At 49.3% G+C, this 244,762-nt stretch overlaps 2 protein-coding genes across 10 annotated transcripts; one reads left to right on the top strand and one right to left on the bottom strand.

Moving 5' to 3' along the window:
- Positions 1–4,301: 4,301 nt before the first annotated feature.
- Positions 4,302–15,681, bottom strand: Ninj1 (ninjurin 1). Its single transcript, XM_046457756.1, has 4 exons — positions 15,536–15,681; positions 7,674–7,902; positions 6,436–6,599; positions 4,302–4,939 (listed from the first exon to the last, which is right to left on the bottom strand). Exons 1-3 carry the CDS (start codon positions 15,608–15,610, stop codon positions 6,445–6,447), a joined length of 459 nt encoding a protein of 152 aa, XP_046313712.1. The 5' UTR covers positions 15,611–15,681; the 3' UTR covers positions 4,302–4,939; positions 6,436–6,444.
- Positions 15,682–55,648: 39,967 nt separating this feature from the next.
- Wnk2 (WNK lysine deficient protein kinase 2) lies at positions 55,649–175,263 on the top strand. Of its 9 annotated transcripts, none has more exons than XM_046457725.2 (29): positions 55,649–56,341; positions 94,768–94,940; positions 96,141–96,361; positions 101,655–101,812; positions 105,102–105,190; positions 106,137–106,356; positions 113,450–113,741; positions 118,678–118,877; positions 121,518–121,673; positions 121,938–122,129; positions 123,767–124,300; positions 126,429–126,722; positions 127,235–127,284; positions 128,009–128,177; positions 128,246–128,362; positions 132,575–132,745; positions 132,885–132,930; positions 133,503–133,622; positions 147,967–148,688; positions 149,145–149,232; positions 150,936–151,021; positions 151,121–151,791; positions 153,871–154,085; positions 155,080–155,250; positions 156,068–156,166; positions 161,788–161,832; positions 163,423–163,661; positions 172,410–172,521; positions 175,057–175,263. In XM_046457725.2, exons 1-29 carry the CDS (start codon positions 55,664–55,666, stop codon positions 175,080–175,082), a joined length of 6,354 nt encoding a protein of 2,117 aa, XP_046313681.1. In that variant the 5' UTR covers positions 55,649–55,663; the 3' UTR covers positions 175,083–175,263. The 9 variants fall into 9 exon arrangements, with proteins under 9 accessions (XP_046313681.1, XP_046313680.1, XP_046313683.1 ...); XM_046457724.2 differs by having other exon boundaries at positions 150,933–151,021; XM_046457727.2 differs by lacking the exon at positions 156,068–156,166 and having other exon boundaries at positions 150,933–151,021.
- The last annotated feature ends 69,499 nt before the right edge of the window (positions 175,264–244,762 follow it).

The raw sequence follows: 244,762 nt of genomic DNA, 5'->3' as shown, positions 1-244,762 counted from the left end.
TCCTGGGAAATGGAGAGGAGGCTGGGCAGAGTGGGTGTGGGAAGGAGGACGACCCCCCCTGGGTTCAGCAGGAAAGGGCCACCTTCACACCCTAGATCAGGCCTTCCTCCTAGCCTACCCCATTCCCTGGTCCTGGCCCTGCTACCCATGTCAAAGGGTAAACAGTGGGGTCAGCAGAGCCACAAGGAACAGACAGCATGTGTATCCAACAAGGCTCAGAAGACACATCCAATGTTCACAGCCAGGTAGGAGGGCAAGCAAGGGCACTGAGCAATGAGGGATTGCACACCACTCCTGTAAGGGAGGAGGAGGCTGAGCTGGGGTTTCAGGCTGGCCCAGAGCTAGTTCCTCACTGGGGACACTGTCTGGGGATGGGCTTGGGATAACCTACTGAGCCTGACATCTGTTTATCCCTCTATCCATTATATCTATCAATCATCTATCACCCATCTACCTATCAATCAGTCCATCTATCAATTATCATTCTATCATTCATCCTTCCACCACAGATATCTGTTAGCTTTCCATCACTATATTGAGATACCTGAGATAATTAGCTTATGAAGAGAAAAGGTGTACTTCAGCTCTCAGTTTTGGAGGTTTGGCTCCATGATCAGCCTCTGGTAAGGCTGTAAACATGGCAGGGATGCACAACGGAGCAAAATCACTCGCCTCAAGCTGGATGTGGTCCCAGCAACTCAAGAAGCAAGGGCAGGAGGGTCACAAATACCAGCCTCAGTAACTTAGCAAGGCCCTAAGCAACTTAGTGAGTCCCTGAGCTGGGGATGTGGCTCAGTGGTTAATAAGTTCTCCTGGGTTAAACAAACAAACAAACAAAAGACTCATTTCAGGAGCCAGGGAGCCAAAAAGAGAACAAGGAAGGTTCTGGGGTTCCACAGTCCCCTTCAAAGCCCTGAACCCAATAGCCTAAAAGACCCCCACTAGGTCCCACCTTTTAAAGGTACACCACCTCCCCAGAGTGCCACCTTGGGGACCAACCCTTTAACACATGACCTTCAGGGGATACTTATCCAAATTATGGTGCTATCATAACTATCAACCATATTATCTATTGTCCATCCACCTGCCCATCTGTCCAACTATCTAACCTCTCCATCTATTATAGGAAAAAGACAAAAGAAACCAGCCTTCTGCCACTCCCAGTTCCAGGTGACTCTCACACTGTCACGCCCCCACCTTGCGGTTCCTGCAAAGCCAGGTGCAGCTCCTGCTGGCCTCAGGGCTCACTCCCAGGCTAGCCCTCTGCCTAGAACCTTCTTCCCCATCCAGCCTGACCTCCTTGCATGTCCCTCTGTGGGGTCTCCCTGACTCAGTGGCTCCTTCTCCTTGCTTCTCACACACCCTGTTCACTCTCCTGACACCCCACCCCTACCACAGCACTGTCCCTGGGCTCCTGGGCAGGGCTGGCTGCACAGATGAGTACAGGGAATTAGGACACATTAGGGACCAGCAATGGTGCTCACACGCACCTGGGAGCTGGCTCTAACAGTCTTGGGCCTCAGTTTTTCATCTGGCCCTCTGCCTCTGTGACATAGGGTCCGGCACCCTTGGAGGAGTGAATAGGTTCTACCCCAGACATTTATGGAACACCAACTTGTGTTCCAGACAGTGCAGGGACACAGGCTGCTTGGGGAGAGGACAGAGGCTGGTGGGAGAGGCCCAGGTGGTGGGAGAACCAGGCAGACCAAGGGTCTGTAAGGACAAGCACAGGCATGAATTGAGGGTGCCCACCTCCCCCAGCCCCAACAGAGCCCTTGGCCCTCAGGAGACCCAGGGGGCAAGACCTCTGTTCTCCCAGTATCAGCTCTGAGCTTGGGGCCAGGCTCAGACACCAGCTCAAGGGATTCTCTAACCTCCTATTGACCTCTGCTGATGTGGATGGTGACTCTAATCCAAAGCATAAACCCAAATAGGGGCCAGGATAGCAAACAGGGAGGGCAACCTAGGACAGTGGTCAGGGAAGCCCCTAAGAGCCACCGGGAGCTGAGCTCTGACCAGCCCAGCCATGGCCTGAAGGCACCAACACACACTGGCAGTGAGGCCAGACTGCTCAGGAGTGAGGGGACAGCTGGCATGGCTGACCGAGCACAGGGGATGCCACCTGGGGATAGAGATGTGGGGGAGCCAAGAGCTCGCACCTGGGATGGCATGGGGGGTTGGGACACACCAGGGGATGGGGCTGTGGATGTCCCCACCTCCTCCCAGGCATTGAGCTGCCTTGTTAATGACCAGCCTGGACCACCGGGCTCCAGACCTGTAAGCTATGCCCTGCCTGCCAGGACCCTGTACCAGGGAGGGGTGATGTTGTTGACAGTCCAGCCTTACTGCAGCCATGTCCGCACCCCATGCAGCCCTGTCTTGGTGAGTTTCCTCTCCTGGCAAAGGAGGAACTATTCGACGTGTTGGCCAACATCAGGCTGGTGACTTGGGACCAGGCACACGGGTGGCTGTTTGCCAGCCCACACCAGGGCCCCACCAGAGACTCAGCACCTGAGCCAGGCCCTTGTCACAGACAGTGCCACCTTGTCTCTGACAGAAGCACACTTCAGGCCCAGGGCACATCTTCCCATCTTGCTTTTTCATCTGGGAACAAATTCCATGCCACAACTACCTTTAAAAACTCTCTTCATAGGACAGACATTAACAAAAGCAGAAAGGGCAGTGTCTGAGCCCCCGGGTCTACAGATGTCAGCACAAATCCATCGGGTTCCATCCATTTCCTCTACTTTGGGTCCCCGGGAGTATTTTAAAGCCAAGCCCAGATTCAGACCATTTTAGCCATAAGCACTTTCACTTGTCAGTCATTTCGGGACCTGATTGGTCAATCACACCTGAGACTGCTGGGGGCTTATGTGACCGGGTTAAGGCACCAGGTGCTAGAGTCACTCCAGGTTTGACACGCAGATGGACAAGGAAAGAATGGGGAGTGGGGGCGTTGGGAGAGGCTCTTGCCCCCACCCTGTGTCTTGGGGACGCTGCTTGGAGGAGAGGACAGAGGCTAGTGAGAGAGGCCCAGGTGTCTCATCTGGAGGGAATCATGACGGGGTATCCCGTAGCAGGGTGCAGGGGCAATGCCAGAGGGAGGTGGGGGGCAGAGGGGCTGGGAGATACAGTGGGGTGCTGGGGGTGGTGAGTGAAGGGCTGGGGACCAGGAAAAAGAGAACAAGGGCTAGGAGCCAGTTTCTGCTGGGTAAGGGATTCTACCAGGCAGGAGGCTCCAGTCTAGGACAGGATCCTAGCTTGTCTCCTCCCAAGGAGGATATCCCTGCTGACCAGGGCAGTGCTGGACACCACTGTGGGGAAGTACAAACAGACTTGGAACAGCAGAAAGTGGGCTGGCACAGCACAGACATGCATTAAATGGAGAGAGTGCTGGAATTCCATGAGGGGCCCCTGCCCAGGCCATAGATGACAGTTAGTTCCCCATACTCATTACACAGGCTGCCCCTCCCCCACTCCCTGGGGAGGGCAGCCGTCATCCAGCACCAGAGTCCCCAAGTTAAAAAACACTTTGGGGCAATCCTGATGAAACCACCCTCCAGTCCCCGACCCCGTGGTCTTAGAAACACTTCACCTGAGCAAGACTGAGGGCCATCGCAGGGCCTGGTAGAGTTCAAGCACCCGCTCTGAGCTCAGATGAGGTGGCACAGGCCATGTGGGATCCAGGCAAGGTTTTTTTTTTTTTATCTTATGTTGCTACAAATGACAGAGCAGGGTCCCTGGGCATGGGGACAGGGTAGTGTGCACTTGTCCCACACATCAGAGCTGATGGACGGCTCTGGTAGGTCAGCAAAGGTCCCATCTCTACCACTTTGCACAGAAGCACTCGGCAGTCCAAGTGCATCAAGCTGCTGGGACCCCAGGACCTATGGCACTCAGGCCCCACACCCTGGAGGCCAGCCCACCCTCTGCCACATAGTAGGTACCCAGTGTGGGTGGGTCACAAAGGCTGTGGAGGTGCAGGTTCTGGGACAGCTAAGGACACACTTGGCAAAATGTTCACAAGTGTGTAAGGGGATTCTTTATTCTTGCAAACTTCCTGGTGATTTTGCCTGTGCACAAAGAAATGAAGGCAAGCAAGGCCTTGGAGCTTCAAACCCTGGCCTCTCTGCCTCTAAATCTCACCCTGAGTCGAGATGGGAGCCAAAGAGCTCCCCAAACCCAGCGTTCTGGGGAAGGCAGCCCTGGCTGAAACTCAGTGCTCCCAGGCCCCTGCAAGGAGAGGGGGCCGTGGCAGGGTCCCACCCCAGGAGGGGGAGGATGGTGCACGGAGCCCAGCAGGGAGAAGCACAAGCTTTATTAATCATTCCTGATTAGAAAAGTGGGGTTTGGACCCCCAAGGAGGGGCTGGGCTTTGCAGGGCCACTGCTGGTTGGAGGGCACGGGCAGGGTGATGGCCCACACAGGCACAGCTGCCTTTTGATGGCTACTAAGCCCAGGCACTGAGGCCAGAGCAGTGGCCACCACTAAGGCCAACAGGTGGTGCTGGCTATCCAGTGTCCCCAGTTAGGAAATGGAGGAGGCAGCAGTCACCAGAGCCACCTGGGAAGGCCCCATGGGAAATAGGTCTGCTGGTGCATCAGCAAAGGGAGGGGAATCGCCTTGTCTTTCGCGAATGTCCTGAGATAGAGGCCACTGCTGGCCCCTCCATCCGGCCCATCCACGGACCTGCTGCATGTCTGTGGGACTGTCCAGTTCTGACCTTCTGGGCCTTACATCCAGGCCCCACATGACAGGAGTAGCCTTCTATGGGGCAGTCACAGTCAGAACAGAGGCTCGTCCCAGGACACAGACCAGTCGAGAGCAGCCTGGGCTCTGGCAGGTCTGGGGAGTGCTCCACACAGTGGTGGACATCTCAGGGCACGGTGGCTCCTGGGCTCTGGGCAGCCAGGCTGTGGGGCAGTTGCCATTCAGGGTTCTAGACAGAAGAGAGAAGAGGTGTGAGTTTTGCCTGGCCACTCAACAGAGCCCCAGGTTGGGGGGGCGGGGGCTCCAAGCCCATCCTGGTGACCAGCCCACAGGCACCTCAGGGCCACATACTTGGTGACTCAGACTCAAGAGGGAGAAGGTCACGTCTGGCCTGGCTGAGTTAGCACATCTCTCTGAGCCCTCGATTCTCCCTCTGAAGTACAGTGTTCCTGGGTCCCTGTCAGGAGGTAAAGGCCTGACCCACCAAGGTCCAGCAGCAGTGACCACAACTACCCACCAAGTCCAAGACTCTGCTATGGCTACTTGCGGCCCAGTACATGCAGCAGTCCTGGACTCTGGGCCCATGAGGATACCCCAAGGATACCCATGGAGGGCAGGGACCAGGAAGAGTAGGCCCTTAAGTGCCCATAAGCCCAGAACCCAGCAGATGACCAGTACTCAAGGAGGGTCAAGGACTGTGTTCAGGCTACACAGCAGATGATTACTAAGGGGCCTGGTCATGCCACGTGTAAAGGGTCAGGATGGCACACAAGGGGCTCTGTGGAAGGACAACTTATAACCAACCAGGCAGCGAATCAGACCCTACCCAGTTCCTAGCCCAGAAGAGCAACCCTAGGCTCATGACCAAGAGAACTGGGGCCAGTGTGTCCCCCACAGGGAATATGGCTATCTCTGGCCCTCAACCATGTGGACTGTGGTGTTGACAGTTCCGGACCAAAGCAACAAGACTGTGGTGTGCATGGTCCCAGCCTCAGACCAAGTCACCTGGCCTTCCCTGCTCATCCTGCTCCCTGGCTAGGTGTCCTCGGGCAGGTACTCAGCCTCCCAGGGCAAGGACAGGGGAGGGGGAACATGGTACAGGAAATGCTTCTTACACTGCGTCCTATATTCCAGGAGCAGGGTGGCTGCAGTCTGCCCTGAATGGAGCCAGGGTCTGCCCTGAGCAGGGGTGACACAGACCCTCCAAGGCCCAGCAAGGATAGATGAGGTGTCACAGGGCTCCCCGTCAGAAGCCCCTGAATACCGCCGTGGTGAGGCAGCTGGGTAGGCAGAGGCCATTTTCTCAGGTGAAGGCTCATATTAGGCACCACCTGCTGGGTGTGGCTGACATAGGGACAGAACCCCCGGGGTTCTCAAAAGAAGCCAGAAAGATAGATTTTCACATGAGCTCTCTGGGCATGTCAGCGGCAGCTCCAGGGGCCAGGGGTTTGGCTGTGGTAGAGCACCTACCTGCCCACCACCCATGAGGCCCTGGGTTCATCCCCAGCACCACAAAAACACACCAAACCAACTTGAACAGCGGCTTCAAAATATGTCATACCTCAGCACTGTGGTCACTGGACCTCAGCGTGGGGGGCCAGGTCTGGATCAAGGTGGTGACCATGGGGAAAAGGGTGACCAGGAAAGCCAGCTGGAGGCTCACCTGCCCTAAGAGACTTCGTGGCAATTGACAGCTACGGGTCCCATGCTCCCCTCCCGGCTCACCTGGCTGCCCTACTGCCGGGGTGCCACGTCCATCACGGGTTTCTGGACCCCAAAGGCTGTGATGAAGATGTTGACCACCACGATGATGAACACCAGGCCCGTGGCTAGGTTGTTGAGGAAGTCCAGCTTGGCGTGCTTGGCCGGATTGTTAAGGTCGTACTTGACTGTGGGCAAGAGGGAGCAGATGGTGTCCAGGGCGGCCCAGACCCAGGCCAGGGGAGAACCGACCTGGGGACCATGCTGTGTGGACATCACAGGGTCTTCAAACACACATGGGATAAGTTTTGTCCCCAGAAAAAGTAATGTTTTGCTAAAACTCTGATAGTGCATCCCCTGGGTTTGGGGGTCCTGTCTTCTGTAGCCCCCCCCCACTTTCTCCATGAGGAACTGAAGCCCAGGCCAGTCAAGCACCCAAGATCATGCTTCTCCTGGTCATCAAGCCAGACCAGGTTTGGTTTCTAAGGCAAATGTACTGTGCCCTCATGTGCCTTTCTCTATGGACTCTCCCTCCTGCCTGCCCGCCTCTGGTCCACCTGTCAGTCCATCCGAGGAAGTTGGTCTGATTTTGAAGGAATATTATTTAGTGACTCAATTTGGGGAAGACTGGAACACCAGAGGTTACAACCTACAATTTGGGTTTTTGCTCAAAACCAGCAGGACGGCTGGACATTCTGGCCATGGAGATAGTGGTCAGGGTCCAGGGTTCCCCCTCGCCTCCTGGGCCAGGATTTGCTTCTCCCTTTGTGGGCCCAGTGTCCTTCCACACCTCCTGGTCCAAGGCCCTTCCTCACCACCTTGGGTCTGAATTCCCTCTACACCTCCTGTGCCTAGATTCCCTCCTCACCTCCAGGGCCAGGGTCCTTCCTCATTTCAGGGTCCCCCCCCCGCCTCCTGGGCCCTCTTCACTTCCTGTGTGACTTGGCAATTCTTTTCTCACTGGACCATGTCACCAGGGATGGGCCTGGCTGATGCCAGTCTGTAAGAGCTGGCTGGCACAGGTTACCCTGTGGAGGGAGCTGGAAGGGCCTGGCGGGGGACAGGCACTCTGACTCCCACAGGCCCCAGCCCTGAGGATCCGACCCTGCCGTATTTCACCGTGCAGGGTCTGGCTGGGGGTGGGGGATCAAATCCTGGACGACGTGCCCTGCAGAGGAGGGCTGGGGAAGAGGCAGCTCTGTGAGAACCAGGTGTGCAGGGTGGCAGGCGCCCAGGCGGGGAGCTGAGCGCCAGGCTCCTACCGAGGAAGATGAGCAGCACGCCCACGCTGATCTGCAGAGCCAGGGAGATGGAGATGAGGACCACCAGGGGCACGAAGAAGGCAAAGCTGGGGCCCTGCTCCACCACGGCCTTCAGCTGGGACGCATTGGCCATCAGCAGCGCAATGTCCAACATGCTCTCGGCTGCGCTCTTCTTGTTGGCGTAATGGTTCATGTTGATGGGCTGGTTCCTCCGGCCCCATCGCGGCGGCTGTAGGGAGGGGACCGTCAGTGAGCAGGGGAGGAAAGGGGTGACGATCAGCAGGAGGGGAGAGTGGGAAGGGTGATGGTCAGCAGGGAGGGGCCGGGGCCAAGTCCCCCCACAACTTCTGCTGCCCTGGCCATGGTAAGTGCGTCACTCTGAATGTGCTCAGCCGTTACAAAGGGGAGCCCAGGAATAAAGTCCCAGAGGGAGGGAAAAATGGCGACCTCAGCACAGGCACTCTGGTGTTCCAGGCCCACACCCTCCCACTGCAGGGGTGCTCCTCCCTGGCTGCCTGTGCCCAGGGCTCTCCCCACTCAGGGCCTGGGCTCCTGTTGGGTGCCGGGAAGGGAAACGGTGTGTGGGTGGACAGGTCCCTGAATACTGCCCAGGCCTGAAACAAGCCCTTCCTGGGCTGGGCCCTGAGGCCAGTCCTGCCTCGGTCACCTCCCCTCAGGCTCCTCAGTCCCCTGCCCCCACCCTCCACACTGCCCTGCAGAATGGCTTGGCCACCCAGCCTAGCTGCAAGCTGCTCAAAGACACAGGGCACCAAGAGTCTGCCAGTACACAGCAGGAGCTCAATAGATGCCTTGGCATGCTGCATACAGTCAAACTTCGCTGTGTCAACTTTCATAATAAGAACACAGGAATACACGTCCTGATCTCTTCTCTATGGTGCGTATCTCCTGGTGACGTCACTCTCCTATCTTAGGGCTGGTCCCAGGCCCCACTCAGCCCCATGCCATTTTCCTGCTGCCTCCTACCCCTCAACCCAGCCAGTCACAGGGGGCCTGTACTTCCCTCCCCGTCCAGCACCCTTTCCTGTTACCGTGGACCCTCACGTTCTGAGGTCCTGTCTAGAGGCCCTTGCCTCCAGAGAGCCTCCTGTGACCTCTCCTAGTAGGAGAGACCTCTCCTACCATGGGAGGTCACCTCTTAAGCCAGCCTGTTTTATTCCAGGGCCCCTATAGGTACCTGGCTTCTTCTTTCCATGGAGCCAGGCAGCCCCCCTCAAACTGTCTTGGTCAGATCCCTTCTCAGCCACCACAAAAATCCCCGCCACCCTCAGCCCTGGTCCTCGGTCCAGGGCTGCCTGGCCCTGCTCTGTAGCTTCCAGGGACTGGGCACTGGATTGGAGGCAGTGGCCAGGGCCAATGCTGGTGGTAGCCTCCTGGGGCTACTCTGGGAGGGAGATCCTGTTTCCAAACTCATGAAAGATGCAGGGGTGAGAGGCCAGTGCTGCAGGTGTGAGGGAGGTGGACACAGGTGTCACATGGCCAGGGTTTTGTTCTAGTGGTGTGTGTTTTTAAGTTGAATGTGCCCAAGAGGAAGGCAGGGTGCGTGCAGATACGGCGGGGCTCTGCTGCCTGCTCCTGGGCCGGAACATTCCAACCGCTTGCCTTTGGCATCAGCTGCTGTGTGGTACAGTCACTCAGGTCAGTCCTACACTGCAGAGCACAGAGCAAAGCTGTCTCCACCTGGGCTGGCCACCAGCACCAGCCCCCTGCCCAGTGCTGCTCGGGAATCACTGCAGGTGTGCCACGAGGCCCCTCTGGGGTGGCTGCACCCCTTGGACCCCTCCCAGGCTGCATGGGTCTGGGTGTGGGCAGTCTGTGTTAACTAGCCCATGTCTGGCACTGAGGTCACCTCCAGCTTTGCTTCCACAAGGCCATCCAGCTGGCCACACCCTGCCACACACATGTGCTCTTCTGGGTACAGAGCATCCAGGGGCTGCTGGTTCACAGTAGGCATGTGCTCCTAATTTCTTAAACCCAGGGTACCAAAGTGCTTTCCCTCCAGGCTGCCCCCGGGCTTAGCCACGTCCCAGCCCAGGAGCTGTCCTTAAAAGAAAAGGCAAATATAGATCCTGTGAGAACCTTCCATAGACATAGACACAGATGCACACAAACATACAGCCCACAACACACACAGACAATATGCGCATGTGAACATACACAATATACATGTGCACAACCACACATATACACATGAAATGCACACATATAAACACATACACATAAACATACCATGCATAACACAAATACCCAAAATATACAATCATTCCAGATTGTACACAATACACATTCATACAATACAGCATGTAACACTTATACACACATGGACACACACAGGCACATACATGTGCAATTACTTATACACCACTTAGAGGCACCCACATAAGGTGCACATACACATATGTAACACAACACATGCATAAACACACCCACACATGTACACAGTATATACACAATAGGCTCACATAAGCACATACACACATACATAGCACACATACACATCATACATACATATGCACACAACACACATGTGCACACGTGCATGTACAAACAACACACACAACATACATTCGTCATGAAGGAGCACTGTCAGCAGCAGAGTCCCATGTCCTGGCCCCTGGCCTCAGCCCTCAGCAGCCCCCATCATGGGAGTCTGTGTCCCTGCTGTCCTGTCCTCATACCCACTTGAGTGGGGTAAACTGAGGCTCAGGGCAGGAGGTTCCTTATTCAAAGCTACACAGCAAGAAAGGACTGGCTGGAATTTGAACCCAGGCTCTGGGGTTCAGAGCCCTAGAGGATGACAACACTATCTCCATAGTCCCTGTCAAGGTGGGCCAGAGTATCCATGAAGCTCCTGGGGGGCTCCCTGCCCCAGGCTCAGGACAGTTAGTCCCACTCTGAGCCTGTCTTTCATGGGACTGCGAAGCAAACACCCCGAATGGCTCAGAGCCCTGGGGCCAGCAGGGTCCCCAACCCAGTGTCCCTCCTGGTGAAGAGTACTTCTGGCCCACCCAGCCATCTGCTTCCTGTTCACTCTATGCAATGACAAGAAGCACAGGCTGAACCATGGTCAAGGCTGGGGAGGCCTCTGCACTGGCTCAAGCCCTCATTCCCCCCAGCCTGGCTCTAAGGCCCTAACCACAGCCTCCCTCTGCTGCCTCAGTCTCCCCACATGCACGACTGCCTAGCCACTGGATGGGAGGGAGCATTACTTTCCCTTTCCATGACCAGGAGATTGAGGCTCAGAAGGGGCCTGCCCAGGGCATCTCAAGGAAGGAGATCAGAATTCAAGCCCAAGACGAGTACCCTAAGCCCAGGGCTGCCTTGGGACACACACTGGTGTCCATCCTGGGCAGGGGAACCACTAAGGCTATGTGGGCTGATGAGAGCTTCATGTGGTTGGGGAAGGGGACAGCACACCAGGCCTCCTGGGGCTCCCTGGCCTTGGGCCTGCACAACGGTCTCAAGATGGGCAGGCAGATAGACCTATCAACCATAGATCAGGGAGCCCCACAAGCCTGACCAACTGCCAAGAGCATGCCAGAAAACTCCTGCTGGAGCCTGTGCCCGTGACCTGGGCAGTTCAGGGAACAAACACCCTGGTTAATGTGTCCCGGGAGCCAACAGGAGTTCCCTGAAACCTCAGCAGATCTGGGAGCTGGGGTGATGCCCGTTTTCCTGTAAATACTGGGAAAAAACCCCAGGGAGAGTCAGCCCCATGCAGGGGGCTGCCTTCTATGGTCACGTGGTCCTGGGCCACCTGCCTTCCATAGCTCAGGTTCGGGGGAAGCTGGTCCAGAGAGCATTTGAATTAGCCCTGCTGCACCCATAGCCTGGCTTAGTCATAGTGCAATGGGTGCTATGGGTCCCCCAGAACTTGCCTGGGGGGCCTGTAGCCCAAGCTGGGCCCATTATACCAGCTGCTGCCACAGAAGCCTTGCCCAGAGCTGGGCTGGGGCTGCCACCACACCTCCTCTGTCATCCCCATCCCAGTGACCAGAAGTGCCTCAGTTTTCTCATCTATAAAACAGGCAGACAGGGATGTGGAGAGGACTGTATATGGCAGTCTCAGAAGTCTTATGGCCTGTTACAGTGCCCTGTAGTGGGTGACAGGGCTCGGATGTTCCTCCACCCGATATGTGGCTGTTCCCATCGTGACAGGCTCTGCCTCCTACCCAAAAGCTCTACCAGCTCATAAATAACGGCACACAAATAAAACGGCAACCAAGAAAAGAAAGGACAGTTGGGCTTGGGTCCCTCTGGGCTGACCAAACCCAAGGGAGGCATCAGGTCAAGTTGCTGCCCTGGGTGACCGATGTCCAAGTCTAGTTAGATCCTGGCTGACTCCAGCCTGGCCTGCTCCCAGGTCTGCCTCTTAGGCTTAGCTAGGCACCAATAGCTAATGGGGAGACCCGAGAACTGGGTTCCCACAACCTCCATGGACCTGTGGGCTTTGGGCATCTCTCATCCATGCGGGGGTAGGACTTCTGGGTCCATCCCCCCAGACCAGGACTGGCATGAAGCCACCAGGGCTGGCTTCCAGGTCTAGCCCTCTGAGGCCTACACCTGTGCCTCTGCTGTTCATGCCTAACCAGCTCAGGAAGCAGGGCCTGAGGGTCTCTGGGTTCCACATCTGCATTCCTGGCAGGAAACCCTAGCCAGACAGCAGGAAGTACAGGAGGCGGGGTCCTCCTAGCAGCTGGGCTATGGCTTGGGCTGGGCAGTACTACTTCCCCTAAGCTCAGTACTGACCAGGAGTAACCTCGAGGCCCATCAGGGTTGCCTTTAGAATTTAGCTAAGATCCTATCAGTCTCAGGACCTGCCAGGCAAGCAGAAATGAGAGAAAGAGGGGCTGGGGAGGTGGCTCAAGCGGTAGCGCGCTCGCCTGGCATGCGTGCGGCCCGGGTTCTATCCTCAGCACCACATACAAACAAAGATGTTGTGTCTGTGGAAAAATAATAAATAAATAAATATTAAAAAAAAAAAAAAGAAATGAGAGAAAGAGGGAACTTCCTCTGGCAGCTGAGGCTGTGCAGTGTGAGTAAAAATCCGTGTCCTGGAGGCCAGAGAGGTGGCATTAGGAACCTCGCCCTAGGGACTGTGAGTGGCAGGGATATGGATTGACACCAGAGGGCTGTGACCCAGCCATGCTCCAGTCACTTCTTGGCCATCTCCCTCCTGCAGTGGGCAATGCAGTACTGGGCATGACATAACTGTGGGGCATTTCCACATTCAAATTGATGTTTACTCTTCCTGTGCTGCCAGCCCAAAGTGAGTCGAGGTACAGAAGGAGCGGGCTCAATCCCTGGACACTGACAGGGATCCTCATGTGAAGGGCCCTAGGGATGCCAGGACTGTGGGAGGAGGCATGGCGGAGCTTGAGAGGACCCGCCTGGGCACCCCTGCAGAGGAGGTACAGCTGTGACTCTGGCGAGCTTCAGCCATCTAGGAAGCAAGCAACAGTGCCCAGTGTTATAGAGGAGGGAGGCCCTCCTGAAGGACCCACCCTGGGGAAGGTGCTGCTCTTTTGGAGCCACACAGCCTGGTGTCACCACAAGGAAAGGGTCTCTGTGGTAGAAAGTTATAAGTTGCCAATGCCACTGTGTGCTGGGCCCTGCTCCACGCATTTCCTGTAGATAAGCACATAGGACTCACCATGATGTCACTCAGGGGGAAGAACTGTTATCTACAGATAGGAAACTGAGGCAGAGTGCTAACATGGTGGCTCAAGAAATGGCACCGCAGGGTCCCCACAGTAGGGGGGACAAGGCATTGAGCCATATGAGTGAGCAGAAAAGACTCGTAGGCTGACCACTCCTCATGGAAGCCTCTTGCTGGGGACCCGAGGTTCCTGTGACCTCGGATGGGCCTACAAAGCTTCTTCAGGGCCAGGCTTTTCAGCCCACCGCCTCAAGATGCATGTGTGTGGAGGTCTGGCCTCTGGGACTTTGCTTGTACTGTTCCCTGAGCCTAGGTACCCTCCATATGTAGAGGGTCAGACCTGCCTGCCTTCCTCCTCACCCTGGGGCTGTTGAGGACATCCGTCATCATCTCCACAGGAGGCCTGACATCCCCCACCCCACAGTGTGGTGGCCCTCTAGCTCCTGGAATCCGACACCTTGGCCTTCATTTTTCCACCTGGTCTGGGCTGCTCTCTGATTTCTGAAGGTAGACTGAGATAGGGGTAGGAGGTTGCTTCTCTCTCCCTTTGGTCTCTACCCAAAATAATGACCCCTGAGCACCCAACCAGGTCTCTCCTGAGCCCATGATACACCCAGAGCCCCTGGGAGGCAGGGCCCACCCTAATGCCTACAGAGCTGAGCAGAGATGGTACTGAGTAGAGGGTAGAGTCTAGGCAAGGCCAAGGGTGGGGGGCGAGCAGAATCCCTTCCTTTAAACCAGTTTCCAAGTCACCTGCCTCTTTATTGACTTTATTTGCTTAAGATATATCCTCGAAGGCCGCCAGGGATCATTTGTACTCCCTTTTTTAGGTGGTGGTGGTGGTGGGGGGGAGTACCAGGGACTGAACTCAGGAGCACTGGGCCACTGAGCCACAGACCCAGCCCTATTTTGTATTTTATTTAGAGACAGGGTCTCAGTGAGTTGCTTAGCGGCTCGCCATTGCTGAAGCTGGCTTTGAACTCGCCATCCTCAGGAGCTGCTGGGATTACAGGCAGGCGCCACCGTGCCTGGGGTTCTCCCTTTTTAAGACCATGTATAGAAGGCCCCAAAGATGAGTGCCCCCCCATCCCCAAGGACACACAGCCAGGGTCTCCTCTGCCAGCTGCTTCAAAGTGCTCACACACTGGGGCAGAGCCAGGTCTCAGTCCTGCACACCTAGGTGAGTCCCAAGACTCCTCTAAGTCCTGTTTCCTCATCTCTAATCCAGGGACAAACATGTGTGTAACCCCAGGACTGACCCTACTTCCTGCTGGTGCCCTTTCTCCCAAACATGGCCTATCCCCAAGGAATACTCCTAGGACTGGTCACTCTGCCCCAATCATGCCTAAAGCAAGCCTGGAAAATCCCAACCAGACCATAGTTCCCCACCCCCATTCCTGGGGGGTCGGAAAATGAAAGGATGTCCAAAGTCAACAAGTCACCAGAGGGCCAGGCCAGGACGGCTCCCTGGCGGGCTCAGCCCTGGCAGGAGCAGGGGCTGGAAGGTGGGGAGGAGGTTCAGGAAGAGGGTGTACCTCCAACACAGGGGCAGGACCCTGCTAAGGCCTGCCCCATGCTCACAGCCTTCCCGGGCCCTGCAGGGCAAGCTCTGGGCAGGCCCCACTAGGGCCCACCAGTGGACACTCTGAAGGCTTTGAGTGGGTGACGTTCATTTTTCAGGGCAGGTGAGTGGAGCCTGGGGTTCCCCCATCAGGGCAGCATCCGACAGTGTGGTCACCCTGTGACGTAGCCGTCTGCTTACTGCTGGCCTGGAGCCCAGATGCCATGACTCTTCTCCGCCCACCCCGGGGGCACGCAGGAGGAGATGGGGCGGTGAGGCTGAAGTTAGAAGGGCGCTGTGGGAGGCCGTCCCTGCTGGAGAGCGGCGCCCCAGCTCCGCCGCGCAGCTGAGCGTTGGTACGGTCCATGGGGCTGCGGACGGCAGCACGCCAGTCCTCCCCGCGCCCCTGTGACCCTGCAGGGGCGGCCAGAGCCTCCAGGGCCACTGCTTGGGTCCCGGATAGGACGAGCGGGACGTCGTTCTGGCGCATCGTCGCCCACCACCACCACACAGCATGGGGAGCTCACCAGGCGACGCACACAGGTGCCCGCAGAGCCGCGGGTGCCGGGCCCAGAGAGGGAGGTGCCGGCCAAGGTCACACAGCAGCGGGGGTGGGGGTCTTACCGAGGCATCGGGGGAGCCGGGCGAGCCCGGGCGCAGGTCGCCGTTGAGCTCGTATTCCTCGGTGCTCGAATCCATGGTGCGACCGCGCGGGCCGCCTAGCTCCGGGCCTGAACCCTCCCGCGCCTCTGCCGCCGGGTCCGCGGCTGTGTGCCCGCCCCCGCCCCCGCCCCCGCCCCGCCTCCGCCTCCCGGCCCGCCCCGCCCCGCCGCGCCGCGGTACCGCCCCCAGACTCCGCCTCCGCTGGGGCGGGGTCGGGCCCGGAGTCCCAGGGCAAGGGGGCCTGGACAGCGCCGTCTGATGCGACGCGGGGTCCCGGGCAGCGCGGCGCCGGGTCCCGTAATGGCACCGGAGGGCCCCCAAGTGCCCGGCCGCAGCAGCCCTCTGGCCCTCGGTGATGGCCACTTTATGACGTGAGGTCAAGAAAACCAGCCGTTCCCTGGCCACTTTGCAAACTGCAGGGCGCCGCTGCAAGGCGAGCGGGCGTGGCCGCCGCGGCCCGGCCAGGCTTTCCCGGGCGGGGCTCGCCCTCAGGCTGCAGGCAGCTCCGGCTCGGCGCCCGCTGCCCGCACGGCAAGTGGGTGCACGTGGCTTCCTACTTGTGGTCATCAGCTTTCCTACGTGGGAAACTGGGGGCCGAGGGGCCTCCGGCACAGCCTGATGGCGGGGACGGGGCAGAGTGCAGATCCCGGAGCGCGCGCCGCTCTGCCCGGAGGCGGCACCCTGTGCCCGGCCCGCAGAGCTAGTCGGTTCCCAGCCCGTGCTCTGTCGGCTTTGTTTCCCGAGACACCCTGGAACCACCTCTTCCGGGCGTGGGAAGCCAGGTGGGGTGGAGGGGAGAGGGAAACGTCATCTTCCAGGGCAACGCGGCGCTGCAGAAGCCTGGAGGGCAGGGGTGAAGGCCAGCTGCCTGTCTCCTCCGTCCTGACCCTGACCTCTCCCAGATTCAGCTGCTTTTTGCACCCTTTCACTGGTTGCACCTCAGACTGTGCATCTCCTGGGGTTCACACAAGCCTCCCCTAAAGCCTTAGGAAGTAGTGAGCAGACCCTGTCACTGCCCCCAGGCCAGGCGCTGCCCAGATCTGCCACCTTACAGCCCTGTAGTCTCCAGTGGGTGGCTAATCTCTGTGCCTTCACCTCCAGCACTGGCTCCTGGCCTCAGGTTAGGGCTTGGTCAAGGCCATGCGAGCCTGATTTCTTTTCTCTCTCCCCCAAAGAAATGAAGGGGCCAGAGGTTCAACAATGGCACCCAAGCTCACATGTGTGCCAGATCCTGTTGGAGACACTGGAGGCTGGACCAAAGAAAGCAGTGGGCCCCTACCCTATGGAGCTGAGAGACAGTGGGCAAGTCACAGAGGTCAGCACCGTGTGGGGCCTGGTGCCATCACTTCTTGTGTTACTAAGGGTCCTGGGGAGAGGCCTTTCTCCTCCCTCACTGGACAGGGGAAGAAAGTGAGGCATGGCTGGGGAGAAGCTCAGCCCAAGGCACACAGCCCAGGAGCCATGCTGTCCCCCAGGAGTGTGGCAGCCTGTCTGTCCCGTCCCCACCTCACTGGACATTCTCAGGCTGAACAGGCAGCCTTCTGGTGGCCCTGGGACCCAACTCCTGCCTAACCCACGAGGCCCCAAGCTTGTCTTCCCTGTTCCCGCCCTTGCCTCTGCCGGGGGAGGGGGCGAGTTTTGTAAGTGAAACCGAAGGCACAAAAAATGCAAGTCACCCTGAGGGATTTACCAGAAAAAGGGACTTTTCCCCTCACCCCAGGTCCATGCCCTGTTCCTGCCCCATGGCAAGTCAGCTGAGAGGAGGGGCGCGTGAGGGCCAGCGAAGTGGCCAGATTCCAACGGGGCCCCCACTGGTTGTGTGATGAGGGCTGGTTGCTTGGTCTCCGTTTCCTGGTGTATTCATTCTTCAGCCCACGAGAGGCTTCTGGGGGTCAAGGGCACTTTAGAGCCACCCTGGGAGAGTCAGGCAAGCTCACTCTGACCGCAGCCCCTGAGTCCCATGGCCCACAGGCGGACTGCGGAACCCCCACTGGACTGAGGCGGAGGGGAAGGGTGTGACAGGATAGCCAGGTGGTGCCCCTCCACCGGAGCACAGCTGAGGTCCAGCATCGAGGAGCTGTTTGGCCTCCTTTACAGCTGAGGAGACAGGCTCAGAGATGGTGTCACAGCCTTGACCCCACCTGGTAACCACTGTTCTTACCTGACCAGGTCACTGTCACCTCACTTGACCGTGCATGAGCAGGGGGAAATCCACGTCTTCAAATGTGGGCTCCATCCACACAAAAACTGCCCCCTGTGGCCACTGTATGGGACAAGCTCCACCCTGTGGGTGGCCCTGGCCAACACGGGGTGTGTGTAGGGGGTCCTGGAGAGAGGGAGAAGACACAGAGAAAACATGTTTCTGGTGGTCCAAAGGTGGCGGGCGGGAAGGCCTCCAAGGTATTGGGCGGAACCAGAGCCTATTCTGTGCTTTGGGCCCTTTGGTGGCTCCAACCTGTGAGATCCGTTAGTCCTGATTTCCAAGAGAAGACAAGAAGACTGTATTGAATGCAATTGAGAAATCAGACTCTGGGTTTGTAAACCTGCTCTGTGATGGTGGCCCCCAGCCTCAGTTTCCCCAGCGGTCACTGCATGTGAGTGGTGCATTCGCAGGCTGCCGGAGCATGGCCTCACTGGGGGCTGTCCTGCATGTCTGCACTGAGGGTTTTCCCGGGTGTCTGCTGTGTCATCCCACTTGGTTTCCCTACTGTGCTTAGGGCTGCTTACCAGGCTGTCCTCTGCTGGACCCAGCCCAGGACACATCTTAAAGGGACCGTGCCCCGTATGTCCCAGCCACCTCCCTGCTTCCAGGGTCTCCTGGAGATGCTGAGCCATTGAACTGTATACTCAGCTCCAGATGCTGGCCCTGATCCCAGGGTCTATGGGAATTGTCCCCAGGAGGGACATAGAGGAGGAGGGGCCCAGCAAGGGCCATGGCTGAGCCCCCTGGCTCTAACAAAGAGAGGCTGTGCGTGTGTATGACCCGTTCACATGAGGGCTCCGGGCCTTTCTGAGCACACAGACCTTCGTGCCTCGGCTTGTCATGTGGAGGAGGTCTTCGCAGGGCACAGGGCGTTTTTGTCAGCCCTGAGGGAAGGCAGCCAGAGCCAGGGCCCTTCTCCCCCACCCCACTGCCAGGGCTGAGCACCCCTGTCACCACAGGGAGTGTGGAGGTGCCGCTGGGTTCCCAGGGAACATGGTAGAAAGCTCCAGTTGTTAGACAGCTCACACCGACTGCACGTTCCTGCAGGGAGCCTGGGAAGCAGTCCGTGCCTGCTCTGCACTTCTCAGGGCCTGGAGGCAGAACACTGTCTCTGTTCCCCAGGGAGAGAACCAGGTTGGAGAGGCGGCCTGACACGCCCCAGGCTACACAGCTGCAAGAGGCAGAGTGGCTTGCACAGCAGCTCCTGCCTCCTCCCGGCTGCCCGCACATGCCTGCTGCCAGTCCTGGGCATGCCTGCCCACTGTAGGAGCCTGTGACCTGGCCTCATGGCGGGTGGGGGGCTGCGTGTCTGGCAGGTGTTTCCAGGAATCACAACTCCTGCAATATCACGCACAGAGGGAGGCGGCGTGCAGTGGCACGAGCTCTGCATTCCAGGACAGAGGAAGGAGGGCTGGAATGGTGACGAGGAGCTGTGCCATCTGAGCACGCCGAAGACAGGAGGGCAGAGGATCAGAGCACCAAGAGGTTTGCCGAGGTCACCAGTCGGGGTCCTGTGGGAGCAGGGGACACAGGTGGGTCAAGGATGATAACAGGCTGGTGATATGCAGGTGCCTGATGATGTCGCTCTGTTCTCCAGGGAGAAGTCACATGCCCAAGGCCACGGGGCAAGGCATAGCTGCCCCAGAAGTCCCCTGGACACCAGGAACCTAGTGGGAGTGACTGGTCATGGCCATGTGCCATCTGGCACATTGTGTGGCCATTCGCAGAGCTAACAGAGCAGCCCACTGCCTGGTGGGACGAGCTGGTCCTTCACGCAATGGAATGGACAGGGAGAAGCGGGAAGCCAGCCCCCGCCTCCTCTGTTGAGTCTGGTCCTTTGATCTAGCCCTACCTGCTTGGACAGTGGACTCTCCCCCAGGGCTCCCCAAGGCCAGGAGGACACTGATGCCACGCTGCACCTATGTCCAGCAAAGCCCTGGCCAGCTGCCAGAGCACAGTGGCAGGGGGAGCAGACAGCTCCGCTCTCTGTCCCCAGACCCCAGCCACAGACTCCTGGTTTTTAAGCTTTTGTTCAGAGGTGCACACAACATCGAAGAAGGGGCCTTAAACAGGGAATATTCATTAGTTCTCCCTTCCTGCTGGCTGGAACATGGGTGAAATGGCTAGAGCTCCAATAGCCACAGGGGACCACGAGGAGACCTTGAGTATGGAAGCCTTGCATAATGGAGCCACTGATGGAAGAAGGCTGCATCCCCAGTGCTTGGAGCTTAGGCCCTCCTTAGGCTATAAGGCAAAAGAACCCAACAACAACAACAAACTATCTCATTTTGAGGCTGCTATAATTTTGTTTTCTTCTGATACTCGTAACTAGTTTGAAAAAATAGATTATGCCACTGGCATAAAACCCTCCTGGGTCCCTTCTGGACCCTGTATACCTCAGGCCCTGTGCTTCCCTCTCCTCTCTAGTCCCTCCCTTCTCTTTGTCCCACTGGTCCTTTCTACCTCCAGGTCTTTGTGCTCCCAGTTCCCTCCACCTGAATCTCCCACCCCCCAGCCTCCACGTGGCTGGCTCCTTCCTGTCACCTGACGGCAGGACACCTGTCCCTGCACCTGAATCAGGCCCTCGTGGGTATGTTTGTGTGAGTCGTCTGCTGCCTCCCCCTGGCCCAGCCAGAATCACAGCCCCCACGTGGGGAGGGAGGAAAGCCAGAGTCAGATGCCACTGACCCTCTGGCCACTCTGGTGTCTGCCAGGGCACAGCCTAGCCACGTCCGCTTTGCTCTGCCTGCAGGCATAGTGCCCAGGTGTCCCTTGGCCCAACGCATGCTCAGCAAACCACTAATGACAGGGGTTGCTGGGCTCCTTATTCTTGGTCCCAAGAGTGACCGTTCACTCGGGCCACAAAGCCACTCGGCCAGAGAGTGTAGGCGTGAGGGCGGCCGGCTGGCGGGGCAGGTGGTCTGTGGTTTGGTGGAGACACATCCGGTGGCAGCCAGCTCTGGCCCGGACCTCCCCTGCCCCCATAGCCCTGGTCAAGCTGGGCCTTAGCTATTGACCTTGGTTCGTTTGGGGAGCTGTCTGAGGAGCTGGCCAGGCTGGACACCCAGGGTCTAGATGAGATGCCATCTCCTCCTTAGTGTCCCCCGGCCAGCAGTCCCCCTCCCACCCTGTGCACCAGGGTCCGGGGGGCCCTCCCTCAGCCTTCTCTCCTGAGACCCTTCCCCACAGAAGTTCAGGAGGTAAAGAGGGTCACCTGCATCTGGGACACTTCCCCACCAGCCTTGGGCCATTGGGGGCCCAAAGCTGTGAGTTACAGTTGCTTTCTTAAAGAACAGGAAAAATGGAGACTCGCCGCCCAAAGGCCAAGTGCAGAAAGAGCTGCTGATGCCAACCAACACCAAGGTCATGGCTTGGGGTGCAATTTCTCGGAATGGGATTGTTGTGTCTTTGCAAGGAGGGGAAACCGAGGCTCTGAGAATGAGATGTGAGTCCACGTCACCTGAGTCCTCTACAGGGGCCAGGAGCCACCTCTTGTCTTTGAAGAGGCCGAACCCTTCCCTGTCTCCCTGGGGAAGTGCAGCCCATCTCAGATCCCAGGCTGACCCCAGCTTTGCTCCTCCGAGGCAGGGATTGGACAGCCCTCAGCCTGTGCCCTTTGACCCTCATCACAGTTCTATCCGAATGTCATCAGCCTTTGCTTGGAGGGGCCTTGCTATAGGTCTCAAATGTGGACACACATCAGAACCCCCACAGGGCAGGGAACCAGTTGGCAGGCCCAGCCTGGCCTCTCTCCTGAGGTTAGAGGCAGGTTGGAGGCCCCTCTGTGAGTCTGGGCAAGGCCGTCCTCAGCAGCCCTGAGGTCAAGATTGGGCCACATTGGACCAAGGGAGCTGGGCAGAGAAGTCCCTGTCCTTGAGCCACCGCCACAGGCAAGCCGTGCCCAGCGCCTTGCCTAGACCCTGTCCATTGTCCCTTAGCAGGAGGCAAGGGGCCCTCTGCTGTGGACAGTCAGGATTCAGAGGTGTGGCAACTTAGAGGTGGCCGTGGCTCAAAAGCACCATTTTTCATTTTCTTATTTGCATAACTGGGGAGGAGGAGGATGAAAGGAGGATTCTGTTAGGAGGCCCAGGGGTGGGCAGGCTCACTGTGCACTGGGGGGTACTGGAATGGGCTGATGGCGACCACTGTGGCTGGCCAGAGCATCTGAGGGCTAACGCGTTGTGCTGTCCGGCAGGGTGAATGAGTGACCGATGGGCTGTGTGCGTGGTCGGGGAATGGTGACCTGGGCGAGCTAGGTGCTAGGAGTATCAGGGCAGAGTAGCCCGTGAGGGAGCCGGGACTCCATTTTCTCCACACCCTTCACCCTGTGCCCTCTGTCCACTGTCACCTGTTCTGATGGCTCCATCTGAACACCTGGGGCCCTTCACGTCTTTCCTCCCTGTTTGCCCCAACTCTGGCCATGGCTGGGGATTCTGTCTCTTTCTTTTCTTTTCACCAAGGCTGATAGGAAGGACATGGATTCCACTGGAAGGAGGTGGATGGGAGGCCGAGGAGTCTCTCGGCCTATGAGGACAGGGTTCCCAAGTAGGCGGCCAGCGTGCCCTCGGGGCTCTGCTCAGGGGGTGCCAGAGGATTCTGGGGCCAGAGCTGCTCTGTTCAGGCAGATCCCACCAAGAACCAGGCCCTGAGCATGACCTGCTGGCTTCTCTTGGGGCAGCTGCCCAACCAGCCTGTGGGCGTTGCCTGTGCTCTTCAGACACAGCCTCTGGGGCAGTTCCCCCAAATGCCACGTTTCCTGTCCCCAGGTCAGATGGCATCTTGGCAGGCCAGTGGCCCAGCCCCTCAGGCCCGTGGCTGGGCAGAGCCCTGGGCAGCCTGCAGTTGGGCTGGGCGGGGGGTATCTCACGAGTGGATGAAAACCCTTCCAACACAAAGGGGCATTTATGGGATGGCGGTGGCATGTCTCCATCTGAACACAGGCAGGACAGAAATAGCCTTTCACGGAGCGCCAGGAGGGCTGGGCTCACCTGCTTGGGAGGGTGTCAGTTTTCCAGCTCTGTCTCCAAACTGGGCAGCCTGTCCATGTTCACAATAAGCTACTCACCCTGTCCTGGGCAGGGGACTCCCTGAGACTCTTCTAGCTGAAAGAGAGAGAGAGAGAGAGAGAGAGAGAGAGAGAGAGAGAGAGAGAGAGAGAGAGAAGGAGGAATGGAGGAAATTACATACAGAAAGACAGAGCCCAGATGAGGGGGAGAAACTAGATACAGGTGAGTCGCCACTGGGACACCTGCCTTGGAGGTTCCGGTGATGTGAATGCCATGACTTGAGGTCTCACCTGCTGTCCGAGGATCTCTAAATATGGCTTCGCCTTCCTTCTCTCAGTAAGGTGAGAGCAGACAGCCCCGTGCTCCAGGGGTGACCTAGGAGTCCCTGACGATCCCAGCCCCTCCAAGCCCGCAAGGCTTGTGTTATTTCTCCTGCTTATAATAATGTCCTTCAAAATATGCAGATCAAAAAAGAATCAAGTCCCCTGCAGTACCCCGTACCAGTCTGTTTTCTGTTGCCAATAACAGTACTACACACGGGGTACGTCGTGGAGAAGAGAGGTTTATTTGAGCTCACCGTTCTGGCCCAAGGTGGAAGACCTGCATCTTGTGGTGGCCCTCTTGCTGCAGAGTCCCAAGGCAGCACAGGGCGTCAGGTGGCAAGAGACAGGGTGTGTGCATCTTCCGTTCTCTCCCTCTTCTTATGAAGCCACCAGTATTCTGTCATGGGGCTCCACCTGGGGGACTAACTTTCAACACATGAAACCCTGGGGACACACTTGAATCCCATCCCTCACATACCTACACACAGCTTTTATAATTTAGTGCACTAAAACCAATGCTGATGACGTTTTGGAGATGAGAAGTGCCTTAGTTGTGTTAGTAACAGAGATTGAAAAGTCAAAGGCTTAGCGAATGTAGACTTTATTTTTCTCAACATGAAAGAAGGATGGAGATAGGTGATCTAAACCTGGTTTGCCAAGTCCATAATGTTATTGGGGCTCTTTCTTCTCTGCTTTGCATAGTCTGTAGCTCCTTACTTCAAAACAACCTTATAATCCAAAATGGCTGCTGAAGAGCCAACTATCACAGCAAGAACTAAGCATAGAGGATAAAAAGGAGCTCATTTCTAGTTGTTTGTCCCCTGTTAAGGAGCTTTCCAGATGACCCAGTCAATTAATTCTGCTTACTTCTCATTGCTACCCCTTGCCGGAGGTTCAGCTGGGTGCATTGTCCCTCAGAATAAAACCAGGGCTCATTTTCTGAGACCTGCATTACCTGCCCTAGAATGTCACTTATAATTACAGCTTGGAGAGGTGTGTGGCTGGTTCCTTCTAAAAGGCAAATTTTCTAATATATACCAACCGGGATTCAAATATTCGTTTCCTCTCTTCCAGTTCCATCTGTGTCTTTATATTTGGGAAACAAAGAAGGGGGGGAAGGCACGCGCAGGAGGATACCCCTTGTCCCGTGATCGTTGAGTATGACAATTCATGAATAACGGAATTTCCAATCGTGGGGAAAACATAAGCACACTGTACGGTATTTACCTGTCGGGATGGTCTGCCAGTCCCTGAAAGTGCCGGTCATCAAGGTTGCTATCCACCTGGAAGTGTTTACGACGTAACTCTAAAGACAGGGCATCCAAACAGGCCTCCTGTGATTACCCCTAGATGACCACACGTCTGGGTGCCTGGCGAACAGACACAGCCCAGGGTTTCCTTTTAAACTCCCCCAAAGCTTGTTTTAAATACATGTATGCTTCAATGAAATGTTCCTATTATGAAAATATGTTCAATGTAGAAAATTTAGAAAATGAAGGTAAGAAAAAGAAAGAAAAAAATTATTTTGCCCCCAAATCAAAACTGTCCCTGTTTGGATATCATATCATCAGTGGCAACGAGCATGGTGCCCTCAGGGGCATCCAAGGGGACTGTTTATGTCTGGCTCATGCACCTGCAATTTGGCTGGCATTGGGTTGACCTTGGCGGACCAAGACCCACGCTGCTTGTCAGTTTCACATCTGCTCTAAATGTGTCTCCTGTTCTCTTGGGACTGCCCTGTCCTTCTGTGTTCCTCCCATCATGAGTGTCAGAAGCTCCTGGTGCTGGGCACAGTGACACACGCCCGTAATCCCAGCAACTGGGGAGGCTGAGGCAAGAGGATCTAAGCTTGAGTCCAGCCTCAGCAACTTAGTGAGATTTTGTCTTGAAATAAAAAATAAAAACAGTTGGGAATGTAGCTCAGTGGTAGAGTCCCCCTGGGTTCAATCCCAGCAACCCAAAATAAATAAGTGAAAAGGAGGAGGGAATAAAGAAGCATTAGCTCCCAGAAAGGCAAGCACGCATGTTTTCTGAGAGTATAATCTTGGACCCAAGGGCTGACTGTTACCACTTTCCATGGATAAGCAAGATCGGCGTGGGGGGAAATGTCCTTCCCTGATAGTGGGAGGGGAGGTCAGCGGACATTCACTACCTGCAGCCAGACTAGCCTCATAATACCCACTAGCACCTCTCCTAGACTTTCATATGAAAACATGTTACCCGACTCAAGTTCACTACCCTCCCTCCAGAAGGTCATCAGCTCAAGGGCAAGTTGTTGGGGCCGGGCAAATGATTTGTCAAGGAAAAAGATACATTAAGGGAAAAGAGTTATTTGGAAAGCCAGCAAACCAGAGAAAACTGAGGCTGTGGTCAACGAAGACCATCTCAGGGTACTCAGGTCTGCGGAGGGCTGGAGGGAGGGGACGGAGTGGCCTGAATGGGTGACCGTCTTCAATAGTCTTATCTGTTAGTCACCCATGGGACACCTGCAGGTCCAAGCGAAGAGTCAGTTTCTTTGACAAAAGCGACCTTTAAGTCCCAAAAATCAACGCAGGAAACCCTTATCACCATGGCCTCACGTCAGAGGGGTTATCTACAGCCAAGCCATCGGGAGGCTTACGGTGGCTCGCTCAGCTGTGTGACCTCCCAAATGAAGGATTTTTGAAGTCAACTAAAAGCACATGAAACTAGAGGGTTTATTTAGGTTTTCCTTCTGTTCCAGACACATTCTGTACTGCTCAGAATCATTCCACATGTTATTGTCACTTACTGACATGGTTCCATGTTATAAAAATGCTCCTATGACAAGTTTAACTGCATGCATTTCTACTTTATGGTCATATCACCATTTATCTAATGTGATGAACTTTTATTTTGATTTTTGCTTTTTGGTACTGGGGATGGAACCCAGGGCCTCATGCATGCTAGGCAAGCACCCTACCACTGAGCTACACCCCAGCTCCTCCTCCTCCTCCCCTTCCTCCCCCTTCTTCCCCCTTTTCCTCCCCCCTCCTCTCCCCCTCCTCCTCCTTTCCCCCTCCTCCTCTCCTCCTCCTTCTCCTCCTCTTGGGTTTGAACCCAGGGGTGATTTACCACTGAGCCACATCCCCAGCCCTTTTTATTATTATTATTTCTATTTTGAGACAGGGTCTCACTAAGTGGCTTAGGACTTCACTAAGTTGCTGAGGCTGTATTTACCTTTCGGGATGGTCTGCCAGTCCCTGAAGTGCACCGGTCATCAAGGTTGCTATCACTGGGACTGCAGGCATGCACCACCACGCCCAGCTGTTTTTCTTCTTCTAAAAACAATGATACAATGGCCATCTTCTCTTAGTAGCTAAATCTTGGCACACAACCTTGATTGTTTTAAAAGCTAACTTTTAAAAAGTAGACTTACCGTGGGGGTGGCCAAGGGTCCTCAGCCGTTCAATGATCCTTTGTGGTCATACCCCACTCATTGTCTCCCCTCGAGGTAAATCAGGGCTGGTCTGTGGGGACAACAAAGGACAGCAGAGGTAGTGCCACGTGACTTCAAGGGCTAAACCATAAAGTGCCTCGTGGCTTCTGCCTTCCCCTCCTGGACCACTCTCTGGGGAGAACCGGCTGCCAGGTCCTGAGCATGCTCAGATGTCCCTGTGGAGAGGCCCATGTGGGAACAGCTTAGGCCTCAACCAACAGCCAGCACCGACTGGCCATGAATGAGTCAATCACCTTGGACGTGGATCCTCAGCCTCTGTCAGGCCTTCAGATGAGACCGCGGCCCCGGCCACCACCAGCCTGCAGCCTCATGAGACCCCCCACCCCATCCATCTTGCCAAGTCTCTCCTGAATTCTCCACCCACGGAAACGGAGACAGTAAGTGCTTCTTTGTTCAAGCCACTAAGTTAGGACAATCTGTTGCACAGCGAACAATAACTAAAATGGCAAGGACTTTGGTGAAAAGAAGCCATGCACTGCTGCTGCATCAGGTCAGCCCAGCATCTTGGTGGCCGGCACGGTCAGGTTTATGTCTCACTCATGTGCCTCTGGGGTGGGTGGGAGGAGCTCCCTGCCTGTCAATCAAGTCCCAGCAACCCAGAGCATTCTCACACAGTCTCAGGGTGCTTCTGGCTTGTGGTGTGGGTAACCCCCCTGGCCTCAGGCTGGGTTCTTACTTGGACACCAGGAGCCCAGGGCCACGCCGTTGTCCCCCTAACATGCAGGGCGTGACCCAGGGCTTTCAGTGTGTCACTGCATGATTCCAGATCCTCAAGGAGAGAGAGACCACAGTGTGAGGTTTCGGCCTCTGCTGTGGGGCGTCGTCTGGTCAGCGGGCGATGGCTGTCAGCATCACTACTGAGGTGACTGAGGAGAGAGGGGCCCCCAGACCGAGTCCTGGTCCTGGCGTAAAGGGTCCCAGGATCTGAGCCTTTTCACAGACAGGAACCTGAGGCAGGTTGACCTTTGCTCAAGGTCTCATGGCTGTGAGGGGCTGGGGTCCTCTCAGTGCGGGGCCCATGTCCCTAACTGTCACAGGCACAGGGAGGACCCGTTGTTGTGGCCTCCTCTCACAGCTGAGGTTGGCCACCAAGGATGCTAGGAAAACAGAAAGAATGAGAGAGAAGACAGCTCGGGTGAGGCTTCCAAGGAACAAAGAAGGAGAGAGTGTGGCGGGGCGGGGAGGCGGGCAGTGGGCGAGACTCCCAGGCCGTCCCCGGGCAGGGCAGCGGCAGGGCGGCCAGGAGCTTCCTGGAGCAGGTGGAGCCCCTCAGGGCGGGGTGGGCCTGTACCCCACCAGGGGCTCCTGTGGTGACAGGTTTTCTGGGCTGGGATTCATCCTCTTCCTCTCCCCCAGTGGCCACTGGACATGGGAGTCCAGCTCTCCCTCTGGTGTGGCAGTTTGCACTTCATACAGAGCACATTGTCACAGGTCGGCCACCCCAACCATCTGCCACCCAGTGCCCAGGGGCTGAGGTGGGGGACGCTCTTCTAGAGGTCTTGGGGTCAAGCAGAAATGCCATCTCTGGTGGATGCTCACAACTGGCCCTTTCTCCCTGTGTCCTGCTACTGCCCCTCGGTGTGGTGACGGGCCAGGAGCTGTTACTGTCACTAGGGTCTGCTCCAGGTTCTGCTCTTGACCTGGGTGTCCAAAGGATGTTGGGACTGGGGATTGCAGAAGCTCTTTTTGGGGGCGGGGGTTACTGGGGATTGAACTCAGGGGCACTCGACCACTGAGCTACATCCCCAGCCCTGTTTTGTATTTTATTTAGAGACAGGGTCTCACTGAGTTGCTTAGCGCCTCACTTTTGCTGAGGCTGGCTTTGAACTCATGATCCTCCTGCCTCAGCCTCCCAAGCTGCTGGGATGATGAAAAGCGGAGCTATGTTATAAAGTAGCCGTGTTGGTTTCTCTTTTTTGCCTCTTACAGTTTCCATAAATCTGCTCTAGAAATGCCAGCCAGTTTTAGTGGGCTAAGATGGTCCTCTCTCTTCCTTCTCTCCAGACTCGGCTCATGAGCCAGCCCAGCTGAGGATGGAGGGAGCCACCCCACTATCCCTGGGGTGGATTCCAAGAGCAATGGGAAGCCTCTGGTCATGGAAATACCCCAGGTCAGGAAGGCAACAAGAGGGTATTATTATTATTATTTTGTTACCCATGGATGCTTAACCACTGAGCCACATCCCTATCCTTTTTATTTATTTATTTTGAGACAGGGTCTTGCTAAGTTGCCTAGGGCCTCTCTAAGTTGCTGAGGCTGGCCTTGAACTTGTGATCCTCCTGCCTCAGCCTCCCAAGCTGCTGGAATTACATGCGTGCACCATTATATCCAGCAAGAGGGGGAATATTTTTAAGGCAACTGGTGCTATCAAATGTGTCACCCCACCCAACCCCAGGTGTCCAGCCTGACCTTGATGACCAGAGACAATGCTGCACTTACTAGGTCCCCAGGACTCATGCCTGGGCTGTCTGCCAGAGAAGGCTTATAAGCTAAACATGTCCACCCCTCTAGGAATAGGTGGAACTTCATGTCATAGAAACAGGGATTTCCTGCCTCCCATCACTGGATCAAACCTGGGCAACTGCTGAGTTGCTCAGAGTCCTGATGTGGTCGGGGCCATATCTCTGGGATGCTCTTGACTCTGTCCTTGGGGATACTGCCTCATGAGCTCAATGTGGCTGCCCCGGTTCCAGACATGTCTGAGTACAGCCAGGGAGAAGCCTACAAGTTGTATCGCCCCCTTTTCTCTTCAGAGCAAAAGACCCATGTTTCCCAGAAAACGACCCTTTAGGTCTCAAGGCCAACCCCGGCTGCGAGGGAGGCTGGGAAACGTGGAACAGCCTTGGTGCGGTCCTGATCTGTCACCTGGGCTGAATATATTGTTTTCTGGGTCAGAGTCTGTCACGATATCCATTCTTTCCCCCTTGATTTAGTAGCTGAATCCCCATTTTTTTCTTGGGCCCATGGTAACCCCAAATACAGATTACATTTCCCTGTCTCGGATTTAGCCAGGCATACCCATGTGACTACATTTTGTCCAATAAAATGTGAGCAGAAATGATGCGTGTAACTTTAAAGGAAGGGATGCACCCTTCAGTTCCCCTTCCCTGTTCCTGTGTCTGGGAGGAAGGCACTGTGGCAGGAATAGAGGCAGCCATCTTGGATAACCTGGAGGCAAAGCAAGAACTACAAAGCCGGAGGGGAGGCTGGACTCTGAGACCATCAGCTCTTTATGTGAATAAGAGTGACTTCTCTGTTATTTCTCTTATTTGGAGAGTTTTGCAAGAGTAGTGAGGGTTGAACCCAGGGGCATTCTACTACTGATATACAACCCCCGCTGTTTTTAATTTTTATTTTTTGGTTGGACTCTGTTTTGAGACAGGGGCTTACTAAATTGCTGAGGCTGGTCTTGAACTTGAGATCCTCCTGCCTCAGCCTCCAGGGTTGCTGGGATTATAGCGGTGCACCACTGCACCTGGTTGACTCTGGGATCTTTGCCAGAGCCTTCAAATGATATTCTCATTCACAACCTCAACACAACTGGACTTTTGTTAGCAAGAAAGAGGAAAGGAGTGGCGGCTGGGGGGCACTGAAGGGGAAAGCCACTCCCCTGGTGTTCTACTCAGTCAAGGGAGTGAAATACTATTCCTACCTTCCCTTCTTTCCTTATTGGAGGATGCTGTGGCTGCTTCTCCTCTCCACACAAAACCTTCCTATTGTCCCTGAAAGAATGAGCCCCTCTGGCTTGTGGCCCCCAGGGGGTGAGGGTGGAAGCCCTCAAGGCAGCAGAGGGTATTAATGGCAGATTATAACGAACACACAATAAAGGCACCAATCAATCCGGGAGGGTCAAATGGGTGCATTTTAACAACTGTGGACAGACAGGACCATCACAAATATTTATACTTAGTCCCCAGAGGGGCCCCTTATGCTCCCCCCCCTCAATTCCTCCCCCCATTGCTGATTTTTTTTCCCCCAGTAGAGACTGATTTTGCCTCTTTGAGACTCACGAATAAATGGGATGCTGTCTTCTGTGTCGGCTTCTTTCACTCACTAGTCGTTCTTGATGCTTCCCTGTTGCTATCAGGGCCCCTGTTGTTTTCCTCTTCACCCCTGAACAAGGTTCCTTTGTTGGGGTGCATCAGTGTATTTATCCACTCGCCTGGTAATGAGCTTAGGGTTGCCCCTGGCTCGGGCTGTTATGAACACAGCTATTTTTAAAACCCTTGTAAGTACTCGTGTAAACATGTGTGGGTTTCCTCTGGGTAAACACGGTGGAGGTTCTGAGTTACGCTGTAAATGTATCCTAAGTTTTATAAGAAACTGCCAGGCGGTTCTCCAAGGAAGCCGAACCGTTTTACACCAGCAGGGCATGAATGTTCCAGTTGCTCCATGTCTCGGTGCTGACCCTCTTTTACAGTTTTAGCAGTTCCAATGGATCTGGAGTGGCAAGACATCAAAGTGTTCATTAGCACTTCTCTGACAACCGGGAGCACAATGGCATGTTCACCAGGGGGTCTTCTGTCTTCTTTTGTGAAATATCTGTTAGAGTCATTGGCTCATTTTGAAATTCAGGCTTTTCATCTTTTTCTCATTGAAGTTCTTTACATATTATGGATCCATATATTTACATGTTTACATTATTTTTTGGAAGTTTTTTATACATTATGGATACATGTATTTATATTTTTTTATGACATAGGTGTCATAAATATTTTTCCAGCTCTATGTTCTGTCTCTTATTTCCGTCCCCCTTCCTTCTTTCCTTCTTTCCCTCCCTCACCGGGTCTTGCATCCATGAGTACCCAGGACAACAGGTGGCTGCCATGCCTCACTTGTCTATTTTTCTTTTAATGGTGTTTTTGATAAACAGAGGTTTTAAATTTTATGAAGTACAGTTCACCAAACTTTATGGTTATCTCTTCTGGCTTCTTCCAAGAGCTCTCTCTTCCCCCTAAGGTCACCGTGCGGACACCGCCTCAGTGCTCCAAGCCACTTCAATCAATGCAGCCCGGGAGAAGGTTTGTCCTTCCCAGCGAGCGCCATGCCGGCCTTCCCCAGTAGAGGGCGCTGGGGGCCGCGACAGGGGCAGGGGTTCTTTGGCTTCCCGGGGCGGGTTGAGACGGTGCAGGGCGGGTGCAGGGTGTCCACCAGGCACCGGGATGCGCGCCCCCTTGCGACCTCGGCTGGAGATCCTTTGCACGACCTGAGCGATCTGCTTGCAGGCAGGGCTGGCCCAGGCAACCCAGGGGACCTGACCCGAGGTGGGAGGTGGGCTCTGAGCACACCTACCCCCTTCAAGTCCGCCCTCCGGGGTGACTTCAAATCCGCCCTCCTGGGTGACTTCCTCAGCCCAGGATGCCTGTGCAGTTTTCTTACCTTTAATCCAAGGGGTGGCTCCTGTGCCCATGGGCGGGCTCCAGCGGTGCACAGACCCATACAGTCACAAAGTCCTCTTCTGCATGTTCTTTAAAACTTTTAGGGCTGTGATCAAGGGGACACATTTTTTGAAGTGAGCAATTTTCAAGCAATTTTGATCATATATCCAGACTGTCAGGCCTTTTTCATCTTCCCAAACTGGACTCTGTCCCCATCAGCCACCAACTCCTCCCCCCACCCCCGCAGTCCCCTATGTGTCTATGAACCTGGCCACTCTAGGGCCCGTATGTCAGTGGAGCCACACAACCTGTGGCCTCTGTGACTGGCTTCTTGTGCACAGTGTCATGTCTGTGAGTCATCTGCATGTGGCACGTGGCCGAATTTCCTTCTTTTTTAAAGGCTAAGTCACGGCCGTGTGGAGAGACCACCTGTTTGTCAGCTCCTCCGCTGAGGGACACTCGGGGTACAGCCACATCCCGGCTATTAGGAATGATGAGGCTGGAAACGTGGGCGGACAGGACGCGACATCTCTGTGAGCGCAGCAGGGGACCACACGGAAATCACGACTGGCTCAGTGCCAAGGGGAGGCTGGGAATGGAGCCCTCCAAAGCTTGTAAATGAGAGGACAGGCCTGCTGGCCCTGTGCCAGCCGGCGAGGTCAGGAGCTCAGCTGTGATGAGGACCCCAGACTAGGGCTCTGACCCTGGTCTGGGAAGGGGGGTGGGGGACACTTGTCCCTGTGCATGCTTCCCCCCACATGGCAGGAGGCTGCAGCCCAGCGTCGGGCCTCCCTGCAGTCGCTTGTCTCTCTGCTGGCAGACGTCTGTGGAGCCTCTTCCATTCTGGGCTGCCATTCCGTTGGCACCCAGAGGGCTTTCCTGCCACCCAAACAGCAGATGGCCAGGAAATGAGGACTCACGCTAACGTCAACCAGAGAAAATCTAATGCAATTGGCAGAATATACGGTCAGAAAAGCATGTGTCCCAACACATGCCATCTTGTTTGGGCACCACCTCTGCCAGCTGAGATATTTAGTGTGGGGAACCACAGGCAGGGTGGTCTTTGAAGGCCTGGGACCAGCCACTCAGCTGGGAGGGGGCTTGCTGGGATTTTTGTGTTTACCGGTCAGTTTCTCTTCCAGGTTCACAGGAGTCTCAGGGTTTCAGACCTGGAGTCATTTCTCCCCAACCTTGGTCACAGCTTTGTGACCAGGTCCAGTGCTCAGCTGGATCCCAGTGCTCAGGATGGATGCCAGGGACTTCATATGCTCGTCAATCAGGGGCACTGAGACTATTGGTAACACCAAACCAAAGTACCAGTTCTTAAACAAAACAGAGGTTTCTTTTTTTATCACAAAAATCATGTCCTGAATCAAGTAAAACAGGTCTGGGTGGCAGCGTCACATTCTGAGGAGTACAGTTTTGTCCTTTCTTCCTGCTCTGCCATTCTCAACATGTAACCTGCACCTCATGCCTTATGCCCAGGATAGTTGCTTTTGCTCCAGCCATCAAACTTGCATCCCAGCAAGCAGAAAGAAAGAAGGGAACTGGAAGGGTAAACTCCCACTCCACCGGATATTTCTCAACAGGCCTGCTGTTTGGACATTTCCACTCACATAATAAAATAAATAAAACTTACTTTGTGGCCCTGCCTAGCTACAAAAGAAACATTCTCAATGAAAGTTCAGGGTTGCCATGCCTGAGGTAGAAGAGAAATATTAGTGAAGGACACTTAGCCCTCTTCACCACACAGGGCTATTTTCAATAACTTCTAATAATTTTTAGAGCTTAAATCTTGCTCGTGTGTTTTTCTTATAGTTTAATTACACAGTATGAAGTCCAGATGGTGTCCAGTAAAACTCTCCCTCCTGTTACTGGCCTCTGGTACCTGGTGTGACCAGAGGCTGTCTAGACCAGCTTGTTTGATTTCTTTCAATGCTTGGATTCAACTTGAGGGCACTTTTATCACTGAATTACATCCCCAGACTTTTTGTTTTTAATTTTTTACTTTGAGACAGGGGTCTCACTAAGTAGCTGAGGCTGGCCTCAAACTTGCAATCCTCCTGCCTCAGCCTCCAGAGTTGCTGGGATTACAGTTTATATCACCAGATCCAGGTAGAACAGTGGTTCTTTTTTTTTTTTTTTTTTTTGGTATTGGGATGGAACTCAGGGATGTTCTACCTCTGAGCCACATCCCCAGACCTTTTCATTTTGAGATGAGTCTAAGTTGTTTAGGGCCTCGCCTAATTGGTGAGGCTGGTTTGGGGGCTTCTGAACTCGTGGTCCTCCTGCCTCAGCCTCCCAAGTCACAGGGATTACAGGTGTGTACCCCCGTGTCCAGCTAGATCAGTGGTTCTTCAAGTGGGCGCAGATCTGGCAGCACTAGCTCTATTGACAACATGTCAGAAGTACTGACTCTTGGGTCCCTGTCCAGACCCTCAGATCCAGAAAGTCTAAGACCACAGCCAGTGGTCTGTGCTCAAAAAGCTCCCCAGGGGCCCTGACACCTGCTGAGGACTGAGAGCCTGGTCTGTGCAGGGTCAGGCCAATCCACCTGGATGTAGGCCTCTCTGTCCCCATCACAGAGTGGAAACCCACTGTTCATGCTGTCTGCCCCCAACTGTTACACTAAATATAATCAGCACCAGAGAGAGCTTTGTCCTCCCCTCCCCTCCCCGTCTGCCCTCACCCAGGACTTAGCTCCCGTTAGCCAAGCACTTTACCGCTGAGCTAGATCTCCAGCCCCCTCCTTCCTTTTAGCACAGCTGTATTGAGATAGAATTTACATACTACACAATTCATCCACGTAAAGTGTACAGTTCAATGGTTGTTAGTGTCTTCACCGAGCTGTATGTCTATCACCACAATTTTAAAACATTTTCAGCATTCCTTGTAATTTAAATTTTGGGGGGTGGGTACTGGAGGGACGCTTAACCACTGAGCCACATTCCCAACCCTTTTTATTTTTTATTTTGAGACAGAGTTTCACTAAGTTGCTTAGGGCCTCACTAAGTAGCTGAGGCTGGCTTTGAATTTGTGGTCCTCCTATCTCAGCCTCCCGAGCCTCTGGGATTACAGGCATGTGCCACCACGCCCAGTTTGTTTTAATTTAATTTTTGAAGAACTATGTTAAATGACTGTTCAAATTCTAAAAAGACCGTCCTGTCACATGAGACCCCACCTCCTCAGGCCCCCACTCCACCCAAGGTAACCACTGTGACTTATGGATGTCTTTGCTTCCTTTCAGAATCTCTCTTTGCAAATATGAACAGGTCTCTCTCCCCATGTGCACGGATGAGAGGAGGCCCTCCTCAGTCTGAACCCTGGGCTTTCACTTTCCTTCCCAGAGCCTCAGTTTCCTCCACTGTAGAATGGGGATGAGAATCCTCCTAGTATTGGGTCAAAGTGAGATGGGAAATGGCCTGTGGTCAGCAGTGTCTGGGACTGGGGACTCAAACACTTTCCTTTTCTTCCCTTCCCAGAGCATGCCCTCAAATGTATCATTCCTGAGTTGGGGTCAGATGGCCTTGATAAGAAAAGGACACAGAGGGTGGCAGGTGCCACTCCTAGGATCTGCAGTACCCATGGCCACCAGCAGGGGCCGCAGTGCACAGGGCTCAGAGCAGGTCTGACAGGTAGGAGCCCCAGGAGGTAACCAGGGGCTGGGAGAGGAAGCCTGGCTGGTGGGTGGATTGGGTCAAAAGAAAAAGTAGTTAAGTTGGACTTCCTCAAAATTAAGAACTTTTGAAAAGACAACCTACAGGATAGGAAAAAATGTTTGCAAATCATAGAAGGGATTAATATGCAGAATTTGTAAGGAACTCTCAACTCCAAAAAGACGACAAAACAGTTTGGTGGTTCCTCAAACATGGACGTGGGATCACCTTTACACCCTGTAGTGCCACTTAGGCATCTACAAAAACACGGTACAAGAAGTTGGCGCGGTGTTAGACGCCTGTCATCCCATACACTTGGGAGGCTGAGATAGGAGGATTGCAAATTTGAGGCCAGCTTGGGCAACTTAGCTGAATAACAAACAAGTGTGCTGTCACAGCCTGCCCTGCTGCAGGGTCCCCCAAGGTGTGACCCTGTCTGAGGCTTTGTCAGTAGCAAGACATGCTCCAGGACAGGGTGAAGCCTCCTTAGGACCAGCCTCCTGGACCCCTCACTGAGGAGAGCGCTCCCAAGCTGGGTAGTGAGCTGCTAAATCGTCTCCTTCCTCTGGACGCTGCAGGAGCATGGAATCCAGGCTGAGCTCTCTTCTCCTCTGTGATGACGGTTTCCATCTTGCAATGCAGGAACAAGAACTCAGAGAAGCTGCCCAGGGTCTCGCAGCCCTCCCATCTGGGGCCAGTTTTCTATTTTATATCCTGAATATGTTACTTTCTCTCCTTCTTTTCTTCTTCCTTCTGGTCTTGTCTTTTCGAGCCGACTGTACATCCCTGCAGCCCCCTGCCCTTCCCCCCTTGCTGATGGGCAAGGAGGCTGGGGAGGGGGTCACAAGGCCTGCCCAAGGCCTCCGAGCCTCGCTGGCAGGGCTCCCTGCTTGAGGGAGAGGTGGGTGGGGGCTGGGACCTGGGCCTCCTGAAGCTCTCCATTAGCTCTAAGGTGCTGATTGGCAGGTCAGGGGTGCGGCAGGGACACAGAACTCACTGGGGATCAGATTGCAGTTCATGCTTCTCCTAGTGACTGACCCAAGATGGGCCCTGGAGACAAGGTGCCTGGGCCTTATTCAATGCTGTGTCCACCCACCCCTACCCCAGCTCAGGCCTGCCACTCAGCAGGACCCAGGTTGTGAAGAATTAGAGAATACACTTGGAAAAGATGCATGCCCAGGCTAAGGGCGAGAGGAGTACCTGTCCAAGCATGGTGGCTGGTGTGCCCAACAGCTCAACCCACAATAGTCACGCTATGGAGCCAACCAAGGTGCCTTCAACAGATGAACGGATAAAGAAAACGTGGTACAGATACACAATGAAACATTACTCAGCCATGAAGAAGAATGAAATTATGGCATTTACTGGTGAATAGATGTATCTGGAGACTGTCGTGTTAAGTGAAATAATCAATCCCCAAAACCCAAAGGCCGAGTATTCTCTCTGACATGTGGATGCTGACACACAACAAGTGGGAGCGGGTAGGGGAAGTTCACTGGATTAGACAAAGAGGAATCAAGGGAAGAGAGAGGGGCCAGGAATAAAAAAAATGGTAGAATGAACCGGCAGAACTTACCTACGTTCATATGTGAATACCCCACAATGAATCTCACCATCATGGACATCCACAAGACCGGGATCCTATTTAGAATAAGATGCACCCCATGTTTGTATACATATGTCAGAATATCTCTACTGTCAGGTATAACCAAAAAGAACCGATTTTCACAAAGCATGGTGGCTGGCACACTGGGGTCCTGGGGTTGGAGGGGATTCCCCCTTCTCTGAACACACATTTTAACAGGGACAAGGATGTCTCAGACATCATCTGAAGTGGCAGAGATGAGCTGGCGAGCCAGGAGTCCCTGGGGCTTGCCCCTGGGATGTGGTTGTCTCCTCCCTGAGGCGAGATGAAGCCTCCCCACCTGGCCCCTTCCCGCCCACTGCCGCTCCCTTGGGACCCCATGAGGGACCACAGGTGCAGGTTCTTTGCGAATGGTGACTTTTGTGCACCTCTAAACCAGGTGCTCTGTGAGCCCCAAGACATCTGAGACTCCTGGATCCCAGTTAGTGCCATTTACAGTCATTGCCCCATGGGGCTGGGGACTCTGGCCTCCATTACTAGTGCTGGGCCTGGGGAAGGCGGGGGCACTCTGGGGGGCCCCTGATAACCTCTGCCTGGAGATAGGCCTCTTGGAGGTGCCTGGTGGCTATAGGGTGTGGCTGCAGCCCACAGGGACCCAGGCATGGGCTATGCCATCCCCCTCCCCTCCCTGTGGCCCAGGGCACAGCAGGGAGATGCCAACCCAGTCCCAGGGTCCTTGCTGTCTGGGTTGTGGGATTGGAGGACTCGGGGGATGGCTCCCACTTCACAGAGGTGGCACAGGCTGAGCCTGGGCGTGACACCTGGCTGTCCCCCTGTGGGATGGTGCCACATCCACACTGTGGATGCTCAGAGGCTTGCGTGTACTGGCTGAGGCTCTCTGGCCAGGGTGTATGCTAGAGCCCAGGTCACAGTGGGGCAGGGAGACGCCAGCGTGTGTGGGCAGTTGGCAGAGAGGAGAGACGTAGGAAGAGGCTGTGCCTGGCTCGTAACAAGAGACAAGGAAATTGCCACTCTTCTAATCCCAAGTACAATTAACGCACTCCGTGGCAAGACTGTGGGAACGGATGCTCCCGGCCTCACCGGTGGGAGTGTGAATCGGTACAATCTCTCCCCGGGGCAATTTGGCAAAAAAATCTATCAAAATTATGAATGCAATAAAGTTTTTGACTCAATCACTCCACTTCTGGGAATTCCTTCTACAGGTGGTTTTGGCACGAGCAGGTCACAGGCTCACTGCAGCCTTGTTTACTACTGCCGAATGGGCTGGTGATATAAATCATGGTCTTGATGGACAAATGGTATATTATGCAGCTGTCAAAAGAAACAGGGCCCTCTATGTTGACCAGAATGAAAGGATCTTCAGAACCTCATGTGCGGCTGAGCAAAAGGCCTAGATTAAGCACTGCCACCTTTCTCTCATATAAGCTGCAGAATCTGGAGATGGTATTGTCTTTGGTGAGGAACTGGGTTTAGGAGGCAAAATAGACATTCTTTCTTACACCTTTTCATATTTTCTGTCTTTGAATCATGAAACTATAATGTCTATTAGGCATTGAATGATAATGATAGTAATAATTAAAATATTTCTCCCAACCCCTCTCAGGCCTTGGGACAGTTTCACAGCAGATGTTCAGGATGTTACCTGAGCAGGACACAGTACAGCTGTGGCTGGTTATCTGCAAATATCAGAATAGCACAAAAGAAAAAAAATTTTTAAAGAATTTGCCCAAGTAGAAAATAACCACTGCTAATTTGCTGTATATTTTCTTGTAGTCCTTTTCTCTGAGTGCATTTCTTTTTCTTTTCTTTTTCTTTCTTTTTTAGTTGTTGGTAGACTTTTATTTTATTTATTTAAATGTGGTGCTGAGAATTGAACCCTGTGCCTCATACATGCCAGGCAAGTGCACTACGGCTGAACCACAGCTCCAGTCCTCTGAGAGCATTTCTTTATCTGTTCTTTCAACATTTTTTCATGATCTTCTATGACTTGCCAAATTCTCTTGCAGTGCCAGGAATCTAATGCAGAGTGTATCTGTCAGCACTTGCTGCATAACAAATGATCTCAAAGCTCCAATGGCTTAGGATAAGAAAAGTTTACCTCTGGTGCATTTTATATGAGGGCCATGGAACAGCTGCCCTCCACTCTCTGCACTTTCTCGTCCCAAAGCCCAGGCTGAATGAAGAGTGGCCATTATTCAGAGGTGAGCAGGCACTGAGGTCAACCAAGATCCTATCTGAAGCTGTTGACCAGGTGAGCTGCACAGCCCACATGACACAGGCCACTGGGCAGAGCCAGTCTCCTGATTGCTCCTTTTGATGGGTGGATTTGGGAGCATCTGCCCTTGAGAGGTAGAGGTGGGGGACAGATGACAAGGTAGAATATATGGCCCCTTATAGCAGAGTGTACAAATGAACATCAGAACACCAGGACCCACCTTAGATGCAGAAGCTAGTAGACGTATTACCTCTTCCCAAATAGAGAACTGGCACTGGGACCCATGGATTTCTTCATGACTGTAGAAGTTTCCTCATGCTGTTCCATCTGATAAGGGTTAGGATGTACCATCGTCTTCTACCCAGGCCCTTCTGCTGGAACCCAGGGTCACTTCCAACCTTTTCAGCCTTTAAATACTTCAAAGTCCAACAACTTCATGCCTCCAACTTTGCTGTCCTGGAGGTAAACTCCTAGGAGTGGAACAAAGAATTGGCAAGTGTGTGACATTGGCCAATGGCTCTCCTGACCAACTCGCTCCCGGGGACCCGTGAAGGCACGTCACCTGGCCTGTGCCCACTCCAGACCATGTTAGAACAGGAACGTTAAACTCCTATGTGAGGATGTTGATGAACTTCATGGCCTATTACCCAGTAGTGTCTGGCCAGACAGAAGTAGAGTCTCTGGGGTTTGGTGACCTTTTATGACAAGTCTATGCCTGTCTTTCTTTTGGTAATTTGGTGTTTCCCATATTGGTTAATATGAATTTTTGTGCATATTAATGATCACATCTCTCAGGTTTCATATGCTGATTGCAAGTAGATGCCCGCCTTTTAATATCATTTTGTATTTTTATTTATTTATTTAATTTTTGAGACAGGGTCTCTCTGTTGTCCAGGGAGTAGCTGGGACAGGTCCATGTCACCACATCTGGATAAATCATGTTTTTTTATTAGGTCAGTTTTCCTCGTCCCTTTTTAAGTCCTGCCTCACCCCCACCCCCATGGCTCTTGTTTTTGGATTCATCCACAGATCTGGGCACCTCCGCTCATGAGTCACAAACTCCTCTGGGCTGGAAAGGGGCCTGCTTTGAACCTGGAGCCTGGAGCTGGGTTCTGCAGTGACCTGCTTATGGGACGCCCTGGGGCAGCTCCCTTACCTTCTCCAGGCTCCAGTTCTCTGCCTCCTAAGCAGGCCTGACGTCCAGCCCAGACTTTTGAGGAGAGCACCGTTGGAGGGACCGAGGGCTCTTTGCCGCCTCTCATCTCTGCAGTGTGTCCCCCTCTGCACCTGCTGGCTTTGCTCTGGACGGTGCAAGACCTGGTCTGACCTCTGCCCTCAGCTTCTGGCCCAGGGCCCCCTCAACACCCCAAAACCCCGATCCTCAGAGACACAGTACTAAAGCCACTTCCTGAGGTGGCAAATGACCAGAGGGGGGTGGAGGGCACGGGGGCATAGCCTGCTGGTGACCTGTGACACCACTGTAGTTCAGGTCTTTATTTAACAGAGAGGATGCTTCTCTCTGTCAGTGACCAATTATCTTGCCAAACAACATGCTCTCTGTAAGATCAATATGTATTTCCTCAATAGAAGGGTCACCGTTGTGGTTTATTGATCAATGACTTCTTTCTTGCATTTTCAGTTCACATAAAATCTTCTAGAAAAATAGAGGCTCCCTTTCCCATGGCCCCAGGAAGTGGTGATTTCCCCAGTAGACTCCTGTTGACTGTGGAGTTTGGGAGGACAGAGCCACCACTTGACGGGCACCCTGGGGTTGGTAGGTCCTTGTCTCGTCTGGGGACCTTTCTGGCACCCGCCTCTGTGAGCTATTTAATAGAATGAGCAGATTGAGGCCAAGAGGGTGAGAGCCATGCTGGGGACCCCAAGAATTAGTTCAAATCTTTGGAGTGAGCACAGCCCAAAAGGATCCAGGCTCTGGTCCAGTGGAATAGCAGCACCACCCCTTTCCTTGGGGCCATGCCCTCCTTCTGTACCCAGCCATTTTATCCAAGTCTGCCCTCCAGTCCTGTCCATTGTGACTGGCTCAGGGGTGACCACCTGACCTAAGTCAGCCAATAAGATTCCTTCCTGCTGCTTTCCCTGAGGCTGTAGAAGTTGAGGTCAACCCAAAGCTTCTGGCAACTGTGGGAACCATCTCTAGGAAGAGTCAATGGGGCATGACACCTTCACAGAGGAAATGGAGCTAAAATAAGGAAAGGGAGAGCTGGATACCACCCTTGGGCACCTGGATCCAGCCACACTTGAAACTGTTGCAGCTCACCAGATTTTCTATTAAATAAACCAGTAAATTCCCTTTTGGGCTTAAACCAGTTTGAGCTAGCATTTTGCTACTCCCAAGATATGCACGCTGCCAGACAGGGGGACACAGAATCAGCGGTGTCTCCACTTCTGAGCTCCGAGTCTGTGAGTGAAGAGAGGCCAGCCTACAGCTGTGTGCATGTCACTCATTAGGGGAATAACCCAGGTCAGTCAGGGACACAAAAAGACAGGCAGTGACATCCAAAGGCAGTCATTGCTTTGCAGGGATTAGGGTGTAATGTGAAGACGGAGAAAACAAAAAGGCAAAAAATCCTGTCACTTTTCTTGCAGGCTTGAAACTCCTGAAAATAAGTTGAGCCAAACAAAACCCCAAACCCACCTTGTGGCCCATCCTGTGGAGAATGTTGGGGAGCTGCTACTTTGGGAGCTCTGCCCTGCCCTGCCCAGGCGGGCACCCTTGAGCAGCCCTGGCTTGTCAGAACTCAGCCTCCCAACAGCAGGACCTGAGCAGCTGGGTGGCCTGTTTGGCCCGCCTCGAAGCCACAGCCTCAGTTTGCACCTGCTTCCTGGGTGCTAGCAATGACCTTGACAGGTGACAGATGGTCACAGAGCCTGGCTTTTCAACTCTAAAATGCAGAGTCATGGTTCTTACTTCTTAGGGTCTTTGTGGCACCTTCAATGGGTACATGTGCATTGGGCCTGGACTATCCCAGCCCAGCCAGTACCCGTGGGATGCTGGGAGGTCAACTGAGTGTCCAGGGAAGACCACTGGGGGAGTTAACTGTGTGTGGTACCTGCAGGTGCTGGGCCTGCCGACACTGTGTCTCCCCCTGCAGGCTGGGAGGAGGCACGCCTGTCGAGGTTCAGGACAATGAGCTCACAGCACGCAGCTCCTGTCTGGGACTGGCCCCTCCCCAGCCCCTTCTCTGTGGTCCCTTCCACCCAGAGGAGACCCCCGTGGGGCAAGTGCACACCACAAACAGGTACTGGGGGCTCCACTCGCAGATGCGATGGCTTGACTGTGTCCCCCCAAGTTCATGTGTTGGAAAGTTAGTCCCCCATGCAGCAGGGTTGAGACTTGGGACCTCTGAAGTGTGACTCGACCACCGGGGCTCTGCCTGCCCCATGCCTGGTCTGTTCGTGGACTGATGGATGAGTGGGCTACTGGGCTGTGGAGAGAGTAGCCTTGTTATAAAGGTGCTCTCTGTCACACTCGCTCTGTCCTCTGTTGCGTTACGTGCAATAAGGAGGCCCTCACCAGATGCCCAGCCTGTGATGGCACCCTGCTCTTGAACCTCCCAGCCTCCAGAACCGTGAGCCAAGTGAACTTCTCTTCTTTATAATTACCCAACCTCATGTATTTTGTTACAGAAAATGGACCAAGACACCAGACCTCTGGGCATGGATATGGAGATAATGCAACTCCTGTACCCAGAATTCAGGGAACAGATTGAGCCCTGTGGAAATTATGGAAAGAGAGATAAAAGACATCATTGGTAATGAGACACTCTGTCCTTAAAGCTGGAGTGCAGTAGCTCAGGTGGACGTTGCAGCGCACACCCCTAGGGGTGGGGTGATGGACTTGAACTCCAGGTGATGTTCAGCACAAACAGCTGATTGCTGCCTCCAAACACCCCCAGCAAAGAATGGGAGGGTCTCCTCTGGATGCACTTTCTCACTTTTGTCAACCTGATAGGTGGACTGTGGTGTCCTGGGAGACTCCCATTATGATTTTAATCAGCAATTTATTTTTTCAAGAGCAAAGTTGCACTTTTTCTTTTTTCATATTTAAGAGCCATCTGCATCTGTTTTTTTTTTTTTTTCCCATGTGGATTCTCTCCTTCCATTGTTTATTTCTCTGTTGGCTTGTTGGTTTCCTGGGTTCTATTTAGTGCCACACTTTTTGCGCTTTTAAAACGGTCCCAGGCTCAGTCCTGGGGTGCTGTCCAGTGTTCCCGAGTCCCCAAAAAGGCAGCAACCTGACTTGGGGAGAAAATAGTTAAGTAAACTTGGATCTGGCGTGAGTCGAGGTGCTGTGGACTGTCGGTTCCATGTTGCTGAGTCAGCAGTCAATGCAGAGAGGGCAAGAGGAAATTGGCTGATCTGTACATGAGCTGATTGCAGTGCCCTGTTTCCTCCCCCGGGAACAATAGTTCTGAACTCATCCCTGTGAATAACCAGAATCAACTGTCTAGACTGTGTAGAGCTAGCTTCTGTATTATGTGCCATTTTTAAAAGGCCTCCCTACTTTGGATCTAGAAATTCACACTCCCCCCCCCCCCCGCCCCTTCCTCTTCCATCTCTTAATCTGGGCCTCCTCTGGTCAGCCTCCTGGCTGCTCCAGGTAAAGATGCCTACCATGCCATCTGGCATGTGATATAGTTATTTTCTGGTATGAGCACCTGATCAGTTGCACAGTGGGCCCCACGGGTATCTGATGCTGCCCTAAGGTCCACGCGGGCACATCTTGTGTTTAAATGAGCCAGGTAACTTCCAGAGACAGTGTCACAAGCAAGCTATGTCATTAACGTAGACCAAGCATGTTTGGTGTCTTTCCACAGTGTCAGAATTTATTGAAGAACAGTACTCATGGATCACCTGAGAGTCAAAAGCCGGATAATCACAAGATCTCTTATTCTTTTCTAATCTTAACTTCTGATATCTATGACCCTCAAGTCACATGTACTTCCTGACAATGATATAGAGAGATATAGGGCATGGAAGACAAAGAAAGGATTAAGGTGGCTTTGAGGTTACAGGATGCTGTGCCAAGAACAGCACAGAGATGTGAAGTCAGAGTCAAAGAGTCACTGCAGGTGGTCAGATAAGGATTTCATTGTTTATTTATTTATTTATTGGTACTGCGGATTTAACACAGGGAACTCAACCACTGAGCCACATCCTCAACCTTTTTTTTTTATTTTTCATTTTGAGACAGTGTCTTAGCTAAGTTGCTTAGGGCCTTGCTAAGTTGCTGAGGCTGGCTTTGAACTAGCGATCCTCCCGCCTCAGCCTCCCAAGCTGCTCGGATCACAGGTGTGAGCCCCATGCCAGGCTCAGATAAGGATTTTAAGTAGTTTTGCAGAGTCTCCAAGGCAGAAGGTACAAATGGCAGCTTTTTTCAGAGCATCAGCTTGGAATGGGCTCGTGGTATTGTCATGGGCAGGAGAAACCGCACTGTGCTAAAGCCCAGAGGGACAGGATCAGAGGTTCATCACTGTGGCAATTTTTCCTGGGCAAGGCTCCTAACAGGTGACCAGGTGACAGGGGTCAGGGACCCACTGTGTCCAGTCTTGGGAATTCTTCTTTCAATGAAGGGGTTATGGCTCAGATGAAATTGATAAGCTCCCGTGTCTGGTGCTTCTGATATGACTTGGGGTGCCCACATGGTTTAGGAGCTCCTTGATTTTGTTTGATAAGTTGGCATGTGTAAGTTATTTGTCAATTTTGTGCCTTATAGTTGGGCCAGGCAGATGGTGATTTTTCATTTGTACAAACAAGGTGTACAAATGAAATCTGCCTTGGTACACGGACTCAAAACGGAGTGACTCATGGCAAACGACTGCTTCACCAAGAGGAGTAAGCCAGGGTTAGGCACATGCTAACTGCTGCCGTTCTATACATCATGGAGTAACTCAGAGCAGGCATCGCCTGCTCTTCCCCAGACAGGCACAGGCAATTCAGACTGACACTCCTGGAAAACAAACAGAAGTCAGGGAGGCCATGTTTATTGCAAAGTGGAAAAACCCCTCATCTGCATTCACATGGCAGATGACGCAGCCCCTGGGGGTTCTCACGGGGGACTCTGTTGCTGCAATTGCCAGGTGGCCTGGGGTCCTGCTGGGTGCAAATTGGAAACTCTGGGCACAGAGACCCCTGCTTGCCCAGGTGTGAGTCAGCCTACCCCAGTCAGGGGAACAAGCCAAGGCTGCGGTCAGAGATGCCCTGGGCAGTGGGTGTAGGCTCTGCTCAGAGGACCCTGCTGCAGGTACTGAACCCAGCCACTGCCTGGTTCCTTTCTACCCTGTCCACAGCCCCTGCTAGTATGTCACTGATCCCCCATGCACCTTGGTGTCTCCTTATGAAACAGGGAGATGAGAACTTGCCCTTGGCAAATTGAGTGGTTCTTCCAAATTGGTGGCTGTTCCTCTCTTTCTGAGTAGGCCCTGCAGGCAAGGCAAGGGCAAGGAAACTGGGGTGTCCTAGCCAAGGTGGGAGTTTTTCCAGAGTTCACTGAAAGCAACTCAATAAACCTGCCCCCCCCCCCCCCCCGTGTGCCCCAGCCCCACACGATGTCATCTCCGCAGCTGTAAAAGCCAACTTGCTTTGCATGCTTCCTGGGCTGCTGGGAACTTCCAGGGGATTTGGAGAAGTTAACAAAGGGGCTGGGTTCGAGTCTCAGCACCACGTATAAATAAATGAATAAAATAAAGGTCCATCAACATCTATAAAAAGAAACAAATTAACAAAGGCAGATGGTGCCAGGCACTGGGATCCATGAGTCTCCACATGCTGCTCACCGCTGAGCCCTTGGCTCCTCTCCTAGCCTTGTTGGGGGCCTATCAGCAACCCCTTTTTAAAGGGGTTGATAAGTTGGCACGTATAAATTATGTAAGAGATACAGCCTGGATATTGAGTAGAGCTGCCTCTTCTACAAAGCACAGAAAAATGCACCAGATCGGAAACATTCCCAGGTGTTGAATTGGTGCGTTTCCTTCCGGTTTCTCGCCCGTGCGCCGTCACTCCCCATTATCTCTAATTCCTTCCTTGCGCTGTTATAAACCTACAAACAGCACTTGCGTGGCTTGATCCTATTTGATTATGTGGGAATAACATGGTTTGCTTAATCATTTTCCCGTTGCAGAGATTTTAGGTGATTGAAGATGCTTATTCTAAATAATCCTTCAGCGAACATCTTTCTGTGTCACGATCCACATCGCTGGTCACCTCATTCATGCAAATTCTCCAAAAGGACTCACTGACTTACACAGTCGGAGCAGCGTGCAGACTCTTGCTCCAGTCACAGACTGTTTTCCAGAAAGCCTGTGCTAGGCTGCACGGCTGCCTCCATTTAAGGGCAGGACAGGACGAGCCCGGGCCGCAGGAGCTATTGGGGCCGGGAGGAAACTTACACCCAAATCAGGGCTCAGCGGTGGCAGCTGACCTGGAGGGCAGTGAACTCATGGGCTTGGGCTTGGGAATTGAGGGCAGGCCATGACTCACCTGGGGCCCAAGAGGACAGAACCCCAAGGGAGAAACCTCACAGGACCTGAAGGCTCACCCCAATGGCCTGAGGACACCAGATGGCAGCTTCAGGGTGGAGACCTGGCCAGTCCTCCTGGGCTCCCTTCCAGGGGCACAACCCGCTGGGTGTGGCAATCGGGCACTATGGATGCCCTCTGCAGGTCATGGATTCCCACCTGACCGATACCAGCACCACCTCAGGGTGACATAAAGGTATTTCCGCAAAGCATTAGCTTTGTCCAGTCACAGACCAAGTGCCAAGTGTTGGTTGTGATTATTATTATCGCCGAGTACAGTGGCACACACCTGTAATTCCAGGGCTGAGGCAGGAGGATCGTGAGTTCAAAGCCAGTCTCAGCAACTTAGTGAGGCCCTAAGCAACTTAGCAAGACCCTGTCTGAAAATAAAAAATAAAAAGGGCTGGGGATGTGGCTCAGCGGTTAAGCACCCCTGGGTGTAATCCTGGTATCAATAATAATAATAATTATTATTATTATCGTCATCATTATTATCAATATTATTATTAGCAGCAAGCTTTAATGGGGTTACACCACTCCCCAGACTTAGGACCCATTCCTAGACTCTCAAGATCTGTGGTTTTGATTCCTGGGGGCAAGAAGCTGCCCAGTGAGTGCGGTTTGGGAGACTGGTCAGTGGAAGCTGGGGCATTGGTGTTCTCCATGCCTGGTTCCTCCTGGCCCCCAGCAGGGCTCCTGGGAGGGAATTTCAAATACCTGCTCATCATAGGACATTTGAGGAGCTAATGCCTAGTACTCTAGACCAAAACAAAATAGGATACATGATCTTCTATTTAGCATATGCCTAATCAGGTAAAATTAAATAATAACCCTGTGCTTAGCAGAAAAAGATTTGAATCCCACTGTGTTCTTAAAAAGTCAATACGAGGGGCTGGGGCTGGGGCTCAGCGGTACAGTGCTCGCTTAGCATGGATGAGGCCCTGGGTTCCATCCTCAGCACCACATAAAAATAAATAAGTAAAATAAAGGTATTGTGTCCAACTATAACTAATTTTTTTTTAAATTTGAAAGATGGGTTTGTATTTTATTTTATATTTATTTTTTTAGAGAGAGAGAGAATTTTAATATTTATTTTTTAGTTTTCGGTGGACACAACATCTTTGTTTGTATGTGGTGCTGAGGATCGGACCCGGGCTGCACGCATGCCAGGCGAGCGCGCTACTGCTTGAGCCACATCCCCAGCCCCAACTAAAAAATTTTTTAAAAATTAATATGTCTGCTGGGCATGGTGGCACATCCTTATAATCTTAGGAGCTTGGGAGACTGAGGCAGGAGGGTCACAAGCTGAAAGCCAGCCTCAGCAACTTAGTGAGGCCCTAAGCAACTTAGTGAGATCCTGTATCTAAATAAAATATTTAAAAAAGGGCTGGGGATTTGTTTCAGTGGTTAAACACCCCTGGGTTCAATCCCCGGTACCACCAAAAAAAAAAAAAGAAAGAAAGAGAAAAATCAATATGTCACATGTCTGTAATCCCAGTTACCTGGGAGGCTAAGGCAGGAACATTGAAATTTTGAGGCCAGCCTTGTCTAGCAAGACCATGTCTCAAAACATGAAAAAGGCTCGGATGTACTGCCAAATATATATATGTCAAAATGTATAGCCAATGAAATATTATTTCCTATAAAAAGGAATCTCACACAACATGCAGAAACCTTGAAAATATTGTGCTCAGTGAAAAAAGACACAAAAGGTCAGATACTGTGTGATTCCATTTGTTTGAAGTGTCCAGAATACAGAAGCCCCTAGAAACTGAAAGGAGGTTAGTGGTTGCCAAGGCCTGGGGTAGGGGCAGGGACTGCTACCAGGAATGGGGTTTTGGGGGGGATGATGACATTTTCGGGAATTAGAGGTGATGGTTCTACAGCATCGTGAATGTACTTAAAACCACTGAATTGCACACTTTAGAAAGGGTGAATTTTATGATATGTGAATCATATCTCAATAAAGTTGTTATTAAAAAATCAACACGTTTTAAAACTTGGGGGCAAAGGAAATGATGTGTCATCTTTTTAATTATAAAAAGAGAAGAAAGGAAATAAAGACAGAGTTCTGCAATGTGCCTCCCTCCCTCCTGTCCCCCAGACTCCATGTCTAGCTCCTCCCACAGGCTGGCCCTGGTTGTGACAAGGACACATGTTCACATCCTCTCTCACAACCAACCTGCTCCCCAGCTCCCTCTTTCCCTGGGTGGGGGGGGGGGCGCCACGGTCTCCCCCTTTTCTCTAAGCACAAGTGAAGAGAAATAGCTGGGTCACCTCTCAGGAAGGCTATACCTGGCAGAAACAAAAGCCGGTCACTGGGGCTGGCTACAGTCCTCCTGTCACACACCACACGTGGCTTTTGGAGATATGCAGAAAGCAAACGTCACTCTGGCTGGTTCTCATCCCAACCAATACAACTTCCGATGTTTCCAGTCGGCCTCGATCCTTACAAACACAGCCTCAGCCCTGATTCTTGCCTCCTACGCCTGGAGATTTGTATGATCCCCGGGAAGAGGATAAGCCTGAGATGCTGCAGAGTGTCCATCATGAACAGTGGGGTCAGCTCAGCAATTGTGCTAAGCCAGTCTTTGGGAATCGTGGCCCTTGGAACACATTTTGTTTCTCAATGCTCTGTCTTTGAGGGACTGTCGCCACCCAGTCCTGCGCCGACAGACAGGCCAAGTGTGGCCCCTGACACTTGAGCTGTCCACACATCTTACTTTCTCCCAGGGGGTACTGAGCCCCTTCCTCCCTGCACTTTGCCAGCTCTGGGCCTGCATCTCCAGGGCCAGCAGGGCAGGGTTCCTCTGAATAACGGGTGCTTGGTGGCCCCTCCCGGGCCCCTATCATCTGTCTTCCCAGCTACGTGGACTGGCTTGATTGGCCAGACCCACAGTAACTAAATCTGAGGTCTTCTGTGGGGCCACCTGGGAGCTGGGATCAGCATTCAGCCCCCACGATGTATGGGGTTCCAGGAACTCCCTCCCCGCAAGAGAAGTGAGCAACCCGAGAGCTCATGGCATGCTCCTAAACAAACACCAAGAAACAACCTGACCAAACAACCCCAGAGCTCTATCCAGGGTCTGTCTGTTCTGTTGCTTGTTCTGTGCAAGCACTCACCTGGCAGGTAGGCAGCTTCTGTTGAGCACCTACTGGAGCCACATGGGTATCAGGCATCACACTAGGATTGCTTGGGACCTTCCAAACTCTTGAGGCCTGGCCCACCCAGGCTCACAGATTTAGAATCTTCAGGTGGAGGGGGCTTCATACTGGGATGCAGAGAGTGAGACAAGGTCACAGGTCTGACCTTGGACTTGGTGAGGCCTCCCCTCCAGGTGGGGAAACACAGGCAGGCCTGTTGGGCTATGTCTTCTTCCAAAACTGTGTTCTTTTTTTTTTTTTCTTTCTCCTCAGTACTGACGATTTTCCTTCCTTCCTTCCTCTTTTTCTTTCTTTCTTTTTCCCCCCTTCCTTCTTTCTGGGGTGCTGAGGGTTCATCCCAGGACCTCACATATGCTAGGCAAGTGTTCCACCACTGACCTACACCCCAGCTGGACAGTTCTACTTTAAACTCTATCTTCTGTGTTACCAGAATTGAGGGTCACTCTGAAATTGACTTCCCTCTAGAATCACAAAGAAGGTTCTACATAGTAACCAGTTTTACTTAGGAGACTGGGGCCACTTTCTGATTCATGTATTGTACTTCAGAACGCTTCTAAGGGAACCCTGTTGTGGAAGGAAAGGGGGCTCCTTACCCATTCATCCCCCAGAGCTAGGTCACCTGGAAGTGCTGCCTCATTCTTCCCGGCCCTCCCTGTCCACCCGAGGCCCTCCCTGTCCACCCGAGGCCCTCCCTGTCCACCCGAGGCCCTCCCTGTCCACCCGAGGCCCTCCCTGTCCACCCGAGGCCCTCCCTGTCCACCCGAGGCCCTCCCTGTCCACCCGAGGCCCTCCCTGTCCACCCGAGGCCCTCCCTGTCCACCCGAGGCCCTCCCTGTCCACCCGAGGCCCTTCCTGTCCACCCGAGGCCCTTCCTGTCCACCCGAGGCCCTCCCTGTCCACCCGAGGCCCTTCCTGACCAGGAGCTCCCATCTCACTGGGGAGCAAGACCTAGGGCTAGAAGATGCTCTGACTCGGTGTGACTCCGACACCCACTGCTGTCTGCCTCCTATGACCCACCAGCCACGCACCTGTCCTCTGCTCTTGACCACCCCTTGTGGTCTGGCTCCAACCTTCTCTAGGTCTCAAAAAAGCCTTCCTGGGTCCCCCAGGACACTCCCCCACCTCCTGGGGCTCTGTTCTCCCAGTACTATCCCCACCCATCTGCTGTCCCACTGGGGTGTCCTCCCTAAGGGGAAACTCAGAGGGGTCCTTACTGTGCTGGCCCTGAGCACTAGAGGGCTGATGAGTCCCTCAGAGGAAGACCTACCTGGGCAGTGCCTGGGGACCAGGCTCCTGAGAGGCAAGGTCAGACCCTCCTTCTAACTAGTAGCTTCCATGTACCCTAATGTGAGCAGAGGCAATGGAGCTGGCCCTGTCCTTCCCTACCACAGACACTTGTTGAGCACTTATTGTATACCAAGACTGTTGGGCACGGCCACTGTGCTCACCTCACAGGTGAGTAAACAGACCACATGGTCCTGGAACTTTATCTGCAGAGGCAGGTGTGTTTGCAGGTGCTCTGCTAGCTCAGGTGGGTCTTGGGGAAACTTGTCTCACGCAAGGGCTCGGGATTGGGGCACTGGGGGCCATGGGGCAGAATTGCTGTCTTCATTCTGTGACCTTGAAGAGTTACTTAAAGTTGAGAAGTCTCTGGGCTAGGTCTCAGTGTACACATCTGTGAAAAGGAGGTAATCACGCCTACCTGGCCTGTCAGCCTTCAGGATGGCTGTCCTCAGCATCAAAGACAGATGCTATAACATGACCCTGGGACATGGGCTTTGCCCTTCTACAGTCTTAGGTCATCGAGCCTCAGGACAACCAGCAAAACAACAGGCAATGCTTATTCTCCCTATCTCACTACAAGGAACGTGGAGGCTCAGAGATGTTCAGTTGAACTGGCTAGGGCACACAGTGTGTCTCATCAAAGTCCTGGCTTACAACTGGGCACAGTGATGCATGTCTGTAATTCCAGCAGTTTGGAAGGCCAAGGCAGGGAGATTGCAAGTTCAAGGCCAGCCTCAGCAACTTAGTGAGGCCCTAAGTGACTCAGCAAAACCCTGTCTCAATTCTTTTTTTTTTTTTTGGTACTGAGGATTGAATCCCGGGGTGCTTAAACACTGAGCCACATCCCTAGCCTCCTTTTATTTATTTTTTTAAATTTATTTTTTAAAATATTTTTTTAGTTGTTTATGGACCTTTATTTTATTCATTTATTTATATGTGGTGCTGGGAATCAAATCCAGTGCCTCACACATGCAAGGCAAGTGCTCTGCCACTGAGCCACAACCCCAGCCCCCACTAGCCGCCTTTTAAATATTTTATTTAGAGACAGGGTCTGGCTGAGTTGCTAAGTGCCTTGATAAGTTGCTGAGGTTGGCTTTGAACTCTCCATCCTCCTGTCTCAGCCTCCCAAACAAAATTAAAAAGGATTGGGAATGTATCTTGGTGTTAAAACAGCCCTGGGTTGAATCCCCATTACCAATAAATAAATAAATAAATAAAAATAAAAAATAAAAAAGTATGGCTTCCAATTTCTGATCAAGGAACTCTGAGATTCTACCTGCTAGAATCCCAGGAACTGCTCCTGAGGCTAGCTTGAGATTCCTTGTCCCATAGCTCCTGAGCTGGGGACTGTAGTGGTCATGAGCTGGCACAGGGAATGAGTTCTCCATCATGAGAGGCCTGTGAGCCAACTGTGAAATCATCCTCAGGGGGTCAGAGCACACACAGCCCTAGATCAGGAGCAGGATCTCCCTTCCCTCCGCATCCTGGGTTGTTCTCCCTGCTTTGCTGGTGTGACCACACTTCTCCACAAACATCAACACATGTGTGAGGGCAGTAGATGCTGGAGCTGATGAGAACTTCTAGCCATTTCCTCCATCACCAGGCAGGCATGATGCCACAGGCTGCCAATGCGACCTGTCAGAGCAGCAGGCTGGTGGGCATCAGGCTGGTGGGCATCAGCTCTAGAACTTGCTTAGCTCCATCCTATGTTGGTTTTCCCTTGGATAAGCCTGAACAAACTGGTCATGGGCAGGCTGGGACTCAGGATGCCCTTTCTGGACTGACCAAGCCCAGGAGGAACTGGCAGACCTTTAATGTGGCCAAGCCAGGATGATAAGGTCTGTTCTGCAGAGTGGATACTGAGGCTCAGAAAGGGCTGGACTTGCCCACGTCCTTCAGAATGTGAGGGGCAAGACAGGTGTCTGTAGCCTGCACAGAAAGACAGAATGCTTCTCATCAGCTCTCTACCTCTGCTGGAAGCTCCCACCCCTCCCTGGCCTGGGAGGTGCGGCTCAGATCACTGTCTCAGGGCTGCTCAGACCTGTAGAGCTGGCATCTGCTGATCTGCTTCCTGCTTCTGTGGGCTCTGTGCTCTTGCCTGTCCTGCAAGGTAGGTGTGGGATTAGATAACATAAATTAACAGGCATATGCCAAAGCCTAGCCCAGTGCCAAGCACACCGAACCACCAGATCTCTGGAGGGAAAGTCCTGATGGGAGATGTTTGCCAATTTCCATAGTGTAAATACTTCCAGTATTGCGACTTTAGGCTACGGTGTGGCATCTCGGAACTCAGAGCTGGGAAGACATTGAACGTTGGCCTTCATAAAGTTGTTTCCAGTTGGCGCCAGCACCTGCTGCTAGCGCCCAGCAGGGCCCAGGAAGTCCTGCTGTGCTGGGTGACAGTTGGATTGGAACCTGCTTCCCTCTAATTGTGAATGCTTGGTATCTACTCTGCTGGCTTTTATGTCACATGAGTTGCTTTGTTACAAAGGCTCCAGGGCCAATAGGCCATGGTCATCCATCTCTAAATGGTTGTGCAGATCTGACCTGGTGTCACACCAGGGGGGTGGATACTGAGATGAGAATACTCTGACATCTCCCTTGCGCCCTGGTTTCCTCACCTGGAAGCAGGTGCAGTGACTGTGAGATACAGGTCTTGGAGGATTGGGTGAGGGTGAGGTGCTAGTTCAACATGGTGCCTGGAGCAGTACTTAGAAATAAGTACAGTCTGGCCATAGTCTACCCGCTGCAGTGAGATTCAGAGATGCCCACAAGTGGGGCTTGCCTGTGGGAGTTGAGAGGAGTAAGCTGGAGGGAGAGATCATGCCCAGAAGAGGCAGCATTCTGCAGAGGTGAGAGATGAAGAGAACTTTGGGTCGAGGGATTTCTGACAGTCTCTCCACGCCCCCAGACACGGTATTCTAGCGCAGACTCGGTATTGGGAGCTCTGGAATTTAGAGTAGGTAGCTTCTGCCTTTGGGGCCTCTGTTGCTCCATGATCATTGCTATCGGTCTCCCTGGGTGACAGGGACACCCTCGTAGACCGTGTAAATACAGCAAGGGCGGACACTCTCATCCCTGACTGTGTTTAGCCCGGGCTTGGGCTCCTGAGGGTAGGGTACCCTGGTCCTCTTCCTAAATACCCATTTTGTCGGGACACAGGTTCCCAGGTCTGTTGCTCTGGCTATGGTACTGTGAGGCAAGGAGCCTGCTATCGCCTCCCAGGGAAAAATGGGGGCCCTGCATGGCCAACAGCCCTGCGGAGTGTTCTAAAGAGCTTCACAGGTCAGGAGTTGGCCTGGATGCGGCAGCCGCCCGGGAGGCAACAGGAGAGGTTCCGCAGGTGTCCGCGCGCGCCCGAAGCCAGGTGGGCGTGCCAGGCCCCGCCCCGCGCGCCAGCCGGGGGCGGGACGAGCGGACGCCCCGCCCTCCCCGCGCGCCGGGTCGGAGCCGGTGCGGGAGCGGAGGCGCGCTGAGCCGCCAGGAGCACTCGGGAGCGCGGTCCCGCAGTGGCCCGGCCCGAAGGGAGCAGCGCGCAGGAGCGGAGCAGCGCTACGACCCCCCGCCTTAGCGCGGACCCCGCCCCAGCGCAGACCCGGCCCCAAGCGCGGACCCTGGCCCTGGAGCGCGGCCTCGCCCGCCTCGCCCTCTCTGGCCACCCGGCCGCGGGCATGGACGGCGCCCGCTCGCCCTGTGAGTGCCGAGCCCTCCCGCCCGCCGCCTTTGTGTGCGCGCCGCGCCGCCGCAGCCCCTTCCCCGCGCGCCCCTCCCGCGCCCCGGGCCCGCGTCCTTTGTGGAGCAGCCGCCTGGCCGGTGCCTCCCCCCGCCCCGGGCCTCCCTGTCCCCTTTGCAGCGTCCCCCTGGACAACCCAGCAGGCCCTCCTCCCGGGCCTGGGGGCTGGGCCCCTTTTCTCCGGCCTCCTGGTCCCTTTGCAGCCCCTCCGGGCCCTCAGGGACATCCAGCAGGTCCTCCCTCTCAGGGTCCCAGTGACAGCCCAGGACAGGCCTTCTCCGCAGCCCGGGGCTGAGCAGGGCACGTCCCCCATTCCAATCCGGACCTCCCAGTGCAGTCTGCAGCCCCTTTCTCCGAAGCCCCCAGGGACAGCCCGGCAGGCCCCCTCCGAGGTCGGGGCTGGGCAGGGCGCGGGCCCCGGGGCGGCGCTGTCTCATCCCGTGGCTCGGGCAGGTGCGGCGGGACCGGCGCTCACGCGGGCCTGTGTGTCCTTGGCCCGCAGAGATGGACCGCGATGGCGGCCGCCGAGACGCCCCCGGCGCGCTGATGGAGGCCGGGCGCGGCGCGGGGCCCGCGGGCATGGCGGAGCCGCGGGCTAGGGCGGCGCGGCCCGGGCCCCAGCGCTTCCTGCGGCGCAGCGTGGTAGAGTCGGACCAGGAGGAGCCGCCGGGCCTGGAGGCCACCGAGGCACAGAGCGCACAGCCCCCGCAGCCCCTGCAGCGCCGGGTGCTTCTGCTCTGCAAGACGCGCCGCCTCATCGCAGAGCGCGCCCGTGGCCGCCCTGCCGCCCCCGCGCCCGCCGCGCCTGCAGCGCCTTCGAGTGCCCCGGGAACCCCCTCGGACCCCGGCCCGGAGCCTGCGGGCGCCCGTGAGCCCAGCCCGGACCCTGCTGCTGCGGCAACCGCGCAGGTCCCCGACGACGGCCCGCGGGGGGAGGAGGAGGCGGCGGCAGCGAGGCAGGAGGACGCTGGAGCCACCGAGGCGAAGCCCGAGCCCGGGCGCGCACGGAAGGATGAACCAGAGGAGGAGGAGGACGACGAGGACGATCTCAAGGCCGTGGCCACCTCTTTGGACGGCCGCTTTCTTAAGTTTGACATCGAGCTGGGCCGGGGCTCCTTCAAGACAGTCTACAAGGGTCTGGACACCGAGACCTGGGTGGAGGTGGCCTGGTGCGAACTGCAGGTGAGGGCTCGCTGCCCGCAGGTGGGCTGTGTGAGAATGCGTCCTTGGGCGCGTCCTTGCTCCTGAGCTGGCCTTAGGCAGCCCTGAGGATGGCGGGGGCTGCCGAGTGTGTCACCTTCTGTGTGGGTGGCCTGTGTGGACAGCGCACAAGAGGCCGATCTGTGTCTGTGCTGACTGGGGCTTGTCAGCCCACTTGATGGCAGAGGTCAATGTTGGGCTTTGTACTGTGTGTGTCCACGCTGTGGGGGGCGTTAGAGAGGGGGCACTTGGGGGCTGTGTACTTTGAAGAGCCCTCCTAACCCACTTCACTGTTCCAATAGAGCCTAGAGGCTGTGTGAGGGCGTCAAGACCTCTCAAAGGGTAGTTTGGGGCCTCTCAACTGCCCTTAAATTAGTAGCTTCCTGTGTCCTGGAAGGTGTAGGTGCCTCAGCCTACAGGCTACAGGACTTCCTCTGACCCAGGGATCTGTGACCCAGGGATGGTGCCTGGTGCTGTCCTGGGACCTGCTGAGCAAGCTTTGGAAGCCCTGTGCATAGCCTCTAGGTGCTCCCAGGGCTCCATCTATTCACCAGTTGGATGTGTGAGAGCCCTTAAATCCAAGTCATGCAAAACGCTAGTGGGTTTTTTCCTTCCCTTCTTTTTTCTTGGATGCAAAGGCTCTGGGCGTGCAAATTTCTTAACCTTGCCCTCACGTTCGCTGTGTCAGCCCAGGCCCTGGAAGATTATATAAAAGGCAACCCTAGGCCAGCCTTGGAAGAGGAGGCAGCTCCTGTCACAGGGGGTGTTTACAGGCCCTCCCTCTTTGGGAGGGGGCAGCTGTCAGGCAGAGGCCGGCCTGGGAGAGCGCTACCCCACTGGCCTGTAAAGTTAGCTGGCCTTCCAGGCTGACGCAGGCTGGGCGAGCCAGGGCAAGCTGGGTGCCAGGGCCGCAGGCCACACTGCAGGATGCCTGCATTTTTGGCCCACAAATGGGAATTCAGTTACTGTGTCCTCCAGCCCCTGCAGGGTGACCTGCCCGGGTGTGCAAGCCGGGCTCTTGTGGTGGGTGTTGACCTGCCGTGAGCCCTTCCCCCAAGACGAAGAGCTCCAAGGTCTTGCCTCTCCTCCGTGGTTCTGTGTGGCTTTGTGTGATGGGGGTCTGTGGTATCCTTCAGGGTCCTTCAGGAGGGGCTGAGGAGATCCTCTCTCCTCCCACCTGCACCACAGATTCTAAGCCTTGCCAAAAGGTGGCCTTGGTGGCAAGAGGTGGCCTTGATGGAATAGAATGGATATGTGGGTGGGGCAGGTTCCAAGGGCTGGGGTCCTGGGATGTGTGCACCGTGTGTTCCTGCTACCTACGTGAGAGGCAGAGGGGAGGGAGGATCCAGGAAGGGGAAATGAGGATTCTTGGTTCTGGAGCCTGGTAGGAGCTTTGGCTCCCCACCTCCCTGCTCTGGCTAGATGACCAGCATGGCTCTCTGAACACGCACTGGTGCTGTGGCCTCAGAATGCCACTGCGGGCGGAGGGCAGAGGAGTGCTGCAGCAGGCTGGATGTGAGTTAGACCTCTGCAGCCTGAGCCTGCTGATCTGGCTGAGGCAGTGCAGGAGCATATGACTCTGGGAGCTTGTTAATTCTCCTTCCCTTTAAGGAAAGGCCGTCCGTCCGTTCAGTCGCTGGGTCTGCCTGTGGTGAGCAGGGCAGCGGGGTGGGGCTTGGCCTCCATCCAGGGGTCTTTTCTCCTTGGCTCTAGATAGGAGTGGAAAGGTTGGGGGTAGTTTCTGGACTAGAGAGTGCTGTTCCTTGCCCTGGGGTTACTAGGCACCCCCTCCCAGCTGGTGGGGAAGCTGCCCCCACACTCCCCCAACAAGAGGTGCCTCTCCTGTTCAACCAGGCCGAGGTACATGCCGGGAGGCCACCTCCCTCTGCCTGGACTGATCTGGGAGGGTTTTCTCTGGCAGAGTTCTGAACCTACTTAGAAGAGCCCCTTTATTGAGAACCTCTTGTGTGACAGGTTTAGCCTGGGACCTCCTCATCACAAACCATGAGGTCATGGGGTCATGGAGTAACCTCCTGAGGCCACCCAAGAGGAGTTGGCAAGGGGCATTTTGGGACCAGGGAAGAAGGACATCAGCCTGGAGTGGAGGATGGAACCCACCCAGGGTCCCCTGTGTGGTGACTGGGCTGTGGGGCAGGGCTGAGTGGGGTGATGTAGGCAGCAGGGGTTCTACACATAAGAAGCCCCTATGTCAGGATGGGGACTAGGGCAGGGGCGTTGGAGTCCTTGAGAGAGGGTCACTCCTGGGTGTGGTATAGAGTCAGGCCTCACCAACCAACAGTGCAGAGGGCCTGCCTGGCTGGTGGAGGGCGACAGGTGGCCACTCTTGCTAGCCAGGTTGGCTTTGTGCCAGGGGTGGGTGCCTTCTCGTTGCACAGTGTGGTGAGGTTCATTTTGCCTCCTGGTCCCCCGTGTTTCTGGGCACTGGGAGAGGGGCCTCCTGGGAGTCCAGGTTTGCATGGTGGAGGGACAGTCTGTCAGAGTGTTGCCTTCAGTCAGGGTGGCCTTGTGGTCTCTGGGTCTCTATTCCTCTCTTCTGGCCCAGAGTGCCTCTGCGGGAGTGGCCTCCCTTTGGGTATGCCGGAATCTGGCTGGTGGCTGTTTCCTTTTCATGACCTGGTTGGGCTGGGGTCTTCTGGGCCCCTTTCCCCCCACTGGAGACCAGAGAGGTGCATTGCTTGCTGACTCTTTCCAGGGTTTCCTGCTAAGGGGCAGAAATGTCCCAATCTTGGACCTAGCGAGTAGCTTAGAGGACATCTGATTTCCTTCCATGACTTGGTGTTGAAAGAAGTTTGCAGGGAGAACTGTGTGTGCTTATCTCACCTCCAAGGGCAAGATGCCACACCTGAATTCTCTAGAGGGCCAAAGCTGAAACTGGAACTATTATTATTGTCGTTATTGTTATTGGTGTGGGGAGTAAGCCATTTAAAAAATAGCTTTTGAGTGAACTTTTATTTTTGGCACCAAAGCGCGTTACAGTGACCATGAAGGAAGTGAAAATACTGTCAGACTCCCATCCCCTTCCCACACCCCTTCTCTTTCCTGGGACTATCCCATGTGGCCTTGGCCCTCTTTGGCCAGCTCTGGTCCTGTATAGATCCCTTTCCCATCAGACAGCCTGCGAGGCAGCTTAGGACTCCCCTGTCAGCTCTGGGCATGGCTACCTGGTTGCTGGGGTCCCACCTGGGCATTGCTCAGCCTCCATCAAGGTTCACCTCTGTGGTGTGGGAGACACGTGCCTGGCAGGGCAAACTCACAGCACAGGGATGACAGTGCCTAGAAGCGGGTGGCACTGAGGGGCTCCTGGCGTGTTGTGGCCACAGAGCGGTGATAGGGAACCTGGTGCATCCCCATGGCTGCCTCTTGGGGTGCCTTGTGTTGGGGAGCCTGTTCCGCCTCTGGATGTTGACTTTCATGTCTTCCTTAACTCTTGACTACATGGGTGACCGAGCTGACACTGTCCCATGTGACTTAGAAATCCCTCTTCCCTTGTTGGCCAGGGGTCCTGGGAAAACGCCCCGGCCACTGTCCAGAACCTGTTGAAGTGGCCTGCTGACTTTTCCTGGCCCTGCCTGCTTCTGCTCTGTCTCTCGGGGACCCTGGGGAAGGGGCGGAAGGGGACCCTGTCCGTGTCCTCTACTTTCAGGAGATGCAGGGTCTCAGACCCTTTGTAACCCTGCCTTCCACAGAAAGCCACTGTGCCCTGTTGGTCTGGGACCTGTGATCCCTAGATGGTGACTTTCGGGGATCCATCTGCCTTGTGGAGACCTTCATTTCTGACTCTCAGCTCAGCACTGGCTGGGCCCTGGCAGAGCAGGGCCTAAAGAGAATGGGGGCTGGGGCGTCCAGTTCTGCCCTGCTTGAGCCTTGCCAGCTGGGCCACCCAAACCTGAGAGGGGTCCTCCTGCGGCACTGTGAGGTGGTGATGGCCATCTCAGAGCTGTGTTCCCACCTCTCAAGAGCCTGAATGCTTTGCATCGGTGGCCTTGTGTGGGGGGCCCGACTGCTGCCTGGCCTGCCTTCACCCCCACCCTACTGATGCCCAGAGGGGTGGGGACAGGGATAGGGGGGACACGAGGAAGCAGTGGTGTTCCTCACAGAGACCAGACTCTCTGCAAGGGCTCAGGCTGATTTGACCGGTGGCCACCTGCCTGTGTGTGTGTGAAACTTCCTGTTGCTTCATTCTGTTGAGGGAGCTGGGATTTGGCATTAGCGGGATGGCAGCGCTGAGTTTATGTTCTTGGGTGAGATGTTTCACGCTTCACCCTGACCGAGGTTTTGTTTTGATTGGTGAGAAAGGCTGGTGCTGGGTGTCCTTAGGCCTGTGGAGATGGCTGTCCTGCCATAGACTCAAGGTCCCCTCCTCCCCCTGAGTGGTGTCGTGAGGTGTGTGTGGTCAGCAATGACTACGAGCAGCCTAAACTGTGGCTGCCATCGTGGGGGGGGGGCAGAAGAGGGTGTGGCACTGTGGCTTGTCCCCCGTTGCAAGCCATTTCTGGGCAGTTGGACATGTGCTTTTGAGGTGTCCTCAGAGGCCCTGGACTTCAGAGGTGCCCAGCTGAGCCTGGTTTAGGGCCAGGTTGCTGTGTGACTCAGAGTAAGCTGCATTGCCCTTCTGAGCCCTGAGAGAAAGGCCAGGATGGTCTCCCACGTGAGGGGCAAACCTGCATACGCGGCTTGTTTTTCCTGCTGTCCCTTAGCAATGTCTTCTCAGCTCTGTGACCTGTGAGGAAGCCTGAGAGGACAATCACATATGCCTCCTGCAGCACCAGCACCAGAACTCTCTGTGACAGTAGAGATGGCTGTCTCCATCGTCTCTCTACATGCCCTGCTGAGCACCCCGCGGGGGCTAGGGCAGGTGGACATCGCATCCTTGATCTTTCCTACAAGAAGTGGGCAGAGTGGCCATGAGATAAAACTGAGGCCTGGGTGACCTTGATGCGGTCATAAGGATGCCAGCCAGGCAAGGCAGGGACCAACTACAAACCAGCTAACGGAAAGGGGCCCAAGAGGCCTGGGGACCTGTTAGGGCTGCACGAGGCCCAGGCGGTGTGTGACTGTTGCTTCATTCTGTTGAGGGAGCTGGGACTTGGCACTAGCTGAATGGCTAAACAGCACTCCGGGGCGAAGGACCTCGGCTAGGTGATGGCTGTGTCAGCCTCAGGCTCCTGGAGTAAGTGTCGGCCGGGGATGCTCCCAGTCACTTGGTCACCTGGAAGGTTGGACCGTTCCTGAGGCTCTCGTCCCCTAACTTGCTTCATTGTTTCGAGGGGTAGCTCTAAGGTGGGGCCAGGCTCTGTGGATGTGCGGCCATCTCTCTGCTAGCTAGAGGTGACATCAGAGGAAGGGGCAGGGTTCGGTGCAGGCTGAGCTCCAGACCTGGGAGCACTATAGCGAACAGGACAGATCATGACCCAGAACACAAGGTGAGTAGATGTGAGAACATATTAGCAGATCTGGTGGATACCATGGTGGGGGGAGTGCAAGGTACTTAGGTGAAGGCCCCGAAGAGGGAGGAGCGAGCCACTGAACAGGAAGGCAGAGAACAGACGTGCAAAGGACCTGAGGTTAGAGCCATTTCAGCACAGAGGAGAGCTCAGCCGGTATCAGCCATATAGGAGATCTGGAGGTATGGCCAGGACTTGGTTTCTTTGAGGGTGGGAGCCATACTGGGGGCTTCTGAGAGAAGAGGAGGGGTGAGAGCAGACTGAGGTTTTGACAGGGTTCCTTGGCTGATGTGGGGACAGGTGGGGGACAAAGGTGGGGCAGGGAGCCAGCCAGCAGGCAAGGCAAAGGGTTCTGCACCTGCAGAGTGGGGCTGGGGTGGGGAGCAGGGTCAGATTCTGGGTGTGTTTGAAGGAGGAGAGCACAGGATTTGCTGCAGGTTGGAACTGAAGGTGGGAGTTGGGGTAACAGCAGAGCTTTGGGCTGGCGGGGTGCGATAGCTGTCCTCTGAGAAGGAGGTGGGAAGTGGATCTGGAGGAGGATCAGGTCCTGGCTCAGAACGTGTTCGACTTCAACCTGACCATCCTGTAGGCAGTGAAGGTGCTCCTCGTGGGGAGCAGGCTCTCTTAGGCAGAACCTATCTTTGGGGGTCTGGGTAGTCAGCTCAGGAGCAAGACTGAACCCCAGAGGAGGATGGGCCTCAAGTCAGGCCAGGAGAGAGGGGCCAGTTGCGCAGCCCTGCCCGGAGTGGCTGTCACGAGGTTGGAGGGAGTGCCATGAAAGGCCGCCTGGGCTTGTCCTGAGCCTGCCACTCAACCTTCCAGAAAGCCTGGATTTGCTGAGAGCGTGGCTCTTCTGCCCCTGTGGGTGTCTCTTGGGGCTTGTGGCTTGAGCCTGGCTTCAGGCCACCACTGGAAGAAGCCCAAGGTGACGGCACGGGGCTCTGCGATACTGCTGTGGCGGAGGAGAACTTGACCCAGTCCAGCAGAGTTCTGGGCTGTGTGTCTGGTCTCCTTTGCAGTCTACGTTGGTTGAGCGATTGTGGTGGGATGCGGGGCATTGGAGCCCCACAGCTGGACCAGGAAACTCCACCAAAGATCCTGGCCACGGGGTCCCTGTACAAGCTGTCGTTCCTGGGGAGAAGGTCTGCCCTGGTACAGCATGGGAAGGGCCTGCCTTTCTGAGCCTTGGTTTACTCCTGTGTGCAGGGGGATGCTGCTAGCTGACCCTATGGCCACAGGACAGTTGAGAGAAGCATCAGCCAGAGCGTACCCTCTTCTCACCTCCTGAAAAAGGTCCGGATGAGATGTGCAGTGGAGAGCAAGCAGCTTGAACCTGGTGGGGCTGGTTGTGCCCCTGCCCTTGTGTGATGCAAGGGGCAGCAGAGCCTGAGGCACCTGGGCTGCCGTTGTCTTACCATTTGAGCTGCAGATAAGGAAAAGTGTGTGAACGGCACTTTTGAAAAGCAAGTCAGGATCTGCCTCTGACCATGGAGAATCTAGGACTATGAGTTGGGGGAACCCTGTCTGGGTAGAGAAGCCCTGAGTGGAGAGGATGGTGAAGTTTTCAAGTGTGGCAACCGGAAGGTTGTTGAACTAGATCCAGTGGTGAATACCTGTAATTCCACCTACTCAGGAGACTGAGGCAGGAGGATCAAAAGTTAGAGGCTAGCCTCAGGAACTCAGTGAGACCTTGTCTCAAAATATAAAAGGTTGTGATGTAGCTCAGTGGTACAAAATTTAAAAAAAAAAAAAAAAAAGATTGTTGTAAGTTTTCCTGTGCTTCCAAGAGTTTTCCCATCCAGTTCTATTCCTGGAGGACCGAATTCTAAGAATTTCTTTAAGTATTTGATTACTACCTCTGATTTAAGTTAGCTTCCATTAAATATATCCTAGAATTTTTTGGAAAAGACTAAAAGTGTTCAGTGTGGTATTGGAGGAAGGGTGGATGGATAGATCAATGGAACAGAATAGAGAGCCCAGAAATAGATCCACACAGGGAAAGCCAAGTGATCTTTGATAAAAGAGCAAAGATATTTCAACGGAGCAAAGATAGTCTTTTCTTTTTCTGGTACCAGGGATCGAACCCAGGGGCACTGCACCACTGAGCCACATAAAAGCTCTTTTTTATTTTGAGACGGGGTCTCGCTGAGTTGCTAAAGGCCTCACTAAGTTGCTGAGGCTGGCTTTGAACTTGTGATCCTCCTGCCTTAGCCTCCCGAGCTGCTGGGATTACAGGTGTGCACCACCGTGCAGAGCAACATGGTGTTTTTCAACAAGGGGTCAATTGGACATCTATATGCAAAACACCAAATCTAGTGCTGGGCATGTACTGAGCAGTAAAGCACTCACCTAGCATGTGCAAGGTTCTGGATTCAGTCTCCAGTACCAGGAAAAAACAATCTAGACAGAGACCTTACCTTCTTCACAAAATTAACTTAAAATCGAGCACAGACCTAAGTGTGAAATTCAAAGCTGTAAAGCTCCTAGAAGATAATGTAGGAGAAAATCTAGGTGACCTTGGGTTAGGCAATGATTATTTTAGATACAACACCAGAGGCACAGTCCATGAAAGAAATGATTGATAAGCTGGACTGCATTAAAATTAAAAAAAAAAAAAACAAAACTGGTCTGTGAAAGACACTGTTAAGAGAATGAGAAGACCGGTCCCAGACTGGGAGAAAATATTTGCAAAGGGAACTTCTGATAAAGGATCCTTCCAAAACACACAAAGAACTTTTGAAACTCAACAATAAGAAAACAAACAACCAGATTTTAAAAAGTAGGCCAAAAATGTGAACAGACACCTCACCAAAGATGATATCCAGATAGCCAATAAGCATATGAAAAGATGCTTAATATCATATGTCAACAGGGAAATGCAAATTAAAGCCACAGTGAGATACTGGTAGACCTCTAGTAGAACGGTCCAGCTCCAGAACTCTGACAACACCAAACGCCGGTGACGATGTGGAGCCAGTAAACCCTCCTTCATGCATGGTGGGAATTCAAAATGGCGCAGCCACTTTGGAAGACTGGCAGTTTCTTACAATATGAAACATATTCTTACCAAACAACCCAGCAATCTCTTTCCTTGGTATTTACCCAAACATGAAACATTGAAAACATGTCCACACAAAAACCTACACACGGATGTTTATAGCAGCTTTATTCATAATTGTCAAAACTTGGAAGCAACCAAGATGCCCTTCAGAAGACGCATGGGTAAATAAACTGTGGTACATCCAGACAATGGAATGCTACATAGCACTGAAAAGAATGGCGCTATCAAGCCATGGAGAGACCTGGAGGAATCTTCTACGCGGATGCCTAAGTCAGAGAAGTCAGTCTGGAAAGCCCACGTGCTGCAAGGAGTGAAGCCACCGAGGCAGTAAGGACGATCAGTTGCCAGAGGTCAGGGAGGACAGGGATAATGAGGTGGAGCACCCACCCGGGATTTTTAAGGCAGTGAAACTAGTCTGTGTGATCGAATAGTGGCAGCTACATGTCATTTCCATTTGTTCAAACCCACAGACTCTCTAACCCCGAGAGTAAACTTTGGACTTCAGTGAATAATGAAGTATCTGTTTTGGCTCATTGATTGTAATAAACTTACCACATCAAGGCAAGCTGTTAACAGTAGGAGAGCCTGTGTGGGTGTGTGGGAGTGCAGGGAACTCTGTACTGTCTGCACAACCCTCCCGGAAACCTACAACTTCTCTGTAAAGGAATGAATTGATTTTTAAAAAGGAATACAACTGTGTGAAAGAAGTTAAGTTTGCAAACACTGGGAAAAAAAAGTCACCTATAATTCTTGAATACAGTTACTTTTTTTTTGGTACTGGGGATTGAACTCAGGGGCACTTGACCACTAAGCCACATCCCCAGCCCTATTCTGTATTTTATTTAGAGACAGGGTCTCACTTGAGTTGCTTAGGGCCTCACTGTTGATGAGGCTGGCTTTGAACTTGCGATCCTCCTGCCTCAGCCTCCAGAGCTGCCGGGATGACAGGCATGCGCCACTGCACCTGGCTGAATACAGATGCTTTTATTTTTCATATTATATTCTTGTTCTTGTTCACATATATCTCTCTCTATTTTTTAAAACAATGCAGCTGCAATGTCAGCTTTTAAAAATCGATTTTTTTTACTTGTTTCTAGATCATCTTTTAAAGCTGTTGGCTAGTGAGGGGGGGAGCAAGGATTCTGGGTTTGCCCCTGGTTTTTGACCTACTATTCTGGCCCCATGGGTTCTTTCTTTTTCAGAGAGGCCAGCCCTGCCCTGCTCTCGGGGAGGTGGGGGCAGAGCTGGACAGAGCCTTCTGGTCATGGGGAGGTGGTCCTGGGTCAAGGGCTCCCTGAGCATGTGCTTCCAGGGCCTCTGAGTCGAGGGTCTTTGTGTCCTCATGGAAACGCTGGGGGGCCCAGGTAGATGGCCCCCTCCCACCCACCTCCCTGAGCACCTGGGCAGCTGGCCATGAGAGTATTCAGGGTGCATTGTATCCAGGATGATTCTAGAGATTAAAGATGTGGACAGGAATACTGTTCAAACGTGAGGGCCAGCAGGCCAGCAGGTTGGAGACGGGGCTCAGGACACTGGGCAAGAGGCTCGGTGACCTGAGTCCTGGTGAGTTTGCCCAGGGCTGCTTCTGTGTGGGGCCCCAGGGGCCTCTTGGAGGGAGGTCCAGGCCTGGAGCCCAGACCTGTAAGACACCCAGGTGTAGCCAGGACATCCATTGGCCAAGGGCAGGAAGGGAAGGGAGGAAGTTCTGGTTTGCTGAGGACTTTCTTGGGTTCTGAGCTCATGTGTGAGCCCACTGGTCCTTAGAATTCTGTTTTCAGTGAGGAGAAAGGAGACCCAGAGGGCAGCTCACGTCCAAGCCAGAATCGCGGCTCACGTCACTTCGTGCGGGCCCTTTCTCCTGCTATGTCCCACGTGTGTTCAAGGGTGCAGAAAGGGCAGCTGTCGCTAGATAGGCTTGAGGAGCGTTGGACGAGGCACCCCCATGGTAGACTTAGCAGAGTCTTTAAAACGCCCCTGTGTTGGGAAGCTCTGCGGGCGGCTGGGAGATAAGGGTCCCCACATCTTCTTTTCTTTGCACAGGTGTCTTGTGAGATCAGAGTGGGCTCTGAGGAGGGGTGTGACTGTGGGGATTTGCTAGCGGCGAGGATCTTCCTGCTGTTTCTCGGCACCACTGCAAGAAATGGGGCCTCCTGAATCACGGTAACGGTGCCGTGGGCAGTGCTCGGAGTGACACAGGGACGGTTTGCTCTGGAGCCCCCACCCGTCTCAGGCCAGAAGCTGCTCTGGAGGGACCATCCTCTCTCCAGTGTCCGTGCTCCCCTGGTTCTTTTGTGCTTGCTCATGGTGGATGGGCTGAGAAAATTCTCAGCTGTGAGCCAGTGGTGCTGAGCAGTGCCAACCTTTCCCTAGAAACTGAAATCTGGAGATGGCAGCCACTTGAGGGCCCTCTAGGCAGCTTAGCAGTGTCAGCAGGGACATGGCATTTTCTCTTTCTCTTAAACTCTCCTCAGATGTCTTGGCAGTTGGTTGCCACCTAGTTACAAGAGGGCTGCCACAGCTCCAGGCTTGTAAACACTTTGAAGGCAGGAAGCAAGTGAGGAGCTGGTTAGGTAGGGGCTAGTAGAGTCTCTTTCTCAAATGACTCTGCCCATATTTTAATCCATAAAATATTTATCCATGATCCTACTTGATTTCTCTGGTTAGAACTGGATCCTATGGCCTCTCTAGCTGCAGGGGTATCTGGAAAAGGCTTGGTTGGTATCACTGGCTTTGATCTCTTCCCTGGGCTGGGCAGCGTGGATTCCGGTTGGCTAGGAAGGAGTGGCAGGTGGTGTGGTAGGGAGGTGCCCGCCGTCTGTCTTGGTTAATTCCTCCCTCCAGACTCAGCTGGTGCCTGTGAGCGAGGGCATCTCCTCTGCCCGGGCTCATCCCCCACACAGAACATCCTGCACCCCAGCACGCCTGAGTACTCCTCCCTGCCCACACCCTGACCCCCAGGCACCTACAGCCCTTTCCTTCTTGTGTGGGCTGCTCCCAGCTCGCCACCTGCCACCCCAGCCCGCTGTCACAGCTTTCTCTGCCTTGCCACCGTGCAGGCTTCTTTACCTGTAACCATTTACTCTGACAAACTTAAACCCAGGAGCCGTTGGAGTCACCGTCGTATTTCACAACATCTCCTCTACGGCTGCATCTCTGTGTCCGGGTTTTTTCTGACCTAGTTTTGATTCCCCCTGAATACTTCAGCAGGCGTCTCCCGACAGGAACGAGGACACGTCCCAGCAGAGCCAGGACACAGCCTCGCGCTTGGGTCTGGCTGGACAGATCCGATTGCGTGTGGTCTGGTGTGTGGACCATGCTTCCCGGGCGGGGGGGGGGGGGGGGGCTCTTCCTGCTTTTCCCTGTTGGGATCTAAGAAATAACCAGGGGTTCTGTGTTGGGTCTGCTTGTCGCGTCTCTATTCACCCAGTGGTTGTTTTTCCACCTGTTGGCATTGTGTCTGGAGGGCTCAGGGCCAAGGGTCTCATAGAGACCCCCATCTGGTCTGCATGGAGCCAGTTCATGCATTTCTGGTGCTGGTGCTGTGCATGCAGGTCGCAGAGGCAGACAGGCCTCTCCTGCAGGGGACCAGAGCGCTGCGATTGCAGAAGTAACCATGCCGAGCCCCCTCTGTGCACTGGGGGCAGGTCACTTCCCGGGGTCGGGGGGAGTCCTGCCATTTTCCCCTTTCTGAGGCAGAAACAGGAACAGGGAAACCAGGACGTCAGAGCGGGGACCTGCTCCAGCACAGGGCCATGGCGCAGCCCGAGGAGGCTGACCTCAGGCCCTGGCTGTATGGGCTCGGGCCTCAGCTTTGTCTGAAGCGGAATCATTAGTGCTGCCAGGACACAATGTCCTGGGGTGCTCTGAGCAGCTGGCTGGAGGACACTGCCCAGGAGACCATCTGCCACCTGTCCACCGGCTCTGGGTGGGGCCCTTGTGGCTTCCTCAGGCCTCACCGGGTGCCTGTCACCTAGGGCAGGGCTGTGTGTGGGGTCTGGTTGTCCACCCCACCTGCCAGTTCTGGGCCTGCTCCACTGAGGAGGGGTGCCCCAGTGTGGGGTTTCACAGGGGCAGAGGGTGTGCCTACCGTTGGAGGGGCTGTCCCTAGGGAGGTGATGGGACAGACACCAAAGAGGTGCAGGTGGAACTGTCCAGAAGCTCTCCTCCGACACAGCAGTTTCCGTGCTGGTCGAAGCCCTTCTTGTCTGATTTGGATATTCTTGGGTCGTTTTTCACAGTTGTGGCATCTTTGCTAATGTGTGTGGTGAAGGTAAATGGTGCCAACCACCCTAGGGTCCTCCCTCCCCTTACCTAATCCTGCCCAGCTTCTTGAGGCCTGGGCACTGAGCTGGGCAGCTTGGGCAGAGTCTCACCACGTTGTGAGTCAGGCCTGGGGTCAGCCCCGCCTGCCATCCCCTTACTGGTGGGTTTGAGGTAGACCAAGACTTAGCTCAGCTTCGCCTGGCTCCCTTTCAGCTGGACATAGACCTTTGCACCCTCTTGGCTGGGCCTGTGGCTTGCTGCCCTTATGTGGTCCTGATACTCATCCTCCATTGGGTGCAGCTTCTGAGCTTGGCTGTGCCAGGGCCACCCACACCTCCCAGAAGGTGGTGGCCAAAGCCTGGAGTCTTGGAGGAGGTGCCCTGGCTACTCTGATGGTCCCAGGGCTGAGCTATGATGCTTCCCGCATCCTCTGGTCTGGACTGGAGACCTCCCTGCAAGTATCAGCCAGGGTCAGTGACTACAGACGCTCCCCAACCCCCACATACCCCCACATGGTCAGCAGGGCTCATACCCCTGGTGGCCAAGCGGTGCCCTGGGCTGCCTTCTTGAGTCCTCACATCAGGAAACCCTCTGGCCAGGTCAGCCAGAGCAAGGCTGCTGACTTCTGCTCGGAGAAGTCCAGGGAATTTCTTCTCTTAAAAGGAGACGTTTGAACTGGGGAGTGAACTTGGCTCTTTTGAAAGAAATGGAGAAAGTTGATGTTGGCGGAGAGTGAGGAGGCAAGCACGCAAGGGTTTCAGAGTCCCCTCCTCCCGAGGCCTTTGTAGCCCAGTGACGGACCTAACCTGGTTATCCCTGGGCAAGAGTCCCCTGCCTCTGACCTTCACAGGCAACCAAAGCCAGAAGAAGGATGTTGTGCACAGCTGGCTGCCTCATCCCAGGCCTGGCTGGGGTGCCTCCCGTGCCCACTGTGAGCACCCGAGTGCACGGGTAGCGTGTTTGGAGACGGGAGGCAGGGTCCTAGCACCACCTCTCTTTCTGCTGGCTGGGCAGTGTCCCGTGTGCAGACTAGCCCCAGCGGGTGTGCTGTCCCTGTGTGCATGGCAGGGGCTGCATGGTGGCCTCTGATTGTCTCTGACCCCCAGGAGTGGAGATGATGCTGTACCCAGGGGTAGTCTCACTTGGGTCAGTAAAGATGGTGGGAGGGGCCATGATACACACCCTAACGGCTTGTTCTGGGGTCTCCATGCTGCCCAGCCATGCTTGCTGGCTGCTGTGTCCAGAGTTGAGGTCCAGGGTGGGTCTGCCTGATGGCTGCCTGTACCCTCTCCCACCTGACTTAACGGCCATTCAAGTTCAGTAGGAACACAAATGGCGGAACGGGGGCGATAGCATGTGGCATTAGGGTGCAGTGGCTGTGACTTTGCCATTTGTAAAAAGAGGCACAAAGTGAATCCGCCGAGATAGCCGCACTTAGGAGGAGGGTGGGATGGGGTGGAGGGAAAAGGGTGGAACCCGGAGACCAATAGCTCGAAGAGAATGCAGCAGAACCGAGGAAGAAGGAAAGCAGAGAATCAGGCTTTCAAGCAGAAAGGACCAGGCGATAATCTCTAGAAGTTTAGGAAGATAAGATGCCACAGTGACAGAAGGGTCATTCTGTCTTCCCCTCTCTGGATCCTCAGGGACAGTCCCCATGCGTGCAGCCCCTCCCCCACCTGTGGACCCCTGTGCTCCTTGGGATGCTGTTTGCTGCCCACAGAGACCCTGAGCAGCAGCCTATTCATGGATGAACCTGCCCTAGCCTTCCCTGGGGGAGGTGGGTGGACACTGTCCTGGTCCTCCACTGCCCAAGGCCCTGCCTGCCAGCCCAGTGGCTGGGCACGCACTGTGAGTTCTCTCGAGGCAGCATGGAGGATGGGCCGGCATGTGCTGGCCCAGAGCTGGCGGGAGCAGGGCCAGGGTCGCTACCCAGCCGCGCTGGCTGCTAGCCCTGGGCACTGGGTCCAGACACCCAGGACTTGAACCCCTGGTGGGATGTGGTCGGAGGCCCTGGGGACAGTGACTTCCCCTGCAGGAAGCAGTCTGGCCTCTGGCCTGGGCCTCCTGGGCCTCCCAGAGCCTTCCAGGTGTTTGGGACCGGCTGTCTCACCTGTGCCTCCCTCCCCACCCCCTCGTCCTGGGAAGAGCCCGCTTGGCTCTCGGCTGGCTGAGATGACCTGTCAGCCTTTGTAAATATTTGATGACGGCAAGGATAGAAAGACAAAGGCATGCTCTGTTCTCCGAGGGGAGCGAGACGAGATGGTGACATTGGAACGTTCCAGCCCTGCTGGCTGCTTCCCTGAGCAGTTTACGGAAGGTTTTCAGGAAGGCCCTTTGTGTCTCTCCGCTGCAGGCCACAGCACAACCCCCCAGGCCTGGCAGGGCTGGGGGGGGGTGTGCGGTTGCCAAGTCCCCACCTGGAGACCTGGTCGGAGGTGCCCCAGGTCACTGTGGGGTCTTGCCCTCTGACTCCACCTACCACATACTCTGGGCTCTGGGGGCGTGGGGGATAAGGGGTGATCTGGGTGTGACACTGTCCCCTCATAGTCCAGAGGGCCCAGTGCTCAGCTGTACTGTGGACCTCTGGTGGGCTTGGTTGTCAAGGGTGCAGCTCACGCCCCTAGGCCTTGTCCTGTGGCCTGACCCCAGCCTTCAGCCGTGCTGTGTGTGAGGGCTCCCTGCTGGCCTCTGCTGGGTGCTGTGCACACGTGTGTGGGTGTGTCCCCTTGGCTCTTCTGCCAGGGAACTGGTCTGTCCTGACGGTGTTTCTGTGGGAAAGAGGAGCCCTTTGATGGGGACTTGGGGGAAGCACCTGTCCTGTGGGCCTGGGGACACCTTCTGCTGGGAAGGGATTGGAACTACTGGGGGCCTGAGGGCACCACACTGGGAGGGCTGGGCATTTGCATGGCCTTTCATCCTGTTGGTGCTGGATCAGGAGGGTGGATGGTGGCTGCAGCTGGCCAGTCCTCCCGTTGCCCGTGAGGTTGGCAGGCAGCTTTTCCAGGGTTTGGGGACACTGAGGCCTGTGTGGGTCACGCTTGCTATGGCTGGCTGTCCTCGTGGGGGTCCTGTAGGGTCCCCCTGGGTAGACATTGCCCTTTCCCCTTCAAGGACCACATCTGATGATGTCTGTGAGGCTGGTGTCCAAGTGGCAGCTGTTGGGGCTGGGAAGAAGGGCTGTCCAGGGTCTGTGTCCACATCGGCAGTGGGAGGGTGGGGGCTGTGGTATGCATGGGCAGCCATGTCCCTGCTGGAGGGGCCCGGCCCAGGGCCTCCTGGGGGATCAGAGAGGCCCTTCCTGGGGGCTGTGGTCTGACTGAGCCTGGAGCCTGGGTGTCCTTTGCTGAGGGGCCCTGGTGTGCCAAGGGTTTGGCCCAGGGGGTAGTGCGCTGTTCAGGATTGTGGATGGACAGGGACTGCATGGGCAGGTGGCCTGGGGAGGCAGTGAGTGTGGTGACCCTGGAGGATGCTGGGGAGGTGGGGCTGGCTGGAGGGAGGTGCTGGGGGAGGATTCTTTCTTTCAGTGAAAAGCAAATTAAAGCGGAGTCACCTCCTGGCTGTCGGCTGGCCATAGAGGAGGGTGGGAGGGGAAGGAATTGGCCAGGAGAGGGTCTGGTGGGGGCGGGGGTGAGGGAGCCCGATCAAGGAAGCAGCCACGTCCTGGTCCCCAGAACCTGTGGACATGATATCATATGCAGTGAAAGGGACTCTGCAGATGGACTAAGGGTCTTGATACGGGGAGGTTGTCCTGGATACTGTGGGGCCTGGTCTCCTCGGCAGAGTCCACACAAGTGGGAGATGGGGGGCGGCCAGGGTCTGAAGGAGGTGTGAGTGTGGAAGAGGGAGCAAAGGGTCATCAGACTCCGCTCCTCTGGAAGGTGGAAAGGGGTGGGAACAGCTTCTCTGCAACCCCCCGGGGTCGTCACCTCTGCTAACCCTCGGCTTTGCCAGGTGAGACCAGCCTCACCCTCTGGACTCCACTGGTGTGAGAGTAAGTGTGTGTTGTTGTGAGCCCAGTTTGTGGTGGTTTGTTCCTGAAGCTGGGGGACATTAGTGCAGCCTGGATGCTGCCCCTGCTGGCCAGCACCGCAGGCCAGTGGACAGAGCACAGCCCAGGGCTGGATGCCTAGCAGAGTGGGAGTGTTTGGAGGGCGTTCTGAGCAGGACCTGGAGCCATGTGGGACATTCTTGGGAGGGAGTGTCGGAGGATGGCTGACTGGTGTGGGGGATGTCCTACTGAGTGCTGGAGAGGTCAGCAGAGAAGGCAAAACCTCACTCAGGGAGTGTTCGAACAGGCTTCCCAGTCAGGTGGGTAGTAGGGAGCCCTTGAAGGTTCTTGGGGGAGGGTATATGAAAGCAGTTTTAGGGACGTGTAGCTGTGTACAAGGTCCTGAGAGGCAGAGGGCGGGGAGCCCATTCCTCCTTCCCCACAGCTCATACTCACGGTCCTGCAGGGGAGGCAGACAGTAGTGGGCAGATGTCGAGGCCCTGCAGGCTGGAGGGCTGGTGGCACTACAAGCCCCAGGGCAGTAAGCTAACAGAGACCAGGTGTGGACTGGGCCAGACCGGAGGTCAGTGAGTACAGGACTCAGGGCTCTCTGCGGGGAGTTCACATCAGAAATGTGCTGACATCTGAGAAGGACCCTGCTTCTTTCCTGCCAGTGACCACAGATTTTACTGCTGAGCAAACTTGTCTCCACGGCTTTATCTGCTGATCACTTTCACCAATCCCTGGGAGAGGCACTGGAGGCCGGGAGGGCTGTGGGTCCTCCCTATCCCAGGGTCAAGCAGAGGGCCACTGTGTCCCCATAGTGTCAGCAGGGGGCCAGAGTCAGCCCCTGGTCGGGGAGGGGCGGCCATGGGGAAGAGTGGAGCCGGCCGGGCCTGCAGGTCCAAGGGCAGTGGACCAAGGCTTGGCCTCAGACCCCCATTGCCTGGAGAGGACCCCAAAGGCCAGCCCACTCTTCTCTCCCATTCCAGCTGCCCCCCTCCATCCACCTTGGCCCCCTTTCCACCTTTCCATTCCCCCAGTCCCTCTAGCTGTCCCCCTCGCAGTCCCCCACCAGCTGACCGGCCCCCTCTCTGTCCGTCTCTGTGCCCTGTCTGGAGCCTGGTCTCCATAGCAACGGTTGCTGCTGTGGAAGCTGGCGCCTGCTGAGCCTCATCCCATGGGGAGGTATTTTTGGCACTGCTGAGGGATTTTATTTTATCTTTGGTGTTGACTTTTACTCTTTGAGTGGCATAGAGATGGGACGGCGCTGGAGAAGACTCCTGAGGGGTCACCTGCTCCTGCAGGCCTTTCCCGCCGTACCTGTGAGTGCAGGGCCGCTCTATGATGTGCATACTTTTTGGACAGCAGGTCTTGGCTCCAGTCACACTAGAGGCCCTGGTCAGCTCTAAAATGGGTGTGACCAGGAGCACCCCAGGGCGGGGGCGGGATCTGAGACCCCATGCTGAGCCTCAGGCTGCAGTTTTGCAAGATTCTTCCCTTTGCTCATTTTACAGATAAGGAAGTGGCTGTTGCTAAGAGTGGGGCCACCAGGGCTTCTCTGATGCCTTCCCATCTTCTCCCAGGATCCCCTGAGCACCATCTGTGTTGGGGTCAGTATTCTTGCCCCAGCAAGGGCCCATTTCTCCTGGGTCAGGGCTGTCCCTTTAGCTCTTGGTGCTGCTGGGAGATTTGGTGGATGGACCAACAGCAGATGTGAGTGCCACATTCTGAGTCACCTTCAGTGAATGGATGTATGTGGATCAAGGGCATGGGGAACTGCCTCCCTTTCCATTCTCCTGGCCTGCGTAGGTGAGGACAGGTGACCCTCTCCTTTACTACCTTGAGACTCCAGGGATGAGCAACAGCCCTGCCCTGTGGCCCCTGTTGCCCCTAGTAGGCTTGTGGCCATGTGGCTGGTAGGAGTGGGTGGGGTGGGTCCTGGGAGCCAGTGCTGGGGGCATGTGTGCCTGCTGACCCTGAGTAGCACGTGCTGATTGTGGTCCATCCTGCACCTGTGCCTCAGGGTACCTACCTTTGGGGGAGATGGTGGGAGGGGCTGTGCCCTCTGGGGAGGCATCCTGGGTACCTCCTGCTTCCCAAGGTCCTTCTTGTCTCTTGGGGGATGTGCCCTGGCAGTGACTGGGTGTGTAAGAGCCAGGATAGTGAGAGGAGTCCTGTGTCCAGGAGGAGGCAGCGAGTTCACTCTGCCTTTTCCTCTCCACCTGCAAAGGCCCAGGGACTCCCCACGCCCCCACATCTCATCTGGTGAGTAAGAATGACTTGCAGCTTGAGGGAGCCATGAGCTGCTCACAAAACCCACCCTGTGCCAGGCCCTCTCTAGACCCGAGAGCCTGTCCCCAGAGGGTAGTGCCTGAGGTGCCCGAATCAGGCTGACTAATGACCAGAACACACAGTGACCACCTTGTTCTCAAGGGAAATCTCAAGCAGCTTGGCAAGAATTGCCTGACTAACCTCGGGGCCCGCCTTCACGCAGCTACCAGGTCTCCCGGTGACTTTTATTTCTCACTCAAACCCTTAGGCCTAGATAACATCAGGTGGCAGAGACCTGTGTCAGATCTCTCATCTGCCATTTCCCCACAGGCAGGAGGCGGACCCCCAGCTGTCCAGCTGCACTCAGGACCCTGGCACTCGGCAGGCCACGGTTGCTCCGTGCCTGCTAAGGGTGCTGGGTGGGCCTCCCAGGAGGAGACTGACAGGTGGCAGAAGCCCAGGGAGAAGCGGCCAGGGTTTTCCAGCGTTGGTAATTCTGTCTCCAGCAAGTGCATTGTGCAAACCCTGAGGCCATTTATAGAGCAGATGCCAAAGGGAGCACTTGAGGAATTAAACTCCATGGTAACCTCGCCCGGGAAATGAAAATAGCCTCGCTGTAAACACTCGGCTGCCGCCTAGGTCACGAGCTGGTCCCGGCGCCCATGTGGCCCTGGACACTTGCTGGCTGGCTTGCTAGGTGCTGTCTTTTTTTGGTTTTGTGAAGTTCAGCAGACTGCAGAGAATTGGTGGCATAGAGGCCAGGAGAAAGCCCTGTGGGTTCTGGAGGAGCGAAGCGACCATACTTGGCTTTGGTTTTGCTCTGGGGTGTGGAGTTGGCGTGAGAAGCTCTGTGCCCTTTCCATATAGCACCCACTGCCTTCTTCCCTGTCCAGGGGCTTCATGACTGCCCCCAGGGACCCTTGTTTCTGTTGCCAGGCCCTCTTGGGTGTCCGGTTTTTCTTGCTGTTATAAATAGCAACACAATGACGATTCCCAGATAAGACACACAGGCTTCTCGGTTTGGGATGGTTTCCCCATGGAGGCGAACGAGGTCACATTCCCAGGTGAGCCAAGACTTTGGAGATATTGTGTGTCCCTATGATGGCGCCCTGCCGGAACAGGCTTTTACTGCTGAAAGGTGCATTTTGGGGTTAACATTATCTGACACCCTCTTACTCTGTATTCTAAGAAAAGTTGGAAAACAGTAGAGAAATACATTTTTCTAGAGAAAAGAGAACCACCCACACTGTTTCACCAAAGTGAGCCCTCGCTTCTGTGTGTCCTGCCACTCAAGCGGCTCTTCTCCCTGTGTGTGTGTGTCCTCTGAATGCTTGTGTTCCCCTTGTATGTGTCCGCATACACGCACAGGGCTGCTTTCCCTCTGACAGTGTCCGTGGCTGCCACAGCAGCCCCAGTGCTTTCACCATGATGCTTCCAAGGACACGGCGACTGGGTTATGGGACAGTGGCCTTTAAACACTTAGGAGTAGCTTTTCTTGTTCCAAAACATTCCCAGAGAAAAGCTTCTGGATAGCTGAGCAGGAGGACATAGGCCTGTGATCTGTGGAGACTGGCCGTGGGCCACTTCCATCTGAGGTGGGTGCAGGGCCCTCTGGGAGCTGGGGATTTGGCACCAATGTTGTGTCTGCCTCTTGGTGGGGGATGACTCTGGCTCAGGGTCAGGAAGTGCTGGTCCCTACACCCACTGCCCAGCTGTTCAACTGCCAGGCGTGGACAGAATGGCTATCAGACCAGAGCCTGCTGGTCTCTGCTCTGGATGGCCTTGGGGGATAGGGCAGGCCACATGGCCCAGGGGTGTGGCTGGCATGCTCCTGCCAGCCCAGTCTCTTCCCTGAGGAAGGCCTCAAGTACCTTAATTTGGGACATCGTGGGTCTCTCTGGTCTTGGTTTATTACCATCACTTCCAGGGATTTGTAGGGCTCATGGTGGCATCTCTAAGGACAGCTGAGTGGAGAGTGGGGCAGCTCCTAGAGTTGTGCTCAAGTAGCAGGGACACATTTGCATTGTGGCAGAAGGGGGGCTCTGGTGTCCAACATACCTACAGTTGGCCTTGGCTGTGGACCACAGACTGGCCACCTGCTAGCCTTCCTGGGCCCCTCAGATGAGGGTGGAGAGAGTGCTGGTGCCTTCCCTGACCTTACCAAAAAGGGGGGGGGGTCACTAACCATGGATCAGGAGGCCATGATGTGACATGATGTGATGTGTGACACAAGACAGCAGAATGCCGTGTGCCCTAAGATGGCTATTGTGATATGACAGGATGCGTGGGACATAACACTGGTGTGATGGGTGATATCGTGTGCTGTGTACTGTGATGTGACAGTGTCGTGTGATACATGAGACAGGACACTTGACACAAGGTGTCATGATGTGTGATGTGTGTGCTACGTGCTGTGTGGCATGCCATGTGTTGTGATAGGACATAGCATGAAGCATATGACACACTGTACATGTCAGGTACCTGACATGTGACATGAGCTGTGTGTTGTGATGTGTGACATGTGTGTAGCTTGTGATGCATGATAGGGGACAGGAGATGAGGGACCCCTGAATGTCCAGGTGCCTGGGGTTCAAGGATCTTCCACCTGTAGGACCTGGAGACTCCCCAGAGGGAGGAGGTGGCTGGGATTCACTTGCTGACCAACATCTTGAAAAACCAGCCTCTATCTCAGAGCAAAGCCTGTCCAAGGAAGGGACATGGCCTTAGTCCTTGGAAAAATCCAAAGAGCACTCCTAGGCACATTCCCACCCTGCTAAGTTGTTTATCTACAAATAACAGGAGAGATCTGCGGAGCCAGGTGTCCCTGACTCAGTCAGGCTAGGTGGGGACCCATAGCAACCCCCTAGCAGCCACCAATCAGCATGAGACAGGGAAATACCTGGGATGCCAGATGACCCTCCCAGTAGTTTATGGTGGTTGATAACATGTTGGGAAACCATGTAGTTCAGCACGTACATCCCTCATGGCTTAAACCAACCAGTTCAAATGAATACCCCTTTTGTACTGACCAATCACCCCTACCCAACTTGTTCCCGCCAGTGAATGTGCTAATCATGTTTTAGAGTTGTTATTTGATTTTCCCGTGGTGTGTGATGATTTGCTAAGGGATGCTATGATGTATGTGGGGGTCCCTGCCTTCTCCAAAAAATGTATAAAACTGCTGCAAACCCTGGGCTCGGGGCCTCTCAGCGTCACCAGTTGCTGTGTGTGTGCGCGGAGGACCGAGCTAGCTCGCAATAAACACCTCTTTGCTGCTTACATCGATCTTGGGTCTCTGGTGGTCTTTGGGGGTCCCGAATTCGAGCATAACAATCTCACCTCCCTCTGCTTTTGGGGAGGGTTGGCCTCCTCTTTTCATTCCATTACACGTTCACCCGCTCATTCATTCACTCGCTGACTTGTTCTTTTGCTTTGTCACTACTCATTTACCCATTCATTCATTCACCCATTCATTCATTCATTCACCCACTCATTCATACGTTCACCTACTCATTCATTCGCCCATTCATTCGCCTACTCACTCATTCATTCATTTATTCACCTACTCATTCACTCATTCATTCACTCATTTATTCATTCACCTACTCATTTACTCATCTACTCACTCATTCACTCATTCATTCACCTACTCACTCATTCACTCATTCCTCATTTGCGCTTCATTCATTCACTTGCTCTCATTCATTAGACGGTCATTCACTCATCCAGTCTCACTTATTCTGTTTGCTCACTCATTCACTCATCATTCACTCACTTTTCACTTAGTCTTCATCTGATAGTCACTCATCCCCTCATTGACTCACTGTTCATTTGCTCTTTCACTCATTTATTCACTCACACTCATCACTTAATCATTCTTCATTCACTCCCCAGTTACTCCTTCACTCGCTCTCACTTATTCATCCACGCCTTTGCTTACTCTTTCATTGTATTTGATCATTCACTCATTAATTTCATATCTAGCTCCCTCATTCATTGATCACTTAGCATTCAGTCTTTCACTCGTTGTCATCCACTAGTCATTCACTGAGTACAGTTGGCCATTTGCTGTCTCATTATGCTTCACTCATTGATGTTTGTTCACTAGTTCCTTCATTCATTGTTTACTGATTCTTGGGCTCTTTTGCTCATTCACTTGCTGTCTCTCTTTCCTTGTGGGGATGCCCTTAGGCCCTGCAGGGAATTACAGGGCTAGCTGCTCTAGTTTCTAGCAAGGTTGGCAACTGGGAGATACGACAAGGAGAGGTTGGCTTTAGGCATTAGAATGGATCCTGTTGTCCAGGCTTGGTGTGACTTGCTTGCCTGGTGGGTCACATGAGTGAGGATGGCCCCCAGCAGGACAGTATCCTAGAGAGACTGGCCTCTGCCCCATAGATTCTGCCTGTCCCTGGCACTTGCAGACACTCCTCTCTGGAACTTTCTCAGATGGCCCTTGGCTGTGCCATTTCAGTCAGGAATGCTCCCCACCCCAGGTCCCCCAGAGCTTGGTTGGTGCACACAGGCCTCTAGACTGGCCTGTGGTCCAGGCCACATGCTGTGGAGATACTGGAGTCAGGCTGTCAGGGCTCATGTTCTGCAGGCCACCTGCTAAGCTGTTGAGCCTGTTCGAATCTTAACTTCCCTCTCTATAAATAGGGAGCAGCATGACAGGCATAGCCCATAGTGCTGAGCTCCCAGGGCAGGGGTCCTCCCTCAGGGCCATCGTTGTGGGCCTAGTGCCTGGCTACAAAGCGGGTCATGGTTGTCAGTGCCTGAAGGAAGAGAAAGATGAGGTGTGGAGGAGGGGAGGTGCTTCTTATTGTCTGGGATGTGAGTGAGGAGGAGAAAGACTCCCCAGACTCAGGTTCCCCCACCTGCATCCACAGGATGCTTACCCTGAGTAGCTCCTGGACCTTGGGGTTTTCTCTACTGTTTGAAACACCCTAGGTAGACATGGAGAAGCACCTTGTAGGGCACCAGCCCTACACATTTCTAGGTCTCCGCCTTGAGGTGTGGGGCTGACTGTCTTGTGACTGGGTTACCAGCTTCTTTCTAAGAGGGGGCTGCAGGCTGAGCTCGTGTCACATGTGGGATTCCCTTCTGATCTTGGGAAGTGAGACCCACACTGTCTTCCCAGAGGTGATTGGAGGAACAGGGACGGCTGTGCTCTTGTAGTGCTGGGAAGGCCTGGGCTCTAAAGCAGGACCAACCAGGAGAGCAGGGTCATTGCAGTGGTCTGTGAGGATGTGCCTATTTCATTTGTCATATTTCATTTTGTTGCATCTTTGTCATTTTGTCCGTTATTTTGTCATATACTTGCATATCCATGCAATGGTAATTTTAGCAATTAAGTGTGTTTGCAGAAGTAGCTGCCTTATAATTAAGCCATTCCTGGATCTCTGGGCTTTGGGCAGTTTTGAGTTTACACTTAGAAACTTTATTATGCATTCATTTATACATTTTTTTATTGGGTAGGCTGGAGATTACAACATGTATCTATGAGTTACTGGAGTCTGATCTAAACTAGCACCTTTTCTGCATCCTAGGCAATACAAGCATCTGAGAACTTTTGAACTGTTTACCCACTCCTCTCTGCTTTATGTGATTTTGTAATTTAATCCCCCATCTGTTTTGTAACCCACACGACATTGTTATTATAGTCAGTATTGAGAATCATGGCTAATCCATTTATTCATTCCAGTGCTTTCTTTCTTTCCTAGAGTTCCATCTGAGATCATTGTTCCTTTATCTGAAGATTTTCCCTTTATGTTTCATTTAGCACCTGTTTGCCAGTGATAGCATCTCTGTCTTAAAACAAAAACAAGGGGCTGGGGATGTGGCTCAAGCGGTAGCGCGCTCGCCTGGCATGCGTGCGGCCTGGGTTCGATCCTCAGCACCACATACCAACAAAGATGTTGTATCCGCCGAAAACTAAAAAATAAATATTAAAAATTCTCTCTCTCTCTCTCTCTCTCTTTAAAAAAAAAAACTTTATTTGAAGAATATTTTTGCTGGCTATGGAGTTGTAGATTGACGATTCTTTTTTCCTTTTCTAACACTTTAAAGATGTTTAAAAATGTTACTCCATGGTCTTTTTTTTTTTTTTTTAATGGTTTCTATTGAGGTCAGTTGTCAGTCTACTTATTGATCTTTTGAAGGCAGTACGTCTCCTCAACTCCTTTGCTGCTTTTAATATTCTCTCTTTTTGTGTTCAACTTTTAGAAATTTTTAAATGTAATATGCTAGGTGTGATTTTCTTTGTATTTAATCTGCTTTGGGTTTCTAGTACTTTTGGAATCTATGGATATCTTTCTTTAGTTTTGGGAAATACTTGGTCATTAAAGATAGATAGAACCTTTCCTTTGTCTTCTAGAGTCTACTTTTGTCTTTCCTGTTTCCATTTATCTATATATATATATATATATATATATATATATATATATATATATATATAGTGTGTGTGTGTGTGTGTGTGTGTGTGGTGCTGGGAATTGAGCCCAGGGCCTTGTGCATACAAGGCAAGCACCCTACCAACTGAGCTATATCCCCAGCCCAATTTGTCCATGTTTTAATGTGGGTGTTTTCTATATCCTGTCTTCCAGTTTGCTAATCCTTTCTTCAACTATGTCTAATCTGCTGTTAAACCTGAGCTCCTAATTTTAGTTTGTAATTCTAGATTTCCACTGGATTCTTATTTTGTAGATTTCAGTTCTGGTGAAATAATTAATTTTGCTTTCTCTTTTCTTGACCACAATTATCCCGGTAATGTAAAAGTCTGATTATTGCAATATTTGGATCATCTAGAGATTGTCATTATTTCCTTTCTTTCTTTTTTCCTTTTTCTTTTTCTTTCTTTCTTTCCTTTTTTTGTCATTTGGTCTTGTCTTCTGATCTGCCTGGTCATTTTTTATTGATGTTCTTAAAAATTGTGGAGATGATTGAGGCTCTGGATGATTTTATCTATCTTTAGAGATTAGGAGGCAGTTAGATTAAGATCAAATCATCCTAACCCATTCTAGAATTGAGATGATTCAAAGCTGTGCTTCAGCCTTTGTGGGGGTTATTCCGTTCTGTTTTAATCCACTCTTCTAGCATTTAGCCCTTCTGGAAGGGCTGATCTGAAATCCTGCATATTTCCTTAGGCCTCTTTTCTTTGTCAGTCTCTGGGCTCGGATTTTTGTCTTCCAGCCTGGTGAGACTGTCCAAGTTCTGCTCAACCTCTCGGCTTTTAACCTACTGCTTAGTGCTGATGCCCTTAGGCAGCACAGTCTTGTAGAGATGTAATGTGAGCCACAAATGTGAGCCATATCTGTAATTTTCAGCTTAACAATCACATAAATGTATAAAAAGCTCAGGTGAAATTATTTTAAATTATACATATCCAAAATTTTGTTTTGTTTTGTTTTGTTTTGTTTTGGGTACTGGGGATAAAGCCCGGAGGCACTCTCCCACTGAGCCACATCTACAGCCCTTTTTATTTTTTATTTTTTTGTCTTGAGAAGAGGTCTCACTAAGGTGTTTAGGACCTTGCTAAGTTGCTGAGACCGGTCTCGAACTTGTGGTCCTCCTGCCTTAGCCTCTTGAGCCACTGGAATCACAGGTGTGTGCCACTGTGCCCAGCCAAAATATTCTCTTCTACACATGTAATCAGTATAAAATCATCAATGAGATTTAAGAAATTCTTTTAAAACAATACTGTGTCTTTGAAATCTGAGGGACACTTACAGTGCATCTCAGTGTGGACTCACCTCTTTTCAGGCACTCAGTAGCCACCTGTGTGGCTATTGTTTCGGGCCACATTACTTTAGGTGGAGAAGCAGTGACACATATGGAGAGTGAGAACTGGGACATCAGAATGAGTACAGCTGGAGCTTCACCTGATACACACCTGTGCTGTGCCCCTGCTGTTTGCATTGTTGACCCCAGGGTTCTGCTGTTGGCTCTGGGAGGTGTTGAGGAGTCAGCAGAATGAAGGGGCAGACATGGGCGTTGGGGCCTTCCCCCACTGCTGAGCCCTCCTGGAGGCCTCAATTGCATAAGGGGGCCATCTGTCCATGCTCCTCCACCCGCTGTCCCACAACCTGGCACAGTGCCTGGCACAGAGGATGTTATATCTGGGAGGAGGTGTATTTGGCAGACACCCCAGCTGAGGCCACATCCTGGTCTTGGGCTCCTGTAGACCGGCCTCTGAGGTCATCTTAGATCTTGGTGGGATCATTTGGGCTACCCAGGGGAAAGGGAGAAAGTGAGTTTCGATGACTTCGTTCTAGGGGTATCATAAGAGGAATGAATCAGACATGGGGCCTCGAAGAGCAGCGGATGTCACAACCCCTCCCCTCCTACGTGCCCACAGCTTGGGTTGGGGACTCTCCCAGGGCTGGAGGTGTTGGGGGCAGGCGTCTGCTTTCTCAGGGAGGGTCCATAGCATTCAGTAGACTGTTCAGGCCCTGTACACATGGCCGTCTGTAGTGCCCTAAACCTTTATACCCTGTGTGGGGTGGAGCAGCTGCAAGGCAAGGTAGTGCCCCCTGAGTTCAAACCCCAAAGGGGTGGTGACCCCAACAGCCCAGCCTCTGTAGCCATGTGAGCAGAAATCCACAGGCCTTACCCTCAATTGTCCTGCCTGCCCCTCCCCATAGGAGCTGTTCTCAGTGGTTGAGCTGTTAATCCCACTGATCCATGGTGCTGTCCAAATCTATCTTTAGATGTCCCTGTAGGGAAGTGGCCATGGGTGGGGCTCCCATCCAGAAACCAGATACATGGTGTGGTCAGGTGTGTATGTATATGTGGGAGGACTCTGCCTGGTGTCTGCCCACTGGGCCCTGGTTATCTCAGGTGTGCATTCAGGGAGGAGCAGGATGGGCTGTTGGGAGGGATTGCCAGGACAGGATGCTCCTGTGGCAGTGTCTCTTTCTGGCTTGTGTACCCACTGGGACCCCCTGCTCTCATGACCTGCTGGTCTGTGGATAGTCTGGGAGCTGGTGCAGATGCTTCTCTATAAGGAAATAAAATCAGCGTTCCCGTGAGGAAAGCCAAGGCCTCTTCTGGTGCAGCCCACCCTGCGTGGTGCTTGCCATGCTGTGGGATGTCCGTCTGTGGTGGTCGAGCTGGTCAGGGCCAGGGCTGCCCTGGCCTTGGGAAGTCTGTAATCTCAAGCTGATCCTTCTCTGCCCCAGTTGCCCCATGTCTGGGTGTCCCTATCTGTCCACCACTGGAGGTGCATGGCCAGGTGTCAGGCACCTGCAGTCTGTGCCAACACTCAGGATACAGAAGCAGGATGGAACAGCCCTGCTGATTTTGGCCTGGCCTTGGAAAGGAGGGTAGCCACCAAGTGACCATGCTGAGCCTTACACTGGGTCCAGGACTGTGCCCAGGGCATAGTCCCTTACTTGACTCATTCTGGAAAGGAGGGGCAGCTGGGCACCTGGAGAGGCATAGGACAGCCCCGCCCCCTCTGTCTGAGGGCAGGTGCTCTGGGTGGGTGACCCCCAATGAGGCATATTTATTTCTCTCAGCCATTGCCCCAAAATGTAATGGCCTGTGTCCACGCCACCCCAGTCCCCACTGGCCAGTGTACTGCAGGTGGGGCTGGCCACTGTCCTGGAGGGCTAGCAATGAGCCTTAGCAGGTCTGGGCTCATGTTCCCCCTGCCCGATATTTTAACAGTTGTAGACGGACTCACAGTCGCTTGTCGGTTTTTCCAAGTGCAGGAGGGATGTGTTTCTAGAAGGTGTGGCTGTGGATCCTAGGCAGCAACCCCTTTTCCTGCTGAGGACCCCGTGGATTACACGCGTGACACTCCCAAGCGTGTTCTTGTCTTTTAGCTTGTGGCCGTCATTAAGGATGCTGGTCCCTGGGAAGATGGCCAGGTGGCACCTGCTCAGGGCCACAGTGTGGGCTGAGGCTCAGCCCATTTGTGGGACTGCAAGGTCAAGATGGGACCCCCCCAGGCACCATCCTGCAGAGTGCCAGAGGCCGTGTGTAGACCAGTGCCTTTCCCCTGGAGTCCTAGGTCAGCCCTGAAGACTTCACAACTTGTTTGGGGATAAAATACCCGCCTGCTTCGTGCCCAGCTCCGCCTGCTGTCATGGCTTGCTCCCCTGGGCCTCACTTGGGCTCCCCTGTTTTTTCTGAATTAGATGAGCATAGGTGTGCAGGGTCCCCACTTGCACTCCCAAGCACGGAGAGTCCAGACCCCTGTCTGCCTAGCACATAGCTCTTCCTGGTCAGGACTTCACTCTCCACCACCTGACACTGGAGGGACAAGGCCCAAGGGGTGTTACTCCTCATCTCTCTCCTGGACAGGAGTCCCTGCCCTGAGGCTCTGGCTGTGGGGCTGGGGATGGTTTAAGGCCATTTACCTGGGCTGTGCATGAGCTGGCAGGTCCTGCTAGCTGACCTGCCGGCGGGCCATGAGGGATAAAGCCTCCTCCATTTTCTTCGTGGGTTAGTTGCATGGTCCAGAGCCCACGGGGTTGTATTGAGGGTGCATCCCATCAGCTGGGGTCTCTGAACCCTTGGCAGAGCATATACTGTGGTGACTCATGTGTATTTAGTCACAAAGAAGGCAGCGAGGCTCTTTCGGGTGCCGCCTGGGCTGGCCACCCAGCCTTCCTCTCACGGGGTCTGTGAGCACCTGGGTGTGGTCTTGCAGAGCCACCCCGTGGCTGTGTGCACTCTGAAGACAGTAGGTGGTGAGCCTCTCACTTGCCCTGTGTGCTGTGACCACCACCAGCCATGTATACGAGTAGACCACAGTGAAGCTGTCGGGCCCTGGCCACGGGGGCCACCTCTCAGCCTTGCTGGGCAGCTCAGACAGGCCGCATCCTTGTCGCCGAAGGAGCTGCTGGACGGTGATGCCAAGGACCCTCTGGCCGCTCTTCCCTCACTTGCCATTCAGTGTCTTGCTGTTGCTCATTGTAGCCCCATGGACGTGCTCCTGGGTGGTCCTGAGGCACACACTGGCCTGCAGGAAGCTGGGGCTGCTCATCGGAGCTGGCGTTGCTGTTGGGAGGCCTTGGGGTGTCCTCAGGGACTCCTGTCTGCCATTGTGTCACCGTGCTACCCAGCATTTGGTCTGGGTGGCTTCTGGTCCCATCAGCCATGCCCGTCATGGGCCTCAGGGGAGCTGACCTGTTGTGCCCCCACCCTTTGTCCCTTCTCCACTGTCCCCAGTCCTCTTCCTTCTCTTGCCTTCGTGAGTCCTTCCCCCGCCCTGTCCCATCCCTGCTGCATGGTGACACACAGTGGCCCTGTCTGTGCCTGAGATGGTTTTTTCCTTGTGGGAGGTGGGCTCCTGCAGGGGATGTGGGGTCCCCCTCAGATGGCTGGCCCACAGACTGAACTGCCAGGCCAGACTGCAGGCCCCACCGTGCCTGCTCAACAATGCCAAGGAGGCCCTGTGGGTGGCTGGCTGTCCTGATGGAGGGCGCGTGGGGAGTCCGTGCTGTGGTCTGGTGGACTCCCTCCACCATCTCCCAAGTGCAAGAGTTGTCAGAGTCCATGGATGTAAACCAGAGGTGGGCACCCGCCGCTGGGCCCGGGCTCTCTCCAGAGGTGATTAAATTCACCCTGGGTGCCTGTGGTAATTGGGAAAGAGCTCATGCAGCTGGGTACAGGAAGCGTTTTGGGTAAAATTTGTTCTCTTTGTTTTGGTCATCTGTGCATTGCTAATTGGTAATGGTCACTCAAACCAGAAAAAACATCTTTGGCCCCTCAGGGTCTTAGGATCACAGGAAATTAAAAAAAAAAAAAACAAAACAGCTGTGTTCTAGAATGTATAGATTTATGGCAGAGAGGTGTTGTAGGCCGTCAGAAAAGACTTTTGAGAAAAAGCCACACCATGTCATTTTGTCTGCAGGAGTGGAAATATGGATCTGGACTGGAGTGAGAGGCGATTTTGCTCACGTGTTTATGAAATGGCTGACGGAGGTGGCATTTGTATTCTGTGAAAGACATTTCAAAGAACATTTTAAAAAGTCAACATTGCCAAAATACTGGAAATGGAGAAGGACCTTGGTCAAGCTGGTCAAGCCACTCCTGATATCCAAACCTCTGGCTTTACTGCTTACCCGAGCAGTTTAAAATAAGTAAGCCAGAATGAGTTCGTGCTTTTGATGTTTACATTCAAAATTAACCTAGATTATTTACTCCATGGCATCATGTGCTTCTCCTGTGTGTGGCTGCCTGGGGCCCTGTGTCTGTGTGGTGTATGTGTGTGGCAGGGGCTTGGGGGGTGGCCTGTGAGAGAGTGAGGCTTCCAGTCACCTGACACCTCCACCTCCTCCCCCTGCCCCGTCCCTCCCCTTTGAAAGAAAACAGTATTATTTACCAGAGAAGAGAGGGCTAGTCATTCAAGTTCAAGTTTCTGCCTCAGAGAATAATGGACTCGTGGGCACTCTTGACAAAGAAGACTGAGCTTTGGAAATGCCCAGCTGGCGACTTGCCACGAGCCCCTCGTCCTCGGCACGTGGAGAACTCAGCAGCTGGTGGACTTGGCGGACCAGCTGGGGATGTGCACGGCACTCTGCGGCTCCTCGGGGCCATGTCCAGTGTTGGCCACTTTTTCTTGGGAGTGGTGGGGAGCACGTCCAGCTAGATCATGGTGCCCTTTTTAGAAATTGCCTGGACTGGGCTGGGGTTTAGCTCTGTGGCAGAGCGCTTGCCTAGCATGTGTGAAGCACTGGGTTCGATTCTCAGCACCACCTACAAGTAAATAAAATAAAGGTCCATCAACAACTAAAAAATATTAAAAAGAAAAAAAAAAGAAAGAAATTGTGTGGACCCGCTGCGTTGCTTAGGACGGAGTGGAAGGGGGACTGGGGTTTGCACTGCGGCGTTAGTGGGAGCAGGCCCAGGAGCTCTCAGGCCGTGCCAGGGCCTGGTGTGGACAGTCAGCCTTGAGGACTACCATGACGTCTCCACTGAGCCACCCAAGTCCAAGGCCTGCCTGATGCCCAGGGCCTGTCCCCGTCCGTCCCTGTTGTGAGACACCAAGGGCTACCTGCCGGGGGCGCTTCTCCTGGAGGCCAGGGTGCTCTGGCTGGGGCTCCTGCTCGTCCCTTTCCCCTGAGATCGGGCACAGTACATAATGACATGTTCATTTGTTTTCTGTCTGTTGCCTGCCATCTCCTGAGGTTTCCTCCCGGCCAGACGCCAGCCAGGAGCGGAGTGTGGGGGTGGGGTGCTCCCTCTGCCTGGCCGCTCCATTCCCTGCTGCTGGCCCAGCCTGATGCTCAGACCCCACAAGCATGAGTAGCGTGCACGCCTCCTGCTGGGGTGCCCTGTGCAAATTCTGGGGGTCTGGGAGTGGCAGGGAGGCCTGTCCACCAGAAAGGCATGGAGCAGGCAGGGTCACTGGAGTAGTGGGGACTTCCCCAGGAGGTGAGGGGGATAGAAGAGGCACATACACCAGTTGCAGACGTGAGCCACCTGTCCCAGGTGTCTGCTGTCCCTGGGATGGTGGCATTTTTGTGTGTGAGCTGAGTGAAGTGAGGGAGCTAAGTCTTTAGAGAGAGAGGCCTGAGCTTTTTTTTTTTTTTTTTTTTTAATTGTTTTAGGTGTTGATGGACCTTTATTTATTTATTTGTGTGTGGTGCTGAGAATTGAACCCTGTGCCAGGCAAGCGCTCCACCACTGAGCCACAACCCCAGCCCCAGAGGCCTGAGCTCTTTCATGGGCCTGGGGACCTCACAGTCCCTCCCACCCTGTCCAACCCTGCATCTGGGGCTCTGGCTGGGCCTATTCTCCACAGAGGACGGTTCTGGATAAGACCCTCAGGGCTCTTTTGTTTGGACATATGATCCTGGGGAGACTTCTCATAAGGACGCTGGCCTTGCTGAGGGGTTGTCCTTTGCTTGAGGGACTCGGGGTCCTCAACAGTTCTGATGCTCAAACTTGGCCCCAAGCTTTGCTGAAAGGAGGGTGCTGTGGCGTGCTACCTCCGCTGCTGTCGGACAACTTCATGTGGTCCTCGTGGGTCTGACGACATCAGCCACTAGGGATATTCCAGCCAAGCTGTGGCCTTGGGTATCACTGGAAAGGGCCAGAGAGAATCTCTGATCCTCCCAGTCAACACCAAAAACATCCCCTGAGGTGTGTCCCCAGGTGGCCCTAGGGTGCTGGACAGGCCTGTCAGGGCCAAGGCTTTGTTCTGCCTTGGCCATCTGACTCAAGTTCCCCTGAGTGGCCCCTGCCCAGCTTGGAGGCTGCTGTCTTGCTTCATCTGTTCCTGGAGTCCTGAGGCCAGGGTGGCCTCAGAATGTTGCTGTTGTTTACCCTCTGGTGGATTTTCACCATGAAAGAGGGAACCAGAACTATGCAGACCCAGTGGGACGAGATCAGTGATCTTACCCTCCCATCCAGGTGGGATGAGATGTCTGTGCAGCCCCCTGGGGTGAGGGCAAGGAGCTCAGCCTTTAGCCCCCAGACCTTTAAGAACAGTGCAACTCTCATAGGATTTGGAAACCTCCTCACAGAGACGAGGTGCTTTCTCCCTGACCTCGCTTGCTGTCTTGAGCCCCCCCAGTAGATAACTGAATGAATTCGTCCCACCAGAGGGTACAATGTTTCACTAACTGGGTTGGTTCTGTATCAGGGAGTTACCAGGCTAATGGGGCTGACCATCAGTGGAGGGTGACCATCATTTGAGGGTGACTTGGACAAGCTCTGTGAGGGACAAGGCCATGCCCAGAGGACACCCTAGCTGACCTTTAAATGATCGAACAGCACGTCACTTTGGGAAAAACAGCCCAGTGGCATAGAGGATACAATGAGGTCTCCTCCCCACTTCCAAGCCCATCCCAAGGCACCATGGCTAATAACTTCTGACTTTTGTGTCTTTAATTTATCAACTTTAACCTGGACCTGACCTTAAAAAATGAGGACTGCAGTGGTCAGGGGTATAGCTCAGCGGTAGAGCACTTGCCTAGCATATGCAGGTCCCACATTGGATCCCCAGGACTGAGAGAGAGAAAAAAAAAAGACTGTGGCCTATACAGAGTACTTTCCTCTACGTCTCATTTTTGTTAGTTATGTTTACAACAAGAACATTTTGCTTAGAAGCCACAAGGAAAAGTTTCACACATTGCTGTTGATTGATGCTGTAAAACACTGGCAAAAATAACTCATGTTATAAATGACGTCTCAAGTCTGTGACTAGGCCCACAGGACGGGACTTGGAGAGGGAAGGTCGTTGCCTTGGGAAGATGTTTTAGTCAGCTTTTTTGCTGCTGGACCAAAAGACCCAGCAAGAACAATTTTAGAGGAGGGAAAGTTTATTTGGGGGCTTATTGGTTTCAGAGATATCAGTCCACGGATAGTTGGTTCCATTCCTCAGGGTCTGGAGTGAGGCAGAACATTGTGGCAGAAGAATGTGGTGGAGGAAAGAAGCTGGGGACATGGTACCAGGAAGGAGGGAGGGAGGGAGGGAGGGGGAGAGAGAGAGAGAGAGAGAGAGAGAGAGCGAGCGAGCGCTGGCCAGCACACTATACCCTCACCAGACAAAATATATATCCCATAGCCACATCCCCAATGACCCACCTCCAGCCACACCCCACCTGCCTTCAGTTACCACTCAGTTAATCCCTATCAGGGGATAAATGCACTGATTAGGTTAAGGCTCTCCTAACCCAATCATTTCACCTCTAAATCTTCTTGCATTGTCTCACACATGAGCTTTTGGGGGACACCTCACATCTAAACGTCACATCCAAATAACAGAAGGCCTGAGCAAGCTGGCCCAGCTGAGGGGCCATCTTCTTCCTGTGGCCTTCATCTTCAGGACTAGAGGTCACCTTGGCTGCCTCCTTCCTGCTGCATCGCTCTGTATTTTGTGACAAGTTATTCCAGGAGCTTGGTTTGCTTAGGGCATGTGCAAAGTAAAGTTTTGAGCTCCTGAATATCTGAAAATGAGTCTTTTTTCTTTCTTTCTTGATACTGGGGATTAAATCCAGAGGCACTTAACCACCGAGCCTCATCCCCAGCCCATTTTTATATTTTATCTAGAGACAGGGTCTTGCTGAGTTTCTTAGGGCCTTGCTAAGTTGCTGAGGCTGGCTTTGAACTTCTGATCCTCTTGTCTTAGCCTCCCAAGCCACTGGGATTACAGGTATGTGCCTGATTGAAAATGAGTCTTGATGGTTTGGCTAGATGTATGTCTGGCTGGGTATAGAATTCCAGGTCAGCACTTGGACGATGCTGTTCCTGTCACCTGCACAGTATGGGCTGTTCCTTTGCAGTCCAGACCTGAGGATTCTGAAAATCCACTGGACCAGGTCCAGAAGTGGGTAATTTTTCATTTATTCTGATCTGGCCTCAGCAAGTCTTTTTATCCTATTTTTTTCCCCTCCCAGTTTGGAGAAATACTATTCTGCTGTTTATGTAAACTTCACGTCTGTTCTTAGAACTCCTCTTACACAGTTGCTCAACTTACAGGTGATTCCTTCGTATCTCTTAATATTTTTTCTCTCATTTTCTTTCTTTCTTTTACCTTTCTCCTTTGGTCTTTGGATACTTTCACTTTTTTTTTAACATTTGAAAAGTTGAAGTGTAATTTACACCTTAGTGTAATTTACACGTAGTGAAACACAGAGATCTTAAATATGCGAGTTGATGATCTTTGACAAAGGCAGGCACACGTGCAGCCCACATTCTCTGCTATGATGTAGAACATTTTCTCGCCCCTATGTTCTCTCAGAGACTGACTTCTGCCCACCCAGAGGCAACAGATGGTGAGCCTCCTTGCCTTAGTTCCATCTCTTGCAGAATCTTACATCAAAACGGGACCAGACTGGACATATCCTTGTGTCTGGCTTCTCTCATTGAGCTTAATGCTTTCATCCGAGGTGTGGTGAGAATCAGGAATTGTTCCCCTTTGGCTGCTGAGTCACATTCCCGTGGCGATGGGGATACCATGGGTTGGCTTTCATGCATTTGCCCACAGATGTTTTGGCTGCTTCCAGTTGCGGACACGGTGAACAAACGCAGGTGCTGGGAACATCCTTGTGTCCGTCTTTGTGGGCTTGTTCCCATTCTCTCAGTTGGCTCTCCAGGAGGGGAACGGCTGGACACAGCAGGTGTAAACCTCCCAAGGGCTTCGCCCAGCAACTTGTGTGAGCAGGACTCAATGCCTCTGGGTGCTTCCAACTTCATCTCCCCACTCTGCAAGACCTTCTCACCTCCAGCCACCCCAGCTTCACCTCCTGGGCCTGGTCCAAGAGGCCCCCAAAGCACTTGCCTTGCCTCTTCCTGGTTGCTCGGAAGCTGGAATTATCAATCTATAAATCTGGCCCCTCTGGGTGGGTGTGAAGTGGCATCTCAGTGTGGTTTTAATTGGCGTTTTCCTGATGACTAAGGAGGCTCAGCACCTTTCAGGTACCATTGCCATCTCTGCACCTCCTTTGGTGAAGGATCTGTGTTCTGTTTTGTTATTGTTATAGGAGTTCTCTATATACGGGGTCCTGGTCCTTTTTGCTAGATACATGTATTAAGAATAGTTTTGCAAAAAAAAAAAAAAAAAGTAGTTTCTCTATTTTGTGGCTTGGATTTTATTTTCTTAGATAAATAATCATTTTAATGAGTGGAACACGATTTCCCTTTTATTATCTGAAAATTAACTTTTTTTATACTTAATGGTTTGTTGGATTGTGGAATATCTTATTTTTAAAATAGATTTTTTTTTTAATTTGCAAGAATCTCTCTTGATTATTCCTTTTTAAATAGAATCTTGCTGTTCTGTATGCAAGTCTACTTCTTGGGTCGTTATGGGAACATTAATTAATGTTGCCTTTGGTCCCTGAATTATTTGTTTTTCTGGGTTTGGCCACGTTGGTGGTTTCTCTTGGCTGCTTGGCACTGTTGGTGATGGTTGCTGTCTCGACTCACTGCTGAGTGAAGGGGCCCTTTAGGGCTTGTGTTGCAGGGGATGGGGTCTGGCAGGGTTGTTAATGGGTACAGCCATCATCTGGGATATGACTCCTTGACAAGACGACTCTTATCATGACCTCATAAGCCACCTCTCCTCCCATGCTGAGGTCCAGCTTGATGTTCTTCGAGGCCTTCTGGAAGGATTCCAGGGTCTTGGTTTGTGTTTCCGTTCAGCTCAGCTCTGATCTCTCCCACCATCTATCCAAATTCACCTGCTTTCCGTCTCCCTGGAGTTCCTGGGAATTTCTCTGTTCTGTGTTCATTTGTTTATGGTTGCCTTTTGAAAATACACGTCTTTTTTTCTCACATTTCCGCGGCTCCTGGGTGGGAGGAGGCAGGCATTGCTTTGGGGGCCTCTTGGACCAAACCCAGGAGGTGAAGCTGGGGGGCCTAGAGGTGAGAAGGTCTCAGGTGCTTGCAGAGTGGGGAGATGAAGTTGGAAGCCCCCAGAGGCCTTGAGTTCCTGTGTCTTTGGGTTTATTCTGAGGGCTTGGTGGTAAGAGTCCTGTGAAGGGTTTCGGGAAGGGAAGGGCCAGGTCTAGTGGGTCATAGGGGACAGTGAGGCAGGAGACCAGGCGGAGGAGTCCAGGAAGGGATGGTAGCTGCTGGGACCAGTGGGGGCGGGGTAGGCGGTGCTGGGGTGGTTGGACCTGAGGCAGTTGAACGTGGGGCAAGGTACTGGTGCCCTACCCGGGCCGTGGGCAGAGCTTCTGGACAGGGGACACCCAGCTCACACACCTGATGAAGGGCCCTTTTAGGCAACGGTGGTGTTTGTTTGCTGTTCCCCATTTTAAACTTGAGGCCAGTGGATTAGTTCTGCTGGGCTGGCCAGGCAAAGTGGCCTGTGGCTGTGGGGGCCGAGCTGCCCCCGCCTGCCCCAGGGGCCCCCGCGGCGGCTCCGCTGTGTTGCGCTTGTCACGGCTCCTTCCTCACATGAGCTCTGGTCTCTGGCTCTCGTCAGTGTCTCTTCTGGTCCATATCCTGGTCTCGAGCCCTTCCTGTGAGTTGTGTATACACGAGGAGCAAACTGATGTTTCATTCTCTTAACAAACACTCAGGAAGTAAATGATGACTGAGGGGACAAAGGTCTCTGAGGTGTTTTTATGGAAAAAGCCCATGGGCTTGGCAGTGGGGGTTGTGAAGCGTCTCAGGCTTCCCGGGACTTCTTTGGGTGGAGGTCCCTGTGCAGGGACTGTGTCCAGGGTGGCGGGCCTGAAGTGTCAGTTGTCATGGACTGCTGGTGGCTCTGGGTAGAGAGGCAGATCTGGTTCAGCAGGGGAGGTGTGGCCGAGACGGGCTGGGCCTCCAAGGCCTCAGCGTGGCCTCCACCTCCTCCTGTGCCCCTGTCCCCACACCTGCTGCACTCCCTGAAGAGGCTGCAGGCCGAGGTCCACTGCGCTGCCCGCCTGGTTCTGTCTGTGTCTCACTCTAGGACCGGAAGCTCACCAAGCTGGAGCGGCAGCGGTTCAAGGAGGAGGCGGAGATGCTGAAGGGCCTGCAGCACCCCAACATCGTGCGCTTCTATGACTTCTGGGAGTCCAGTGCCAAGGGCAAGCGGTGCATTGTGCTGGTGACGGAGCTGATGACCTCGGGGACGCTGAAGACGTAAGTGCAGCCTGCTCTGGGCTGGAGTGGTCTCTGTTGTGAGCCAGAGTCATGACTGGAGGGTGACGGAGGCCCTGGACTGCCTGGGGCTGTCCTGGCTGGTGCCTGTGGTCCAGCGACCTGCCTCTTGGGTGTCCTTTGGGGTGGTAGGTCTCTGTCCTCTGGGCAGTGGGAAGCAAATCAGAGGCCCCCAATGGTTCTTTCTGCATTTGGCTCCCTCTGACAAATGGGACCTGTCGCCAGGACATAACTGGAAGACTGTCCCCTGCGTGGACATGGGGAGGTTGTTGACTTCCCAGGGAAGCGGTTCATTGTCTGCCCTTATTGTGGCCGAGGTCCTGCTTCTGCCTGGGAGCCATCGGCACATTCTGGTGGCTCAGTGTACACAGGTGGGCTTTAAAACCGGCTGGACAGCGCTAGGCAGGGCTTTGCAAAGGGTCCACTACTTTTAGGGTGAGTGCTGAAGCAGGTGTCAAGCACGGGACAGAGCAAGGTGGGGGTCAGGAGCTCCGTGGCCAGGGGTGGCCATGCGTGGCCATGCCAGTCTGTTGCTCCTCCCTGCGGCCCTTCCCTGCACTGTGGGCACAGGAGACCTCCCCTCCACAGCCTGGGTTCATCTGAATTGTTCTGATCCTGTGGTCTCAGACAGGACCTCAGTGTCCCTGTGCCACAGGACAGTTTCTTTCACAGATGAAGGCATGGCAAGGGAAGAGCCCGTTTGCCAGCCGTACCTGCTACTGTCTTCTAGGGACACCCTAGAGCAGATCACACAGGTGGGGAGTTGCAGGGAGGCCTGGCCTTCTTGACCTCTGGCCCCCGTGGTTCCTCTCACCCCAGCCCTCACTCTGAGCATCCAGTGGCTGAGACCCTGACCTATCATGGTGGCTTCTGTGTCGACCTTGGCCCCTTTCAGGGTGAGATCAGGGTTGTGCTTGGCAGGGGCTTTAGTAGCAAAGTCTCCAGTGCAAGGAGCAAGTGAAGGGTCACAGTCCTGGCCTGGCTGCCTCTGTCCTGGGCCTGGCTCTGGCTGCATAATCCTGGAACATAACTGCCTAGCCTTCCTCTGTCACCCTAAACCCATCACAAGTGAGTACTGAGTGCAAGTGGACGGGATGTGAGATAGGCTGGATGGTACCAGGTGAGGCTTTGCAGAGGGGCCTCTGCCTGGGAGTTGGCTGGTGAGCCCTGCCCCCATCCCAGGTACCTGAAGCGGTTCAAGGTGATGAAGCCCAAGGTGCTGCGCAGCTGGTGCCGGCAGATCCTGAAGGGCCTGCTATTCCTACACACGAGGACACCACCCATCATCCACCGTGACCTCAAGTGCGACAACATCTTCATCACTGGGCCAACTGGGTCTGTGAAGATTGGTGACTTGGGCCTGGCCACCCTCAAAAGAGCATCATTCGCCAAAAGTGTGATAGGTAAGCCCATTTCTCCTCCCCAGGCCCTGGGAGCCCACGTGGGACCGGGCAGCATTTAAGGGGGCCACAAGTATCTGCTTTTGCTTGGCCACCTTGGACTTGTGCAGGAGGTCCAGAAGGGGACATCTGGGCATGAGGCCTCAGGCTGGGTGTCAGAGCTGTCCCTCCCAGCCTCTGGTGCTTGGACAGGAGACCTGCCTGGTAGGGAACACACTGCCTGCTCCAGCTGGACATGCTGACTCTGATCCCCCATCACCACCCTGTCCAGACTCGGGGCCTGGCTGGTCTCTGCAGTAACTCCCTGGCTGTGTTAGGTAACAGCTCTGATCATCTGGTGGGGTGGTGGGCCAAGTGCCAACTTCCTGTGGTATGTGTGGGTGTTGTGGTCACTTGAGGGAGGGGAAGGGGCACCACCACAGAGGAACTAGGGAGCTTATGACAGTGATGCTGGGGCTGGTTTTGGCAGCGGGGGAAAGAGGACTCCAGGCTGTGGGGATGGGGGTTCACATCTTGCTCTGTGTCCACTCCTGTTGGTCCTGGCACTGTGGTGCTCACAGTTCACCAGACCCCAGGAGGGTCCTTGTGGACTTTGGGAAGAATGTGCCTGGAGGGGCCGCAGGAGCATCTCCTTCTGGGAGTCAGGATGCCCGAGGGATTGGGAGAGTTCACTGCGATCCGTGTTAATCAAGACCCAGCCTGTCCCTCCTGCATGAGGGCTGGCTACACAAGGACAGTGAGTGGCTGGTCTCTGGGTTTAGTGAATTCATAATATTTCTGCACATTTGGGGAAAGAACTTAGCCTATTTGGGAAAACGAAACCCCGGATGATCTCTAGGAACTGCTTTGGTTGGAGTAGTGTGTTAGGACACCGGGGCAGATGCATCTGTCTAGGCGGAAGCCCTTTGGGCACAGGGTCTCTGACGGCCCCAGGGGAGTCAAGTTGTAGGAAGCAGAGACGGACCCAAATCTCAGCTTCTCTGTGAAATGGGTGATACAGGGGAGGGTCTAGTTTCCATCCTGGAGGGGGCAAGTGCTGGGCTGCAGGACTGTGGGTGGCTCGCACCCCAGCTAGTTGGAACCTCTGGGCAGTTCCCAGGCTGGTTTGGCTAACTTACTCTTGGAAGTGACTCTGGTCTCAGACCCTGGGCTATCAGGTGGCAGAAGACTGCTCTTGGTGACTTGTCTCAGAAGTAAACATTTGTGACAAAGGACATCCCACTGGAGGAAGCCAGGGCACCAGCGGGCTCCTGGGCCTCCACTGACCCGCGAGCTCGTCGCTGTCCTGGGAATGGTTTCACGTTGCCAGCTTGGATGGCGTGAGGCAGTTGAGAAGGAGCCTGGGTGTTTCTGGCAGGGGCAGCGAGGCCCTGTGCACAGTGGCACAGCTCTGCAGGGTATATCCCTCGTCACCCCGGCTCTTGCTCAGTTGGAGCCCAGGAAGCTTTGACGAGAGGGGCTGGGACCAGCAGTGTCCTTGGCTGCCTCTGCTCAGGGAGAAAGAGGCTCGGTTCATGGGACTTTCCTGGTCACTGGAGGGAGAGGGCCGTCCTGAGCAGGGGCCAACAGCTGGTGAAGGGCTGTGGGCAAGTGGGGACCCCCCAGTCCTATGAATGGAATCCCTCCCCTGGGTCTGTTAGTAGGGACCCCTGCCTGTGAAGAGGGGTGTCAGTTCAGGCAGCCCACCAATGTGCTGCCCTGGTGGCAAATGGGCCAAGCCCTCCTGGAGTCTGCCATCCTGTTGGAAGGACAGGCCCCCTCTCTTCAGGATGAGGCCCCCCGCTAATTGTACATCTGGGGCACCTGTGGGAGCGGTTGATGCTGTGGACCTATTTCTGCTGTGGCCATCAGGTTCCCCTGGAAGGCTGAGGTTTGCACTTTAGATGTGGCACATGTCAGGGTGGGGGTCAGTGGTCCTCTGGCTGCTCTAGGGGCGAGAGCATATGGTTTCAGGAAGGCACTGTCCTCATACCACCCTCAACATCATGACCCCTGCTGTTCTGTCACCCTGGTCTCCATCTTTGTGTGCTCTTAGCTGTCCCCAACAGGATTTGATTGCCCGGATCTCACAGCCTCACTGTGTGTGTGTGTTTTCTGGTTTATATGAGCTAAACCAGGCTGGGTGAGGCCCTGAGGGATGGGGGACAGGGATGCAGTCGTGTCTGCTGTCTCCATCTGTGCAGGTGGCCACATAGCGAGCAGAGCCCTGGGACTGCTGAGGTGCCTGGCTCACCTGGGAGGGCTTCCTGGAGGCAGTGACGATGGAACCAGGCCTAGAGAGAGTGAACTGAGTAGGCGGCCAAGGAGAACTGAGGGTGGTTATTCCAGAAAGAGCCAAGTGGATGGGCTTGATGGGCTGGGTAGAGGGTGGGAGAGGGACTGGCTGTTGGGCACCTGTGGCCATTACAAATAAGCACTCAGGGGCTCCAGGCTGTTGAGGACCCCGTGTCCGTCTTGCTGGGGGAGAGGGAGGGAGATTCTCCCTGTCCAGTGAGAAGATGGGTTAGTTTGGTTTTGTTCTAACATAAACCTTGAGGACAGATAGGGCTAGGATTATGGCTTCCATTTCCATAGAGGAAGTCATTTGTCATTCAGGACAGTCCCAGAAATAGGCAGATCCTAATGCAGAACAGTTTCCACAGCTATAGTTGGGCTCCCTCCTTACCTCTCCTGCCTCATAGCCACAGAACTACAGCCACTTCTCTGTTAAAAAGCAGAAGAGAAACTGTGGCCATCACTCTTCCTGCCCTCTGTAGGAGGGAGTGGGAGGGGGCTGCTCCAGGCGCCGTCTCTAGTGCCTGGTCTCACGCCCACAGCGGGGTTCGGGGAGGAGAGATGGGACCCAGAGTCTTCACTTGATGCAAAGTTTCATCTGTTGAGACCTGGGGGTATGGAGGGTGTGTAAGGGGTCTGTGGGCCTGGGCTCCTTGGGAGGGGCTCTGCAGCTGATGGCAAAGCACAAAGTAGGAGAGGGAGTGGACTATTCACTGGACCCATGTGGGTATGAGCACACACACCCCTGCACACACACACTGTTGCTAAAATTCAGATTTAAATGGCTGCTGTGTGAAGGAAGGAGAAGAGAGCCCCGGCATCCAGGTGTGTAGAATCAGGCATTCTCGGCGCCCAGAGTTGGTCCAGCCCCACCCCACCCTCAGAGCCCATTCCCTGGAGCCAGGCCGTCTGGGGTCGTGACGTCTTTCTTGAAGAACAAGGTTCTCCATTCCTTGAGGTCTCAACGGAGACCGAGACCAAGGACCTCCTCGTAGGCCCTGGTGCTGTGTGGGCAACTGGGTGAATGGGGTCCCTGCAGGTGCCAGGGAGTGGCCAGCTCCGCTCCTGGCTTCCTTCCCGCAGCCCTGGCGACCAAGCTCCCCTCAAGCTCTTCCCCGTGGTCCTGCGGTAGAGGTGGCCAGGCCAAGGCCTGAGGGTCCACCCCCTGGGCCTCCTGGCCGGCTCCTGCAGCAGGAAAGGGCTTTGTTGTGGCTTTTCTCTGCCGTCTCTGTGTGTTGTCCACTAGTAGCGGGGGTGGCACTGTGGGCAGTTGAAGTGGCCCCGCAGAGCAGGCCCTTCCTTCCTGCAGTGTGGAGCTTCCTGCTGACTCAGCTGCTTCATCTCTTGCATGTTGGGCCCTCAGGGGTCAAGATGGTCCAGGCCCAGGCAGTTGGTGACGAGCCCCTCAGATCTGCCAGGGCACCCCAGAGCATGTCAGGGGGTGGGAGGGGCCTGAGAGCAGGTGTTCATGTTGTCACCAGCCCCAAGGCTCAGGCCAGCGCTGTCTGTGACCTCCCTGCTGTGGCTTTTGTGGAGTCCTTGCTTACTGCCCCGGCCTAGGGAGCACATTTACTATTCTGTGACAGGCTTAGGGATGGCAGGAAACATAAAAATATTAACTTAATTAGCAGTGCAAAAACATTTGCAATGTAACCATGTGGTTCAAAAACCCAAGAGGATCAAAATTCCAGTGTCAGGTGCCTCTGACTCCATTCAGCCCCTGCTGTTTCTGGTGGATTCTTCTAAGTTCTGTATTCCTGCATATACACTTACATATACATTCTTGTTTTCCCCACTTTTACCCAAAATGTTAATGTTTTTGAAAATTGAAACAATGCAGAAGAGAAAACCCATTATGTGCTTTCTACTGCAATTAATAGGTTTGTATGATTTTACATATGCTTAAAAAAAAAACAAAACCAAGGCGCTGGGATTGTGGCTCAGCGATAGAGTGCTTGCCTGGTGTGTGCGAAGCTCTGGGTTCCATCCTCAGCACCACATAAAAATAAATAAATAAAATAAAGGCATTGTGTCCAACTACAACTTAAAAAAACACAAACAAACAACTAGAATGTTATGAAAAATCTTCCAGCAAATCTACAGATGTTCCAAGCAGCCTTACTCTGATGTCTCTTATCCTATATCAGCTCAACACTTAGTAGGACTTGTTTTAATAAAAAGCTTTTGTGATTATTAAAGCAAAATCTCATTATAGAAAAATTTGAAAACCCAGAAATAAAAAAAAAAAAATTGAAAATCCAGAAATAAGTAAAAGGAAAATCAACCCCCCTATCCCCACTGAGCCATCTGGCTGGGAGTGCTATTTCACACAGGTGAGGCCCTGAGCAGTTTATTTTACAAGCCTGTCCTACATTTCTAGATCCTTAAAGACTCAGTGCCAACACTGTTTGGATCTTTCGTGTTTAATACACTGAGCAGTTCCCGTCTTAAGGACTCTGTGGACCATGCTAGGTAGTTGCCATTTTGCTATCTTTTGCCACAATAGCCACAGGAGCTATGTGGCACTCTGTTGTGAGGTGTGCCCAGCAAACCTAGCCATTCCCCTGTTTGGGAATACTTAGGGCCTCCTGGGTTTTTGCAGTTACAAGACATTCTGTGGTGACCACCAGGGTTTGTCTGTTCTGGATCAGTGGGTGCTGGCCAGTGCGGAGCCTGTCCTCAGGGGCACAATATCCACCCACAAGTGAGGGATGTGTCCAGGGTAGGGACGTGTCCTCTGGGAGGTCATGGTCTCTTAGCTCTGTGGGCAGCAGGTATGCTGTGAACTGATCACAGTGCTGGAATTAGAAGGCTCCAGGTGGAAGTTTTGGAAGCTTCTTCTGTACAGTGTACCTGTTTGAATCATGGGGGCCCTGGTAGAGCTGGGTATCCTGAGAGTGCCATGGGGCGAAAGGGGAGGAGGTTGGGTGGCTCTGAGAGGCTGAGGGGGCTCCTGGGCACTGGCTCCTGTTGCTCTTGGGCTGTGGCCACCTGACCACTGCATCTGTTGCTCCTGGCACAGGTACGCCCGAGTTCATGGCGCCCGAGATGTACGAGGAACACTACGATGAGTCTGTTGACGTCTACGCCTTCGGGATGTGCATGTTGGAGATGGCCACCTCGGAGTACCCCTACTCAGAGTGCCAGAATGCTGCGCAGATCTACCGCAAGGTCACCTGTGTGAGTCCATCCAGCTCTTTGATAATGAGGATGTGGCCGTGGGTGTGGACCATAGCCTCAGCTGGCTCTGCGGGCTTTGGGAAAGTCCCCATGGTGGCATAAGAAAAGGAGAGAGCATGGCCATCCTACAGATGGGGACACTGAGGCTTGTCTCCTAGCAACCATGATGGTAGTGACCGGGCACCCTGGGCAGCGCTTTGCCTCAGAGGCTACCACACGTGCAGCATTGGGAGGCCCAGGATGTCAAGGAAACTGAGGCTCAGGAGGCTGAAGCTCCACCAGGGCCCCTGCAGGAGGTGTGCCCAGGCTGGCTGTCCCTGGGGGCCCGCTGTGGCTGACCAGGGTTGCTGGCTTCCCCGTCTTCTTTATTTTGGAACCACTGTTTGTTTTCCTTTTCACCAAGCCATCACCCCTAGTGAAGCGTATCTCTGGGCGGCTGTCACCATTGGCTAGCCTGGGAACTTTAATCCCTGTTCTGCTGTCACTGTGATTTTTGAGTTGATCAGATGGCTTCAGCTGTACAAACAGATGGGCCTTGTTCTCCCTCTGTGGTGGCCCCACTGGACAAGGGAACGAAAACAGAACCTGTGGCGGTGGAGTGGCCAGGCCAGGGCTTTTCTGTGCTGATTTCCGTGCTGTCCCATCTTGATTCTTGTGCTGAGGCCACAAGGTCCGCAGAGCCGCCCCTGACCTTGGCCACAGGTGTTGCTGTCCCTAGAGTCCTCACTGCCTCCGCTTCAGCCTGGGAGCACACAGCCAGAGCAGCCCAGGTCGGGCATGTGACTTGTCCATGCAGCTGGGTGGCCGGAAGGTGGTTCAGCTTTGCCCTGAGCCATCCCTGCAGCTGAGCCCTCTTCGTAGATGGTCCCTGCTTTTCTCCTTGGGCGGTTAGTTCTAAGTCATCAGTCACTTGATGGAGCTCCTCTGGTGTGTGCTGTGGGCAGCGGTGGGGGAGAGTCTTTGGCTGGCAATCTCTTGGACCTGGCACAGAAGCCCACATGCTGGCACAGAGTTCCTTGAGGGGAGCGAGGGTGGTCTGCAGTGGGTGCTGGGGAGGGTGGGGGGAGGGGCCTCTGGGCTTCTGGTTCGCACTGCGGTGGACGGTGGTTTGTCCTGGGAGTGGGGATGGAAAGGCCCCAGGTTCAGGGCTGAGTGTGCTCCTGACTCTGGGCCAGTGGGGTGTGTGGCAGACTGGGGTCTGAGGTTCTTCACACATGTCCACGTAGCTGGGGGCTCCAGGAGCTGGGCTCTGTGTGCACATCTCTCTCAATCTCCTTGCCTTCTCCTCCCTCCCTGCTTCAGTCTCTTTGGGCAAATTCATATTTTATGGTCTTTAAATCACACACACACACACACACACACACACACACACGAGCCAGGACAAGGCTTTCAAAAGAAGGCTAAATCTTGTTGTGATAATGTTTTAAAATTCTTTTTAATTCGTTTTCCCTGCCCCCTACCCCAAGAGCAGATTGCAGATGAACCCTTGGGGGCCCTGCTTCTGAGATCCTGTTTCTGTTGCGGGGCTGCATTTATGGTCCCTCGGCATAGGAGCCAAGTGAGCATTGGCTGGCCGAGGAGCGACTGGCCTCAGCCTGGCACCACCTTCCCCTGCCCCTCTGCCTGAAAGTCTCCTGGCCTGGCCCTCAGCCAGCAGCAGTGACCACAAATAGCACTCGTGCCCCCTCAAGGAGGGGTTGTGGGGAGGAATCCCAGGTGTGGTTACAAAGGCTTGGTCTGTGGGAAGCGTCAAACCTACCGAGTCGCTGCGGTTCTTCCTCCCAGATGACGGGGCAGCTGGTGTGGGAGGCCCCAGAGGCTCCACTCAGGGGAGGCTCCGCAGCCAAGCTCTGATCAACACCTTTCCAGAAACTGACTGCTATATTTGAGGTGTCAACCCCAGTGTCAGATTCTGCAGCACAGGTGGAAGCTGCGTTGTGTGTTGTTGCCAGGGTGATGGTCACCATGGAGATGGGGATTGGGGCCATCAACCTGGGTGTGAGGCTGGGGGGCTGGTGTCTGTGGTGGCTGCCACATACTTCAACAGATATACGGTAGCTGGAGAAGGTGTCCTCCATACAGAGACCTAAATGGTAGGAAACCAGGCTCCTGGCTTCCCGCAGTGGGGACAGAGATTAAAGAGTGGATCTCTGTGGCTTCACACAACTCTCTGATCTCTTCCCTGTTCTGCTTTGTGTCTTGCCTAGGGCTGGAGTGTGCTTCATCCTTGGGCACAGAATTTTCATCAGAGTTGGAAAATCTTTGGCCAGCATTTCTTCAAATGTTTTTTCCTATCCCAACCCCCATCCCTTTCTCTTAGTTTTATATGTGTCATGTGCCTATTTCATCCTTGCTATAGTGTCCCAAATTCTGAAGTGAGCAGAACAGAGCCTCTGTGGCCATCTCTCTCTGTGCCCTGTTTCTGATGGATCTTGCTGCTGTGGTTCCCCTCTGCGCTGTCTGATTGGTGGTTGATCTGCTCCAGTGAGACCTTCAATTCAGATGTCATGTTATTCATTTCTGGTCCCTCCCTCTTTTTAAATTTTATTTTAATATCCATCGTTTCTGTTCCTCATAATATACATTTTCCTTTAAGATTTGTATATGGCTGCAGTGAGTTTTAACCTCCTTGTCTGTAGGCTGTAGCACTCTCTCGTTTCTGTTGACTGTTTTTCCTGCCTGGTCTTGGGTCACATTTTTCTGCCTCCCAGGGTATCTAGTAATTTTCGATGGCGTGCTGTACATGATACGCATTACATTGTCTCTGCTCTGTGTGAACTCTGGGAATGGCTCTGCCTCCAGCTCCCCGGTAGCTCTCTAGCCAACCCTGTGGTGTTGACTATGCATTTGTGGTGTGGTACTAAGCAAAGACTCAGGGGGACCAAATGCAGACATCCACCTCTTTATTCTGCAGAGACCCTCTCCAGAACTCTGCTTTTGGCCTTCTCACCCTCCTGATTTCTGAGCTCCACCTTCAACTCAGTGGGACCCCTGCTCTACTGGGTTCTGTGCCTTACTTAGTCTGGGAACTGTCCCAGGCAGTGAGCTGGGCTGTGAGAGCGAGGGCTCCAGGGGTTTCTTTCTCTGAGCCCAACATCCTGCACCACCTGTCATCCAGTGTCCGACCGTGGCCATTTGGCCTGTTTTGTCCAGTGTCCTTGTAGTCTCTGTAGGGTGAGCCCAAGACTGGTTTTGCTATCATGCCTGGAGGCAATTTCTCTGCAAGGGGTGGAGATGGCGCCTGTCAGCTCCTCAATGGTGTCAGGTGACTCTGCTTTATCCTTCTCAGGGCATCAAGCCAGCCAGCTTTGAGAAAGTGCATGATCCTGAAATCAAGGAGATTATTGGGGAGTGCATCTGCAAGAACAAGGAGGAAAGGTGAGTTCCAGTGCGGTGTTGGGTTCTGGGTCTTTCTCCAGCTGAAACCACTCCAGCTGGTATTTAGAGCCACATTCTAACAAGAGAGAACTTCAGAGGCCAGATGGATTGGCTCAGGCCACAGCGACGCCAGGCTGGGGAGCTGGGGGAGGGGGTGGGCCACCCTCAGGCTCATGTCCTTTTCTGCTGTCTGGGAACACATTCCCATCCCAGCCTATAGTGTTTGAGAACCTGGGACTTTCCTCTGCTCCTTGTTTTTTCTTTTTCTCTAGTTGTTCCTAGAAGTTGTGTCCATTTCTCCAACTTCAGCGAAGACCTTTGTGCCTGGGGCTTCCAGATCTGCCTCAGCCCCTTCCCTCCCTTCTGAATTCTGGGCTGCCTATTTTTTGTAATCAATTGTTCAGTCTATCTCTAAGGCGGCATGCCCACCTCGGGTGGGTTCAGGGAGGCCTGAACCCCCTCATGGCATTTGGGGGGAGTACATGGGGGTGGGGTTCTGACTCCTCTGGTTCCACCCAGCGCCAAGTGGGGATGGAAGCTCAGTGCATATCAGGAGGGGCTTTGTCTGTATAGTGGACAGATTTAAAAAATGAGCCTGTTTTCTTTTTATAATGGGGGAGAAGATGGAAGTCTTAAAATGTAGTGCAGTAAGGTCGGTTCAGATATGGATCTGAACATTTTCTCATCTCCTTGTAGTCTCTTGTAGGAAGGCAAATGAATGCTGTTGGGTGCCATCCTCAGGGCCCACCAAGTAGTAAAGTCAGAGAACTTTCTAGTACAGCCTGCCCAGTGCCCAGCTGCAAGGGGTGGCAGCCTTTGCCCATGTTCAATATTATGTGTGAGTGTGTGGCCACAGCCCTTTTGTGGATGCAGGCACTGCACAGGGAGCCTGGGCACAGAAGCCCCTTGTCCCCGAGCCCCTGCCTGTGAGCTGTTCTCCCTCCAGGTACGAGATCAAGGACCTGCTGAGCCACGCCTTCTTTGCAGAGGACACTGGTGTCAGAGTGGAACTTGCAGAGGAGGACCATGGCAGGAAGTCCACCATTGCCCTGCGGCTCTGGGTGGAAGACCCCAAGAAGCTGAAGGGCAAACCCAAGGACAATGGTGCCATAGAGTTCACCTTTGACCTAGAGAAGGAGACCCCTGATGAAGTGGCTCAGGAAATGGTAATATGTGGGTACCTTGTGCAGCCTGATGTGCCCAGAAAGTGGGCTCAGACAGGCCATGAGCAAGTCTGGGGTGCAGGTGTGTGAGGGGCATGTGGTTTCTAAAGACTGGAATGAAAGCTGCCCACAGGGAGTTTCCCTAGTAGGAGCTGAGCCCTGCAGGGACAAGAGCCAGACGGGACAGAAGGAGCATGGGCAGTCCTAAGGAGGGGCCTGGGAACCTGGCTGCTTGTGTGTGTGTTCAGTGATGGAGAAGCTGGGATCCTCCTCTGTTGCCTCGGGAGAGGGGAGGCTGAGATATAGCATGAGGGAGGAGTCCAACAGGAATGGGGAGAGTGAGCCAGGAGCTGGGACTCTCCAGGAAGGAAAGGCCTTGCTTGCTTTGACAAGATTCTTGCCAGATTTGCTTCCATGGTGATTCTTTTGGGATCTGGTATTTTCCCACCTAGAAAGGTAATAGAAGAGCTTAGTTCCATTCCTGTTTCCTGCTCCCTCCTTGCCACCATGCCTCTGTCTGCGGGGGAGGGAGAGTGGCCTCTTTCCTCCTGGGGTTCAGGGCTGTGCCTCAGGAACAGGCCTTGAGTCTGCAGGGGGTGAGGGCAGGAGATGGGACCAACAAGCACAGACAGCAAAAGTGGCAGTCCAGGCAGACACAGGGGGGCCACACAGACTCGAGCTGGACATAATGATGTACTCATGATTATGCAGAATGTATGGGGCGGGGACAGGTGATAGGGTTTAGAGCCACGAATGCCAGGCTGAATTATTCTGACTTGATTCTCTAAGCCTATGACATCAAGGCCTACGACATCCCAAACGGTAGCTCACATGTGCCTGCTAAAATTGTAGTTTATTTGAAATCTAATTGATTTCTTTTTTTTTTTTTAGTCTTATTATCATAAGATAGCATCCCAACCCATTCTGCACATAATTGTGTATCTGCTGGGCAATTGCGAGTTACTTTTAACATACAAATACGTTAGTCCAGGAAGTATTCCCTTTATGTAGTGAGAGAGTGTATATAAAAGGAACTAATTTGGCTTAATCCATGAGCTCTCTGATGACCATTAAGCTTCTATATTGCATGTCAAGCACTTTGAATTGTTTCTAAAAGAAACTGTAATACTTTAAAATTAGATATTTTCACTTTGGCAGGGCCCTGGGTTCGATCTTCAGCACCGCATTTAAAAAAAAAAAAAGTGGGGGGTGGGCTGGGGTTGTGGCTCAGCAGTAGAGCTCTTGTCTAATTAATTTCATTAAAATGTAAAATTGACTCTCACTGGCAACATTTCAAGTGCTTCATGCACACGGAGCCTGTGACTCTCACATTGAACAGACAGAATATTTTTATGATCAGTGCTGGGAGGGGCTGTTGAAGTTCATGGACAGGAGGGGGATGGTCACAGCCTTGTCCAGTTAGGGCTTGTTTGCTGGGTGTTGTGGGCAGCTGACTTCCCAGAGGCAGAGAAGTGGAAGTCTTGTCCTGCCAAGGCAGCTATGGGCTTCTGAGAGCCCTGTGTAGGGCCAGGAGATGGACAGATGTCTGTGTTATTAATAAGATGAACTGACTTAGACAATAAATCAAACAGATAGACAAGAAGGACATGGAAGTCTGTACCAGGAGGAGCAAAATCAAGGAAGTCACCAAGGGTCAAACACATAGAACAGGAGCCCAGAAAGGCCTTGGTTTTGCAAAATAAGAAAGTGGTACATTAGAAATAAACGAGCCACTAATATTTAGCTGGAAAACTGAGAAGGAACGAACCCATGCAGGAGACCCATCAGCTTGACATGTCATTGCCCCAAAGGCCTTTGTCCCTTTTAATTTGTTTTAAAATAAGCTTTTCACTGAACATAACACCTTGTTGAAAATGTCTGTGAGTCACAGGTCCTCAGGCTGGGGGTTCCTTGCTCCTCCCGTGAGGAGAGCTGGACATGTCCCTGGATGGGGTTAGGGATGGTGGAGGGGACGCCACTCGACACAGGTTACCTGCCACAATCCTTGAGGCCCTGCTCAGATGGGGAACCTGAGGCTTGATAATGCCATGGAAGGAGGGGGTGAGCCCTTGGAGCTGAGAGGGTGGCTTTGGGAACCTTCTGTTCATCTACCTGAAGACTCTGCTCCTCAAGTCCATCTACCTGCCAGAGCACACCAGGGGTCCGTGGGGCAGTGGGTTTGGGTTGTGTAGTGAGGTCAGGGTTCCTGTAGCCATGTCCCCTGGTGAGGGAAATGGGGTGGGACGGAGCTGCTCCTGGGGTTTGCCACATGTCTCTGGGGTCAGGGTGAACTAAGATCCTGCTGGGGTCCCAGGCTGCTGGGCTGCTGGGGGTATATCTGTGCTACCCTGGCCTCGCCACAACTGCAAGAGGGATTGCTTCCGGCACACCCCCTGCCTGAACGGTGTGCCCAGAGTGCAGGGCCTAAGCATCCAGGGCCTGGGGCAGAGGCACCTCCTGGGGCTGCCTGGGGCCTGGCTCGGGCTTGACCTTCCTTGTCCAATGGCCCAAGTGCACGACTGAGGGCTTACAGTGAGGGTGAGGGTGGGTGTGACGTCCCACTGCTGGGCTGGAGCCCAGGATGACTTCTCTGGGGGGCTGGCTGCTCGGTCACCTCCAGATGCTGCAAAGTAGTCACCTATGTTCCCAGGCCCGCCCACCCTCACCTGGCTTGCCTCTGGTCACATCCCTGCCCCAGACACAGAAATTGCTGCTGTGAGTAGATCTCAGGGGATCCGTTAGCTCTGTGACTACTGGCGGGAGCTTTGTGATAGCGCTGCTCAGACGTGATGTGCAGAGGTTCATTTTCCCATTTAATGGTCCAGGTGTACTGTGCGCTGCGTTCAGATGACCACAGCCTTACCCATCCTGGGCCTTCAGAGACACAACTTCTATTCACTAATGTGGCACCCGCCCCCCATGCTTTTTATTGCAAATAATATGGGTTAAGTGAGCTGCATGCCCGGCGTGTGTGGTGTGAGAGCTAAGCTTTGGTGCTGAGGGCCAATGATGAGATTGCCCTTCTAGGGACACTGTGCTGGCTGTTGGTGCTGGGCTGGTGGTGACAGAAGTGGGAAAGCAGCCTTTTGGAAGGGCGGGAGGGAGTCTGACAGGTTCTCGAGGTGCTACACTGGTTCTGGCCTTGCAGGGACCCTCTATCAGGACTACCAGGGGCAAGAATAAGGACTGTGAGTGTCCTAGCTTTACTGGGGCCCAGGAGACTGAGGAAGAGCAGGCTCACAAAGTTCTCTCATTCCTTCTGCAAGTGAGCCTGTGCCCGGCTGGTGCTGGCCAAGGTGGGAGGGATTTGGGATCAGAGCTGGGAGGTCAGGTACACAGGATGGCCAAGTTTGTGACAGGGGTGTCGGGGTTCAGTACAGTGATTCCAGTGTGGTTGGTGCATCCTGGAAGGTTCCCAAGATCCCACACAAGTGGATTTTGAATGTCTGGGCTTCAGCAGGACCTTAGCCTCCCAGTTTGGCTTTGATTGTCTTGTAAGACAGCCATGTCCCAAACCCAGATGTGCCCTGGCGTTCTTCCCCAGGCTCTGCTTAGCTGTTCCTAGATCATGTACTTCTCAAAACTCCCCTCGTCTCTGTTTGTCATCAGAGAGTGACATGGCGTCCTGCAGGACAGGGACATTGTGCACGTAACTGTCACCTCAGCCTGTCCCTGGCACTTGGCTGGACGCAGAGGCTCTGCCCCTGTGTCGGCTCCAATGAGGCCCACCCGCTCCTCTTCCCCACTCCCTCCCTCCCTCACCTCCTGTCTCTTACTACATATTTTCATCATGAGACGTGCCATCCGTGAAATAGCGCATCCACGCAGAAGGGCATGACTGCGTCCAATTACAGAGCAATAACAAAGCCACACACACCCCACCCTGCCAAGGAAACAGAACAGGCCCAGCCTGTGACCAGCTGGAAGCCACCGTTCCCACAACAGCCCCACACTAGGCCTCAGGGTGGGTGCTGGACCCCAGGAGGCCTGTCCGGCTTCCAGTCCCAGCCTCACCCTCCTTTACACCCACCAGAGAATCCAGAATCATCACTGGGGGTCCAGCCCCCACCCCTTCCTGGGTTCCTGCCACCAACCCCTGCCTGGGCTGAAGCTGGAGGGGAACTTGCCATGTGGCACTGTATCATGATTTGGGGACACACCGGGCTCTGAGACTGCGCTTAACAAACCGAGGTGCAGAATCCAGATGCAGTCTCCTGGAATGACCTCCAGAGGAGCGAGGATAAGATGGGGACATGGGGCGGGGATGCAGATCAGCCTGGCACAGGACGGGGCTGAGGGAGGGGTGCATTCTGTGAGGCCCCCAGGGAGGAAGCAGAGAGGAAGGGTACCTGGCCCAGCCCTTCAGAACCCCAGTAACGGGGACACGCCAGCCCAGTACTGAACCTGGATGCATTCTTTCCTGTTTGGGAGGAAATAGAAATGCTTTCGTGAGGAAGGCTGGGAGACCCCAAAGACAGGTGGGGAAAGGCAGGCTGTAGCTGTGGTGTCACAGATAACAGAAATAACCTGGGGTGGGCAGTGGTTTCTTTGTCAGCCTCTGGTCCCATAGGTCCCACTGGCTCTGTGACCTGAGGTTACCTGAGGCCTGAGGAACAGCCTCGCCTATGAGCTCTGGGTCCTGCTGAACACTGCCCTGAAGGATCGGTGACAGAGACGCCACCTGCTGATGGGGTTGCCTACTGCAGCCCACATCTGACCTTAGTCAGGCCTGTCCGTCCTCAGCCTCCCCATGAAGGTCCCTGTGGTGAGAGTCTGGGGTCCTTGGAAAAGTCCTCTCCTGACTCTAAGGCCAGAAACCGACCCCCAGCTGGTGCCCTTCTCTGGGAGTAAGGAATGTCCTGTGCCCAGGGAGCTTCCCAGGTAGATTGAGGACACTGTGCCCACCTCTGGCTTCCTGTCCACTGACCCTCCCCTGGCCATGTGTCTGGCTTGCTCCTGCCTCTCCCGAGTCACCGAGGTCTCTCCTGGGTGTGTTCGTGAGGCAGCTTCCTTCTCTCTAGCAGAATTCTCTTTGGAAATAAATTGTTTTGAAATTATCACAAACTCAAGGAAAAGTTGCACGAGCACTCCAAAGAACTTTTTTCCATGTAGCGTTTGAGAATAGGTTGCCAACCCCCTGCCCGTTGCCCCAAGTACTTTTATTCCAATTTCCCACAAAACAGAACATTTTCCTGCACAGCTACACACAGTGGTCCCCGTCAAAAGTGTCATCAACATGTCACCACTGTCCCATCATTGGGTTGCTCAGGTCCCCAGTGTCCCAGCAACACCGCCACACACAAGAGCTTCAAACCAGTGTCACATGTCCCCTCAGCCCTTTCTGTCCCTCGACTTCTGTGGTCTGATCCTCAGGAAGGGCCAGGCAGCCCTCAGGGATTGGCCCTGCCGAGTCAGGCCATTGTGCGTCTGTAGCCATCTCCCAGAACAGGTCTCCTTGCCACAGCCTGCCCGGCGGGGCACACGGTTCTGACGGTCACATTTCCCAGGATGCCGCCTGTGACTTCTCCACGTGGGGTCTCTCTCATCTTGTAACCCTGGTGTGTGACCTGTGGGGAGGTTCTTTGAAACTATGTAAATGTTATTGTCCAGCAGACTGTCCCCTCGTTTGTCTCTCAGGGACGCAGCCCAGGGTTCTGCTGGACCCCCTAGCTCATCTCCCATGTCTGAGGTCTCTTCACAGCAGACTGCCCCAAGGCCGTGCTTGAAATGCTCTGTGTGGTCTTGAGATCAGGGCTGGGGTGGCTCAGGCGTCAGCCAGGGCGGTGGGCTCAGACCTGATGGGCTTTCACAGACCCCGGTTGCCTGCCGTGGGGGCCTCGGCACGGAGCAGCTCTTGCTATGGCTTCAGCTGGAGCAGCGATGTCCAAGGGAAAGGGGGGGAGGGAGGGAGGGAGGACAGGGACACACCCCTGTGCCCCCAGTGCTGGCAAGGACACTCTGTCCCTCACACCCCACAGATGATTTGTACCAGCCCCATAGATAAAATGTGTGTCAAAATTTGAGGAAATGTCTTTCAAACCATCATTGTATCGCTGTTCATTTGTCCCAGATTTGCCAGTGAGTGACCCTGGCGCAGGCGCCTGTGTCACTTTGCACGTCCCTGTCATCCCCCGAGCACGTACCCACAGTGGCTCATTCTCATTATTTTCCTGCCCTGCCCTGAGTCACCGGTCCTTGCAGTGGCTCCGGTTTCCTATTGGGCTATGGGTGTTGCTCCCAGGCCCTCACGGTGGACAGAGCTCACAAGGACATACACACCCCCACACACACACACTCTCTCTCCTCCTTTGCGCATGCTTGTGTCCGTTCTGGATTCTTGCCTTTCCATGGCGAGGAACCTGGCTGCCCTTGTTCCTTATGTAGGTTCTTGTGGGTCAGCGCTGCGTGGTCATAACCTGCAGCCATGCTGCCCACCACATATGTGCTTCCGTCCACACTGCCCTGGTCCCTGTGCCAGGAGACCTCTGTGCACACTGCTCCCTCCCTGGGAGGCGTAGCTTGCTTAGCCCCACCGGTCTCTTCAGTGCTGAGGTCTCAGGAGGGGAGAGGGGGCCCCTATGGACTTGGAGTGTTCGTGCTGATATGTGTCGTGTGTTGCAGTCACCACCTGCAGTCCAGCCAGCAGCCCCTTCCAAAGGAGTCTCTATTTTTGGAAACCGGCTTTGCTATGAATATTCTCTGCAAGCTCACGATGCTTCCTGGAGATCTGGGGGCTCTTTGACAAATGTGCTCAAACACTCTGTGTGATAAATGTATCTTAGGATTTTGCGAAGCATCAGTGCACACTATTCTGCTCTCAAGTAACAGAATAGGCCTCTGCCTTCCAGTTACAAGGCAGGTCAGTGCACCTGCTCTGCACTAGCTGTGGTTCAGAAAGCAGGGCCCTGCAGATTCATTTCAAAGCTGGGTGATTATTCACGGGAAGATGAAAGCATCCTAAGAGGAACCACTCAGGTGGGAGGTGAGGGGACCCTCGGAAGAGCACCCCATAAGCAGGAGCCCACAGTGCAGGTGGCAGGGCACACGTGGGGGTCAGCTGGTTCCCAAGGCACTGACAACGTGACTGCCTCTGCAGATCGATTCTGGATTCTTCCACGAGAGTGACGTGAAGATTGTGGCCAAGTCCATCCGCGATCGCGTGGCACTGATCCAGTGGCGTCGGGAGAGGATCTGGCCTGCGCTGCAGTCCCAGGAGCCTAAGGACTCAGGCAGCCCTGATAAGACCAGGGGTCCTCCAGCCCCCCTGCAGGTCCAAGTGACCTACCATGCGCAGGCCGGGCAGCCTGGGCAGCAAGAGCCCGAGGAGCCTGAGGCTGACCAGCACCTCCTGCCTCCTACGCTGCCGGCCAGCGCCACCTCTCTGGCCTGTGAGTACATGGAATAGGGTCACTGCAGCCAGCTGTGAGACCAGCTGTTGGGCGGGGAGTCCTCACCCTTTATTAGCAGGCTTTGTAAGGAAATCCAGGTCGGCATAGTGGCAGGCTAGAGTGTGGTCTGGTGAGCTCCGTACTGTCCTGGTGCGGCTGGATTATTGCTTCCAGCTGCAGGTGGTCCCAGGAGCTTGGCTGGAACCGTGTCCATGCCAGGCTCACTTCCTGCCAGCCTTCCTGGCTCCTGGGCACATCATGGTATTTGGAAGGGGTACGTCCCTGGGTGGTGGCAGATGATCCATAGACTCTGGGACATGCAGGCCTGATTCCTTGACCTCTGTGAGCCTATTCCCACCGCCTCCCCTGTGGGCTGCGGAGGGCAGATGCAGCTTTGCACTGTTCCAGGGGAAGGGTTTGTGGCGTTTCCTGCGTTTCCCAGTGACCTGTGACCTGAAAGGCTTTAAGGCTCCCTGGAGACTTGCTCCTCAGGGCAGATGAGGTCAAATCTGCCCCAAGCCGGTAGACCCTGATGGAGCCAGTTCAATCCCAGCTCCCCACTGCGCACTTGTGGACCGCCTGAAAACAGTCTGGGCCTCATGGGGGGTTGTGCACAGTCACCTGCTTCTTGGAGAGGACGTCTGTACCTCACCTGGAGAGCACAGCTGTCTTGGCTTGGGGCCTTTGATACCAAGATTATCCGATGTCTCTGTTCCAGGGGTAAAACGGTAGCTCTTTTGTGTGTTTTCAAGCGAGCATTACCAATGAATTTGGAGTCCCTTTGAAACAGGCTTCATCAAAGACCATTTTGAGAGGATCTAGTGTATTCTGCATGACAGGCAGACAAGTGTCCTGTGTTCACCGTCAATGTCTAAAAACTCAGCAGTGAGCTAAGGCGGCGGGGATGTGGCTTTGTCCACTATGTGAATTGGCCTGGAATAGAATTACAGAGTCCAATGACCTGCCCAGGCCAAGATTTCAGGTTGCTCATGTGGAAAGACAGAAAGTCTGTGTAATTTGTTTAACATGCACATTCTTTATCATGAAAATAGCTAAAAATTCTTCTAAGTGGGCTGTTTAAACTCACTTTGAGGGAGTTTTCCTACTGCTGACTTTAACCTGCTCAGGTTTGCTTTGGAGAATAAAGTAGCTACATCATTGCTCCATTTTCTGATAAATCTAAAAAAATTAATTTAAAAAGCACCATTTTCTGGGGGGGAGGGGAGGTCCCCCGATCTGATACACCACCACAAGTGTCACACACTTTACAATCGTAGTTGGGTTAAAAAAATTTCTAGGATGGGAAATAAAAGATCCCCATTTGTCACACTTTGAAAAGCCTCAGATTGGGACCTAGAAATATGTTCCCATCTGCTATGAGAAAATCCATCAGAGATGTTGAGGGGCTGGTCAGTGCACATCAGGTGCAGGTCAGTTTAATGCCCTGAGCACCTCTCAAGGTGCTTGTACTCAGTTACTGTGATTTCTTTAAAATAGGTGATATGGTCTCGGAGTATAGAATTCAGAATTCTTTTTATTTATTGATTAAAAAAAATTAAATAACAGGGCTGGGGTTATGGCTCAGCAGTAGAGCCCTCGCCTGGCATGTGTGAGGCCCTGGGTTCAATCCTCAGCACCACATAAAAATAAATAAAATAAAGGCATTGTGTCCAGCTACAACTAAAAAATAAATATTTAAAATAAATATATAAATAAATGACAGCGGAATGCATTTCAATTCTTATTACATGTATATAGCACTATTTTTCATCTCTTTTCTCTGATTGTATATAAATTATGTTGACACCAATTTGTGTCTTTATACATGTACTTTGGACGATGATGTCTATCACATTCCACCATCATTGCTAATCCCCTGCCCCCTCCTTTTCCCTCCCACCCCTCTGCCCTATCTGGAATTCATCTATTCCTCCCATGTTCCCCCTCCCTATCCCACTCTGAGTCAGCCTCCTTATATCGGAGAAAACATTCGCATTTGTTTTTTTGGAGGGATTGGCTAACTTAGCATTATCTTAGCATCATCTTCTCCAATGTCATCCATTTACCTGCAAATGCCATGATTTTATTCTCTTTTATTGCTGAGTAATATTCCATTGTGTATATATGCCACATTTTTTTTTTAATCCATTCATCCACTGAAAGGCATCTAGGTTGGCTCCACAGCTTAGCTATTATGAATTGTGCTGCTATAAACATTGATGTGGCTGTGTCCCTGTAGTATGCTGTTTTTAAGTTCTTTGGGTATAGTCCTAGGAGAGGAATAGCTGGGTCAAATGGTGGCTCCATTCCCAGATTTCCAAGGAATCTCCATACTGCTTTCCGTATCGGCTGCACCAGTTTGCAATCCCACCAGTAATGTATGAGTGTGCCTTTTTCCGCACATCCTCGCCAACACTTATTGTTGTTTGTCTGCATAATAGCTGCCATTCTGACTGAAGTGAGATGATATCTTACAATAGTTTTGATTTGCATTTCTCTAATTGCTAGAGATGATGAACATTTTTTCATATATTAGTTGATTGATTGTATATCCTCTTCTGAGAATTGTCTATTCAGAATTTAGAAATTCTAAGAAGATGTATACTAAGTCACCTAATCATCCTCCCCAGGCAAGGGATGCTCCAAGTCTTCTGACTGTCCTTCCAGAGATAATCTACACGTGTAACCCACCACACATGAGGACACACAAATATCCATGCAGATACACACATATGTGCATAGTGTCATACTCACATGCATATGCACGTATGTGCACAAAATGCCTGAGTGTACAGACACATGCATGGCCCCCATATGCACATTGACACGTGCACACACACGCAGACACGGATGCCTACCCACCCCATATAGAGACACATAGGTACATAGATGCAAACATGTGTACATCCCTTATGTGCCCTCTTACATATACACGTGCACATACAGGACCACTACACATGTAGATATGCACGTGTTTATGTGGACATATGTGAACACACGCACACCTCTGGGTCTCCCTCTGTCCTCCAGTGGATGGCACCCTCACATACTCTTCTGCATTTTGTGCTGGCTGTCCTGTTTTCGTTCTTCCTTTGGGCCACAGAATGTTCCACATTGGCCAAATGTGTTCTGCATGATGGGCAGACAGGTGTCCTGTGTTTGCTATCAATGTCCAAAACTTCCACAGCGAGCTGAGGACAAGGGGATGTGGCTTTGTCCACTATGTGAATTGGCCTGGAGTAGAATCATAGCATCCAGTGACCTGCCCAGGCCATTTGTTTCAAGGGGACCTGACAGGGACACCAGACAACCTGAATATCATCTGAGCAGAACCTGCAGGTAGCAGGATTGGTAAACAGATGCTCATTTCTGTACTGGAATGTACAACACCATGTCACCTTTCACGATTCTCCCGCGTGTCTTCCCTTAGCTACCCACCAATAGTCCTGATCAAACTCAGTGGGAGGGATTCTGCCATCACGAGCCGCCTTGGAAGCCGAGGACCATAGCAGCGCCATCTGTCAGTGGGCCGGCCAAAATGATTTCTAAAATTAATTTTTTGATTATACAAGTAATAAACACAGTCACTTTCAGAATCTAAAACGTTACACACATGGTTAAAGTTGCTTCGGTTGCAACGTATCAGGCTGTAACGGCCTCCTCCCTCCACCTCCCTCCTCCTCCTCCTCCCTCCCTTCCTAAGTGGCAATGACCACTTTAATGACCAGTTGGCTCATTAAAAATCAGAGCTGCTTGTCTAATTGGTTTTGCCTAATTAAACCTCAGTGTTCCTCAGGTCTTCTTAAGGTTAAATAGATTGTAAGCAGTCCCTAGGAAAAATTGCAAAGCCAACCTGACTTCCCCTTTATAATGTCAGTGGTCACTCCAAAATGTGGCTTCTGGTGAAAGTAGCTGTATCTCTAGGTGGCATACCTGCGGAATCTGGAAGCAGTAAATCAAAAGTGCCATTTTCAGACCGTTTTTTTTTTAAACAGTTTATTTTTTTCTTATTTATTTTTTTATGTGGTGCTGAGGATCGAACCCAGTGCCTCACGCATGTGAGGCGAGTGCTCAACCACTGAGCCACAGCCCCAGCCCCCTTCAGACGAGTTTTTGATCTCCACTCCTGACCCGGGTGACCCTGCAGCAGGCTGTCTTCCCAGGCACGTCTTGGCGAGATGTGCTGGTGGACCTGCCTATGCCATCTCGGGCATCCAGGGTTGACGAGGCCAGGCCAACCTGACCCCCATGAGGTCAGCCTCTGGGTCGCCCAGCTGGAGCACTGGACTCCCCGTGCTGCCCTGCCTCCTTGTCTCCTGCATGGCGGGTAAAGCCCCCTCTCCAGGCCTCTCACTGAGACGTGGAGGGTTTTCAACTCCTGTTTTCCAACTAAATTAGATATGGTCTGAGACCCCCGTGTTCCCTGTGCAGCCCTGGGGCCTGTGTGTGAAGGTGATCAGTCTGGAAAACCCCAGCCCCTTATAAACACAGTGAGAATCGTTTTCCTCCACAATTAAAACATCAGCTTTTTCTTTACAAGGACATTAGCTCAACCTTCTAAGCCACCTGGTGCTGTTGAGGGCGGGGATGAGCTAGTAAAGCGTGACAGGGTCTGCATCTGTGGGACAGGGTGAGGGTGATGGTGTCTGCTTCACAAGAGTGTCGGTGAGACACGCCCAGCCTGGCATCCGTGCTGTGTTGATAGCAGGCCATGTCAGGGTCAGGCACAGGTTCAGCCCCTATGGCTCTGTAGCAGTTGATCATTTAAACAATATGCAAGTATTATGTATGTAACCTGGAACAACCACCCTTTGAACAAACCACAGCCTTTGTCTTGCAGAGGAGAATATACAGATGAGCCACCTTGTGCATTGGTGTAGTGCTGTGGAGGTGGCATTCAGAGGGTCCTTCTAAATCCTACCTTTGTCTTTCCCAGCGGACAGCACCTTTGACAGCGGCCAGGGCTCCACGGTGTACTCAGACTCCCAGAGCAGTCAGCAGAGCATGGTACTGGGCTCCCTTGTGGACGCTGCTCCACCCCTGGCCCCATGCGTGTGCAGTCCCCCTGTGAGCGAGGGACCTGGCCTGCCGCACAGCCTGCCCTCGCTGGGGGCCTTCCAGCAGCCCACTGCCACGGTGAGTTGAGAGCCACCCCTGTCCTGTCCCCTTGGCCTCCTTGTCTGAGGGCCCTGGGGGATCCAGTCATGAGGGCCATCTGGGCTGCAGGGACTCTGGTCAGGGTTAATGTGGCCTGTGGTCAGTTCTCAGCCATGTTTTCCCTGGGGAGACCCCCAGAAGCCAGCCATAAAAAGCCCTATCTTTTCTGGGAGCAATGGAACCATGGCCATATAGCCTTTGACACACCCACATTACCAGGCGAGAGGGACATACTGTCTGGAAACAGACCCCAGCAGGCACCAGGGCTGAGGGAGCTGTGACCGAGCTGACAGGCCGCACCTTGGGGCAGGTGCTGGTGGTGATGAGGCGGACCCACCCCGGGCCTGGGCCATCTTCTCAGACTATGCCCCAGAGGTGAGAGCAAAGCCTCGTTTGTAATAATGAAGCCCTAGACTCGGCCTCGCTGTCCAGCCTCCCAAGGGGATGTCCAGTAGTTCCTGGCATGTCTCGCCCACGGCAGCCACTGAAAATCAGCTATGAAAACAGGGTCGAAGTGTGGGGAACACTGTAGCCAGAGTGTTTGAGAAGGTAGGGCCTCAGGCAGGCAGGACGGCTCTGATGTGTAAGATCTGGGAAGCTGAACACCAGGGGGTCACACGGGGCATTTATTTTTGATTCTGATTTTTTTAAAACACTTGAAGGAAATTAAACAATTGCTTGCTTCACAGCCCAAGTGCTCAACTGAGGAGAATTTGCCCGTGACCTGGGCAGCGGAGCCAAGTCCTCAGAGGGAGACTAGGCCCCTGCCCTGTGCGTGGGCTGTGTCTTTGCCCCTCCCCTGAGAGCCGCCTGGCTGGTCTGTCACTCCCTCATACTAGTCTGCCACCACGTCGTCCTCTTGGCACTGGCAGAGCATGGGCACTGCAGGCTCTGTCCCCTGCACATGGGTTCTCCCTGTTGGCTGCGGCCTCTCTCTCCCCTTTCTGTCCACGCGGGGCTGGGCTGTCAGAAGGGCCCAGATTGAAGCTGTTGGGCGTGCCTGCCTTGGCTGCCGGGAGTCCCAGGGCTCATTGTCCATTTGCATCTGCAGTTTTGTTCAATTCACAAGATGAAGTATGATTTTAAAGGGCAGAAAGAGCTCATTGAAGAGAAGACTCCTTGCAGCTCCCGAGGGTTATTCTTGTGAGTGTTGCTGAAGCTGGGGCTGAGCCAGAGTGTTCCATCTGGCTCTCATTCCTTCCTGCCCCTGCTAGGGCTTCCCACAGCCATAGGATACGCTGGCTGCCTAGGTCCCCGCTGGGCTCAGTCTGTCCTGCGTGTCCTTGGTGTGGCAGCTGATCAGTGCTTCAGTGTGTAAGCTGGGAGGCCCGAGTGCGGAGGCCAGAGCTTGTTCTCGTGCCTCCCTTCCTATTGACACAGAGATACCTAGCAGAAAGAGTAGGGCCTGGAGGGGTTCCTCCCGTGTGCCAAGGGCTGGCCCCTCCCTGCTGGGCCTTCCTGGGGATGGTTGCTGTGCTGATGTGCCCTGGGACCCAGTAAAGAGCAAAGAGAGAGGAGGAGGAGGAGGAAGGGCCACCAGGAGTGAAAGGCTACTCACCCCTCCATGGCCAGCAAGCCTGCCAGAGCTCCCAGGCGGTGTGCCGTGGCCAGGGCTGCAGGACAGTCTGGCCCAATTGGGCATGCTCATCTGCTCTGTGAATTCATCTAGCTGAATTCAGATTCGAGGCTTGATCCCAAGTCAAGCTGCTCTTTCCACCGCACCCCCCCACTGCCTTGCATAAAGCCCTGGCTGTGAAAGATGAAGCCAGGGAGGGCAGCTCTGGAAATCCCCGTCCTCCTGCCATCCAGAGAGTCGCTGGCGACATTCTGCAGAGAGGAGCCTTGCTGGTCTCGCTGAATTCAGACTTCCTGTAGCCCCACCCGCCTCCCCTTCCCCTGTGGTGGAGGAAGTCCAGGCAGTGAGACTCTTTCCTTATAAATATTCCAATCTCTCTCTCTCGCTGCACAATAAGGACTCTTCGAGAACAAACTATAACAACATCATGACGCCAAAAAGGAAAAAAAAAATTAACACATTAGCAGCAACTGCTTAATGACACCCAGGGGCTCAGGTTTCTGATCCTTTTGCTGACCCATTTAGCCAGTTGGGCTGACATCCTGTGTGTGGCCTGTGTGTTTCTCTGCTCCTGTAGCCCAGTCTAGAGGACCCTGCTTTGCTGAAGTCCCCACTGTGCCAAGTGTGCTGCGGGCACCTGGATGGCCTGTTGCCTTCCACAGCGAGCCAGCACTATTTGTTTCATTGCTCCATGTTCTATCTGAATTTTCTACATGAATTCATTTTCTGTGTGCTGAGCCAAACAGATGAGACGCTTCCCCACCCCATGTCCTAAGGGGCCCTTCTCTTTGCTTCTAAAAAGCTTCTGTGCTGATCTTTTCTCATGGTTGTGTAATACTCCATGGGGTTAATGTTCCAGAACATTCCCTGGCTGAGAGCTGTGGCTCTCCACGGCTTTTCAGTATCGTGAGTGACCCTGCAGGACTGGCACACCTGGTTTCTGCTGAGTCACCTTCCTGGAAGCAGGGTCCTTAATGGGGCTGGGCACCAGGATGAGAGGACTGAGGGGCAGCCACCGAGTGTGACCCTGGTGCTCTCCACAGCCGGGCCTCTCCGTGGGCTCTGTCCCAGCCCCTGCCCACCCTCCACTCCTCCAGCAGCGTTTCCCAGAGCCTGCAATGAGCTTCGCCCCTGTGTTGCCGCCACCCAGTGCCCCTGTGCCCACAGGCCCAGGCCAGCCTGCACCCACCGCTCAGCAGGTGAGTGGGACTCCCCCTCACAGCCCTGGAAGCGTCCCTTGTAATAGGTGGTGTGTGTGTGTGTGTGTGTGTGTGTGTCTAGGAGTGTGTGTGCGAGTGTGGCATGTGTAGACGTGACTGTGTGTCTGTATGAGTGGGAGTATGGGCGTGGAGTAGTGTGTAAGTGAGCGTGAGGGTATGCGTGGGCTGCTGTGTGTCTGAGTATGCAGGGTAGGCCCTGCCTCAGCAGGCTGGTGGTCGAAGGCCCTGCCTCTCTCCCTGTAGCCTCCTCCAATGGCCCAGCCGCCGGCCCTGCCACAGGTCCTGGCCCCACAGCCTATGGGCACCATGCAGCCCGTGCCCCCCCACCTGCCTCCGTACCTGGCTCCGACCTCCCAGGTGGTGGCCCCTGCTCAGCTGAAGCCCCTCCAGATGCCTCAGCCACCCCTGCAGCCACTCGCTCAAGTCCCTCCACAGGTACTTCTGGGCTGGTTATCTGCAGTGTCTTAGGGCCTGTCCATCCTGGGTGGGGTTCCAGGGCACCTGCAGGGCCCGTCTGCATGCGATCTCTGTCTGCATGCCAGGATGGGGAGGCGGGATCAGAAGGGTTGGATACGAACTCCACATGCATCAGCACCATTCTGGTGACTAGCGTGGCAGACCTGGGAATGTGGAGGCAGCCTCCGAGGGCAGGTTGTCCTCTGTGCCCTCTGGCCTCACTTTCTCCCCATCCTATTAGGCCTTCCTTCCAGACTGAGATGCCTCTGGGCTGTGATTGGCCAGATAAGGGGTCTCTCCAGGAGGGGGAGGTGGCCCTCACTGCACCACCCAACAAATACCCAGTCTTAGGTGCATTCAGGTTCTGGAAAAGTTTAGTCCAAAATCAAGGAAAGGAGTCACAATATGGCTACCAAGTGGATACGGAAAGCAGATGGGCTTGCTGCAGGTGACTGTCCATCCTGAGGTGTTACCCAGGGCTGGACTAAAGGTGGCTCCTTGGAGGTCTAGTGACCAGCTGGATGGCACCACTTCCTGCAAGGAGGGCTGGTTACTAAAGTTCAACCTGAGGAGCAGAGGTGACCTCTGGTGTCTTTCTGTAGGGACATTGTCTGTAACTAGGGGCTCATGATAGCATGGCCAGTACAGAGTGTAATTGGGGTTGGGCACCATTGCCCAGGCTACTGGACTCCATGATCCCAGTCATTCTAGAGACCCTTGGTGGTGATGGGCTATGACCTTGGTGGTAGGACAGGAAGTGGCCTTTATTCTGAAGATGGCGGTTCCTGCTGGGAAAGGGGTATTCCTACAATTTGCCCTCCCCCTGAAGATTCTTTTGTCTCGGGTATCTTTGTGATACCATGTTAGAGCTGGCTTAGGGTTCTAGTTAAATCACCTTCTTGCTCCTTGGTGGTTTGTGGTGTTAAGTTGCTTTTCAAAATAGAAATTGATTTATTCCTATTTGCTGCCTTCAAATGAATTGCAAGAAGGTGCTCGTTGTGTGATGCAAGAAGGCACCACTGTGGAGAGAGCTGTCAGGGACTGAGGGCTGAATTCCCGAGATCAGATACCAGCCTTCTCTGGGAGGTGCCAGAAGACTTAGAGGATGTTCCGGAGTTACTGCTGGTGTGGGGGTGTGGCCTCGGCCCGCCATAGGGGTCTGGAGGATGATTCCACTGAGAACCCTCCAGAAAGTTAAGTTTCCATTGGAATTTTCACAGTTGAGGCATCAGCCTGTGATTCCCGACTTGTGGAGCCCGTCTGTGGCTCTGATAGTCTCTGTCCTTCTGAGTGAAAGATTCAGGGTCCGTGTCCATAGATCAGGGTCACTCTTGGGCCCCTCGTTTCTGAGCCATCCCTGATTCCCTCAGAGTCCCCTGTGGGGCCCATGGACAGTGTGCACACAGGGAGGCCCCCGTGCCTGTGCTGAGGCTGACAGATTTCATTTCTCTTTGGCGTTTCCCATGCTTGGGTTTCCCTTGCCGCTGGGTGTGTTTTGGGGAGCCCTTCCAAGCAGCTGCAGGATTGCGCCTGGGAGGCGGGGCCTGCCACCGTCCCAGCCAACGGTGCGGGGCCCCCTGGCAGCCCTGACTAACATGTTGTCCTGTCTCTTCCAGATGCCTCCGATGCCTGTGGTCCCCCCCATCACGCCCCTGGCAGGAATCGACAGCCTCCCTCAGGCCCTCACTGACCTGCCCACTGCTAACGTGGCTCCGGTGCCGGCCCCTCAGTATTTCTCTCCCGCCGTGATCTTGCCAAGCCTCACCACGCCCCTCCCCACGACCCCGGCCCTGCCCCTGCAGGCAGTCAAGCTACCCCATCCCACTGCGGCGCCCCTGGCCATGCCATGCCAGACGATCGTGCCAAACACGCCAGCCGCCATCCCTCTACTGGCTGTGGCCCCACAGGGGGTGGCCGCCCTGTCTATCCACCCTGCTGTGGCCCAGCTCCCCACCCCGCCCGTGTACCCGGCCACCTTCCCGCAGATGGCCCCCGGAGACATCCCGCCTTCCCCCCACCACACAGTGCAGAGCTTAAGGGCGACCCCAACCCCTCCTCAGCAGGCACCAACAGCACCCCCTCAGCCCCTCCAGCCTGGCGTTGTCCACCTGCCCGAGCAGGCTGCTGCAGTGCCTGCCTCAGGGAGCCAGGTAATACGCCCATGGGGCCTGGGTCTGCCTCCCAGTGCCTGGAGGCCCTCGGGACACTCACTTCACTAGGCCATGGCTTTCTCTTGGCATTTGGACTGAGGGGCAGGTTAGGGCTGGGGGAGGAGGCATCTCTGAGATGTGTTGGAGAAGGAGGCTAAAGACATCATGGGGCATCAGTTGTCACCTTGGGAGCCACCAGCATCAGGGAAGCATGTGGGTTCCTTTGTCCTACCTGACCAGGAGGTGGACAGCTGCTGCTCATGTGGCCGAGGACGCCCTTGCCCTCCCATGCTGGTCCTGTTGGCCCTCACTGGTTCCTCTATGGGCACCAGGGCTCACATGCATCTGGGGTCAGCCCCTCCCAAAGCACCATGTCAGAGCAACACAGGGCAGATGTGCTTCTGCTAGCAGAGAGGAAGCTGGGCCAAGAGGTGAGGGGTCTGGGGTCTGACAGGCTACCACCTGAGAGTGAACCTGATAGGACCCAGTGTCAGGTGGGGACCCCTTGCAACCAGGCTATCCGCAGAGAGACCCTGTGGTACACAGGGACACAAGCCCTGCTGTGACCTGGGTGGCTTCACGGATCCGCACAGCACACTTGCATGTGGAGCTTCTGGGTTATTCTGTTCAAATCCAAGTGAGGGGAAGAGCTGATATGGATGCATCCACCTGGGTACCCCACCCCGTAGCCCCAACCTGGGAACCCCTCACCTGGAATCCTCCTTTGTGGGACCCTCACACACACGGGCACCTCTTACCTGGGCATCTCCACCTAGGTGTCTTCCAGCGCAGCCCCATCCTAGCCCTGAGCCCTGACAGCTCTGTGGCCAGGGCATGTCCCTGCCTTTTGAGCCTCAGGGGCCAATGCCCCCTCCTGACTTATTGTGAGGATGTGTCCAGACAGCAGAGGAGGAGGCCAGGGCTGAGTGTTCCTGGTGCCAGGTGCCAGCCCGCTCACTTTGTCCTGATCCAGTCTGGAGTAGGACCCCACATTCCTAGTATACAGGGAACCCCCGGGCACTGCTTCTTGCTCTCTTACTTCCAGAAGGATTGTGCCTGGAGAAGGAAGGACAGTGTTAGTGGCTGGCAGGATGGTGTTTGTCCAAACAACCCAGCGGGAGGAAGCACATCAGCCCTGTGCTCCTACTGAGTGAGCGTCAGTCTGAGCAGGTGTCCATGGCAGCCTGGCCAGCTGATTCCTGGGTCAGGTGTGTTTTTGAGGAAAGCAGAGGCCAAGGAGTAGGACGGCAGAGACCTGAGCTCCGTGTGCTCGGGACATTGCTGCTTGGCCCTGGCCCTGGCCCTTCTGGGCTCTTCATAAGTTGCTGCAGGCCTGATGGCCATTCCTGTTGTCTCCGTGGTGGAGATGGTCATTGATGAGCTGGGCTGAACACCCTGGTGACAGCAGCTGGAGATTCTGACCAGGAGAGAACCGTCCACCTGCTGGGCTGTGGCGTGGTCTATCTGACCCCACGTGGGTTGCTAACAGAAGGTCTCAGGCCAGCCTGTCTAAGTGAACAGGGCTGGTGCCGTTCCTGAGAGGTGGAGAACTTTCAACCTTCTCCACCCGCAAGTGAGGCAGAGGACGGATCATCCTGGCACTTTGAAATCCAAGCTGGCTTGTTCTCTACTTGTCTTACCTTTTACCTGGGAGGAGATTTCAGGGAGAGATGAGGACAGTGGGGGAGCTGGCCTGGGCTCCAGGTCACCCTGTGGGAGACGGCAGATGTCGGTGAGCGCTCTCAGGGTGCACTTGGGTTCCAGGTGACCCCTGTGAACTCTGAACTGACCAGGAGGTCTGACACAGGCAGGACACTGATGGCCCCAGGGAAGGCCCCAGGAGCCTGGTTGGATACTGTGGGTCACCTGGTGCTTTTCACCTGGGCTTAGACAGGGTTCCCAAGTGACGTCTGGATCTGGATATTACCACACAGATTCCCACAGAAAGTGGTGCGAGGATGCCCCTCTCTGTTCGCTTCTGCTAAATCCACATGTCAAATGTGCCCTGAAACCAGGACTCACTGCCCTGGGGAGTATGTGGGTTGGGGAGGAATGTTTCATGCCCCCACCACCACCCTGGCTGTGTCAGGTGGGGCCCTGGCATCTAGCGTGCATCCCTGTCCCCTAGGTCCTGCTGGGCCATCCGCCTCCGTACACTGTGGATGTGGCTGCTCCGGTCCCTGCTGTGCCCCTGCCGCCTGTTGTCCTCTCCCCGCCTCTGCCAGACGTGCTGCCACCTGCCGCCCCCGAGCTCCTGCCTAAGTTCCCCAGCTCTCTGGCCCCCACCGTGGTGGCAGCCGCTCAGAGTGTGCCCACCCCGAGTGCCGCACTCCTGCCGCCAGCAAACCCGCCACTGCCCACTGCGCCTGTGATTGCCGGCCCTTGCCCAGCCGTGCAGCTGACAGTGGAACCTGCCCAGGAGGTGTGTGCCTTAACTCCTGCTTGCAGCCACCCCAGGGCTGCACTGGGAACCTCAGCCCTGGAGGTCAGTCCTGCCCACAGCCCACCGCTCCCCGGAGGCAGAGTGTGGTCTGGGACAGCCAGACGCTCCCATTCTGGCCTCTCTCACTTCCCATAAGCCCACATCAAGATGGAGAGCAGGAGTTTTGTAAATGGGTTTGGAGGACGCGTTCCCTTGGAGAGGATGTGAAGAAAGCTTTTACAAAACCCGTGTGTCCTCTTTCAGGAATGATCAAAGTGGGTTACCGGTTTGGGAAAGGAAACAAGCCTGAGCTTTTTGGCATCTGCTAGGCTCCAAGCCTTTCAGCCAGATGAAAACCTCCCTGTGTGGCAGCCCCCTGGCCACAGGCGGGCGAGAGGGGCTGAGGAGTGGGGAGGAAAGGCCAGCACGGCGGGGGGGCGGGTGGAGGGGAGTGCGTGCCACCCGTGGGTCGGAGCTGTGACCCGTTCTCTTTCCTCTGGTTTTTATTTCAGGAGCAGGCCTCCCAGGACAAGCCGCCTGGCCTCCCGCAGAGCTGTGAGAGGTACCGGCCCAGAGGGGACAGGTCGGGGGTGTGGGCCCAGTGCTGGCTCAGCCCAGCCTCTGCTGCTGCTCCGTGGGCCCTGACCCAGTTTGCCTCGGTGCCACCACCCTCTTTTCTAAACCTGGCAGAGCTTTAGGGACCTTCTCTCAGGGTCTTTGTCAGCCCTGGATGAAATCTGGTTGTCGGAGGCTCCCAGCTGTGTTTCGAGTCTGCCGGGAACATGGCCCTGGCCTGTGGGCCAGCAGGAGGAGGCTGTGGGTGGAGAGGCCCCGGGGGACTTCCTGTGAACAGCAGAGTCCAGCCCCTTAGATCCTGGGTCTCCCAGACCGCCACCTCCCGTGTTCTTGGGGAGGCAGCCTGTTCTTCCTGAGGGTGCTCATGAAGTGACCACGGGCCCATCCTCTGAGGGTGCTGATGCTTCACGGTCTTCACACCAGCTCCAAGTGGCTGCTGTTTCCTGCACAGATGGGGAAACTGAGGCATGGGAACCAGTTTTGGGGTCAGGATGTTGAGAGGGCTGGAGGTCTTGCAGCCAGTGACTGTGAAGTCCACCCTTCTGCATGGAGGCCACCCGGGATGGATGCTGCAGGGTCCCCTCACAGGCAGCTGCCGTTTCTGCAGGTCACAGCTTCAGGCCTGGAGGTTTTGAGGCCCCCAGGCTGGGCTGACCAGAGCACTGGCTTGTCACCCGCGGGTGCTGCTAACGTTCTTGGTTCTTACTCAGCTATGGAGGCTCTGATGTCACTTCTGGAAAAGAGCTGAGTGACAGCTGTGAGGGCGCCTCTGGAGGGGGCAGGCTGGAGGGCAGGGCTGCCCGGAAACACCACCGCAGGTCCACGCGCGCTCGCTCCCGGCAGGAGAGGGCCAGCCGGCCCCGGCTTACCATCCTGAATGTGAGTGGCTGGGACCCCGGGCACGCGGGTGCGGCGTCCTCCATGAGCTGACCATCCGCTTCCTACAGGTGTGCAACACGGGGGACAAGATGGTGGAGTGTCAGCTGGAAACACACAACCATAAGATGGTGACCTTCAAGTTTGACTTGGACGGGGACGCGCCTGATGAGATCGCCACGTACATGGTGAGGGTGGGCCTGGGCATCGAGGCCATGTCTTGGGGCATGTGCAGGGTCCAGTGGCTGAGCTTGGCCCTGTGTGGGGGTGTCACCCACCCCCAGTGCCTAGGAGCTGCCCCGGAGCGGTGAGGCTGTGGTGGGGAGCACTGACCCCTGCACTGGGTTCTGTGGGCTCCTCCCCACACTGGGCAGAAGCCTCTGGGGCCCAGAGGTCAGCTTGAAGGCTGTAACTACCCAGGAGGGTGTCTCAACTCCTCAGCTGTCCCTCAGAAGAAGAGGAGGAAATGGCAGGCAGGTGCCATGAATGAGCAAAGGGAAGCAGCACCCCAGCACCTAATGTCCCTGCTCAGAGCCACCTGTCACCCTCCCCAGTGGAAGGGCCAATCTCAGCCCTGCACCCCATTCCCATTTCCCCAGCTACTGCATGCACCTCCACCCAGAGACACCCTCCCTGCCCAGGTAGACCACTCGTTGAGTACCTCATCCTCAGGGGCTTCACTTGTTCCCAAACCTTGCTCCCAAGGGATCCCACAGTGTCCTCAGCACCTGGCCCTATTAGAAATGGGGATCTTTGGCCCTTAGAAACTGTCCAGCGCACAAGGACACAGGCAAAAAGGACCCTCTTGTTTGCACCATGCTTACTGGCCCATGAGTGACCACCCCACAGGACAGTGTTCTTCCTAGAACATCACCACCAGCGGGGAGCTTAGGAAGCAGTCAGCATTGGTGGCTGGTGCTGTGACCCCTGCCTCCCCCCACCTCACACACACAGACGGCCACCACATACAGTGAGTGGGGCTAGCGTGACTAGGGAACAGAATATGAAATGCAGTTTAATCCAGCAATACAAATGGCCCACGTGGCCAGTGGCCGCTGCATTCAACAAGCTGGCTCTGAAGGTCAGCAGAAAGCTTCCCCTTGGACCGCGTCCCAGCCGCTCCAGCCCTGGCTTCATTAAATTCTGATGTGGATTTCATGGGAAAGCCCCAGCTGCTTGCTTTTGGGACAGTTCCACAGAGAGATCTCAGATAAGACCTTCCTGGAGCCCACGCCAGGGCACAGTCCCCACGATGTTAAGGAAGAAATTGTTCAGCCCTTTGTTGAAATGCTTGGGAGGATTTTTGGAGACTGTTGCAATAGGGGAGAGAACATGTAGTCAGCTCTGAACCCAGCACGGACAGCGAGAGTCACAGCCCAAGAACAGCATGGGGGCAGTGGACGGAAGGTAACTGAGAGGAGACCTCAGGTGCCGAGCCCAGATGGATGGTCAGCTCAGGTCGTGGACGCCAGGCAGTCCTTACCTCTCATGTTCAGGATGGTCAGTGGGCTGGCTGGCCCTCTCCTGCCGGAGTGGGTGTGTGAACCTGTGGTGGTATTTCCGGGCAGCTCCACCCTCCAGCCTGCTCCCTTTCAAGGTGCTTTGAGAGCCATTGCTCAGCTCTTTCTGGAAGTGACCTCAGAGCCTCTGTAGAAACCCACTGCTGAACACACTGAGTGAGGCCCTTGCTGAGGGCCACCATCATTTCTGATGTCAGAGAGATGAAGAATTTGATCAGATGCATGGTGGCTGGTGGAGGGGAGGGTCAAAGTTGGCGGCTGGCTACTGTGGGGCCAGGAGGGGTCTTGGTCAGCAGCCAGTGACTGGTTCCTTTGTGTAGCCTTAAGCAAACCCTGGTCTTCACCCTGCAGTCTAAACGGAAACCCCGAGACATCTCTTATCTTACTTTGTTTTCTAACCCATGTCTCCTGTTACTCTGTGTGCATGTGTTCCTGTATCTCAAAGCGTAATCATGAAGTGGACACCTGTGAAGTGTCCCCTTGGCCTCTGAGCCTGTTCCTGTGGCCCTGCCCCCACCTTCCTTGCAGCACTGTGATTAGACAAGCGTTTGTTCACGTCCCCCACAGGGTCCCCGTCCAGGGACGACACAGTTCTTACTGAATTGTGAACATTGACAACTCCGCAGCTTCTCAGACCTGTTTTAACATGTGCTCACCATCCTGATTCTCCTCCCTCCTGTGGCTCTCTCTCCTGTACCGTGTGAAGGTTTGAACTGGGAGTTTTTAAGCCCGGTCATCTAAAGTCCCTTTACAAAGCAAGCGTGACATAAATACACAAATTTGGCCCATCGGCATGGCTGTCCACATGTAGCCTCTGCTGGGTGCCCACCCGTGCTCTTCCTCGCACCCTCCTGTCCCAGGGACAGAGGTGTCAGGGGGCTGGAGTGGAAGTCTGGGTGTTAGCTGGGGGAACGCAGTGCTGTCCAGACAAACTCCTCCCCACCCAGGGATGGGCCTCCTGACTGTGGGGCACGAGGTTCCCTTGCTGGTGTGTTTAGCTGGGCCTTGGGCTCATATTGTGACAGAGACCCCCTTGCCACCCTCGTGGTGAAGGGGAAATGTGGATGTTTGCTTTAAGTCAGCATCAATTCCCAGGTTATCAAAAGGCCCTATATCTTTAGGGTTTTCTTGGTTTTGCTTTTAATTTATTTTAATCTCTTTGAAAATAAATTCATACCTAGCAGGAAAACACTAAGGGGCACTAGTTCAGGTCTGTGCTGAGTTGGCACGCTGTAGATGTTCTCATGTGCAGCACCTGTGTCACAGCTGGATGATCTAACTGCCCATGGTGTGGCACCGTATGCTGTCCTCAGTTAACAGGTGAATTGGGAGGACAGCGTTGGCCAGCCCCTCCTCTGAGGGATATGCCAGTGCTCCTGGGCCTGGTATGGGGAGGGTCAGAGGAGCTCTGCTCTGCAGCCAGCTTATTATGGGAGGCAGATGGATCCAGCCCAGAAAGGAAGAACAGATGGCCTGGGCAGGGCCGAGGCATCTGGGTGACCGCAGAGGTGTGTGGGTAGGAGAAGGATCCGTGGCCTGAAGTGGGCAGGGATTGGACCCTGCTGGGAGAGGGAACAATCTGACCTCTTTCCCTGGAGCTGTGTGTACAACTCTCCGAGATACACTATGTCCCATCTGCTTGAGTGGCCAAGGACACAGCAAAACAGGGTGTAAGCAGGGGTGCAGCATGCTCACGTGAGAGTTGGGGACAGTGACTGTCTTTCTACACCAAGGTCTGAAGGCTGCGGTAGTGAGGCTGTGGTGTGGGACCTGCTGGCCACCCTTCTCTCTCCCACCAGAGGCCTGGGCTGTCCTTTCTGTCCCAGGTGCTGGCTAAAGGGTAGAGATCACATGTGTGAACCGCATGGCCCTGAGAAGCCAGAGGGTGGTGCAAGATGAGGTAATCTTGGTCTCAGCCCCAGACTGACAGGAGAAAGGCAGCTGGTTTTAATGGGCCTTGTGCTCTGGAGGAATGGCCACCTACCTGGACATCAGGGTCCAAGGTGCAGTTAGAAAGGCCACAGTGCAGGGGGTGCACCTTAGTGGAACAAGAGCAAGGCTGGGACCCAGTTATGTGCCCTGAGTAGTTTCTCTATGGCCAACTTTGGGGACACCCTCTCTGGACTTCGCTCTGAGAAGAGCTGTGTGGCTGTGGGTGAATCTTGTTGAGCACAGACCACGAGAAGGCCAGCCTCAAGCAGCTCTGGTGAAATACAGGCATGGGCTCAAGGACAGCCCAAGCTTGAGAAGGGTGGACGCCCAAGTGGAGAGAATAGGAGACAAACTCCCAGGGTCTCTGCCGAGGAAGCAGGGGACATCAGGAGCCTTGATGGGGGCCACCTGCTGATCACTCTTCCACCCCCACCTCCATGCCAAGTCCAAAGCTATAGGTCAAACACTGAGGCCGGGAGAGCAGTGGGTGCAGGTACAGAGAAGGGTGTGTGGACATCTTGCTTAGCTTTGCCAACCCTGCTGCTCAGCCTGTCCCCAAACCTGCCCACCAGCTGGAACCTGTACCTTCAGATCTGCCTCCTTGTCTCTCATGGCCTGCCTGGTGCCCATGTCCCAATTGTCCCCCCTCCTATACCCTGGTCCCATTGATCCTGTGCACCTGCCAACCTTGAAGGTGACTGGACCAGCCTGGGGTTCCATGACTGGTCCTCACTCTGGGCATGGCAGTGCTAGACAGGCTTCTTCTCTAGGCTGAGCTGTCTTGTCACCCTGGGGCCATCTGCTCCCCTCCTGGGCTGGGCAGGGGCGTGCCCCTTTGCCGTGTCGTCCCCTGGCACCGAGAACAGAGTAGAGGTCCATATATCCCCCATCAGGCTCCAGGGCGCGGCCTGCGGCGGGTGGTTATGGCCGCTGTGTGTGCCCTTGCAGGTGGAGCACGGCTTCATCCTGCCCGCTGAGCGGGAGACGTTCATCGAGCAGATGAAGGATGTCATGGACAAGGCAGAGGACATGCTCAGCGAGGACACAGATGCTGACCGTGGCTCTGATGCGGGGGCTAGCCCACCACACCTGGGGTCCTGTGGTCTGGCTGTGGGGGAGGTGAGAGCCTGCGTCCCCAGGAAGCAGTGGAGGGTGCTGTGGGGTGGGAGGGTGGACCCTGCAGTTCAGCGGGAAGCTCTGAAGGAAGTTCTCCCTGAACGCGGGCTGCGCTGACCTCCGATCCCTCTCCCTCATGCAGGAGAGTGGACAGTCCCAAGCAAATGCCCCTGTGTATCAGCAGAATGGTGAGTCACCCCCACCTCGGGTCACAACTGTCAGAGCAGATGAGCCTGGGGTTCTGGGAAGAGCCATTCCCTAGTGTCCCTGTCCCTTGCTCTATAGCAGGTGTTTGCTTTGAAGCCTCCAATGAGCATAGTGTCAGGGTCTTGGCATTGCAGTGGGGGTGGGGGTGGGAGTGTGTGGTGACAAGGGTCCCCCATCTGGGAGTGGCCACCCCATCTGAAGTCTGTCACCTGTTGACTGGCATCACCACCTTCACGGCCGATGCTGCAGGCATCCTAGGAACTAAACATGAACCCAGGGCACTCCTGAGTCTCGGGCTGGCCGCCCATCCCCCACCCCTCTGGGTGAGAGAGGATATAGAAGCCCCTCCTCAGGGCCTCTTTTTCAAGGGGCCTGGGGACCATCTGTGTCATGGAGGGAAGCTCTTTTGGACTGTGACTGGGAACTGGGTTCCCTGCCCATGCCCTTCTGAGTAAATCCTGTGGGTGCAAAGTTCTGTGGAGCCCCCTGTGACGGTCTGGTGTGGCAGAGGTGTCACCTGGTCTCAGCATGCTGTTCTCGTTCTGTTTCTCAGTCTTGCACACGGGGAAGAGGTGGTTTATTATCTGTCCGGTGGCTGAGCACCCAGCAGCTGACGCCCCTGAATCGTCACCCCCACTTCCTCTGAGCTCCCTGCAGCCAGAAGCCAGCCAAGGTAGGAGCAGCCACAACCCCCACCCTGGGATCCCTCCCCAGGTAACCCACGGGCTTCCTTCTGTACATCCCTTCACTGGTGTGCACTGGGCACCCAGCACCATGCGAGGGGCCTTCCACACTGTCACCCCAAACTTAGGGCAGCCTACTGGGCTGTTTTCCCTATCCATCCCTGTTTTCTACCGGATCAGCTAAGCATAAGCTCGAACCTGCCCTGTTATCTCCACCACGCAGGTGAGGCACAGGTGAGGCGCAGGTGAGGCACAGGTGAGGCGCAGGTGAGGCTCTGCCCTGCCTCTGTGCTGCCTCGTAAACTTTGCACCCTTCCTGTTTCATGGGGAAAACACACCCTGGGGTCCTGCTTGGCAAGAAGTGTGGGGTGGGAAAAGCCCTTTTATTTCTGAGCCTGATTCCCAGTGGTCCCCATGGATGGGGACAGAGGACAGTAAGTTTGCCCTCGGGCTGTGGGGGAAATCTTGATTTTTATGGTCCTTTGGAAAAACAAAACTAGTCATTTAAGCCAGTTTAAGGTTTAATTCCCTATCACTTGGCCAAAAAAGAGTGGCTAAAACTTAAACCACCATTATGGTACATTGATTAAAACAAAATATTTGTAAGACAACTTTGATTTCCTCTTGTGTTTCCAGTGCCTTCCATTGTACCTTTGGAGATTTGTTACCACCAGGAAAAAGTCAGCTTAATAGAAAACCCCAAAAGAAGCCAGGCCCTGAGATGGGGTGCTGTCTGGTCATGGAAACTGAGAAGTCAGGGACCAACAGCCTTATTTGAAAGACTCCCTTTTAAAAGGGGAATTTGACTCTTGACTGTACTGTGCACACTCCCAGGTGAAAGAAAAGCCTCTAAAAATAAATTTCAGTGCAGCATAGGGGTCAAGGGATCAAGTGATAGTGTGGTGTAGGGTCAAGGGACATTGTGAATATGGGGTCACAGAACATTGTGATGTGGAGGTCAAAGGCCAGTGTGGTGTAGGGTCAAGGGTCATTGTGGTATGGGTCAAGGGACAGCATGCTATAGGCTCAGGGGACATTGTGATGTGGGGTCAAAGGTCAGCGAGGTGTGGGGTTGAGAGCCCAGAGTTCAACCGTCGTCCTTCGTGTGCATACTGAGAGGTCGACCTCTGGAAACCTTTCAGAGTCAGGGTATCTATTAAGACAGGAAAAGTGAGTGACAGTGTGTGGATTTGGATCAAACATCCACTGAAGATGACCAAAGAAGTTTGACAGGTTATGAGAATCACCTGCTCAAGGGCACTGGAAATCTGAATAGAGGGCAGTTACCAGGCTGGGGTCAGCAGAGGCAGAGAACGAGGGCAAGGCCCTTTCGCCTGGAGCATGTCCCATCCACAGGAGAGGCTGAACACAGCTTCAGCTGCCCCATGGCTAGACAGAAGGGGCACAGAGTCCAGGGCCCACGGTGGCCCTGCAGAAGCTGTGCACTAGAGCGCAGGGCCCAATGGAGGAGGCAGAGCTGCAGAGGGAGGAGCCCAGGCTGGACATTTTGGCCCCTCATCAGGAGATCCCAGTGCTGTGTGCTCGGGCAGGAGCACAGAAGTCCTTTCTGAGGGAGAAAACATCATTTTGGATTTCAAGTGACTTGCACAGACAATTTTTTAAAATATAATATCTGGCACATAGTAAAAAAAAAAATAACTAGGCAGGGGAGCTGGGCTCTGGGTAAGATGGGACAAGCACACACATCAGCCATTGTCACTACTGAGCTGAGCTATGAATCCTGGACAGACGTGATCCAGCTCTCTGAGCACTCGGGGAAACGTTAGCAGCAGGAAGATGGGGCATGACCAGGATTCAGGTACCACTGAGACTGCTGAGAGTTTAGCACATTTCCCTTCAGTATGTCCCAGCCTGAACCTAGCCTTCAGGCCAGAGTTGAGCTCTGTAATACCAGAGAGAGACTCCCAGGGACACCCTCAAGTTGTAGCTCAGAGAACTGGAAAGGGAATTCCTAAAGCTCAGGAGGGAATCCCCCCACCCCCACTTTTTCTTTTCCCCTCTTCTCTTGTACCAGCCCCTAGATCAGTCTATGGCGTGGCAGCAGGTGGAACCATGTCAGGGGACAGCCAGGTCTCTAGGGGCTTAGACCCCAAACTGGATGGTTTTTTTCTTTCTGTCACCCTACTTGGCACAGTCACGGCACTAGGTGATTTCTGGCCAGAGGTTCAGAACAGGAAGTTCCAGGGAACCAGGACACAGAAAGGGAGGAGCTTGGGAAAGCAACCCCATCAAGCTGAATTCCTAGATGCAACTCCAGCCTGTGTGTGCATGAATCTGGTCCTAATTAGCATATAAAAATTTTGAGAACTAAATCAATAGATAAACCTACCTATGTTCCAGACTGGCCCTTAAGTGACACAGACCAGTTTCAGATAAGATTAGTCCAGCAAAAGCCCTGATAGCTGAACCAGGGCAGGCTGCAACTTGCAGTCTGCACTTAACCAGGTCATTTGCCTGCTAAAGCAAAAATATCAACATTTAGCATAGGATTCAACCATGACTCAAGGTTTCATAATATCCTTCAAGATGTTCAGAATTGAATCCAAAATTATTTGGGAAGTGAGAAATCATGAAAATGTCAACTCAGATGGAAAAAGCCAACACATCCAATAATAAGAAGACATAGATGAGGGAATGATCTGACAACAACTTAAAGCAGCTATTATAAATATGCCTGAACAAGCAATCACAAACATTCTTGAAACAAATGTTAAAGTAGGAAGTATCAGCAGAGAAATAGAAAATACAAAAAAGAAACAAATGGAAGTTTTAATGCTGAAATTAAAAACACCTAAAATCATCCATCTGGAAGATAGAAAAAGTGAACAGTTTCAAGGATCTGTGGATCTATAACAAAGGTCTAGTGTTTGTGTCAGATTTCTAGAAGGAGGGGAGATAAGAATGCCAAAAAAAATATTTGAAGATATAATGCTGAAAACTTCCCAACTTTGGTGAAAGGCATAAACGTGGAGATTCAAGAAGCTAAGCAAACTCTAATCAGATTAAAACAAAGAAATATGTGCCTGTACACATTGCTGAAAACCAAAGCTGCCCTCCACCCCACTACCAAAACAAAACAAAATAACAACAACAAAATAGCAAAAGCAGCCAGAAAAAAAATGACGCACTCCCTAGAAGAGACAGGAATTCAGATCACTGCAGATTTCTCACCAGAAACCATGGAGTTCAGCAGGAAGCAGGACGACATTTACAACGTATCGAAAGAAAAGAACTGACAATCCAGAATTCCGTTTTCAGGGAAAATGCCTTTTAGATGTACAAATGAAATAATGCCATTCTCAAAGAAAATGAAGAGAACTTGCAGCCAGTACCCCTGCTCCAAAAGAATTATTAAAGATCTTTAGACAAAAGGGAATTGATTCCAGAAAGTAACTTAGAACATGAGGACTGAACCAAGATCATATTGGACGGATATAATAATCTATTCTTCTCTTGAGTTCTGTAGAATATTGCTGCCCCCCCCCAAAAAAAAAAAAACTAAAAACAAACAAAAAAAAAACATATCTAACAGTTGAAAGAAAAAAAAAAGATTGTAATGTTTGAGGAGTTTTCAATGTTTGTAGATATAGTATATTAACATAGTTATGATAAGGTGGATACAGTGACCTGTACATTTGTGATGTTTCTCCATTCCCATTGAAGTGATAAGGTACTGGTTCTAAGTAGAACTGAAAAGTTAAGTATGTGTTCTGGAACTCCTAGAACAACCATTCAAAGAATTGTTTGAAGTTATTGTAGATAAATTCAGATGAATTTTTTTAAACAATCAAATAACCACAAAGAAGGGGAGAAAGAGAAAAAGAGAAAGAAATAGAGTATCAAAAAACGAAATCTAACAGAACAGGGGGGCAATCCAGTAAACAAACAAAATGGCAGATCTTAATCTAAATATACCAATAACAAAAAGGAAAAAGTTCTCTCATGCCGGGCATGGTGGCACATGCCTGTAATCTCAGCAACTTGAGAGGCCAAAGCAGGAGGATTCCAAGTTCAAGGCTAGCCTGGGCAATTTGTGAGACCCTGTCTTACATATGTGAAGCCCTAGGTTTAGTTATCAGTATTGGCGGGGGCGGGGGGGGGGCCCAAAAAGTCTTACCATATGAATTAAAAGACAGATTATGAGAATGATTAAAAAACCCAACAACTTGCACTGGGGTCGTGGTTCAGTGGTAGAGTGCTCGCCTAGCATGCATGAGGCATTGGATTCGATCCTCAGCATCACATAAATGTAGAATAAAGATATTGTGTCCACCTAAAATTAAAAAATAAATATTTTTTAAAAATCAAACAACTTGACCTAAGTGTATGCTATCTATTAGAAACTTCTAATAAATTATTTAGATAGGTTAAAAGGAGGATGTTAAACAACAGACTGTGCAAATCCTTCTCCAAAGAATGCCGGAGTAGCTGTTTTTATTTCAGACACAATATACTTCAGAGAAAAGAGATGATATTATGTATTCATAAGGTGATCAATTCATATAGTAATGTCTTAAGTATATGTGCACCTAATAACAGAGCTTCAAAACTAACAAGTAAAAACAGAAACAGATAAATCCGTAACTATTCTTGGAGACTTCAACACCTCTCTCTCAGTAATAGATGAAACAGAAAGAAAGTCAGCAAGGATATAGAAGATGTGAACAACACTACCAACCATCTTGACCTAACTAACACACTGAAAATAACAGAATATACTTTATTTTCTAGTACATGTAGAGCAATCACCCTATCTTGAATTGTGAAACAAAACCTGACAAATTTAAGTGAATTGATATTATACCAGATATAGTCTCTGATAATAATGAAGAATTAAATAACACTTATGAATTATCTATGGGTGAAAGAAATAGTCTCAAGTATTTAGAAATATTTTTGAGTGAATATGAAAATATACCATCATCCAAACATTTAAAAAAGATATGTTACTAATTGTATAAAATCTTTTCCAAAGAATACATGAAGAAGGAACACTTTCCAAATCATTTTAAAACCAGACAAAGGCAGTACCAAAAGAGAGAGCAATAGACCAATATCTATCATGAACATAAAGGGGAAATTTTCTCAATAAAACTTTAGAAAGTCAAATCCGGCAATATATAAAAAGAACAATACACCATGAGAAAGTGGGTATATTCCAGGAAAGCAACAGTCAAGATTCAATTAACCTGCCCTATTAATAGTCTAATGAAGGAGAAAAATGGATATCATCATATTAGTGGATATAGCAAAAACGTTTAACCAAATACAGCATCCATTTATGATAAAAATTCTCAGCAGTTTAAGAAAGGAGCTTGCTCAACCTGATAAAGGTCATCAACACAAACATAAAAGCAAACCTCCAGCTAGCATCATATTTTGTTGTGAAAGACCAATGTGTTCTCCCGCCCTAAGAATGTAAGAAGGCAAGGGTGCCATTTTCACCATTCTTATTCAACATTGAACCAAAGTCCTAACTGTTAGACTTCAAGACAGGCAAGAGGCAAATAAAAGACATGTGAATTAAAAGGAAGAAATAAAACTCCCTATTATCAGATAATATGATCTTATATTTAGATAATCCCATGGATTCTGTAGCCATAACAAACAGCTTCTACTAAGTGAGTTTAGCAAAACCACAGGCTTCATAGTCGACGTCCAAAAATAACTATTTCGTGATCCTTGCAGTGAACAATGGAAAACCAAAACTTTGAAAACAGACCATTTCCTATAGCAAAATAAATAAGTAATAAAAAGAAGGAATGCATAGGTACAAATTTAAGACATTATATGCAGAAATTACTAAGTACTGTCGAAATGAATCAACGATGACGTAGATAAGTGGAGAAGTATACTTCGTACATGGGCTTGAAGATTCGACACAGTAAAAATGTCAGTGGATCTATAAAGATTTAATGCAATATAAATAAAACTAAAACTAAAGCAATATTTTTGTAGATATGGACGAGTTGATTATTAAGTTTATATGGACATACAAAGGAAACAGAAATAGCCAAAACGATTTTTTAAAAGAAGATCAAGTTAGAAGGATAACACTACCCAATATTAAGACTTACTATAAAGTTATGTAGTATGGCAAAGGCATTGACATACAGATCAGTGGGACAGAATAGAGAGCCCTGAAATGACTCCTACATTTTGATTTTTTTAAAAAAACAAGGATGCAAATTTGATTCGATGGAGAAAGGATAGTCTTTTCAATAAGTGATGTTGAATAGTGGCTCATTCATATGCAAAAAATGAACCTTGACCCTATGCTTCTCATCTTATAGAAAATTTAATTCACACTAGGTCAAATGTAAAATGCAAAACTTATGTGACTTTTAGAAGAGAACTAGGAAAAAAATCTTTGTGACCTGTGGTCAGAACTTTTAGACATGATATCAAAGGTATATTCCATAAAAGAAAAAAAATGGATAAATTGGATGTTGTCAAAATTAAAATCTTCTGCCCTGTGAAAACCCACTATCAAGGGAATAAAAAGACAACTCACACTCTGGGAGAAAATAACTGCAAATCACATATCCAACTTGGTATTTCTACAAGGAATATATAAAGAATTCATAAAACTCAACAGTAAGAAAACAATGATAAATAAAGAAAAAAATCCATACAATCATCACAGTAAATTCAGAAAAGCTATTTGACAAAACTGAACAACTATAAACACCCTCAGAAAACTTGGAATAGAAAGGAACTTCCTCAACTTGAAGAATAGAACATAAAATCCTATGACTATTATCATACATAATGGTGACTGACTGAATGCTTCCTCCAACTATCAGGAAAAAGACAAAGATGTCTGCTCTCACCACTTAATTCATCACGTTAGTGGAGAGTCTAAGCAGTTTAGTAAGTCTGGAAAAGAGAAGAAAAAGCATCTGGATTGAAAAGAAATAAACAGTCTTATATTCACAGAAAGCATTTGTATAGCAAGTGCAATGGAATATCTAAAACTACTAGAACCAGTAACCGAGCTGGGTTGTAGGATATTGGAGCAATATGCAAAATTTCTGTGTACTAGCAACGATCAAAAACTGAAGTTCTAACAAACTATTCTTTACAACCTATGAACTATTTAGAGCTAACCTGACAAAATGTGTGTAAGGTCTTTACAATGAAAACTACAAAACAGTACTGAAGGAAACTAAAGAAAATCTAATAATTCCTCAGGATTTTCAATGTCTACTCCTTGAGAGATACTAGGAAAATGAAAATACTAGCCAGACTAGGAGGAAATATATTTGTAAGGTTTGTATGTGATGAAGGTCTTACACCCAGGTAATACCAGGAACTATGAAAATGCAGTGGTAGAAAAATAAGCTAATGAAAAGATCTATACAGACAATTCACCTAAGATCTGTCTATCAAGTTTATGAAAAGGTCATTGTTCAGTCAGGAACTACAGAGTAAAAGCGCCGTGAAAGATCACTTATGCTTATTAAAATAACTAGAATTTAAAAGATCAAGTGTTATTGAGGGTGTAAAGGAGCTAGAATTCTTTATTTTTTTAGTAGATGGACACAGTACCTTCATTTTATTTTATTTCATTTATTTTCATGTGCTGCCGAGGATTGAACCCAAAGCCTCACACAGTCTTGCTAAGTTGTACAGGTTGACCTTGAACTTGGTTCCTCCTGCCTCGGCCTCCCAAGTGTAGCCACTGTGCCCATCTATATTTTAAATAATATCCACATTATTGATAGGTACAATGTAGGTACTCTGTAATGGTTGGTATACTGTATTATTTAGGGAATAATGACAAGGAAAAAAGACTGTACATGTTTAGTAAGGAAGCAATTAAAAAAAAACCATTTTCAACAGATGACTGGTTGAATACATGGATGGGAAACTCATAGATTCAGAGGGGGGACTCTACTTACCCAAGAGAAAATAAAAGCAGATGTCTGTACAAAGATTTTTACAGGAATGTTCATAGCAGCTTTCTTTATAACTGCACAACCTTGAAAGCCCAGATCCCCGTCATCAAGGGGACACGTCATGGTTTATCCACACAGCGTAACACTACTCTGCCACAAAGAGAAATCAACCAATGGTATTTATTTCAGCATGCATGATTCTCAAAATAACTGTGCTGAACCAAAGATAACAGACAAAAGAATACATACTATGCAGTTGCATTTACGTAAAATACCAGGTAATGCACACTGATCTCTAGGGACTGAAAGCAGGCCTCTAGTTATCTGGGAACAAGAATATGGCAGGGAAGAGAGGAAAGGAAGGATACAAGGTTCATAAGGGTAACATGTGATAGCCAGGTACTGCTGTGCACACCTGGGATCCCAGCCATCTGGGAGGCCAAGGCAGCAGGACTGAAAGCTCAAGGCCAGCCTCAGCAATTTAGCAAGACCCTGTCTCAAAATAAAATAAAAAGGGCGGGGGTGGGGGGGAGGCTGGGGATGTGGCTCAAGCGGTAGCGCGCTCCCTGGCATGCGTGCGGCCCGGGTTCGATCCTCAGCACCACATACAAACAAAGATGTTGTGTCCGCCGAAAACTAAAAAATAAATACTAAAATTCTCTCTCTCTCTCTCTCTCTTAAAAAAAAAAAGGTGGGGGGATATAGCTCAGTGGTAGAGTGCTTGCCTAGTATGTTTAAGGATCTGGATTCAGTCTCTAGTAGTACATAATAAAAAAAATTAAGGCAAAGGAAGGAGAGAAAAAGCAACACTGAACATGGACACATAGAAATCGCTAGTAAGATGATAGTTTTAGCCCAATTAGGTCAGTACTTAAAAGGTAAATGGGCTAAATCTCAATGCTTGTTAAAAGTAGACAAACAGCTGGACTCGGTGGTGCTCATGCCTGTGATCCCAGTGGCTCGGGAGGCTAAGGCTGGAGGATCAGAAGCTCAAATCCAGCCTCAACAACTTAGGGAGGCCCTGTCCCTAAATAAAATATTTTAAAAGGGCTCAGGATATGGTTCAGTGGTTAACTGCCCCTGGGTTTAGTCCCTGGTACCAGAAAAAATAGATTTTCAGCCAAAAGTATAATGTGAAAGAGTCTTACCAAGAAGATAGGATATTTCAGTATTTGCATATGTTTAATAAAATAACCTCAAAATACATCAAAATTAACAGAAATAAAGAAATAAATTTATCACCACTGGGGGAGATTTGTACTTTTAGAACAGAAATAGAAAATCAATAAGGACATAGAAGATATCAACCACAGAACTAGCAGTCAGTCTTATTATATACACAGAAGGTTTTTAATGACTGATTTAATTGTACAAAGTAGTAGCAAATAGATTTAAGTGGAACCTTAAAAGAATATGGCAGTGACTAAATTGTGTTGATTTCAGAGTTCAAGGTTGGTTTAACTTAATTTGAATTAAGAATGTGGTGAATTTGTTAAAGCATGTGATCATTTAGATAGATAATTCTATTTTAAAAAAAGAAAAAAAATCCCAGCTAGTGTTCTAATTGGTGAAATACTGAATACCTTCTCTATGAGATGGGGAGCAAGATAAGAATGTCCACTCTTGCCACTCCTGCTTGGTATCCTAAATCCTAGGTAGTACCATATTGGGGGAGGGGAAGGAGGGAGGAGAAGGAGGCAGGCAGGACTGACATAGCCCCAGACGCTGCCCATACAGTTCAATCAGGATTTCTGGATTTGGTAGGCAGCATCATTCTGGTTCGAACCCTCCAGATGATTCCATTCTGAAGCCAAGTTCAAGAGCCAGTGGCCTGATCACTTGTGAATACACAAGAAGAGTTGGGGTCACAGCATAATAGCTTTAATTTTAATTTGAAGAAAATGCTTTTCATCTCAAAAGAAGTTTTGTTGTTGTTGTTGTTTTGTTGTTGTTGTTGTTGTTTTGAGTAGTGCTAAGGATCAAACCCAGGGCCTCACATATACTAGGCCAGCACTCTAACCCTAACCCCCAACCCCTCAAAACAAGGTTTTCCAAAGCAAACGTTGGCTTATTTGAGTTGGTACCAACTTGATGTAGCATTTCCTCTCATCCACTCCAGTAGGAATCATCTGTAAATGGAAACGATACATAGTGTGTTGTAATAGACCCACCGAGTGGGTGATCCTTCTGTGTCTCAGTGCAGCGCCACATTAGTGCTACATAAATGGTGATTTGTAAAATATGACTACTTTTTATTTAAAATTTGGGCAGAGCCAGGCATAGTGGCTCACACCTTAATCTCAGTGGCTCTTGAGGATCGAAAGTTCAAAGTCAGCCTCAGCAACTTAGTGAGGCCCTAAGCAACTTAGTGAGACCCTGTCTCAAAATAAAAAAGGGTTGGGGCGTGGCTCACTGGTTGAGTGCCTCTAAGTTCAATAGCTGATACCAAAAAAAAAAAAAAATTGGACAGAGCAATATAAGCATCTTTGACTCTAAGTCCTCACTAGAAGTTACTGGGCTAAACTTCTGTTCCTTCCAAGGAAACCTATTTGTTAAAACTTTTCCCATTTTACAGTAGAAATTATTATTTTGGGGAGTCATATAATTTTTAACCTCTATTTAATAGCATTTTTTTAAATGCTGTTTTAAAAAGTGACAAAGACTGCAATGGAAGAGTTATAACAACCACTATTTGTTGATAAAGTGATTATGTTCATGGAAATTTGAATTCACAGATAAATTATTAGAATTAAGTGAAATGCAGAATGTAATTGTGCCATATATTACCAGCACACAGAAAATGAGAAACTTTGAAAAGTTCCACTAATAGTAACATGAAAATATTAAACACCAGAGATAACCAACACATGTGTAAGACCTCTATAGCAAAACTGTATAACATGGATAGAAAATTAAAAAGAAACGAGTGGAAAGATACCTACTATATTCATGTTACTGGAAGATCCAATATTATAAACACTTTACTTCTCCCCAGACGGATCCATAGATTCCATGAGATCCCAATTAAAATTGGAACTATTTTGTTTTGTCTTGTTTTTGTGGCAGTGGGGGTAGAACCCAGGGGCACTTGACCACTGAGCCACATTCTTAGTCCTTTTCTATTTATTTTGAGATAGGCTCTTGCTGAGTTTCCCAGGCTGGTCTCAAATTTGTGACCCTCCTGCCTCAGCCTCCCAAGTAGTTGGGATTATAGCCATGCACATTTGCACCTGGCTTGAGCCATTTGCAATGGACATCAGCAAGCCAATTATATGATATCTGTGGAAGTAGAAAGGCCAGAAAAAATCTAGGTGGTTTCTAGGGGAAGAAGACCGTTTTGCTGAATTTCATGACTATTATATAAACCTGCAATCATGGAAACAAACTGATCCTGAAACAGGATAGGAAAATTGAACAATGGAGCAGAAGAGATGCCAAATGTAGCCCGCATATTTGGCCATGTGGTTGACAAAAGAGGTCTCACTGCCCAACAGTGGGGACAGGACGGCCTCTCAATAAAAGGAGTTGGGATATGGGCCTTTTGCATGGGGAGAGAATAATCCTACTTCCAACCTCACATCATATGCATATTCAGTAACAAGTGAATTTCGAATCTCAGTGTAAAAGGCAAAACAGTCGATTTCCTAGAAGTAATGAAGGACAATGTCATATTGGGCCCAATGTAGGACAGACACATCACAGTTCAACAAAAACATTAAAGACTGGATACAGATTGGTTAAATTTGACTACATTGTGCTGAGGATACACACACACACACACACACACACACACGTCAAGTTTGATGGCATTAAAATGAAGCACTAATGGTCATCAAAAGATATCAGTAATTGCCAGGCATGGTGGCGCATGCCTGTAATCCCAGTGGCTCTGGATGCTGAGTTAGGAGGGTAGCAGGTTCAAAGCCAGCCTCATCAACTTAACAAAGCCCTAAGGAACCTAGTGAGACCCTAACTCAACATAAAAAGGCTGGGGATGTGGCTCAGTGGTTAAGCACCCTTGAGTTCAATCCCTGGTACAAAAATAAATAAATAAATAAAACACCACTAATAGAGCAAGTAGGCAAATCAGAGAGAGGGTATTTGCAATACGTAAACAACAATGTTTCTTATTTAGCAAATGTGATGCACTCCTATAAATCAAAAAAGAACGAAAACTCAATAGAAAAACCACCAAGACATGGACAGGTGTATCATAAAAGAATATATCTCAGCTTACTCAGGAGCCTAAGGCCGGAGGATTACAATTTCAAAGCCATGCTGGGAAACTTAGAAAGACCCTATCTCTAAGTAAAACTTTTTAAAGGTTGTGGGTATAGCTGAGTGCTTGTCTAGCATGTATGATGCCCTGGGTTTAATCCCCAGATCCCCCCACCCTCAACACACACACACACCAGAAGCTAGTCAACTGGCAAATAAACATATGAAAATGTATTTAATTAATTATTTGTTAAAGAAATACAAATTAAAACCACAGTGACATACCACCTCACTGTGTTAGGAGTGGCTATTATCTTAAAAAAAAAAAACAGCAAGAACTGATAAGGATATGGAGAAATGGGAACCTTGTATACAGTTGGAATGTAAATTTGTACAGCCATTGTGGAAAGCAGTGTAGAGGTTCCTCAGAAAATTAGGATAGAATTACCATTGGATCCAGCAGTCCCACATCTGGCTAAAGAAAGACCTGGAAGAAATAAATATCTGCTCTCCTGTGTTTATTGCAGTTCTATTCATAATAGCTAAGATATGGAAACTAACTAAATATCTATCAACAGACAAGTGGATAAAGAAAATGTGATATACATGTACATAGAATACTATTCAGCCATTAAAAAGGAAATTCTGCCATTTACAACAGCACAGACGAACCTGGAAGACAATATGCTAAGTAATAAAGCCAGTCATAGAAAGATAACTGCATGGTTCCACTTCTATGAGGTGTTTCAAATTGACTCAGAGTAGAATGGAGGTTTCCAGGGATGCAGGGAAGGGAAGTGGAGTTGTTCTTCAGTGGGCAGAAAGGTTTGGTTATGCAAGCTTGAGTAAGTTCCAAAGATCTGGCTTATACTACAGTGCCTGCAGTTAGCTGTGGAGCACTGCAAGCTTAAATGTGTGTTAGGAGGGAGATTTCATGCTGTGTTCTCACTATCATTAGAAGTAAAAACAAATCTCAAGGAAACCCTAGCACACTCTCCCAGGCTGACTTGGGGAGGGCAGGAAGCTCTAGGAGCACCCAGGGACCATCAAAGAGATACAGGCCTCACGTGGGGAGGCCACTTAGCATCCTAAACTGAAGGTCAAAGATGCTTTCCGGCCACAGCACCTGGGGTGTGTGCCTGGCAGGATCTGAGACCTGCACACCAGGCTTCTGTGTCATTTGAGGTTCCACACCAGCAGCCCCGGTGTGCACTGACACAAATGTGTGTGTGTGTGTGTGTGTGTACAAAACAACATGGGTGTGTCTCCCATGCACCATGGGGAGAGAGAGATGAACACACAGTCGTTCCGTGGATAGCATGTTCCATGCGGGCACGACACAGCTCGGGGTTTGGAAGGACATGGGGCAAAGCCACGAAGACAAGCAGGAGAGACCACTTGTCGGGCTCCTTGACCTGGGTTGGGGCAGGGGCTCCAGGGTCCTGGGAAGCTCCACACCTACACTGTTCTTTGTGGTTTTCATTTTTGTTTAGTGTACGTCATTCATGTCGCTTTAAAAGACAAAGGTTTATTTTATTGTTTTTAAGTGAGGAAAGCGGGCTAATAGGCCAGGTAGGTTTGGGCAAGACTGCGTTGTGTGCTCCTCTGAGGTTGTTCCCACGAGCACCCCGAAGCTCCGGGGAAGAGGCTGTTAGGCTGCTTCCTGGCTGGGTTTCCAGGTCCCTTCTCCCCTGGCTCCACGCGGTGGCCTTGCCAAAGCCTGGGTGCCTGGTGGATGGGCAGCTCCCAGGTTCCTGCTCACTCTTGGCCGTGGAGGGATATATGGCCTGCCACTCAAACTCCTCAACTAACTAGACTCACTGCTAAGTTGTGCAGAATGGGCCAGGACAAGGGGTTTGCCAGCCACATTTATGGAGCTCACTCGGCAGGTGAGGATTTGGACAGGTGGAAGAGAGAGAGCCGCGGGAAGTGGCATTTGTGCCGCCACCAAAGGGGACACTGTAGGATCAGAGACCAGGAGGTGAGGACAGCTGCTGAGAGGTCTGCAGAAGGCCATTCAGGCGGCCAGCAGTGCTGCTGAGACAGCCTGGGCAGGCGGGGACCTGGTGTATGGGGGGTAGGGAGCAGCGTGCGGGGCTGTGGCCAGGTCACCTGAGGAAGGCATCTCTGGACAGGACCAGGTGACTAGGACCAGGGTAAGGCAGAAACAAAGGCACCTGTCCTGTTTCTCTAGACTCGGCACCCGTCACAGACCAGCGGACCTTGAAGGACACAGCCAGGTCCCTTGCTGCCCAGCAGCTCCTGAGCCATCCCAGTGACCCTCCTGGAGGGGCACCGGCCCCCCTGGCCCCACCCTCCCCTCCTGTGACTACTGCACCTCAAGACACAGCAGCACCAGCCGCCAGCACCGTGTCAGAGCCAGCACCAGGGACTGCCATTCAGGCAGGGCGTCCAGGGACCCCTCAGGAGCCAGCCAGTGAGCACGAGGCTCCCCAGCCACTGGCCAAGACTCATGATGCCCAGCGTGCCGCCCAGCCCCTCAGCATGGGCCGAGGACCTTGCGCCCCTGTTCTGGAGGCCTCCCGAAGTTCTGCAAGTCTGGGGGAGCCTGCCTCGGCCAGGGAGGTCAGCATTCCCGCAGAGCCCCTGCCTGCTGTGGCACCAGAGCCCAGTCCTCCCAGTGGGGGCCTGCAACCTGCCCCTGGTCAGCTGCCACCTCAGCTCTCCACGGCAGTGGGAGCCATCAGCCTGGCTGCCTCCCAGCTCCCCAGCCCACCACTGGGGCCCACTGCCCCTCCACAACCGCCCTCAGCCCTGGAGTCCGATGGGGAAGGGCCACCCCCGAGGGTAGGCTTTGTGGACAGCACCATCAAGAGTCTGGATGAGAAACTGCGGACCCTGCTGTATCAGGAGCACGTGCCCACCTCCTCCGCCTCCGCTGGGACTCCCATGGAGGTGAGTGACAGACCTCACCCCGGAGCCCCTGGGAGGAGACCGGCCCCGCAGGGAGGCGATGGGGGGTTTCTGGCCCCACCACCGGCACTGAGTGAAGTGGCCCCCACCGCTCACCATACTGCCTCAGCCCTCGGTGAGCAGCTGCACCCACCCCAGGGAGGCAGTCCTGGGTGGGGGGCAGGGGGTGGGCAGGCATCCCAGTGATGCAGGGCCTCCCCCAGCCACGGCCTGACCTGACCCCCTCTCTCGGTGACCCACCCATGTAATAAGAGGCCTCTGTTTGGAGTCTTGCGCGAACGTCACAACCCACCCGACTATCTGCACGGAGGCGGAGGCAGGGGCCAGGCCAAGGACTGCCCCAGAGACAGGAGGGGAAGTAGATTTGCAGTTGAGTTGCCAAGATGTCGGCAAGCCAGGCTCACAGCTCTTCCCTTTTGTGTTTCTTTCTTCACTCAGTTGGAAAAGTCAGAAGCAGCCCCTGCAGGATGGGGCCCTGTGGAGCAGGAGCAGGAGCAGGAGCAGGGCGCGTCCTCACCAATGACAGGTAGCCGGCTCAAGGTCATGCCTGACCCTGGGCAGGGTCTGAAGTGCCACTTCCTTCCTGGGCCTGGAACCTCCTGCATCTGCACCCTTACTCTCAAGGCTTGAAGGCATAAAAGGATCTAGCATCTAAGAAGGGGCCCAGACATGGCATTTAGTTAATACCCACTGAATTCTAGAAGAAACTACACAATTACACTCCAAGCAGAGAAGCTTAATGGGTGGGTGCTAAGATATGTAGGGAGCATGTCTCAGGCCCCCAGTGTCCCTGATGACCAATGTCTAAACACAGTGGACGTCCCTGGGCCAAAGGGTTCTCCAGCAGGGTTACCAGATATCCACAAATGGCCATGGTGATTTTGGCTAGCGTGTGGGTGGGGCGAGGAGGGGCTCTCCCGAGACCCAACGGGGGTTTCCTTGCACCTCTGTGGAAATTCTTTCATTGCCTGAACTCCTAAGTCTCCATCCTAAGTGATCTGGTCTAACCTCGAAGGTGCGAGGTTCCTCCTCAGCCTGAAGCTTCTTGGGGGGATTGGAAGGATGAGAATCGGGATCCAGCTAAGACTGGAAATAAAATGGACGTGTGAGAAGCTGGTGATATTTAGCCCAGAGATGGGGAGGCACAGGCAGAGGCGGGAGAGGTCTGCCCCCACCTCCGCCAGCTGCCCTACCTCTCCATGGGGCGCTGGCCTCACCTGTGAGAGGTGTCCTACAGACCCCTTCTGCAGATGAGGAGCCGTAAGCCTGCAACTTGCACTCCAAGATCCACCAGTGCAAACTTGGGAGGGAAGCTCCGGGAGGCAGATTCAAGGTGGGAACAAGTGCCTTTGTGGCCGTCAGAGCCGCCCAGAAATAAGAGAGAGCACACCCCTTACTTCTGGTAGTAGGGAGCCCCTCCTCATTCTTGGAGTGTACAGACGTGGGTTGCAGGATGCCCCCCACAGGGATGCAAAGAGGAAAGTCAAGTATGGCCCACAGGCGCAGGATGATCAGACACAGAACCTGACATTTAGATGGTGGGGGTGACTGGGGGCGGTCCCCAGCCTCCCTGGGGCTGATTGGCTCTTGTGTCCTTCTGTAGCACATGGGTTCAGCTCCAGCCCCAACCTGTCCATGAGTTTTCTTTGCCACATGGGGTCTTGGCTCTGGCCGGTGCCCATGCATCAGCTCATGGGGCTTCTCTTATTGGCTCCTCATGGCAATCCCAAGAAAGTAGCTGGATACCATGCCATCCTCCACTCCATAGAGGGAGGACACTGGGGCAGCTGCAGGAGCAGCAGGCACTCCCTAGGCATCAAGGAGCAGGGTTGGCAGTTGGACCTGTTGACCTGCTTGGTGAGACCATCCTAAAGCTGAAAGGCACCTGGGGAAACAGTGCGGGCCATCCGGAGTGCAGAGGGCGTGTCATGTTGGGCTGTTCCTCCCTTCCTCAAGTCTGTTCACCATGTATTTTCAGTCTTAGAACAAGTCAGCTGGGCTAGGGGTGTGGCTCAGGGTTAGAGCACTTGTGTGCGAGACTCTGGGTTCAGTCCCCAGCACTGCAGAACACACGCACGCACGCACGCACATACACACACACACACCAACTGCCTTCCCTGCCCAGCAGTGGCGCTCCCAAGGGACTCACCATGGCTCTTTCCACCGTGAGCCCTTCCGGTCTCTTCCCCCATCCCACCCCCAGTAATGCTGTCAATGTTCCTACAGCAGAATCGTCTTCCAGCAACACGCTGGGCTGTGACAGTGACGGAGGGCAGGTGGCCTCAGATTCACCTGCAGCACCCAGTGCCCCCCAGGTAAGGGTGGCTTTTTTGACATGATGTTAGGCCAGCTGGTGAGCTCTGCCCTCAGCCGGTATTTTTCACGAACTCTCTTCATTTCCGCTTGTATCCAAGGGTGTCCCTGCTTCCGCAAGCCCCACATTCATGGAGCCCACGGACCAGAAAGGCAGGGTCCCCAGGGAAGCCCCAGCAGAACCCATGCAGAGCTCTCTGGAGACAGACACAGGAGGCAGCCGTCCCAGCCACCCACAGAGCCACGAGTCACCTCGGAAGCAGCCAGGACAGGATGGCGGCTCACCGGCCAAGACCGTGGGCCGCTTCTCAGTGGTCAGCACGCAGGATGAGTGGACCCTGGCCTCCCCCCGTGGCACGAGGTACTCCGCCCCGCCTGACGTCTACCTGGACGAGGTCCCCTCCAGCCCTGATGTGAAGCTGGCAGTGCGGCGGGTGCAGACGGCCTCCTCCATCGAGGTCGGTGTAGGCGAGCCTGCGTCCAGTGACTCTGGGGACGAGTGCCCACGGAGGAGGCCCCCGGTGCAGAAGCAGTCCTCCCTGCCCAGTGGCGGTGGTGTGGCCAGCGACTTAGTGAAGAAGGCCACTGCCTTCCTACACAGGTCCTCGAGGGCTGGTTCACTGGGCCCTGAGACTCCCAGCAGGGCGGGCGTGAAGGTCCCCACCATCAGCGTCACCTCCTTCCACTCCCAGTCATCCTACATCAGCAGCGACAATGACTCCGAGTTTGAGGACGCGGACATAAAGAAGGAACTGCGCAGTCTCCGGGAGAAGTACGTGCCGAGGCCAGCGTGGGCCCTGTGAGCCGTGCTGGATGGAGTTAAGGTCCTGGACGGGCAGGCATTCACTTGCAGCTGCTGGTCAAGGGGTCAGGCAGTGACGAGGCCCACTTAGGCCCATCCCTTTGGCCGGCTGGGTGAGGAAAGTCCCTCTTTCAGGGTGTCCTCCACACTGTGCTGGCTTGACCCTGCTGCCTGCCTGGGTTCTGGCTTCTCAGGGGGCCACTCCTCCCCTCTGGTCCCTTCATCCCTCCAGTCTTCTTCCTCAGTCACCCTCAGGAAGGACATCTCTCATGAGACACATGCCTTCCTTCCCGCTCTCTCACTGTCTGTCTCTCTGCTGGTCTCTGTCTCTGTCTCTTATCCAGCAATCATTCATTCTCCCTGACTCGCGGTTGGGGGTTACTGACACCCTGAGATGTCCTTTGAGACAGGAGGGGGAGCCTGGACAGTGAAGCTAGTAGGGGTGGCTCATGGGACTCCACAGTGGCTGGAAAGCAGGCTGTTGATGCTGTCTGGGCTCAGAAATTGCACGTGCCCACAGGAGGAGCTACGCACCTGTCCCAGGGCACAGGGAGCGTTAGAGACACTGAGGACTCGCTGTGTGTCTACAGGAGCCATGTGGGGGTTGAGGAAGGGCCAGCAGTAGCATGGAGCATGGGAGATCCAGGGTGTAAAGAGTTGCCAAATCCTAGGAATGTTCTAGAAGGCAGCCCCAGCAGCTTCATCCCCCAGTGCATCCAGACAGTGGAGGGGCCCAAGCAGCACCACCTGGAACTGGTGGGAGCAGAGGAGGAGGGACTCCTGGGCACAGCAGTCAGGTGCACAGGGGAACTGAGACACAGCTAAGCCACAGTCTCTGCTGCCCCTGCAAGGAGGCCTTGTGGAGGGGTGGGAGAGCCTACGTGGGCACCAGGGAGAGCCGTCCTAGAGTCAGTGGCATGGAGTCAAATGAGGGGTGAGGCCTAGAGGTGGGGCGGGCCTCGCAAGGTGGAAGCCAGGGGAGGGGAAGGGGGAGTTCCAGAAGCAACTTGAAGGAAGGGATTCAGGGAAATGGAGAGAGTGGGGATATGGAGCCCAGGGGAGAGGGGTGATCTTTAGAAGTGGGCAGGGTAGAATTTGAGCCTCAATCTAGTATAAAGGGGACTTGGTTGCATCTGATAGGAAGTAGCCAGTGGTCCTGAGTCTTCCTTGCCTCAGAACCCTCTGGACCTTGTTAGGATGCAGGTGCCTGAGCCCCAGGGTTTTGATGTGCACATTGGGATTTCTTAAGAAAGACTTTTTCTAAAGCAAACACGGCAGATTTAGAGGATGCAGGGGGTGATGTCAGAACTTGCTCCCTCGTGTCCAACCATGAAAATCATGTTTTCCCAGCATAAAAGGTGGAGATGGGCTGTGACCTCCTTGATGGGGCAGAGCTGGTGGGGTTGGCACCTGGCCTCCCAAAGCTCAGCCCAAGGCACGGGAGGGTGGTGGGGAAGGCAGCCAGCAAGTCCTCAGGGAGACTCCCCAAGGGGCTCCACCTCCTTCCCTTCAGCTGTCCTCGAGACTGTCCCAGCTCATGATCGTCACCCAGAACAGTGGACCCAGCAGGGCAGAGTCCAGCCTGGAGCTCCAGGCCGGTAATAAGTGTTTGGTCAACTCCTTCGTGTGGCACTGTCCTTCCTCTGAGATGCCTTCCCTTAGCAGCCTTATGTGGGGCAGATAACTCACAGTAAACTAAGGCAGCCTATTTCTCTTCACCTGTGCTAACGCTCTGCACTTTTGTCACCAGCCTCAGCCTAAGTGTCTATAGGGAGTCCTCTGTGCCGCCCTGGCCATCAAGGCAAAGGCAGTGGTTAGGATTCTGGATATTTGAAAACTTCAAGTTTCTTAGTTCCCCTGCATCAATGCTGGGGGCCCCTTGCCTTGGCCTGGCTTATACAAACAGTGCCATTTAAAGCCCCCTGTGGCCCTTCAGTGGTCCAAGGTAGAGACACAGGCACTGCCACCCCACGTCACCTTTTCTCCCCCCACCCACGGGCCACCTCCTACAGGGGAAGCCCACCTGCCCTGCCTCTCTCCCTCCTCCAGGCACCTGAAGGAGATCTCGGAGCTGCAGAGCCAGCAGAAACAGGAGATCGAGGCTCTGTACCGCCGCCTGGGCAAGCCACTTCCGCCCAACGTGGGCTTCTTCCATACGGCGCCCCCGACTGGCCGCCGGAGGAAAACCAGCAAGAGCAAGCTGAAGGCGGGCAAGCTGCTGAACCCCTTAGTACAGCAGCTCAAGGTCGTGGCCTGCAGCACAGGTCGGCCTCTGGGGGGAGGGCTGCTGTGGGCCTGGGAGAGAGGGAGCTGGGGGACCCCCGAGTGAGCCTTGGGAGGCAGACTCGGTGCAGCTGCAACACCACCAGACCTGGAAGGACATTTGGGGTTCTCTTTCCTGATCGCCTTTCACTGGAGAAAGGAAGCTGTTGCAGGACCAGGGGGACCACCCGCACCTCCCTGGCCTCTGTGCTTGGTGCAGAGTGGTGAGATCCGTGTGGAGGCAGGGGCTGCTTGGAGCTAGACCTTAGCCCCAGGTGATAGATGGCCAGAAGCCCAAGGTTGCTCTTCCCACCTGATCCTCCCTGCAGGAAGCTGCCTAGGACAGCAGGCTGCTTCCTCTGACCCCATCTGAGGCTGAGGTCAGTCTGCTCCCTGGGTGTGAAGCAGCTGCCTTTGGGAAAGGTGGAAGGATGGGGATGTCCTCCTGGCCTGGACATGGTAGCAGCCAGTCTCTGGGGCTACACTGGTCTGGCTCCAAGGCTGTGTCCTTGCATGTCAGGGGTTCCTCTGAGGCATCCTGAATGGCATTTCCAAATGCCACGAGCCCCAGCGTTCTGGGACAGAGATACCATGAACCCAAATCCCTAAGCATGCCCTGTGGGAAGGCATGGCAAACTAGCCGACCACACGCCGTCCACACAGTGCATGAGTCACACACATTCATTGCCAGATTCCCAAAGCCAAGGGGAGACTTGTTTGAGCGAGAGGTACACAGGCTGCTTTGGGCCCAGATGTGTCTCCTGCCAATTATTTGCACAGCACAGGTCCGGCATGGCACTGGGGACTGGGGGAGATGGGGCACTTCCTTTGTCCCCCAACATTCCATCCAGGAGATGAGCCATGTGCCCGTTTTCTGCAGGAGTCTCTGAGCTTCCCCAAGGTCACCCAGCAAAGAGCTGAGAGCAGACCCAGCCCACACCCTCCCCTCTCCAGTGGCACCTCATGGTGCCTGTCACCTCTTCTCCCCCCGCCCAGGTCACTTGTCTGACTCCAGCAGAGGCCCTCCCGCTAAGGACCCTGCCCACGCCAGCACAGCCCCGTGCGCGAAGGCAGTTCAGACCCAGCAGCCCTGCTCCGTCCGAGCCTCCTTGTCCACAGACATCTGCTCCGGCTTAGCCAGTGACGGAGGCGGAGCGCGTGGCCAAGGTGATTTCCAGCTTGCCTGTCTCCGAGCATGTGCCAGCCACGTAGGGCCTCAGTGGTGTCCCAGGAGCACGCCCATATGTGTAGAGTGGACCAGAGCCGCAGCCAAGGCTGCTGAGCAGCTTGGTAAAGAAAAAAGGGTGGGGGAGAAAAAAAGAAGATATAGTCTGTGGATGCCAAAAATGTCACTGTCCCCCATCACCAGGTCTTGCTGTAAGCTGCTCAGAGGCAGGTGATGGCTTTGCTAGATGGGACTCTGGGAAGTGGCCAGAAATGGAAGGGGTCAGCCCGATGACAGGGAAAGGACAGGGCTTGGCATCTTGCTGTGTTCTGCCGCGCCCGTTCCTAGGCACCGGCCGCCCTGCCCCTGTCCGCTCCCTACAGCGGAGCCCAACGGTGCTAAACACCGGGTCCTTCCAAAGTCCACGGGACGGCTGGGGGACGAGGGCTCAGCTCTCAAGCTGGGAATTTGGCCCTGAGGAGGAAATGCTCTCTCGTCAACGCTGCCGTGGACGGCAGCAGCTGCTCGATAAGGCGCTCTCCTGTCCTCACCATCTCTGTCCAGAGAAATCATGGTGACCGACGCAGGTGCCCCGCCCCTCCCCCCACCTGCCCCTCTCCTCCGGGCCTCTTCTCTTCTGCTCCTACCGTTGCCTCCTTCCCCTCCCATGGTCAGTGGCTTTGGTGCTCGGGCTGGGCTAGGTGGAGCCGTGGATGTTAAGTTACAAGGCTGGTGTGGCTGTTGGTGTGGAGGAGGAATCGCAGCAACCTGTACTTGATGCGTGTCTCTCTGTTTTCTTCCCTTTATATTCATTTGCAGGCTGGACGGTTTACCACCCAACGTCTGAAAGAGGGGCCTATAAGTCTAGTAGCAAGCCTCGTGCTCGATTCCTCAGTGGACCCGTATCTGTGTCCATCTGTCTGTATTTGTTCTTTTGTATTTTCCCACCTCTTGGCCCTTGGTTTGTCCCTTCCCCGCCCCCGTCTTCATTACCTCTCATACATTTCATAGGATGCCTCCCCTACCCCTTGCAGTCACCTCCTCAGTTTGAAAGGTGGACCCCATGAGCCCTTCCCGTTGAACACCACCGTCTGCCCCACCCCCAGCCCCCAGAAGGCCGTGTGCATGCTCTTGGCTGCGCCTGGGCACCAGAAGCACGTGCAGCGGCACCCCCGCCCTGCCACAGGCCCCTCCGCCCCTCACGTGCCAGGGCACTCTGCATTTCTTCCGTCACCTCATTTATTTGATTTATTTTTCTTACGTTGGACGTAGTTTTCTTTTCTGTTGCAATTGTGGCCAGTATACGTGTCTGCTGTCCCCCAGTTCCAGCAACAACAAAAAGATAACCCCAACCTTCTCTAGATGCACGGTGTGTTGCACACGTGTCTAAACTCTGAAGACGTGCATGGAGCAGGCCGGTGCAGTCCTAAAGGTCCCTGGAGGTCGTGACCTCTGCCCAGGGGCTACAGCCCAACAGCCAGCTCTGCGTCTGCCCACTGTCCTCGCCCTGCATGTGGAGATGCTGAGAACCTGCTGCAGGGGCTGGGGTTATAGCTCAGTGGTAGAGCGCTTGCCCAGCATGCGCAAAGCCCTGGGTGCAGTCCCCAGCACCACAGAAAATGAAAGTTACAATTTAAAAAGCACTTGCTCCAGCGAGGGCTTCCTGAGACTCCATACACACCCACACAGGGAAGTCTGATCCCCCGCGCTGCTCCTCACCCCCTCTTCAACTCAGAGACATGAGACTGACATCTGTCCCTCAGCTCTTCCTTGGGAGCCTGCATCCTGCTTGGCCCCTTTTTCTTCTCGACCCAACTGGAGCACTTTGCTGGATGTGCCTTCCTGACACCCCATCCCCACCCCGAAACCTCAGGGATGAAGTCATTGACACAGCTCCTTGACCTCCAACAAACCAAATCCTAGTTCCAGCTTCTCTCACACACCCTAGGACACACCCCAAGTGCCCAGGAGTGCACACCTGCTTGGGCCACACGATGGTGCGGCTTATTTTTAACCCTCATGATGATTGGCAAATGAATCAAAAATTGTGCACTTTTTAGGTTTTTGTCTTTTTTAACAGAAAAATTGAACTTTTTGACAATTGGATTGGAGATGCTGGTTTGGGGCACATGACTTTTTGCTTGTACAATAAAGATACATTGTGCTTGTGGGGACCCAGAGGCCAGGTTTGCAGTAAGTAACCATTGCCATTGCCACCCCATCAGAGGCCCGTACGGATCATCATTTTCCAGGTGGGGACAGGCCGAGGGCACTAGGCCACTGTGGGAATGCCAGTGGCTTCCTGTTGGCCTTTTTTCTGTTTGATGGGCTGCCCTGTTTGAGCCACGGTGGTGCCCAGCTGGCGGCACATCTGTGTGGCTTCTGGTCAGTTGCCGAAGTAAAGGTGGACCTGGTCTGGGAGGCCTCCCTTGTGCATCTCTCCCATCCTTCCGGCAGGCCAGCCCTGTCCCTGTTCCCAGCCTTGTCCTGGCCCTGCTCCCCTGGTGCCTCTCTTGCTGTCCCTGGTACAAATGCAGCTCACACTGGGGTGGTCTCCAGGGTTGAAGGCACCTGGGTATCTGGGTGTCTCTTGTCCCCTGAATGGCTGCCGTTGGTCTTGGGAATCGAGCAGAGCACTCGGTGGCTTTCCCAGTGTGTTGGGTGAAGCAGTGTAGTGACAGTGGTGTGACTGTGCCCCTGAGATTGGCACTGCTTCTCTACGCCAGGTTGTGTTTTTAAAGGGTTTAAAAAGTGAGACAACATGGACAAAGGCCACGGAACAGAGTGTGGAATGTCTGAGGCAGGTGTGGCTGGTCGGCCTCGGGTGTGGTGGCTGCTGCCTGCCCTGGCCTTGAGCATGTGCTAGTGTTTGTCCACAGCCTGCCCCTTTCAGGTACACTTGGCTGTTTCCGTCTTTTCAGATGATCACACAGCCCCATGTACTCCCAGGTAGCTGGGCAGGCAGAGCCCAGATGGGCACCAGCTCTGGGTACTTCTTAGTGTAGAACCTGGTCTGGGAGAGTGCCGGCTCAGCAGCCAGGGTGGGCTGGAGGCCACCAGCCTCCCCTGGTACTCTGCAGGATGTAGCGGAGAGGCCTCCTGGCCGGTGTGCTGCTGGCCCCTGGGTTAAAGAGCTTAAGGCTTCTCGCCAAGCTCTCCATCTGTGTGTCTGCTGGCTCCTGAGTAACCACAGGGGTGACCAAGAGAAGGATGCACTTTGAGATCTGTGAGGACTGAGCACTAAATACAGGGGCTAGAGGGAAGGTCAAAGTCTCAGGAGCACACGAGGCCCAAGGTAGTCAGATTGCATGGGTCTGGAGGCCTGGAGGAGGGATGGGCCCTCCGGGTAGGGGCAGCCTGAGCAAATGGCGAGGAAGGTGCCAGAATGTGCCCAGCTCTGTGGGGTTGTGGGGTCAGGGGTGATGCTATAAGGAGAGGAGGAGCTGAAGCTTAGGGACAGGTGTGGCCGGGGAGGAGGCGTCTGGCCCAGCCCAGCGCTTGCTTGATAAAACCTAGGGAACGTTTCTGTTCACTGCCTTCCTTAGTGTGGGACACCCTCACTTCCTAGAAAAGAAAAGCCTTCAGGACCATAAGATGTGCATTATATTTTAGCACATGGAAAGGTCTTGGCTTCCCTGAAGCTCAGTGAAGATGCTGCCCAGACAGGGTCAGTTGAGGTCAGAGGGTGGGCTGGGGGACCATTTAGGGCAAAGCCAAGTGGAGGAGCAGGTAGATCCAGAGGTGGGTGCTGACCCCAGGAGGAGGAGCAGGGAATAGGCTGCGGTGAGTGGGCAGGCCCTAGGGGAGTGTGGACCCTGTGTCAGACACCCCCGTTGGCACTGGCCCAGTACCCAGCTGCTCACTCACCAGGCCCTTCCTTGTGGTAGCACATCCTTGGTTCTGACTTGGCACTTCCTGGGTAGATCTTGGTGATCTTCTCAGCTTGAGAGTATGGTTCTTGATGTAGAGACAGCCCAAAGGGTGTTTTGTACTTGGACACCAGCACAGGGCATCTGATGCTACTCGGTTGAGTAAGACAGACCCTTTGGAGGTTGTGACAGGGTTGAGGTGCGGTGCCAGGGCCAGCCAGCAGTGAGGAGTCCAGGAGGGCTAACCCTTTGGAGTCTGTGTGGATGGTGCTGCTCCTGCAATTTTTGTGGACTTTGCCAATATTTGATCACTGACATAGAAAAAGCACATGTGAGGAGCTGCTCCAGGCCTGACCCACTTTTTATGCCATCTGTCCCCGTCAGACATCCTCAGCTTTGAACGCTTCGTGCCCGAGGCATCCTCTGTGCCGCCAGCCAAGGTCTGGATGGTGGTGGGTGCCAGGAAGGGGGCTGTCCGCCTGTGAGCAGCATACTTTGTTTCAGAGGACTCTGCAGGGCAGAGCAGGGCTGGGGCTTCACAGGTGTCCCCAGAGACCAAGACAGGGTCTGCTTTCAGCCATCACGCTCTGGCTGGCTGTGTCTGCTCTCCCACTGCTACTTTGGGGACAGGAGCCCATGCGTGTCTATCCTGACTCAGCAAAACGTGGGGGATCTGGTGGGGACTTGTCCATCAGATGCCCTCTAGTGGGCACAAGAAGGGCAGGGCCCAGGGCAGAGATGCTTTGGGGAGGTAGATTCCACTCCACCTAAAAGAGGGAGCTGCTCCCCTGAGAATTGACACCCTGTGCTGAGAGCAGGGGTGTCAAGGGACAGGCAATGAGTTTGTCCAGAGGGTCACAACCATCTGTGCCCCTGTCATCTGGGGACAGGGTTCAGGAAGGCCATGGAGGGCTAGGCCATCTGCATTCTGGTTACTGCAGTTCATGTCAAGGAGGGATATGGAAGGTGGGAGCTATCTGTGTTGTAGCCACCTGGTGCCTGAGTTGAGAAAGGCTGACCAGCAACTGCCCTGTCTAGTGTTTGTCCCACTATGACAACAGCCAGGAATTAGTCCAGGGTGCAGGGCCACCAGCCACATTGAGGGTCACACTGCTGCAGCCGGGGAAGGGGTCCAGATGTGACATATCCCTCTGTCTTAGGCTGTCTGGATGGTTGCAGCCTACACAGAGCTACAACCCCACACAGAACCCTAGGGGACATTGGTGATTTGTTGATCGAACCCTGCATTTTGGGTTTGAGCCCAGCCAGCAGCTACAGACCTCAGGTTCTCTCCCTCACTTAGGAAACAGCCCTTTTGCCTCTGAAAATGCTCCCTCCTCCAGAGGGGATCTGTCTGGACCCCCTGCTCACCTCTCTCCTTCTCGTCTGAACAGTGGGGACTCCAGCAAAGCACCTACCCCCTTTTCTCACAGAGACCACACAGAATGGACTAAAAGAATCAAGTCAAGTGCATTTGAGCCAAGTTGCCAGGCCCAACACACAAAGCCCGGGCTGGGCTCAGGCCTGGGAGCCCGGCTGACATTTGCCTGCTGTCCCTTAAAGTAAAAGGTGCAGCCTTCTTTAGAAGGAAGTCTGAGGTTGCCAGAAGTTGCAGTCCCTGGATATTCTAGAGTCTTGGGAAACAGCGCTAAGCAGGCCTTTGTGAGGAGGGTGTCCCTGAAGGGGAGGGGTGTGAGCTTTGGCAAGGGGGGTCCTACAGGCTGGAGTGTAGATCCTCTCTGTTAGCATGGCTGTGTCAAGTGACCTTGGGGAAGTCTGAGCGCATCCTGGCCAGTCCCAGTTCCCTGGGACACTGTAGGATAAGCCATAATGGCAGCACCTCCTGGCACAGCTCCTGGGCCAGCCCCAGGTGCCCCCACCCCGCCAGGCCCTGCCGGACATTCAGTCGTGATGCCTGCCTGACCAGCACCAGACAGTGGGGCCAGATCCACTTGGTGGTGGTCCAAAAACAAGGCCTCACCCTGCCACTTGGGGAGTGGACTTAGAAAAACGGCAACAGTGTCCTCCCAAGTCAGGGTCAGCCCAGACACGGAGACCCTCCTCCTTTCCTACTTGATGCCCATGCGGCCTCATCCAGGGCAGCCCTCTGGGATCAGGAAGTGGCCTCAGACCTGCGAAACAATGTATCTTTTTGCACTTGCAAAACCTTCAATGGCTTCAGTGGCCAGTTAGCCCAGGCTGTGCCCAGCTCCATTTGCGGACCCCATGGCTGACTTTTAGCGGGTTTTCCTGCCTCGACCCGTGGGGCTCCCGAAAGCCTGGTGACTGAAAGAAAGCCAAGCGGTGTGCTTTGTGGGTTTTTTCTTTTTCTTTTTTTTTTCCTTTTTTCTCTCTCTCCCTCTCTCTCTCTTTTTTTTCCTTGGCTTTTTCTTTTTCTGGAATATGCTTCTAGAGACAAACACTTCTCCCTGAAGCTTGGGGGCTTGCTCTGGCACCTCTGCCTCCTCGGTGAAGCCCGTGAGAGCCTGCACACTAACTCCGGGGATGCCACCCCCAGGCCCCAGGCCGGGTCGGCCCTCCTCTCTGAACTGCTGCCTGTGCCTGTCCCTCCCTGCACACTGACGACTTTGGCTTAAGTGTGGTGGCGTGACCGGTGTGTGCTGTTCTGCCTAACCCTGTGGTCTTGTGTCGTTTGTTTTTCCCTTACAGGGTCAGCCCTGAAGCGCCTCTGCCTAGGCAAAGAACACAGCAGTAGTAATTATCCGGGTTTTTTACCCCCTTTGTCCCCTCTCATCGCATGGGCTTTACTGTGGCTAGTGCGCATCCAGGTGTCCCGCGGCCGGGAGGCGAGGCCTGCTCTGTGCCCGCCCCGCCGGGCGCCCGCTTGGCTTCTGCCTGGCAGGATAGCTGCCCTCAGCTCCCCTGCGTGTCTCCATGGCTCCTAGAGCTTGTGCGGTCTCGCCAGTTCACATCTAACAGGCTTGTCCTTCTCCAGAATGTCCACAAATTACCCATCATTAATTGGCTCCTTTTCCAAAACCGTAGGAATCAGTATTTCCTTGAAGTGCTAAAGATGAGTGCTCCCCCGAGGAGAGATACCAGGACTGAATGGGTATTCGTCTACCTGGGCCACTCACACCTCTCTCTCTCTCTCTCTCTCTCTCTCTCTCTCTATCTCTATCTCTATCTATCTCTCCCCTTCTCCTTTTTTATTTTATTTTTTTTAAGTTTTCTTTCATCTTTTCTGGCTGAAATTTTCATGTAGAAATAGCTTCATGTGTGTGAAATCTCATCACTAATTTTCGACTGTTTGTGTCCGTGCTCTGTCATTGCTAGCCACTAAAGTACACTGTATTTAGGAACAGCTTGTTTGAAGAGATGGTCATTACCTATTTTTTTTTTTTTTTTGGTGGGGGAGAGGGGTTGTTTTATTTTATAGCACAGAAAGATTTTTAAATTGGCTTATCGGAAGTTGCCAACTAGAAATTATGTGTGAAGGGGGGAAAAGGGAGGCGAAAGTTTAAAAACTTAAAAAGTCCAACATTGATAAAATTTAAAAAAAAAAAAAATCTTTCCAGGAAGCAGCCAAGCTCTCTGGTTAGCAGAGAGGCTCCTGGTTCCCCCTGGCTCATAGCATCACCCCGACTGTGGCTTGGAGCATGGGGCACCCGTGTCAGGGAGCTCTGGGTATTAGTGCCTTTTATTCCTCCCTTCTTCAAATGCTCTGGTAAGGAAAGTTACCATTTCTTTTTTTTTAATCCCAAACAACCAAACCATTAAAATTCACAGGAATGCAAAAAATGCGGCCTGTGTAGGGGTCACTTTAGGGTGGCAATGGATACAGATGCCCGGCCTTCTGCCAAGTCTTCCAGCCTCCCCCCTGTGTCCTCCCGTTACACTGAGGACACTGAGGCCAGGAGCCCAAGAATCTGACCCTAGCTTCTGTGACCCTAGCTCCTGTGACACTAAAGCTTACGTGTCTGGTTGTGCTAGGAATTTCCCACACTCTCACATGTGAGCCTAGTGGGATGGGCATCGGTGGTCACAGAGTAACCTCTGAGTGGAAGCTGCCAGCTTTGCGGGGGCCTGTCCCCTCGCCTGGCTTATGGGATTGGTGACGGCTGCCTGTCTCAGCCAGGTCCCTCAATTTATGGAATTGCCCCACCATGTCTAAAACTGGGCAACGAGGCCCCTTGATCCAGACCGCCTCTTGAAGCAAGGTGTTGCCCGACTGAAGTGAGGCCGTTACCTGGGCCTTCACGTAAGAATGATTGCAGCCAGCCCCCCAGTGGTGCTGGGCGTGTGTGTGGCGTCACCAATCCTGGCCTGTATGTGACTCCCCAGGGTCCTCCACCAGCAGCCTGGCCCCAGGCCCCGAGCCGGGTCCCCAGTCCACCCTGCACGTCCAGGCGCAGGTCAACAACAGCAACAACAAGAAAGGCACCTTCACGGACGACCTGCACAAACTGGTGGACCAGTGGACGACCAAGACGGTGGGGGCGGCACAACTGAAGCCGACGCTCAACCAGCTGAAGCAGACGCAGAAGCTGCACGACATGGAGGCCCCCGGCGAGGCGCGGGCTGTGAGTGCAGGGCTGGTGCGGGCCCTCCCGGGACAGGGGCGTGTGACAGGGCGATGGCAGCCGTGCCTAGTAGGTGCTAGCCGTGCCTCCTATGTGTCAGATGCGCATCGTGTTAAGCACTTGGCTCTTGTGAGCCAGAAGTTAGGCTTCCCCTTTTACAGGTCAGGAGGTAAGTGACTGGCCTGTGGTCCTGTGGTCACACGTGGAAGGGACAGGCTGGGCTGGGGCTGGACTCCTGAGCATGGCTGCAGGAGCAGCCTCAGCCTGGCCAGCCTAAGCCCCCTGCCCCCAGCCTAGAGCTGGTGGGTGTGGCCTCACCTCAGCAGCCTGACCTCCACCTGCATTCTGCCCATCCCAGGCTGGAGGAGGGGGCAAGTATGCACACCATCCTTGAGTGACAGCCAGCATTAGACCTTAGCTCACATGCACCCAGGCCAACTTGGGGCAGGGCATGGAGTCACTCTCTGAGGTCTTGGCATGTGATACATTTTGGGGTGAGGACTAGTTGGAGGAGGATTTCCTCTCTTCCAGTTTTTGCGAGGAGTTTGTTAAGGTTGGTGTTATTTCTACCTTAAATGTTTGGGCTGCAGTATTTTGTTGCTGTTTTAGTGTAGGAAACACCCCTCTAGGAACCTGTGCTTTGAAAAAATTTAAACACACAGAACCATTGTAAAGTCTGTGGTGAACGCCCACCTGCCACCACTCACACTCTGATTGACATTTTGCTGTATTTACCACATATCTGTCCATCCGTTGAGGGTGAGGTTTGTGTTACGGATCCAGGGTTTTCTACAGTTTTAATGCCATTTAGATTTTCTATTTCTTCTTGGCAGTCTTGCTTTCCTGGCAAATTTCTACCTTTCCACTAAATTTATCTAAATTTTCAAATCAATTGCCATGGAATTGATGATAATATCTGTTGTTTTTACAGTTTGCAAGATTTACAGTGATGCCCTGTTTTTAATTCCTGATATTGGTGATTTCTGCTTGCTCTTGTGCGATCTCGATCTCTCTCTCTCTCTCTTTCTCTCTCTCTCTCTCTCTGCCTCCTCCTTCTCTTTCCTCTTTCTTTATCTCCTTAGAGAGCTCATTTTATCTTTGATGTTATTCGTTATTACAAGCTTCATTGATTTCTTCCTTATACATTATTTTTTATTTCTGTCTCTGGCCTTATTCCATTCTAGAAATCTTAAGATGTATAGTTTGTTGATTTCTAGCCTTCCTTTGATAATGTAGGCATCCAAGGCTATAAAAATTCCCTCTAATGGTTTGGCTGCATCCCTAAAGTTTTGATATGTACCATTTTCACTAACCTTCATTCCAAAATAGTTTCTCATTTCCACTGTGATCTAAGTGTGGGTAATTATTTTCTAACAACCTTCTTGCCAGTCTTTTCTAGTTTAGCTATGCTCTGAGATGTGCTTCCAGTTCTTTGAAGTTTTCTGAGACTTGCGTTTGATCCACGTTGTCAACCTTTGTCTCTGTCCCTCGTACACTTGAGCTGGATCTGTTTCTTTCCCTCTCCACATCCACACCCCCCAGGCTGCACTACCCTTATTTCTTTTCTGAATGGCAGCAAAGCCCTTGGGACCAGGCTCTCTATCAGTTCCACCCCTCTAATCCATTTTCTGTGGAATCACATTCTAGGACAAAGTGGGTGATTCTGAATAGGTTCCAGGGCCTGGAGGGGTCTGCACCTGAGCCTGAGCAGGCCCAGCTCTGGACTCCAGTCACATCAGCTAATCCTGCTGGTCAAACACTCTGCATTCTTAATACGTTTTTTTAAAATTGTGATAAAATATATTTAACATAAAATCTACCACTTTTACCATTTTCAAGTGGATGAAGGGTTTCAGTGGTATTAAGTCCATTCATATTGTTGTACAATGTCGCCTTCCATCCACAGAACATTTCCATCTTCTCAAACAGAAATTCTGTCCCCATTGGAACCCTAACTCCCCATTTCCTCTCCCCGGTCCCTGGCACCTGCCTTTCTAGTTTCTGAGTTTGACTATGTTTGGGACCTTCCATGAGTGGAATCATACAATACGTGGTCTTTGGTGACTGGCTTATTTCACTTAGCACACTTTCAAGGTCCATCTGCACTGTGGCATATATCAGAACTCCATCCCTTTTTTCCCCATTATTGTATTGTGGCAAAGCTCACGTAACATAAAATTGACCATCTTAAACATTTTTTTAAACATTTATTTTTTAGTTGTAGGTGGACACAATACCTTTATTCCATTTTTAGGTAGTGCTGAGGATCAAACCCAATGGCCCACGCATGCTAGGTGAGCGCTCTCCCTCTGAGCCACAATCCCAGCCCTTCCAACTTAAACATTTTTAAGTACGCACTTCAGTGGTGCAACCATCACTATCATCTTTCATCTCCAGAATTCTTTTCATCTTCCAAAACGGAAATTCTGTCCCTGTTAAACAATAGCTCTTCGTTGCTCCCTTCCCTACCCCTGGAAACTACCTTTCTGCTTTTTGTCTGTTGACTCCTCTAGGTAGCTCCTGTGAGTGGAATCATACAGCATTTGTCTAACTGGCTTATTTCACCTAGCATGACGTTCTCAAGGGTCATCAGTGGTGTAGCATGTGTCTCAATTTCCTTCCTTTTTGTCTGTCCATTCATCCAAGCACTGCCATTGCTTCTGCATGTTAGCTCTTGTGAATAATGCTGGGGTGAACAAATACCCCTTCTGATCCCTGCTTTTGATTGTTTCAAGTATATACCCAAAAGGAGAATTGCTGGATCATATGGTAACTCTATTTTTAATTTTTTGAGGAGCCTCCATACTGTTTTCAACAGCAGCTACACTATTTTACATTCCCAGCAACAGTGCAGAAGGATTCAGTTTTCCCACATCTCAACCAACAGTAATTATTTTCTGTTTTTTGTTTGTTTGGTTTTGATAGTGGTCTTCCTGAGAGGTGGTATCTTGTGGTTTTGCATCTATTTCTGTGCTTAATAGCCATTCATAACATCTTCTTTGGAGAAATGTCTATTTGAATCCTTTGCTCATTTTCAAATGGGGTGGTTTGGTTTCTTGTTATAGTTTTAAGAATCATCCATGTATTCTGGACATTAATTCCCTATGAGATAGGAGATTTGCAAATATTTTCTCCCATTCTGTCCCTTTTCTTTTTACTCTGGTGATAGTATCTTTTAATACATAGAAGTTTTTACATTTGTCTTTTTTTTTTTTCTTTTGTTTCCTGTTACCTTTGGGGACATATCTAAGAAATCATCATCACATTTAACATCACGAAGTTTTCCCTTCATGATTTCTCCTAAGAGTTTTTTAGTTTCAAATTTACATTTAGATCTTTGCTCCATGTGAGTTAATTTTTGGCTATGGCATTAGGTAAGGATCCAGCTTCATCGTTTTGCACATGGAGATCATTTTCCCTGAAGCATGTTTGAAAAGACTTTCATTTCCTCACTGAATTGGCTTATTATTATGCTTGTCATTACATTTTAACATTTTAAGAACACTATCTTACAATTCTTTTTTTTTAATATTTTTTAGTTGTCAATGGACCTTTATTTTATTTAGTGGTGCTGAGAATCGAACTCAGTGCCTCACACATGCTAGTCAAGCACTCTACCACTGAGCCACAGCCCAGCCCCAGTCTTACAATCCTTGAACATGGGATTTCTTTCCATTTTTATGTCTTCTTTAATCTCTTGAACTTCATTCCCCTTTTTTGTTAATACTATTTCATTTTATGGGTACGCCACATAATGTTCATACATTCATTAAGTGATGGACACATGAGTTATTTAATGCTACTGAGAACACTGGTATACACAGTGTACTCCCTGCTTTCAGTTCTTTGGAGTGTGTACCCTGAGGTGGAAGAGCTACATCACCTGGTGATCCTATGTGCAGCTTGTCTTTCTCTATCCCTTTACTCTCAGCTTCTTTGTGTCTTTATATCTAAAGTGAGTCTTTCATAGGCAGGTATAAACTTGCCATGGCCTTTTATTCGTTCTGCCAATGTCTTCTTGTTCATTGTAGATTTAATCCTTTTGCATTTAAAGTAAATATAAATAAGAGTTCACCTTTTAACTACTTGTTTTCTGGATGTCTATAGGTTTTCACTCTTTAATCTTCCATTGGTGCCCTTTTGAAAAGTTAATGGTTTGTTGTTGTTGTATACCATTTTTATTCCCTTCCTGTTTATCTGTCTCTATATATTTTATTTTCTTAGTGGCTACCTTAGGGTTTTCAATGAGCATCTTGACCTTATTACAACCCATTTTTTAAAAATGTTTTTTTAGGTGTCAGTGGACCTTTTTTTTTTTTTTTTGGTTTATTTATATGATGCTGAGAATTCAACCCAGTGTTTCACACATGCTAGGCAAGTGCTCTACCACTGAACTACTTCCCCGGCCCTTACAACCTGTTTTGAATAATGCCAAATTAGCAGGCTGTGTTGGTGCATGCCTATAATTCCAGCAGCTCTGGAGGCCGAGGCAGGAGTATTGCAAGTTCAAAGCCAGCCTCAGCAAAAGCAAGGCGCTAAGCAACTCAGTGAGACCCTGTCACTAAATAAAATACAAAATAGGACTGGGAATGTGGCTCAGGAGTCAAGTGCCCCTGAGTTCAATCCCCTGTACCAAAAAAAAAAAAAAAGGATAATGTCAAATTGGTTTCAGTAGCCTACTAACTCTGCTTCTGACATCTCCATCTCTTGCCCTTTATATTGTTTTTGTATAGACTGTATCTAATACATCATATGCCCATTAAAATCTATTTGTAACTATTGTATGATGTATTTGCTTTTTAATTCATATGGGGAAAAGAGGAGAGAAACTAAAAATATAATAATACTCATTTATTGTCTTATGTGACTATTTCTTCCTAAGGCTTTGCATTACTGTCTATTGTCACTTCATTTTAGCTTAGAGGACTCCCTTTTATATTTCTTGTGGGAAATATCTATTAGTAACAACATTTATTAGCTTTTGTTTTTCCAGAAGGCTTAATTTCTCTTTTACTAGTGAAGGATTGTTTTTCTGGATGTAGACTTCTTGGATGACAGTTTGTTCTTCCTGCGCTAAATACATCATCCCTCTGTGTCTGACCCCCGGGGTTTCTGTTAAGAAACCAACTGTCAGGCTTATTGAGGATCCCTCATAAGAGACACTTCGCTTCTCTCTTGCTGCTTTCAAGATTTTCTATTTCTCTTTGGCTTTTGATAATTTGACTATGATATATATCTCAGTGTGGATCTCTCTAATTTGTCCTGCTTGGAGTTCATGAGCTTTTGAGATGTGTAGATTCATGTTTCATGCAATTTGGGAGTTTTTTGGGCTATTACTTCTTCAAATATGGTTTTTGCACACCTCTTTCTCTCTTCTTCTATGACTCCCCTAAGGCAGTAATTGGTCCACTTAGTGGAGCTCCCCTTAAGACCTCTTAGGCTCTGTTCACTTTTCTTCATTCTTTTTCTGTTTATGTTCCTTAAACCTGGTCATTTCAATGGCAGTATCTCAAGCTTGATGGTTCTTTTTTCTCTACCTCAAATTCTGTTCTGCCTCTCCAGTGAATTTTAAAATTTCATTTATGCTCTTTAGCTATTATATTTCTATTTAAGTCCTTTTATAATTTCTATCTGTTGATATACTCATTTTGTTTACATATAATTTTCCTGTTTCCTTCAGTTCTCTGCCAGTGGTTTCCTTTATCTCTTTCAACATATTTAATATAGTTCATTTAAAGTCTTTGTCTAGTGAGTTCAACCTCCTCAGGGACAGTTTCCATCAGTTAATGTTTTTCTTCTGAGTGGAACATTGTTTCCTGATTTCTTTTCTTTTAGCTCACTAAATTTCCCTTTGTGCCTAAACTAGTAAACCTATCCATTGAGCTTTAATTTTGGTTATTGCCTCTTTCCATTGAAGAGCTTCTATTTGCTTCCACCCAGACACACACACACACACACACACACACACACACCCCTGCTATTTCATTTTTTTTTTTTAAATTTCCAATTCCGACAAAATTCTCAATCTTGTAATCTTCTTCACATTATAATTTATGGTTTCTGCTTTCTCTTTTCCCTATAGTGCCTTGGTCTTTTCTTTTGTGTATTTAAATATTATATATGTAGGACATTGTATTTGAAAATTTATTTGCAAAAAGAATTTGAGGCAGGGGCTGGGGATGTGGCTCAAGCGGTAGTGCGCTTGCCTGGCATGCGTGCGGCCCGGGTTCGATCCTCAGCACCACATACAAACAAAGATGTTGTATCCGCCGAAAAACTAAAAAATAAATATTAAAATTCTAAAAAAAAAAAAGAATTTGAGGCATAACAGTAGCTTTCTCATTATCATTTTAATTTCCCCTTGAGTACCTTTTCATATTCTTAGCAGCTATTTTCTGTAAAGTACCTTGGTCAAGGTTATTAACCGCTTAAACATTTACTTGCTTTTCTTTTTTATTGATTTGTGGGAGTTCATTATATCTTTTGTCATACATGTTGTGGATTTGTTCTGCCAATATAGGTGGTTGTTTTTTTTTTTTTTTTTCAATTTGTTTTGGCCAAGGTGAAGTGGAAGTTTTAATTTTTTTTTCTAGAAGCTTCATAGTTTTAGCTATTGCATGTAGGCCTGTGAGTCATTAAAAATCACAAGTGTATTTTGGTTTGGTTTGGTTTGGTTTGGTACCAGGGATTGAACTCAGGGCACTTAACCCTGAGCCACATCCCCAGCCCATTTTTTAAAAAATATTTAGTTTTTAGTTATAGGTGGACATGATATCTTTATTTTATTTTTATGTGGTGCTGAGGATTGAACCCAGTGCCTCATGCATGCTAGATGAGCATTCTACCACTGAGCCACAACCCCAGCACCCCTAGCCCATTTAAAAAAAAAATTATTATTTTTTTTAATTTTGAGACAGGGCCTCACTAAGTTGCTCAGGGCCTCACTATTGTTGTTGAGGCTGGCTTTGAATCTGCAATCCTCCTGCCTTAGCCTCCTGAGCTACTGGAATTCCAGATTTGTGCCACTGTACGCAGCTGGAATGTGTCAATCTGTGTGTTTTCCTACATGCCTATCTGCTGATTTAGCACTTTTCTTTCCAGATGGAATTGCAGACATTTGTCAAAATGCCATATATGTGTAGGTCCTTTGCCGAACTTGTGCTTTTGTTCCCTTTAACAATTTTCTTGCCTTTATGGCAGTACTACACTCTCTTACTGAATTTTAACTTTATAGTAAGTTTAATGGCTGGTAGGACAAGACCTCCAGTGTTGATCTTCTTTAAGATGTCTTGATTTTCTTTGATCCTTAATGTTTGAATGTATGCTTTAAATAACCCACTGGGGTTTTGGTTGGAAGTGTACAAGTCTGTTGATCAACTTGGTGAGATTTGACATAATAAACATGTTGAGTAAACTTGGCAGCTATTTATTTACATCTTTTTAAAATTTCTCTTCAGTGTGAAGATATTATACATCTCTCATTAGATTTATCCCAGGGTAACTGATATTTGCAATGCTGTTAGAAATTGCATTGTTCTTTAAATTTCATGTTCGAGTTGTGTCTTGCTCGTGTGTAGAAATATGGTTGCTTTTTGTACCCGGTAGCCTGCAGTCTTGCTGGATTTGCTTATTAGTTTGAGAAGTTGGTTTGGCTATTCTTGTGGGTTTTCTGTGTACACAATCTTGTCATCTGCAGATAAGATAGTTTTCCTTTTTCTTGCCTTGACTGGGCACGCCCCCCAAGCCAAGCATGGGGGACTTGCAGGAAGCAGTCAGCATTAAACCAGCAGCAGGACTTGGCTCCAGTTCCATAGAGGCTCCTCGCAGGTTGCTGAGCAGACCTCCCACAAGGCATGTGGAAGGTGGTGGTACCCTCCACGTCCGTGGAGACCATCCAGTTGGTTTGATTTTGGTGTTTGTCTGTTGTTTGGGTTTGGTTTTTCATGCTGAGGATGGAACCCAGGGCCTCAGGCATGCCCTGTGAGCGCTCTGCCACTAAGCTGCAATCTTCAGCCCTTCCCTTGGGTTCTTACTGGACTGAGGTGGAGTGAGTCCCAGTGGGTCAGTGGTCTGGCATTCCCCACCTGGTTATGAAGTTTTGTCATATAAAACAGTTGATTTATTCAATTTGCTAGCTTTTTGGTTAGGATATAAAGGCTGTTCACCCTGGATCTCCTTTTTTGAGATAGTCTTGCCGGGTTTCTGTCTCACAAGGTGTTGGTCTTAGGGCGCCAGCGGCTCCTGTCCCTGTCTTTTAAGCCTTCTACCCTGGACAGAGAGTGCAGAGGACTGCCCTCGCCAACCCTCCTGCACACTTGTTCTGCCCCCGCGCCCACTGGAGTGCCTGCTCCCGCACAGCTCCTGGGCTGTTCTAGTTTCTGGTAACATCACTGACCAGTCTGGTGGGACACCATGGTACCCACTGGTTGGGAGAGTGTGCATTGCTTATGTGCCCTTAGGGCTTGCGGGCCCGTGGGTTCTACTCCAAGGCCCACTGTGGCCCATGGACAACCAGAGCTTGTGTCCTGGAGATGGCCAGGATGCAGCCTTGGGAAGTGAGGAGGGAGAGCAGCTGCTTCCCAGCCCTTGTCATTCTGTCATTCTGGTGTCATCTTTAGAGGGTGCCCATCTATGGCAAGCCCAGGGATCGCTCTTTCCTAGGACTGAGATACTTCAGGAACCACCAGGCCACTAGAGGAATGCAGCTGATCCCAGCCCCGTGCACCTCCCTCTTCTTGTCTTCTTTAGATGGCCACACCTCGAGCAGGAATGGGGACGCCGTGTCTGGCCCCAGTGCCCGGCCCTCTGTGCACCACGGCCATCCCTGGAGCCGCCCCGGTCTTGCCTGTGCCCACACCAGGTACTGCCCACTCCAGCCTTCCAGCCCCACCCTATGCACTGCCTCTGGGTCAGTATGGAGGCCTGCTTCCAGCTCCAGTGTCCTGGGGGCCTTGGGCAGCCCAGAGGGGCCCGCCGGGGGCTTGGGGCAGCTGGAGCCCTGCCCAGGTGCCTGTGCTGCCAGTGTTCCTGGGGCCACCTGCTGTCGGCACACCTGGCCCCTGGCTGCACATCACTTAGCCCTCTGCCCGGCCACTGGCCAGGTGGAGCACTCTGGACCCTTGGAGGAATCCTGTTGTGTTTTGGCCTCTGGGTGCCCCCACCACTGTGGGCACAGGCCCAGCCTCCAGGGGGGCACTCGTGGGTGGCAGGACTCTCTTCCCCACTGCTTCAGACCCCATTCGCTCTTAGGTCCCCACGGGCTGCACTCACCGTGTTCACACCCACACTGTCTGTCCCTGAGCTGAAGGTTAGAGATCCGCCTTCGCCCTACAGAAGTGCAGTGCCTTGGATTCCCGTCTTCCCTTCCCTGATGGAAGAGATGTTGGGGGAAAACCCATTTATCAAAAAAGGTGTATTTCATTTACCTTTGGCTTCTGAGATCGCTACCGTGTTCAGATGAAGACATATGACTGGCTTACGAAGCTGAAGCAGAAGCCTTTAGTTTTCTGTTGTAAATTCCTTTTTTTATAAGAAAATTGAATTAATGACCTTGAATATTGAGGAGCTGCAAATGATAGGTCCTCTGTAGCGGGAAGTCTCCCTGGGCTCATTCAGTGACAGAGGGACGGTCAGGCAGGGAATGTTCATGGAAGCTGGTCTCTCAGTAAGGAATGTCAGCAACCTTGACCACAAGGAACCTGCCAGAAAACACTAACTGAGCAAATGCCCTGGTAGCCTGCAGGCTGTCCTACCTACAGAGGGCAACCACCACCCCTCGGCTCAGGGCTTCCCCGCCCACTTTTCTTTCCTTTTCCATGATTTTCATGGAGGCTGTGATCTGTCCACTCTGACCTCCAAATCCCTCTCCAGGACAGCCCGAGTCCAGCCTGCTCAGGGGAGCATCCTCTGGAGGTTTCAGTGGGACTCCCAGGTGGGAGGTGAAAGCCCCCCCCCCCCGTCCCCTGGGCAGACATTTTCCACTTTCTGCTGGAAGACAGGCTGCCTGGAGCTGCCCCATGTGAATCGTGTGGTTCTGCTGTTCTTACTAGAACCAGCTGGATTATCTTGGTTTAATATACCATTCCATCAATTCAGTTAGATCTGAATTTCCTAGGGGACTGTGCAGAATCTTCTGCCCGGACATAACACCGCAGTTGGAGATTTCTGTTCTCTGTGTCTGGTCCGAGAATCGCATGGGCCTCTTAGTGAAGTGGAGGCTGCCCTCCACCGCCCTCCCACCATCCCCCTCTCTCGCGCCTGAGTCCTTTCCTCCTACAACGACAGTGGTGGCACGGGATCCCCAAGAGCTTGTACATGTGAAGGACAAAAATAAACATTTTTGCTTGAAAACACTGTGAAACACATCTGTTTCTTACCCTCTGTCCACACACAGGCCAAACTGGCCATAGAGGGCAGGGACAGGTGGCCCAGGAGGGCCTGACCTGGGCTCTGCCTTGAGCCTGAAGCCCCCCTGCCCAAGCTCTGGAGGAGGGTGCTGATGCAGTTGGGAGACTGAGAGCAAGGCCCCCAGCGGGGTCAGCTGCCCCTACCACTGCTGCTGCCTGATGCAGCCTGGGCCCTGAGGTCACTGGGCTCTGCTGGCCCTAGGCCTGGATCAAGCTGTTAGCTGGGCCACCATCACTCTGCTTCTGAGTCACCTGTAGAAGTACAGACAGAGGTCCTATAGGTGCTGGCCCCAGAAAGCCATGCTCATGGACTGTGGTCCCAAGCCCCCATTTCTCTTCCTGGTGGACTGAACTCAGGGCAGACAGGGGCTCTGCTTCAGGCTCATGGGCTTATGGAGAACAGGCTTGGGGCTAGGTAACATGGGTTACATGAGGGGCCAGCCTTCCTGATAGGCCTGGGGAGAAGACCTGCCCTGTGTGGTCTCAGCTGGCCCTCTCTCAGTGGCCTTGTGCTAAATGGCTTTTTTCCCCCACCTTTGCTACACAGTTGGACCTGATCCTGACCAACTGAGGTCTGCAGCATTTCTGGGCTCTTCCAGTTAGTGGGGACCGCCTCTGCTGCCCTGCTGCGTTCCCACCGAGATGCAGCACCAGGCCTCGTGCCTCTGCTTAGGGGACAAGGGAAGCCCTGTCCCAGACCCAGCGCAGAGCAGAGGGTAACACACATGGTTGGGAGGTCATTTCATGTGCCTAGATAGTCACAGGAAGATACCTAGGCCACACGCCACCAGGACTCTGCACGGGGCATGACCATTGTCAGGCTGGCCCCAATCCAGCTTTGCCATTCCACCTTCAATTCAGCAGCCCCCAGGAGAGTGGGGCCAGGTGCCCCAGGGCAGAGCCACACTCAAGGGCATCAGGGCCTGGCCCTCAGTAAAAGGCCAACACCTCAGAGGCCTGTAACGAGCTGTGGTGGTTTTGTTTTCTAGATCCTGAGAGTGAAAAACCTGACTGACCCAGCCCAGATGCCGGGCCCACCACGCATCGTCTAAGTGAAGAAGTGACAGACCTTCAGGGCCAGCCCACTCCTCGAGTCCAGTTCACGCTGTTTTGTAACCACTTTCTAAGCATTTTTTATTCACAATTGGAAACACAAATGTAATGCAAGAATAAAAAATATTTTGGGGGAGAAAGGACTTTGGTTTTTCAAACTTCTCCTTTCTGGTAGCCCCTTGGCAGACATGTGATGCCAACGCAGGGGTGAAGACACAGGGAAGTCCTCATTCCCAGGAGCCTGGCATGCCCTGACAGCCTGTCCTCTGCAGGACTTTGGGGGTTCATCTCTAAGCTCTCCCTCCTAGTCACAGGCTTGGGGTCCCCTTTGCTCACATTACTCCATGGAGGGTAGACACACACACACACACACACACACACACACACACACACACACACACCAGTGGCACAGGCACAAGGGCTGGGGTAGAATTCTAGGGTCCCATGCATCAAAACTGCATCTTGACGTTCATTAGTTTTCCTCCAGTGATGGACGTGGAGTCGTTGGCAGTCCCCAGGCTTCATCACTGCTAGAGACCCCGAGACAGCCATCACATGGGTGACTGCCAGCATCCCAAAAGGTTGCATCCATCACAACAAAATGCCCAGCCCCTGGAATTTAAAAGTGCATCTCCTTAAAGAGCTGGTCAATTCTCTAGGACTTGGGAAAACCCAGCAACTCTTGGGGAAGTGAGTATTTCCTGGGGATTCCAAGGTCATACAATGCCACAATTGTGTCTGGAGCTCACAGTCTGAGGCCCTAACATGAGAGCCCAGTCTTGACTTATGTTGTTTCTTTAGGAAACAAGAACATGGTGTTTTAGTTAACTTGGGCTGCTGAACAAAATACCATAGACTGGTTAGCTTAGACAATAGAAATTCATTTCTCACAGTTCCAGAGGCTGGGCAGTCCAAGACCACGCTGACTGAATGGTAGGTTTTATTTTGAGGGCTCTTCTCTTGATGTGGGTAGCTGCCATCTTGCTGCATGCCTGCTTGAGCTCTGGGTGCATGGAGAGACACCTCTGCTTCTCTTCTTATAAGATACCAATCTTATCAGATTGGGCCCCACTCCTGTGGTTGCATTTAACCTTATTTAGGCCCTGTCTCCAGAGAGATTCACAGGAAGGGTTAGGGCTTCAATGTATGAGTGATGGGGATACGAACATTCAGTGCACAGTGCATGGCTTATTAAAGAGTTCTGCTCATGGTCCATTTCTTAAGTAGGAACTAGCTATACTTGTTTCTACTTGCACATGCTTAACTTTAAAACTAAAGTCAGTAGCCTGGGGGGACGGTGGGAGAGGAATCAAGACATCTTTGTGGCAGAAAAATTAAAGATAGAAATAAACCTGCTGCCTTCTTTCCTGGGCCCCTCTTAAGCTCATGAGATGGATCCCATGCAGCCCTTCCAGCCCAAAAACATCAGAATCATGGACTCCAGAGGACAGTGGCCAGGAGTGACCACACCAGGCCATCTGCACAAGAACTGGCCAGACAGACAAATGCCAAGGGATACAGAGTTCTTGGTTAGAACTCAAGCACACAGAACACAGAAGAACAAGGAGAACAAAGAAAGAACAGATGAAATAAATAAAAATCAAATAGCAAGAGGATAGACTTAAACCTAACTATATTTGGTGATGGTATATAAATGGTAGAATGACTTTAGTTCAAAGAAGTTGTCAGCCTGGCACAGTGGTGCATGCCTTGTAATCCCAGCGACTCAGGAGGCTGAGACATGAGGATCTCAACTTCAAGGCCAGGTTCAGCAACTTAGCAAGGCCCTGTCTCAAAACCTTTTTTTTTAAAAAAAGGGCTGGAGATGTGGCTCAGTGATAAAGCACCCCTGAATTAGATTCCCACTACCAACCAAAAAAAGAAGAAGAAATTGTCAGATGTGACTTAATGAACAGTAAAATTGAAGTATACATAGGCTGCCTCCAATAAGCATACCTTAAATATAGGAATACAGGATAAGGTAAAACCATGGACAAAGATATACTATCCTAACATTAATCAAAGAAAAGATGAAGTAGCTCCGTTAAAGTCAAACTATGTAGGTTTCAGAGCAAAGTTTATTACCAGGGCAAAGAGGATCATTTCATATCGATAATAGGATCAACTCATCAAGAAAACATACAATTCTAAATGTTTGTGTACTTAATAATAGCTTCAAAAATATCTGAGGAAAATTGATAGAACTGCTAAGAAAAATAAACCATAATTATACTTCAATATCCATCTCAGTGATTGACAGCCCCAGTAGACACACAAGAGTCTGGCTCCAATATTTTGCTGTTTGACCACTGACAGCTTTTAAGCCACCTGTCTGTCTGTCTCTCCCCACCCCACTCCCCGCCCCGCTTTCTGTTCCACATCCGAACAAGCTGAGAAGAAAGCCTGCGTGCTCTTTCCTTTGGCACCAGTCCATGAACTACTTCATACCATGAGTCCCCAGTCACCTACCCCGACCCACACAGGTACCTCAACGTGCCTCACCCCTGACCACTATGAAAGCCCCAACTCGGTCTCCCTCCCTTATTTCCTCAACCCATTTTGGACCTTCTTGGGTGGAGATCTATCCCGTAAGTGACCATAATAAATAATCACTGGGAATATAGAAAACTTGATGTCAACCAACTTGGCCTGGTTGACAATTTCAAGAATGTTCCACCCACAGCAGAATGCATTCTTTTCATATGCACGTAGTTTGTGTACCAAAGTAGACTATATTCTGGGTAAGAAAAATGAGTGACAATAAATTTTAAAGGATTCAAGAAACAAAATGTTCTCTGACCACAATGGGATTAAATTTGAAATCAATAACACTCCACTGGAGAATACCTGAATGTTTGGAAATGAAATAACACCCACGATTTGAAGAAGAAATCAAAAAAGAAATTAGAAAAAGAAGTTTGAATGAAAATGGGAAAAAAAAAACTATCAAATGTCTGGAATAGTGCTAAAGGAGATTCATAGCATGACGAGCCTATTTTGGAAAGGAAGGAAAGTTCAGTCGATGACCTCATCTTCCACTTTAAGAAGCTAGCCAAAGAGAAATGAAATCCAAAGCAGACGATATTGGGCAGTAAAAGTCAATAGAACAGAAAAACAATAAGAATATCAATGACACAAAAAAATTGGCACTGAAGAAATAATAAAACTGAAAACCACTAGTCAGATGGGTCAGGAGAAGAGAGAAGGCAAAAGGATACATATTACAAGGGAGGCTAGATCAAGACCGTCCACAGATATTAAAAAAGAATTAGAAGGGAATACTATGAGAACCACATGCCAATAAATTTGAGAGCTTAGATGAAATGTGCAAATTACTTTAAAGACACAAATTACCGAAGCTTAGTCAAGAAGCAGATCATTTGATTAATGAGCTAATTAATCATTTGATTAGCTCTATGTCTATGAAATAAAATTTAAAAAAAATTTATCCTTTAGTTATAGTCGGACACAATACCTTTATTTATTTATTATGTGGTGCTGAGGATCGAATCCAGGGACTCGCACGTGCTAGGTGAGTGCTCTATTGCTGAGCCACAACCCCAGCCCGAAATAAACTTATTTTGTAGTTAAAAACCATCCCACAATAATGGAAGGACAGAAACTAATCTGACCTAACTTCCCAGTATACATATGTGACTGTACCACAGTGAATCTCACCATCATGTAAAGCTACAAGACACTAATTAAAAAAAAAAAAAACTATGAATAAATAGATCAGTAGAGTAGATGATACGGAGGAAAGGACCAAAAGTACTGGGGACTGAATTAGAGCAAATTATATTCCATAATTTTATAATTATGTCAAGATGAATCCTAATGTTGAGTATAACTCCATTTTAAAAATTCCATAAAGAAAGCTCCAAGTGTGGATGGCTTCTTTGGTGAATTCCCTATATCTTTAAAGAAGAAACAATGCCAATTCTGTATAAACTCTTTCAGATAATTCTGCTGCCTTCATTCTATGACAAAGACATTTCAAGGGAGTGAAGTGGGGGGACAAGTCCCAGAGCCCAATGTCCCTCACAAACCTAGATTTTAAAATTCTAAACAAAAATATTAGCAAATTGAAGCAACAATACATGAAAAGGTCCATACCTCATGACTAAATGGGATTTGCTGTAGGAATTAGTGGGAGTTTTAACTTTCAAAAATCAATATACTGGGCACAGTGGCACATGACTGTAATCCCAGTCATTAGAGAGGCTGAGGCAGGAGGATGACAAGTTTGAGGCCAAGCTGGGGAACTTAGCAAGATCCTGTCTGAAAATAAAAAGGGCTGGAGATGAACATACTTTATATACAAACAGAGGTATGAAAAATTGTTCTATATGTGTGATAAAAATTGTGATGCATTCCGCTGTCATGTATTTAAAAATTAAAACCAATTAAAACAAAACAAAAAAAGGGTAATATCTAAATATGGAAAGATTAGGGGAAAAAAGGGCTGGAGATGTAGTTCAGTGGTAGAACATCTCGTGTTTCAATTACTAGTATGGAAAAAATAATCAAAATTACTATATTTAATTAAAAAAATTTTTTTGGTACTAGAAATTGAACCTAGGGCACTTTACCACTGAGTTACATTCCCCTTTTACATATATCTTTTTCTTTTTTAAATTTTTTTTTTAATTTTTGAGGCATGATCTCACTAAGTTACCCAGGTTGGCTTGAACTTGAGATCCTCTTGCCTTAGTCTCCCAAATTGCTGGGATGACAGGTATGCACCACCACATCCAGTCAGCATTACCATTTATAATAACACCAAGGAGTGTTATTATATTTAGGGATAAACAGCTAAGAGAAATTTTTAAAAATTTAAATAAAAAATTAAATGAAGAGACATGCTGACTTCACGGGTTGGAAAACTCAGCATTGTTCAAATGTCAATTCTCCCCACAAACTATCTACAGATTCAATGTAAAACAAACCCAGCTCCCAGCAGGCACTTTTGAAGAAATCAGCAAGCTGGTTTTAAAACTCAGAAGAATGCAGACCTAGAAGAGCTCCGGAAACACTGAGGAAGAGAGAATCTGGAGGAGGGCACTACCTGACTTTGAGGTCACAGTGATGGAGACTGCACGGCAGGGCTGGGGCTGGGGATCAGTGGTAGAGCACTTGCCTAACTTGTGAGGCACTGGGCTCAATTCTCAGCACCACATATAAATAAATAAAATAAAGTCCACTGACAACTGAAAAAAAATTTAAAAAAAAAAAGACTGTACAGAAATGGCATCCACAAGGGAGCTGATTAGGGAGGCCAGAAATGACCTCCACACATAAGGACACCGGATTTCAACAAAAGCACAAAGGAAATTTTGTGAAGAAAAAAATATAATAACTTTAACAACAAATTCCACCATTCCGCATTATGATAATGCAGCGATAAAAATGTGGAAGAAAAAATATATACACACAATCTAAAATTGACCTACCTATTTTTAAGTGTATGGTTCAGTGGCATTATGGTTCAGGATTGGTGGGCAGCCATCACCACCATCCATCCCCAGAACTTTCCATCATCCCAAACTGAGCTGTATCATCAAACAATGACTACCTCACTCCTTCCCTCCAGTCCCTGGGAACCACCAATCTATTTTCTGTTTATATAAATTTTTTATTTTTATAATTTAAAAAATGGTGCTAGAAGCCAGGTGCAGTGGTGCACACCTGTGATCCCAGCTACAGGGTAGGCTGAGGCAGGAGGACTACAAGTTAAACACAGCCTGAGCAACGTGGCAAGATCCTGTCTCAAAGTAAAAATTTCTAAAAAAGGGTTGGGGATGTAGCTCACTGGTAGAGCATCCTGGGTTCAATCGCCAGTACTATGCACGTGTGTGCGCACACACACACACACACACACACACAGTGCTGGAACAACTGGATATCCATATGCAAAAACCCAATAATAATAATAATAAATCTCAATCCATACTTCACACCATACACAAAAATCAAGTCAAAATGGATTGTAGATCCATTAAAAACCCCTAAAGTGTAAAACCTTTCAAAAATAAACACAGGAAAACGATCTTTGTCACCTTGAGTTAGGCACAGATTCATTAGCAAGAACCTAAAAGCACAATATGCTTTATAAAAGTGATAACTTTATAAGAGTGATAACATCCAGGATGTGGCGGACTCTAATAATGCTACCATGCTATCGCCAAAGTGTTAAATGGGCAAAGAATATTTAAAGAGATGCTTCAGCAAAGACAATGCAACAGGTAGCGAATGAGCATGAGGAGGATGCAGAGTTGGACCACAGGGGGCGCCACCGCACACCCACAGGAATGGGTACGACTTAAAAGCAGGCCATACCAAGTGCTGCTGAGGATGGGGAGGGACTGGAACTCTCAGCCACTACTGGAGGGAATGGGAAATGGTGCACGTGCTTGGGAAGCAATTTGGCATAACCAAAGAAAAGTTGAGCATGTACCAGGCGACCCAGGCTTTCCACTTGTGGCCATTAACCTCAGAGTTGAACACAGACGTCCACACAGATTCTTGCATACTCAGGTTCACATGGGATGTGTCCGTGAGGGTCAAGAATTGGAAACAGTGAAATGTCCATCAGCAGGGAAGGTCGTGAGCACACGGCCCTGTCGCCTTACATCCCCATACCACCCAGCAATGGGAAGGGACGACCCACTGACCTGAGCAACAACTTGGGTCAATCTCAAGGGAATTACGTCTGAGTGAAAGAAACTCCACACAAAAGGAATCTGTGCCACATGTTCCATTCATGCACAATGATGGAAAAGACAAGCTCACTTGTGATGGGGGATGAACAGTGGTGGGCCCAGCGGGGCTGGGGGATGATGGGTAGGAAGGAAGCATTTGGAGACAAAGGGTAAGGGCAGTGTCTTTGGTGCTCAAGTTTCCTCCAGTGTGAGTGTGTATCGCTTATTGTATGCACTTACACCTCAACCAAACTGTCACCCTCCAGCAGCCACACTTACCCGCAGAGTCGAGCCCAGGCCCATCTTCTCCCTGTCTTCACATAGTCATCGCTTTGTTCATATGTGGGTCAGAATCTTTTCGTAGAAGGATACACTAGTCAGTTGGATTAGGGCCCATGTTAATGGCCTTATTATAACTTAATCACCTCTTTAAATGGATGGGGTAGAGAGAGAAGATGGGAGGGGAGGGAGGGGGGATGGTAGAGGATAGGAAAGGTAGCAGAATACAACAGTTACTAATAGGGCATTATGTAAAAATGTGGATGTGTAACCGATGTGATTCTGCAATCTGTATTTGGGGTAAAATTGGGAGTTCATAACCAACTTGAATCTAATGTATGAAATATGATATGTCAAGAGCTTTATAATGTTTTGAACAACCAATAAAAAAAAATAAAAAAATAAAGCTTGAAATAAAGCTTAAACCCCACAATTCGAAAAAAAAAAAAAAAGAACCTATCTCCAAATAGTTCACATTTTGAGGTACTAGGGTGTTGGGATGCCAACCTATTGAATTTGGGAGGACAATTCAGCCCACAACAGATGGGACATGGGCAATGTATATAACAATGTTCTATAACAAGAGACCTGAGCTAATCAACTTAAGAAGAGAGAAGGTTTCTCTAGGCTCACAGTTCTAGAGGTTCCAGTCCATGACAGCGTAGACCTCTGTTTTGGGGCCTATGGCAAGGTAGCCTATCATGGTAGGGAGCAAAGTTCTCACCTCATGGTGGCTGGAATGTGAGAGACCAGAAGCACCAGGGTCCCACCATCCCCTTCAAGGGCACACACCCAACCAGTGACCTCAAATCTCCCACCAGGCCTCATTTGCTGCACCACATCCCCATTGCACCATGGGCTGGGGACCAAGACTTTAACACATGGTCTTTGCGAAATAGTCCAGAGCCAAACTATTAGCCAGTCATTGCTGGGACTGGGTCATACGCCCAGGGGCTCATGATGATGCAGTATTTGCTAGTTTGTATATTTTTTAATATTTCCCCTAAAGTAAACATGACATCTCCAGGCCTGTCCCCCTATCTGTTTGCAGGCTGTCACTGGGCCACAAGCCCACCCATGTGTGGCCTCAGTAGAGAGGACACTATGCTCACTGCAGAAGCCAGCTTGGCCTGCACATGGGCTAAGCCATCAGACAAGGACTGTATGCGTCCTCTCACTTGCCTCCATTGGCCTAAGAGACTCCTCGTTCCTGTACAGAAAAGTCTTCGCTCTTATTATGAGACCTGAACCCCAAATGCCATAACCAGTGTGTGAACACCCCCTACGGCCCTGCCCACCAGTTTAGGAGGACACTGGAGTGACCATAGCAGGAAGGCCACCCTCTGAATCTCTTGTAGGGACTGAGGGACGGGGCCTGTTAATTAAAATATCCTCTGGCTCCGATGCCAGAGGTGTTTGGCAAACTCTAAAAATAATTGCAGGGTGTATTTTGAAAACTTCTCAAAAGCCCCGGGATGGGCCTGTAATTATCTTTTCTCACAAGCCGTCGCTCTCTCTGTGCAATTATGTGGTCGGTGCTCATCAGAGGGAAACGATGTGTCTGTGCTCAGGGCCATTGAGCCATTATCCAAAGCAGCCCACCCCCCATGTGAAGAGGCACTGAACCCAAGCAGAAAGTAATCAGAGCCCACTTCCTGTCAGAAGTGGGAGCCAGGCTGCTGAACTTCCGGAAGATTCTCCAACCCTCTAGGGGCTGGATTCTTAGCAACCTGTTCATTTACAGGAAGGGAAACAGAGAGACTTGTCAGCTCCTGCCATTACAGACATTAGAACACCCCGAAGAAGAGATGTTTTTTTCCCCTTACATTTAGTTTTAAAGGAAGTGGGAGCTGTCTGGGCTGGGCAGGATGGCTGCGGGGGTCCGGCAAAGCAGCAGAGCAGGGAAGTGTGTGGGTGCCTGTGGCCTCAAGGTGGGGAGTGCGTCTTTCCCACTCCAGTCACTTGTATTTCCCCCACCCCTCCCTCTTTCCCTCCTTCCCTCTTGTGTGTGTGCACATTTGTGTGTGTGTGTATGTGTGTGTGTGTGTGTGTGTGTTTCTATCTCTCTCTTTCAGCCCTGGCCCCAGTGAGGATCTCTTTGTGGCTCCTGAACTCAGGCTCTGGAAGTTTCTCAGGTATACAAGCGCACAGGGACCCTCCAATCTCCCTGGTCATGCCTTGGCATGGGGGTGTCAGCCAAAGCTGTATCTTGGAGCTGGCTGGTATAGAAAGCAAAGAGTGGGGCCAAAATAAGGCATTGTCTTAGTGAACTTGTGCCACTATAACAAACTATTGGAGACTGGTTGTTTTATAAAGAACAAATCAGTTCTGGAGGCTGGAAGTCCAAGATCAATCACCTGTGATCTCCTACCAGCACAAGAGCAATTAAGTTTCAATGCGTGAATTTTGGAGGGGACATAGTCAAGCCATAACAAAAAGGCTAGAGGTCTTGATGTACACTCTCCCAGTTTCTAAATGTTGGTTCTCATCCAAACCAACTAGGCTAAGAAGAACCAAGTTCTGTACACCTGGTTTCCTTGGGTGTCCAGTCTGTGATCTTTAGGTTAGGCCATGCTGAGCTTTACCCGAGGCCAGTGCTCCCTGAAAACAGCAATGGTTAAGAAATGCCACTTCCCCACTCTGTGTCCCCGGATGAGCCAGAGGAACCTTTTGCTGTCCACAGGTCTGTGACCCTTGCTTACCCATGATAAGCCTGCCATGAGAACCTTCTGACACATTGTTCATTCTATCAGAAATTATTTTCTGGGCTGAGAACCATTTGTGCCCCTAAAACAAAGAGAAGCTCTTCCTGTGAGGTGGGCTGGCTGACTGACCCCCCCCCCACCGAGTACAAACTGTCCCATTGGAAATCATCCACTGGGAACCGGCCTGCTTCCCTGCCACATTGGCCTAAATGACACCAAATGAGTCACTTATTGGGTATCTTTGACAGGTTCCAATCTTGCAAAAGGAAAAGGTCAGAAGGGTTGGGATGGAGCTGGCAGATGGCCCAGCCAGGGTCAGATCAGCTACCCCCTGTGCCCTACTCCCCAGCTCACTGGTGTGACTGGCAGGGTCCTAGAAGGGGTACTTTTGCAGCCAGGCACACGTGCTGAGTCCCCTAGGTGCCAGGGCAGCTGTGGCTCAGATTGCTGGGGCAACTGGACTTCTTGTGCCAGCTCTTTGCCTCTCTTAATAATCACTTTTTAATATATGTAAGTGGCTGAAGAGGCTACACCTTTGTGAAAATTGTTTCCTGCTGAATCTGTTGCACAATCTTGAACTGAGAGCGCTTTTTTTTTAACTTCTGAGAAGCTTTTCATTGCAGATTTTTATAGTGATTCATAAACATTAATTAAGCCTCCGCCAACTGCCGTGTGATCCAGGAGGATGAGCACGATCCCAAGAGAGGGACTTACAAAGTGGCCGTTCAGAGACTTCAAACGGGCCCAGCAGATGGATGGCCGGATGCGGCTGTGACAGCTGCCACATGCACACACCAAGGAGGTGGCTCTGCAGGTGTGAATCGAGAGCTCCTGCTTCAGGACTGCCACAGGAGACTCCCACAAGAATGTTGCTTTCAAAGGGACACTTCCTTCCTCGGGGGACTCCAGCAGGTGAGGCTCGAAGGGACCCTGGGAGTGGGCTCAGGGCTGGCCTGGCTGAGGCTAGATCCCTTCATGGGAATTGAAACTCATGGGGGCAGCGGAGCAGGAAGCAGCCACCTCAAAGTGGGGCAGCAGGGACAGCGCTGTGCGGGAAGCCAGGTGTGGCTGTGGCTTTCCAGATGGCTTAGGAGCTGGCATGTGCAGGCAGCATACGGTGGCCGGGTTTCCTGTGGGAAGTCAACTTTGGCCAAAGGCCAGCACCCAAATAACACCACCTTAACTTTAGCTCCATCCCTTAGAAGGATAACAAAGCAATCCTGGGCATTTTCCACTAACTTTTCTGTGAGACATGAGATTTGTTCATTACAACATTGTTTTGGGCTAGCAGGCCCAGCACAGTACCTGACCCACCATCAGATCCAAAGAAAAATGCAATAATTAAGTACAATAATCTTCCTTATCCAAGATCCCCAGTGGATGTCAGAAATCATGGGTAGTATCAAATCCTAATGTACATAATTTTTTCCTATACATTCATAAATACCTATGAAAAAGTTTAATTTACAAATTAAGCACAGCAAGAGATTAACAACAACTAATTATAAAATAGAAAATTAAAATACTCTGTAATAATATTTTGAACTTTAGGGCCATTATTAAATAAAATAAGGTTCACTTGAACATAAGCATTTTGATGCCACCACAGTTGATTTGATAACAGGCGGTTTCTAAGTGATCAACGGGTGGGTAGCATATACAGCTTGGATACACTAGACAAAAGTATGATTCACAGTCTGGGTGGGACACTGAAATTTCATCACACTACCCAGAACAGTGCCAATTTAATCTTTTGAATTACTTATTTCTGGAATTTTCCATTTAATATTTTCTAACTATAGTTGACCATGAGTAACTAAAACTGGAGAGTGAAATTGAGAAGGGCTACACAGCACAAAGTCAAACTCAAAAGCAACCTGGGAGGCAGAGGGCTGGGTCCCTGAAGGATGGGGAATAGACCCAAAGTTCCTGAAGGGATTCACCAACAATGGAATATTGAAAAGGTGACCTGTGTTTAGACACAGGGTTTCTGCTTGGGGCAAACAGAGAGTGGTGAGCTGGGAAAGAGGCTCATCAGGAGCAGCTCCACAGGGTCCCCTCCTACCTTCCATCTTGTGTGGCCAAGCAACAACCACCAGGAGGCCAACCTCCAGCCGGGAACACAGAGCAGGACCAGCTGACAGAGGTCCCCTGGTTGGCAAGCAGGGATCAGTGGGCAGGCTCTAGGTGTCACCCACGTGCGTCCCAGATGCCGCCTCTGCTTCTCCTGCCTTCATTGAGGCGATGGCCGCAGCTCTCACGGTCTATCACGCTTGGAGGCTTGGAGGGACTCAAAGAGAGAGCCCAACATGACCTCCACAGAGGAGATCAGATTAATAGAGCAACAAGACCAGGATTTAAAAACAGAGTTAAAATTCTCGGAAAGAATAAAGATGAGAAAGGAAATAAGAACAGACAGCTATAAAATAAAAAGTAGCTATGACAAGAAGTCAAGTCAGAGGCTTTAGGGAAAAAATTAACAATGTACAATGCTTGGAATTTAAAAATAACCTTATAAAGAAATTCCAGGGCTGGAGTTATGGCTCAGTGGTAGAGTACTTGCCTGGCATGTGTGAGGCCCTGGGTTCGATCCTCAACATGACATATAAACAAACAAATAAAAGATCCATTGATAAACAAAAATATTTTTAAAAAAGAAATTCAAATAAGCCAAAGAAGGAAATAAAAAAGTCACACACAAGTCTACAAAAAAATGAGAAAAACATTGTTATGATTTTAGTGAGTTCTCTCCCAAATACATACACACACATACTTTCTAACTAACAAACTGAATTATTTTATATATACTACATATAATGCATATGTACATAATTTATCCCTCATGTGTATATTTATATATATGTACATTTTATTTTATTTGTTTAAATTTTGTTATTTTTTTTTGTAGTTCAACACGATACTTTTATTTTATTTTTATGTGGTGCTGAGGATCGAACCCAGCGCCCTGCATGTGCTAGGCGAGCGCTCTACGGCTGAGCCACAACCCCAGCCCTATACGTACATTTTATACACGCATATTTTACCTGTTTATGTATACTATAGATAAAAGTTTACACAATATGCATTTATTACTTGTAAGCTCTTGTAGTTAGCAGGGTACTACAGACATCTTTCTGTGGCTTCAGGCTTCGTTGTGTTCTGTGAGGAAGAAATCGTTGGTGCATTAAAAGTGATAAGACTGGCAGAGGAAGTGATTGTAGTGTGACAGTTGGTACATGACCAAGAAAGATCACCAGAGTTTTGCCAAATAGTTTCTAGACCCAGAAGAACTAATTCCGAAAATTTCATAGAAAGAGAACCTATCTAAATCCACTGCCTGAGGGAGTGGGAAAGAACTTGAAAAATAAATCCCGCCATGTAATTGTGATTTCAGCACAAAATAAACCAACATGGCCAGGCAGAACATCTCTTTTTTTTAAAAAAAAAAAAAAAAGGAAAAAGCTAAATGATAAGAAAAATGATCCTAAAGATGAGCAGAGAGGCTGGGACCAACCACAGTCCAGCCAGGAAACAGGGCCTGCCCGAGTAGGGGTGTAAGGAGGAGGGTTTCCTTACTGTGAAAGAAGAGGAGGAGAAAAGAGAGAGGGAGACAGGGAGACAGAGGCAGAGAGAAGAGCCATAGAGAGCGCGCACACACGCGTGCGTGCACATGCACACACACCCCCGGTTCTGCCTGGACAGAGGCTAAGTCAGTGGAGAGAACGGAATGCCAGGCCCCCGACTCGACACCTGGTGTTTTCCTCTATCAGCGATGAGTCCTTTAGTGCTGTGCACCCCACAAGTTGTTAGGTCTCACAAGCCCTCGCCACCCGGCCCAGAACTGCCCTGTCATTATGGAAGCTGAGGGCCACGGGTGGCTATTCACATTTAAATTCATTAAAATCTGATCAAATAAAAAATTCAGTTCCTCAATTGCACTAGCCACATTTCAAGGGCTCAAAGGGCACGATGAATCAAGGTCACCATCCTGGACAGCAGGAAACACCTCCATCAAAGCTGCAAATTCTATTGATGATGTGTTTCTCTATAGGGTTATTAAAATAATCCTTTTCTTTTCTTTTCTTCCCCAACCCCCACCCACCCCCGTACTACGGATTGAACCCAGGGTGCTTAACCACCAAGACACATCCCCAGCCCTTTTTTATATTTTGTGTAGACACAGGGTCTCACTAAGTTGCTGAGTCTGGCTTTGAACTCATAATTCTCCCACCTCGGCCTCCCAAGCCACTAGGATTACAGGTGTGCACTACTGTGCAGGGCAAAAATAATCCATTCTTAAAGTGAGTGATTATGTGAGGATACAAACACATGAAGTATTATCTTAAATGTGTTCACGCCCCTTCTCCTGCTCACTAGCAGAATTCTGACTTGCCTCATCAGCTCCGCTCAGCCCTGCCCTGACAAACTGAGGGGTGTCCTGGTTTCCACTGTCCTCTGTGGGCTGAGCACAGGGCAGGATGGGTTGCTTTCACAGGAAGTTGAAGATTAGGGCCCCAGGAGGGAAAGGAATAGGAGAATAAAGGGAAATGTTTTAAATAACATTTGGATTAAATGAGCATTTTCTAAACTTTAGTCACTAGGCATTCTGCTTAGAACTTTTTGTCCTAAGTGATCTGAGTTCTTATATTTCTGACATCAATTTTGAATCAACTCATTATTCTCAGCAGAGCCTTGTCCCAAACTGCATCAGTAGTATGTTAGCTTAGAATGTAATCATTTGTGGGGCTGGAGATACAGCTCAGTTGGTAGAGTGCTTGCCTCTCATGCACAAGGCCCTGGGTTCACTCCCCAACACACACATAGATGTATGTATGTATGTATGTGTGTATATATATATATATATACACACACACACATAATCATTTGTGCTGATGATATTCTCTAATTCACATTAAAACATATATGCTCCCTAACAAGATTCCTAAAGAGCAAGAAATAAAACCAAAAACCAGTAAGTGGGATGGCATCAAATTAAAAAAATTTCTGCACAGTAAGGAAATAAGAGTGTGAAGAGAGAGCCTGCAGCATGGGAGATCTTTGCCGATGTAATGCCAGGTTCGTGGGACCCCAATAGACCTCCAGGAGCCGAATCTGATGCAATCACACAAGAGTCTTTATTGCACACTCCAGCCTGGACTCACAACCGTTTCTTTTTCTTTTTTTTTTTAAGAGAGAGAGAGAGAGAGAGAGAGAGAATTTTTTAATATTTATTTTTTATTTTTTTTCAGCAGACACAACATCTTTGTTTGTATGTGGTGCTGAGGATGGAACCCGGGCCGCACGCATGCCAGGCGAGCACGCTACCGCTTGAGCCACATCCCCAGCCCCTCACAACCGTTTCTGACCCAGCGGTCACAGGGAGTGAGTCCTGACCCTTATTTAGTTCAGTGAGGATTTATAGGTTTGGGGGGTTACTCTATGCATCACAACATCACACAGCAAATCATTTCACACTGTGGGAAAATCAAAGAACAACTTTTAACATTGATTAGCACATTCACTGGCGGGAACAAGTTGGGTAAGGGTGATTGGTGAGTTCAAGTGGTGGATACATTTGAACTGATTGGCTTAGGGGTTGCAAGAGTGTATATGAAACTGCAGGGTGGCCTAATCATGTTATCAATCACCGAAACTATTGGGAGGGTCACCTGGCATTTCAGATATTCTCCCTGTCTCATGCTGATTGGTGGTTGTTAGAGGGTTGCTATGGGTCCTCACCTTGCGTAACTGAGTCAGGGACACCTGGCACCGCAGATCTCTCCTGTTAAACAACTCAGCAGGGTGGGTATGTGCCTAGGAGCAGTCTGTGGGTTTTTTCAAGGACAAGGGTCATGCCCCTTCCCTCTGGACAGGCCTTGCGGTAGAAGCTGGTTTCTCAAAAATGGAGTCACATCAGTTTCTCACCAGCTACTTCTCTGATAGAGCATTCATATAAAAGGATATATAAAGATCTCAAAAAATTTAACACCAAACCCCCCCCAAACAACCCAATTAATTAATGGAAAAAAGAACTAAAAATATACTTCTCAAAAGAAGAAATACAAATGGCCAACAAATATATAAGAAAGTGTTCAATATCCCTGACAGTCAAAAATGCAAATTGAAATCAAATACAGATTCCATCTCACTCCAGTCAGAAGGATAATTCTCAAGAATATAAATAATAAGTGTTGGTGAGGGTGCGGGAAAAGGTCACACTCATATGTTGTTGGTAGTACTGTAAATTAGTGCAACCCCTCTGGAAAACAGTATGGAGACTCCTCAGAAAAAATCAGGACTGGAACTACCGTATGACTCAGCTATCCCACTCTTAGGTGTATACCAAAAGATCTAAAATCAGCCGGGCACAGTGGCACACGCCTGTAATCCAGTGGCTGGGGAGCCTGAGGCAGGAGGATCACGGATCACGGGTTTAAAGGCAGCCTCAGCAAAAGTGAGGTGTTAGGCAACTCAGTGAGACCCTATCTCTAAATGAAATACAAAAGAAACATAGGGCTGGGATGTGCCTCAGTGGCCAAGTGCCCCTGAGTTCAAACCGGGATACCCTCCTCCCCAAAATCTAAAATCAGCATGTTATAGGATGCAGCCACATCAATGTTTATTGCAGCACAAGTCACAATAGCCAAGTTATGGAACCAACCTAGATGTCCATCAACAGATAAGTGGATAAAGAAAATGTACATATAAACAATGGAGTATTACCCAGCCCTAAAGAAAAATGGCTTTATGGCATTTACCAGTAAATGGATGGAACTGGAGGTCATCATTGCTAAGTGAAATAAGCCAGATCCAGAAAGTCAAAGGTCAGTATTTTCTCTGATATGCAGAAACTATTCCAAAACAAGAAAAAAGAAAGAAGGAAAGAAAAGAAAAAAGTGAAGTAGAATTCCATCAAAGATCAAGGGAGGGGCTGGGGCTAGGGCTCAGTGGCAGGCAGCTTGCCTAGCACACATGAGGCACTGAGTTCAATCCTTAGCAGCACATACAAAAATAAGCAAATAAAATTACTATACACTGTCCATCTACAACCACACACACACACACACACACACACACACAAATTGTTTTAAAAAATCCAGGGAGAAGAGGAAGGGGATTGGGGGAGGTGGGGGGAGAAGGGACAAGACAATGGGAAGAACAGTGGAATGACCTAACTTTCCTATGTACTTACATGAATATACCCTGTAGAGTAAAGCCAGTGCTCGTGGGTCCCCATGGGCTGGAGGTCAGAGCGACCCTTTTCACAAAAGCCTCAGCCTCCCACTGGCTACAGAGCTTCAGGCAAGTCACTGAACCGCCCTGAGCCTTGGTTTTCCCCTAAGTTGTTATTAAGGGGAGCATGAAACTAAGTCCCACATGCTGGTTTAATCAAGGAAGTTTACTGTCTCACGGTTCTGGGGGACAGAAGTCCACGGTAAAGTTTTGTTCCTCCTGATGAGAAACTGATGTGACTTCGTTTTTAGAAAAAACTGCCTGTACCTCAGAGCAGGGTCTGTCCAAAGTGGGGGGTGACCCTTGTCCTTGGAAAACCCCTTCTTAGGCACATAGCTACCCTGCTGAGTCATTTGTCCTTACCAGATGATAGGGTCTGTAAACAAGTCAAGAGGGCACCTGGCATTTTACCAGAGGGAGTGGTTTGTGAAGTAACGCCAGGGAGCCATTAAGTGTGGAGATTCCTTATTGGTTGACTGCTGTATCTAGTTTATTTTAATTAAGATAAGCTGTGTGGAATGTATATATACCCCTCCTGTCCTACAATAAACGGCTCCCACTCCTGCTGTATCAATGTACACAAGTTGCTCATCACCCCCTGGTTATTTTGCTGCAGCTGGACTGCGGCAGATGGTGGCCCGTATGGGGAGCCCCAGGACACTCGGGGGTAAGTGACGAAAAAAAGCTGCCCGTCCATAGATAGGACGGGAGCAAATCTGCTCGTCCCTAGGCAGATAGAGCGAGAGGAAAAATGGCCATTTTGAGAAAATGGAGAAGATTGATACAGTATATTTGTGTCTTGTTTTGTCTTGAAATGTTGTATTGTCTTTGTGAGGAAAATATGGAAGGGATGTTAAGTAAATTACTAAGGGAAGGAGGCACCCCAGTGGAACCAAGAGCAGTTAGGGCATACGTTGATAAAAGCCCAGGAACTCTAGTCAGAAAGAAAAAGAAAGTTCAGAAGAAGAAGGATTATCAGGAAAAAAGTTGCAGCAAAAGGCTATTACTGAATACTTTTCGTTACCAGAGGGTGCATGAATGGGCGCGGCGGCTGCCACGTGTACGAGCCAGTCATGGCGCAGCAAGGACTTTCCAAGCGGCGGCAGCGGGCTCTTCCCCGCCCCCCACCTGGGGAGCGGGACGCCACTGCGAGAACCCAAATCCAGACCTGACCCGGAGGCACAGTCTCCGCAGGCTCTTGCTCCCTGTGCCCAGTGGCAGTTTGAGTCCGGAATACTCCCCGGACTCTCCCCAGGGCCATCTGGGGCTGCCCAGGAAGCTGCAGGAGGAAGACGGACCGCGTCCCTGAAGTTTGGTCATTTCCAAGGCCAGTAACTACAATGGTTCTCCCACACCTGGAAGCTAATGAATAATGAGCACTATTAAGGCTTATTTCAAATGTAAAAAACCTTGAGATAATGTACTAAATTGTTCAGAAGGTTGTTTTATTAGTGCCTGCTGGAATACTACAGGATTTTCTTTAACATCATTGCCGGAGTTCCTGCCTTCATCCCAGTGCCGGTGAGGACGAGGGTGGAAGAATTTCCAGTGTTGCTGAGAACCGGACGAGACTTCGGATCAAGCTAGCTGCCTGTAGAACTTACCTGGACTGTGATTTAAGCTAGCTGCCTGCAGAACTTACCTGGACTGTGATTTACCTGGACTGTGAGTTAATCTATTGAGACACTGCTTTACCTGGACTGAAACAACAAACTGTAATCTACAACAAATTGAAACTCAGTATCTTTGCTAATGGTGTCATTGCTGGTATAATTTTTCCAAGGGCTTCTTGCATGGAGCCATCAATTGGCTTGGTATTGTGGCATTTTGTATCCTCCCCTTCTGTTTGTGGCAGGTTATTTATGGTGTTTCTGTAAAAACCACTATGGTCGTTATTTAAATTAAACAAAAGGGGGAAATGTTAGGGTCTGTAAACAAGTCAAGATGGCACCTGGCATTTTGCCAGAGGGAGTGGTTTGTGAAGTACCGCCATCGAGCCATTAAGTGTGGAGATTCCTTATTGGTTGACTGCTGTATCTAGTTTATGTTAATTAAGATAAGCTGTGTGTAATGTATATATACCCCTCCTGTGCTACAATAAACGGCTCCCACTCCTGCTGTATCAATGTACACAAGTTATTCGTCACCCCCTGGTTATTTTGCTGCAGCTGGACTGTGGCAACCAGATATCCTTGACTCAGCAAATGCAAGTTCCTGAAAAGACCAAAATAATGTCTGAGGCCTAATTTGGACCACAGCAACAATGAATCAGAGACAGGGAACATACCTGAAATACCAGTTGGCCCTCCCAGTAGTTTTGTGATAACAAGATTAGGCCACCAATCAGTTCAAATGTATCTACCACTTGAACTAACCAGTCACCCTTACCCAACTTGTTCCCGCCAGTGAATGTGCTAATCATGTTTTAGAGTTGGTATTTGATTTTCCTGTGGTGTGTGATGATTTGCTAAGAGATGCTATGATGTATGTGAAGTTCCTGCCTTCCCCAAAGGGTGTATAAAACTGCTGCAAACTCTGGGCTCAGGGCCTCTCAGCGTCACCAGTTGCTGTGTGCGTGGAGGACCGAGCTAATAAACACCTCTTTGCAGGGCTGGGGATGTGGCTCAAGCAGTAGCGTGCTCACCTGGCATGCATGCCGCCTGAGTTCGATCCTCAACACCACATACAAACAAAAGATGTTGTGTCCGCCAAAAACTAAGAAATAAATATTAAAAAAAAAAAACACCTCTTTGCTGCTTACATCTATCTTGGTCTCTGGTGGGCTTTTGGGTCCTGAATTCGAGCATAACATGCTTGTGTGTGTGCCTGTGTGTATTCCCGTGTATGTCTGTGTGTGTGCCTCTTTGTGTGTGCCTCTGTGTGTCTGTGTTGTTTGATGGGTGGCCGAGACCAAGGTGACAGTGTTCTTCTTTAGGACTCACAAAGGCCTCTCGTGCCCTTTCCTTCTTGAAGCTTCCCCTCCCTCTCTCCCAGAGGCCTGTTAGACTTGCTGCGAAGGCCCCTGCGCAGAGACTGTGGGTCTGTGTGGGCAGACACTGGCGTCAGTATGAACAGGGGGACCTGAGCCTGACCACATCGCACTACTGGCACCCAGTCCCTTGAGTCCTGGGGAAGCCTCAACTCACTGGCCCCTGAAGGGCCCATCAGATGGCACTGGACAGGAGAGCCACAGTGGTCTCTCCAGCAGAGCAGCTTTGGGCACCATGCCATGATTCCTCCCACAGCTGGAGCTGACAGGTTCAGTCGCTCGGTGACCCCACACCATGCCAGCTAGTGACTGCTCTGGGCCTGCCCCTTCCAGGGCCTGGAAGAGGAGGAGATTTTCTGTGCCTTTGCCTGGTGCCTCTTGGGCCAAAGTTTCCATTCACTTAATTTTCTTTCTTATGTTCCATTAAAATTCCATTACAGCTACTTTACTATCAGCAGCATGTATGGAAATGTCCATGGCTGGGTGCACACAGATTGTGTTAGAAGTTCAAGCCCACATTTTAAAGAGTCAACATTTTATGTCATGCAGGTGATATAACCAGAACTTAAATTGGATTTCTTTTTTCTAATTCACACCTTTTTAAAAATTCCTTTATTTTAAGAATTTTTATTATAGAAAATGGCAAATACACAGAGAGAGGTAATGTAACGAGTCCCCACATTCCCATACCCCGCCCCAAAGTGATTCACTTTTTTCTAACCACGTTCCGTCTTCCTGTCATTCTTTCTGCTTTTCCTTTTCTTTTTCCATGGCTTTTGAAAGGAACCCACAGATGCTGTGTCAGTCCACTTAGAATGTATGCAATGTATGTGAATCGCTAGCAAAAATAATGTTGGTTGCTTGATATCATTTTATCTTCAGTTCATATTCTAATTTCCCAATTGTCTCAACATTTTCTTTTTATAGATGATTTGTTTGAATTGGAATCAGAACCAAGTTCACAGGTTGCATTTGACTCAGGTCTTTTCTCATCCGTAGGAGTTTTTTATATATTTTTTAAATTGTAGATGAACACAGTATCTTCACTTTTATTTATTCTTATGTGGTGCTGAGGATCGAACCCAGGGCCTCACGCATTAGAGGCAAGCGCTCTGCCACTGAGCCACAACTCCAGCCCCGCCGCCCACTGCCATAGGAGTTTTTTAATACAGAGGTTCCTCAAAAGGCTAAGCATGGAACCACCATATGACCCAGCTCTACCACACCTCGGTATGTATCCTAAAGAAACGAAGTCATCATATGATAGTGACACAGCTCACAAGAGCCAAGCTATGGAACCACCTTGGGTGCCCATCAATGAATAAATGGATGAAGAAAATATGGTACGTACACACAATGGAGTTTCATTCAGCCATAAACAAAAATAAGGTGCTGAGGCTGGGGCTCAGTGGTAGCGCACTTGCCTGGCATGTGTGAGGCACTGAGTTTGATTCTCAGCACGGCATATAAATAAATAAAAGAAAGGTCTATCAACAACTAAAAATATATTTAAAAGAAAAAGAAAATTATCATTTGTAGGAAAATGGATGGAACTAGAGACCATTATGTGAAGTGAAATAAATAAACTTAGAAGGTCAAGGGTCATATATTTCCTCTCCTGTGGAAGCTAGAGAGAAAAAAAGGAAAAGAAGGGGGGGTTCACATGAAAATCAAAGGGAGATCAGTAGAGGAAAGGGCCCAGGGGGTGGGAGATGGGAAGGAAGGCGGGAAGCCCTGGGGAGTGATATTGGCCAAATTATATTGTTATACTGTGTGCCTGTGTGAATATGTAAAAAAAGATCCCATCACTATGTACTACTATAATGCACCAATAAAAAGATGTGGAAAGACAAAAAAGAAAAAAAAGAAAGAAAACAACAGGTCATTTTTGTCCTGTAGAAAGACTCATGTAGAGTAAGCTGTTTCCTCATGTTGTCATTTTGCCTGTTTTTTTTTAGTCAGCTTTTTTGCTGCTGTGACCAAAAGACCTGACAAGAACAATTTTAGAGGAGGAAAATTCTATTTGGGGCTCACAGTTTCAGAGGTCTGCGTCCATAGACAGCCGGCTCCCTTCGTAGGGACCCTAGGTGAGGCAGGACATCATGGCAGAAGAGTATGGTCGAGGGAAGCAGCTCACATGATGATCAGAAGAAGAGAAATCAAGATCTCTGCTCAATCAGGACAAAATATGTACCCCAAAGACATGTCCCTGGACCCACCTCCTCCAGCCACACCGTACCCACCTACAGTTACCACTCAGTTAACCCCTATCAGGGTTAAGGCTCTCAGAACCCAATCATTTCACCTCCAAACCTTCTTGCACTGTCTCATACATGAGTTTTTGGGGGACACCTCACATCTAAACCATAACATCTGTCTCTCTATGTCCTTGATTAGATTTATGTGACTACAGTTCCTGTGTATATGCAATAGCTCCACCAGGGGCACATGATGTCCCATGTTTAGGGATGTCAATAAGTTGTCACTCTGATTCAGGTCATTATAAAGTTCCCCATAAATCTTCCACCTAAAAGTGACTTTCAAACTAGACACCACCACAACCCACTAGTTAGCTATGAAATCAATTTGATGGATCACCACAGCATTTTTTTGAAAAAAAGGAAATAGAAGGGGATAGAAAATAGGGTTAATTACTGACAACCAGGGTCGGTCTTCTTTCTTGGCCTTTAGTGTCAGTGACTTGGATTATATAATTGTGTGTAGTAGTTCATGATATAAAGTGTATTTCTTCTACTTAATAAGGGCCATGGGGTCAAAAACACCTTGGAAGACCACACGTCGAATCTGTGTTCTCAGTAGCCTCCAGGTAAGATTTATTGAGGCAGGATGTGAATAGGGTGGAAGTCAGGGCAGTTTGGAAATCCGTCAGCGTGCGTGACATTGCAGCTGTCATTTGGGGTCAGAATAATCTAATACAGTGCAGTGTGAAGCCAGGACATGGCCAGGCTTCTGGGCAGCTGAGAGTGTGCCACATCCAGCTGTCCTCCGCAGCTACTTTGTCAGAGCTGCAGATGGGGTGGCCACATGTCCCTGGGACCCAGTACACTCTTGCCACTAAGGATGCCACCTGGTCAACTTGCCACAGGCCATCTATATTCTTCATGGGGCCAGGACTTACTGAGTCTTTGCTGAGACCCAGGTCCCTTTGCTGCCGAGGGCATTATTAGGACAACTGGTAAAACACGAATGGATTCTCAGAATTGGGTAGCAGTGACTGATCACTGTGCACCTCTGCATTCTGATTGTTGTTTTGCGTGTGTGTAGAAACCACCTCAAATATTCAGGGGTATCAGAATTGGCAACTAATTTTCAAGTGCTTCAGGAAAAACATTTTTATTCTGCTTTTAACTTTTCTGTGAGTTTGTGATTATTTCAAAAGTTAAAAAAAAAAAAAAACTATTTTCAAATGCAGTCCATGTAAGCAAAAGCACATTTATACACTCAAATTTGTAGACATTAAGGTGATAACATGGAAAAATATTAATGCAGAGAAATGGTCACAGAACCAAAAATGAAAAAAAAAGCAAGCAACAAAACCATATTTGTAGTATGATCCTGTCTCTATTTAAGAAATAATTCTATTTACTTGTATGCATAAAAGGAAAAAGCTACAAAGAAATCTACTGAAATGTTAACGGTTATCATTTCTTAATCTAAGGATTATAGGTGATCTTTTGTTTTTTTCTTTTTTGCTTATCTTTCATATTTTATAATTTTTCATAATGAACAAATTATCTGATTAAATGATTTTTTTTCAGTTCTGAGGGTTGAACCCAGGGCTTCCCTCATGCTACACAAGCACTGATCGATAGCCCCAACCATTAGTAACTTTTTAAAAAGCAACTTTATTTACTGAAATTGAATTTGCAGCCCAATTGTATAGCATGAAACACTTTTTTTTTAATTAGGGGGTCTATATTTAAAAATTGGGGAAAAATTTTAAGGGTGGAATTTTAGAGTTGAACTAAATACTTATTTATCCATTTAAAATCCCACAATAAGATGGTATGACTTACTTTTGTTTCCTTTATTTCTTCTACTGTCTATTCTGGTGACTTGCTGTGCTTGCGATGTCTTTGGGCCTTCTCTGTGTTGAAGTAGGGCCTGGGTGTGGCTGACAGTCCTGGGTAGCTGCTCACAGTCCCCATGGGATGCTTTTAGCACTTGCTCCCTCTATTTATTGCCCTGAATGCAAGCTGTATGGCTGACACGTGATTTCACAGTTGGTGGCACTTGTAAAAATGAGCCAAGACTGCTGTGCCATCCAGGCAGAGACAAGCTGCAAGCCGCACATCTCAGACCCAGGGGAGCCAGGGCTGATTCCACACCTTCTGATGGCCTGATGCTCAAGGGAGTTGGGCAGGGAGGGCCGTTCAATGGGGTGAGAGGTGAAGTCATGCTCTAATGGCGCATCCTCAGCACTAGGGCTGGGGCAGAGAGGGGTGGCAAGGCACAGAGAGTGGTACTGGCCCAGAAGCAAGCCCACCAGATGGAAGACGCATGCCATGCAGCATCTCAGAGGGACTAATGGTGCTTTGTGCACACACCAGCCTGGCATTAGGAATGTGACATTCATTTACCTGTAGTTGAGGAGCTAGCCCCTCCCACATGCCAAGAGAGAATTAATACCATGTCATTCACAGACTGCTGTGTCTCCATGTTTATCTTTCTTCCAAACTTCCTCTCTCTCCTCCTGCATCAAGGTTGCTGGGGGGATGCCAGAGACTTTGACCTTTAAGAACATGCATGAAGTAAAGAAGAGCGTCACTTCCCCTTCACTTCAGGAGGCAGACTGCTTTCAGTGCTTCCTCTTTGGAGCTGAGGATCAATTTTTATGGTGTGCAGCCCCAGAAATGCCACTCATTAGTGGAAATACACTCCTTCCTCCCCTCTTAAGTGAGACATCATGGGACTTGATTAGGGGCCAGTGTGCAGCTCTAAGGAAAGGAAGTGTGTACTCTGGGGAGTCTGTCGCTGGTGGGCTGGGCGGGCTCCATGTGTCTCGCTCAGTGCTCTAAGGCCTGCAGTGCACATGTGGCCACATCTCATGTTCCCAGTTACCTGCTTGAGCTCTCCTGGCCTTACCTGTGAGAAAGACATTGTTCCCCACTTAAATGTTCCTTCTACCTAAACGCACTAGGAACCCTGCAGCACACCAATTAGAGGAGTCTGGCTTCTCACCCATGTGAGAAAGTCCAGCCAATGACCATCACCCTGTCATCCATCACCACAGCAACTGACCAGCTGGTCGACCATGGTGCCCGAATCCGGTGCCATGCGTTCTGATGCCAAGATGGCTACTCTTAGTGCTTAGTTCTCTTGGACCTGTTCTTTTGTTAGAGTCTGTAAACAAGTCAAGATGACTCCTGGCAATTTGCCAGAGGGAGTGGTTTGTGAAGTAACGCCAGTGAGCCATTAAGTGTGGAGTTTCCTTATTGGTTGACTGCTGTATCTAGTTTATGTTAATTAAGATAAGCTGTGTGTAATGTATATATACCCCTCCTGTCCTACAATAAATGGCTCCCACTCCTGCTGTATCAATCTACACAAGTTGCTCCCCCCTCCCCCCCCCGGTTATTTTGCTGCAGCCGGACTGCGGCAGATGGTGGCCCGTAGGGGGAGCCCCGGAACACTCGGGGGTAAGTTGACGAGGAAAAGCTGCCCGTCCATAGATAGGATGGGAGCAAATCTGCTAGTCCCTAGGCAGATAGGGCGAGAGAAAGAATGACCATTTTAAGAAGATGGAGAAGATTGATGCAGTATGTTTGTGTCTTGTTTTGTCTTGAAATGTTGTATTGTCTTTGTGAGGAAAATATGGAAGGGGTGAGAAGTAAATTACTAAGGAAAGAAGGCACCCCAGTGGAACCAGGAATAGTTAGGGCATGTGTTGATGGAAAACCAGGAATTCTAGTCAGAAAGAAGAAAGTTCAGAGGAGGAAGGATTATCAGAAAAAAAGTTGCAGCAAAAGGCTATTACTGGGGGCTGGGGATGTGGCTCAAGTGGTAGCGCGCTCGCCTGGCATGCGTGCGGCCCGGGTTCGATCCTCAGCACCACATACAGACAAAGATGTTGTGTCCGCCAAAAACTAAAAAATAAATATTAAAAAAAAAAGGCTATTACTGAATATTTTTCGTTACCAGAGGGTGCATGAATTGGCGCGGCGGCTGCCACGTGCACAAGCTGGTCATGGCGCAGCAAGGACTTTCCAAGCGGTGGCAGCCGGCTCTTCCCCGCCCCCCCCCCCGCCCGGGGAGCGGGACGCCACTGCGAGAACCTAAATCCAAACCTGACCCGGAGGCACAGTCTCCGAAGGCTCTTGCTCCCTGTACCCGGAAGCAGTTTGAGTCCGGAACACTCCCCAGGGCCATCAGGGGCTGCCCGGGACACTACAGCCAGCAGAAGACGCTACCAGCATCCCTGATGTTTGGTCATTTTCAATGCCAATAACTAAGCTACAATGGTTCTCCCACACCTGGAAACTAATAAATAATAAGCACTATTAAGGCTTATTTCAAATGTAAAATAACCTTGAGATAATGTACTAAAAATTAAATTGTTCAGAAGGTTGTTTTCTTAGTGGAATACTACAGGATTTTCTTTAACATCATTGCCGGAGTTCCTGCCTTCATCCCAGTGCTGGTGAGGACGAGGGTGGAAGAATTTCCAGTGTTGCTGAGAACCGGAGGAGACTTCGGATCAAGCTAGCTGCCTGCAGAACTTACCTGGACTGTGATTTAAGCTAGCTGCCTGCAGAACTTACCTGGACTGTGATTTACCTGGACTGTGAGTTAGTCTATTGAGACACTGCTTTACCTGGACTGAAACAACAAACTGTAATCTACAACAAATTGAAACTCAGTATCTTTGCTAATGGTGTCATTGCTGGTATAATTTTTCCAAGGGCTTCTTGCATGGAGCCATCAATTGGCTTGGTATTGTGGCATTTTGTATCCTCCCCTTCTGCTTGTAGCAGATTATTTATGGTGTTTGTGTAAAAACCACTATGGTTGTTATTTAAATTAAACAAAAGGGGGAAATGTTAGGGTCTGTAAACAAGTCAGGATGGCACCTGGCATTTTGCCAGAGGGAGTGGTTTGTGAAGTAAGGCCAGCGAGCCATTAAGTGTGGAGATTCCTTATTGGTTGACTGCTGTATCTAGTTTATGTTAATTAAGATAAGCTGTGTGTAATGTATATATACCCCTCCTGTCCTGCAATAAACGGCTCCCACTCCTGCTGTATCAATGTACGCAAGTTGCTCATCACCCCCCGGTTATTTTGCCCAGCCAGCCGGACTGCGGCATTCTTGGGCCTAGCAGGATCCCAGCTGACCTGGGGAGACCGACCAGGTCTCCTTCCAGCAGAGCAACATAAAGAACAATATTTCCAGTACTAGTGGTTGTTAGCACAATGAAGGAAAGAGATCGCTGACAGAGAGGAACCCAAGATGGTGAGCCCTGCCTGGCATTGGCTTACTCCCCCCCAAGACAGTGTCCAGGCAGCAGCAGGGGCAGGAGGGCCTCGGCAAAGCCCAGAGCCTCCGGGAGTGGAGCTGGAATTGAGAGTCCAGGGAGCACAAAAAAATGGAGTTCAACAGGACAGAGTTCAGCAGGGAAGTCAGAGGAAGGGCCAGATCTATGCAGGGCCCCTGAACATCGAGTGAGCCATAGTGCCTGTTCCCACCAGCCCGACAGGAAGGCACCCGTCATTCACAGGACATTGCATAGGCCCCTCAGGGAGAGGTTGCCTCAGTCGTAGGGAACAGTGAGTCCAAACTCAGCCCTTTCCTGGGTCATAAAAGCAAGACCAGAATGGATCAAATGACTCACAGGTAACTGCAACCCAGAAAAGGCTCCAGAATATGTACAGGAAAACAGAAATACTCAGCATTCAACTCGATCAAATCCACCATTGCTGGAATCCAACAAAAACTCACCAAGCAGACAAAGATGAAGGAAGGCAGGGTTCTGCAATGAAAAGACTAGCCAGTCACAGGTGGCCCCAAACCATCACCCCTGTTAGAAAAAAGCAGACAGGATATTAAAACAGTGATTGTATCCTGCAAGTTTAAAATGTTAAGTAGAGACGAGGAAGATGTAAAGACCAATTGAACTATTAGGGATGAAAACAAAAATGTGTGAGATAAAAATACGATGAATTGAATCTGGAATTTTAGCTCAGCAGTGGAGCACTTGCCTACCATGTGTGAGGCACTGGGTTTGATTTCTAGCATCACATATAAATAAGCAAATAAAATAAAGGTCCATCAACAACTAAAAAATAATAAATAAATAAATAGGTTGGATTAGTGCTGGGCATGGTGGCACATGCCTGTAATCCCAGCAGCTCAGGAGGCTGAGGCAGGAGGATTGCAAGTTCAAAGCCAACCTCAGGAATTTAGCGAGGCACTTAGCAACTCAGCGTGCCCTGTCACTAAATAAAATATAAAAAGGGCTGGGGATGTGGCTCAGCGGTTAAGCACCCCTGGATTCAATCCTCAGTACCAAAAAAAAAATGTTGGATTAGATTCATACCACATAAGAAGTTGTAGGGGGAGAAAGATTATGGAGCATAAAGACAGAGCTACAAAAATTATTTAAAATAATAATGCAAAAGATTTTTTAAAAACAAAGCATTAGCCATCCGTGAGAAAACTTGAAGTAGTCTAATTTCTTTGTAAATGCAATCCCAAAAGATTGGGGGAACACAAGTTTAAGGTGCTCAGTGCTGGGTGCAGGGGAGAAAGTAAACAAAGGCAAGACTTCTAGTTTCCTGTTTGATATGTAAGGAGCTTGGAAATCATCACTCTATCTAAACAACGGAGGAAAAACTGAAAACCAACAACTCTTTGATCTATCAGAGAATTGACTCACAGGGCAAACGGCTGCTCCTCAAATGGGGGCGATGGACACTGAGAATCACAAGAGTGGCAGCTTTGAAACCCCATGGTGAGAAACTCTGAAGGATCCCAGAGCTGCGGGAGAGCCAGAACTCTAACGGAATTCCTGGAGCCTCAATGTTGACAGGCTGGGAGTTAGGAACTCCAAGGGCACCAGTCACAGGGGACCTTGTACTTTTATGAGATTTATCTCTTGGAGCCTTACCAGGTTCTCATGGTGAATATCAGAAAAATTCCTTCTTACCTCAGCAGGAGAAGAAGAAAGGGACCTGCCTTTAAAAAACATTTTAAAATATGAGAGCATTCTGCTCTTATCAAGGCCTCACCCTTGAGAGAAACCTAACCTGCTGTGGTTTTATCAGAGCTAAAGCCAAATGACCCCCAGGGAAGGGAAACACACAACTCCAGTGCCCCCACCACTCTGTCTCACCTAAGTGGGGAGTTGGGCTGAGAAGCACCTTGAAGTTCAGTGCCCAGGTGAACTCACTAAGAGACTGAGACTCATCCTAGGATAACAGAATTCCTCCCTTTTCATTGGGTCTCTGCACCACATACCTGAAGAACTATTCCCTTTTGCTCAGACACACAACAATAACAACAACAACAAAAATGCTCACATCAAAAAATGGACCAATGAACAATCTGTCTCTCAGATGTATTCAGTGAAACAATTTGTTCCTAGGTATTTGTAAACTGTTAACTAATAACAATGTTCCAAAAGTTGGAACATTGTCATTAGTTAACAGGAAATTGTTCTGGTCTAAGCAATAAAAGGAAATTGAAATCATTAATTCCAAATGGATCAAACCATGAGAATTTTAACATTGTGTGTGTGCGTGTGTGTGTGTGTGTGTGAGAGAGAGAGAGAGAGAGAGAGAGAGAGAAAGATTTCTTTTGAAGAGAGACTCGTGACCACTGGCAATTGTGGTGAGCACATTTCTACAAATGGCTCTTTGCATGGTGGGTACCACCCACTGTATTGGCTGGTGATGTGAGGAACATTCAGGAGCCACCCAAGACTCCTTCAACAGTCAACAGCTGGTAAGTTTCCATCATTGACAATAATAGACTGCAGTGTATCTGGAGATTAAAAAAACATCTAGCGACTGGGAGAGGTAAAAGGAAAATTTTCTCAACATTAATAACCACTAAAAAAAAAAATAAGAATTTGTCAAGTAGGGTTGGATCACCACGGAAGAATTTGAGCCTCAGGGATTATTTGTTCAATTGATGGATCTCCCAAAATTACAGGATATAATGAAAGACAAGCAACACAATTTAAAGAGGTGGAATAATTATTGGAAGCAGACGCGGCAGGGATACTGGAGTTCAATACCACTCTGAAGCATGTGCGTCAAATGAACAAGTAGAGCATTCCAGAATAGACCGGTGATGTAAGCAGAGAGATGTGTCGAAGGAAAATAATGACCCTGCTTTAAAGCAGATAAGATATTCTGAGCCAAACACGAGTGACCATGGCCTTGAAACACAGATTCAAGTTGTCCTAAAAGAGTGCTCCAAAGAAAAATAAGTCATAACAAGTTTTACAGGCAGAGAACAGGGTGACCATAAATTAATACATTCAGTGAATACACGGGTCAGGGGTCACCTAGGCAGGTTATAGGAAGTGAGAAAATCTGACCACTGAACTGAGATGGCCCCTTACTGCGTTCTTGAGGAGATCAGTTAAGTCAGAGGTCCATTCTTTGTCAACCTAAGAGGGTTAATCATACACCCCAGAAAGTCTACCTCACAGTCATGACAATGATAGGTCTGATACAGAAGGTCAGATGTAATTACTGGTTTCCCAAAAGCCCAAAGCAGCGGTTACCTCCTGGCCTGCCTGCCCTATCTCCTTCTGAGAAGCAGCTGTCCATCTGGTATTTGAAGAATTCTATTGTAATACAGTTTCTATGAAAATGCTTAATTTCACTGATGGGAATTCAAAGAAAAAGGAAATGCTAGAAATTCAAACAATTATAATAAAAATGAAGAATGCCTTTAATGGGCTTATCAGAAGACTGGACATGGAAGTTTGCTGGCTGCGGTGGTGTGTGCCTGTGATCCCAGCTACTTGGGAGGCTGAAACAGGAGGATCCCAAGTTTGAGGCCAGCCTCAGAACCTTAGTGAGACTTATCTCAAAATAAAGTATTAAAAAGGGCTGGGAGTGTGGCTCAGAGGTAAAGCACCCCTTGGTTAAATCCCCAGTACTGCCAAAAAATAAATAAATAGTGATAACAATACCAACATGATGAGGATACTTATGGCTAAGTTTGATGATCACTATTCCAAGGAAAGGAAAGAAGGAACTGGAGTGTAGAGCGGGCCCCATATGGCTATAGTTAGGCTCCCTCACCACAGCATCTGGTGGGCTGTGTTTTCAGTGTGGAGCCAAGGTCAGTAACTCTGACTCAGCTACATATTCAAGGTCGTAAACATCTCCTAGTGAATATGCACCCACGATATGACCTGTTGGCAGTGTGCCTTCTGTGTCTGACCTGCATATAAAAAAGACCTGTGGAAAGGACTCAGAGGGCTGAACAGAACTTGCTAGAGGCTGAAGTTGGAGCTGCAGGCTGACTAGGGGCCTGAATAAAGGCTTCTGCATAAAGGATGACCACTATTCCGACTGTGTCTTGCACTTAGTCCACCTGCTGAGCTCCCAAATCTGTTTATTGGGTCCAAGTCTCCACCTCGATGGGGGCTACTCTGTTCAGAGGTATCTGTACTACCAATGTGGTGGCTTAGTGATACTTCAAAGTAGACAGGGAAAGCTATAAATGGAGGTTAAGTCTTAGGAAATTGTCAAAATGTAATATAAATGATAAAAGAAGAGAAGAACGGAATTGCATAAACTGCTTGTCATGGCTTAGACCTGAAATGGCCCCCAAAGGCTGTTGTGTTGAAGGCTTGGTTCTCAATGCGGCAATCTTCAGAGGTGGAGCTTTGAAGAAGTGATTGGATCATGAAAACTCTGAGCTCCCCATTGATGATTTCATAGTGGAAGGACCTGTTAAGAGGTTATGGCCTCCAGAGGCAAAGCTGTAAAGGCTTGCTGCCTGCCCCCCAAATGTTTCCTCAGATGCTTCTGGATCAGCTTGCTCTACTAGTGATGTGTGAAAGCCTGAGACGAGTCTGGGAGCCCTTGGGTTCTCCCGGGAGTTCCTGTGTGCACTGCTGGGATGTCACCTTTGACATCGTGAGACCAGAGGAGATCCACGCGGTGGAAAGGCACTGCTCAGACCTCTAGAAGAGTCTGATTTTTAATTTCTCCTTCCCCTGGCCTACAGTGTGCTAGCAGGCATTTCATACTGAGTATAGGAAGGTGCTGACGTGGATGGAGAACGCAGGATCCATCTCGCCATAGGAGTTGATATCAGTCAACTCATCAAACCTAACAACCAACCTCTGCTTCTGGGCACAGGAAACTGGACAAAGGTCACAGGAAGGGAGCGTAGTGTGTGGAGAGCATAGGAAATGTCCCTGTGTAGTTAGGGTTCTGGGGGCCAGGAGGGGAGGGCAGTGGGGAGGGCAGAACCTGGAGGCAGAGCAGAGGTTCACTGCTGCCAATTATTTTCTCAAAGTTCCTGGGGCCACTTAGTGGCTGGGCTCAGACACTGGGCTTGTTGTTCTCTGTACCCAAAACGTCTTGTGCCCAGTGTTCTACCTTCAGACTCCCTCTCTCTCTCTCCATGTGCATACCATATGCCCTTCCCTGGACCACTGTTTCTCCTAGAAGAGTCCCTCTTCCTGGGAACCACTTCATTCCCGTCCTTCCCATTTCTCTCCTTGTGGCAGCCAGATTGGACCCTTTATTATTATTATTATTTTCTTTTGTGGTTCTGAGAATGGAACCCAGGAGCATTCTGCCTATGAACTACATCCCTACTCCCTTTTCAAAATTTTCAATTTTGAGACAGGGTCTTGCTAAGTTGCCCAGGTGGGCCTCAAACTTGAGATCCTCCTGCCTCAGCCTCCCGAGCAACAGAATGGACCTATTAACCAAAGACTTGAGCATATCAGGTATCACGCCAGACCTTGTCATGTCAGAAGTGCAGCCCCTGTTCTGACCTGTCTCATGAATCTGGATCATAAACAACAAATGTCCTGGTGTGAAATGGACAGGCTGGGTTGAGGCTTGGTTTATACCTAATGTGTTATTAAGAGCTCCCCTTTTCGCTCTCAAAGTTATTCTACTTAGGACAATAAATGATAAGGGCACACAATGATAGTCTACTTGGGTTCAATTCTTTCCAGGAGAATTGCAAACATTTCCATAAACCATAAAAGCTCAGGAGCAGGGTGGATAGCATGAGTTAAATCTGTCTAAATGCATCCATGGGGCTGGGGCTGTAGCTCAGTGGGAGAGCGCTTGCCTAGCACATGTGAGGCACTGGGTTCCATCCTCAGCACCACATAAAAATAAATAAATAAAATAAAGGTATTGTCAACACACACACACACACACACATGTATACACACACATCCATGGACAAAGGAATAAGTTTTTTTTCCAACTTAAGCATCATGTTGATATCACATTTTAAAGTTAAGATCATTCTATTTAATTGAAGGGTCAGTATAAGCTATTTTAGTTTTGAGGAAATCCTAATAAAATCTGGATGACATTCAAAATGAACATCACCTGAGCCTGCTTGGGTTAAAGTAAGTTTCTTTGTTCGTCAGTTTCTCATTGCTGTGACCAAAATACCCGACAAGAACAATTTAAAGGAGGAAAAGTTTCTTCTGGGCTCTTGGTTTCGGAAGTTCAGTCCCTGGTCAGCCAACTCCATTGCTCTGGACCAAGGTCATGGCAGAGGGTGTGGCAGAGGAGAGCTCTTGGCAGTCAGGAAGTAGAGAGAAGTGGGGGGGGGGGGTCAGCTGGGACAGATACAGCCCAAGGCCTTGTCCCCAGTGATCTACCTCCTCCAGCCCGACCACACCCCACCTGTATACACCCACAGTCCATTCAAATTATTAATTCACCAAGTGGATTAATCCATTGATGTGGTTATAGTCTTAATCATTTCCTAAAAGCCTGCCTCTGAACCTCACTGCATTGGGCTCATGCATTCAAAAACTCGTTCTTCAGGACATTCCGTACCAAGCCATAACAGGTTCTTCCACTTTCTCTTGGAATTGGAAGAGACTGCAAATCTTTCGAAATCTTTTCATAAAAGCCCCTGATGGTACAAAGTTCTTGTGATGCAATGTCCATTTTAACTGTAGACAAATGCTTCATGTCACCGACTCAGATTCAAGGAATTTTTTTTATGTTGAAGTGAAACATTGCTTCTCAAGATATGAAGTTATGACTCCAGATGTAAAAGCACTATCGAGAGAATGAGCAAAGAGGACAGTGCCATGGTGAACACTCACCTTCTGGGTCCTGCCTACAAGTCTCTGATGCATTGCTCTTGGGGGCGCCTGGATCTATACATATTTCCAAGTTCCTCTTATGCTTCCAATGTCCAGTGAAGCTGGGGACCCACTGAAATGGGATGTCCATCAACCGTAGACTTACAGAGAAGAGACCTGTGTCTTTCACCTACACCCAGGCATATCATAGCCAAGCTGCAGGAAAGGCAAGATAAAGGAAAAGTCCTGTAGCTAAGGGGAAGGAGCTGAACTACAGGGAACAAAAATAATAGTTCCATCTGACTTCTCCTCAGAAACCATGAGAGCAAGAAGAGAGTGGGGTGGAATATTTAAAGTGTTGAGAGAAAAAATTCCACCCACCAGAATTCTGTAGCCTGAGGAATTATTCTTCAAAAGTGGAAGAAACAGAGAATCTGAGAAGACGTGAGAGTGGGAAGTACCAGGGATCTCTCTTTCTCCACTGAGATATCGATAGCAGCACCAGAAGAATCTGTTGGGTGTTAACTGTTTTAGAACTATGGAGTCTGTTACTAGCTCAGAACTTTCAGGAGTAGGCTTGGGTGGCTACATGGTAGTTAATTTCAATTTTGGCTCTTGTGCAGTAGCATCTACATGTCCCCTGTCCCCAGGCCTTGTTGGGTTTCTGTGCACATGTCCCTGGGGTGATTTCATGCAGCTTGTGAGAGAATCAGCCTGTCCTCCTCCAGATTCCAGGGATGTGTGTTCTGGTCACCGGCTGCTGCTTCTGAGCCCAGAGGCTGGAGGTCACTGTTGCAAGCCTCTTCCCTCCTGCTGAAGTGACTTCCGGGATATTTGAAATGCTAGCACGTTCTCCTCCCTACTTCATTTTCTTCTTCTTCTCCATTTGGGAGCCAGACATTAAAGACTAGAACATTCAAAACTAATTGCATATGCAGGGAAAATCAGAAAGGGACTTCACAAACTAGGGGAAAATGAAGGCTCAGAAAAGACCTAAGAAGTATTTAAGTTTGTAGCTCAGACTGGTCCTTGGCACACAGACAACCTACCACACCTACCACATTTAAAAAAACAAAAACAATAAACAAAAGCAAGCAGCTGTGCAGGCCTGGAATCCCAGAGGCTCAGGAGGCTGAGAGGAGGATCGAAAGTTCAAAGTCAGCCTCAGCAAAGGTGAGGCGCTAAGAGTGAAAACCTACACCGCCCCCCCCCCAAAAAAAAAGAGAAAGTCCTGAGGAATAGAGTGAATCTGTTTGTTTTCCAGCATTATTACCATGTTGGTAGATTAAAATGTTCAATTATGACCCATTCAAAGGGAAAAAAAATAAATCAACACAAATGGTCCCTGAAGAAGATCTGATGGCAGGATCAAAGGGACAAAACTTTATAACAACTGTCTTAAAAATTATTGAAAAACTGATGTGTTGATAAAGTGATGCATGTGCTAGAGAGGACGATGGGGGGGGGAGAGAGAGAGAGAGAGAGAGAGAGAGAGAGAGAGATTGATTCTAAAAGGCAGCAAAAAATAAATGAATATTCACTAAAGGGACCCAAAGGCATAAAAAAGAACTGGTAAATCTGAAGATAGGACAATTAAGTCTGAGGAACAGAAAGAAAAAATTAAAAAATAGCAAATGGATCCCAATAAAAGACCAACCTATCCACTGTCAAAGTCCTACAGGGGAAATAGAGAAAGGAGCAAAGAGAATATTTGAAGTAATAATGGCAGAAAAGTCCCCAAATTTGTTGAGACATTAATGTCAACATCAAATGAATGCCGAGTAAGATGAAATCCAAGAGACAAAGCAAGACCCATCATAACTAGACTATGAAAAGCCAGACACAAAGGAGACTCTCAAGAGCAGCAGGAGAGAGGTGACCCCTCACCTACAAGGCTCCTCAATAAGAGGTGCAACAGATTTGTCATCTGAAATTTTGGAAGGCAGAAGACAGTGGGCTGATATATCCAAAGTGATAACAGAGAAAAACTGTCACCCTAGCATCCTATATCTGGCAAAACCGTCCTACAAAACAGTGAGGGAGAAACACAGAGAGTCCCAGATGACAAAAGAGTTCATTATCTAAACTGGCCCCTGAAAAAGTGCTCAAGGCGTCCTGAAGGATGAACCGAAAATACACGAGACAGTAGCTTGAAGCTGTATGAAAAAAATAAACGCCCTGATAAGGAAAATGCAACAGCAATTACAAAAACTCATATTGTAGCAATAGATGGTAATTTTGATTCTGTTTCCTACAGGAGATGAATATATTTTTTAGATTTATCAGTCTGAAAGATGCTGTTATTGTGATTTTAGTTTGTAACTCAACACTTTCTTCCACATAATTTAAGCAGTGGGGGGGGGGGGTGAATTTAAAAGAATTATTAGTTTCTGTTTAGGGGCATAATATATAAAAAAAATGTAATTTTGTGCCATTGCCAATTAAAAGGAGGGGAAAAGGAGCTGTAAGGTAGCAGAGTTTTTATGCGCTATTGAAGTGAATCTGGCATAAAGTCAAATTAGAGTGTGACAGCCTTAGGATGGTAAATGTAATCCCCATGGTAACCAGAAAGAAAGTGGTTATAGAATATGTGTTAAAGGAAATGCAAAAGGAATTTTAAAAATTCACTATAAAAAAACAACTAAACATAAAAGAAGACAGTAATGCAGGATATGAGGGATAGACGGGGTATTAGGCATACAGAAAAAGATTTTTAAATGACAGAAATAAATCTCTTCTCAGTGCTTTATAAGTAAACAGATGAAGCCTTCTGGTGAAAAGTCAAAATTGGAAGAATGGGTGAAAGCACAGGATCTACACTGTCCCCAAGAGACTCACTTTAGATCTACAGTCACAAAGAAAAAAATTAAAGAGTCTGAAAAGGTACTCCATGCAAAGAGCTACCAAATAGAGCAGGGAAGGTGTCCCAGACACCAGACAAAAGAGACTTTAAATAAGAAAAGATTACAAGAGACAAAGAAGGACTTTATATAGAGAGGAATACAATTTCAATCCGGCCAGATGTAACAGTTTTAAACATTTATGCATCTGGTGACAGACCATCAAAACAGATGAAGCCAAGACTGACAGAATGGAATGGAGAAGTCCTTTCACAGTAACGGGTGAATGCTCAATACCCCACTCAAAATGGATACAGAGTGACAGAAGATAACTAAGGAAATAAAGGGACTTAACACAACAAATCAACTAGATCTAGCAAACATGTACCAAGCTCTTCCCAGAAGCAGCAATATATATATATATATATATATATATATATATATATATATATATATATATTCTTCTCAAGTGTACATGGGATGTTTTGCAACATAGACTATAAAGTAGGCTGAAATTTTTTATTTTATTTTATTTTTTAGCGGCTGAACACAATATTTGTTTGTTTATTTATTTTACAAACTCTAAGATTCCTGTTGAGTAGTTTCCCCATTGGGTGACGGCTATAACAGGTACCTATGGAGCTAATTCTTTTTATTTTTCCACATTGTTATTGGTGCATCATAATCGTACATGATGATGGCATTTGTTGCTATATATTTGTACATGCACATGACATAACAATATAATTCGGCCAGTGTCACTCCCCAGCACTGGCCCCCTCCATCCCCAACGCACATCCCTTGTCCCTTTTCTCTACTGAGCTCTCTTTGATTTTCATGAGATCCACCCCCACCTTTCTTTTCATTTTTCCTCTCGAGCTTCTGCATATCAGAGAAAATATATGACCCTTGACCTTCTGGGCTTGACTTATTTCACTTAACATGATAGTCTCTAGTTCCCCCCCTTTTTCTTACAAAGGTCATAATTTCATTTTTCTTCATGGCTGAGTAAAACTCCACTGTGAATATTTTACCTGATTTTTTAATCCATTCATCCATTGATGCACATCCAGACTGCAAATTCTCAGTAGACTTTGAAAAAACAGACATTGTACAAAATATCCTCTCTATCAACAATGGAATGAAGTTGAAAATGAATAACAGAAATAAAACTGGGAAATGTCCATATTTTTGGGAACTAAACATGCAATTTATTTATTTATTTAAATACTTGTTTTAATTGTAGGTGGACACAATAATCTTTATTTTATTTTTATGTGGTACTAAGGATCAGACCCAGGGCTTCACACATGCTAAGCAAGTGCTCTACCGCTGAGCCACAACCCCAGCCCTAAACAGGCAATTTCAAATAACCAGTGGGTTATTTGAAATTGAGTTAATACTCAGAGACGAGTGAAAAACAAATCACAATGTGCTGAAATGTATGGGACACAGCCAAAGCTGTTTTAAGGGGGAAATTCATAGCCATAAATACATTAAAACCCAGGAAAGATTGGAAAATGAACAACCAAACTCTACAATTTAAGGAACTAGCAAAAGAACAAACCAAAACCAAAGATAGTAGAAGAAAGGATATGATAAAGATTAGAGTAAGCTGGGCCTGGCAGCACAGGCCTTTATCCTAGCTAGTTGAGGGACTAAGGTGGGAGGGTTACAAGTTCAAGACCAGCTTGGGAAACTTAGTGAGAACTTGTCTCAAAAATAAAATAAAAGATGACTCAGTGGAAGAGCACTTCTCTGGCATGTAAGAGGGTTCAATCCCAGCATCACACACACACACACACACACACATTCATGAGTTCACACATGAGCAAAATTATTAGAGATCAATGAAATAGAAAAGAAATCAATGTAACCGAAGTTTAATTCTTTGAAAACATTGACAAAATTGTTAATCCTTTAGCTGTTTGGACTAAAAAATTAAAGACCCAAATTCCTAAAATCAGAAATGAAAAATGGGACATTAGTACTGATTCTAGGGAAATCAAAAGGATTTTAGCAAGACACTATGTGCAACTTATACTAAATAAAATGCACAAATTTCTAGAAACATAATATCTATTAAGACTAAATCATAAATTAAAAAAAAATCTGAATAGATTCATAACCAGTAAGGTGATTGAATCTTAATTTAAGATTTGCTGATCCATCCATTTTCTGGCAAATGTCATAAAGTCATTCTTCTTTAGAGCTGAGTAATATTCCATTGTATACATATACCACAATTCCTTTTTCCATTCATCTGTTGAAGGGCACCTAGGATGGCCGCTTGTGCTGCTATAAACATGGATGTGGCTGTGTCACTGTAGTATGTTGATTTTAAATCCTTTGGATATCATGCTAAGTAAAATAAGTTAATACCCCCCAAACAAAAGTCAAATGTTTTCACTGACATGTGGAAGCCACAATAAAGATGGGGGGAGAAGAGATGTTAGTAGATTAGACAAAGGGAAATAAAGGGAAGGAGAGGGGTAGAAAGAGGAAAGACAGTAGAATGAATCTAATGTAATTTTCCTATGTACATACATGAAAATACTTAAGTGAATTCCACCATCCTGTACACCCACAAGAAAGGGGTCCTAATTAGAATAAGATATAGTCCATGCTTGTATAATTATAAAGGATTTTATTGTCTATACCGTTTCATGATTTAAAAAGTCAACAAAGTAGGAATAGACAGAAACTACTTCAACACAATAAAACCATATATGAAGAATCCACAGAAAACATCATACTTAATGGTTAAAGACTGAAAGCCTTTCTTCAAGACCAACAATGGGCTGGGGATGTGGCTCAAGCGGTAGCGCACTCGCCTGGCATGCGTGCGGCCCGGGTTCGATCCTCAGCACCACATACAAACAAAGATGTTGTGTCAGCCAAAAGCTAAAAAATAAATATAAAAAAAAATTTTTAAAAAAAGACCAACAAAACCACAAAAATGAGCATTTTTTCCACTCCTATTCAACATAGTACTAGAAGTTCTAGCCAGAGAAATTGTTTAAGGAAAAGATATAAACTTATCCAAATTGTAAAGAAATGAGTAAAATTATCTCTCTTCATGGAAAACATGAATGCAATATATATGATCTAGGTATAAAATTCTATTACACACACACACACACACAGTAACTGATACAAAAATTGTTTGCATTTACATATACTACCAATGAACAACCAGATCCATTTACAATAGCATCAACAAAACAAAATACTAAAGAATTAATCAAAGAGATGAAAGTCTTGTATTAAAAAATTATAAAATATTACTGAAATAAATCTGAAATTACATAAATTAATGGAAATAAACCCTATGTTCACAAATTAGAAGACTTAGTATTAAGATATCAGTGCTACCCAAGGCATTCTGCAGATTCAATGCCATAACTTTCAAAATACTAATGACATTTTTTTTGTGGTAATAGAAAAACCCATACTAAAATTCATATGGAATATCTAGGGACCCATCAATAGCCAAAACAACCTTTAAAAAGAAGACCAGAACTTCAGGATTCACAAGTCTTGAGTTCAAATCTTGCTATAAAGGTATAGTAATCAAAACTGTTGTACTAGAACAAGGAAAAATATATAAAACAACAGAGTTTAATAGAGAACCCCAAAATATGACTTCACACATACAGTAAAATGATTTTTGACAAGGGTACCAAGAGCAGAAAATGGAGAAGGGCAGTCTTCTCAATAAATGGTGCTTAGAGAACTGAATATCCACATGCAAAAAAAAAAAAAAGAAGAAGAAGTTGGACACTTACGTAACATCACATGAAAATGAGCTCAAAATGTATCAAATATATAAAATTTTACAACTCTTAGAAGACAACATAATGACAGCATTTCACAATGTTGGATTTGGCAATGATTTCTAGGATATGACGTGGAATATATCAATGGTTACGCAGGCAACAAAATTAAAAATTGGCAAATTTGACTTCATAAATATTTAAAATTTTTGAATGAAAAAAATCATACAAACCAAGTAACAATGAACCCACAGAATGGGAGAAAACATTTGCAAATAATACATCTTTCTTTTCTGCAGTGCTGAACCCAGAGCCTTGAGCACACTAGGCAAGTGCTCTACCTCCCCAGACCCAAATCATACATCCAATAAGGGACTAATATCCAGAATATATAAAGAACTCTAAACTCAGCAAAATAAACCCCACACAACCCAATTCAAAAATGGGCCAAGGACCTGGATAGGTGCTTCTCTAAAGAAGATATACAAATTGATAACAAGCACATAAAAAGATGTTCATCATTATGAATCACTAGAGAAATGCAGATCAAAACTGGAATGAGATATTACACCCACTGGGATGGCTACTACTAAAAAAAAAAAATGTGTTGGCGAAAATTTGGAGAAATTGAAGGTCTTGTGCACTGTTGGTGGGAGTGTAAGATTCTCCCTCCTTGGGGGCCATACAGTCAGCATGCTGACTTTTCAGGAGCTGCCCAAAGGATGAGTTTATGGCTTGCCTGATGCAATGAGCACTGGCAGGAAAGAGCGCAGATTGGGAGGTGCTGAAAATAAAGGCACTCTTTGCAGTAGTGTTTGCTTACTGGCTGCAACCTTTCTTCCACACTCAGTGTGGAATGAGCTAGTGAAACCCCAAATCCTAGCCTCTCTCTGGGGATGGTCGATGTGGGCACATCCAGTCGGCAGTCTGGCCTTTGTGGGGTACTTCCCGAGGAACTGGCTTTTGTTTTGTTCATCTCATAGTATTGATAGAACCAGGCATATTCTAAATAGGTAGGGAGCAGTCGGAAACCTCCCCACCCTTGGCTAAGTGCAACAGGATTGGGAAAATTCACAGCCCCTAGCTTCTCCCTGGAGAGAGAAAGAGAAGACTGCAACACAGCAGATGTTCAAATTCTGAGGTTCTGCCTGAAGAAATGGTTTTTGCCTCCCAGCATGCACTTCTGTAGCTGAGGATTGCTGGAAAAAACACAAACAACAGAGGGCCCTGGGCTGCTGCTCCAGAACACCTGCTGTGCAGCAGCCAGCACCAGAGAAGGTGAGATTATGACTTGGAAAAGGGAGCCTGCAAATTCTTTTCTTTTTAAAAATTTATTCTTTTTAGTTATGCATAAAAGTAGATTGTATTTTGACATATCATATATACATGGAGTATAATTTCCCATTCTTGTGGTTGTACGTATTGTGAAGTTACATTGGTCGTGTATTCATATATGAACATAGGAAAGTGATGTCTGATTCATTCTACTGACTTTCCCATTCCCATTCCCCCTCCTATCCTCCTTCTCCCCTGTCCAATCCAGTGAACCTCCACTCCTCCGCCTCCCAGTTTATTGTGAGTCAGAATCTGCATATCATTGGTTTTTGGGGTTTGGCTTATTTCACTTAACATGATAGTCTCCAGTTCCATCCATTTACCCACAAATGCCATAATTTCATTATAGCTGAGAAATATTCCATTGTGTATATATACCACAATTTCTTCATCCATTCATCTGCTGAAGGGAACCTCGGTTAGTTCCATAGCTTAGCTATTGTGAATTGAGCTGCTATGAACATTGGTGAGGCTGTGTCACTATAGTATTCTGATTTTAAGTCTTTGTGGTATATGCCAAAGAATGGGGTAACTGGGTCAAATGGTGGATTCATTCCAAGTTTTCTGAGGAAGGATACGGCAAATTCTAACAAGCTGATTGGTGGAGGTTGTCCCCTGTGCAAAGCCCAGTTCATAAGGAATGAGGGGTGGCTGTCTCTTTAAGTAAGAAGACACCAACACAATATGTCAAAGAATAAAAGCAGGACCCACACACACAGCCCCAAGAGCATCCACTCAAACAACTGAGCAATTAAAAATGACCATGAAAAACCTCAGTTGTTCACTTTGGTTTCTCTGAAAACAACTCAGCACACACCAGAATAGGTCACAGGGATCCCCAGGGGAGTGTGAGATGGCTTTAGGTGGATAGTCTTACTTTCAGAGTTGTGTAATTTCTTTATATTTTTATTGTAACATGCAATGCTTCATGTTTATTTACATATTGATACTCAGGTTCTTTTTTTCATTTATAAACATGTTAAAGAACATGAAGAGCCAGAGAAGCATGACCCAAGCAAAGGAAAAATATAAATTTCCAGAAAACAACACTAAAGAAGTAGAGCCACATGAATTATCTGACAAAGAATTCAAATTGATTGTCATAAAGATGCTCAATAAACTCAGGAAAAGAATGCACAAGTGAGTATTTCAACAAAGAGATAAATAATTTTTAAAAATGTAGAGGAAGAGTACAATAACTAAACTGAAATATTCACTAGAGAGATCATTATACACAGCATGGTCAAATAGCAGGGGAAAAATGAGATAATTTGAAGATAGGTCATTGAAATTATCTGGTCAGAGAAGCAAAAAGGAAAAAGAATGAAAAATACTGAATAAATCTTAAGGAACTTTGCCAGTTAATGGATGTAAATGGAAAAATTTATGCTAAATGAAATGAGCCAGACTCAGAAAAACCAAGGGTCAAATGTTTTTTCTCCTATATGGAAGCTAGAGCAAAAATCAGAATATCAAAGGGTATAGAGAAAAATCAGTGGAGTAGAAAGAGAACAAGAGGGAGGGAAGAAAAAAGGAAAAGGGGAAGAAATATGGAATGAATTTAACCAAATTATATTATATATATATGTAAATGTACCAAAGGTAATTTGTATTACCTTTATGTATATGTAGAAAATACCAATCACAAATAAATAAAGGTGGCAGAGGATGGTAGCTTAGTGATAGAGCATTTGCTTAGCAGGTGTGAGGCCCTGGGTTCAATCCCCAGGAATGGGAAAAAAAAGAAATTTTAATCATTACATGATATATATCACAACATCACATTATACCCCATAAATATACACAATTATTATTTGTCAATTGACAATAAATTAAATTTAAAAAATTTTAAAAATAATAATGAAGAATGATCTCAAATAAACATGGTAACTTTATACTTCAAGGATTTATTTTTTTTAAGTAAGCTCTAAATTACCAGAAGGAATGCTTATAGCATTGCTTATAGCAGAAATAAATGAAATAAAGAATAGAAAACAAATAGAAAAAGAATCAATGAAACTAAGATCAATTTTTTAGATTAACAAATGGACAAATATTTAAGAAAAAAGAAGACCCAGATAAAATCAGAAATGAAAGAAGAAATATTACAACTGAAGTAATAAATATAAAAATTATCATTACTATGAACAATAATATGTCAATAATTTGCATAACCTAGAAAAATGGACAAATTCCTAGAACATAAAACCTACCAAGTGTAACTCATGAAGAGATAGGAAATCTGAACAGAACTATAACTAGTAAGGAAATTGAACAAATGATCAAAAACCTCCCAACAATGAAAAGTCCAGTCTCAGATGACTTCACTGGTGAATTGTACCAAGCATTTTAAAAAATCAACATTAATACCCCCACTTTTTTTATGGTCCCAAGGGATTGAATCCAGGGGCCTCACACATGCAAGGAGGTACTCTACCACTGAGTTACATCCCCCCATTTATTGCTAATATTTTTAAAACACTTCTAAAAATTCAAAGGAGAGAACACTTCCAAACTCGTTTTTTGAGGCTAGCTTTACCCTGATACTGAGTCCAGGAAAAGATACTACTAGTAAACTTTAAGCTAGGATCACTAGTGAATAATAGATCAAAAATCCCCAATAAAATTCTAGAAAACTACACCGAACAGAGCATTCAAATGATCATGTACCATTACTAAAAGAGTTTTATTCCTGGGATGCAAAGATGAAAATTTATCAGTGTAATACATCACATTGACAGAAAGAAGGGGGAAACACATGATTTGTCTCAATAGACAGAGAAAAAAGCAGGTAACAAAATTCAATTCCCTTTCATGATAAAAACACTCAGCAATGGAGAATAGGATACATTTACTCCAAGATAATAAAGGCCATACTTGAAAAGCCCCTCACTAATATATAAAATGGTGAAAAACAAAACACTTTTCCTCAAAATCAGGAACAAAGCAAGGACACTGTCTTTCATCACTTCTATTAAATGCAGTACTAGAAGTCCTAGCCAAAGCAATCAGGCAAGAAAAAGATATAAAAGTCATTTAAATCAGAAAGGAATAAATAAAATTATCTCTATTTGAAGATGACATGATATTTATATAGAAGATACTAAAGGTTCCACAAAAAAGGATTATAACTACTAAACAAATTTAGTAAAATTTCAGAGGCAAAATCCACATTTAGAAATCAGCTGTGTTGGGCTAGGGATGTGGCTCAAGCGGTAGCGCACTTGCCTGGCATGCGTGTGGCCCGGGTTTGATCCAGCACCACATACAAACAAAGATGTTGTGTCTGCCGAAAACTAAAAAATAAATATTAAAAAAAAGAAATCAGCTATGTTTCTGTATACTAATAATCAGAATGAAAATAAATTGAGAAAACAATCACATTTACAGTAGTATCAAAAAGATTAAAATGGTGACAAACTTAATCAAAGAGGGAAAATACTTGTACATAAAACAACAAAATATTGCTGAAATTAATGAAAACACAGACATGTACTCATGGATTGGAGATTTTAATATTGTTAGTATATTCATTCATACTACCCCAAAGAGTCTTTAGATTCAAAATGATTCTTCTCACAATTCCAATGGATTTTTTTATACCAGGGATTGAATTTAGGGGCATTTAGCCACATCCCCAGTGCTATTTCGTATTTTATTTAGAGACAGTGTCTCACTGAATGGCTTAACACCTCTCCATGGCTGAGGCTGGCTTTGAACTTGCAATCCTCCTGCCTCAAGTTCAAATCCTGCTGGGATTACAGGAGTCAATGGATTTTTTACAGAAATAGAAAAGATAATTTTTAAATTGATATGGAAACACAAATGACCAACCAAACTGAAGAATTAAATTGGAGACATCGAACTTTTGATTTTAAAACACAGTATAAAGATATAATTTTAAAAGTGTGGTACTGGCCTGTGGATAGGGGTACAGACCAATGGAACAGAATAGAGAGCCCAGAAATGAACTCATGCATACACAATGAACTGACCTTCAAGTGGGTCAAGAATACAACATGAGGGAGATGAGGAAGATGGTGGAAGAGAACCAGGCAGCCACTCCCCATCTCTTCACACCATGTAAAGGAAGCAGCCAATAAAAGCAGAATCAAGAGGTGGGTGGGGAGGATAAGAGAGAGAAAGAAAGGAGGTGTGTGTGGACATTCTCTTAAGCTCACATAATTAAAGACTGTTGGAAAACTGTTGAAAGACAGACAAAAATTAAAATGCAGAAGGCTCCTTAAAACAGCACAAACCACTTAAAACCAAATCATAAAAAGAAAGCTGAGCATGAGGGCAGCTGACCAGTCACCCTCTTAAATCAGCACGTTGCCATTCCATGCCCCAGACAGCTACAGATTAAACCCAAGGGGAGTCCCCTTGCACTGGGCCTCTTAAGATTCCATCCAGCCAGAACTTTTAGAAGGACCTACTAGTGTAAATCTAGGAAACTCTTCCTCCCCCTCTACCCTCACCAGGAACAAGGAGAATAGAGTGGGCTGGAGGGGACCTGAGCCAAGAGACATGCAGGTCTGGTCCCATGCAGCGTCTACCACCACCCAGGCAATTCATATTTAAACTGTTCTGTGAGCTAAAAGATAATGTAAGGGTTGAATTCAGAGAGAAAATACAAGAAGTGAAAGATCACTTCAATAAAGAGATGGAGATTCTAAAAATAATCAAATATTTTTAGAAATGAAGGAATCAATAAATCAAATGAAAACTTCATTGGAAATCATCATCAATAGATTCGATCACTTTGAGAACAGATTTTTCAGGCCTCAAAGACAAAGTAAACAATCTTGAAAAGATATTAAGATACCATAACAGAATATTCAAGAAATCTGGGATAATATTAAAAGGCCAAATCTAAAATTCATTGGGATACATGAAGGCTCTGAAACAGAAACTAGAGGAATGAACAATCTTTTCAATGAAATTTTATCAGAAAATTTTCCAAACCTTGAGAATGAAATGGAAATTCAAACACAGGAGGCATACAGGACTCTAAACATACAAAATCACAATAGATCCATCACAAGACACATTTTTGTGTGTGTGTGTGTGTGTGTATGTGTGTGTGATAATGCCTAACATTAGGATAGAAGGATAGAAGTTTTAAAGCTACAAGAGAGAAACAGCTGGTCACATTTAGAGGTAAACCAATCTGGATGTCGCTGATTTCCCAACCCAGACCCTAAAAGCAAGGAGGGTTTGGAATAATATGTACCAAGCTCTGAAAGATAATGGATGCCAACCAAGAATACTATACCAGCAAAATTAAGCTTCAAAATTGAAGATGAAATTTTTAAAAACCTTCTATGATAAATGAAAGCTGAAAGAATGCGTAATTAGAAAGGCTGCGCTACAAAACATGCACAGTAAAATATTTCATGAAGAAGAAATGAAAAATAAAAATGAAAACCAGCACAGGAGACATCTTCTATTATAAAGAAGAATAGCTAATGGAGAATCAAATCCAACATAAACATTAGAAAGAAATCAAACTGACAGGAAATAAAAATTGTCTCTCAATAATAACCTGATTATATATGATCTAAAGTCTTCAATCAAAGACATAGGTAGGGGCTGGAGCTGTAGCTCAGTGGCAAAGTGCTTGCCTCGCATGTGTGAGGCACTGGGTTTGATCCTCAGCACCACATAAAGATAAATAAAGACATTGTGTGTTCATCTAAACTAAATAAATCTTTTTAAAAAAGACATAGGTTGACAGATTGGATTAATAAACAACAGCAACAATCACAAGCATAGACATCCACAGACTGAAGGTGGTAAAAGGATGGGAAAAAACTCACATGGATCTTGTAAACAAGAGGGGTCACGATTCTCATATGAGATAAAGTAGACTCCAAGCCAAAATTAACTAGAAGAGAAAAAGAAGGACATTTCATACTGCTTAAGGAAATCATGCATCGACAAGTTATAATAATTGTAAATATTTATGCCCCCCAAATAGAGCATCTCAATATTAAGAATCAAATAGGGCCACGCATGGTGGCACTCACCTCACCTCAGGAGGCTGAGGAAGGAGGATTGTGAGTTCAAAGCCAGCCTCAGCAAGAGCAAGGCACTAAGCAACTCACTGAGACCCAGTCTCTTAAAAAAAAAAAAAAATAGGGCTAGGGATGTGGCTTAGTGGTCAAGTGCCTCTGAGTTCAATCCCCAGTACAAAAAAAAAAAAATCAAATACCAAGATACAATAATACTGGGTGACTTTACCATGCCTCTCTCATCACTGGGTAGATCATCTAGACAAAAAGTAAGTACAGATTCTATAGGACTAAAAAGTACAAATTAGAACCTAACAGCCATCTTTAGGATAGTTCATCCATCAACGACAGAATTCACTTTCTTCTCAGTAGCACATGCAACAATTTCTAAAATAGACCAAATTTTAATTCACAAAGCAAATCTTAGCAAATATGAAAAGAATAGAGATAATATCTTGCAGTCTATCAAATCATATAGCATCAGGCTTCTTTACTTAGCATAATGTCCTTTATGTTCATGTATGTTGTTGGAAAAATAGGATTTCCTTCTTTCTAAAGGATGAAAAATATTCCATTGCCAATATGAAGTCAGATTTTTAAATCTAATTCATTTATCCACAGATGTTTCTGCATATTTTTTTTGTTCTTCCCAATATTGGGGATTGAACCCAGGGGTGCTCTACTATTCCTTCTTTTAGATTAGTTGAATAATTTTTTTAGATTAGTTGTGATCCTATTTTCTCATACTTTCTGCCTTATTATATACAATTCTGTTGTATGCTTCACTGGTTGCTCCAGGTTTTGCAATATGCGCTTTCCACCTACAACAGTCAGCCTTGAGATAGTATCATGTCACTTTGCTTACATCTTACAAGAGTGGACTTCCATTTCCTGTCTCCTGGTCTCTTGGATAATGCTGTCATGCCTTTGTTCCCCCTACATATGTAATAAACATCATACTGCTTTATTTTTAGTTTTATTTTAAACAGCCAATTCTGTTATAAAGAGAACTTTTTAACAAAGGGGGGAAAGTCACGTATTTACCAATTTCTTTGCTCTTTATGACTTCGTATTCATCTGGGTTAGCTTCTGGCATTTGTTTCCCTCTTTTGGGAATGTTGAAAACCACATTTCTAGTAGTACATGTCTGCTGTTGATTAAGTCTTTGTTTGTGTGTGTCTTGAAAACTCTTCGTTATGTCTTCATTTGTGAAAGATATTTTCATGAGCTACAGATTCCTAGGTTGAAAGATTTCTCCTCTTTCTTTCTTTCTTTCCTTCTCCTCTCTCTCTCTCTCTCTCTCCCCCCTCCCCCGCCTTCTCTCTTTTTTCCCTCCTTCCTTTAAAGATATTGCTCCATTATACACAGACCAGGTTTCTCTGGCATGGGGAACCCTGGGTGTTGTCCCCACCTATGTTCCTCTTATGTGACTTGTCTTGGTTTATTCTGCTGCTCCTATTATTTCCTCATTGTCACTGGTTTTAAGTAATTTGAGAGTGATGTGATTTGGTTTTGTTTTCTTCATGTTTCTTGTCCTTGGGATTTGTTGAGTTTTCTAGGTCTGAGAGTTTATATTTTCATCAAATTTGGAAAGTTTTTGTTTGCTATTTCTTCCAATGTTTTGTGCATTCCTCTCCTTGGGGGACTCTAGTTACATGTGCATTAGGACACTTGAAGTAGTTTTGCTGTTCATTGGTGTTCTGTTCATTTTTATTCTAATATTCTCCTATGGTTTACTTGTCGACAGTGTCAAGTTCCCTGTGATTGGCTATTGTTCCATTCCACTGTGATTTCACTTCAGACTTTGATTTGGGGTCCTTTTTGTCATCTTCTCTTTCATGTCATCTTCTATGTCTTTATTTAACATGCTCAGTCTTTCCTCTCTCTTCTTGAACATGTTGACTATACTTTACACTTAGCATTATGATTGAATAGATGACTTTTGAATATCTGTCTACTGATTCTGTCATCTGTGTTATTTCTCTTTTTATTGGTTTATTTCTTCTTATTATTATGAGTCCTATTTTCCTGATTCTTTCTGTGCTTGGTAACTTTTGGCTACATGCCAGACATTATGAGTTTTTACATTTTTGGGTGCTCAAGGTTTTTGTATTCCAATAAACATTCTTGAACTGTTTTCTTGGATGCAGTTAATTTACTTGAAGCACATTGATTCTTTGGAAACCTGCTTTAAGTTTTGTTAAGCAGAAGCAGAACAGCCTTAACTGCAGAGTGGTGATTCTCAACAGGACATGATTTCTTCCTCTGGGAGAATTTTTGCAATGTCTACAGATATTTAGTTGTTCTAAGCTGGGCAGAGGGTGGGGAGACAGGTGCTGCTGCTGGTATCCAGTGGGTAGAGGCCGGGGTTGCTACTAAATATCTACAGTGTATAGGACAGCCCCCACTGCAAAGAATTACCCAGGGCTGGGGGACATGGCTCAGTGTAGAGACTTGCCTAGCATGTACAAAGCCCTGGTTTCAATTCCAGTGCTACATTAAAAAATATATATATATATATATATATATATATATATATATATATATATAACAAAACACCATAGTTCTAAGGTCAAGAAACCTTGAGAAAAAAGAGTTAATTTTTCTTTATTACCAAATGCTTCATGGGCTATGAAGGTTTCCAGTCGGACTGGCTGGAACAGAAAGTATTCTGAGCCCTGCCTGAGCTCTCAGGATTGTTTCCTGTGTTCCTCTTAGAGGGTTCTTTCCTCAATGTCCCATAGTTACCGTGTATGTGAGAGGTGTGTGTGTGTGTGTGTGTGTGTGTGTGAGAGAGAGAGAGAGAGAGAGAGAGAGAACACTCACTTATGATCTACCTTGTTAGCAAATTTCTGATAAACAATATGTTATTATTTACTATAGTCACCCTATTGTATGTTAGGTCTCCAGAACTTATTCATCTTACAACCACATGTACCGTTTGATCAACATCCCATTTCCTCTAATCTGCAATCCCAGGTAACCACCCTTCCATTCTGTTTGTATGATGTCAATACTTTTAGGTTTTACATATAAATGAGCTCATGCAGTATTTTTTTTTTAGCATCTGGCTTCTTTCACTTAACATAATGTCCTTTAGGTTCATCTATGATGTTGGAAATAAGAGGATTTCCTTCTTTCTCAAGGATGAAAAATATTTCATTGCATATATGAAGTCAGATTTTTAAAATCCATTCATCTATCCACAGATGCTTAGGTTGTTTATCACTTTTTTTTCTTCCTAATACTGGGGATTGAACCCCTACCACTGAGCTACATTTTACTTTTTATTTGAGACAGGATCCTGCTAAGTTGCCCAGGCTGGCCTTGAACTTGCCATCCTCTTGCCTCAGGCTCCCAAATTGCTGGGATTACAGGCATGTGCCACCAGGCCTGGCAGTTATTTCTACATCTTAATTATCGTGAATAGTCCTGCAATGAATACCAGAGTGTACATCTCTCCTTAAGGTAGTAATTTTATTTCCTTTGGATATGTACCTAGAAATGAGATTGCTGTGTCATACTGAAATTCTATTTTTAATTTTTTAAAAGTTTTTAGTTGTAGTTTTTAGTTGTACCATTATTCTATTTATTTTTATGTGGTGCTGAGGATCAAACCCAATGCCTCACATGTGCTAGGCAAGCGCTCTGCCACTGAGCTACAACCCCAGCCCTATTCTTAATTTTTTGACAAACCTCCAAGAGTGTAGGAGTTCCCTTTCCTCCACAACCTCTTCACCACTTCTGTCTTTTGACTTTTTGATAATAGCCACTCTAACAGGTGTGAGGTGATATCTCATTGCAGTTTAGCTTGGCATTTTCCTAATGATTAGTGATGTGTAGCACCATTTGGAGTATAGGTTGGACATTTGTATGTCTTCCTTTGAGAAATGTCTAATTAGATCCTTTTCTCATTTTTAATAGTTATTAGGGTTTTTTATTTATTTATTTTTGCTATTGCATGAATTCTGTATAAATTTTGAATTTTAACCCCTTGTTGGGACATGGTTTACAAACATTTTCTCCCATTCTGTGGGCTGTCTTTATTTTGTTGATTGTTTCCTTTGCTGTGCAGAACATTTTAGTTCATCATAGTCCCACTTACTTACTTTTACTTTTCTTGCCTGTGTTTTTAGTCTCAAAAAAAAATATTGTTAAGGTCAATGTCATGGAACTATCCCCTGTGTTTCCTTCTAGGAGTGTTAAACCTTTTTTTTTTTTTTTTTAATGCCAGGACCACAGTGTTTTGAATACCATAGCTATAGCTCTGTATACATTGAAATCAGGGAGTGTGAGTCCTCTAGTTTTGGTCTTCTTACTCAAGATCATGTTAGCTATTTGATCCTTTTTGGTTTCATACAAATTTTAGAAATTTTTTCTCTATTTCTATGAAAAAAAATGCCGTTGGAATTTTGGCAGGGATTGCATTGTAATTTTTATCTTGCAACTTTACTCACTTATTTATCAGCTTTAACCAGTTTTGGGGGGCGTCTTTGGGGTTTTCTTTATGTGAGATTTGCAATGACTGACAATTTACTTCTTGCAGGAAAGTGATTTGGATACTACTTATATATTTTTCTTGTCTAATTGTTCTTGCTAGTACTTCTCATTCTATGATGCATAGAAATGAGCAACCTTGGCTAGCTATAGTGGCATGCACCTGTAGGCACAGCTACTCAGGAGGCTGAAGCAGGAGGATCACTTCATCCCAGGAGTTGGGGGCCAGCATGGGTGATGTAATGAATCTCTATCTTAAAAATAAATAAATAAATAAATAGACCAAAAAAGTAGGAAAGAAAAGAGTACCTTGCTTTGTTTCTGATCTTAGAGGAAAATTGTCCAAGTGTTCACCATTAACTATGATGCTAATCATGGACTTGTCACACACATCCTTTATTATGATAAGGTACATTCTTTCTATGCATAATTTATTGAGAGGTTATATAATGAAAGAGAGTTTGGGCTATAATCTTGAAAGACACAATTGCAAATGCCTAATCCTTAATGCTGAAGTCCTGAAAGATCAAAATCCCTAAATTCTAAAGTGCCTTAAGATCAAAATCCCAAGAAAAAATAATTTGAAAAATTATATAAGGGGCATTTGCTTTTATTTTTTATGAAAGGATTTATTTAATAAACATACAAAATGCAATAGGACAGTTTATAGGCCACTTTTACTATAAATAACTGTAATAATGTTTTTGCAAGTATAAATACTCAGGGTGCAAGTATAAATACTCAGGGGTACATGATATGGTCACATATCTAAACAGATATACCATATAATAAAGAAATAGGTAAAAACCAAAAATATATAAATACATACAACTTGGTTGGTAACAAACTGCATTCAGCTTTATAACTACGGTCATCTGAAATACTGTGATGTACAACTTAAGGCTTTTGACAAAGTTGATTGAAAACGACATTGGTCATTACCACACATGTTGTCCAAAGAGTCAAGATCTCAAGCAATTAGATGCGTTGCAAATACAGATGTACAAGAAGAACATTTCGTCCTATACTGAGGAAGGGTCAACATTTTTCTATACATGCAATGGTTACTCTCAAAGTCAGTATTGCAATAATGCATTTCCAGAGTCATCTTACAAAAAAAAAATGCAGAAAACAACCTAGAATGCTGTAAAGGTCTTCACACAATTTATACCTTCAGTGTTGAAAATAATGGGAAGATGAACTACACACTATAATGAATTGAAAAAAAAGTAATGCTAACAACTCAAGACAGTGGGGGGAAGTCTTAAAATGAAAAAAGGCTAAAATGAAAATTTGACATGAAAAAGTGTATTACAGGGATAGTTTTTAGGAGTGGTTGAATGGAAGGAATCCATAAGAGATGGTTGACTTTCACAACCTGTTATGGTTTAGATGCGGTTTCCCCTCAAAACTCACAGGTGAGACCACATAAGAAGATTTGGAGGAGAAATGATTGGGTTGTGAGAGTCTAACAAGTGAATTGATCCATGGTGCTGTTCACTGAGTGGTAACTGGAGGCAGGTGGGATGAGGCTGGAGGAAGTGGTTCATAGGGGGCGTGGCTACGGGGCATATATTTTGTATCTGGAGAGAGGAGTCTCTCTCTCTCTCTGCTGTGTGAACATCAGGTGAGCTGCTTCCCTTGGCCACACTCATCCTCCATGATATCCTGCCTCACTTTGAAAGCTGAGGAATGAAGCCAGCCACTTACGGACCAAGACCTCTGAAACTGTGAACCTCTAAACAAACCTTTCCTCCTCTACAATTGTTCTGGTTGGGTCTTTTAGTCGCAGCAGAAAAAAAAAAACAACTCACTAAAACACAACAAATAGCTGAGCTTGCAGTCTTGCATTGTAATGAATATGTTTTTTAGGGGGGAAGGGGGACATGGCTCTCCTTGAAGAATACATTCTCATTCATTTTCCATGTGATGCTACCCTTCTTGAAATACGTCTTTCTGTGTTGCCATGTATTCTGACATGATCATTGTCTCTTCCACCTCCATGTTCTGTGCTGTGCTTCTATGCTCTCTGGGGCAGGTGGAAATCCATTCCACATGCAATCACAGAGAGACCACAAATTTAGTGGAGACAATACTGGGATCCAAGAGCAGCACTGTTACATATTTTCTTATCCTACCATGCACATGACATTTTTGGAACAATCAATGACTCCACTGGCTTTTTGTAGGCCTGTCCAACCCTAATTCATTGAAAACTTCCAGAATTTCATCAGTGGGAAGAAATGCCAGTGCAGACCAAGAACACATTTTTAAATGGATGTTTTCACTGTTGCCACATCACTGGGCCATCTCTTTCCCCAGAGTTTGGTTCTCTACTCCTCTTACATAGCTCCCCCAACATGAGAATTGCATTTTTCAAGATTCCAGCTTCAGAATTTCAACATTATGGATTTCGGTTTTTCAGGATTGTGAATTTCAGGATTTTAGAATTTGGAGAAGGAATTTTAGATGTGAGGGGACTTGATCTTTCAGGATTTCAGAATCTGGGATTATGGCATTCAGGATTGTGTCTTTTGAAATAATGATGGGCACTGAATGTTCAAATTTGTCAAATGATCCCTGCATCTGTTGAGATGATCATATGATTTTATCTTTCATTCTGTTATTGTGGTTATCAAATTTAATGATTTGCCTACATTAAAACATCCTTGCATCCCAGGAAAAAATGCCACACCAGCACAGTGGATGATCTTTCTAATATACTGTTGAATTAGGTTTGCTAGTATATTGTTGAGGATTTCTGCATCATTGTTCATCAGGGATGTAGGCCTGTAATTTTTTTCACTAGTCACATCTCTGTCTGGCTTTGGTGCCAGGGTAATGCTGGACTCAAATGAATTTGGGTAACTGGGCATGGTGGCACACACCTGTAATCCCAGCAGCTCAGGAAGATGAGGCAGGAGGATTTCAAGTTTGAGGTCAGCCTCAGCAAATTAGCAAGGCCCTAAGTAACTTAGCGAGAATCTGTCTCAAAATTTAAAAATAAATAAAAAGGACTGGAGATGTGACTCAGTGGTTAAGTAACCCCAAGTTCTATCCCTGGTACCATGAAAAATCTGGAATTTTTTCCTCTTCTACAATGTTTTGGAAAAGATTGAGACCAATTGGTATTCTTTAAATGTTTAGTAGAATTCATCCATGAAACATCTGGACCTCAGCTTCTCTTTGTTGAGAGATTTTTATTTTGTTTAAAAAAATTTTTTTTTATGTGGCGCTGGTCTGGAGGTCAAACCCAGTGCCTCACATGTGCTAGGCAAGTGCTCTACCAATGAGCCACACAACAGCCCTTGTTGGGAGATTTTAATGACTATTTTAAGATCTTCACTCATAATCATTCTTTTATATATCATATTTCTTTGTGATTTGGTCTTGGTTGATTATATGTTTCAAGGGATTTGTCCATTATTTTTTTTCTGTGTTCTCCAATTTGTTGAGATGATCATATGATTTTATTTTTATGTAGTTGTTCATAGTAGTCTCTTATTTCTGTGTATTTCTGTGGTATCAATTGTAATGTCATTTATTTCATTTCATAATTTATTTGTTTCTTTTTTCTTAGTGGATCTAATGAAAGGTTTGTCAATTTTATTTTTTCAAAATTCCAAATCTTGGTTTATAGAATTTTTCTAGTACTTTGAGTCTATACTTATTTCTGCTCTAATTTTGTTATTTCCTTCTGTATACTAACTTGGGACTTAGTTTATTCTTTTTTCTCTAGTTTTTTGAAGTGTAAAGTTAGGTTATTTGAGATCTTTCTTCTTCTTCTTTTTTTTTTTAACTATAGGCACTCACTGCTATGAACTTTCTTCTTAGAACTGCTCTGGCTGCATTACACAGGTTTTGGTATGTTGTATTTCCATTTTTGTTGCAAAATTGATTTTTACTTCCCTTTTTATTTCTTCTTTGACCTATTAATCTGGAAATGTGTTGTTTAATTTATACATATTTGTGAATTTCCCAAAAATTTCTTCTGCTATTTATTTCTAGTTTTAAGCTAGTTTTCCATTATGTTTGGAAAAGATATTTGCTGTTATTTTAATTTCCTTAAAAATTTTAAGGCATGTTTTGTGGATACAGATGAGATATCCTGGAAGGAGTTCTGTGTACATTTTGAGAAGAATGAGTATTCTGCTGCTTTTTGATGTAATGTTTTGTATATGGCTGCTAGGTCTACTTGGTTAAAGTGAAGTTCAAGTCTACCCTGTTCTTAGTGCTCTTCTGTCCAAATGGCCTGTCCATCAACAAAAATTGAGTCTGAAGTTCCCTATTACATTATATTGCAGTCTATCACTGCCTTCATCTGTAGGGTTTACTTTATATATTTAGGCAGTCCTATGTTAGATGCATATATGTTTACAATAGTTATAGCTTCTTGATAAGTTGACCTTTTATGATTACATAATGTCCTTCTTTGTCTCATTTTACAGTTTTCCACTGAAGATTTATTTTATCTATTGTCCCATCAATTTCAGCCTATGTGTGTCCTGAAATAAAAAATGAGGTATTTATAAATAGCATACAGTTGCATCTCATTTTTGTTTATATTCATTTAGTCACTCTTTTAATTGGAGAATTTAATCCACTTATATTTAAAGTTGTTATTGATACATAAGTAGATATTATTGTCATTTTACTTTCTGGCCATTTCACAGTTTCTTTTTTCTTTTCTTTTTTTCATTCTCTCTTGTTGTCTTTCTTGGTCATTTGGTTGTTTTCTATAGTAGTATGCTGTAACTGTTGTAAACCTATGTGCATCTAACAAGTGACCACCTAAATATATGAAGTCAACACTACAGATGAAGGGAGAGATAGGCTGCAGTACAATGTAATATGGAACTTCAGACTGAATTTTTGTTGATGGACAGGTCATTTGGACAGAAAAGCAGAAAGGTAGATGGTTCCATCATCATTCCTGGGCCCGTGATAAAGCAGAACCGCAAAGTGGAAGCACATGGCAGAGGAAAGATCTCATCTAACAGGGGCCAGAAAGCAAAAAGAGAACAAAAAAGAGATAGAGGCTGGGGACAAAATATACTATTCAAAGTCATGACTTTAATGACTTACTACCTCCAGTGAGGCCTCACCTCCTAAAGTTTTTACCACTTCCCGTGGTCCATTAAGTCATGAATCCAGCCAGGCATGATGGCATCTGCCTGTGATCCCAGCAACTCGGGAGGCTGAGGCAGGAGGATAGCAAGGCCAAAGCCAGTCTTAGCAACCTAGCCAGAAACTGTCTCAAAATTAAAAAAAAAAAAAAAGAGTTAGGGATGTGGCTTAGCGGTTAAGGACCCTTGAATTCAATTCCTGGTACAAAAAAAAAAAAAAAAAGGTCATGAATCCATGAATGGATTAATTCATATGTGAGGGCAGACCCCTCGTGATTTAAACACTACCCAAATGCCTGTATCACAGTTGAGCTGAACTGGAGCTGCTTACAGGTCCAGGTTCACAGTTGGGTCTGTGGTTGGCAGACCTGTTACCATGGATATAGATGGATGTGGGCCATGCCAGAACCCCTGGTGGACATGACTTCCTCCAGGACCATAGTTCAGCAGGGTTATGGCCATGTCACAGAGCTATTTCCAGTCTACAGTCAAGGCCATAGTCAGGGGGCCTGCTGCCAGAGGCACAGATAGGTATGGCTCCCGCCATGTCCCTGTATGGGCAAAGCTGTCTCTAGGACTGGAAGGGCAGGGCTGGAACTGAGTCACAAGGATGCTTCCAGGCATCACACTGAGCCCCACATTAGTGATCCTGCTCTTGGTGGCTCACACAGCTGGTCTGCTGCCAGTTTCCTGGGTGAGCAGGACTGCCCCAGACCCAGCTAAGATGGGTACCAAGTATCAAAGCCATGTCAGGGTCCAGAGCCACGACTGAAATTGTTGAACTACTAGTAAAGGTAAAAATGAGTGTCCCTCGGTCTCTGGCTAGGTAGGACTGAGAGCCGGGCTGGACCATGTCACAGGGGTACTTTGGATCCACTTGGTTCCATGGCTTGTGTGCCTTTTATTGGGAATATGGATGGGCATGTCTCCTCTTGGTGGATGGTGCTGGTTACTGGGCTGTGGCAAAGTGGGACAGGAGCAGAGCCCTTAGGGACATGGAGTTTTGCAACCTCCTACCTGGATCCTGAAACTTCCACCAAAACACTTTAGTCCATGAATGGTTGCTCCCTCATTGTTTTTGTGAACCTGTTCCACAATCTCGCTGCTGTCCCAGGAAATTCTTTTAGTAATTCTTGCAAAGCAAGAATTATTAGCTGGAAAGTTATCTCAAATTTTGTTTGTCTTAGAAATCCTTTTTTCCTTTTTTTCCCATTAATTATTTGGATTTAAAATTTTTTTCTTTATTTCATAACTTAAAAAAAAACATTCACTTTTGGAGTGATTTTAAGTTCACAGCAAAATAAAGAAGGTGCAGATGATATGTCAAGATCATTGTACTGTCATGTGTAACTAATTAAAACAAATTAAAAAAAAGAAGGTGCAAAGATTTCTGGTACTTCTCACATAATGCACAGCCTCCCTCATTATCGACATCCTCTGCCAGAGCCATACATTCATTACAATGGGTGAGTCTATATTGATACATTGTTATCACACAAAGTCCTACCTTTATATTAGGGATTACTCTGTGTGACATATTATATGAATTTGGGCAAATGTATAATCATGTGTATCTATTATTATACTATTACAGTGTTAGTCACTGCCTTAAATTCTTTGCTCTCCTTTTACTCTCCATCCTCCCCCACCCAAGCCCCTTGCAACCACTGATCTTTTTACTGTTGCCATAGTATTATAGAATGTCATAGAGTTAGAGTCATCCAGTAAATAGCCTTTTCAGATTCGCTTCTTTCACTTAACATTAACCATTTAAGTGTCCTCTATGTCTTTTCATGACATAGCTGATTTCTTCCTTTTTTTTTTGTACTGGAGATCAAACTCAGGGGCACTTAACCACTGAGCCACATCCCCAGCCCTATTCTATATTTTATTTAGAGACAGGATCTCACTAAGTTGCTTAGGGCCTTGCTAAGTTGCTGAGGCTCGCTTTGAACTTGTGATCCTCCTTCCTCAGCCTCCCAAGCCACTGAGATTACAGGCATGCACCACCACTCCTGGCTGATTTCTTTGTAATGTTGAGATATTCCATTGTCTGTATATACACATTTTATCCATTCACTACGGAAGGGCATCTTCGTTACTTCTAAGTTTGGGCAATTATGAATAAAGTTGCTATAAAAATCCATGTGCACTTATTTTTGTAGACATAAATTTTAAATACATGAGCTATTTTGAATACATAAAAGAAGTCTCCATTTTGCAAAATAAAAAGTTATGTGGTTGGAGGGTAGTGATGGTAGCAAGTTAATGTGAACATGCTGAATGTCACTTAAAATATTAACTTGGTAAATTTTGTTATATATAGTTCGCCACATTTTTTTAAAAGATAAGAACACATGCAAAAATCTACTATCTTGGTTTCTTGGTAAAATTCCTTTGGCAAAATGTTAACATTAGCAGGAATCAAGATATGAACATCCTTTAATCCAGCAATTCCATCTCTAGAGATATGTTCTAAAAATTCAGACAAGTGAATAATATTGTATATATTCACATATTTCCATCTATTTTTTCCATAAAGAAAAGTGATAGAACACTTACCTAGCATGCACAAGTTTCGATACCCCAAACCATAAAAACAAAACAAACAAAAAACAAAGGAGAAGAAGGAGTAGGAGGAGGAGGAGCAGAAGAAATCCCTTAACTATCCCCAAGTGGGCAATTTATTAACATGTCTCTAACACCAGGCAATGTGGCTACTTTAGAATTATTATCTAGATATATCATTTTGACATGAAAATTTCTTCCCAAATTTTGTCATGTTGAAAAAATGCAGATTGCAAAACAGCATACATGGTGTGTGTGTGAGTGCATGTGTGGCTATATATTGGTTTTCAAGTGATGGATCTGGACAATTAGCTGACAAGCATCTAGAGATCATATCAAAGCTGCCTGATGAGCTGGGGATCCTGCCCAACGCTGTGTCACACAGAAGAGCACAGCGGCCACCTCCTGAGTGTGTGTTCTGGGCCGGGCTCACCAAACCCTCAGACAGCCCTTCATGGTAGGCACTTCCTTTCCTCCTGTTTCATAGATAAGGACTCAGGGAGATTGAGTGCCAGGCCCAGGCTCACAGCCAGTCAACCGCAGGGTGACAAGACTGGAGCCCTGGCTGTCTAATTCTGAGACGCACCCTCCAACTGCTGCCCCATGGCACCCTCTCTGCACCCAGGCCCCCGTCTAGTTCAAGAAACTCAATGACTGGTTAGGAAAGAAGCTGTGACCACAGGGTGGCTGTCCAACTCACAAAGAGGTCCCTCAGCAGGAGATTGTCAGAGGCTTTGGAAGCTGGGGGAACACCATGCTCAGCAGAGAGCAAGGGAGCTTCCAGGAAAAGGGGGAGGGAAAGGGCTTACATGCCTAGATGATGTCACTCAGCAGCCTGGTGGGGAGAGTCTAGGTCACAGAGTCCCCAGGGGCAGGAGGGTCTTAGGGTTTTCATAGCGAGCATTTAATTTTATCTATGACCAGTGGATGTTGGACAGGGTATGCAAAGCAGGCAAGCTCTAATGGACTTAAAATAAGCTTATTTGGGGTATATTTAAAATAGGAGGATGTGTGAAAATTTGAGCCTGGTATCAGTAGCCATTTGACCAATGAATTTCAGCTTGTTGTGAAGAAATAAAAACCTTAGGGGGCAAAGTGCAAAAGCCATCTTTGGCTTATATCACAGACAAGCTCTTTGAGGGATGAGGTGGTTCTTGAGCTAGGCGTCCAGGCTTGTGGGAGACAGGTTCTGCCTGTCAGGGGAATGGTGGATGGGAAAGCTCTGCTGCCAAACTGGAGACTTTGTGGATGATTGGGGGGTCCCATACCTTTCTCCTGATGCTACTGGACATGTGGCTCAAGTTAAAGGCAAGGAGTGCCGCTGCTGTGGGGGCAAGGGAAATATTTTTTTAAAGTCTTTTCTTTATTTTGATAAAATATACGTAACATAAAATTTATCATTTTAACCCTTTTTAAGTATAAAATTCAGTGGCCTTAATTACTTTACCGATGTTATACAACCATTATCATTTCCAGAACACTTTCATTTTTCCCAACTGAAATTCTGTACCCCTTAAACAATAACTGCCCATCCTCCTTCCCCAGATCCTGCTAAACTCTCTATATTTTTTATCTTAATGAATTTGCCAATTCTAGATACTTCAGATAAAGTGAGTCATACAGTATCTGCTCCTTGGGGGTCAGGCTTGTTTCACTTAACATGGTGTTTGCACATTTCATCCATGTTATGGTTTGGACCTCCAACGCTGCCCCCAACCTCCGTCCCCCAAAGCTGTTGGTCCCCAGCTGGTGGCACTATTAGGAGGAAAAGCCACTGGGAGGAAGTTTGGCTACTGGGGTGTTTTTGAAGGGGATATTGGGACCCTGGCCCCTTGATCACTCGCTCGTGCGCGCTCTGGCACACGCTCTCTCCTTCCTGGGTGCAGAGCTTCCCCACCATGTGCTCTCACCACAGGCCCATATCAAAAGGGCCAAGCAAACGGAAATCTGAAACTGGGAGCCAAAATGATTTCTCCCTCGTTTCATGGTGACTTTCTTTAATATTTTGCCACAGTGATGGAAAGCTAACACAAACCACGTGGTAACACGTGTGAAAATGTCATTTTTTTATCGTTAAATAATATTCCATTTTATGTATATGACCCATTTTGTTGATAGTACAAATCTGTATTTTTTTCTATCTTTTGATTATTAGGAAGACAAGGAAAAAAGTGTTTTTTCCCATCTTTTGGCAAACGGGAATAACACTGCACTGAACACTGGCAGACAGGCATCAGAATATCTGCTTTCAATTATTTTGGGTAAATATTTAGAAGTGGAATCACTGGGCTAAATGATAATTCTATGTTTGGCTTTTTGAGGAACCACCAGACGCGTTTTCCACAGCAGCGACACCATTTTACATTGCAATCAACAATGCACAAGGGTTCCAATTTCTCTGCATCCTCGCTCACCACCGTGCTGTGGTTTGGATGTGATTTGAGTGTGTTCCTCGTGTTTGGGGAGCTTGGTTACCAGCTGGCAATGTGTGAGGTGGCTCTGTCTTTAAGAGGGAGGTCCTTAGGTCATCAGTGGGGTAGTCTCAGAAAGGATTCAGCTAGCTCTTGTGAGATTCAGAGTTATTTCTCAGGAAAGCAAATTGTTTTGCAAAAAGCCTCTTCCTACTCTCTGGCTTCCTGTCTCCACACATGATCTCTCCTCTTGTACATGTTCCCACTGTGATGCCATCTGCCCTGATGTGATGTGGGCTGGGATATGACCCTACGCTATGTTGTTTGGACTCAGCCTCGAAAACTAAATAAACCTCTTTTATTTATAAAGTACCCAGCCTCAGGCATCTGTTATAGAAATTGAAAGTGGACAATAATCTGTCATTTGATCTTTTTATTGGTGTGCTTTTGACAATAGCCATGCTAACAAATGTGAAGTGATATTTACTTGTAGTTTCAATTCACATTTCCCTAACTAATGATGCTGAGTATTTTTTCGTGTGCTTTATTGGCCATTTGTGTATTTTCTTTGGAGAAAAATCTATTCTTTTTTTTTTTTTTTTTTTTGAGCCCAGGGATACTTTTACCTCTGAGCTACAACTTTAGTCCTTTTTAAAAATTTTTATTTTGAGACAAGTTCTTGCTAAGTTGCTGAGGATAGCCTCAAACTTTCCATCCTCCTGCCTCAGCCTCCCAAGTGGTTGGAATTACAGATCTATGCCACACACCTGGGCTGTTTGTTTTTTTGATTGCTGAGTTGTGGGAATTTTTTATATATTCCAGATATTGATCCCTTATCAGATATATGATATTTTCTCCTATTCCTCAAATTGCCTTTACCTCTATTAAATATGTCTTTTAATGCACAAAAGTTTTTTTTTTTTTTTTTAATTTTGAAGACTAATTATCTGTTTTTGTTTGTGTTTTGGTGCCTATGCTTTAGGTGTCAAGAAATCTTTGCCAAATCCAATGTCACAAAGCTTTTCCCTCATGTTTCTTTCTTTTTTTTTTCTTAAATAACTTTGTAGTTTTAGGTCTTATGTGTAAATCTTTTATCTATTTTAATTTTTGTATGTAGGGCTTCATAAGGGTCCACCTTCATTCCTTTATAATTTATATCTGGTTTTCTTGGCACTATTGATTGAAAAGACTCCTCTCCCCATTGAATGGCCCCTGTACACGTGTCAAGAGTCAATTTTCCATATATGTGAGACCCCATTTCTGGAATCTGTGCTCTGTTTCATTGATCCTGTGTCTGCTTTATTGCTTTGATTTCTGAAACTTTGTAGTAAGTTTTGAAATCAGAAAGTAAGTCCTCCAGCTTTGGTCTTCTCCAAAATTGTTGTGGTATTTGGAAATTAGGGTGAGTTTTTTCTTTCTTTGTGGGATAAAAAAAGTCATTGTGTTTGATAGGAACTAAATTGAATCTGTATATCACTTTGAGTTGTATTGCCTTAGTGAAGTCTGACAATCTATGAAAATGGAATATCTCCCCATTAATTTTTGACTTCTATAATTTGTGTCAGCAATATTTTGTAGTTTTTTTCAGTGTATATAAGTCTTTCAACTCCTTGGTTATGTTTACTCCTAAGTATTATATTATTTTATATGCTATTATACTTGAAATTGTTTTCATCATTTCCCTCTCAGATTCTTCCTTGTTCGTGCATAGATTGTTATTATTATGTATAGATGCAGCTGACTTTGTGGGCCAATGTGTGCCCTTCAACTTTTCTGAATTCATTTAATAATTCTGATGTTTTTTTTTTCATGGACTCCTTTGAGTCTTCTTTAATTTTGCTTTGTTAGTATATAATATCATATTATATACAAATAGATCTATTTTACTTCGTTCTTTCCCATTTGGACGTCTTTCACTCATTTTTCTGATTGCTCTGGCAAGCTCCTCTGACACAGGTCGAGTAGAAGTGGTGAAGCCTTCCTGAATGTCTTACTTCTGATATTAGGGGGAATATTCACTCTCTTTCTCCAAAGAATATAGTGTTAGCTGGGTGGAGATCTTAAAGACTTGTTTTAGATTTTGCCTGCCACAAGAAGATGCAGGGTCTGACATAAAACTCTATTTAAACAATTACCTACAAACACTTCCTGGCCTCTGGTATCTTCCCTCCAGGTCCTTGCTCCGACCCCTCCCCCTTGCTCTGTACCCCCACAGGGCTGCTGCCCCTGTGGACTCTACCAATGTATTCCTTTGTCCTCTGGCTTCCTCGTAGGTTGTAGGCACCAACAAAGGTTAGTGGAGAGGAGGAGAGTGATGAAAGGTATTTATTCCCCTTTCTCCTCCCTTCTGGGTCAACACAGGTTGACCATATACCTTTACGGAAGGCCTTTCATATATCCCTTCCTACAGCTGTTCTCTGAAAATTCTGGTAACTATTCTTTCTTTTTTACTATTAAATCCTAGGGACAATAATGCTGCTGTATCACCCTTTAAACCTGCCCACACCCATTTAAATAACCCTCATTTCATGCCACCTAGTGACCCCACTTGGGCTATTCCATCTGTTTCTCTTGTGACTCTGCTGATAAGACCTATGTATACCAACTTCTCCAAACCACCCCTACTCATTTATACATCATGCAACAATTTGTTTTTGATCATCAACTATATGCCAGGCACTGTTCTAAATATAGAGGATAAAGCACTTAATGAAAAAAATTTAAAACCCATTTCTTTGGAATATAAATTCAGATGGAAGATGAGTAAAATAAAATAAGCAAAGTATATACAATTATTACAAATAAGCAAAATATATTATCACAAACAAGTAAAATATATACCCTGATCCCAGATGTGATGAGTGCCATGGAGTAGAAGAAGAAAAAGGGTAGAGAGCATGGGAAAGACTTGGAGATAGGGTAGTCAGGAGTGAGGTATCTAAGCAAAGATCTGAAAGAAAGGAGAAGTCATGCCACTTGGTTATTTGGGAGAATATCAGATAAAATCATCTTTTTTTTTTTGGACCATGCCAAGCCAATTCCAGAAACTCAGGGGGCCAATGTGTTTGGAGCAAAGCAAGGGCAAGTAGTAGGAGATGAGGTTGAAGCAATCAAATCCTCAGAGTGGCTGGACTCCTCCCTAAGACTGAACATTCAGAATAATGAAGACAAAACTCCATGTATGAGTCACAAAATCAGGTTCCTGAAATCTACATGCTTATCTCTATGTTTGGCTGATTCCAGCTTCGACAGGGACTCTGTCCATAAGGAGGTCAGGAGCTCACTCAACTAGCATTAGGTCAGTCTTGCTTCTCATTCAACACTGATGCTGATATCTACTATGATAACTAGAGTTTTGCCTTAAACTTGTGGGCAAGATCTTGCCTGAAGTCCACACCTGAGAGCAGATCCCTGGCTTTGACATCACATGGAAGTCCTGGTCTGGCTTCCTCCCATGAGCCCAGTTCCTCCAATGCTGGAATTCTGCTTTTAGAGAAAAATAGAGCCTTATATTCCCACGTGAGGCTACTGTTCTCCACTGCCCACTCCCCTGCAGGGTCACACCTCCTGCTCCTGCCCCCTGTTGAGCCTGCCCCTGGACAGGAGTCCAAGGAGGTCCCTCCAAGGGAGCATTGGGTCATCAACTCAGGCTCGGCTTGAAAGCAAGGCATAAGCAAGATGTATTTAATAAAGGTATGTACACACCCAGAGGCAGGATGCGGTTGTCTTGCCTCTCAGAGAGGGGATGAGTGACACCCACCCCACCCCAGGTTGAGCTTTCTGATTATAGAAGTGATTTTCCTGGGCAGGGGTCGGGGGAGCGCAGAACAAGCAGGTTCTCTGGCAAATTTCTTTGAAAATCAAATCCCATGACCATCATTTGATATTTGGGGTTATAATGTTTCTTTTTGATTAAGAAGTCTAGTTGTAACTGTTATGGATGTGGCAATTAAGTCTGAATCTGGCGATATTGGTAGTGTGTTTTTGTTCTAGTTGGTCTGTTACAGGCACATGCAGGAAGTTTTGTTCATCTAACTGAAGGGTCAAGCACCACTGGTCATGCTCATAGATCTGGGTCCAGTAAGAGTCTCCTTTTCCCTTTCCTGGAGAGCCCCTGATTCAGGTCCTCACCTGTACCTGCTCCAACCCCACACAGCTGTCTGTTTTCTGAGTTCTTGTCCCTCTTATTTGACCCATCCATCAACCAGTCAGGTTCCAACTGCACTATTATTATTATTATTATTATTATTATTAGTTGTAGATGGGACATGATAACCTTTGTTTTATTTATTTATTTTTATGTGGTACTGAGGATTGAACCCAGTGCCTCACACGTGCTAGGCAAGTGCTCTACCACTGAGCCACAACCCCAGCCTGGTTCCAACTGTTTGTTTTGTTTTTTAAATATATTTTTTTAGTTGCAGATGGACACAATACCTTTATTTTATTTATTTTAATGCGGTGCTGAGGATTGAACCCAGTGCCCTGCACCTGCTAAGTGAGTACTCTACCACTGAGCCTCAACCCCAGCCCTCCAACTGTTTTTATTCTCTAATTTTTATACCTGTTTTCACTGCAAAATTTCTCTTTTTTCAAGAAGTATTTTTTTTAGTTGTAGTTGGACACAGTACCTTTATTTCACTTTTTTATTTTTACGTGGTGCTGAGGATTGAACCCAGGGTCTCGCACATGTGAGGTGAGCACTCTACCACTGAGCCAAAACCCCAGCCTAAAAATTTCACTTTTTTAAAAAACATTTATTTATTTTTTAGTTGTAGTTGCACACAATACCTTTATTTATATGTGGTGCTGAGGATTGAACCCAGGGTCTCACACATGCTAGGTGAGCACTCTACCACTGAGCCACAACTCCAGCCTCAAAATTTCACTTTTATTTGATGGTAAAATAAATTTTTAAAAGTATTAACCAGGGAAACTTGAACAATGATTGGATGTTATTTTAGGTAGCAGAAGTATATTTTTAAATTTTTTATTTTATAGTGCTCATATGGAAATACTTACATGTGAAATTATATAATGCCTTAGATTTGCTTTAAAAATATCTTTAATAAGAGGGGAAGTGGATACAGATAAAACACAATTGCCCAGGAGTTGATACTTATTGAACTGGGTGATGGGTACCAGGAAATTAATTACACTGATCCCTTTATTTATATATATGGTTCAAATACTCCTTAATTAAAGTGTTTAAATAAATAAGGGTCTTAGTGCACAGGCTAACTTGATGGAAAAAATAAAGTTAGGTACATCATATTTTATACCAGGCACCAAAGTAAGTTCTAGAATACTTCAATGTAAGTAACAAGCAAGGCAGAACCAGAGGAAAATGTGGGCAGATATTTAATAAGCTCAACGTGAAAAAATATTCTTTTAAGCATAAACTAAAGGAAAATATCAATTGATCTATGAAAAAATTAAATTTCAACATGAAAACAAAAAAGCCCCCTCAACAAGTCAACAAAAAACTGTAAGATAAAGCATTGTTATACTTAATATAAAAGAGCTTTTAGAAAGTGATAAAAGAATAACATCTCAATATAAAAAGTGTCAAAGACCAAAGGAAATAAATGAGAAAAAATATTTATTTATTTATTTATGATACTGGAGATTGAACTCAGGGGCACTCAGCCACTGAGCCACATCCCCAGTCCTAGTTTGTATTTTATTTATAGTCAGGATCTCACTGAGCTGCTTTGCTGAGGCTGACTTTGAACTTATGATCCTCTTGCCTCAGCCTCCTGAGCTGCTGGGATTACGGGAAGTTTATTTTAAAGTACAAAGAAATGACAAATAAATAAATAAGTATGTATGTAATGTATATGTATATAATTTATATATATATAATTATATAATGCAATCTCAGATCCAAAATGGTTCCTCTTATTTTTACTATCAGATGAACAAATCTTTTAAAATAAATCTTGGAGTAAATGGAGGGAAGGAACCAGGTACACCCATCCATGGTATTATTTGATGATATAATAATACCACCTTTTGGGAAGATAATTTGGCAATGTGCATCAAAAGACCAAGAATAGTTATCTTGTTAACCTGGAAGTTCTATTACTGAAATGTATCCTTCAGAAATGAGTAGAGAGAAATACATTGATGTCTGATGAGGTTTATTACAGTGCTACTTATAATAACACACTAAAAACAAATGGAAACGACCCCAAATAATGGTTTAGTCCATTCAAAGAACACCATGTGGCACATTCATAGGACAGAATGCTATGCAACCATGACACACAACACAACGAAATCTATATAATACTCAACATAAAAGTGTGACTGTCTCTGTGTATCCTGATGTATTTGTTGGAAATGTGATTATAATGTTTACTGAGTAGTCTCTCGGACGTATCTCAAGATATTTAATAGTGGTTACTGAATTAGCAGTTGGGTCGGTTTTGCCAACTCTCTTCATCATACTTTTCTGCATCTTACAATTTTTTTTTTACTTTTATTTTATTTACTTATTTTTATGTAGTGCTGAGGATTGAACCCAGGGCCTCGCACATGCTAGGCGAGCATTCTACCGCTGAGCCACAATCCCAGCCCCACATTTTACAAAATTTTTTTAAACAAATTGTTTTCTTTATATATATATATATATTAGTTGTAGTTGACAGAATACCTTTATTTTATTTATTTATTTATATGTGGTGCTGAGGGCCTCGCATATGCTAGGTGAGTGCTCTACCACTGAGCTACAACCCCAGCCCCCTTTTTACAAAATTTTGATGAGCATATACAGTCAGATAAATAAGGCCATAACTAACACAAGACAGAAAGACAAAGAAAAAAATGAGCGAACATTTAATGAATGTTTCCACCGGAAATCAACAGAGCCATTTAGATTTGGGAG

Source organism: Marmota monax, unplaced genomic scaffold (genome assembly GCF_021218885.2).
Source record: "Marmota monax isolate L192 unplaced genomic scaffold, Marmota_monax_Labrador192_F-V1.1 WCK01_AAM20220418_F8-fsc00231, whole genome shotgun sequence".
NCBI classification, from domain to species: Eukaryota; Metazoa; Chordata; class Mammalia; order Rodentia; family Sciuridae; genus Marmota; species Marmota monax.
Note: the sequence above shows the minus strand (reverse complement) of the source record. Positions and strands in the feature narration are given on the sequence as shown.

Bases quoted from the DNA above. Each gene is read 5' to 3' on its own strand.
- Ninj1 (XM_046457756.1), bottom strand. From the start codon at position 15,610: ATGGATTCGAGCACCGAGGAATACGAGCTCAACGGCGACCTGCGCCCG. The intron at 7,903-15,535 runs GTAAGACCCCCA...CCCTCCCTACAG, and splicing joins CCGGCTCCCCCGATGCCTCG to CCGCCGCGATGGGGCCGGAG. The intron at 6,600-7,673 runs GTAGGAGCCTGG...TCTTGCCCACAG, and splicing joins CGTGCTGCTCATCTTCCTCG to TCAAGTACGACCTTAACAAT.
- Wnk2 (XM_046457723.2), top strand. From the start codon at position 55,664: ATGGACCGCGATGGCGGCCGCCGAGACGCCCCCGGCGCGCTGATGGAG. The intron at 101,813-105,101 runs GTGAGTCCATCC...TATCCTTCTCAG, and splicing joins TCTACCGCAAGGTCACCTGT to GGCATCAAGCCAGCCAGCTT. The intron at 151,792-153,870 runs GTACGTGCCGAG...TCCCTCCTCCAG, and splicing joins CTGCGCAGTCTCCGGGAGAA to GCACCTGAAGGAGATCTCGG.